Source organism: Schistocerca cancellata, chromosome 1, assembly GCF_023864275.1.
Source record: "Schistocerca cancellata isolate TAMUIC-IGC-003103 chromosome 1, iqSchCanc2.1, whole genome shotgun sequence".
Lineage (NCBI taxonomy): Eukaryota > Metazoa > Arthropoda > Insecta > Orthoptera > Acrididae > Schistocerca > Schistocerca cancellata.
This window is the reverse complement of record NC_064626.1, coordinates 517,735,310-518,012,825: the sequence shown is the minus strand read 5'-3', so window position 1 is coordinate 518,012,825 and position 277,516 is coordinate 517,735,310. Positions and strand designations below refer to the sequence as shown.

General features: G+C 42.0%; 2 protein-coding genes across 2 annotated transcripts; one reads left to right on the top strand and one right to left on the bottom strand.

The window, feature by feature from the left end:
* Positions 1–71,761: 71,761 nt before the first annotated feature.
* Positions 71,762–181,739, top strand: LOC126161748 (alpha-tocopherol transfer protein-like). The gene is made up of 8 exons (XM_049917793.1): positions 71,762–71,857; positions 158,320–158,492; positions 165,812–165,971; positions 166,129–166,190; positions 179,836–180,029; positions 180,112–180,228; positions 180,459–180,552; positions 181,215–181,739. The coding sequence occupies exons 2-8, from the start codon at positions 158,321–158,323 to the stop codon at positions 181,406–181,408; spliced, it is 993 nt and encodes a 330-aa protein (XP_049773750.1). The 5' UTR covers positions 71,762–71,857; position 158,320; the 3' UTR covers positions 181,409–181,739.
* Positions 181,740–200,032: 18,293 nt separating this feature from the next.
* On the bottom strand, positions 200,033–271,638 carry LOC126178759 (mediator of RNA polymerase II transcription subunit 27). The gene is made up of 6 exons (XM_049924556.1): positions 271,364–271,638; positions 234,711–234,855; positions 234,510–234,634; positions 218,304–218,397; positions 207,634–207,840; positions 200,033–201,436 (listed from the first exon to the last, which is right to left on the bottom strand). Exons 1-6 carry the CDS (start codon positions 271,582–271,584, stop codon positions 201,302–201,304), a joined length of 927 nt encoding a protein of 308 aa, XP_049780513.1. The 5' UTR covers positions 271,585–271,638; the 3' UTR covers positions 200,033–201,301.
* Between the last annotated feature and the right edge of the window lie 5,878 nt (positions 271,639–277,516).

Below are 277,516 nucleotides of genomic sequence, written 5' to 3'. Positions count from 1 at the left end.
TGTTACTGCACAAGTGACCCAACTAGACAGAGGTCAAACTTCAACTTTTGTTATTACAATGTTCACCCCTCGTCTCTTTTGAGTTCCTTCCTTCACAGGATCGCAGCTTCACAGATATCTGGTGTGAAGCGAAGGACCTATAAATCGGAGTACAGAACTTTATTACCAATGCAGAGGATGACAACGAATATAGATACCCTGATGAGTTAGTGATGCAGATGTTGCTGTTGCTGCTGCTGCTGCTGCCGCTGCTGCTGTTGCTGCTAAAAAGTGGTGGACACCACTCAGCAGTGCGTCAATCTGTTGGAATCTTTTTGGATGTCATCAACTACCCACTACAACTACCTTCCTTCTGCACCTATAGTGTATGTACAGGTGTACAGGTTAATGACAGTAAATTGCATACATGTGCATTTAGTGTTTCCCTGTCTCTGACCCACCATGGCATTAAGGGTGACAGAGTTCATAGGAAATGTTATATAACAAAACTAGTAATGAAATGTGAGAGTAAAAATTATTCTAAGTTGTGACAGCTGATGTTCCTCAATCGTGTGAGTGTCACCAGCCAGAGTGAAACTACAGAGACACTGCCTGTCTCTTGTAAGGCACGGCATCTTTCCTTTGACAGGTTACAGATCATAAAAGCTGTGGTAGATGATTTGTTAACCAAGAGCATTTTACACCCTTCAAACAGTACATAAGCATTGTCGATTCATTTGCCTCCAAAAAAAAAATGGTACTTTTCGGATATGTGGAGACTATAGGGCCCTCAGTTCTTGGATCATTTCTGTTTGCTATCCAGTACCAAATATCCAAGACTTCTCACACTCTTTATCCAGTGCTTCAGTATTCAGCATTACAGACTGCTGGAAGGCTTACTTGCAAATACTGATGACAACCATGAGCATTTCTAAACTGCTATTATTATCCACTTTCGTTTATTTGAATTTTTTGTGGGAGCATTCAGTAAGCAAGCAACAAACTTTTTTTCTGAAAGCAGGTTTCTTTTATTTAGTATTCTAATGCACCATATTATTCCTTACTCTTCTGGCAATGAAACTGTATTTTACAACATAATTTCCGTCCATGCGACAGTATTATGCCACCTTACTTGGGAGGAACTGTATGCCCACATCATATCACTCTACTGGTCAACATCAGAGCCAACATCTAGCTGCACAAATAACACCCCCACCATACACATTCCATGGAGTACATCCTTCAGGCGTTCATCCTTCATTGGGCCAAGGAGATGGAAGTCTGAAGGTGCAAAATCTGTGGATGAGGAAGAACTGTCCAGTGAAATTTTGTGAGCTGCTCTCAGTTGCACAAAGTTGTGTGCCCCGTTGCATTGTAATGTAGAATGAGAAGTTGGTTTGCATTTTTGTGACGACTGTTTATGGTAAGATAAATGTACTAACCGATCTTTGATCATACGAAATGAATGATACCATACTGAAAACATAAAAGCCAAAAATTCACTACTACGTAGCTATGCGAATATGTTTAAATGTCAACATTTATAAATACTTAATGCAATTACAATGATGATTATGGACTTTTCAAAAAAGATAAACAATTATTTGTATTTTATTTGTGAGATGTATGTTCCAAAGATTATTATGCATAAATAGATTGATATATGATAGTAATTTCTTTGCAGTGTGTTGTTGGAAGAAAATCTTTGTTTTTACTACAGTTGTTTGCCTGAGTTAGAACTGTGAGGATGGAGAAGAAGTTATGTGTGTTTTATTGATTTATATTGTGAAGTGAAATGACTGAAAATATATTTATAATTCTGCAGAAAATCCAGCACTTTTTCTTCAGAGGAGAGGTGGTGTGGCGCCACTCCCTGGATTGCCATTTTGTTTCCAGTTTGAAGTGATAAACCCGGGTTTCATCACCTGTGACAATGTTCGACAAAAAAATTGTCGTGATCAGCCTATTACCGTGCAAGCAATACTGCACAGACGGTTCATCGTTGCTCTTTATGGTCTTCTGTTCACGATGATGACAGATGCCACACTCGACGACTTGCTGTGCTTTTATTCACTTTAGGTCTCCATAGACAATCTGCAAATGCCTACGAATATCTGTGATACTCTGATTTTTCACCAAAAGAAACTTAGTGACAGCTCTCTGCTTGGAACACCATTTTGAAGGCTACGTATAGCACCGCCACCTATCGTAACTTCATGAAACTGTAGGGGCTGAAACAGGAATATTCCTTGATGTCCCACAACTTATTGAACGCGCCTCATACATGCCTTCTGGACTGAATAATACGGCACAGATGTGGCAGTGATTCATAGATTTTGCTCTGCACAAACTCCCATTTTGTTTTTCATAACACAACAAGGACGTGTTCATTTCTTCTCCTTTGCCACAAGAGCACGAAAAACACCTCCAACATATTTCTTGTAACCTGGAACAGTTAGATGCAGTAGTGAATACCAAGATATATCAGCTACGACCAAAGAATGTAACATTTTTGGGACATTCTGTATGATCAGAGGGGAGTAGGGTGATGGAGGATAGAACGAAGTTAATTCAGCTGACATCTAGGCCCACAGCTTGCAAAGAACTTAGGAGATTCTTAGATATGATTGACTTCTAGTGGCATCACATTCCACAGTCCATGGCAATTCAAGCTCCTCTAATCGACACTCTGTCTGGGAAAAATACAAGAAAGAATCTTGTGTAACATTATGAGAGTAAATGTCAAGAGTTTTTGATTAAATCAAATGATCATTACAGAACACCGTGACCCTGGTTCACCCGTCACCTACAGCCCGTCAGCCTATCACTGCTGAAGCTAGCAATACTGCCATTGGTACAGTTTTACAACAAACAGTGAATGGTGTCCAGCAATCTCCACATTTTTCAAAAAAATTACAAGGGTGGCAAAAACTTACTGGCTCTGTATGAGGCAGTAAAATAATCTAAAGAAGATATAGAGGGCCTCACATTTTTTCACTGATCAAAGCCCCTTGGTCTGTGCTGTCTGTAATCCTAATCGAAACATTTGGACATGCACGCACGTGTGTGTGTGTGTGTGTGTGTGTGTGTGTGTGTGTGTGTGTGTGTGTGTGTGTGTGTGTGTGTGTGTGTGTGTGTGTCCACTGTTTCAGACACTTATACTTTATTGCACAGCTTTCAACTGATATCCAGCATGTAAGGGGAGGGATTTGATTTCAGCTATTTGGCTGCAGTATAAGAACAAGATAAACAGTAGCAGGACCTCTCACACGACCCACTACAACCTTGCAGCTTCAATACATCAGAATATCTACTTCTCACACCTACCTATCGTGCAATACATCACATAGCAGACCGTGGCCCTTGGCTCTGACCTTGTTCAGGAAAATAGTATTTGACAGCTTGTGTATTCTGTCACATCCAGCAGTTAACCCCACCACAAAACTCGTTATAAAGCAGTTTGTGTGGCCGATTCACAGTACCTTCACACATTTGCACCTGGACTCAATCTTTGCAAGAGTCTAATGGCTTCAGGTACATTCTGTCAGCCATCAACTATACAACGTGGTGGGATGGGGCCGTTTCCTGAAAAGATATAACAGTGGAATGTATGGCATGGACGTTCATTAGCATTTGGATATTTCATGGCCAGTGTCTATCACAACCGACCAGGGGTGGCAATTTGAATCAATTCTCTTTGTCAGGTTGTACGAATTGTTCAAAGTTCAGTGCTTCCATACAACTACTTATCACCCTCAAAGCAATAGGCTGATCAAAAGGTGGCACCCAACCCTGAAAGCCACTTTGTTGTGCCACAACATACAATGCACTGACACTTTGCCATGGTTCATACTTGATACCCAAACTTCAAAGAAGGCGACCTGAAGTCTTCGCTTACAGAAGTACTGTATAGTGAATGCCTCACATTGGCAGCTGAATTCCTCTTACCTTTTCCATCATTGACTACTGCAGAATTACCATTTTTGGTGAAAAAGTCCAACTTCACATAGCCAACATCCTCACTGCCATCTCAAGCTCATGGCATATGGTAAGATTTAATTCACAGTTGATTACGTGATTTCTCTTATGTCATGCTATGAGATTTTTGCTGCTCTCCAACTACTATATTTTGGATGCTACAAGATCTTTTGGGGAGGGGGGGGGGGGGAGGGAGGAGAACAGACATTTCCCATCATGATGAAAGGCAAACCTTCAACTTCATCAGTCCAACACTGAAAGCCCGCTTTGGTGCTGGTGGAACAGGACGACAACCACCATTGTTTACAACCTGTGGACAATACTTCTGCTTTCAATTCCAGCAATGTGGAACTTTGCACAGATGCTACCATCTCAACAGCAGGGTTTGATATCCGTTTCCATACTCCAAAAATCACTGATGACGACCCACCAAGCTCCCACTACGGCAGACGCTTTCACTCTCCAGCATTGCTCCGGGATTACATGCTGGACTAGGATTCCACTATTACTTACTATGTGTTGCACCACACTGGAGGTTGGAGGGCTCTGTTGCAGCATTTATCACCAAGATCAACCACCAGTTTGATAATAGAAAGAAAGAACAAGTGTTTTTATCTGTCCATAAATTTTGTTTGTCTCTATTTTTTGGTATTATGTGTTATATGCTTTGTATGTAAAGTGCTCTGTGATTGTTCTATGTATCATCACGTCACTAAACTGTGTAATTTTTGGCAATGATGCCAAATTCCCACAAGTTCTAAGACACTGGTCTCTGATTTTTCCATCTATGCCAGTAGCTGCTTCCTCCTCCTCCTCCTCCTCCTCCTCCTCCTCCTCTTCTCTTTTTTTCTTCTTATTCTTCTTCTCCTTCCCTCCCTCTGAAGGATACGTAAGGTACCCTAGCTTTGGGGTCAGAAGAGCAATGTCCTTAATGAATTCCATGTGTTGAAATTTCCACTTGTGCAGAGAATTGGAGGCAGAACCAGATTTAGGCTGCGGAGTTTGCACTTTCTTCCTGAATGTAGTTTTCAGGTTTTTTCCATTTCTTTCTTCATTTGTCTTCTAGAACAAAAGAGAATGCATCTTATTAAAAGAAAAATTTGTTATTGACGATAACTATAACAAAGCACACAACCAAAAGAATACATTTCTGCTATTTTTTTATTGTTTATAATGAAAAGACATAAACAAACATGCTAGGCTCTTACATTGCTAGTAAGAGCCAAACCAGTTTGACGAGATATTTCCATTAAAATTAAACATTATTGATTATTTCTTTAATTATTCCATTATTATTAATTTTAAGTATATTAATTAAATTATTTCCTACCAAAATGTTCTGTTCTCTTTCTTTTCAGGATTTTGGCAATAAGGCCACTTTTAGACACTTAGCATTTGCATTTTGATTTGGAAGATGTACTGTTAACCTGATATTTTATGACAAACGTTCAGCTGTTGTGCTAGATTTTGGACCTGAAGTAATGCCACCACCCCAAACACTTCTAGAATGTAGTCGAAAAAATTTATAATTATGGAAATTTTCAAGTTGCATTGGAGCAATAGCCGGCCACCATTGCAGACTTAAATGTCCACTGCATAGTGGATTAAGTTATTGCAACCGCCTGAAATACTCTTCGGTAGTTTCAGTGGATATTGTTGATGCTGATAAAAAGTTCAGGTTATTGATGTAGGTGCTAGAGGAAAACAAAGTGATGGAGGACTTTTTACAGCCAGTTAGCTGCACCTACCCAGAAAAGCTTACCAAAAAGCAATATTTCAGCACCAAACATTCTCATCAGAGATGAAGTCTCACCATTGAAACTGCGCCTTCTGCATGTATTTCCAGCAAAACATATAATGGCTTATCAAGAAAACTTCAATACTAATCTATCAAAAACTAGAAAAACAATTAAATGTGCTATTGGGATCTTACAGAAAAGATGACACTTTTTAGGGACTTGTTGAGAAATACCAGATGTGTCAGAAATAAACAATCTTGTACAAACGACTTGAGTAGTGCACAATATTATAAGCTTTTTGAAAATTTTATGACTGGATTGATAAAATTATATTTTTCATTTATAACAGCACTATATTTTTGTATATATTAACAATGCAGACTATACAGGGTGAAATGAAATTCGTGCAATTGGGCTTCACGGTGTGATTCCTCAGATGCCAGCGACAAAAAAATGTCGCTCACAAAATTTCCTCCGGCAAGCACATTCGGCAGAAAAAGGACATTAAAGAGCGGCAGTCTGGCAACACTGTAACCACATGTATGGTAACTACCTCTGCCAGCTCATATTGGTTGTGCTGTACAGTTGGTGCAGTGGATAGAGTTTTGGGTTAGCATGCAGAAGGTCGAGGGTTCGATCCCGGTTTGAGGTATATGTTTTTCATTTCGTAAATATAGTCCAGGTGGTACAGTATATGGCATCTTAATCATCAACAGTGATTGCAGCAGGTCTTCTAGAAAACATTTGCACTTACATACTACAATCGTAGAAATGGAAGATTGGTCAGCTTTGAAGCCCTTTCCACATCATGGGCATGAATTCATTCTCACCACTTCATTTACTAGATATGCGAAACCAGTTTTCTTTGTACCCTTCTCCAATGATCCCTTAGATTAGTACCAACTATTATTCTTGCCCTCTTGAGGTCCATTACATTTCATTAGGGCCAATAGGATTAGCAACATGCTTTGAAAATAATGTCCAAACTCAGTACTATTAGTATGTGTTATCACTATGGTCCAATTAATTATACCTTTCAACATTGAGTCTGGTAACTGCATGCTGTTCAGTATGTATGTCAATGCATTATTATTATTATTATAATTATTATTATTATTATTATTATTATTATTATTATTATTATTATTGATGAGATTGTGGAAACATCACTTCTGTTACCATTAGGGAAACATTGTAATTCGAAACTGAACATTTCACAATTAGCAGTGTTGAGATGAATCGTGCAGAACAATATCTGTCAGAGGGGTAATGCATGTTAGGTGCAACATTGAACAGGAGTGATGACGTGTTTATACTGCATGCGCTGTCCACCAGACAGTGTGTAGTTGCGAGTGGAGTAACACACCTGTGACAGACTCCAATGTACATACGTACACGTACTAAATTTTCTCATTGTAAATCTCTAAACCAGTGTGGCAGACATATGGCATGTACAAATGATGAATATGTTGATATCTTTCTGTTCCTTGGTGCATCTGATAACCGGGCTGGTGTTCCAACTCGTGAATACGCTGCTAGATATCCTCGTCGACGCCATCCGGATAAATATGTGTTTCGTCATCTGGAGCAGCACCTTCAGGAGTCAGGTTCTCTTCTTCCACAATCACATGACAGAGGTCTTCCACAGACTCGCTGTACTCCAGCTACTGAGGAAGCTATTCTGGAGGTCATACACCAAGAACCTCAGCAAAGTACACGACGGTGTAGCAAGACAGCTGTGTGTCTTGCAACACAAGGTCATTAACGTGCTGCACTACTATGGGCTGCACCCCTATTATTATTCTTTCATGCAACACCTGCATTCTGCAGATCGCCATCAGCGGTTGCAATTCTGTGAATGGTTCCAACAACAACAGGAAGCCAACGATGACTTCGTGAACACTGTAAATATGGTCAGATGAAGCAGCATTCGCTCATGAGGGTGTCTTCAATATACACAATGCCCGCCATTGATGTGAGGTTAACCCGTGCGTCACTCATGACCCTCGCTATCAAGTTTGCTTTGGTATCAACGTCTGGGCCGGAATATTGGACGACAGGTGTTTGGGCCCCTACTTGTTGTCTGACCGGTTGACTGCACGAAAGTATCGTGCATTTCTCTCAAACTATCTGCCTGATGTGCTGGAAGATATTCCACTACATGTTCTGCAGAGGATATTGTTCCAATTTGATGGTGCATCTCCACACTCTGGAATTAATGTGTGACAGTATTTGAACCCAACATTTCTAGGGAAATGGCTCAGACATGGAGGTCCAATTGTATGGCCAGCTCTTTCACCTGACCTAAATCCCCTGGATTTCTTCCTGTGGGGACACCTGAAAGTGCACATGTACTCTACTCCACCGGTGAATGTGGAAGACTTGGTAGCGCATATTCAATGCTGTTCTTGTTACTGTGGGTGCAGCTTTGCTGTGAAGGGTCCAGAGCTGTGTGATCTGGCGGGTTGTACAGTGTTTGGACATGCAGGGAGGTCACTTTGAGCATCTATTGTTCTCGGGACAATGTGTTCTGTTGTGAAGGTCATGTGGTCATTAATATGGACATTATTATTGTCACTGGTTGCTGACGTGCAACATCTGAACACTCATATTACATGTAGTAGAAATGACAAGTAGATGTTGTGTTATTGCACTGTGCTATCATCTTTAGCATCTCGAAACTGATAATGTTTTTGTAGTTATTCTGTCCTGTAACAGGTCATTTGTTTCAACTGTCTGTTTCTTATGTCTAACCACGTATTTCTGATGTTGAGCATTACAAAATGTTGTAAATTTTGGATACATGTGAACTAAGAAACAGTGTATATTACAGTATGAAACGTCAGAATGAAATTAGCATATCAAAAAAGTGCACTCCAGCCCAGGATCGAACCCTCGACCTCCTGCATGCTAACCCAAAACGCTGTCCACTGCACCAATTGTACAGCAGAACTGGTATGAGGTGATATTGGGTAGTTACTGTACATTTGGTTACAGTGTTGCCAGATTGCCACTCTTTAACGTCCTTTTTCTGCTGGATGTACTTACTGGACGAAATTTTGTGACAGACATTTTTTTAACGCTGGCATGTGAGGAGTCGCACTGCGAAGCCCGAGTGTGCGAATTTCGCTTTATCCTGTGTATCACATTCCCATGAAGAGACTGCAAATGAACTGAAAAGGTCATTGTATCCCATTCCAGGTCAATGTCGAAGGTCGTCCATAGAAGCAGTAGATATAACGAATAAATTTGTGACCTACTTTAATCAACAGCCATTATTGTTTGGTAATTATTGGTGACATAATTTAATGTTAAATTAATATTTTTGCTAGGTATTAGTTGAAGTATATCTTATCCAACTTTGGTAAGTAATAATAAAAAAATGATTCATGAACGAATGAAAATATTTGTTTCAGACTGGTTAAAATAATAAGTTAACCTTACCTGAAAAGTTTATTGTGTGTCCTATTTCTCCACTTGGTTTCTTTGTCACAAAATTATTTTATGAAATCATTATGTCTGTCATTCTACAAACATAGCCTGGATTGAACTTCCAAGCTCAAACTCTCACACTCAAGGTCTGTCAATTTTCTCCTGTGTGTCATCCGAATGGCACGAGAACTTCTAAAGAACTCAAAAAAACTGAACAGTAAGCAAATATTACTGTCTGCACTGGAGATCAAGCAGTAACATGTCTTGCCCGTCTATTGTATTTATGATCAACGTAAAGGTGTTGTGTCATACCATTAATTTTCTGATTGATGTTTGTGAACTACAAAAGGCATGGTCTGAAGAGGGTGGTACTGAGGTGAGAAACATTTTGAAGTGGATAAATGGTGACCTGGAAAGGGCTGCCAGTTTTGCTGGAATATATCAAGGCAGATTTCCTGATCTCAAGATGCAGGCGTATATTTCAAATCCCACGTATTGTTACAAATGTGAATTCCATGGGCATATTGCTCTCATGTGTAGTTACGGTAGATCAGCCCATGAAAAAGGAATCGCATGCTCACAACTCTGTCAGTGTGAACTGCTGTGGAAACCAGGCTGTGTGGACCTGTGCATGCTCTGTGTTTCTTGAAGACAAAAAAGTGGAAGCAATCAAGGTAACAAAAGTGGCTGCACTGTGCTAATTAAAAAAAAGCATGGAATTGCAGTCTCTTATAATGCAAAGTTAAAGAAATATCATAGTATCAAAGCATAAAAATGTCTTATACAACATATTATGTGTAAGGTGTGCCCCAATGACCTGATCATTTATGAATAATTGATTAGAATTGTCCAAAACCTTTTTTATGTAGTTCTGCCTGTTTATTAAGACCTTGTGCAAAAATTTAAGTGCCCTGCTAATGTCCTATTTCATACAATTCTTCTTCAGAAAATGAGATTAAATGAAGGTGTACAGTTCTCACTCTGACCTACGTACTTCCTGTGCCATACATTAAAACTGTTATAAATCCTATATATAAAGTGTTCATTCATTCATTCATTCATTCATGTATTTATTTATTTATTCACTCACACAACCATATTCATTAAGTCCCTATATGAAGGAGAGCACACTTCAGGGATTTGGAAGAGTTTAATTATACATTGACAGAGCAACTACTCCAAGCAACTTAAGTAAAGACAAAATAATTTTATCATATAATTACTTGAAGGAAAAGTGCTCCTGTGGCACTACTCTGTTGCTGCTCTTGCCAACTACTTCATATTAAGCATTCTTATAACTTTACTGATTGAAACATATTTTGCAGCTTATTCTATTTAACCATTAAATGGTAAAAATTATTTCTAAGTAAACTGATTAAAAAAATTATGTGCCATCCTCTTGACTTGCATAGCCGTAAAAACCACTGTTTAGACCACAGGAAATTGCCATGTACAGACGCCTATGTAATGGAGGTAAAAGCAAACCCTCATTATCAGTACAGTTCAATAGACTGCACAGTCTCCATCTTGAACACAAAGTGGCTATTGTACACTGCTCATCTATCAACATGCATAACGTCATTCCAAGCTTAGACTGTACATCCATGATGAGAAGAGTTTTCAGGTTGGGAAGCTGTCTGCTAAATTGTTGTGCACAATGGCAACATCAGTTGAACTTTCAGCTGTTGTTGCAAGACAAACTTTGTAATGGTCACCTGCTGTCGACAACTTTGGACAATGACTGCTACAAATTATGGCTTGTAGGTAACCAGAGGAGAATTCAACAAGACTGTAGGCTGCCTTTTTGGAGAGTACTCAACAATCTTCACACGATCTGTTTGGCTTCTTGGTGTGCATTATAAACAACAGTACAAACTTGCAGCATGTGATGAGTGAAGAATGTGGGCAGTCGTGTTTGGAAATGGAACCTGAGGTAATGGCATTAGGTTCTCTCCCCCAAAGAGAGTGGGATTTGTCTGATACTTGATGAGCATCGTAGTAGAGTGAGAAGAGTGACAGGTACCAATAATGTCGCAGGCATGCAGATCTAGGTTTCAATAGAGAGGTAGGTCAGTTATGTTTTAGGCTGGTGTCATGTGCAAATGTCAGACACCCCTCATCATTATCAAGCATAGTTTGATGGCTGTGTGGGATCAGGAAGAGATCCTGGAACCTCTTGTCCATCCCTACAGTTAACATTTTGTCAGTGATGGAGTCATTGTTCAAGATATGGTGCATTGTCACAGGAACCTGCTTCACACACTGCTGGCACTGCCATTGAAGAGTAGAACAGGTATGAACGTCAACATCTTGACCATATCCTTGACAGCATTTCAAGGAGGATCCAAGTATGTTGCAATGCACACTGTGAAGCAAGATAGTATTGAAGTATTGAATGTTACCCAGCAGCAGGTTTCGATTTAACAGATGTATAAAGATACACACTGTCGAACAGACTGCCTTTATTTTGGTTTTGGGTTTGCCACTTTTTTTTTTTACTTCATATGGTTTATTTTTTCACTTCCTGCTACCTTTGACTCTAAGCCCATACACCTTCACAGATATGGAAGTGGTGCATAATGTTTTGTTGAGCTGTTTATTTCAACGTCAAAATTATAGCAAAGCTTTATGTAGTATAACATATGAAGCTATTTAGTGAATGATTAGGAATAGAAGTGCTACTCTGAAGTTTAAATGATACAGGAAACCACAAAATCTATAAACCATCATTAATTTGTTCTCAATCACTGATAATTTGTGCAACATGAGGGAACTGTCAGCTGTAGCAGTATTTCCATATAGCTTTTACCCTTCCCATTCCATTTAACAAATGGATCTCAGTTTGTTCACAATCATTCAAAAAGATCATTCAATATTGTTCTGTGAACTAAATAACACAATTTCTGCCCTTAGGGGAAAATGGCATGTTCATTTCTCCTGTGTCTTACCTGAGCTACGAGACTGCCTGTTACCCACAACCAACATCAATAAAGCTCCCGTACTTTAACTTAATAAACCATTTCACATTCTTAGCCAGCAGTTGGATGAAAGCAGGACATCTTGTGGTCCTGATAGCTTACACAAGAAGTTTTACTTTTGGCCGTTTGGCGTAGCCGCGTGGTCGGAGGCGTCTTGTCACGGTCCGTGGGGCTCCCCCCATCGGAGGTTCGAGTCATTCCTTGGTGTGTGTGTGTGTGTGTGTGTGTGTGTGTGTGTGTGTGTGTGTGTGTGTGTGTGTGTGTGTATTGCCATTTCAGTTCCAGCTACTGTTTTCTTTTTTACAACACTATATTAAGTATACACCACTTGTAATAACCATTACCTTTGGCCCAGCACAAATAGTGAACATTGTCACTTCAATGTGCAATAACTTTTTTACAAGAAAGCAATCGTTTGAGCAGCCAGCATTCTAGGAGAATGTTTCTACATACTTCTGTAAAATAGTAATATTAATAACTCGTCCACTCAATAGTCAGCTTCTTCATGTAAAAACATTTTTGCACTACATCTGTTGTAAATTAATCTATTCTTTTTTATAATGTACAGGCACTGAAGCCTTGTATCTTCTGTGTGACAAAATGTCCCTCATACAATGGGCAGATTTTTTGCAACACTTTTCTTTAGCCAAAATAAGATCTATTACTTTATAACATGCTGTGTTGTATTCACTATTTGTAATGTAGCTAACATTCTTTCTATTTTAATAGCTGAATCTAGATACTCCAATAATTTGTAGGAAGTACAACTAATGAAGTATTTTGTTTTTATTCTGAATGGGCAGAGATACCCATTTCTTCATTTATGTAAGATGGAGATTTTTGAATATATTTCCACCTGAGTTCTTAAGAACCCTAGCCAAGGAGGCAAAATCTACATGAAAATTATTTTAGTGTCTTATATTGTAATTATATATCACGGTACAGATGAAACTGATTTTTATTGTCAGTAATGAAAAATCATTAAAATTAAATGTATTGGGCAGTGAGTGTAAGAATACCAACCTCCTTGAAAAGGCTTTTGCTAGATACGGTTATTTACTTTACATCATATTCTTGCTCACTTCTGTGCAAATGATGTTCATTTACTTTATGTGCAACAACTCCCGGGATACATCTACATCTATATAGATACTCTACAAACCACTGCATGGGATGTGACAGAGAGTACCCTGCTGCACAACTAGACATTTCCTGTGCCGTTCCACTTGTAAATACAGCAAGTGAAAAATGACTGTCTGTATGCCTCCATATGATATCTAATTTCTCGTATCATACCTCTGTGGTCTTATGTACGATGTATGTTGGCAGCAGTAGAATCATTTGGCAGTCAGTTTCAGACACCGGTTCTCTAAATTTTCTCAATAGCATTCTTTGAAAAGATGCTGCCTTCACTCCAGGATTCCCATTTAATTCCCAAAGCATCTCTGTAACACTTGTTCGAATGTGCCAGTAATAAATCTAGCAGCCCATCTCTGAATTGTTTCAATGTCTACCTTTAATCCAACCTGGTATGGATCTCAAACTCTCGAGCCATACTTAAGAACAGGTCGCACCAGCGTCCTATATGCAGTCTTCTTCACAAATGAATCACACATTCACAAAATTCCCCTAATAAACCAAAACCATTCACCTTCCCTATTGCAGTCTCACAAGCTCATTCCATTTCATATCGCTTTGAAACGCTACACCCAGGTATTTAAATGGTCTGACTGTGTCAAGCAGGACACTGCTAATGCTACATCTGAATAGTGTGGGTTTGTTTTTTCTACTCGTCTGCATTAACTTACATTTTTCCACATTTAGAGCTAGCTGCCGTTCGTCACACCAACTTGAAATTTTGTGTAAGTTATCTTGTATCCTCCTATAGGTACTCAACATTGACCACTTATTGTATGTCACAGCATCATTAACAAACAATCGCAGACTGCCGCCCACCCTATCTGCCATCTCATTTCTGTAGATAGAGAACAGCAGCAGTCCTGTTGCACCTCCCTGTGGCACTCCTTAAAATCACAGTGGTCTCTGATGAACACTCACCATCGAGGACAACATATTGGGTTCTGCAACTTAAAAAATCTTTGAACCACTCACACATCTGTGAACCTATTCCATACAGTCTTAACTTTGTTAACAGCCTGCAATGGGGCACTGTATCAAATGCTTTCTGGAAATCTAGAAATATCAAATCTACCTGTTGCCTTTCATCCATGATTCACATTATAACATGTGAGGAAAGGGCCAGCTGAGTTTTGCATGAGCAGTGCTTTTTAAAACCACACTGATTTGTGGACATTAGCTTCTCAGTCCCATGAAAATTTATTATATTTGAACTAGGAATATGATTCTGCAGCAAAATGAAGTTAGGGCTATTGGTCTGTAATTTTGTTGGTCTGTTCTTTTACCCTTTTTACATGTAGGAGTCACCTGCAGTTTTTTCCAAGCACTTGGGACTTTGTGCTGGGTGATAGATTCACTATAAATGCAACCTAGGTAAGGGGCCAGTACTGTAGAGTGCTCTTTGTAAAGCTGAGTTGGGATTCCATCCAGACCTGGTGACTTATTTTAAACTCTTTCAGTTGTTTCTCTACACCAGGGATGCTTATCACTATGTTGTCCATGTAGAAATCTGTCCAAGCGTATATTTATGCATTTCTCCTGTGTGGCAATTTCTTGGATGCAAAATTTAAAACTTAGGCTTTTAGTTTGCTATCTTCAACTGCTACACCAGATTGGTCAACAAGGGACTGGGTGGAAGCCTTAGACCCACTTATCCATTTTACATAGGACCAAAATTTTCTTGGATTCTCTGCCAGATCTTTTGCTAAGGTATGGAAGTGGTGGTAGTTGTATGCTTCACATATAGTTCTTTTCACAGATGCATAAATCTCTGCTGACGTTTGCTTACTGTCATTTGGCATTCTCTTTCGAATCGAGATTGCAGATATTTCCATATGACAATTAGGAGTGAAAATATGCAAAATAACCAATGCTTTTGTCTTTAGATCAATACAATGAAAGCTGCTTCTAAGGGCCAAATATGCTAAACTTAGTTTATTGATTAATTTTTGCATGTTTGAAACCAGTTTGACTTATTACCTAACTGGATTGCAAGGAATTTTAGTGTGTTCCATTTGATATATCACCATTAATGTGTACTTCTGTTGTTATCAGATCATTACTGCTTGTTTGAAATCTTGTACGAAGAGTCTTTGTGAGAGTAAGACTTAATTTAAGTTAGCTGTGAACCACTTGTAAGCCTGTTCAGCAATCATCTTGAGCGGTCTCTTAAGTTTGGGCTTGGCCCTTGATCTGATCTTTAAAGTCGCAGGAAGATCATTTGTGATGACTAAGAACAGGAGTGATCACATTACAAATTCTCATGGGACCTCACTTGTTATGTTCCACATTCAAAAGTTTGCTTCATGGCTATGACACTAGCTGTCAATGAGACCTTTGCTTCCTGTTGTGAAGGTAAAACCTCATCCATGTCAAGGAATTGTCATTAACGCCATAGCATTTTAGACTGTCATGAAGAATTTTATGATCTACACAATCTCACGTTTTGCCAAGGTTACAAAATATACTATCAGGATAATTTCTTTAGTTTAGTTCTGCCAGGGTGCCATTTGTGAGGTCATGTATGGTTTTCTCTGTAGAGCATCCATTATGCAAGACAAACTGACAGGAGCTAACAAGTTCTGCTTAGTTAAATGAGCCAATATTCTATCACAGATCATTTTCTCAAATACTTTTGAAAAGACTTGAAGGAGTGAATTAGGTCTATAATAAGAGGTGGTCTGCATACCTCTAATTTTATAGATGGGCATTCCTACAGAATTTTTAAGTGTGTCAGGAAATATGCCCTGAGACAGAAATTAATACCATGTATAGCTTTATGGAAATCCAATCAAGTCAGCACAAAGTTTAATACGCTGCTAGAAACACCACCATACTTTTTGTGGCCTGATAAAATTTGTAATCTCCTCAGGAGCTGTATCTTTGAAATTAATGCCTGTTGTTGGTATAAGCAGTATCTACACAAATAAATGCAATGTTTCTATATTTATTTGTTTATTACTTGTGCAATACTTGCTGCCACTGTGAGGAAATAATCATATTTGTTGACCAAAGATTTGAATGTGCCAACATTTAATCAGATCTTTTCTCTGATTGTTTGATTTCATTTGGGTTGCTGTTTTTGTTGCTTATGTAATAATGTTCCAATTTTTATCAATCTGTCTTTTTTTTTATTTCTCTGTTATTTTTGTTATTTTTCGAGTACACTGCAGGAGTTTTGCTGCTTTTGTAAAAGACTAGAGAATTTTATAATACTGACCATATGGAGTTTCAGCTCTTGATTACAGCTTGTACTCTGAATTAGGCAGAGCTCTTTCTTCCTAGAACAAGGCACTTTAATCCCAGGAGCTACCCATCTCTTTTCTGTGCTTCTGTTTGATTTTACCCATATTTGTTTTAGGTTAAATCAAGACTCAAATTGTTCTAAGAAAGAGGTAAATTTTCAACCTCATTGTGTACTTTATACATTTGTCTCTCTGTAAACACTTTGTGACATTGTTCATAATTTTGTGATATGATCCTTTACTTCTGTGATCCATACTTGACTGGTCAGTACATTTTATTTTTAACATATGACCATAAGGTCATATAAACCATTGGCTTTTGCATGTAGAGCTAAGTCACTGCGGTTTGTTGCTGTCGCCCAAAAACAAATCCTCAATGGCTGTTTCACCATGCCCTTCAATCCTTATAGACAATTTTGCTGTTGAAAATAATCTAAAGCTGGACGTAAACATCAACACTACCTGACCTTGAAGTCTTCTCAAACAATGATTCTCCAATTAAGCCAGCATAACCTTGTTAAAACTTCCTCTAGGTGCTTTGTGAAACTTAATTTACATGCTGGTTTTGGTCTTTGAACCCTTGAACCCACAGATTATAAAATTGTGTACTTTCTAATTCACTATTGTTGGACAGCATTCAAAGAGCTATTTAGCACAATATTGATTTACCTAAAGGTTGGGTCTTGGACATTTTTTCCATATATAGCCACACCCCCTTTCTTCATATTAGTTCTACTATAGCATGATATTACTTTGTAGCCATCAGTATGACCTATTGAAATTCTGTGATTTTTATGTGATGTTTTGATATGCAGAAGTCTTGCTGAAAGCTCAACTATCTTTCCATTTTGCTTTATGGCTAGGCGAACTCCATTCTTTATAGCAATGAGGCACCTGATGTGTAATGGAAGATACCAAATGCATTTCCTCTAATGTCTATGACATTGTCCAAGCTACAACTTTTTTTTTCTTGTAGCAATCTTTACTGGATCTGTATTTATTCTGTAGCTCTGTCTTTTGAGTTAGTTTACCCTAAACTGTTCTATGGAACACATCTGATTTCGATGGAATAGGGTAGGTACATATTTAGTTACACTGGGTGCTTCTGCCAATTAGCAGTGGAAGTAATCTCTCACCTAACACATTCAGATGCAGACCACACTATGTAGGATGTAGCCAAGTGAGGGGCAATATGTTAGTCACATCCCAGAATGAGCATCCCACATCTCCAAGTGCTTTCCCAAGCTCTGCATTTAATACATTCCACGTGTGCCACACAGTGTGATGGGAGAGTGGAGTGCTGTTTGTTTGTTTGTTTGTTTTTTTCTTTCTTTCTTTTTTATGGAGTTGGTTGTGCTGAAACAATCTTTTTTTTTATTCACTTCTTCATTCAGAATGAACTCTGTGCCAGAAGTCAGAACATGACCCAGCTCGACCAGTGCAGAGTTGACAGTCAGTGTTGGCATGAACTTCATTGTGGATGGAAGACAAGTGGAAGGCATGAGCAGTTTTGTTCTATAACAGAGATCTGAATAACTGATGTGACCTGTTAAATGTTTTACTTCCTTCTCACTTAGACGAACAACACAACTGGCCGGCAACATTCACATTTAAAGCACACTTACTAAAACAAGCAACTGAACAACAATTTAAATATTTCATGAGAAATTTGTTGACTGATCACAATTAATTAAAACACTCAAAAAAATAAAAAAAAGTAAATAAAATGCTTGCATCAGTAAATATTAAACATCACAGCAGACAATGCAATTCAAGTTGTTATAATACAGTTGGTAATTATTAATATTTGCGTAATTTATGTATGCCGCCTCACACGAACGTAACCACCAAGTGATACTGATTAATGCACAGGATAACTGGTCAGCAGAGGTTACAATTGGCAAACAACATCCACAGCAGAGTTGCTGACATAAGACAGATATTACTTTACACCCAGTTGGTAGTAATGGGTACTGTGAAGTAGTAGACACACTTAGTGGTTACTTCTAAGCTACACCCAAGGTGACTCTTAACCTAGGGTAATCATTCAGTATATGTAAACTTTGATGATGATAGCATCACTTACAAATTAGGCAGTAGCCTTAGCATCACTTACAAATAAGGCAGTAGCCGTTGGTCATACAATATTACTTAAACTATTGGCCATAACTCTCTTATCCTACGATGGTATTAGCCGTAGCTTATCTAAATTTTTAGTATTCACTAGGAAAATAACCTCTTAATGACCACACAAACTTTAATATGGTCAGTTGTAACAATAGAATACAAGAATACAGCTGTAGCCTCACTAGTAGCTAGCACACTAATGCTGATTTATCACTCGTAGAATTAGAACAGTTTTCGCTGTAGTGGTTTGCTGTTAACAGCTTAAGGTACCCACTGAGCAAAATGGATGAAACAAAACAAACATACATTTTTCCTTACATCCAGTCTTCAATACTTGACAGTAATCAACACGTAATGCCAAACACATAACAGCAACATTGAAGCTAAACAATCATCAACACAAACCAGCAATTTATATTAGATAAGCACACAAATGTGCAATCAAAACCTATGTAAGAGACACCATCAAAAAGATGGAATAAAGTTCATAAAATACAATCAACCAAAACTCAGTGCTCACTATTATACAGCTTTAGTTAACTGAACATCCTCAGATAATCCAAACAGGAACACACCTGGCCAAGTGACAATTTAAACAACAGTGTTGTAGCTGATTTAATTATGGCAAACTCATTCAATAACAGTTGCTTACACGCTAAACAGCACAACAATGAATGATGTGCAGAATTTGTTCCCCATCAAAGTCACTAAGCAAATCCTGCAGTCAGTAATTTAGGGAATTGTGCAAGATTTAAATCAGGTTCCACAAACTAAGATCTCTATATCTAATTAACAGTACAAAACATAAGACAGATAAACTGTTGGTAACTGATCCTCCATGCGATTCACATGTGAAAAGAAAATGTAAATGTCCCAAATCATCAACAACATGTCATTGAAGAAAGCTCACAAGCGAGCCAGAACCGATTTTTCTCAGTCTGATACCATATTGACTAAGAACACACACACATGCATCAATTCACTGCAACCCCATGTGAAAGTCAACTTGTCAGTCCACAGAGTTGGAAGAAAACTCTAAATTACAGCTGGTAGAATGTGACCGACTCCATCCAGTGCTTTCACAACTTGCAAGGGAGTAAACACATCACTGGACAGTAGAGAAAATGACTCAGATGCTTCCAGGAGGATACTGAGTAGTCTGTAACTCCACCCTTCTACAGACAATAAACACCTGTCACATCAATATCTAAATATGCCACTCTCACCTCAGTGATGCAAGGAGTAAACCACCTATTATCCCAACCACTATTGATGCACAGACTGGTGGTGAGTTCTGCTCGACTCCCCATTCATGAGAAGGTAGACCTTGTCTCTGGCATGCTACAAGTCTTAGGTGGCTGAAACAAACCACTAGACAGTGCCACTTTGGAAAAGTGCTGCACAGAGCAGTCGGCAGGATTTTAAAATCCTCAAAAGCTGGGATCATTTGCTTCACACAGAACATCATAGAGAAATTATCATAATGAAATCCATGGCCTCCCAAAGTATCAGATACTATGAACAAAATAAAACAATGGAAAATCCAGGATGGAATGACAACAATATTATGAAAAGAGTAGATTGCGGCTCACCATATAGCAGAGATGCTGAGTCACAGACAGACACAACAAAAAGACTGCTAAACAAGTAGGTTTTCAGCCAAAAGGCCTTCTGAAACTGCGAGCAACTGTACATAGTGGGAGTAGTAGTCTGGATAGTGGGGTCAAGGAGGAGGCTAATGTGGGGAGGGGGAGGGATGGATAGCTGGATAGAGGTGGGGGATGTAAAGTGCTGCTTGTTGGAGCATACGTGGATGTTCTGAACTGCACAGATGGGAACTCTCTCTGCAAAATATCCAACGTTCCCATAACTGCCGTGGCCTCAACCTTCGTTAACCTGCTATCCCCTTCCTCCAACACATCCACTTTTTTTTTTTCCTACTTCAAAAGGTCTTTTGGCTGGAAGGTTGCTTGTTTAGCAGTCTTTCTGTTGCTCCTGTGTGCAACTCAACATCTTCGCTATATGATGAGTAGATACTGTGGACATTAAGACATAGTATTCTCTATAATTTTTTCATCATGTTTTTGCCTGAAAACATTTGATACTACTGATTTTGTTCTTCTTGTACCACTTGTCTCTTGACACCATATCTGTTTGCAAGGATAGCAGGTGATGCTGTTGATTGTATAATGTAGACTAATTACGTTTGATTTAAAAATGATCTAACAAGTTGTAATGTTGTTAATATTTTTTGGCCTAACCTTGGTTTTGAATGTTTTTCAGAATGTTAAGGAGGGAGGGAGGGGGTGGGGGGAACGAAAATGATGGTATGTTATTAATACAGTGATACTATTGATTGGCAGCTATTGCTGCAGCCTTAAATGCGTAATGAAAGAACATGCATTTTTTCAGATTTTGTTTTTCTAAGTCCAATCCATTTAAAGAAGTATTGCGCTCCTACACTGATACTAGTGCTCAAATACAGGGGGTTTATAAGCAAAGTTAAGCTTTCAAACTGCTGTAGAAATAACACCACTAGTCAGAATGATGTCAAATTGCAACGGAATATTTTCCGAGATGGGGGAAAATGTATGACAGGAAAAAAATAAATGGTTACAGAATGTAGCAGTAGATGGCCTTGTAAGCATCATAATTTAATAGTAGTAGACTACAAATGACAAATGAATCATACAGCAATGCCTAATGTGTACGTTAGACACTAAACAGGCTGTAGTACTCAGTGTGCATGGGTGTACAGGTGTGATACTGTTAGTTACATAAGCCCATCCACCACCGCAAGGCCATATCACATCAGATGGGAAAAATTGGTTTTTAATTGTCCTGAGGTCAAAAACCCTCTAAAAAGCATCACTCGTATTGGTTTTTAATTGTCCTGAGGCAAAAAACCACATAAAAAGCATCAATCACATCAGTTTTTAATTGTCCTGAGACCAAAAACTGCATAAACAGCCTCAATCAAAATCAAATCTAATTATTAATTTATGTGTGATTGGCACAAAACACGTTCAATATGCCTTCCACCGTTTTCTGCAACAAGTTGAAATCGAATCAAGAAACAGCACGTTCTGTAACTGATCGAAGTGTTTCCGGGGTCATGTTCAGAATGTGTTGCGCAATGCGTGCATTCAATGTAGCTAAGTTTGCATTTGGAACACTGAACACAACATTTTTCAGACAGCCCCACAGCCAGAAGTCACACAGATTAAGATCAGGTGATTGGGACGGCCAGGCTGTAGGGAATGGTGGCTGATAATTCTACCATTTCCGAAATAGCGCTTCAGAAGCTGCTTAACAGGATTTGCAATGTGTGGAGGTGCGCCATCTTGCATAAAAATGATCCCATCCACACTGTTGGAGAACTGGAATGATGTGGTTGTGCAAAAGACACTCACAGCGCTTACCACTGATGGTGCAGGTAGCACGACCGGAAGCACCTGTCTCTTCAAAAAAAATATGGGTCTATGATGACTGATGCTGCAAACCTGCACCGCAGAGTGACCTTTTCAGGATGAAGTGGTGCTGGTTGATTTGCGTGTGGATTTTCCATTGCCCATATTTGACAATGCTGTGTATTAACAATCCTGTCAGATGGAAGTGGGCTTCGTCTGCCCACAAAATCTTCCACAGCCAATCATTGTCCATTTCCATGCAAGCAAGAAATTCTAAAGCAAAGGTCTCTCTTGTGGGCAGGTCAACAGGAAGCAACTCTTGCACGAGCAATTTTGAATGGATAGCAAGGACGTTTCATAGGATTTTACACACTGTGTTCATGGGTATGTCCAATGTTTGGGGAATTCTCCATGCACTACACATTTGCACACCATCACTCATCTCCTCTTGCACTGCTTCCACTGACTTTGAATCAATTTGTTTCCTCTCTCTGCCAGGTTGCACACAAAAAGATCGCAGCTTTTTGAATTTCTGAATCATTTCTCCAGACCCACGGCATCATTGGACCAACGCCTTTTTTCAAACCCTTCAGTGTCTGGAACTTCTGCTGAGCGACATGTGCACAGTCATCATTCTTGTAATAGAGCTTCACAAGCAGAGCGCGATCCTGCATTGAGGCAGTCATGGCGAATATCGTAGATGCGGAAGGAGGAAAAGCTGTGTACCTGGCATGTTTATACCAACTTCAATGGGTCGTGCACATGACAGGTATTATCATTTATGTATTCTGACACATACAGCGCCATCTACTGATCAATTTTCACACTATATTTTTTCTTCTGACATATGTTTTCCCCCTCTCCGATAATATCCCATTACAATTTGACGTCATTCTGACCAGTGGTGTTATTTCTACCATGTTTTGAAAGTTTAACCTTAATTATAATCACCCTGTACTTAACATTACTTTCCACAGTCATGCATTGCTGTATTACTAGCAGACAAACATGTAGAGATTCTGCTGACACATAGAAAATTCATTCCCCTCTTTATGATAATTCCATATTCTCTCCGTTTTTGCTAATCATATGGAACAAATAACATTTAATCATTTACCAAAGAGGGGGGAGGAATTATAGTATGATGATATCCCCAGTTATGTAATTAAGTTTATAGTCCAAAATGTTACTTGAACCCCTACTATTACTACATAGTCTTTTCCAAGATCCTAGACCCTAAATCACAGTTGACTTAAAAATACTACTCGCCAGATAATCATTTCCCAGAGAGTTCTGTCATTACTTTCCCATGCTTCTGAAATTTTTGGGTTGTCTGAATGCTTTTGTCCCTAGTTTCCAAAGCTTTGAAGTGGTTGAGACAGTTAGACTGAACCTATCGGACTTCCAACACCCCCTGGATTATTTCATCAATTTGGAATGCCTAGCTCAGCATTGCTACAGACCACAAAACTGCTCACTCTTCTTGTTCTACTGCCAAATCAGCTATAATTTTCAAAATAAATTGCTATTTTACCAGTTTCGTGTAGCAGTTGTGAAGATCACTGCATTTTCAGCAGCAACCAGCATTGTTCATTTAGACTGTGGCACTGATGAGGTCCACACCAGCATCGATCTGAGTATCGTCTTCGAACTAAACTAAGATTATCTTTGGGCGAAACTGCCATGACAGTTCTGTGTAAGCCTTGCTTGTGTAAAGAGGGGAATAAATGAACTATTGCAGAATGGGAGTGTTGTTTGGTGAAACCGACCCGAACTTCCTTCTCACTGGTGACCCTGAGTTGTAACGTCTTCCGTTTTCACCGTTTTACTGTGTCCGCGGCCTCCATGTCGGATATGTTCGTGTGTATTACTTCGACACAGCATTCGAACAATGACTTCAGCCCAACGCCTAACGCCAGATTTTGTGATCGACATGCATCATGTTGCGGGTGATGTACACCCGCCAGGACTGCAACATGATGCCTCTCACTCGACGATTACGCCAATTTCGCCGGACGTTTTCGAGCCTGCAACAATAAGTGAAGTTAGGAGTGTGCATGACTCCAGCTATCTGACACCTTTGTTCCCACCACATGTGTCCTCCCTCATCGACGGTGCAGTTACCTCTTACGGATCTCCATGCAGTGCGGGACCAATGCCGATTTCTGCCAGTGCTTCGTTGGACAACCTACCACCGCCAGGACAAAGATTTGCCACGCCGCAATCCGTGCAGTACCACGCAGATTCCTGCAACGTGGCTGGAACTGCTTTGTTCACAGGTCAACCTCCTCAGCCTCCTACCACGCCCACGCCTGCTCGGTTAAGCATCAGCACATGCCTTCTTGCTTCGATACCTCGGCTTGCAACAGGAACAATAACTTGTTATCTGTGCCTGAGCTCCATCTCCGTCCCACTGCTATGCCTCAGTGTTTTGTGCCACGACATTCACCTTAACCGCACACCGTTTTGAGTGGAGTGACTACGAACAGTGAACATTCACACATTCCGTCCGATGTTCGACATCATTTTCCACACTGTGCTTCCAGACAGCTGGCACCAGTCGAGCTTCTGCTACCATTCTCGGCACATCCCGGTGCCTCATCCACGCCAGTCTTCCACGACGCATCAATCCGAACACAACCGCAACATGTTGAGCTTCTGCAACCACAATCGACACATTATGGTGTCTCAACCTCGTCGGCCTTCCGCGTTGCGATGGATTGCGCTCAACCACAATGCATCACCTTCACACTACCACCCGACCAGCCGTCGTTGCCACATCCCCAGGAGGCACACTCTCCTGGAATACTACAGCAACAACAGCTTGTTTCAGGCAGTGCCCCGACAAGTTCAACTCAACCTGTTCTTCCGAACATTCTACGACGCTTTCCGACGCTGCCGCCGTTTAATCCTGACAGGGCAACAACCTGTTTCAAATTTGTGGACAGAGTGTTCAACCATTACATACTCGACGAGTCAGCCAGGTTTCTGTGCCTCATCATCCACCTGCACGACCAGGGGGACTTGATTGCTGACCTGGTCGACACCCCGGACTCATCTACACTCTAGCCAAAGAGACAGTTCTACGTCGGCTTGCATGCTCAATTGAGGCAGCAATACGGCAAGTGCCCACGTCGAGCAACTAGGAAACGACAAACCTTCCCAACTCTGGAGACGGCTACACGCCCTGGTCAGCGCCGATCTACTCTCTGACACAGCTCTCCTCGCCATCTCGTCAGATAAACTATCTCCTCACACCCGCTTTGCTCTGGCTCAGAGGCCTCCTGAATCTGTCGAGCAAACAGTGACAATTGCTGAGAAGCTACACGTTGCATCACGTCTCTATTTCACCAGCCACTGCCTACCTGGCAAGTCTCAGGTTCAGGCTCATTGTCCTGGGGCCGCACTGTGCCGACCGTTCCGCTCGCTCCAGAAAGCAGTAAACAAGCTACTGGAAAACATTGGCTCCGCCCACGGTCACACCCCCTCCTGAAACTGAGCCTGCTGCGACCACCCAACCTCGGCCACCACCACTGGCAACGAACGTTCTGCAGGAAATGCAACCGCACCACCCGTACTGTTACTTCCATACGCAGTTTGGTGAAGCGGCACAGAACTGCAGACCACCCTGCTACTTCCCAAACACCTCCTGCGCACAACATGACAGGCACCCCCCAGTGCTACATTCTGTCCGGGGACGACCGGATAATTGTGGATGACTTTACATTAAAGACATTTCATCGGGATAACTTTTCCTAGTGGATACAGGCGCCAATGTTTCACTGCTGCCCATGTCCTTAGCATCGTCGAACATCCGCCCTCATCATACTTCACTGCAAGCCGTGAATTCAACTAAACTACAATGCCCTCATCATACTTCACTGCAAGCCGTGAATTCAACTAAACTACAATGCTCGGGTTCAACTTCATACATCGTCTCACTCTCTGCAAACTGCAAACTCGAGTGGACTTTTTTTAGTGTGCGAAATTGACAAATCTATACTAGGCATTGACTTCTTGCGACACCACAAACTTTCACCGGACCTAGTGTGAAACACCATGTTTCATCACCCGTCCAAGACTCACTTCCCCTGTGCTCTGTCGAGCAAACCCCCCTGTGATAAATCAATCTGGGCTCATCTCATCCGTACATGCTCATCTCTGTCGACGACCTTACAAGAAACCACGCACAAGTGCCTTGTCGAGCTCGAAAACGTCGCTCGCCTGTGCAAGCAAAACTTCGAGCTCTCCCTCCAGCTCCACAAAACACAGCTCCAGCCCTCCAATGCAGCAAAGGATTTACAGACACTGCAGCAAGGGCAAAGCAAGGTCAGTAAGTGTGCCGAATCTGCTTGCAGTCCCAGCAATCAAGCCTCCGTGTGCTTACCTCTCACTACCCCTCGCAACTGTGCTATCAAGTCTACCATAACGTGTAGTGACAGTTCCACAGGACCACACCCCTCCAACATGGCAGCATTTGACATTCGGCCGGACACGACTGCGCATGCGCGACGAGCGTCACGTGTTCCCGAACTGACAGCTCCTACCCCTCCCCTCTCGGACAGCACCTCAAACTATGCAACTTTGGCTCCTGTGTGCTGCCGTGCGACCGCCACTGACTACACAAACAGTGCACTCGCGCCAAGCGCTTCGCCCGCGACCATGCTGCCACAGGCTGCGCCCTCGGACAATGGACTCACTAACGCTTCACAAGCTCTACCAAGCTCACCCGACCACGGTGCCACTGCTTCGGGCCTGCAGCCATCTTGGCACGTTGATTCTTGGGACACTTCACCGCCTCAGCTCCAGTCAGATCCGCCAAGTGGCTCAGAACACCACGACCACGTCTCGCCTGCCCCGCCCACCACACTTTGTAAACAGACCGCCTCCCATGCCGCCGGCAACATTTCCGTCATCACCAATGGCACGGTACACAAGCTTCGTCTCACACCAGGCCTCCCTCCATCTCCAGTAAATCACGTTGACTTTGTACCGAGCGCCTCTCCAACCTTAAAAAACAGATTTCTGAACTACTAAGCTCTGGCGTCTTTGAACCCTCTGCCAGTAGCTGGTCTACGGCCATACATATGACACCAAGAAAGATGGCTCGTGGCGCGTGTGCAGAGACTACCGTTGACTAAACGCATGAACAATTACGGACACCTACCCCATACCCAACATTGCCGACTTTACCAGTTCCATCGCAGGTGTGACCACGTTCTGTCATTGATTGCGAATGGGCCTACCACCAGATCCCCATGGCACCTGAAGACATCGAAAAGACAGCAATCACCACCCCGATTGTGTTATTTCAGTTTCGATTCATGCCCTTCGGTCTGAAAAACGCAACCCAGACCTGGCAACGCTTCATCAGCGAAGTGCTATTCGAACTAAAATTCTGTTTTGCATATCTTAATGACATTCTTGTGTTCAGCTCCTCCATTGAGGACAACATTTGACGTGTGCAAACTGCTACGAACACTCTCGCGGCAGCAGGCATTGAGACCAACCAGGACAAATTGCAGCTACATCAACCCACTGTCACTTTTCTCGGTTTTCGGGTCTCTGCCGATAGCATTTCACCGCCCCCTGAGAAAGTACAAACAATACTAAACCTACCCAGACCTTCGTCATTCAAAGAGCTCTGGCGCTTTCTGGGGACAGTTAATTATTATTGCTGACAATTACCTCAGGCTGCAGAGATTCAGGCTCCACTGACGGACACCTTGGCAGGCACCAAGACTTCTGGACCTCGGCCCGTTCCATGGACCCCTGCTATGACTGCCTCTATCACTGCCCTCAAAAATCTTCTTGCCGAGGCCTGCACCATCATGGAACCTCATCCCAATGCGCAGCTTTTCATCACCACAGATGCAAGCGATACTACCATCGGCGCTGTCCTTAGCCAGACAGTCAACGGCCAAACTTGGCCGCTGCAGTTCTTGCGCAAACCCACCAATGCACAACAGAAGTATTCCACATTTGACAAGGAGTTGCTCGCAGTGTACGAAGCAATCAAACATTTTAAGACTGACGTTGCGGGATGCCCTTTCTATGTTTTAACAGACCACAAACCCTTCGCTGTGGCCATTACAAACACATCAGCTGACCCGCCTCCTCGCTGCTTCAGATACATGGACTTCATATCTCAGTTCACCACCATGTCAGACACATAAAGGGTGCTGACAATATAGTTGCTGATTTCCTTTCATGAGTCGATGCCATTCATTCTCTGTTAGACCTTTCTGAACTGCCTAACCTCCAACCCGCCGACGAGGACATGCAAAACCTGATTTCAGGCTCTCTCTTCACTACACTTCGTCCGCACCAACTTCCCTGGCATTTGTGGTGAGATCTGGTGTGACGACAGTACAGGGCACGTTACGCCCCCTCATCCCAACCATGCTCCGTTGAGCTGTCTTCAATGCACTGCATAATTTAGCCCACCCCGGTGTTCGTGTGTCCGCCCACCTCATAGCAGAGCGCTTTGTGTGGAGAAATGTCAACAAGGACTGCCAGCAATGGGCACGCTCCTGCATCGCGTGCCAATGCTGCAAAGTACACAAGCACACTTCACCCCCCCTCGGCGCCTTTTCGATCCCTCCTGGGCGTTTCCAGCATATTCATATTGACAATGTAGGCCCTCTCCCCCCCTCTAACGGCTTTCGTTATGTTCTCTTGTCTAGCGACCGAACAACTTGCTTATCAAGGCTGTCCCCCTCACCAATATCACGGCAGAAACTGTTGCTCGAGCTTTCATCGAGTCATGGGATCGCGTTTCGGATGTCCAGCTATCATCACCACTGACCAGTGCAGACAATTTGAGTCGGTCCTGTTCAAAGAGATTTGTAACATTTGCAGCTTCTGGCGCATCCATACCACAGCATATCAATCACAAAGTAATGGGATAGTTGAGCGCTGGCACCACACTTTCAAGTCGGCTCTTCGATGCCACGACACTCTATGGACGGAGGCCCGTCCCCTTGTGCTACTCAGCATTCGTGCGATCTATAAGGAAGACCTCAAAGGCACAATAGCCGAGTTCGTATACGGCCAGAACATCGTTCTTCCTGGTGAACTTGTGAGCCCTTCCTCTTCTCTCCCTCAGTCTGACTTACCTTCCTTCATGGACCACATCAGATGCCACTTCATCAACCTCCACATCCCTTCGCCTGCCAGCAATTCCCACCCTAAGGTTCACGTCCCGAAATCTCTGCACAATTGCGAGTATGTCATGCTCCGAGATGACACTGTCCGTACTCCCCTCCAACCTCCATATACCGGCCTGTACCGAGTTCTCCGGTGCTCAGCCAATGCCTATGACATCCAGATAAAAGATTCAGCTGTTACGGTCTCTCTCAATAGACTTAAGCCTGCTCATGTCGAGCCCGCATCTACCCCCCCTTCAGGCCACAACCACGCCACTCACTGTCGTGGCTCACAACGCTCCGACCACTACCTCCATGTCGGACTTACACACTCGGTCGAGTGACTTCCAGCTCCAATCGTCAAGCTCTTCTCCGACCTCGCCCTCTACTCCAGTCTCATGCACTTTGACAAGTGATCACATGCTCCCCATGTTGAGCTTACCTACGATCACGCCCTCGTCTCCGGGCCCTTCTCTGGTCCCTTTGACCTTTCCCCCATCACCTGCCTCGCCCTGTCAAGGTTTCTCATGCCCCCCATCTTGAACGTGCCCTCGCTCAAGGTGTTTATGCCTGTCTCCCCAGACATAATCCACGACTTCTCTGTAATACTACACAATGACACACTGTTCGTCGTGTGTTTCCCTTCATCTGGTGCTCATGACACAACTTCCGCCATTCCCTGCCACCTGGTTAAATGTGTTCCCCTCTCGCCCAATGTCGACCTGTACATGCTTCGTGTGTTCGCCACACCCACTGGAAACATTGTCGTCGTCGCTCCGTTCTACCCGCAGCCTGCCTGCCTCCCTGTCGCCGCATGAGCAGCACGACGCCCGACGCACTTCAACTACTTCCAGGTTTGGTGGCAGAAGCTTCCTTTACGACATCTACTGACACAGCTCCCCGATGACGCTGTTGAGCTGACCATGGTACGGCTTCCGCGGACCACCCCTGCCGACGCCATAGTCTCCCCCCCCCCCCCCCCCCAGCCTCTCAAGAGTACTCTACTGTGGGGAGGGGAGGGGGGGGGGTCCTATGTGGCGCCAATGAGGTCGACACCAGCATTGATCTGAGTATCGTCTTCGAACTAAACTAAGATTATCTTTGGGCAAAACTTCCATGTCAGTTCTGTGTAAGCCTTGCTTGTGTAAAGAGGTGAATAAATGAACTATTGCAAAATGGGAGTGTTGTTTGGTGAAACCGACCCGAACTTCCTCCTCAAGACTGTATTACAACTTCCATCATGAAAATAATTCTGGCATTCCACACACTGATTGCCATTCCTGACGATTCTGTGGTAGTTTGTAGTCCTACATCTTATGACTGTGAAGGTATTTGGTTAAAAAGTTTTGTTCATTGAAGGGTAACACCTAAAACATTTCTAAACTAGATTTTTTTAATAAATTTGTTAAAAAAAAGATTTATTTAGTAATAGTTGCATTACATTTTTAATTAATGTTGCTTAAATACTTTATGTAATTAAATTTACTTATGAGAGAAGAGGAGAAATATTCATGGAAGATAAAACACTGGAAAATCCAGTATGGAATGTAACAATATTATGAGAAGGAAAGTTGCTACTCACCATTTAGTGGAGATGCAGAGTCGCAGATAGGCACAACAAAAAGACTCTCATAATTAAAGCTTTCAGCCATGGGCCTTCATAAAAAAACACTCTCTCTCTCTCTCTCTCTCTCTCTCTCTCTCTCTCTCTCTCTCTCTCTCTCTCTCTCTCTCTCTCTCTCTCTCTCTCTCCTTCTCTCTCTCTCTCTGCAGTGTCATGTTTCAGTTGTCTGAAACTGCAGTCGTGTGTATCAGTCGCGTTTGCGTGCGCGCGGTTTGTCTTTTTGTTATGCCTATCTGCAAGTCAGCATATCCGCTATATGGTTTGCAGCAGCTTTCCTTCTCATAATATTGTTACAGTCATGAGAGCTAGCTTCATCCATGAAAATTTTATCTATGAGCATCGATTTAAACTATTTGTGAAGTATTACATTCACACGATCTGTAAGTTTCTTTTTAAAAGTGTCAATTAATGAATGTTATATGGTTGTTGCAAATATTTACTGCCACAGAACTGCAGATTAGGTTAGTCCACAACCCCTAACAACCAAGATGAATCAAAATAACTTATCAGTTAGATTATTTTCAATGAATAGTTTCATGAATTAACTTACTTAAAGCTATTAATAGTACAAATTTATTTATCTTTTCATAAAACTAAATACTAAAATTGAATATTGTTTTAGACAGGTGTTAGAATGTGTTTTGCAATTTTAACACTTATCTCCTAGGCACAGATATGCCAAAATTGCTAAAGCTGTAAACGCACTAAAATTAAACTTCTGTCAGAGGCAAATCCAGGGGGTAGGAAGGATGAGGGAGGGAGGTTACAGGGCTGCAGTGCCACCCCCTCCCTCCCCCACCCCGAGGACTACATTTGATTTTTTTTAATATTAAAAAAAAGGGTAGAGAGCTGGAAATAAAGACAGAAAGAAAGATTCGTTGCAGCACAGATTTTAGACTTAACAGTCTTGAAAATTTTCTTGTTATAGTAATTGGTATTATAATAAATGAATTGGGAAACAGCTCAGTGAGGCAAACAAACTACTGGTTTGGATAATCTGAACAGCAACTCAAGAATGAAAGTTCCTTAAAGAGTAACAACCACCATTGGGACTGATACAATACCGTTTACTGCAGCAGCAATTTCTGCTAGCACTATTATGCAGTCTCAGTACATTTCAGTGTTGATACACGAGCACAGCTACCTGTTGGCCCCAGGGAGCAATGGGTAGGATGAAATGAATCTGCTGTGTGGATAATGCATTTGCCTAGGTTTTGTTTCTTTGGTAGCTTGTAAAGCATGTTGTTTGTATGACTTTGATCTGAGCAGATTGTTCGTATGTATGCTTTTCATGATGTGCAACAGAATCCTGCTATACTCATCATAGTTGCATTGTGTAATTTGAAAAGAGGCAAAATCACAACTCGTCAAACCACACTGCATGTGTCCAGTCAGCTGCTGTCCAGTTTGTGTTGACTCACTGAAGATTTGCAACTTTATGTGCCATTGCGAGCAGTGGCTTCTTGCATAGTACACGACTCCAGATGCACACTGCAAGCAGTTCCCTTCCCAATGTTCATTCAGAAACTGGTTGATATGGACCTGGATTAGTTGACAGCACAACTCCTGTCTGTTCTGAACCTGACTGCCATTGATAAGGCACCACAGTCATCTCTGGCCAATCACTTGTGGTATTTTTATGACCACTGTTCTTATGTTGTGTTAGATGGCTGCAAATGATACACCACACCTTATAGTTATGTTGGAGAGTCTGCTTTGATACACCAACAAATCTGCTATTTCACTCACGGATTGCTCATGGACATGTCCAAATGTGAAAGTTCATTTCTGCCATCTGTCACATCTTCACATCAACCCATCTTACTGCTCTGTTTCCATACAAATCACTGGTAGTATGCATGCATGTATGCTCATTACATTATCAGTTGTGTTAAAATTCAAATGGCAGAGGCCACAGTATTAATTGCATGTTTTAACAAGTGTTATTGAGTTCTACATTCAAATAAATCAGCAAATTGGTGACTCAACGTGTTTATTGTTACAGTGAAAACCATACCTGATTATGACTGGTACCCATCCTCAAAACTGGCAGCAAGTTTCCTTTCTAGTCTGAAATATGCTAAGTAAATTAAATGTGCTTAACTAATTTCACTACATATATAGATAGCAGAGAAGAGTACGGTGAGAACTTTGCTGTCAGGAGAGGAGAGTAACTTAAACTGGTACCAGTTCTACATCACTCCAAAAGATACAGTGTGCTCATTTGAGGGGTAACAAACATTTTGTCCCAGTATTAAATTTATGGAAGTTATTGTAGTGCACAAAATTTGTAATTATTTGTGTCAAGCTTCAGAAGAGATTTTCTTAAGAACTGACAAATTGTCAGATGGAAATATGTGACATTGTAAATATTCATGTAATATATTATGATGTCAAGATCACCTAATTACTACAAACATTCACATTACTGATTTCAGCACATTATTACCATCTTAAGATGTGATGATAATGCATAACAATTTTCGTAATGTTCAGTATGCATATCATAGTGTGTCTACAGCACAATGAAACCGTTTGTGGATTCTTATCACATCAGAAGATGGCAATAATGTACTGAAACTGGTAATGTGAGTGCTTGTAGTAATTATATGATCTTGTTGTAATAAATTGTAACATTAAGTTCGTAAGGGAATTAATCTACTGAGAAACAGTTGTTGGAAACCCACTGAGAAGCAGTTGTTGGAAACCCAGTTATCTAAAGATCATTCAGGGAGCGAGATCACATAGTGATGCAAAATGTGGTTCATTATTTTCACTTCAATTTTTTGAGGTTATGTTTTTAGATTGTGCATTCAGTTACTAGGGAACTATTAAAGGACATACTTGGTGGTATTGTGGCTAATTTCCAAGGTCTAAATTATGATGGAGACAATGATAATTACCAGTGTAAAATTCTGTGTTCTTTATCTTTTGAAGCTCATTATGACACAAAGTGTACTTAAGTCACTGAAAAATTTTTGGAGTCAACTCAAACAATCTGGTTTATAATGAGATGTTATTCACAACAGGTAGATATGATTTTAGAAAAGTATATAATTGTCATCTTGCAGAACGAGACAAAACCAAAGATGAGAGAAAGGTGAGACTAAAAACTGTAATTGAAAAGAAAAAATAGGAATCAAGTTTTTAAAAGTAACTAAGTATAAGGTAAAAAATTCACCATTAGTGAGACAGGGTTTGAAAGCCTTAATAGAGATTAACTCTAATTATTGCCACCAAGTCACTGTCACCCAACCTTCGAACTGCTGCATTCTATTAAAGGCATGATAAAGCAGTTTGAATTGTATATTGAAGGTGCCTTGAAGCAGGAGCCCCAAAACTTCTCATGAAGTGGGTATAATTGAGGAATGTGAGAAAAACGCTTACATCACTTCGTCTAAAATAACTGTCAAGTTGCCTATCTATTTGAACAATGGCATTATCGAATGTACAGGTCATGAGACATCAGTGATGTTATCGACATTTTAAAGCAAAAGAATACTGAAATTGATGGCAGTGAGATTTTTTAGGAAAATTTAAGTGTATATCGAAAGGATAGGCAAATGGAAAATAGAGGTGGTGTATTTGTGACAGTAGACAAAAAACTCAAATCCACCAAGACAGAAATTGAAACTGCATGTAAAATTGTTCGGGCAAGATTCAGTATCGGGGGTGGACATAAAATGATAACTGCAGCCTTACATTGCTCACCAGACTCTTCTCCCGATGTAACTAAAAACTTCACAGAAAACCTCAGTTCACTTCTATGTAAGTTCCCCAGTCATACTGTATTCATCAGTGAAGACTTTAGTCATCCAACAATTAATCGGGAAAATTACAATATTGTTAGTGGTGGGCGTGGTAAGACATCCTGTGGAACTTCACTAAACGCTTTCTCTAAAAACTACCTAGAGCAGGTAGTTAGGAACCCTACTCATGATGGAAATATATTGGATCTAATGGCAACAAGTAGACCAGACGTCTTTGAGGATGTCCACATCAAAACTGATATCAGTGACCATGACTCGGAAGTGGCAACAATGATTATCAAAGTACAAAAGACAACTAAAACAGGTAGAATGATATATATGTTCAGTTAACCAGATGGAAAATCAGCAATGTCATATCTCAGTGAAGAACTTGAAACTTTTACAGGGCAGAAGCATGTTGAGGAACTAGGCTCAAGTTTCAAAGAGTAGTTGACTGCACACTGGATACATTTGTCTCCAGTAAAAAAGGCACGTAATACACGATATAGCGTCACATTAAAGAAACTTCTAAAGAAACAGAGATTACTGTATAATAGGTGTAAAACAAAGCTTAAGACTGTAGATAGAGAGATGCTGAATAGCATTTGGCTATCATGAGAGCAATGTGTGATGCCTTCAGTGACTACCGTAGTGGAATATTGTCAAATGACATTTCATAAAATCCAAAGAAATCCTGGCTGTATGTAAAAACTGTTAGTAACACCAAAGTTAGTGTCCAATCCCTAGTGAATGAGAGAGGAACTGGAATTGAGGGTAGCAAAGGAAAAGCTGAAATGCTTAACTCCATTTTCAAATGTTTCTTTACAAAGGAAAACCTAGGAGAATTGCCCCAATTCAATCCTTGTACCACTGAAAAGATGAATGAAATAAGTACTGGTGTCAGTGGTGTTGAGAAGTAGTTGAAATAGTTAAAATTGAACAAAGCTCCATGGCCCAATGGGATTCCTTTCAGATTCTGTACTGAATTTGTGGGTAGTGTTTGCCCCTCTTCTCACTATAATCTATCGTAGATTGCTTGAACAAAAAAACCATGCCCAGTTCTTGGAAAAAGGCACAGTTCACATCCATCTACAAGAAATGTAATGGAAGTGATCCACAAAACTATCATCCAGTATCCTTGACACCGATTTGTTGTAGAATCTTAGAACATATTTCGATCTTAAACATAACGAACTATCTTGAACAGAATGACCTCCTAAATGCCAACTGGCACGGTTTTTTAAAACGTTGATCATGTGAAACCCAACTCACGTTTTTCTCACGTGACATACTGAAAGCTCAGGATCAAGGCAACCAGGTAGATGCAGTATTTCTTGATTTTCAAAAAACATTTGACTCAGTACCACACCTATGCTTTTGGTTGAAAGTGCGATCATATGGGATTTCAAGAGAAATTTGTGACTGGATTGGGGAATTTTTGGTGGGGAGTACACAACATAGTATCTTGGACGGAGAGTCATCGTCAGATATAGATGTAACTTCAGGTGTGCCCCATGGAAGTGTGTTGGAACCCTTGCTGTTCATGTTGTACATTGTATGATCAAAAGTATCCAGACACTTGGCTGAAAATGACTTACAAGTTTGTGGCGCCCTCCATCGGTAATGCTCGAATTGAGTATGGTGTTGGCCCCCACGTAGCCTTGATGATAGCTTCTACTCTCACAGACATATGTTCAATCAGGTGCTGAAAGTTTCTTGGGGAATGGCAGCCAATTCTTCACGGAGTGCTGCACTGAGGAGAGGTATCAATGTCGATCAGTGATGCCTGCTACGAAACATCCCAAAGCTGTTCTATAGGATTCAGGTCAGGACTCTGTGCAGGCCAGTCCATTACAGGGATGTTATTGTCGTGTAACCACTCCGCCACAGGCTGTGCATTATGAACAGGTGCTTGATCATGTTGAAAGATGCAATCGCCATCCCCGAACTGCTCTTCAATAGTGGCAAGCAAGAAGGTGCTTAAAACATCACTGCAGGTCTGTGCTGTTTAAGTGCCATGCAAACAAGGTGTGTTGACCCCCTCCGTGAAAAACATGACCACACCATAACACCACCGCCTCTGAATTTTACTGTTGGCACTATACATGCTGGCACATGACGTTCACTGGGCATTCGCCATACCCATATCCTGCCATCAGATCACAACATTGTGTACTGTGATTCGTCACTCCACACAACATTTTTTCCCTGTTCAGTCATCCAATGTTTACGATCCTTACATTAAGTGACCGTTGTTTGGCATTTGCTGGTGTCATGTGTGGCTTATGAGCAGCTGCTCGAGCATGAAATCCAAGTTTTCTCACCTCCCGCCTAACTGTCATAGTACTTGCAGTGGATCCTGATGCAGTTTGGAATTCCTATGTGATGGTCTAGATAGATGTCTGCTTATGACACATTACGACCCTCTTCAACTGTCAGCAGTCTCTGTCAATCAAGAGACGAGGTCAGCCTGTACGCTTTTGTGCAGTATGTGTCCCTTCACATTTCTGCGTCACTATCACATCAGAAATAGTGGACCTAGGGATATTTAGGAGTGTGGAAATCTCGTGTGCAGATGTATGACACAACTGACATCCAATCATCTGACCACATTCGAAGTCCGTGAATTTTGCGGAACACCCCATTCTGCTCTCTCACGATGTCTAATGACTACTGACGTCGCTGATATGGAGTGGCAGTAAGTGGCAGCACAATGTACCTAATAAGAATAACATAGGTTTTTGGGGGTGTCAAGATACTTTTGATCGCATAGTGTATATTAATGACCTTACAGACAATAGCAAAATTAGACTTTTTTCAGATGATGCAGTTGTCTATAATGAAGTACTATCTGAGAGAAGCTGCATAAATAACAAGTCAGATCTCAATAAAATTTCACATGGTGGCACGGAGATTGGCAATTTGCTCTAAATGTTCAGAAACGTAAACTTTTGCACTTCACAAAACGAAAAAACATAGTATCTTATGACTATAATATCAATGAGTCACTGTTGAAATCGTCCAATTCAAACAAACACCTGGGTATAACACTTTGTAGGGATATGACATGGAATGGTCACATAGGTTCAGCCATGGGTAAAGCATTTATTTATTTATTTGTCCATATAAATCTCTTTTTCAGTGCATATATTGTACACAGAATATTGGACAGAAAACCTTTTTAGCTATTGGTTTTTCAAATGTCAAACATACATTATTTAAACTTTAATGACAAATTGGATCTATACAGTTAATAATTACAAAATTTCTGAAATACTGTGTATTTATAACTTATTTCTTCAATTAAAGATACAAAATTCATGTTTTCTTGCATAAGATACTGTGAGATTGAATAGTAGCAGTTTTTCAGAAGGTAGGATGTCACAGATTTTTTTTAAAGCTTTGTAGTTCAGGAAGAGATTTTTTACGTCTTGGTAATCTTTTGTAAAGTTTTCTTCCTGCATGATATACACCTTTTTGGCATAATGTGGCGTTACAATCATTAATATATATGTCACTGTCTGACCTGGTACTGTAATCGTGGACACTTTTGTTTTGAGGAAAAAGGTTTTCTTTTCTCAGTATGCTTTTTTTGACATGCATGACTACTTACAGTATATAAATGCAGGGAAGGGGTAGGATCTTTAGATCTTTAAAGAAAGGTTTGCGTGGTTTTCTTCTGCTCACTTGTTTCATTATTCTTATAATTGCCTTTTGTTTCCTGAAAACTGTTATGGCTTGGTGTACATTTCCCCAGCAAATGATACCGTACTTCAGTATTGAATGTACACGAGCAAAGTATACAGCCCTAACTGTTTCTGCACTAGTATTGTTGCAGAGAATTCTTATTACATAACTCATTTTTGTTGGTTTTGAATTTAGGGCTGTAATATGAGTGCTCCATTTAAGATTTTCCTGGATATGAATCCCAAGAAACTTAGTTTCGTTGACAGCACTAATGTTTTAGTTATCTATACATATTACAGGTTGTGCCAGGTTTTTATTTTGATCAGTGTGGAAATGAGTACCGTTTTTTGGGGATTAACAATTAGCCTGTTTCTGGTAAACCATTCAGACACTCCTTTTGTAATATCTTGTGCAGTTGCAGTAAGTTTTTCTTCTTTATTCCCTTCAATCAATAGACTGGTGTCATCTGCAAACAGTACTGCTTCAGAATCCCTAATGTGCGATGGGAAATCAATAATGTACACAAAAAAAAAAAGAAAGGGACCTAAAATGGAGTCCTGTGGAACACCATGACTTAGTCCACATGGTTCTGAAAGGTGTATCTGGAGTTCATTTCCTTCCATGTACTTAATTTCAGTTACCTGAGAGCAATATTCCAAATATGATTTAATCCACTGATTTTGCACACCTCTTACCCCATACCATTCAAGCTTCCTCACGAGTATAGAATGATCAATCACATCAAAAGTGTTTGTTAGGTCCAAGAATAAACCTAAGATATTTCTGTGTTTGTCCACTGCATTTAAGACTTGGTTTATCAGATTGAAAGTGGCAGTTTCAATTGATCGTTGGGATCTGAAGCCATGTTGACATTCAGAAGTAATATTATTCTTGTCGAAGAATGTAATTAGTTTTGAAACAAACACATTTTCAAAAACCCTGACAATAGAGACACAGGCCTATAGTTACCCATACATTGATGATCACCTTTTTTATATAGGGGTACTACTTTTGCCATTTTCAGTTGCTGATGGAAGACACCACATGATAAGGATAAATTGCATATGTCCAATAAAGGCAAAAGTATTTGTCTTGCTGTTATTTTTATAATATAACCTGGAATATCATCATTACCAGTTGAATACTTACTTATCAGTGAATTAATGGTATGTGGGAGCTCTGTTGGGCTTATTGGACTGAGGAACATGGATATATTATATATTTCTCTAGGTGAAAGTTCTTCCCATGTTGTATTAGGTGGATTTCCACATTTTTCCTTCACTAATTTTACAGCAACAGTTGCATACTAAGAATTGAAACTGTTTGCAACTACCCTAGGATCAGTGACATTCTTGCCATCATGTGATATCACAATATATTTGTGAGTTGTCTTCTTCCCCATAAGATCCTGCACAGCTTTCCACATGGACTTAGTTTTATTGGATGACATCATAATATATTTGTCATTTTCCTTAATTTTTGCCTCTTTTATGACACGTTTCAAAACTAGCTTGTATTTTTTGAAATAATTGATAAATTCTGGACGGCTGCGAGTTTTTGACTGCAGAAAAAGTTCCCGCTTCCTTTTACAAGATACTCTAATGTCTGCTGTAATCCAGTTTTTGAATCCATGTGTGCTTTTGGAAATCACTTTCCTTTGTGGAAAAGCTATGTCAAAGTTATACTTGAAAATGTTCCATCTTTTCGTTGGTAATAGAGGTATCATATACGTCTCTCCAAGATTGTTTGCTGATTAGGTACGGGAAGTATTCAATATTTTTCCTACTATAAATCCTTTTATGGATAACATTTTCTACACTGGTCGAAATGTGATTTACAGGTATGGTCAGTAATTGCGAAAGGCAGTCACTATAGCTGGTATCAAAGTTTTCTGATGTACACTTGTCCATGTTCACTTGTCCATGTTTACACATACCTCATGAAGGAGAGTGACACTAGTTTTTGTTACATGTGTTGGGGAGCTAACAGTAAAACAACAGAGACTGCAGTTTATTGGTAAAATACTGGACAGTCAGTCTAGAAATGAGACTGCTTACAAATCACTCTTGCTAGCCATGCTTGAATATAACTCAAGTGTGTGGACCTGTACCAGATAGGACTAAGAGAGAGGGTATTGAATATATACAGAGAAGGGCAGCATGAATGGTTACAGGTTTGTGTATTCCATGGGAGAGAGTCGCAGAGATATTGAAAGAACTGAAATGGCAGATTCTTGAAGACAGGTAAATTTCAGTGAGAAAATCTATTAACAAAGTTTCAAGAACCGGGTTTAAATGGTTACTCTAGGAATACACTCCATTGCCCTAAGTTTCAGTCACATAACGATCGTTAAGAAAAGATTAGAAAAATTACTACACACACACACACACACACACACACACACAGAGGCATTCAAACAATCATTCTTCCCACACCCCTTACGTGAATGGAACATGGAGAAACCCTAATAACTGGTACAATGACATGAACCCTCTTCCATATACCTCACTGTGGTTTGCAGAGTACAGATATAGATATAGAATTATCTAACATAAATGTATATGTATGTTCTAAGCCAAAAAACTGGCATACCGTGAAGAAATTATGCGAATGGAATTGGATTTGGTAGATGTGATGTACCGGTACATGTATATAAAGGCTGTCCAGAAAAGGGCTCCCTGATTTCAAAATTAAATATCTCGAAAACAAAGATCGATAGAGGAATGCATTAAACGGTATGTTTATTGTGAAAGCTGTAAGAAGTTTATACAGCAGTTTGAAATAATAGTTACAAAAGTTGCTAACACATGGCGCTGTAATCGCTATACGTAATGCCTAGTATAAATAGTGATCCGAAACCCAGAGCGATCCGTTCCAGTATTGAAACGTAAAAGGAAGTTAGCGTACCGAAGTAACAGATTAAAACCATGTACTCCATTGAACAACGCGTTTTTCTGGTGCTAGAGTACCACAGGTTAGAAGAGAGTTCTCAGATGAAGCACACTTCCACCTGAATGGATACGTGAATAAGCAGAACTGGCGATTTTGGGGTTCTGAAAAGCCATATTGGTGGCCATGTGGTGGTGTGAAGCGAAATCCCTGTATTTTCCTAAAGTTACTGTGTGGGCTGCAGTATGCAGCAGATGCACTATTGGCCCTTTTTTATTCGAGAAACGATCACTGGTGCACGTTACGTTGCAATTTTGGAACAATTTGTCGCCACACAGCAAGCGTTAGAGGATCGACCAGGTACTGATGGTTTATGCAAGATGGAGCCCGACCACATCGGACCGAACAAGTGTTTCGCTTTCTTGAGGAATACTTCGGGAATCGAGTCATTGCTTTGGAATATCCCAAATTTACTGGTGCAGGCATGGATTGGCGTCCATATTCGCCGGATTTGACTCTCTATGACTTCTTTTTGTGGGGCACAGTGAAAGACATGGTCTACCCGAAGCATCCCGCCACCCTGGACGAGCTTGAATCGGCGATCTCTGTGGCATGTGAATCCATTTCGGTTGAGACACTACCGAATGTGATGGCGAATTTCATTCTTCGTTTGCGCCACCTCTGTAGTGCCAATGGTGAATATTTTGAAAACATTGTGATGTGATTGTTTGCAAAGATTGTTTTCATACGATTATTGAACTTATGTATGCTGATATGAGCTGTACAGCGTACAGCGCCATCTGTTAGCAGCTTTTGTAACTATTATTTCAAACTGCTGTATAAACTTCTTACAGCTTTCACAATAAACATACCGTTTACTGCATTCCTCTATCGATCTTTGTTTTCGAGATATTTAATTTTGAAATCAGGGAGCCCTTTTCTGGGCACCCTGTACTATCAAATGATTACAGTTTCAGAATAAAATTAGGTGGTTCATTCAAGAAAAAGAGCGTCACAAATTGAGGAGAGCAATAACACTTTGGTTCACCTCTCGTCCTTACGCAAGCAGTTTTTTGGCTTGGCGCTGATTGATAGAGTTATTGAATGTCTTTCTAATGGATATCGTGCCAGATTCTGTCCAGTTGGTGCGTTAGATTGTCTAAATCCCAAGGTGGTCGGAGGGCTGTACCCGTAATGCTCCAAACGTTCGTAATTTGGGTGAGATCTGGCGACCTTAGTGGTCAAGACAGGACTTGGTAAGCACGAAGACAAGCAATAGAAACTCTCGCCATGTGCAGGCGGGCATTATCTTGCTGAAATGTAAGTACAGGGTGGCTTGTCATGAAAGGCAATAAAACGGATCGTAGAATACCGCCGACGTACCGCTATGCTATAGGGATGCCACAAGTGACAACCAAAGAGGTCCTGTTATGAAAAGAAATGGCACCGTATGCTCCACATTGTTGGGCCATATGGCAGGCACAGTGAAAGACATGGTCTACCCGAAGCATCCCGCCACGCTGGACGAGCTTGAATCGGCGATCTCTGTGGCATATGAATCCATTTCAGTTGAGACACTACGAAATGTAACTATTATGCTGCTGTCCAGTGCGTCTCCAGACAATATTCACTGGTGATAGGAGCTAATTTTGAAGTGTGACTTATCAGTGAAGGTAATTCTACTCCAGTCAACCAGAGTCCAGGCCTAAGACGTATCTGGAGATGCTCTGTACAGTGGCGGGATTCCACCCTGACTGTCGCCAGTCATATGGGCTGATGTTCTGGGTTGCCATTTTTTTCATAGCAGGACACCTTTGGTTGTCATCTGCAGCACCTTTACAGCACAGTGGTACGTCGACAATTTTATGTGTCCCACTTTGTTGCCTTTCATGGCATTCCATCCTGGGCTTACATTTCAGTATGATAATGATTGCCCGCAAACGTCTTCATGCTAGCCAACCCTACCTTAGCTAACAAGGCCAGATCCCTCCCAAATTAAGAAAGTTTGGAGCATTATGGGCAGCGCCCGCTATCCATCTCGGGATTTTGATGATCTAACTCACCAAATGGGCAGAATTTGACACGATATCTTGCAGGGCTACATCCAACAATATCAATTACAGGCCGAATAACTGCTTGCATAAGGGCGAGAAATGGTCCAACGCTTTACTAATTGCTTAATGTGTGAAGCTCTTTCTCTTGAATAAATCATCCAGTTTTTCTGAAATTGTTGTACATCACACCTATCGATTTCCGTGTCATTAGGATAATACCTTCGTAGAGCATAGTAATTTTTTTTTTCTTTTAGAGTACATTTGTCAATGAATACCGGTAACCAATTGTGTGCGTTATAATAACACCTGTTTTGCAAGGAGTGCTTACGGTTGGTTTGGCTGATGAAACACTGAATACAAATGAATCCTGTGATCAAACAAGTGCCTGTGTTAAAATTATATTTTTTGCAACGAAAATTGCTGCTTTACCTGTTGACATTTTGAGCTCAAGGCATTACATACATGCCTTTCAGTCTGCAAAAGATTATTTAGTGGAGAATCACCAGAAACTTTTTCAACTAATAATAGCTATGACGAAAGACAGGACGAGCTCTACTTCCAAACGGCAGTTTAGTTCTCTTTGGCACTGTTTGTGGCGAATTGCCACAACCAGTTATGAGGAAATTCCAAACTGTAATGTATGTCACTGCAATGCAAACAGCTGCACTCAGTATTTCTGATTTATTAAAAGAGGAGAAAATGAAGAAAAATAAAAAGCCGGAAAAACACCCAAAAATTTGTGGCGACGGCGTGTGAAGAGGTGTTTACCACATTGCACCGACATCTTAACATGGAGGAGTGACACAAATGACTACTGTGAAACATCAATACAACTGTTAAACACGTTGTAGTGTTGCAAAGTAAAGCTCTTAATATGTGCGCGTTAGAATATTTTATCGCGAAGTCCTTTGAAGCGTACCACAAGAAAAGGTTGATTCATTTTTCCAATGGGAGAGCGAGAAATCTTACGTTAGCATCTGAAAAGATTTACAAACTAAGTAGCAATATTAAAGAATTACACATTAGGATGACAATAGTTACTTTGTCAAAGAGAAGACTAATCTGTACGTTGCTCACTCCTCCGTGGTTGTTGATTGTGAAATGGAAATAACTCAGCGCTCTAGAAATAAAAAAAAAGGGGGGGGGTACTGTACTTACCACATAGCTACATTTATATGAACCAGATCTTCAACAGTTTCCAAAATACGCTCTGAGTAACTAATTTTCAGCGTCATTCTTCAAAAATGTAAGGGGTGAATCAAGTGTAAATAATGAAAGCAGCCAAGCTGACTCTATTATACCAGCTGAAGCACCAGATACATTTAAACTTCGACATTGGTGTGATGATTTTTATGATTTTTTGTCAGTACGAATGGCTGGTATTATCAAAGCTTTCTTCACACGAGGTAAAACACTTAGAAAGCGCTCTGTGGAACAGTGGGTACGCCATCAGTTACATAAGAAGTGTTACGGAATCAAACACTCGGCGAAATACCACATCGAGTACGGCCTTTTATAAGCCAACAAAGAAGGCCTCAGATCGGCAAAGGAGAAAACGGACCCACTTGCAATGTCGGGGATATACCGCATACCATGTACATGTGGAAAAGTCTGGACGATCAACCAATAGCATGAACACCGAACACAAGCAGCATTGCGGCTTGGGACAAATGGAGAAATCGGCAGTGACAGAGCATGCGCTGTCTAAAACCAACCACATAACAAAATTCGCTGAATGGAAAAGTTCTTGCTGTCGAGAAGAGCAGCTGCACCCGCTTGTTCAGGGAAGCTATAGAAATCCACAAAAATGCAATAGCTTCAACAAGAAATGATGAAGCCTCAAGGTGAATGATCCTGGATTCCCATTCTGCAACGAACGATTGTTGTGGGCAGCAGCGGAGAATCAAAGCAGTTATAGCTACGAAAAGACCTCGGACATTGGTACCACAGGTACATACAATCTGTAGCCACAAGCTCGACTCCAGTTCGCCATCAGCAGTGGAGGCTAAAGATGTGACAATGCCGGCCACTCATGCTGGCGAAATGTCAGAAAATTTTCAAACCAAAATTAGCCGATGAACCAGAGACAGAAACCAAGAGGCCACTGGTCAATCACTGGTATGTTGGAAAGAAATTCAAATGCTGAACATACAAAAATTCTCACAAACTTTGGATATGGTTTGTAGAAGCTGCAGTCTCCATTAAGTATGTATTAAACCAGGGACCAGAAACGACAGAAGGGCTTCATCCCGCCGTAGCCCTCAGTGGTTCACAATCCCACAGCAGTCCACCCACCACACCGCCGCTCCACACCGAACCCAGGGTTAATGTGCGGTTTGGCCCCCAGTAGATTCCCCTGGGAACGTCTCATACCAGACGAGTGTAACTCCAAATGTCTGCATGGTAGAATAATTATGGTGTACGCGTACATGGAAATCGTGTTTGCACAGAAATCGCCGCCACAGTGTAACTGAGACGGATAAGAGTAACCAGTCCTTATTTGCCAAGGTAGATGGCAAACCTGCTTAAAAACCATCCACAGGCTGGCCGGCACATCGGACCTCGACACTAATCCGCCGAGCGGTTTCGTGCCGGGGACCGGCACGCCTTCCCGCTCGGGAAGCAACGCCGTTAGGTATTATATCATTTATTGTCGAAAAAAAAGACAACTGGCGAAGATCTCGAAAAATAAATGTGCAACCTACATCGCTCGCTCACTTCAAAGGAAGGATTCAGTCAGGACGCTCAGCCAAGTTGAACTGCTGAAAAGAAAACTTGTTCACAAAATTGCATCATATATTCATGATAACGAACCTCCTGCCAAAAATGATTGTTTTATGTAAATACATTTTATCTGCACCTAGTTATGTTGACTGCCTCACAAATGTATACATCTTTAAATATAATTTTATTTTTGTTTTATATACAAGGTGTACAACTTTGCTTCCGCCGTTTTTTCCCCCAACATTTGAGGCTTTAATGACACAAATTGGTTACACATGTAGCATTCAAAGTATTTTCGATCGCTGGCCACTACTTTTTCCCATCTTTCGGGCAGTGTACGAATCCCGCGTCGAAAAAATTGTTCTTCTTTTGAAGCGATCCGCGAATCGATCCTATTTGTGACTTCTTCATGAGATCGGAAGTGTTGGTCAGCCAGGCCATGCGCCATTGATCTAAACATGTGACATTCAGAGGGAGCAATGTCTGGAGAATACGGCGGGTGGGGTAGAACTTCCCATTTTAACGACCCCAAGTACGTTTTGACCTTTTTTGCAACGTGGGGTCGAGCGTTGTCGTGCTGCAGTCACTTTATCGTGCCTCTCCCTGTATTGCGGCCGTTTGTCTTTTAATGCTCCGCTCAAACGCATTAATTGGGTTAGATAACGAGCACCTGTGATTGTTTCACCTGGTTTTAACACCTCTTAGCACACGACGCCGAGCTAGTCCCACCAAATGCAGAACATGATCTTGGAGCCGTGAATATTCGGTTTGGCCGTCGACGTGGAAGCATGGCCGGTATATCCTCATGATTTTTTGCGTTTAGGTTTATCGTAATGAACCCATTTTTCGTCCCCAGTCACAAAGCAATGCAGAAATCCCTTCCGTTTTTTGCCTCTGAAGCAACTGTTCACAAACACACAAACGCCGTTCAACGTCTTCACTCAACAATGTCTCCAATTCTGCGTCTTGGAAAACATTCTTTCTTCCATCACTATGCCGGTCTACGACATTAAAATCACCGTTCTTGGAGCGTTGAAACCACTCACGACACATTCTTTCACTAATAGCGTCCTTACCATACGTAGGGGAAGAGTGGGTACAGTGAGACATTGAGAACATTGAGACATCAGTTTTATCTCTGGAATTTTGGTTTCAGTTGTTAGTACCTAATGTGAATGTTGTAACCATTATTATTTAGTCTATGGAGTTCCATGTTAAGTACTTGATTTTGATGTTGTGATTTCGTTGCTGATATATTTGTGCTGAGAGGTAAGAAAAGTATCTTTTTACTAAATTTACGTAGCTGGTTTGTGTGTAGACCAGTGGTAATTTCAAATCATTTAATTGGTCACTCAAAACTATCGTTTTTCCAAGACATATAAATCCCCTTCATTGAAATGTTGCTTTAAGATCAATGTGTTTGGATCCGTTTTGATAAATGTTTGCAACTGGCAACAGTGAGACATGAATAATGAGGGTACAGTGAGACATGTCTCACTGTTCCCAGTGTTTGTTCATAGTGTCTGACAATGCATCTAAGCTGAAAGGCTTATCCTTTCAAACAGTTAGTCGATACGTTAAGAAATATCGTGAGAACAACACTTCAAACACGTGTCCCAACTATTCAGTGAACCGCATTTTTCCACCAGAATTGGAGCTTAGTTTGTTTGAGTATCTAGTTGTGTGTTCTAAAATGTTTTATGGACGTACTATGAACGACTGCCTTACATTGGCTTATGAATTAGATATTAAAAATAACATTGTTGTACCCAAAACCTGGACTGAAAGTGAGAAAGCATCTATCGACTGGATGAAAGATTTTCGCCAGAGATTACCTCAACTGTCTCTTCGAAACCCTGAAGGATGCAGCTTATCTAGAGCTGCAGGCTTTAACAAATTCAATGTGTCAAATTTCCTTGATAAACTGAAGAAGTGATCAAACGTCATCCAAATTTTGCTGATGTATCACGTATTTTCAATCTTGATGAAACTGGAACAACAACGATGCAGAAGTCACAGAAGATTTTGGCCTTAAAGGGTATGAAAAAAGTTAACAAGGCAGCCAGTGCAGAACGTGGAACACTGGTTACGACATGTTGTGTTATAAATGCTTGTAACAGCCTACCCCCTGTAATGATATTTCCATGTGTGAATTTTAAAGATCATATTATATTAGGAGCACCTGCTGGCACGTTAGGTCTTGCTGTTAAAGGAGGCTGGATGAACTCAGAATGCTATGTGAAGGTCATTCATCACTTCATCAAGTTCTCTGCCAACTCCAAAGCAAATACATATTTGTTATTGGTGGATAATTATGAGAGCTACCTCTCAATAGAGGCAATAGATCTGTGCAAAGAGAATGGGATAACGATTCTGACAATTCCACCTCATTGCACCAATAAAATGCAGTCTCTTAATGTCAGTGTCATGAAACCTTTCCATACAGTTTATGATGCTGCTGTAGATGCATGTATGATGTCACATCCCGGTGAAACATTTTCAATTTACAATGTTGCTCACTGCGTGGGGATAGTATATTCCCGAGGAATGGCTCCTGTCAATATCATTATCGGATCAAAAAAAAAAAAAAGGCTCAAATGGCTCTGAGCACTATGGGACGTAACATCTGAGGTCATCAGTCCCCTAGAACTTAGAACTACTTAAATCTAACTAACCTAAGGACATCACACACATCCATGCCCGAGGCAGGATTCGAACCTGCGACCGTAGCGGTCGCGCGGTTCCAAACTGAAGCGCCTTTAACCGCTTGGCCACACCGGCCGGCATTATCGGATCTACGAAGACAGGAATATTTCCTTTAGATCGCCATGATCGCCATGTGTTCAATGAGGATGATTTTCTTCCATCCTCTGTTACTGACAGACCTCTAAATGAAAGCCTGGAAACATACATATCACCCGAAAAAGACCTTAAACCTGAAACTGTTGTGGGACACCCATCACAAAGTGAAGCACAGTCTATAGCATCCAGTTCTTCACAATCACATGGAAAATCTACACCAATGTCTAATCTCTCTCCAGAAGACATACGAGGTTTTCCAAAGGCAAAACCAAGAAAAAGTTACAGTCGCCGACAGCCTAAATGAAGAACAATGATTGCGACCGACGCACCAGAAAGGAATGAACTACAAATGAAAAGGAAACGAAAAGACATTAAGGGACCTAAAGCAAAGCGAGCTTTATTCCTAGTTGATGAAATTGATGCTGACGAAAGTGAATTAGTTTTGCAATATTCTCCAGATGATGAGGCCTTTGATCAGACACAGCTGAATGGTTTCCGAGATAGAACAGTTTTAATATCACTTTTGTACGTTTCTCTTGAATAACTCGAAAACCGCACCCTCCAGCGAAAACGTGCCGTAGTACAAAATTAATCTATATTAAATTCCACACAAAAATAGTCCTATTCATTTTTTTTCTAGAATTAATGGTTTGAGCGAAGAGAGCGCGAGAATGTATAAAACTCGCTCGACGCACAATGCGTTGTAGCTTCCGGAGTTTTTGTAGGTCAATTTGGGGTAGCATATTGAGGTAGCAAGTTGAGACGAACAGTTTGATACGGGACACTTGTGGTCTATCACGTCAGGAAACTATCTCAAATCTGTATCTCGGAAACCATTCGGAATAGGGCATAGCCCATATGAAGTTTTTCGTTCAGAATCAGTAATACTATCACCCCTCAAAGCATGTACCTTTCCTCCTGACTCACCCTATATATTATCTGCAGTTATCGTAAATTAACTCTGTTTCCGAGTTTGCTAACAATTGTAATTAATCTCAAAACTTTTAGGAAACTAGTAATTCTACCATAGGTTTCTGTGTAGCCTTAATATAAATCTGGTCATGTGTATTTGCTTCATTTCTTATACGGAATTAGCAACTTTTTAGCTCAACAGATTAAATGATAATCTGTGGGCTTAGTTTAAAGTTGTTTGTTCACCGCTTTATAATACATTGCTTCAGCCAAAATGCAGCGTCACTATGAATGCCGTTTTCGAACACAGGATGAGTCGGTTGACATTCGTAAGCAGCTGGAAATCGCCCTGACTACTGCCAAACGATTGGCAGCTGCTGTGAATCTGTATGCTGGAAGAGCTACCAAGAGTCGTTTACCTGTGATACCAGTACCAGAGATACCTCAAGTAATATCCTGTCCTGTGAATCCTGTATCCTCTGCAGAAAGTACAGGATATGTCATTGCTCGTCCACTTGACTGCATGGTAGATCTAGGCATCCTGTACAGGGTGGATGAGGAACAAGGACGACTCGGGGTGTTCCCGTAACCAACAAGTCTGAGGGGCCGTCTTTTACTGAAACTGAAACTGAGTCGGTGGGACTCACTTCACCTGTTTTGAGGAAACCCGTTTTGGCCAGAGTCAAGAGGAGGAAAACATGAAAGGGTAGAGGTCTATTAATCGTCGGCAGTTGAACTGTGTGGCTAATTATTTTACCGCTTAGCGAAATGGCAGCAAGAGACAGGAATGGACAACAGGTGCACTCATTGTGTATGCCTGGGAGCTTCATTCAATATGTTGAAGAGGATATTCCAGCAGCCACTGACGGAACAAGATGCAACCAACTGCAGATTGTAGCCCACATTGCAATAAATGATGCCTGTCGTCTGGGCTCTGACGACTGGCAGAGAAAGTTGAGAAGGCCAGCCTTGTGCATGGCGTTTCAACGAAGCTCACAATTTGTACCATTGCTCCTAGAACTGATCATGGGCCTTTGGTTATGAGTCAGGTGGAAGAACTGAACCAGAGACTTCGAAGGTTCTGCGACAAGCTAGGCTGCAACTTCCTGGACTTGCGACACAGAGTTGAGAACTGTAGGGTTGCCCTAAATGGGACACGTGTGCACTACACATCAGAGGCTGCTGCTCAGGTAGCTGATTGTGTGTGGGGTGCACACAAGGGCTTTTTAGATTAGGCCAATCTCCATCCAATCCAGAAAATGAAACCTGTAGGAAACCCTGAAATATCAGTGTAAGATCAAAAGAAATGCCACCCACAGGTGAGAGTATTCAAATTCTGGTGGTAAACTGCCAGAGCATTCATAACAATGTGCCAGAGTGTGAAGCACTCCTGAAAAGCAGTGAAGCTTACATAATACTGGGTACAGAAATCTGGTTGAAAACTGAAAATGATAGCAGTGAGATTTTTGGGGAAAATTTGAATGTATATCAAAAGGTTAGGCAAATGTAAATTGGAGGTGGTGCATTTGCCACAGTAGACAAAAAACCCAAATCAGCCGAGATGGAAATTGAAGCTGCATGTAAGATTGTTTGGGCAAGACTCAGTATCAAGGGTGGGCATAAAATGACAACTGGGTCCTTCTGTCCGCCACCAGTCTCATCTCCTGATGTAACCGAAAAGCTCAGAGAAAACCTCAGTTCATTTGTATGTAAGTTCCTCAACCATACTGTAATCCTCGGTCGAGACTTTAAACATCCAATAGTTAACTGTGAAAATTGCAGTTTTGTTAGTGATGGGCATGATAAGACCTGTGAAACTTCACTAAATGCCTTCTCTGAAACTACCTAGAACCGATAGTTAGGAACCCCACTCGTGATGGAAATATGTTGGAGCTAATGGCAACAAATAGACCCTACCTCGTTGAGGATGTCCACATCGAATCTGGTATAAGTGACCATGATGCAGTTGTGGTAACAATGATTACCAAAATATAAAGGACAACTAAAATAAGCAGAAAGATATATACGTTTAGTAACCTAGATAAAAAAGTCAGTAGTGTCATATCTTTATGAGGAGCTTAAAACTTCCAACACAGGGCAGGAGCATGTAGAGGAACTATGGCTCAAGTTTAAAAGAATAGCTGATAATGAACTGAATAGATATGCACCCAGTAGAACAGTTCATAAAGCGATGTATTACCATCACTTCTAAAGAAGAAACTTCTAAAGAAGCAGAGATTACTGCATAATAGAAGTAAAACAGAGTGTAGGACTGTAGAAAGAGAGATAGTGTATGAAATGTGTTTGACTGTCACGAGAATAATGCATGATGCCTTCAATTACTACCGTAGCAGAGTATTATCAAACGATATTTCACAAAACCAAAGAAATTCTACTCGTTAGTGGCACCAAAGTTAGTATACAGCCCCTAGCGAATGAGACAAGAACTGAAATTGAGGATAGCAAAGAAAACGGTGAAATCCTTAACTGCGTTCTCGAATCTCCCTTTACGAAGGAAAATCCAGGAGAATAGCCCCAGTTTAATTCGCGTACCACGGAAAAGATGAATGAAGTAAATATTCGTGTCTGTGGTGTTGAGAAACAGCTGAAATCATTAAATTTGAACAAAGCTCCAGTGCCCGATGAAATCCCTGTCAGATTCTATACTGAATCTGTGGCTGAGTTAGCCCCTCATCTAACTACAGAGTGATTTTTTCCACCGTGTAGAAACAGGATACGGAACAAAAAATGACTAGTGAAATTGTGTCCGGAAATGCATGGTTTCCATACTAGAGACCACTTATTCAATCATACTTTGTTACAGAGACTGTGGTCCAATCTGCACTGTACCATGCAGCCACAGCTACAGTATTCATGTTGTCCTCATAGAGGGTGTGTCTGGACACCACACTCAGAGGAAAATGTGATTAACAATGTGGAAGACGACCGCCGTGTCAGTACCAGGCAGCTGGCCCACCAGTACAGGGTAAGCCAGATGACTGTGTGGGACGTTCTCCATGCTCCATGACAGTTGTTACTACCCTTATCATTTATAGCATGTGCAGGGCTAACTAGCGACAGACATTCCACATCAGTAGCAACTTTGTTACTTGTTTCTTCACCAAGCAACCACGATTCCAAGATTTGTGTCATCCATCCCATCCGCAGATGAGGCCACCTTTACGTGAGATGGTATCTTCAACGTTCATAACAGTCATCTGTGGGATAGTATGCAGAACCCCCATGGTGTGGTGACAGCGAATCATCAGCCTTGATGCAGCCGGAATGTGTGGACCGGGATAACTGGCGACTGTATTATGGGAACAGTTTTCCTTTCACGTCGCCTAACAGGCCAAAACTATTGGCGTTTCTTGTGAAAGACTTGACCTCCCCTGCTGGAAGAAGTGTTATTGATGATTCAAAGGGTCGAGGGGGTCCAGTTACATAGCCTGCTCGTTCACGAGATCTGAACCTGTGTGATTTATGGTTATGGGGCCATTTCAAAAGATCGTGTATGCACAGCCCATTCCTAGATGTAAAGACAATGGAGTAACGTATTAATGCTGCCTTTGACACTGGTCCAATGCATCCTGGCCATGTGAACATGTGAGACAGAACATGCTATGGCGTGTACACGTATGCGTTGAGACACATGGAAACTATTTTCAACACATACTGTAGCTATGGTGTGCATATTAGACTGCAGTCTCTGTAACAATGTATGATTGAATAAATGGTCTCTAGCATGGTCTGTACATAAGTTCACTAGACCTTTTTTGTTCCATATCATCTCATCGATCAATCCATAGAGTTTGTACACGCTGGAAAATGTCACCCTGTATAATCTATTGTAGATTCGTTGAACGAAACAACGATGCCCAGTTCTTGGGAAAAAAGTTCAGGTCACACCCATTTAAAGGAAGGACATTAGGAGTGATCCAGAAAACTACAGTCCAATGTCCGTGACATCGATTTGTTGTAGAATCTTAGAACATATTCTGAGCTCAAACGTAATGACATATCTTGAACAGAATCACCTCCTCAATGCCAACCAGCATGGATTCCGAAAACATCGGTCACGTGAAATCCAACTCGCACTTTTCTCACATCACACACTGAAAGCATTGGATCAAGGCAGTCAGATATATGCAGAATGTCACGATTTCCAAAAATCATTTGACTCAGTACCACACCTACGCTTATTGTCAAGTAGATTTGTGACTGGGCTAAGGACTTTTTGGTAGGGACGACGCAGCATATTATCTTGGATGGAGAGTCTTGTCAGATGTAGAAGTAACAACATGTATGCCCCAGGGAAGTGTGCTTGGACCCTTGCTGTTCATGTTGTATATTGATGACTTTGCAGACAATATTAATAACAAAAAAATGTTCAAATGTGTGTGAAATCTTATGGGACTTAACTGCTAAGGTCATCAGTCCCTACGCTTACATACTACTTAACCCAAATTATTCTAAGGACAAACTCATACCCATGCCCGAGGGAGGACTCGAACCTCCGCCGGGACCAGCCGCAAATCCATGACTGCAGCGCCTGAGACCGCTCGGCTAATCCCGCGCGGCTATTAATAACAACCTCAGAATTTTTGCAGATGATGAAGTTGCCTCTAATGAAGTACTATCTGAAAGAAGCTGCATAAATATTCACTTAGATCTCGATAAGATCTCAAAGCGGTGCAAAGGACATGCTTTAAATATTCAGAAATGTGAAATTGCGCACTTCGCAAAACGAAAAAAACTTACTATCCTATGACTATAATGTCAATGAGTCACTGTTGGAATCGGCCAACTCATACAAATACCTGGGTGTAACACTTCGTAAAGATATGATATGGAATGATCACATAGGTTCAGTCGTGGGTAAAGTAGGTGGTAGACTTGGTTTAATGGTAGAATACTGGGTCATTGTAATCAGTCCACAAAAGAGGTTGCTTACAAACCACTTCTGCGACTGCTTCTAGAATATTGCTCAAGTGTATGGGATGCATACCAAATAAGACTAATGGGGGGATACTGAATGTATACAGAGAAGGGCAGCATGAATGGTCGCATGTTTGTTTGATCCGTGGCAGAGTGTCACAGAGATACTGAAGGAACTGAACAGGAAGACTATAGAAGGTAGACGTAAACTACCCCAAGAAAGTCTATTAACAAAGTTTCAAGAACCGACTTTATGTGATGACTGCAGCGATATACTACAATCCCCTATGTATCGCTCACATAGGTATCGTGAGGATAAGATTAGAAGCATTACTGTACACACAGAGGCATTCAAACAATCATTCTGCCCGCGCTCTTTACGTGAATGGAACGGGAAGAAACCCTAATAATTGGTACAATGGGTTGTACCCTCTGCCATGCGCCTCACGTTGGTCTGCAGAGTATAGATGTAGTTATATCAAGGGATTGGATCTTTTTCGCCCTAGCATTAACCTAGTAGTTGCTTGGAAATCCTCTCCCAAATCCCGTAACAGACCGGTATGCGGTAGTTGGTACAGTTTGACATCAGGTGGGCAGAACAAGTCGACAACAGCAAAATGGAGTGGTGGTTGGTGTTATCAACAGGAAAGTGAGTCTACTTTACCAGATGTGGCTCAGTGTGAATTATATCGCACAACAAAATTACCATTTCATCATAAACAATCCATTGAGCCGGCCGGTGTGGCGGTTCTAGGCGCTACAGTCTGGAACCGCGCGATCGCTACGGTCGCAGGTTCGAATTCTGCCTCGGGCATGGATGTGTGTAATGTCCTTAGGTTAGTTAGATTTCAGTAGTTCTAAGTTCTGATGACCTCAGAAGTTAAGTCCCATAGTGCTCAGAGCCATTTGAGCCAATCCATTGGCTTTGATAAATTTTCGGGACGCGTAGTCCCTGATCTGTGGTAGTTGCATAGAAAACAGACACAATAGGTGGCAATACAAAGAATACTAACTTTATTAAAACAAAATTAGTATAGTGGAATGCAATTCATTCTGCTGACATCAGTATAGGTTGGATACATGTCCGATAAGGCGTTTTTAGATCTGTAACGTGCTTCTGGAACATTTGTCGTGTCGTGGAACCAACGATTGAAGTTGTTCCTGAAACTCCTGAGCTTGTGGAAAGTAAAGCAGATCCGGGTCTCTTCTATCGTGAAGACTGCAACGGCAAGTTGATGGTAGTTTTGTGTGTCGATAATGGATTAATATATGCAGTAAGAACGACATTGAAGTTTTCCTAAGGAAAATTCGAGATGAATTTAAGATTACTGTTGAGGCTAGGATGTTTCTTAAATATTAACATTATATCTCAAGAAAATGGATCAGTAGATATTAATTCAAAAATTTGTGCTAAAGACATTCTTCGACGATTTAACATGACAGAGGCAAATCCTGCATCAAATCCAATCGGCAGTATCAACAGCCAAATAAGTTGACCAATGATAAATCAAGCAACCATGACAGCCTCTACATATCCAGTAAATGGTTTGCAAAAGTTCTGTAGATGCTGATTCATTAGTAGTGGGAAATGGTAAAAGGTTGAATATTGAAGCCTTCCAGTCCAATTACAATGAATATAGTCTGTTGTTTTTCCACCTGCAAATACTTTCTCTGGGAATACTGTCGAGCAGCAAAGAGGTGAGGCAGAATGAGATCTTTGATATTTATTTTTCCAAAGATTTGATAGCGAAGTGCATTTAATGGCTTTGTTTCATTTTTGCAGTATAGGACTGCTATGAACTTTTATCCAACTTCATTAATTTCGTCAGCAGCAGTACAGGATTTGCTGAATATATCTGCTACTTTCATGTAGGTGCTTTCAGCCCCAATGACTTGAAGAATTCCAGTTTTCATTTGCCGAAAAACGACGAAGTCGTTTCGCAGCCTCTGAAGGCATGTAAGAACAGAATATTGTCTTTCGTTATTTGAGACAACTTGAAATATCTGTAGGCTACAGCAGTAACTACGATTACAATACGGCGTCCTCAGCATCTTGCTTAATATTGAAGTGGTCACACTCAAGTTGTGCAGTCAATAAAGAAATGAGGTGTTGTCGATTTTGTTCGTTCGACAAATGATTCAAATGGCTATGAGCACTATGGGACTTAACATCTGTGGTCATCAGTCCCCCAGAACGTAGAACTACTTAAACCTAACCAACCTAAGGACATCACACATATCCATGCCCGAGGCAGGATTCGATGTTCGTTCGGCAGAAACAAATCTTTTGCCATACTTAATGACGTTGTATCATTAAATGCGATTGTTAGTGCAGTTCTTTTGTTGGCTCTGCGCTGGCGCTCAGTTGATTTTGTTCTATCACGTGTTAACTCAGGGTATCCACCCCACACATTCGTTATCTTTCTGCTTACCAATGCTTGATGTAAGCTACATACTTTGTAATTATGAAAGAAAATAGTTATTTTGCCTCCCATGCCACACTATGCAGCAGAAATCCTCCCTCTACAACGAACTCAGCCTTTTGGAAATCAACCGAGGCTTTGAAGACATAAGACACTTTGTAAATCAGTTTTTTTTGTTTTTTTTTTTCGCGTATCTACGTGGGCAGAGAATGAATGTACTGAAAAGTAAACGAACAAGAGTGAACAACAAGAGTGAACGTCTGAAGTAACCAGTCAACTGAAAGTTGAAAGTAGATGTCAGTCATTAACCATGTGATTCTCATATAATTTAATAATGGCGATATGTATTTAACAGCTAGATTTTTTTGTCGCTTTCTTTGATATTTTGAAAACACATTTTGATGCTCTACAACATTTCTCCTATAAAATTTTTTTATCATACTGACCAATTCTCAGAAGATGCATGTTTCATAGCGACGAAACGATTGTTTTTTTTGCGTTGCGCTTCCATAGGAAAATTTAATTGTGTAGAAAAGTTTTGGTACTTAGTCCATGCAGAATTTAGTGCTCTACATTTCTGGAAAACTTAGCGTTTTCAATTAAACACTTAGTTTCAGAGAATTTGAAAAAAACAGAAAAAGTCCAAAATTTTGGTGTTTCCTTTTCATCAAATCTGAAACCTCACTCAAAAATTGGGAAAAATTCGAATTATTCATATCAGATACCTGCTTGAGTGATTAAAACAGGTTCCAGAATGCCTATAATTTTTGGAAGGCAACTCCCTTTTTGGAGTTAATTTTAACGGCCTGCTTGGCGATCTCGCGAATTATCAAGCGAGCGCCTACCGCAATGCCTGTTCGTGCGCCCGGAATTGCTATTGCACGAAGTGCGACTATTGTTTTCGTCGTTGCCCGACCTCTTCCTGCAAATCTATCGTATCAATTGCAACAGAAATTCATCAACATCGTAATTAGGAACGACCAGCCTTTCAGAATTTTTGAAACTTCAGTGGGCGGCATTTCCTAATACCAATATTTCTCCTTGTTTAAGTACTTTCCAAAATAAGCACGGAGAGTGCCTTCCTTACTTTGATATGTGGCAGGATTAAACACTTCCTTTCGTAATAGTTCTTGATGGCCTTTTGACCAGTATTTAGTCAAAAACGCATCCTGGAGGTTATCGTACAGTAAACATTTTTCCGACACTTCAGTAACACATAAGGCGGAATCTTCGTGCACAATGACGGCCACGAATTTGATTTTTTTTCGTGTCATTCCAGCTATTAGGAATGACACCTCTAAATGATTTTTTGAACACAACTGGTAGTATATAACGGCGTTCTGGGGAAATAGTTGCAAATTGTCGCTGTCGCAACACGTTTTCCTCCATTAAATACACTCCTGGAAATTGAAATAAGAACACCGTGAATTCATTGTCCCAGGAAGGGGAAACTTTATTGACACATTCCTGGGGGCAGATACATCACATGATCACACTGACAGAACCACAGGCACATAGACACAGGCAACGGAGCATGCACAATGTCGGCACTAGTACAGTGTATATCCACCTTTCGCAGCAATGCAGGCTGCTATTCTCCCATGGAGACGATCGTAGAGATGCTGGATGTAGTCCTGTGGAACGGCTTGCCATGCCATTTCCACCTGGCGCCTCAGTTGGACCAGCGTTCGTGCTGGACGTGCAGACCGCGTGAGACGACGCTTCATCCAGTCCCAAACATGCTCAATGGGGGACAGATCCGGAGATCTTGCTGGCCAGGGTAGTTGGACTTACACCTTCTAGAGCACGTTGGGTGGCACGGGATACATGTGGACGTGCATTGTCCTGTTGGAACAGCAAGTTCCCTTGCCGGTCTAGGAATGGTAGAACGATGGGTTCGATGACGGTTTGGATGTACCGTGCACTATTCAGTGTCCCCTCGACGATCACCAGTGGTGTACGGCCAGTGTAGGAGATCGCTCCCCACACCATGATGCCGGGTGTTGGCCCTGTGTTCCTCGGTCGTATGCAGTCCTGATTGTGGCGCTCACCTGCACGGCGCCAAACACGCATACGACCATCATTGGCACCAAGGCAGAAGCGACTCTCATCGCTGAAGACGACACGTCTCCATTCGTCCCTCCATTCATGCCTGTCGCGACACCACTGGAGGCGGGCTGCACGATGTTGGGGCGTGAGCGGAAGACGGCCTAACGGTGTCAGGGACCGTAGCCCAGCTTCATGGAGACGGTTGCGAATGGTCCTCGCCGATACCCCAGGAGCAACAGTGTCCCTAATTTGCTGGGAAGTGGCGGTGCGGTCCCCTACGGCACTGCGTAGGATCCTACGGTCTTGGCGTGCATCCGTGCGTCGCTGCGGTCCGGTCCCAGTTCGACGGGCACGTGCACCTTCCGCCGACCACTGGCGACAACATCGATGTACTGTGGAGACCTCACGCCCCACGTGTTGAGCAATTCGGCGGTACGTCCACCCGGCCTCCCGCATGCCCACTATACGCCCTCGCTCAAAGTCCGTCAACTGCACATACGGTTCACGTCCACGCTGTCGCGGCATGCTACCAGTGTTAAAGACTGCGATGGAGCTCCGTATGCCACGGCAAACTGGCTGACACTGACGACGGCGGTGCACAAATGCTGCGCAGCTAGCGCCATTCGACGGCCAACACCGCGGTTCCTGGTGTGTCCGCTGTGCCGTGCGTGTGAGCATTGCTTGTACAGCCCTCTCGCAGTGTCCGGAGCAAGTATGGTGGGTCTGACACACCGGTGTCAATGTGTTCTTTTTTCCATTTACAGGAGTGTATGTATTAATACGTGACACTGCCCCTATAAAATGTGGTGCAGTGGTTGATCCAACTTGAGTGTGTCCAATAGCACTGTCACTTGTTGCTGGTAACGTGATTGGGTGTGCTAGACTGATCGTCAGGATTTAACAGGGACGCGCCAGTTTTAGTTTTATGTTATTTTTAAGTCTATTATTTCATGATGAATTGATTTGATTTTTTTATTTAAACTCACCATACGATCTTCGTGGTAAACATTAAGTTTCTGCACTGAAGAAACTTGCTGACCAAGCTGTCCTTCGATATCTTGGCCCATCTCGGTCAAAATATTGTCCAGTCGCTTAGACAAACCTTCAACAATTGGGTTGATTTTGATCTGCTCTTTAGCTAACAGATTTCAGCAATGACATGATCTTTTTTTTTAATTTTCTACGTTTTCACGGATGGAATCTATTGAATCAATTTTGACCCGGGAGTCTGTTCTTCAGCAGAATCTACTGTATTAACTTTTTTCGCTTGCTCTTTGCCAATGCAGTCTATTGCGTCAACTTCCTCCGCAATTGGGGCTTGTTCATGAGACATACTGTGGACTCTTAAGTTTTCTAAAGATACCAGTCATTTCCTGTTCAATAATCTGTTGAGTTATAAACTCACAGAAAAAATAGAAATATTCGTTACACCACAAAATTATTGAAAATGATAACTCTTGTATATATAAAGTAACTGGCGAGCGCAAATGCAACAGGGCTGGCTCTAAATGTTAGTTGCATGCAATAATAGCTAATCAAATTTAGAAACCCAATCTTATAGCGCTACGGGCAAGTTACGTTCACGCTACATACTCTAAATAATTCACTTAAACTTACGGAAAAAATGTAAATTACTATTGAGGCTAAATTTCTGCACGCTATAGGTATTTCCAAATATTAATATAGCTAGAAGAGAATGACTGTTGATAGTACTCAGTACAGAATCGGATTGTGTGAAGTTTAGGAAAGTGAAAAAAAATTTGCATGTCGAATCCAGCCGAATAGATTTGTCGATATGTTTCTTTTTTTTTTTTTAGTTATTATATCCCAGATGTTCATCTGCATCTGCAATCTACATGTAACAAAATTCACAACAAAAGAATTAAATGTATATAAGACAAATAACTGAATTTACATTAATATTAAACTATTGACTGTACGTCGTTGGAAATGGAGACCCAAACTCCTTTACACGATGTCGCCAGATTTCATATATCGACAAAAAGATTTTGTAAAGGTCAGTAATTGTGCGTTGGGCACCAAGTACTAGATACGAAAATAATTATTTTATCTCTGATCTTCCGTCACAGTTCGGCAATTGACTCTGCGAACACAAATTTGTAAAAGAGTAGTATATGTTTTTATATGACGGAAGAGAGACTTGATCTTTAGTTATTTTTGAGCACTGCAAATATTAATTTCCAACATGCACTCAGGACATTCTAATATGATTTTAACTAATACTTGATATAACACCGTAATATTTCATTAAACTATGCTTTCTTAAAATGGCGGCTAAATGGAGACATCTGAGCTTTCCGAAAAAGCTTGTAGCTTATTTGACTAACGAACTAGAACTAATTTTTGATACTGTCTCCGTATCCGGAGAGAGGAAGACAGTTGAAATTCCAGAGAGTAAAAATGTAGATCGCTGCCTTGCTAAAAATCGTAGAGAACAACGTACTTAAAATATATCGTAAGGAAAATGTACTGTCTATGCTGGAGACGTTAAAATGAAATGTTACATGGTGTTACGGTATGGGCAGTGTTTTTCGTAGTTTTGGTGTGGTTCCCTTATTGCTACCAACGGCGTCCAACGTCACCACCTTCCCTGGTTTCGGCTCTTGAGGAAGGATGGGCTGCCATTCATCCACAGATATCTAGGCTTCCCACTGGAAATGTCGCGAACAGAGTTCAAGCCTTCATAAAGGCGAAGGGTGGACGCATCACTTACTAATGTCCACTGATAGGTTTCCAGCTACTTTTGATCAGAAGGTGTATGAGTGAACAGCTTTCGGATTTCCAGCCGGATGGCAATGTTAAAATACTGCGACGTTTCGAAGAGTGTCGTATTCGTCATCTTCTGGCGAAAACTTTGTCGCGGTATTTCAACACTGTCATCTCCCTGGAAACTGAGATCTTTCCATCAATAGTATACGACAGAAAAGTCTACATTCACAAGTAACGTATATTTAAACATTTTGTAGTGCTACATTTTAGTTACAGTATGAACGGAAGGATACAGATGAATTAAATGTTGGCTTGTGAACAGTTACAGATACACTTTTCTGACGTTTGAAAATAGATAAGAATTTTATACACCTGTATAGCTCTTATTCTTTGTATGAATTCCAGAAAACAGTTTCGTTTTTCTTCTACGTACAACTGTACATTACATTTCTCGCAGACTGGTGATGGACTTCCCTTGCGGTTCGGCGTTTCGCGTTTACGACTTTCTCTTACACAAATGCTCAATGTCCTACATTGCCCTGGCGAATAACTTTGCTCTGAAAGTTACAGAAAAAGTCTTCTGTAAACTATTAATGCAAATACAGTTATAAATAACCCTGCAAGACGAATCGAGCGGTAGAAGGACTGCTCGATACAGTACCCCTATTTGTTGGCACTTAACCAACATCATCATGAGTATCACTAGAGGAGGCACTCAGGAAACTACTCATGTTTACCGCCTGTCACACGAGAGGAGGCTCTTCTCTTCTTCCCGTAGGACGCTGCAGGACTGGCTTTCCAGAAAAATAAGTTTTCTCGTGGATGCTTAAGCTGAAAAATATATATGTTGGCGTAATTTATTGAATTAGGAAAATCGAACCGCTTGGCAACAGCCTCCATACCTTGCGCAGCAGGCTCAATTTTTAAATTCCTGTATTCAGTTTAGCTGTTAATGTCAAAGGCTTTATCTATATCCACTGATGAAAAAAATCACAACACCAAACGAAATTGTACGACATAAACAAAAGTTGTTACGCGTGTTTCTACGTCTGAAAGATAATGCTATTCAAATTTCGCGCGAGTCGCATACGAGTGGCGCTAGTAGTTCCACTAGAATGCGAATCAGGTTTGCTTTAAATTCATGGTCTAATGATCGTGATCATTAGCTACCTTTGAGACTGGGCGTGGTGAGTTGATGTTAGTCAATACTGCCTTTAAGGCGACAAAGACGCCATTATCACCATCTCACTGAGTTCGAACGAGGTCGTGTAATAGGACTACAAGCTGGGTCTGCCTTTTGCGATATTGCAGAAAGACCTGGCCGGGACGTAGCCAGTGTACGTGGTTAATGGTAGTGGTGGTCACTACGGTCGCGAGAAGACCGGGCTCTGGACGGCCACTTGGCACAACCGACGGGGAGACCACCGTATTCGGCGTATGGCTCTGGGGCATCGTAAGGCACATGCAGCAGCAGCAATACGAGCAGCAGTTGGCACCACAATGACACAACGAACTGTTACAAATCGATTATTTCAAGGACAGCTCCGAGCCAGACGCCCTGTAGCGAGCATTCCACTGACCTACGACTTTAGTGGTATCAAGCGAAAGTTCATTGGAGGTCAAGACTGAGGTCTGTTATGCTTTCTGGTGAAAGATGGTTCTGCCTCGGTGCCAGTGATGGTTCGATTCCCGGCGGGGTCAGGGATTTTCACCTGCCTCGAGATGACTGGGTGTTTGTGTTGTCCTCATCATTTCATCATCATCCAGGGAAGTGGCGAAATTGGACTGAGCAAAGGTTGGGAAATTGTACGGGCGCTGATAACCACGCAGTTGAGCGCCCCACAAACCAAACATCATCATCATCATCAGTGATGGTGATATGTTTTGGTTAGAGCGAGGGCTGTTGAGGGCCTGGAACCAACTACCTGCATGCTAGATACACTGGATTTGCACCTGGAGCTCTGGTCTAAGGTGCGATTTCGCATGGCAGCAAGACCACTCTCGTGGTTGTCCTACGCATCCCGACTGAAAATTTTTACGTCAGTCTGGTGATTCGACCTGTTGTGCTGCGATTCATGAACAGCATTCCAGGCGGTGTTTTAGAACAGGATAACGCTCGCTGACGTATCGCTTTTTAACCCAAAATGCTCTACATAGTGTCGACATGTTGCCTTGGCCTGCTCGTTCGCCAGATATGTCTCCAATCGAGCACATATGGGACGTCATTGGACAATTCCAGCGTCATACACAAACAGCAATAATCGCCCCTGTATTGACCGACCAAGTGCAAAAGGCACGGAGCTCATCATACAAACTGACATGTAGCACCTATACAACACGATGCATGCACGTTTGCTTGCTTGCATTCAACATACTAGCATTTACACAGATTATTAATGTACCAGCATTTCACATTTTCGATAACGTATCCCACACTTACATTAACTAGTGATCCTGCAGTGTTAATCACTTAAATATGTTACCTTACTAATGTATTTCCGAAAATGTGTTACTCTATATTAACTATTTTTTGCTGTTGCAATTTCTTTTTCGTCGATGTGTTGTAAGTTCACTAGAACTGCAACAAATTCGTTCACGCTAGACTAAATTCGCAAAACTCAACTGCTGAAGCGTTACAAATCTGCGACGTGTGTCAGCTGCGGGAAAATGCTTCTCGCTGTACAGAAGCAACAATGTACTGGTAGTGTTACAAACTTGTCGAGCTCCTCCATAGAGGGTTAATACAGGGAGAGCACGATTTCCTTATGGATGACAGTGAATTAAGGAGGAAGAGGGAGAGATGTTTAAAAATATTTGTCACGCCATTTAATGAGTGCGAAATATTTATATTACACCCATCTAGGTCAGACACTGTGTGAAAAAAGTGCGAAGCGAAAACAGGTCGAGCATTGTTACACTCCAACGTTTTGGAGACTTTGTATGGCTAGAAAACTTTTAATGGGAAAAGACACATTGTTAATACTGCACATGGAATTAGCGAATATTTTGTTAGCAGCCATTGACTGTTTACGAAAGCCTTTGACGTTAACAGGGAGAGGAGATACAGCAATTTGCAAATTGAGCCTGCTACGCGAGGTAAGAGGCTGTTGCCAGACCGTTCGATCTTCCGAATTCAATGAATACTACACATTCACAACGCGCAGCACGGCAGCTTGCGAGGCACATGAGCCAGACGCGGAATAATGGCAGTTAGTCTGGTAAACCGGCGAGTCTGTGTGTGGGTTTTAGACGGGTTTTACGCACTTTTAGCATATGCAAGGCTGCCCCCACATCTCCGCCTCGGAAAATACCATCCACAAACAGTTAAAGTACGATTGCATACTGAACAATTTTTTTACGATTCGTAGAAAGATGGAGCAAACGACTTCCCCTTCTTAGGTTGACTGACAACTGTGGCGATGTGCATTCGGTCTCATTGTTAAAACAAAAAATAAATTTGCCAACTCATGAAAACAGCGGACCTCATAAGATGGGATAAACAGTAGGAATGAGAGAGTAAATACAATGCTGAGCCAAAACATTACGACCACTGTTTAATAGCGTGTTGGTCCACCTTCGGAATGTAATACAGCAGTTATCCTACGTCGCATGGATTCGACAGGTCCTGATGGTTTTCCAAGGTACCGGTTGGTTATAATTAAAGCGCAGCTACTCACGGGTGAGGCTGATGTGGCACCTGGAAGAGGAAGGTGTACTGTCCTGGTGGAAGTTATTGACGAGGTTGCTGTTGCTGTAACGGAAGTGCAGCACGTCTCCGTGCAATGCTACCGCTCGCGCAGTGTCACGTAAATTGTCCATCCCATGGTCAACAGTATGGCATGTTTTGCGGTCTGTTTGACACTAGTTCTCGCACAAGAGAGGGTGCAGCGACTCTAACCTCATGATTCATTACAACGATCTGAATTTGCTCTTCCGTTCCTGCCACGGACCGAAGTTGATGGCATGTGGCCGGCCAACATTCTATGAACTGACAAGGCTCATTTTACACTACAGGGTACTGTGAGTGCACAGAACTGCCCAATTTGGAGTACAGTTAAACCGCATGTTGTGCGCTCGCCGTATGTAATGTGCAGGGTGTATACGACCCGAAACAACCGGGAGATTCGGGGAAAACCCGGGAATTTTTCCATCCGGGAGAAAACCGGGGAAAACCCGGGAATTTTTTAGAATTCCGGGAATTTCTCATTTTTTTAGTTTTCCGTTAAATTTTTGTAACTTTGGCTGGTAAGAACCAATACTTCAAGAAACAATATTACTGTATCTCGCTACTGCAGAATAATACTGCACCAATAACACACGAACGATAGAAAAAAACGAAAATAAAACTTAAGTTGCAAGGGAAATGTACCATATACAAGAACAAAAAACAGTGCTCATACAAGCGTCTGCCAACAGCAAAATGTGTCAAAGGCTTTAGGAAGACTATGCAATGTTTCATACCAACAAATTGCCTCCGATGAGCGTGACGTCACAACTGTTTACATTAGATTCGTTTGAGCGGTTGCAAGCGAGCTTATGCGCATGTGCAGTTGAGTCGCGTATGAGTTGTACCTACTCCCGCTTCTGGCTACAGAAGCGTGACAGTTAGCTGTATAAACAATAGCAGCAAGCAGCCAGTTGCTATCCGGAAAAATTTTACTGATGCGCCTAAGCTGCCAGATCCACGTATGCGCGACAGGCCCGGAACTAGGGGGCGCGGACAAACCGGGGTATCTGCCCCGAGTGGCAGTTTCGGGCGGGGGGCAAATTCATATTATTCTTCAGAAGCTAGAGAGTATGGATGGAGTGTGAAACTATTTCCTAACACCAAACTTTTTGCTTGTAGTAGACCTGATAGGCATTTGTTGTTGGTACTTCGTTCATTATATTCTGCCGTGTTATAAAAATGACCATTTGTGCCAAAACAGTCTCGTTTATTTGGTGTGTGTAACAATTGCTGCGATATTAGGCCGGCCTATTTCGTTTTATCTAGCAGTGACAAAATACACGTAAACAGATCGAGAAACCACACCAGTCTTGGGTACTATTTGTATTAACAGCTTTTCTGGTATTAGACAACGACATTTCGTTTTTTCATGTAGCTACACGTTGACGAACTTTGACGAGGTAATAGATTCTTTTCCAGAAAGGAAAGTACGCCATATAAAGCTGTGGCAAGATTAGTGAGAGAAAAAAAATCAGGGTCTTGAGGATTAAAGAAATGTGTACCGTCTTGCTTGTCTCAAGTCTTTACTCGTTTTATGTATCCTATATTTAATTTTATGTCACACGAAACAGCAAGTTATTAGCTAATAGGCAGTAAAGACTGCAAATTTTCTGAAGAGTTCTTGTTCTGTCGGTTGCATATGATCCTATCCAGTATTAATTGCGAGATTTTTTTAAAAGAGGTGCAGGATGTCAAAGCGGTCGACTGGTAGCAGGAGAGGCACCACAGGACATTTTAATTTCCACTAGCCTGAATATAGTTTGATGGCACCCATTACAAAATATGACACGTTTGAATTCCACAGAGCGAAATACAGAGACGTGCGATGGAAGAATGCTGTGTGAAGAGGCGTGGCACTGCACTTCGGCACACAGACCAAATAACATGTCTTACGTTCCCTCGAACATATATGTTGTATCTATCAGACTCTTCAGAAAGATGTGCGCTACAAAATGAAGATATTTTTGAAAAGTCGATTTTTTTAAATTTTTGGCGTCCTACCTCAAACGCTGGAGGGAGGGGAAGCGCCACTATCTAATACTGCCCCGGATCGGAAATATCGTAGATCCGGACCTGATGCACAGAGCAGTCTGAGTTGTAGTGGGGAGATGGTAGTCTCCACGTGACTCATGTTTACGTTAAGTGATTTTGCTGTTTCCTCTTCGTTTATTGCTCTCACGTCAAATGAGAACCAAACGGATTTCTGTGGCCGGGAGCTATCAAGTGAATTAAAATACACTCACATAATTACGAAAGACTAAAATATATTATTAGTTTCAGATTTTATTTTGTTTCCGCCTTTCTGACAGTCAAGCGTTAATCAAATGGTTCAAATGGCTCTGAGCACTATGGGACTCAACAGCTTAGGTCATAAGTCCCCTAGAACTTAGAACTACTTAAACCTAACTAACCTAAGGACATCACACACACCCATGCCCGAGGCAGGATTCGAACCTGCGACCGTAGCAGTCCCGCGGTTCCGGACTGCAGCGCCAGAACCGCTAGACCACCGCGGCCGGCAAGCGTTAATCGCCTTGCAGAACAATGAAGTTATTTTTGTCGGAAAGTAACATGTGGTGTTTGATGGGATTCGAATCTATACTTTCGTAATACGAAAATATGCAGTGTACATGTTGCTGCACATCAGACATCATTCCAAAACGTGTGTTTTCCCCTGAGTTCCATTTTCTAAAATGCCGGGAAATTCTACGCCGGTGTATACAACCACAACCATCGAAAGGACTGATAAGTTTTACAGTTCGGAGGAAAAGTATACTGTTACTTAACACGGAAAAAGTGTATTTTCATGAGGGAGAATGTGTATTTTTAACCGGGAAATCCGGGAAAAATCCGGGAATTTTTTTCCTCGTCCACGTATACACCCTGAATGTGTCGTGTGGATTCACAAGCACCGTTATATTCGGTCCGTTCTTCTTTGAAGAGAATTCACCCAGAGGGCCTGTCAGGTGTACCGAGACCTCCTTGTACAGCATGGACGCCTGCTTTGGAAGAGGGCAACTGAGTGGAAACCACTGTTTTAGGCAAGATGGCGAAACACGTTATGTTGCTCACCCAGTCGAAAATCTGCTTAATGCAACCTTCCACGAACGTGTTATTTCTAGAGGTTTTCCAGATGCATGGCCTGCGAGATCAGCTGATCTGAGTCTGTTTGACTTTTGCAATTTGCATTAAAATGCTGTGAGACGATGCGGCCATTTGGATGCGATTTTAATAACTTGACCACACTTTTATTTTTCGACAACCTTACGCGTTTCGACTTTCCACCATTTTCAAAGTCAGTGTTATGTCAGTCATATAAAATTGTTCACTAGATCACGAGACAAGTGCATACTTGTCTCGTGATTGAGAATGTTGACGTGATACAACGTATCTAATGAACAGTTTTATGTGATTGACATAACACTGCATTTGAAAATGACGAAAAGTCGAAATGCGTAAGGTTGTTGAAAAATAAAAGTGTGGTTAAGACATAAGAAACGGTATTAAAAGTGCATATGAATTTTGGCTCTGGGTATATCTAAAAGAATGAATTTACCAGCGACACATTCCGCATCTACCTGATATGGTGGCCAGTATACAGGAACACGTTCCTCAGATTCCACCAGAACTACCGCGAGCAACTGTTGGTCAAGCTGTTTTACGGATGCAGCGTCTCTTAGACGTCTCCGGTTCTCATATTGAACAAACTGTGTAAGTGGTGGTTTATACAGGGTGGTCCATTGATCATGACCGGGCCAAATATCTCACGAAATAAGCGTCAATCGAAAAAACTACAAAGAACGAAACTTGTCTAGCTTGAAGGGGGAAACCAGATGGCGCTATGGCTGGCCCGCTAGATGGCGCTGCCATAGGTCAAACGGATATCAACTGCGTTTTTTTAAAAAATAGGAACCCCCATTTTTATTACATATTCGTCTAGTACATAAAGAAATATGAATGTTTTAGTTGGACCACTTTTTTCGCTTTGTGATAGATGGCGCTGTAATAGTCACAAACATATGGCTCACAATTTTAGACGAACAGTTGGTAACAGGTAGGTTTTTTAAATTAAAATACAGAACGTAGGTACGTTTGAACATTTGATTTCGGTTGTTCCAATGTGATACATGTACCTTTGTGAACTTATCATTTCCGAGAACGCATGCTGTTACAGCGTGATTACCTGCAAATACCACATTAATGCAATAAATGCTCAAAATGATGTCTGTCAACCTCAGTGCATTTGGCAATACGTGTAACGACATTCCTCTCAACAACGAGTAGTTCGCCTTCCGTAATGTTCGCACATGCATTGACAATGCGCTGACGCATGTTGTCAGGCATTGTCGGTGGATCACGATAGCAAATATCCTTCAACTTTCCCCACAGAAAGAAATCCGGAGACGTCAGATCCGGTGAACGTGCGGGCCATGGTATGGTGCTTCGACGACCAATCCACCTGTCATGAAATATGCTATTCAATACCGCTTCAACCGCACACGAGCTATGTGCCAGACATCCATAATGTTGGAAGTACATCGCCATTCTGTCATGTAGTGAAACATCTTGTAGTAACATCGGTAGAACATTACTTAGGAATTCAGCATACATCGCAACATTTAGATTGCCATCGATAAAATGGGGGCCAATTATCCTTCCTCCCATAATGCCGCACCATACATTAACCCGCCAAGGTCGCTGATGTTCCACTTGTCGCAGCCATCGTGGTTTTTCCGTTGCCCAATAGTGCATATTATGCCGATTTACGTTACCGCTGTTGGTGAATGACGCTCCGTCGCTAAATAGAACGCGTGCAAAAAATCTGTCATCGTCCCGTAATTTCTCTTGTGGCCAGTGGCAGAACTGTACACGAAGTTCAAAGTCGTCACCATGCAATTCCTGGTGCACAGAAATATGGAACCGGTGCAGTCGATGTTGATGTAGCATTCTGAACACCGACGTGTTTGAGATTCCCGATTCTCAAATGGTTCAAATGGCTCTGAGCACTATGGGACTCAACATCTTAGGTCATAAGTCCCCTAGAACTTAGAACTACTTAAACCTAACTAACCTAAGGACATCACACACACCCATGCCCGAGGCAGGATTCGAACCTGCGACCGTAGCAGTCCCGCGGTTCCGGACTGCAGCGCCAGAATCGCACGGCCACCGCGGCCGGCTCCCGATTCTCGCGCTATTTGTCTGCTACTGATGTGCGGATTAGCCGCGACAGCAGCTAAAACACCTACTTGGACATCATCATTTGTTGCAGGTCGTGGTTGACGTTTCACATGTGGCTGAACACTTCCTGTTTCCTTAAATAACGTAACTATCCGGCGAACGGTCCGGACACTTGGATGATGTCGTCCAGGATAACGAGCAGTATACATAGCACACGCCGTTGGGCATTTTGATCACAATAGCCATACACGATATCGACCTTATCCGCAATTGGTAAACGGTCCATTTTAACACGGGTAACGTATCACGAAGCAAATGCCGTCCGCACTGGCGGAATGTTACGTGCTACCACGTACTTATACGTTTGTGACTATTACAGCGCCATCTATCACAAAGCGAAAAAAGTGGTCCTACTAAAACATTCATATCTCTTTACTTACTAGACGAATATGTAATAAAAAATTAGGGTTCCTATTTGAAAAAAAGGCAGTTGATATCCGTTTGACCTATGGCAGCGCTATCTAGCTTGCCACCATAGCGCCATCTGGTTTCCCCCTTCAAGCTAGACGAGTTTCGTTCTTTGTAGTTTTTTCGTTTGATGCTTATTTCGTAAGATATTTGGCCCGGTCACTATCAATGGACCACCCTGTAGTAAAATCAACGTTGCGCTTTTCTCATTTGTTTGACCTATTTTGCCCACGTCCCGTCCCTAATCCACTACACATGGAAACGTCTCTATACATCTTTTTTGCATCCACAGCTTCAGTTTTGCATCTGGTGGCCAAAATTGGAATTAATTTTTTTCCAGCAAGTGCTTTCAATTAGACGCCACTTCGGCGTCATGCACGCCCTCTTCCTGCCCAAAAAATCCTACCGGGGAAAGTGGATATTCTGTTTCAAAAGTGGAGTCTATCGTAAATACAGATTAAAAAATAACAAGGTCTGACCAGGATTCGACCCCGTGACCTTTCGGTTTCCGGGCTCGCACTTTGACCCTAGTCGACAGAGCCCGATGTAGTGAGATGCGGTGTAGCGGATTCCGTGGTTTCCGCGGACGGGCGGTGGCCAGACGACGGCGGGTAGGGAGCCGGCCCGTTGCAGACGGCATAAAGCTGCACGCAGCGCAGCGGCTTTCACTCGTGTGCGCGCAGCGGCGGCAGCAGGGTCCACACCGCAACACAGCAAGCAGCTACAGGTGAGGCTAGCGCCGCGTGCTCTCTTCCTAGAGTGACCTTTGTACTACCCGTGTGAAGAACTTGTCTCTCAGAATAGGACCTGAGCGTGCCTGCCAATTTCTGTACTCTACTGGGCAAAAGTTTCCACATTAAAAATTAACATACGGGTTTCATGATTTTGTAGCATTTATTAGTACACTCAACATAAAGTTATAAACAATACATCAAATGAAAGAGCAACTCATACGTTTTTGTTTGTAGACTTATGCACAGGAGGAAGAGAATGGAACGACCAAGATTGACTTAACAACGTGTTGAATGAATGAGAGTCTATCACGCGCAGCCCAAAGAAATCTGTTGGGAAGACTAGTCGTGAATTAGCAATTCCAGTGACGTGTATGTGGGGACTTTTAAGGAGATGCTTATAACTACGTCTTTATCGCTTGCAGTTGTTACAAGCTCTAAAGCCTACAGACTACGCTTTATGTGCCAACTTTGGAAACGAAATGTTGCTGCATGTCGATGAAGATTTTTCTGGAACATGTCGTTTTCAGTGATGGATCGATATTTCACCGAAGTGGAAATCTGAACACATAGAATGTTTGCATCTATGGTCAGCAAATCGTCATGAAATGATACAGTTGCAACGAGACACACCTAAAATGAAACAGCATTGATGCAACAATAGCTCCAGATGCACTGATCAAAGCTTGGGAAGAAGTCGCCTAGCGACTCGATGTGTTCATATTGAAAAACTGTTTGAGTTGCTCTTTCGTTTGTTGCTTTATTTATAATAGTCAGCTGAACGTAATAAACGCTACAAAGTCTTGAAGCCCACGGATTAATTTTGAAACACACTTTACATTTTGCTTTAGATTGAGAAGTCTGTGCTTTTGTATTAACGTTGTTGTGGTCTTCAGTGCGAAGACTTGTTTGATGCAGCTCTCCACGCTACTCTGTACTGTGCAAGTTTCTTCATTTCCGAATAACTACTGCATCCTACATCTGTTTGAATATGCTTACAGTATTCAAGCCTATGTTGCCTCTCCAATTTGTAACCCCCCCTCCCCCCTTTCCCGCCTCCAAGCACTTACCTTCATTACCAAAAGGACTTTTCCTTGATGCTGCAAGATGTGCCCTATCAAGCGATTCCTTCTTTTAGTCAAGTCGTGCTATAAATTTCTTATTACCCCAGTTCGATTCAGTACCTCCTCATTAGTTACTCTAAATACCCACGTTTCTGTGGCACCACACTTCAATTGCACGAGGTGTGTTCTTCGTTAGTGACAGACGGCACATCGAGCAGCTGTGTGTGTCCCGCTCGTGGGGTGCCCCAGCAAATTCGGCAATCACTACGGTCGTTGGATGCCGCACCGGGCGCCGTTATGCGTCATTTGTGGGACGATTTCGGCCGAAAATTTCGATTCACTTCAAAAGTATCTAATCTCTTCTTGCCTAAGCTGCTTACAGCGTATAAAACTACACGCCAAACAAGTACCATCATAAAAGGATTCTTGACATCTGAATTTATATTCGATGTTGACAAATTCCTCTTTTTAAAAATTTCTTTTCTCGATATAACCAGTCTGCATTTGATATACTTTCTACTTTGGCTATCATCAATTATTTTGTTGCCCGAATAGCAAAACTCTTCCGCCACTTTTGATGTGTCTCATTTTTTAATCTAATTCCCTGATTTAATTCGACTAGATGCCACACTCCTAACAAGTTGTATAGGTTATTACCGACTTTTTCAACTGTAGTGGAACTATTATTAAGACCAAACTCGTTCCGCTTTATTCTAATGCATCTTCAGTGATCACTGTAACAATATGGTTTTTTTTTCTTACAGTTTTGTTTGTTAGAATCATGAACAGTTTGGATGCTTTTGCTTACTGCTACAAAACAATTTTAATAGTTTTATTTCTTACCGTTACTCACAGATTTTTTGTGTGACTAACGGTAAGAATTAAAACTTTTTGTAATAGTGAATAAAGCAGGCTAACTTGGTTCAAATGGCTCTGAGCACTATGGGACTTAAACCTAACTAACCTAAGGACATCACACACATCCATGCCCGAGGCAGGATTCGAACCTGCGACAGTAGTGGTCGCGCGGTTCCAGACTGAAGCGTCTAGAACCGCTCGGCCACAACGCCCGGCGCAGGCTAACTGTTCATGATCCTAACAAACTAAATTCTAAGAGGAAAAAAAAAAAACATATTGTTACAGTGACTGCTGAAGATGCTGTAGAATAAAGTGAAATGCGTTCGGTCTTAACAAGACTTTCATTATAGTTGTACAAGATGATAATTATCTTATACAACATGTACCATACTCTTTGTTTTACTTTTGTTGATATTCATCTTGCTATCCCCTTTCAAGATGTTACCTATTCCGTTCAACTGTCTGCTCTTTCAAGTCCATTGCCACTCTGACAGAATTACAATGTTGTCGGCAAACCTCAGCGTTTCTGTTTCTTCTCGATACCTTAATTCCTTTTCCATATGGCTCCTTGGTTTCCTTCACTGCTTGCTCAATGTACAGATTAAATAACATCGGGTCAGGCTGAAACCCTGTTTCACTCTGTGATCAATTACTACTTCCCTTCGATGTCCTTCGGCTCTTTATCAATATTACTTTGAAAATTTCAAAGATTGTAGTCCATTCCAACATCGTCAAAAGCTTTTTCTGTAAATGCGGGTTTACGTTTCTTCGGCCTTTCTTCTAAGGTAAGGGTTAATATTGCCTCGTGTGCTCCTACATATCTGCGGAATGCAAACTGATCTTCCCTAAGGTTGACTTCTACCAGTTTTCCCACTCTTCTGCAAATAATTCGTGTCAATATTTTTGCAACCATGACTTCATTGATGGTTCGGTACTATTCACATCAAAAGATATCGGCTGAATTTCGATTACAATATAACTCATACAAATCTAAATCCTTACGGGTTACAATTAGTAATAACTTAAAATGGAACGATCACGTAGATAATGTGGGGAAAGCAAACCAAAGACTGCAATTTATTGGCAGAACACTTAGAAAGTGCAACAGGACTGCTAAAGAAACTGCTTACACTACACTTGTCCGCCATCTTCTGGAGTATTGCTGTGCGGTGTGGAATCCACATCAGGTGGGACTGATGGATGACATCGAAAAAGTTCGAAGGACAGCTTGTTTTGTTTTATCATGAAATACGGGAGAATGCCGTGGATCTCATACATACGTGGACTGGAGTGGTAGTCATTAAAACAAAGGCGTTTTTCGTCGCGGCAGCATCTTCTCGTGAAATGTCAATCACCAGCTTTCTCGTTCTATTGCGAAAATTTTCTGTTGGCACCAACCTACGTAGCGAGAAATGACTATCATGATAAAGTACGAGAGATCGGAGCTCCCACAGAAAAATGTAAGTGCTCGTTTTCCCGCGCGCCATTCGAGAGTGGAACGGTAAGGAAGTAGCTTGAAGGTGGTTCGATGAACCTTCTGTCAGGCACTTAATTTTGAATTTCAGAGTAATTATGTAGAAGTAGGTGTCTGCGCCTGCTTCCTTTGGAACTGCAATTATTACATTCTTCTTACAATCTGAGGAAATTTTCTCTGTCTTATGTATAATGCACACTCGGTGGAAGAGTTTTGACATGATTGGCTCTTCCTAGGATCTCAATAATTCTGAGAGAATGTCATGTAAATGTCACCTACTCCATGGGCCTTGTTTCGACTTACATCTCTCAGTGCTTTTGTGTCAATATCAGTGTATATTTAATGAGTGCTTGCGTTGTTCACTCGTAATTATCGTCAGTCATGGCATTTCTGAGAAATAACTATCAACTTTCTTCAATAGGCGTCTGCTTTGTTTACACCACTTCATTTTACGAATTGCACGTTCTTAACGGCTTAAGCAACATAGTATCTAATTTGCCGATTACTACTACCCCTCATAGTGTTGCTTTACATGGCGGCCGAACGTATGAGTAGCTCATAATACATTTTCTGATTAGCTTGTCAACATCCGGATCATACTATTGTTTTGAAATTATACGAGGGCAGTTCAATAAGTACTGCAACACATTTTTTTTTCTGAAACAGGGGTTGTTTTATTCAGCATTGAAATACACCAGGTTATTCCCCAATCTTTTAGCTACACAACACTATTTTTCAACGTAATCTCCATTCAATGCTACGGCCTTACGCCACCTTGAAATGAGGGCCTGTATGCCTGCACGGTACCATTCCACTGGTCGATGTCGGAGACAACGTCGTACTGCATCAATAACTACTTCAGCATCCGCGTAGTGCCTCCCACGGATTGCGTCCTTCATTGGGCCAAACATATGGAAATCCGACGGTGCGAGATCGGGGCTGTAGGGTGGATGAGGAAGAACAGTCCACTGAAGTTTTGTGAGCTCCTCTCTGGTGCGAAGACTTGTGTGAGGTCTTGCGTTGTCATGAAGAAGGAGAAGTTCGTTCAGATTTTTGTGCCTACGAACACGCTGAAGTCGTTTCTTCAATTTCTGAAGAGTAGCACAATACACTTCAGAGTTGATCGTTTGACCATGGGGAAGGACATCGAACAGAATAACCCCTTCAGCGTCCCAGAAGACTGTAACCATGACTTTACCGGCTGAGGGTATGGCTTTAAACTTTTTCTTGGTAGGGGAGTGGGTGTGGCGCCACTCCATTGATTGCCGTTTTGTTTCAGGTTCGAAGTGATGAACCCATGTTTCATCGCCTGTAACAATCTTTGACAAGAAATTGTCACCCTCAGCCACATGACGAGCAAGCAATTCTGCACAGATTGTTCTCCTTTGCTCTTTATGGTGTTCGGTTAGACAACGAGGGACCCAGCGGGAAGAAACCTTTGAATATCCCAACTGGTGAACAATTGTGACAGCACTACCAACAGAGATGTCAAGTTGAGCAATGAGTTGTTTGATGGTGATCCGTCAATCATCTCGAACGAGTGTGTTCGCATGCTCCGCCATTGCAGGAGTCACAGCTGTGCACGGCCGGCCCGCACGCGGGAGATCAGACAGTCTTGCTTGACCTTGCGGTGATGATGACACACGCTTTGCCCAACGACTCACCGTGCTCTTGTCCACTGCCAGATCACCGTAGACATTCTGCAAGCGCCTATGAATATCTGAGATGTCCTGGTTTTCCGCCAAAAGAAACTCGATCACTGCCCGTTGTTTGCAACGCACATCCGTTACAGACGCCATTTTAACAGCTCCGTACAGCGCTGCCACCTGTCGGAAGTCAATGAAACTATACGAGACGAAGCGGGAATGTTTGAAAATATTCCACAAGAAATTTCCGGTTTTTTCAACCAAAATTGGCCGAGAAAAAAAATGTGTTGCATTACTTATTGAACTGCCCTCGTACAATAGGTCCCTCATTATTTTTGTGCTCTAAGTTTTGAAACATTTCATTTTGTTCGTTTCCAGAAGTCCGAAACATCCGATATAATAAGCGAGAGCAAAATCGGAAAGTATATTAACTTTCGCGTGCTACTGACACTTTGTGGCCGCCACATAATAGTGGAGGGAGGAGGAGGAGGAGGAGATTAGTGTTTAACGTCCCGTCGACAACGAGGTCATTAGAGACGGAGCGCAATCTCGGGTGAGGGAAGGATGGGGAAGGAAATCGGCCGTGCCCTTTCAAAGGAACCACCCCAGCATGTGCCTGAAGCGATTTAGGGAAATCACGGAAAACCTAAATCAGGATGGCCGGAGACGGGATTGAACCGTCGTCCTCCCGAATGCGAGTCCAGTGTGCTAACCACAGCGCCACCTCGCTCGGTCACATAATAGTCTGGGAAGAAACGTTATATGAGGCTACACTTACAACGGATCCGCAGCTTTCCGGAGGCGACAAATGAATGGAAACAAACACCAAAACTACAATGGAAGTTACGGTTACCTGACATGGTCCATCAGTGCAGAAAGCGATGTATGAAATTGCACTGTAAAGCAGGGACAAATGTAAGGATGTTGAGGCATATATCATTAGGGCTAAGATAGATGCTGCCTACAGGAAAATTAAAGAGACCTTTGGAGAAAAGAGAACCACTTATATGAATATCAAGAGCTCAGAAGGAAACCCAGTTCTAAGCAAAGAAGGGAAAGCAGAAAGGTGGAAGGAGTATATAGAGGGCCTATACAAGGGTGATGTATTTGAGGACAATATTATGAAAAAGAAAGAGTATGTAGATGAAGATGAAATGGGAGATACGATACTGCGTGAAGAGTTTGACAGAACACTGAAAGACTTAAGTCGAAACAAGGCCCCGGGAGTAGACAACATTCCATTAGAACTACTGACGGCCTTGGGAGAGCCAGTCCTGACGAAACTCTACCATCTGGTAAGCAAGATGTATGAGACAGGCGAAATACCCTCAGACTTCAAGAAGAATATAATAATTTCAACCCCAAAGGAAGCAGGTGTTGACAGATGTGAAAATTACCAAACTATGAGTTTAATAAGTCACAGCTGGAAAATACTAACACGAATTCTTTACAGACGAGTGGAAAAACTGGTAGAAGCCGACCTCGGGGAAAATCAGTTTGGATCCGCAGAAATGTTGGAACGCATGAGGCAACATTGACCATACGACGTATCTTAGAAGATAGATTAAGAAAAGGCAAACCTACGTTTCTAGCATTTGTAGACTTAGATAAAGCTTTTGACAATGTTGACTGGAATACTCGCTTTCAAATTCTGAAGGTGGCAGAGGTCAAATACAGGGAGCGAAAGGCTATTTACAATTTGTACAGAAACCAGTGGCAGTTATAAGAGTTGAGGGGCAAGAAAGGGAAGCAATGGTTGGGAAGGGAGTGAGACAGGGTTGTAGCCTATCCCCTATGTTATTCAATCTGTATATTGAGCAAGCAGTAAAGGGAAAAAAAAGAAAATTCGGAGTAGGAATTAAAATCCATGGAGAAGAAATAAAAACTTTGAGCTTCGCCGATGACATTGTAATTCTGTCAGAGACAGCAAAGGACCTGGAAGAGTAGCTGAATGGAATGGAGAGTGTCTTGAAAGGAGGATATAAGATGAACATCAAAAAAAGAAAACGAGGATAATGGAATGTAGACGAATTAAATCGGGTGATGCTGAGGGAATTAGATTAGGAAATGAGACACTTAAAGTAGTAAAGGAGTTCTGCTATTTGGGAAGCGAAATAACTGATGATGGTCGAAGTAGAGAGGATATAAAATGTAGACTGGCAATGGCAACGAAAGCGTTTCTGAAGAAGAGAATTTTGATAACATCGAGTATAGATTTAAGTGTCAGGTAGTCGTTTCTGAAAGTATTTGTATGGAGTGTAGCCTTGTGTGGAAGTGAAACGTGGACGATAAACAGTTTAGACAAGAAGAGAATAGAAGCTTTCGAAATGTGATGCTACAGAATAATGCTGAAGATTAGATGGGTAGATCACATGACTAATGAGGAGGTGTTGAATATAATTGGGGATAAGAGAAATTTGTGGTTCAACTTGACTTTGTGGTACAACTTGACTAGAAGAAGGGATCGGTTTGTAGGACATGTTTTGAGGCATCAGTGGATCACCAATTTAGTATTGGAGGGCAGCGTGGAGGGTAAAAATCGTAGAAGAGGACTGAAAGATGAATACACTAAGCAGATTCAGAAGGATGTAGGTTGCAGTAGGTACTGGGAGATGAAGAAGCTTGTACAGCGTAGAGTAGCATGGAGAGCTGCATCAAACCAGTTTCTGGACTGAAGACCACAACAACAACAAAACAATCTTCTTCTGAAAGCCAACTTATTTGCCAAGATCGCAATATTAACACAATTACTAGACTGCTAGTTGCGGGAATATGTATTGCCATCTTCAGATCTATAAAAAGAAACATGCCGAGGTTACAGGACTACAGTCACATAAAAAATGTAGTAGACCACACACAACAACTCAACGACAAAAATTACCTACCCATAAAACGGAGCAGCGGTAGCTACATCATACAACACAAATTTTACTTACTAGAGGTATTTATTATTGTATTTTAAATTTGGATTGTATTAGTCCATATGAGCTAAACTTTGTGAGAGTTATTATTTTACAGCATGTTGCATAGTCCTAATGTGACAGCGTGGTTTAAGCATTGCATGATGTAGCTGCCACTGTCCGGTGTTATGGGTACGTAATTTTTGTCATTGAGCTATTGTGTATACCCACCTAAACTTTTATATAGCAGTAAGCCTGTAACCTCGGCAGGTTTTCTTTTTATAGAACTGAAGATGGCAATACATATTGCCGAAAGTAGTAATCCAGTAACTCTGTTAATATAGCGATCTTGACTAGTAAATCCGTTTTCACAAGAAGACTACAGTACGATGTAAATGCCTACAAAGGAAACGGAAGCCCGATATGACAACAACAGATGACGCCCGGTTATACGGAGTGACCAGTTGACGCACTAAAGATGTTTATTTCCAGTCCGATATCTCAACCCGACGACACACAGTGATGGCGAAAACTGACAGAGAGCTTTTGATTGGTCCTGTGAGAATGAGCGTCGCCAGTGGGACTAGTGGATCAAAGACAACCATACTCTGAACATTAAACCTGACCTGTAAGAATCTATTTGGGAGGAAATGTTAGTAAAATGTAAACATCGATCACAATATTTTTAAAAATATTTAATGTAACAGTCCCAGTTGCAATCAGTCAAACTCGATAACTAGTTTCGATCACTGTCAGTGATCATGTGCAGATCTCAAAGTTAAATAAAACGTTAATAAACACCTATTTCAATAGATAACATAGACTGAAAATATTTAAAATCTAACATTCTTAACATGGAACCTGAATAAGTTGTTAATATAGATCGACAATATTTAAAAAGTGAAATTTTTAAAATTGTACCTAATTAATTATGTGTCGTGAAAAGTCAACATTTTTTAAAAATAACTTAGTCACACACTGCAACAAAAGGGACAGCACTACGGTACACTTCCTACTTGGAAGGTTGGAGGGGGGAGAGGAAAATCACTGACACTTTGCAGTATTAAAATGTAATAAAGAAGCCTAATATTGGTGCATGAGACATCTTGTTAATATTTTTAATTAAACCAACACACATATCGAAACATTGCTACTTGTGTACGTCGCGCTCTGTGTGCCCCCCGGCCATGTTGCCACTCAGCCACGCTATCAGCAACGTGCGGCTGTAGCAAATCTGGAGAGCTGCCGCTAACTGAACCGTCAGATTTCTTAAAATATGCAGAATTCTTGACGTCACAATGCAAATTGTGTGTTTTATCTGATTATTTCAGATGATGTCCATATACACTCCTGGAAATTGAAATAAGAACACCGTGAATTCATTGTCCCAGGAAGGGGAAACTTTATTGACACATTCCTGGGGTCAGATACATCACATGATCACACTGACAGAACCACAGGCACATAGACACAGGCAACAGAGCATGCACAATGTCGGCACTAGTACAGTGTATATCCACCTTTCGCAGCAACGCAGGCTGCTATTCTCCCATGGAGACGATCGTAGAGATGCTGGATGTAGTCCTGTGGAACGGCTTGCCATGCCATTTCCACCTGGCGCCTCAGTTGGACCAGCGTTCGTGCTGGACGTGCAGGCCGCGTGAGACGACGCTTCATCCAGTCCCAAACATGCTCAATGGGGGACAGATCCGGAGATCTTGCTGGCCAGGGTAGTTGACTTACACCTTCTAGAGCACGTTGGGTGGCACGGGATACATGCGGACGTGCATTGTCCTGTTGGAACAGCAAGTTCCCTTGCCGGTCTAGGAATGGTAGAACGATGGGTTCGATGACGGTTTGGATGTACCGTGCACTATTCAGTGTCCCCTCGACGATCACCAGTGGTGTACGGCCAGTGTAGGAGATCGCTCCCCACACCATGATGCCGGGTGTTGGCCCTGTGTGCCTCGGTCGTATGCAGTCCTGATTGTGCCGCTCACCTGCACGGCGCCAAACACGCATACGACCATCATTGGCACCGAGGCAGAAGCGACTCTCATCGCTGAAGACGACACGTCTCCATTCGTCCCTCCATTCACGCCTGTCGCGACACCACTGGAGGCGGGCTGCACGATGTTGGGGCGTGAGCGGAAGACGGCCTAACGGTGAGCGGGACCGTAGCCCAGCTTCATGGAGACGGTTGCGAATGGTCCTCGCCGATACCCCAGGAGCAACAGTGTCCCTAATTTGCTGGGAAGTGGCGGTGCGGTCCCCTACGGCACTGCGTAGGGTCCTACGGTCTTGGCGTGCATCCGTGCGTCGCTGCGGTCCGGTCCCAGGTCGACGGGCACGTGCACCTTCCGCCGACCACTGGCGACAACATCGATGTACTGTGGAGACCTCACGCCCCACGTGTTGAGCAATTCGGCGGTACGTCCACCCGGCCTCCCGCATGCCCACTATAAGCCCTCGCTCAAAGTCCGTCAACTGCACATACGGTTCACGTCCACGCTGTCGCGGCATGCTACCAGTGTTAAAGACTGCGATGGAGCTCCGTATGCCACGGCAAACTGGCTGACACTGACGGCGGCGGTGCACAAATGCTGCGCAGCTAGCGCCATTCGACGGCTAACACCGCGGTTCCTGGTGTGTCCGCTGTGCCGTGCGTGTGATCATTGCTTGTACAGCCCTCTCGCAGTGTCCGGAGTAAGTATGGTTGGTCTGACACACCGGTGTCAATGTGTTCTTTTTTCCATTTCCAGGAGTGTATTTCAAATTCTTCCAAGATGTACAAATAAACTCCCTTAGGTGCTGTGTGTGTGTGTGTAAAATTCGAAGATCTGTCTTTATTGGCCCTTACCGACTGTTTAGTTTCAGTTAGATGATCCCCAAATACTACCTGCTTATTACGTATTGAAGTGCGTTCTTTAATTGAATTTTCTCATTTTCAGAGCGCTGAAGGAGCGATCTGTTTGACTTGCTAAAAAGCATTCGACAGCCCGGATCGCATAAAATATTTTTTATTGTCCTTATTATGCGCTTATTATATTTATACGCATTTTAAAGTGAATTTTCACTGCTTAGAAGATGTCCAGCTTACGTGTTCTGTGTTTTTGTGATGTAACAAGCATCTGTGAGCGATGTACTTATGGACATGGCCTTTTGCACAAGGTACTTTATGTTTTCAAATATTTTAGTTATGACACATTTTTTGTAATGTACTGACTTTTATCCACTTGACAACTTGGTGTTAGGTTCAACGTAAAATGAACACGTTTCGCAACAAAAAGATTTTTAAGACCTGAAGATGACAGCAAACTCTGTCGAAGCCGTTTGTCATAAAATAAAGAAACATTATGTTCAACAGGAAATTTAGTTTTGAGGTGATAAGCACTAAACTTGGAGTCATCGTCATTGATTTAATTTACGTTCCTTTTTAACATTACAATGCAATCAACATGTTGATAATAGAGTATTATTTTCTTAGCTAACTCTGGGTTTTCATCGAAAAATTTCTGTCCTATATGGTCCACGAAAATTTCAGCCATTGTACTAGCGAGATCGTTACCCATTGCTTAACCTTCTGATTGGTGGTAAATTTTACGGGTAAAAGTGGAATAATCAGAAGCCAGCGTTAGTTCTAAAAACTCTCTAAATACATCGTTTCTCCTACAGTTACATTTTATGTATCAGTAAAGTGCTTGTAATTAAATCCGGGGATTCACTGATTGGCAAATTTGTATACAAGTTCACTACCTCAAATAGCACAAGCAATGTCTCTGCTGGCATTGCAATAAGTTTGACGCTACCAGCAGAGTCATAAGTTTTCTTAATACTAAGTTTTTAATTGAACGTATGTAAAGCTTTTAATTTTCGCACCAAATAACTGTCAGTAGGTCCATTAGGACTCCATTATGTGCTGGAGATTAGTCCCCTGGGCTTATCTTGCTTGCCCGGCTTAACCTATTCTCGAGCGATAGATATTTTCGGGTTCATAACAAGGAAACCTTAGAAAATTAGACTTTTGAATTTTACTTTACAAATCAATACGAAGTTTCGCTTTAGGATCCTTATTTACTTATTTTATTCCAGCGTTTGCGAAAAACTTCAGTTAGATATACAGCTGTTTTCACTCATAATGACTGGTGTTTCCTTTATCAGCCTTTATGACTAATGCTTGATGCTATTTTAATTTCTTATTCAAACACGTTATTGTTCTCGTATCATGATTTTGACCTATGTTTGTATTTGTTTTTGAATTTGCTTTAGTAATTTTATTAGCGATCACGTTTTTTAAGCTACAGGAAGTTTTGCCAAATGTCTTTCGCATTTCATCTCAGCTACAATTTGCTTTCTAGTCGCCTAATGTGGGCTGTGAATTATTTATATTCAAATCGTTTTGAGAGATGATAAATATCATTAGCGAGCGTGATGTCTGTTAAATTACCAAATTTGTCGTAGAACTTACGCACATTCTATGGGATGCCATTTCTCATACCTTTACCTGTTGCAGATTTAAGATTTTTTTCAGGAGACATGCCTGATATAGCTTGCCATTTCTCCGTATCGTTGTAGTTCCTGCGTTCTCTGCTGGAAAACAATGATTTCACAACATGTCCACTTGCGGTATATCACAAGTTCAAGATCACGTAAATTTTATATCTCCAGTCTGATTTTCAGCTACTATCAGCTCCTACATTAAATGTGACACGCAAAATCTGTTCTCGGGCATGCAGCTGGGTGCGTCTCGTGGGGCAGTATTTCGTTGACGTAGCTCGTAGCTTGTGCGGAATGGCATACTGATCAGTTTCAAGACGGAACCCATGTCTGGAAATTCGTGACTGGGGTTCTTTGGGGCGTCAAAGTTAGAAAATTATTCGGATATGATGATACATATAGTGTTCGACATTTCGTTAAAAAACTCAACAAAAGCGTCATACCGTGTAGTGCGTTACAAAATTAGTTCAAAATTGTTACCTCCAACTTGATTACTATGTGCACAACGTCGGTGTAGGTACTCTCCAGTCAAGTTGGAGATCAAAACTACATGATGTGGCACTCTTGTTGAGTTCCTTAACGAAATGTTGAACACCATAACCATGACCATGTCCATACCGTTTTCTGATTTTAACTCACCAAAGGGCAGAAACTTTGAATTTCAGGACATGAGTTCTGCCTTGAAAATGGTGAGTTCACCATGCTGATGCACGCAGTGACGGTACGGCAGGCGCAACCCGTACGTCAGCTTAACACTAATGGCTGACGGGCTGCATAACTCACTACACACGGTTCGAATAAGTTTTGATGCCACCGTGAGTTTACTGTTGAAAAATGACCATTTAGCCGTCCTGCGCAACGTACGATACGTTGTCAGTGTTTTATTGATATACGCTGTACGCTCTTTGACTTTGGAAGTATAGTATGGTGTGAAACCCTCATGTGTTGCCCCTATTACTCCACAAAGATAGTACCTGAGTCCGTAAGGCATCAACAGTGGCTGCGGGAAGACTAACGAACAGGTGGGCAACCAACCGTATCGCGGACGTGTTCATCGAAGGAAATGTCAAGCTATCGAGCACGCCTGGAGTAGGAGTGGCTCCTTTCGTTCATCAAAGAAGGCTTTGCACTTTCCATACTACCCGTGAGATCGGACATTGCCCTTCTGTAAAATGCCACGCAGGGTTGCCTGAAAGGAGATACAGCTCTTCATGCTTTAAAACCTCTCCGATGTAGCGGTTGCTGTTAAGGTTACTGTCAATTGATAAGGGTCACATATTGTTAAAATTCATGCTGAAACCTTCAGCTGTCATTTATTTTGACGATTCGCAAGTAGTTTCGGTCATCGACCGTTATCAAGCTTAGGTGCCATAAACGGCAGGAAATTTATACCATAATTTGAACATATTGCATCCAATGAGGCTCCTAATCGTAATAATTAACTTTGTCCGCTGCACCAAATAACTGTGCCATCTGCACAGTGAAGAAAAGAGGTACGAAAGGAGATTAAGAAACTTCCTGGCAGATTTAAATTGTGCTGGGCTGGGACTCGCACGTGGAATCTACACAGGCACGCAACATTGCTTCACTTACGCTGGTACCTCTCCCTTACTCTACAGTCACCACAGAAGTTCTCAGGCATACTTTCCTAGCCTAGCACTCCACAAAGAAAGAGTATTGAGGACAAATGTTTTAGCCAAACCCAAGAGGATTGTTTCCAGCGAGAATCTTTCTTTCTACAGCGGATTGTACGCTGTTTTGAAGAAAATCGAGGGCAGGTCGTGACTCGTGTCTGCATAGATCAGAGAGTAAGAGCATTTCCAGCAGATGGAAACATTCTGGGTTTGAGTCACAGTCCTCTATACAGTTTAAATCTGCTATGAAGTATGCTGCAGCGTGAAATAATTATTTCGGAAGTTTATACCTGACGTCCCGTCAACGATGAGGTGATTAAGGCGGCCCACGGGCTTATGTCGATGAAATGTGGAAGAGGTAACTGGGTTGCCCCTTTCAAGGGTTCAATCTCGCCATCACCTTGCGATTTAGGGAAAACACAGAAAACCTAAATCTGAGGGCTGGATACGGAGTTGAATCACATACATAATTACATACGTCATGCTTGCATTTTCGCAAAAAATCTACGCTAATGGAATTCCTAAAAAATCATGTTTCTGTACAACAGAGGTTTAACTTTCACTTTACATATCTGACTAATAGAATGACGGAAACATAAATGATCAAAGGAGGCTACTCGCGTGGGAATGGTCCAATTAGACATCTACCCTGCACTTTTTCCCGGAGGAAGAATACACTGAAAAAAATGCACTGCCAAAATTTTAGCTCCAAAATGGACTGCAAATGCTTTTCTTTTTTAAGCTACTCACTTCTGCCGCACGAGGAACAGCTTATAAGAGCTCTTTGTGCAGCCCTTCCTGCCTAACGCGCGAGTCGGTGAATAAACAGCCGCAACAGTGACAAGAGAATGTAGCGCCACGTAGCATGAAATCCAAAGTGCACACTTGCGAATTTTAAGCACTTAAACACTAACTAAAATGTCTCAAATCGCTAATTTTCGAATAACTTGCACTTCATTTCGATGCCTAAGCTGTTGCAGATGTAATTGTTACGCAAGTGATTAGAGAATCAAGGCACTGTATGATTTTATATTGCGGACGACTTCCATCAATAAGGACTTTAATTCGTTGACATGAAATATTTTGTAACAATTCCTGCAACACAGTTTTTATGATTATTTCTGAATAACATACATATTATTAACAGCGGAAAAGTTACTTGTTTGCTCCCTCCAGTCGTCAGGACAATGCGAAGTGTCTATTGGATGACGAAAACAAACACTTCCCTCACACCAGGTCCACTTGATAAAAGAAATTTATTACACTCAGACACATTGCTGTAATTATTAGTGTATTTAAAAAAACTTGGATGGAGAAAGAAATGGGCGTGGCCATTCTGCATATAGTGCTCCATACCAGGCATACTTGATCAGACTCGTAACACGTCGTGATGCAAACTGACAATGCACAAGTTTAACAATATTATCGAAAATTATGTCTGTCCAACAATTTTCTGGAAGCTGCTTTACACTACGGAAACATTTCTTTATCGAAAGGCTGAAACGTGGTATTGGTTCCGAGTAGAATACGAATTATATTAACAGTTTCCTCGATGTTCTTCTGAAGACAGAGGCGCCGTTACGTCCAGGCCAAGAGTCCAACAAAAGTACCCCAACTCGGAAGAAGACGTTCCAACTGCAATACTGAAAATTATATAAAGCTGCGGGAGCATTAATCCATTGATATCTTTGACATTGTTGTATACGAATATGTTAAAGCATTCATCGACTGCACAAGCGACTCTGACCTTTTTCTCTCTAAATGATAAAATGCGGTTTGCACGTAGATCTTGCAAGAAACCTGACTGATTGCCTTTATACACAGCATTTTAAGGTAATACAAGAAACTTTATCTTCAAATCAGCTAAATTTCTCTAACGTACTACCTGTTAATGATATCTCTGCACATTTACTTTAAGTAATTTTGCGACTTGCTTTTCCGTATCATGTCATGTCCGGAATCTGTGTAAACAAAGGGGACAGTCCCGCAGATCTCCCTCGGTATATACTACGTTCTTCGTATTTGTTCTTTGCAAGGTCTAAAACATTTTGGGTTTCACGTTACTTTGAAACTCTGGAACCTGCACAAAGACAGATGCTATTAGCAAGCGTGTAAGAAGAAAACACAAAGAAAATTAATTCAGTTTCGTCTTCATTATTAACACTTAGCGATACTGCAAAGAGGACTGCTAATTATTATGGATATTGAGTGATTTGCGAATTCTAGTGAATACTAACTGTGAACAAGTGCAACAGAAAGACTATCAACGAAAACTGAAATTCGCCGTGTTATCTGTTTACCAACGTGCCGACAACCTTGGATACGCACAGCCGTGTTGTGCATGCGTTGTCTGCTGCAAGTATAGTAGGGTTGTACGTTTCCCATCCACCTAGCGAGCTACGAATGCGGCAATTCTCAGCATTTTTAAATACTTATAATGTATCTTAGCAGCTAAAATTTTGACATTGTGTTTCTTTCAGTGTGTTCGTCCCATAAAAAAATTTCAGGACAGAGTTCGACTTGTCGGATTGGACCACTTCCTTCTCAGACATAAGAGAAACCAGAAATACCTGCAGGTCACGCTAGATGTACCGCTTCATCACAAATAACATCTATTAAGAACAATTGCCATAATCAAAATTCGAAATAACATTCTCCATAAACTCTGTGGCATGCCATGCGGACTCTCTGTATCGATACTTCGTACTTCAGCTCTTTCATGTTGCGGAATACTGCTCCCGAGCTTGGGTGAATAGTACTCACACAAGCCGTGTTAACACACAGCTCAGCCATATCATCCGTCTTATAACAGGTGCAAGCAGACACTCATCTACCTTCTGGCTACCCATACTTAGCCATGTACCATCTCCTTTTTTTGCGGCGGGAAAGTGCACTTCTATGGAAATACAAAAAACTACCGAAAACTCCCCCCCTCCCCCCACACCCCCTGTTCGCATAGACATTCCAAGGAAGGCTTCGAATTCGTCACCCACCCCTGAAAACTACAAGGACGTTAGTCTGAAAGGCCTTTAATATTAATGATTGCTGGAGATGCACATGGCAGATTAATGCTATGACGGAACTAATTATGCCGTGCAAATCAACCGAGTCACCTGGCTTTGAATTTTACGCAATAACTGTTTGGGTCTTAAGCGAGTTAAAACCAATACTGGCAGGTGTGCCTATACTCTGCCCATGAGAAGGAAAGAGATGCTTCAAGCTGTGACTGTTGCGCTGAAAAGCAGACTGTTCTTCGTCTAGTTTAAAATGTATCTTTCCCTGGCGAGCCAACAGAGTTACTGGTAATGACGGAGGGATCAATAGACTACATTCGTGGCCTAGATATTAATTTGTAATCTGAGATAATTGTAAATATTAATTTTTAGTATGGTAACCATACGCCAAACACATAAATTTTGTGATTTCGTCGTCAGACTGATAGCGAATGTTTAGACAGTAAATTCATTTTATCGTAACCATGTCTGGGTCCTGCTAACTGCGATTGACGGAAATACTTGTCTCACTATGTCTAAGCAAAACACTTTCTGTAGATGTCATTGGGAAACAAAACTTCTCAATCATTGCTTTATTATTACTTTTTTTAATTTAGTGGCTTTCGTTACGTGCCCACATAGCCATATCAACTATGGAATTTCAGTTACGACGATGCGAAAGTAAAGACAACACAACACCTTGTCACCGAGCGGAGAAAAATCTCTGACCCGGCCGGGAATCTGAGGCCCCTTCACTTAGGAATCCGCCACGCCGCCCACCCAGCTACCGAGGCGAACCATTTACGTGCTTTCTTCTTCGTCCTGGACACTAAATCAGATTAACTGCAAAGAAACAAAATAGTTTTAACATTGCTGTGAATCGCTTAGATAAAGTTAAGTTAATAGTTTGCAGACAACAGTTTTCGGGGAAGAAGGTGGTTGTCAAAGTAGTAACATAATCTGAAGGACATTTTCTTTCTGTATTTGTTCTTGTTTCAATGCACAGTACACAAATATTTAAAAGTGTCACACATTTGCAAAAATAGTTAGCTTGCCTGCTTAATTTTCTGCTGCAAATCGTCGGGAAAACTGAATAAACTCTATACAGCGACGTCTTTTAAAAGCTGCATATCAGCTCCTGGTCGTGGCATCTAAATCATCGTTACAAATTATGCTGTTTCAACTGAATCCAGCAATCCCTGTGCATTGCGTGTACACATTTCTACAGTTCTGTGTGTGAATGTGGAAACCGAAACTGGAACGTTTCTTAGTGGTGTTATTTGCATTTCTCGAATATAATTTTCTTTAAATTATATTGCGCACATGACTCTTTTATAGAACTGAATGCCACTTCCTGTTCTGCATCGATTACTGCATCCGTATGCAACACAATTCTTAAAAGTGCTGGTTCAAAACATAAGACACAGAACCACTTGAAAGGTGCAACCATGATCACAATGAACAATTGTGAATGCCTCTCTCCAGTATGGCGCCTGTGTGACCTTTTTGTTGGCTAGGCTTTTGCGCTATCTCTTTAGTTTAGTGCTGGGCTCAGTGGGACAGCATTATGGAAGAACTGCCGCTCAGCACGCCGTCAGTGGGTTTCATGCGCCCAATGCAGCCCTGGTTACGTGTATACTGGGGCTCTGGTAAACGGTAAGAGCGTCGAAGAGAGCAGCGTGGCAGCAACTAAAGCAAAGTTGCCTATTAACTTTTATGAGGCATTCGTTACGGAGCTCTGATAACAGCTTGGAGTTCAGTAGCGAGCACTGCACTTAAAGGAGGCGGTAGTAATACGAGTCTTCTACTCTCTTCAAACCGGGCGCCATAGCGCAGTGGTTGGCACACTGGGCTCACATTCGGGAGGACGACGATTTCAACCCTCGTCCGGCCATCCAGATTGACATTCTCCGTAATTTCTGTAAATCGCTACTTTGAATCGCTTCGATGGTTCCATTGAAAGGGCACGGCCGATGTGATGTACACGTGCAGAAAAACAAATAATTGCAATTCAGAAAAAATTGGAGGAGTTGTTCAAGAGAAAGAGCTCCACAAATTGAGCGAGTGAACAACGTGTTGATCTATCTCTGGCTATTAAGCAGGCAGTTATTAGGCTTGGCATTGATTGACAGAGTTGCTCGATGCTTGCAGACCTGCCAAATTCTGTCGAACTGGCGTGTTAGATATCAAAATCTCGGGGTGGTTCGCAGTTTCTGTCCATAATGCTTTAAATGTTCTCAGTGATGGAGACATCTGGTGACATTCCTGGGCGAGTTTAGGTTTGGCGAGGACGAAGACAAGCAGTAGACACTGTTGCCATGTACCGGCGAGCTTTATCTTGCTGAAGTGTAAGCCGACCGTGGCTAGCCATGAAATGGGGCGTAGAATATCGTCAACGTACCGCTGTGCTGTAAGGGTGTCGTGGCTGAGAACCAAAGGGGTCCTACTATGAAATGAAGTGGAACCCCAGACCATCACTCCTGGTTGTCGGGCTGTATTATTGATTTGCACAATTTGAGACACTCTTTTTCTTGAGTAAATCATCCATTTTTCCTGAAAGTGTAATCATTTGTTTGTGTGCACATGTACATCATATATACCGATTTTCATTCCATTCGAATAATTCCTTCGTGGTGCATCTTTTGTTTGTCTTAGAATGTATTCCGATCATGTACTCCATCTCTAACGACCTCGATGTCGATGGGTGTTAGATCATAATTTTCACTACTCTCGATCTTCAAATACTACTTGTTATTATTTAACTGAAAGTGTGCAAAGGAGTGGGAATGTGTCGCCCACGCTATTAATTCTGGAATGTATACGTTTGGGCAACTTCAGCATATTTCTAGCGATTTACGGAAACATACTACAAAATACGCGGAATATATGCGAATTAAAATAGAAAGCTTCGATTACAAACTGCCAGAACCTTCGAATAAATTCCGAAAGCAATGGAAGGCCCATCTTAAAAGAGGAGTATTTAGTGGATAAGGGCCAGGTAAAGGCATACAGGGTGTTTCAAAGTCTTTGCGACAAAGTCTAGGAGTGATATATCACACCATGGAAAACAACTTTTGTTGGAAACAAAATGTTTTCTGACGCTTGCCAGCCATGTTAGCCGTCCTCTGGTATTCGCCGGCTATGGGACGATGAGATTTCACCGAACTAGCAGGGTCTACACAGCAGGTATGCTGCATAATACCTATTCCAGTAAACTGATGGTGATTTTCAACAACAAAACCACAAGAATGAGTGTCTCTAAGAGAAGAAAGATATTTCAGAAGCGAATCAGGAAGTTCAGCTGTGTCCGACCTACCGCCTTTCACGCACAGCTAATGACTGGATGATAGACAACACACATTGCATAAGAGATTGTCTATGACCTGCGGCCTCTCAGGAGCGTAACCAGTCTTAACCGACACCTGCCGTCGTCGGGAAGTGCCAGCGGACATTTTATTTCCAGAAAAAGTTGTTCTCCGCGATGTAATATATCATCTCTAAACGTTTGTTGCAAGGACTTTGAAACATACCGTGTAATTAGTTTACTATTACAAAAACATTTTAGAAAAATAAATATAAAGTAATAAAAAGACTCGCCAATACTGAAACAGTTACCCGGTTTTAAACGATTTGCTTTTTTAAATAATTATTTTTCAACAAAAGAATAATGGAACGTAAACAAACGCTCAACACATGCAACTTCTCAACACCTGACTCAGTTGTGCTTCACTTGACCTGAACCTCTTTTTATGAATTCATTTAACTTGAATCTAATAAGTTCATGTGACTTTCAGCATCATCATAGTCATTTGCAATCGATTTATTCCACTGATGAAATCATCAAATTGTAGTCATGGTACATACTATCAAGCCAGACATTGTGGGTTTCAAAAACTGTTCAACTGGTTTCGTTACCTTCATTCTGTGTTCAGTTTTATCTTGAAATGAAAATGTTTGGAAGTGCGTCATTTTCGTCTGGTATAGTTTTCTCTTCCTGTCCCACATGCAGTAATGCTTCGCGTGCAACTGCTTTCGTCGAGTGTTTTTGCGACTCTCTAATGGAGGTTGAAGGTCGGTGGGAAGGTGCTGTACCGTTACTTCGTTCCTCCAACGACATTTCTCTTTCGGTTTTATTATCCTTGTCACTTTTGTCCTGCAGTTCATTGTTGAATTACTTATGAAAGGTACATTGAGTCTGATTCCCTTCGACAAAATAGCATCTAGACTTTCAAAGTGTGAACTGGTGCTTTTTTAAACAAATACTGTTGAAGTACTACTGTTCACCTCTATAGTCAGTCACCACCACATTTCGAATTTGGAATGGAAGCCAGGTGGTCCTAAATGTATCATCTACTACAGTTGCTGAAAAGCAAAACTGTGCGGTTAAGGTACGCATTCAATTTAACTGCCACTTCATTCCAGAATTTGTCCAAATGGGACCTAGATGACGACCTTTGTCTTCCTGGCAAAGCGCAGAAAAGTCAAGCAGGGACTACCGGTGCTCTTTCGCTGCTCAGTTGCTATTCCTGGCTCAGACCGACTAACCAATACAAAGACTGCTATTGGGATGCTGATTACACTTTTCGCCCCTTCGTCGCTGGTGTCCTCATTGCAGCTCCATTATCAACGTACTCTTATTAAATTTGCGGGTTTTGTACACTGAAAACTGATCTAAGGTATGCATGTCATCAACCCAGCCCGCTGCAAACGACGCCGAACCCTCATCACAGTTAGATCTGCAACTATATCTACATCTGTACTCCGCAAGCCATCTTACGGTGAGTGGCGGGCGAATACTGCCTGAGAAGGACAACTGTCGCTAAGCTTCCGAGCTTCCGTATGAGCTCTTTGTAATTTCACTGACATTTCCGTCGTAATCATTTCGCGAGATCTATGTGGAGAGACGTGATGTGATCTTGGAAAGTACGCTTCATAATTTTAACAGAAAACCTGCGCGTGTTGCACAACGACTCACTTTTAGTTTCTGCTCCGTTAACACTCGCGCTTACTAAACGATCGTGTGCCGAAACGCGCGGCTCTGTTTCGCTCTTCTGTATTAATCCAATACGGTAAGAGTTCCAGACTCACAACCAATACTCGACACTCGGTCGGATGAGTGTTCTATAAGTCACTTCTATCAATGAATATTTACGTTTCCTTAACGTCCTTCAAACGAATCTCAGTCAGCAGTTTTATATGATCAATCCACTTTAGGTTGATTCAGACTGTTACGCCTACGCCTACGGTTTTACTGATTCTAGTAGTTTATCACCAATACTGTAATCGAACAGAATCGGATGGCTGCCTACGCCTGTTTATACACAGTATATTAGTTGTATTTACATTCAGGAGTAAATGCCAGTCCTTGCAGCAATCGTCAGTCCTCTGCATGTCTTCTCGCATTTTACTGCGGTCTTTTGGCGTTGTAAACTTTCTATAGACAACAGCATCCTTCTCGAACAGCCGGTAGCTGATTGGTCAGCGTGACAGACTGTCAATCCTAGGCCGCGGTGGTCTAGCGGTTCTAGGCGCTCAGTCCGGAACCGCGCGACTGCTACGGTCGCAGGTTCGAATCCTGCCTCGGGCATGGATGTCTGTGATGTCCTTAGGTTAGTTAGGTTTAAGTAGTTCTAAGTTCTAGGGGACTGATGACCACAGATGTTAAGTCCCATAGTGCTCAGAGCCATTTGAACCATTTGTCAATCCTAAGGGCCCGTGTTCGATTCCCGGCTGGGTCGGAGATTTTCTCCGCTCAGGAACTGGGTGTTGTGTTGTCCTAATCATCATCATTTCATCCCCATCGACGCGCAGATCGCCGAAGTGGCGTCAAATCGAAAGACCTGCACCAGGCGAACGGTCTACCTGACGGGAGGCCCTAGCCACACGACATTTCCATTTCTCGAACAGCCTTGTCTAGTTTCCGGCGTTATCCACTAAATCGCATATTGTAAACAGTAACAGCCTGTAGTACTCACGAATTTACTTATATTACTTTTACATTTGTCGAATTTGTCCTGTTAAAAACGACGAGATCACAAATCTGGTACTATAGTAAGATCGTATTTTGTTCAGTGAACGACATTATGGAACTGTGCTGAACGCCTTCCGGAATTCGACGAACAGGGTGTCGCTGCGACTTCCCAGTGACACGCCGTTGTCTGCGGGCCTCCGAATGACATGGGCCAACAGGACGAACTGAGTTTCGTTCTCTAAACAAGGCACAGTGCGTGTGACATGGTGCAATAGACTGACGTCAGCATGTAGGTCTACGGCTATGCGCATTTGTATGACATTTCCTGAAAAGGGCAATGATCTGTATTTCTTCCCCACTCCCTTGGTACAACACAAGGTAGTAGATCTGCTGGGCCAAGTCAACACTGTGGACGTAGCTGTGCGATCAACGAGCGCAAGGTGGCAGCCCAGCACCTTTTCGCCACGTATACCCTGTTACTCAATCCACTGGCCTCACGAGCACCGCTGTCAGAAAAGCGTATCATGTGCGAGGTGCAACGTCACGGTATGCCCAACTCGTTTTTTGCGGGCCACCCATTCTGCCTAACCTACATCTACATCTACGTGGATACTCTGCAAGTGTCTGGCAGAGGTTTCATCGAACCACCTTCACGATAATTCTCTATTATCCCACTCTCGAATAGCACACGGAAGAAACGAACACCTATATCTTTCCGCGCGAGCTCTAATTTCCCTTATTATGATAATCATATCTCCCTATGTAAGTCGGTGTCAACAATATATTTTTTGCCCGCATCTCGTGGTCGTGCGGTAGCGTTCTCGCTTCCCACGCCCGGGTTCCCGGGTTCGATTCCCGGCGGGGTCAGGGATTTTCTCTGCCTCGTGATGGCTGGGCGTTGTGTGCTGTCCTTAGGTTAGTTAGGTTTAAGTAGTTCTAAGTTCTAGGGGACTGATGACCATAGCTGTTCAGTCCCATAGTGCTGAGAGCCATTTGAACCATTTTTTGAACAATATATTTTCGCATTCGGTGGAGAAAGATGGTGACTGAAATTTTGTGAGAAGATTCCACCGCAACGAAAAACCCCTTTGTTTTAATGGCGTCCACCCCAAATCCTGTATCATGTCCGTGACACTCTCTCCCCTATTTCGCGATAATACAAAACGTGCTGCTCTTCGTTGAGCTTTCTAGCTGTACCCCGTTAAACCTATCTGTTAAGGATCCCAGACAGCGCAGGAGTTCTCCAAAAGAGGACGGACAAGCGTAGTGTAGACGGTCTCTTTAGTAGATCTGTATACATTTTTTAAGTGTTCTGTCATTAAAACGCAGTCTTTGGGTTGCCTTCCCCACAACATTTTCGACGTGTTCTTTCTGTTTAAATTGTTTGTAACTGTAATTCCTAAGTATTTAGTTGAATTTAAGGCTTATAGATTAGACTGATTTATGATGTAACCGAAGTTTAACGTATTCCTTTTAGCACTCACATGGATGACCTCGCTCTTTTCGTTATTTATGATCAGTTGCCAATTTTGGCACCATTCAGATATCCTTTCTAAATCGTTTTGCAATTTGTTTTGATCTTGTGATGACTTGACTAGTCGATAAACGATAGCATCATCTGCAAACAACCTAAGACGGCTGCTCAGACTGTCTCCTAAATCATTGTTATAGATAAGAAACAGCAAAGGGCCTATATCACTACCTTGGGGAACGCTAGAAATCACTTCTGTTTTAATCGATGACATTCCGTCATTTGCTACGAACTGTGGCCTCTCTGACAGGAAATCACGAGTCACACAACTGAGACGATATTCCATTAGCACGCAATTTGATTACAAGCCGCTTGTGTGATACAGTGTCAAGAGCCTTTTGGAAATCTAGAAATACGGAATAAGTTTGAGATTCCTTATGAATAGCACTCAGCACTTCGTGTGGACTCGTTCGAACTCACTCGTATACTTGAAGTTGCTTTTTTTTATGTTTGCGCTTCGTTTGACGGGTCTTCGTTACCTCATACGTAACACTAACCTTCCCAGTCACAACGGAGCAACGTACATCCCATCTTTCTGCCATATTAATCGTTTATTTGTGGTACATTGTTTCACATATCTTTCTAGTTCCGATTGAATTGGGTCGTAATTATAGGTCTACCTACTGTTGACGGCAATCTTTTGTGGAAATGTGAAACGTGTTCTGTGCTCACGTATTATGACGTTTTTGGTGAACGAAAATCTCCTCTTCAAAACCTAACACGGATTCTGCAAACGGAGATCTTGCGGATCTCAGCTCGCTCTGTCCCTCCAGGAGATCCACAGCGCCGTATACAACGGCGCTCACGTTGATGCCGTATTCATGGACTTCAGGAACGCATTTGACACCGTCCCGCACTGTCATTCACTGAAACAAGTAGGAGCTTACCGAATATCAGACAAGATCTGCGACTGGATTTAAGATTTCCTTGCAGACAGAATTCAACATGTCGCTCTCAACGGAACAAAACCAACAGATGTAAAGGTAATTTCGGGGCTACCCCATGGAGTGTGATAGAATCGATACAGTTTATAAGTATACAGATGACGTAGCAGAATGCGTCAGAAGCTCTTTAACAGTGTTCGCAGATGATGCGGTAGTCTACAAGTAGTTAGCAACGGCAAAAGACAGTAACGAGCTGCAGAAGGACCTCCAGAGGATTGATGAATGGTGTAGGGTCTGGCAGTCCCCCTGAACGGAAATAAATGTAACATCTTGCGCATACACAGATAAAGAAATACACTACTGTATAAGTGCACTAGTGATGAGAAACCGATGGAACCAGAATACCACCATAAAATATCTGGGATTAACTATCCGGAGCGACTTTAAGTGGAGTGACCACATCAAACGAACAGTAGGAAAAGCAGATGCAAGGCTGAGATTCGTGAGAAGAATCATAATAAAATGTATCTCATCCACTAAAGAAGTTGCTTACAAGGCGCTTGTGCGACCCATTCTTGAGTATTTTTCTCCAATCTCGGAGCTTCACCAGGTAGGATTGATAGAAAAGATACAGAATATCCAACGAAGAGCGCCTCATTTCGTCGGCGCGAGACGCCGTAGAGGTGTTCAATAAAGTCCAGTGGCAGACGCTACAGGAGAGGTATTGTGGCTCACGAAGATATTTACCATTGAAATTTACAGAGTACATTCCGGGAAGAATCGGACAACATATTACTTCCTCCTACATACGTCTCGCGAAATGACCACAACGAGAAAATTCGAAATAATAGAGCTAATGTAGTGGCTTACCGACAATCCTTCGCACGCGTCATTCGTGAATGGAACAGGGAGGGGGGGATCAGCTACTGGTAGTAGAAGTACTCTTCGCCACCACCGTCAGGGGGTTTTCGGAGTACTGGCGCAGATGTAGATGTATTTATGTCCACCGAAGTACTCGCCATTTTTTGTTACAAACTCGCTGCGATACCCCGAGCCACTTATCAAATATTAAGAGTCTCCATATTACGTGGAAGACGCGGTGATCTGCCAGGAACACGCACATGTGTGCTTGTCTCACTGGGTAGATATTTCTGCAAGTGTCTCCTGAAGCGATATGCCTGATGTCTAGCATACCGGTCATTTAAGATGATCATATGTGATTTCACTACAGAGGCGTGTCGAAACAACTCAGTCGCCGAAAGTATCTAATATCTCGCAATATGCATATCATGATCACCCAAATGCGGCAACTTTTTATCCAGAAGCAAAATTTAAAAAAAATGTATCAAGTAAATGATCTATAGGTATCTGGGGGGACATTAACCAACACGATTTCCTTCCTTCTTTGTTCATTAAGAAGACATATACAGCAGTATGTCTTTCTTAAATAGTACTCTGCCTCAAGTCCTATTCAGAAACGTATCACAGTCCCATTCATGTAATCATGACGTTATTAAGTACGAAACAGAACACTTACATGGATTGTTCCTGTACTAGTACATCGTTAACAGGAGTAACGAAAGTCGTCCACTAACTGGAGTTGACAGTAAATGGAAACAAAGAAAATGCACACTGGTAATCAGTCAATAGTTTCCATTTGAAGGTTTGTGTGAATACAATGTACGCCAACAAAAGGAAGATAGGAATGATACTCATCTACGGAGACTATCAGTTAGCAGAACAGTAACTGCTGTTTTTCTTATTTACAATATGGGTACATGTATTACAGTACTTAAGTGTTGTTAAAATATATGTTGTCTACGGTAGAGTCAGTCAATATTGGCTTGATTTTTTTCTTTTTTTTTTACAAAAATCTCTTCAGGTAGTCAAGACAAATGGGGCACCCTACAGTACTTCTGAGCAAAATCGGAATCTTCATAGTCTTTCAGGCAAGTAATTGTAATTTAATGCCAACAGTGCGGCGCTCTTCAACCTCAGGCATCAGCGTGTCGAAAAAGCTTTGTACCGTAAGGAGGGGAGGCTTGCGTGCCTCAGCGATACAGATAGTCATACCGTAGGTGCAACCACAACGGAGGGGTATCTGTTGAGAGGCCAGGCAAACGTGTGGTTCCTGAAGAGGGGCAGCAGCCTTTTCAATAGTTGCAGGGGCAACAGTCTGGATGATTGACTGATCTGGCCTTGTAACATTAACCAAAACGGCTTTCCTGTGCTGGTACTGCGAATGGCTGAAAGCAAGGGGAAACTACGGCCGTAATTTTTTCCCAAGGGCAATCAGCTTTACTGTATGGATAAATGATGATAGCGTCCTCTTGGGTAAAATATTCCAAAGGTAAAATAGTCCCCCATTCTGATCTCCGGGCGGGGACTACTCAGGAGGACGTTGTTATCAGGAGAAAGAAAACTGGCGTGCTACGGATTGGACCGTGAAATGTCAGATCCCTTAATCGGGCAGGTAGGTTAGAAAATTTAAAAAGGGAAGTGGATAGATTAAAGTTAGATATAGTGGGAATTAGTGAAGTTCGGTGGCAGGAGGAATAAGACTTCTGGTCAGGTGAATACATGGTTATAAATACAAAATCAAATAGGGGTAATGTAGAAGAAGGTTTAATAATGAATAGGACAATAGTACAAGTTTATATGCCAACTTTCTCAGCAGACGATAAAGAGATTGAAGACATGTATGAAGAGATTTAAAAAAAATATTCAGATAGTTAAAGGAGACGAAAACTTAATTGTGATGGAGGACTGGAATTCGTTAATAGGAAAAGGAAGAGAAGGAAAAATAGTACGTGAATACGAATTGGGAGAAAGGAACGAAAGAAGAAGCCCGCTGGTAGAATTTTGCACAGAGTATTATTTAATCATGGATGACAATTGGTTTAAGAACCATGAAAGAAGGCTGTATACGTGAAACAGACCTGCAGACACCGGAAGGTTTCAGATTGATTATATAATGGTTGGACAGAGATTTATGGACCAGATTTTAAATTGTAAGACATTTCCAGGGTTAGATGTGAACTCTGACCACAATCTATTGGTTATGAACTGTAGATTAAAACTGAAGAAATTGCAAAAAGGTGGGAAATTGAGGAGATGGGACCTGATAAACTGAAAGAACCAGAGGTTGTAGAGAGCTTCAGGGAGAGCATTAGGGAACGACTGACAAAAATGGGGAAAGAAATACGGTAGAAGAAGAATGGGTAGCTTTGAGAGACGAAATACTGAAGGTAGCAGAGGGTCAAGTAGGTAAAAAGACGAGGGCTAATAGAAATTCTTGGGTAACAGAAGAGATATTGAATGTAATTGATGAAAGGAGAAAATACAAAAATTAATTAAATGAAACAGGCAAAAAGGAATACAAACGTCTCAAAAATGAGATCCACAGGAAGTGCTAAATGTCTAAACAGGGATGGCTAGAGGACAACTGTAAGGATGTAGAGGCACATATCACTAAGGGTAAGATAGATACTGCCTACAGGAATATTAAAGAGACCTTTGTAGAAAAGAGGACGACTTGCATGAATATCAAGAGCACAGATGGAAACCAAGTACTAAGCAAAGAAGGAAAAGCAGAAAGGTGGAACGAGTATATAGAGGGTGTATACAAGGGCGATGTTCTTAAGGACAATATTATAGAAATGGAAGAGAATGTAGATGAAGATGAAATGGGAGATATGATACTGCGTGAAGAGTTTGACAGAGCACTAAAATACCTAAGTCGAACAAGTCCCCGGGAGTAGACAACATTGCATTAGAACTGCTGATAGCCTTGGGAGAGCCAATCCTGACAAAACTCTACCATCTGGTAAGCAAGATCTATGAGACAGGTGACATACCCTCAGACTTCACGAAGAAATTAATAATTCCAATCCCAAAGAAAGCAGGTGTTGACAGATGTGAAAATTACCGAACTATTAGCTTAATAAGCCACTGCTGCAAAATACTACTACGAATTCTTTACAGACGAATGGAAAAACTGGTAGAAGCCGACCTCGGGGGATATCAGTTTGGATTCCGCAGAAATGTTGGAACACGTGAGGCAATACTGACCCTAAGACTTATCTTAGAAAATAGATTAAGGAAAGGCAAACCTACGTTTCTAGCATTTGTAGACTTAGAGAAAGCTTTTGACAATGTTGAGCGGAGTACTCTCTTTCAAATTCTGAAGGTGGCAGGGGTAAAATACAGGGAGCAAAAGGCTATTTACAATTTGTACAGAAAGCAGATGGCAGTTATTAGAGTTGAGGGGCATGAAAGGGAAGCAGTGGTTGGGAAGGGAGTGAGACAGGGTTGTAGCCTATCTCCGATGTTATTCAATTTGTATATCGAGCAAGCAGTAAAGGAAACAAAAGAAAAATACGGAATAGGTATTAAAATCCATGGAGAAGAAATAAAAACTTTGACGTTCGCCGATGACATTGTAATTCTGTCAGAGATGGCAAAGGACCTGGAAGAGCAGTTGAACGGGATGGACAATGTCTTGAAAGGAGGATATAAGATGAACATCAATAAAAGCAAAACGAGAATAATGGAATGTAGTCGAATTAAATCGGGTTATGCTGACGGTATTAGATCAGGAAATGAGACACATAAAGTAGTAAAGGAGCTTTGCTATTTGGGGAGCAAAATAACTGATGATGGTCGAAGTAGAGAGGATATAAAATGTAGAGTGGCAATGGCAAGGAAAGCGTTTCTGAAGAAGAGAAATTTGTTAACATCGAGTTTAGATTTAAATGTCAGGAAGTCGTTTCTGAAAGTATTTGTATGGAGTGTAGCCATGCATGAAAGTGAAATGTGAACGATAAATAATTTAGACAAGAAGAGAATAGAAGGTTTCAAAATGTGGTGCTACAGAAGAATGCCGAAGATTAGATGGGTAGATCACATAACTAATGAGGAGGTATTGAATAGAATTGGAGAGAAAGAGGGATCGGTTGGTAGGGCATATTCTGAGGCATCAAGGGATCACCAGTTTAGTACTGGAGGGCAGCGTGGAGGGTAAAAATAGTAGAGGGAGACCATGGGATGAGTACACTAAACAGATTCAGAAGGATGTACGTTGCAGTAGATACTGGGAGATGAAGAAGCTTGCACAGGATAGAGTAGCATGGAGAGCTGCATCAAACCAGTCTCTGGACTGAAGACCACAACAACAACAACCTTAAGGAACCGTACCTTGTAATTCGTGTGTGTTAAATTCCGTTCTACATTTAAGGAGGGAGGGGGGGTGGCGAATAGAGTGCTGCGCGACCCACTTGGGAACACTACGGTAACGGTTTCCGAGTAGTCAGATACGTTCCATGGCTCCGCGACTTGCCGGAAGCGCGTGTTTGTAGAAAGTGTTTACGGGGCGGGCGACGGCTTCTGAGACTCTCCGTTTCCACTTCGAGAGCGACTAAATCGTAGGCTACTCGAGTAGGCTAGAGCAGGATTTCCCAAACTGTGTTGCGCGGGAAGTGAAAGAGTACTCAGCGAAACACTATTATTAGCACGGAGTTATTTTTTACATTTTGCGTCACTAACTATTTTTTTAAATTTTTGATAACTTCTGTGTTATTAGTTAAAATTTAAAATTGCAGTAATCATTGAATAAAAAAGTTTTTCTCATTTTTTAAAATTTTATTAACCTTCAAAATAAAGAAGGTGTTCCATTGAAGTACCAGGATACTCAAAGTGTTCCGTAAGGGGAAAAGTTTGGGAACCTCTGGGATAGAGAAATAGTGGTACTCGCTGCAAACGGCTATTATTTTATTTGTTTAAACTGGTATCTGGTTCCTTGAAGTACACAGATATCACGGTAATACTGCAATCTGTTCATCTTCCTACACTCTACGTTGTGTTTACCTACTAACACAGTTTTCCGTGTGTTGAAATTCATAGTCTGTGTATCAGATCCCTTCCTCTGCCATGTTGATGGAGAGAGCCGATACTCCGAATGTCTTTCTGTACTTCATATAAACCAAATAGCAACATTTTTATTAATGTGGTATTTAAATAGAATACACAACAAAAATTTATTGGGTTGACGCATAAGTTCGTAGCATTTTTCCATAAGTTTAATGAGCAGAACGGATACACATAACAGAGACATCAGTTATCAATAATATATTTCCCTTCTATATTTATTATAGTGTGCCAGCGCTTTTCGATTCCACGGCTGTGGAAATCACGTGGATTTGAGGCGAAGAACTCGTCGAGCCACAATCGGAGCGCATTTTCATCTGGAAAGGAAGTTCCATGAAAGTTGTTCGACAGAGAGCGGGAAATATGATATTCCGAGGGCGCAAGATCAGATGAATTATGTGGTTGTGGAATGACTTTCCAACCCAACTCCTGTATAGCGTTTTTTGCCAGTTTAACAGAATGCAGGTGTTATCGTGGAGTAGCATCACTCCACGCAGTCATCCTGGCCGTTGTCCTTGGACTGCGCCTGCAACACGTCTCGGTTGTTGCCAACAAATGTCAGCAGTGACGGTTACAACTCGGGGAAGCAATTCGTGGTACATCACAGCGTCGCTGTTCCACCAAATGCACAACATTAGCTTTTGTAAGGGCTCAACCATTGCTTTCTTTTGTTATTTTAGCATAAAGACACCATTTCTCGTCACCAGTAACGATACAGGATAGGAAGGTTCGGTGCTGTTCACGAGCCAATTGATGATGGCCATCAGAGATGTACATATGACCAACTGCTGATTTTTGTGATTTTGGCTTAGGATATGCAGTACCCATATACCGGTTTTTAAACCTTCTCACTGCATGCAAACATCGCACGATGGTTGAAGATTGCAGTTCATCACATTTGTTAGTTCTCGAGTACCGTGATGTGATCATTGTGGATTAATGACTTTAAACGATTTTCATCAAACCCTAAAGGTCTTCCTGAGTGTTACTAAGCATAACAAAATTAATTAAGGTACTGTACTAATTATCTGATAATAATGAGTATGTAGATTCGAGTCTTACGATAGTAAAAGAATAATTATTAGTATGATATCATATCACGTCACAGACACTATAAACATAATTTTTCATTCATTGATTTCACATCGTTTTCTGTATGTATACAGGTACAGTTCTTATTCCGAACATGCATTAAATACCACCCCAATAGAGAGGGACTGGACACAGAGAGATGTAAATTTTTCTTTATCGCATTTTTCATTAGCTCTTCTTGCTGAATCTTTAACCGCGGGTAAGCAAACAGGAGGTGCTACACATCGCCAGCTGCTTCATTTCCCCACTCACAACTAGGTGTGTCATGAAGACCGCGGCGGTACAAATGACTTGGAAAATTCGTACAGTTTAGCCCCGCCCTTACTAATCCAGTGACATCGCATTTAAGTACACGCTGGTTGCTGTGAAATCATATTTAACACGTATCAGCTATTATAATTGTTTTACATATCAGCTAGTATGATTCTTGGGTACGGTGGACATCAAAACAGTCTTCTAAATGTAGAGCAAGTCTGGCATGCGCTTTCACTGTTTTTTCGCCTTGAGTAGCACACAACCCACCTTTCTGTGTCATTCATTCTTTTTCTTCTCACTTGGGTGTATGTTCATTGCGAAATGAGCCCATACTTCTGCCTGAAATCTCATAATGGTGGCGCCCCCTGATGCTCGCTCGCGATCAGAGTACTCGGGTAGCTGTGCACTTCTAGTAGTTGCCGTAATCCCTCCTCATCATCACCACCAAGTATCTTCTTGGTTGTTTATTAATATCAGCTACCACATGAGACATATGACCTGTGCTTTGTTTTAAAATGAGTTTAAGAGACATCTTTTAGAAACAGATCTGCATTCACTCATATGGTGACTCGCGCATTAGCAGCCGACCTCGTTATAGGATTTAAATGGCATAGCAATTCATGCGATTACCTGCTCATTTCAGCGGGTGAGTTAAACTGGAGATATTTCTGCTGTATTTGGTTTTGTGGAACAAAGATTTCGATGGTATCCTGTGATTACAATGCTGAATTAGCGTGCTCCAACTCGAATGTAATCGCTGGTATCACAAAATAACGAATGAAAAGTACCGAGAAGCGAATGTAAGACTTCTTTTCCCATATGGAGAGATGCAGATACGTGTACTGTCAAACATATCTCTTTCAAGTACATACAGTAATGAAAAAATTAAAATTTGCGTCCATGTTCGAAGTGGGAAACGAACGGGGTTGCTATGTTCTACGAGATAGGAAAACGCTGACTCTAGATAACGACAGCATCGTGAAGCACGGACTAGTTATGGAAACATATGAGGCTCTGGGGGGGGGGGGGGGGGAGGGCGGGGTTAAAATAATAGTTGCCAAGACGTAATACACTGGTGTCCAAAAATAAACCAACAAAAATTTTGCAAGGTTGAGTTTATTTTGCCACAAGAAAGTATAATCAGGTGATAGTAAAGTAAAAACAATATAAAGAATACAGAACCTAAACAACTGCAAAACATCTATAACGGTTCTTCGTTTTTTGCCAACTTAACGGATTTACACGCACATTCCGACAACTGGTTAATGCGCTCAGTATGCGGTGTGATCACCTCTGGCAGTAATACAGGCGTGACAAACGACGGGGCGTGCTGTGTATGATGTCATCAATCTCAGTTGAGGCAATAACGCCCATTCTTCTTGCAGCGCTGCTCGCAAGAGTGGTTGGTGGATGCTGACGTGATGCATCCCGTGTCGCTACTGGATCCCAGACGTGCTCTGTGGGATTGAACTAGGGAGAGCGAGAAGGCCACGCCATGCATGCAATATGCCCATTTTCAGGAAAACATCAGCCACCTGTGCTCAATGAGGTCGAGCGTTATCGTCTTGACCCACAGCACCTCACAACAACCGCACATGAGGTCCCAAGATCTCGTCACGATACCTGATAGCAGTTAAATCTTGCTGATTTAACCATACAGTTTCATGAAGAGGTGTTGGACTGGTCTACATAATCCCTGCCCACACCATTAGGGATCATCCTCGATATCAGTGTCTTTCCATATTGGTTGGGTCCCAAAATCTGATCGGGTTCCATGTTCCCTCCTGATGTGAATCCGTCGAGAATCACTGTCCAGACCAAATCGGGGCTCATCTATGAAAAGAGCAGTGGCCCATTGTTCGACCGTCCACGTGGCATGTTGACAGCTCCACTCTAGACGTTCTCTTCTGAGAAGACGCGTCAGAGGTATACGTACAGCAGGTCTTCGACAATAAAGGCCATCTGCTGAAGCCTTCTGTACACCGTTTGCCTCGCTACAACACGTCCAGTGGGTGCTGTGAGATCAGATCCAGTTTCCGTGCAGTACTAACGCGGTTACGTCGTACTCCTACAGCCAAACAATGGTTACACCTGGTCGTCCCCGCCCTGGTCTTCGGGATACAGTTTCTATCTCTATAAACCGTCGCCACATTCGAAAAACAAGAGAACGATTCACATTAAGCCATCAGGCCACATCAGTTTGTGACTGTCCTGTTTCTATTCTTCCCAGTGCCCTGCATCGCAGAGAGCTTGGTAGGAGTCTTCTCTGTGCTATACTGCACCGTCTGTGAGTGTGTATACAGCCATTGTGGATGTGGGACTACTCGGCAAACACTACCCCGTTTGATAGGTGCCCTGACGTCATCGTTGGCGTGGTTGCCCGTTGACCAGAATGCCACATTCCGTGCACACGATCGTACGGATATTCGTTGACAGTTTGTATGATTATATCGTAAATTAGACACAGGACAGGGAAATAGTGGTTTGTTGCTTTAATTTTGGACATGAGTGTAGTTCACAGGTGGACGGCCAGATGTCAGTGTTCAACAGACACGCTTTTTTCAGCAAGCGACCGCGTCGTTATCATCAGGCGGCATCCAGCCGTTCACCAGTGATCTATACTGACAGAAAAAAATCGGAGCACCAAAAACTTTTTAAGTAGAGTAATGAAATTTCGTGAATTCATTTGTCTAGGGAAGTTATTTAAGTGATTAAAACTGTAAGATCACAGGTTAATGTAAATGTGAGATAAGAAATTGCAAATGTGACATCCTGGTACATTAATCACCGGTGTAAACGCCAGAATGTTGAATGCGAGCATGCAAACGTGTATGCAAAAGTACCGCATGTCAGTTTGTGGGATGGGATTCCATACCTGTAGCACGTGGTCGGTCAATACAGGGATGACTAAAGCTGTTTGTGGATGACGCTGGAGCTATGGCCCGATGAGGTTTCATATGTGCTCGACTGGAGACAGATCTGGTAATCTAGTAGGCCAAGGCAACATGTGGACACTCTGTAGAGCATGTTGGCTTACAGCAGCGGTATGTGGGCGAGCGTTATCCTATTGTAAAATACCCAATAAAATGCTGTTCATGAATGGCAGTACAACAAGTCGAATCACCAGACTGACGGACAGATTTTCAGTCAGGGTGCTTGGGATAACTACGTGAGTGCTCCTGCTGTCATTCGCAATCGCACCGTAAACCAGAACTCTACGTGGAGGTCCAGCATGTCTAGCAGTTGGTTGCAGGCCCTGAACTGGCCTCTTCTAACCTACATACGGCCATCACTAACACCGGGGCATACCTCCTTCCTGCCCTCCAAAGAGCTCTCGCTTGAGACCACTGAAGTCGAACATGGCGGTGGTTTGGGGTAGATGGAATGTACGCTTCAGGGCGTCTGGCTCAGAGCTGTCCATGAAGTAACTGATTTGTAACAATTCAGTAGTTCGTTGTGTCACTGTGGTGCCAACTGCTGCTCAAATTGCTGTCGCAGCTGCAGTACGGCGCGACAGAGCCATACGACGAACACGATGGCCTTCCCTCTCGGTAGTGCTACGTCGTCATCCGGAGCCCAGTCTTCTTGCGACCGTCGATTCTCGTGACACCGCTGCCAACAGTCATGTGCAGTGGCTACATTCTTCAGTCTTACCAAGTCTTTCTGCAGTATCGCAGAAGGAACATCCAATTTCTCGTAACCCTATTACATGACCTCGTTCAAACCTCGCAGTGTTCATAACGATATCTTCGTCGCCTTAAAGGCATTCTTCACTAACACGAGCTCACCTCGTCCAATCTAAAAAGATAACTAACGCTCACGACCATTACAGCGTGTACTTAAAGCAAACCTGATTTGCATCCTCATACACTCCTGGAAGTGGAAAAAAGAACACATTGACACCGGTGTGTCAGACCCACCATACTTGCTCCGGACACTGCGAGAGGGCTGTACAAGCAATGATCACACGCACGGCACAGCGGACACACCAGGAACCGCGGTGTTGGCCGTCGAATGGCGCTAGCTGCGCAGCATTTGTGCACCGCCGCCGTCAGTGTCAGCCAGTTTGCCGTGGCATACGGAGCTCCATCGCATTCTTTAACACTGGTAGCATGCCGCGACAGCGTGGACGTGAACCGTATGTGCAGTTGACGGACTTTGAGCGAGGGCGTATAGTGGGCATGCGGGAGGCCGGGTGGACGTACCGCCGAATTGCTCAACACGTGGGGCGTGGGGTCTCCACAGTACATCGATGTTGTCGCCAGTGGTCGGCGGAAGGTGCACGTGCCCGTCGACCTGGGACTGGACCGCAGCGACGCACGGATGCACGCCAAGACCGTAGGATCCTACGCAGTGCCGTAGGGGACCGCACCGCCACTTCCCAGCAAATTAGGGACACTGTTGCTCCTGGGGTATCGGCGAGGACCATTCGCAACCGTCTCCATGAAGCTGGGCTACGGTCCCGCACACCGTTAGGCCGTCTTCCGCTCACGCCCCAACATCGTGCAGCCCGCCTCCAGTGGTGTCGCGACAGGCGTGAATGGAGGGACGAATGGAGACGTGTCGTCTTCAGCGATGAGAGTCGCTTCTGCCTTGGTGCCAATGATGGTCGTATGCGTGTTTGGCGCCGTGCAGGTGAGCGCCACAATCAGGACTGCATACGACCGAGGCACACAGGGCCAACACCCGGCATCATGGTGTGGGGAGCGATCTCCTACACTGGCCGTACACCACTGGTGATCGTCGAGGGGACACTGAATAGTGCACGGTACATCCAAACCGTCATCGAACCCATCGTTCTACCATTCCTAGACCGGCAAGGGAACTTGCTGTTCCAACAGGACAATGCACGTCCGCATGTATCCCGTGCCACCCAACGTGCTCTAGAAGGTGTAAGTCAACTACCCTGGCCAGCAAGATCTCCGGATCTGTCCCCCATTGAGCATGTTTGGGACTGGATGAAGCGTCGTCTCACGCGGTCTGCACGTCCAGCACGAACGCTGGTCCAACTGAGGCGCCAGGTGGAAATGGCATGGCAAGCCGTTCCACAGGACTACATCCAGCATCTCTACGATCGTCTCCATGGGAGAATAGCAGCCTGCGTTGCTGCGAAAGGTGGATATACACTGTACTAGTGCCGACATTGTGCATGCTCTGTTGCCTGTGTCTATGTGCCTGTGGTTCTGTCAGTGTGATCATGTGATGTATCTGACCCCAGGAATGTGTCAATAAAGTTTCCCCTTCCTGGGACAATGAATTCACGGTGTTCTTATTTCAATTTCCAGGAGTGTAGTTCCGCTACTAGCGCCACTCTTATGCGACTGGCGCGAAATTTGAATAGACATTATCTTTCACGTGTAGAAAAATGCCTATCAACTTTCGTTTATGTCGCACTACTCCTTCTTAGTGTTGCGATTTTTCTTCCGTCAGTGTATTTCGTCATGAGGTACGCCGCGAGAAACAAGAATCCCGGTTGTTGTCAATATGATTTAGTGATAGATTTCTGAATGTTTGGCAGCGCCACGGTGTAACATTCCGTCACACAGGCAGAAGACTTTTTTCCTGAATTTGACGTGTAGGTCTACTGTAACTGATAGTATTTCAACTTCGCAGTTCCTTTGTTTTGCATTTTATTCAGTTTCCTTTGCTCTCCACCTAATTTTAGAGTAACAACAAGGCTGTTGCTTAATTTATTTATCTTAAAATTCATAAATGTCAGAGTGACAACGAATTAGAACGTCTCTATGATTGAATTTTTTGTCGCCCACGTACACAACTGTTTGAATAGCAAACTTTTTTTACCATTTTACCATTTCCTTACCATTTTGCTTTATTAAGCGGGTCAGGGCGCTTCTTCGCTTGTGCGTGAGTTTTCGATTTGAAAGCGCTTGCCCTGCCTCTAGTAGAAGTCGCACTGTAATCATCTGTTGCGAGATCCACAGTGCTCCGGATGTTATAATCCATCTCCATCACACGGAAATGGTTACGTAATACAGGCAGTCAGGAACGAGTACGCGCGATCATTAGCCCCTGATGGTCTATTTGTTCCGATGTAGCTGCTTGGAAGGAGGAAGGGAGTGGAGTGTACCCGCTTCTTTGCATCACATTTCCGCGAGTCAGGCCTCACGCGGAAGGAGTTTCTTGTGACCGCACTATGGTGACCAAGGCAGGAGAAAGCGCATTGAGGGCAGAAAGTGTGAAGCTCTGGCCCTTTCTACTTCTCCGAACGCCTACTTAAGAAAAAGCGATTGTAAGGGGCCACGCAGAAGTCGTATGAGGTTGTTTTTTTTTGCGAGAGTATTACGTGACACGTAGCGTTGTTGCGCCGTCAGAAGTTCGTCTGCAGTATTTGCAATCAGTTTCAGAATATGAACAGTTCAAAGACAAAAATCTGGTCTCCAGTCTGTTACTCCAAATTTTTGAGTATCTTCCTTAACTGCTACATTCACCAATCTTCATCGTCAATGATTGGTACAGCTACGTCTGCAGTTCACGTCTAGTGTTTTACGTAGAACCTGCGTTCCCCGATTCGATTCTCGCTAGAAACGAAGTATTCTCCACTCGGGAACTGCGTGTCTGTGTTGTGCTAGTCATTACATATCATCATCATCATCATCATCATCGACACGCAAGTCACCGAAGTGGCATCAAGTAGAAAGACGTGCCCCAGGCCAATGATGGCATACTATCATTTCATTTTGTACAGCTCCGTCTACGTAGGAACTACAGAAAGTCAGTTACAAATGTCGTCCCACACAAAAAGACACATTGTCAGAACAGAGTATATGTTCCGTGTATGCTGCAGAGACAGTTCTGCTGCAATTCGGGTAACGGGTGCATCGCACCATGCGATTGAAATGGCGCGGCGACTGTAAACATAGTCGAGAGTTGAAGTATGTGGGACAGCACGATTCTTGGGGCAAAATGTCTAAACTGCTCTCAGACTCACCATGAAATACAGTGGCCGGCCGCTGTTGGCCGAGCGGTTCTAGGCGCTTCAGTCTGGAACCGCGCGACCGCTACGGTCGCAGGTTCGAATCCTGCCTCGGGTATGGATGTGTGTGATGTCCTTAGGTTAGTTAGGTTTAAGTAGTTCTAAGTTCTAGGGGACTGATGACCTCAGATGTTAAGTCCCATTGTGCTCAGAGCCATTTGAACCATTTTCTTTTTTAAATGCAGTGCCGCGTCTGTGGTAAGTGAAATGGTGCCAACATTTTAACCAAGGCCTCGCAGACGTAGATTACACTGAGGTGACAAAAGACGTTGGATACCTCCTAATATCGTGTGAGACCTCTTTTTGGTCGGCGTAGTGGAGCAGCTCGACGTGGTACGGACTCAACAAGTCGTTGAAAGTCCCCTGCAGATGCACTGAGACGTGCTGCCTCTACAGCCGTCCATAACTACGGAGGTGTTACCGTTGCAGGATTTTGCGCACGAACTGACCTCTCCATAATGTCCCATAAATGTTCGATGGGGTACAAGCCGGACGATCTGGGTGGCCAAATCATTCGCTCTAGGTGTCCAGAATGTTCTTCAAACCAATCGCGAAAAATTGTGGCCTGGAGACATGACGCATTACCATCCATACAAATTCCATCGTTGTTCGAGAAAATGAAGTCCGTTAATAGATACAAATTGTCTTCAAGTAGCCAAACTTAACCGTTTCCAGCCAATGATCGGCTCAGTTCCATGTAAACACAGCCCATACCATTATGGAGTCACTGGACTCGCATTCGGGAGGACGACGGTTCAATCCCGCGTCCGGCCATCCTGATTTAGGTTTTCCGTGATTTCCCTAAATCACTCCAGGCAAATGCCGGGATGGTTCCTCTGAAAGGGCACGGCCGACTTCCTTCCCCGTCCTTCCCTAATCCGATGAGACCGATGACCACGCTGTCTGGTCTCCTTCCCCAACCAACCAACCAACCAACCATTATGGAGTAGCCACCAGCTTTCACAGTGTCTTATTGACAACTTGGGTCCATGGCTCCGTGGGGTCTGCGCCACACTCGAATCGTGTCATCAATTCTTACCAACTGAAATCGGGACTCATCTGATCAGGCCGCGTTTCCCCCGTCGTCTAGCGCCCAACCTATGTAGTTACGAGCCCAGGAGAGGCGCTGCAGGCGATGTCGTGCTGTTGGCAGAAGCACTCCCGTCGGATGTCTGCTGTCAGTAGCCCCTTAGAGGCAAATTTCGCCGCGTGTCCTAACAGAGATGTTCGTCGTACTTCCCAGATGGATTTCTGCGGTAATTTCACGCAGTGTTGCTTGTATGTTAGCACTGACAACTCTACGCAGATGCTGCTGCTCTCAGTAGTTAAGTGAAGGTCGTCGGCCACTATGTTGGCCGGCCGTGGTGAGAGATTCTAGGTACGCTCTTTAAACTGTGAATTTCGGAATATTGAATTCCCTAACGATTTCGGAAATGGAATGTCCCATGCGTCTGAATTACCATTGAGCGTACAAAGTCTGTTAATTTCTGACGACCATATGCACGTCGGAAACCTTTTCATGTGAATCACTTGCTCCGCCAATGCACTGCCCTTTTATGCCTTGTGTACGCGTTACTAACGCCATCTATGTATGTGCATGTCGTTATCCCGTGGCGCTTGTCACCTCAGTGTATGTTGATCGTGCAGTCCAGATATCGCCGCAGCATGCAATTTCCATATTTTCGGCGAGATGAAAAGAGGGTTGGGGAGGGGGAGGAAGGGGCAGAGATTTTCTAACGACGAGGGCGTTCACACAACAGTTTTCGAATGTCTCCGTGACCAAGGAGCGGATTTCTGTCCTCAAGGGACTGGCCGGCTGGTAGAACGTTCCGATCGTTGATTACAGGGATTTCGTGACTATGTTGAAAAACAATGTCGTCTATCTGTGTCACGTTGAAGTATAGTGCAGCAGTCAATGAAAGTTACTTGTCCTGCCATATCAATGTGTAACGCACTTTTTGGAGTCCCCTTGTACATCTACTGCTATGCTTCGCTGCTACTGTGAAGTGCATGGCAGAGAGTGGTTCCCATACTACCGCTGCCTTGGGTTTCTTTTTTCGGTCCATACGTGTTTGCGTGTGCCTCTATGCTCTCTGTAATTGGTGTAATCTTGTCTTCGTAGGGGTTGTAGCACGTTCCTGGATTTCTCAGTTAAAGCTGGAACTCGAAACTTCGTAATTAGGATTTCGCGGGATCGTTTGCGTTTATATTGAAAGCGTCTGATAACACGTCTCAGCATGTCCGTGACGTTCTTCCGTGGGTCAAACGAACCGGTTTCCATCCATTTGGACCGCTATAGAAACCATTAGAAGAATAGACATTCAGTATTCATGAAGATCCCCACCTGGGGGCGCAGGTCCGGCACAAATTTTCATTGTCGTCATCCATTTCTACAGCTGATGGTAGTCCTTATTCGCAATTGCTAATTCATTTGATGTGTTACATAACGGCTGTGGCCCCGCAGTGCTTGTTCCTTTGGACATGCATGCATGTCCAAGGGAACTTTGCATAGTATTTAGAATAACACAGGCATTGCAATATCGTATCGTGAAATAGGATTTGTTTGTACCGTGATAATCGCAGACAACGTGTTTGGAGAGAACCTGATAATTTCGAACGCCTACTACACACGTGCAACACGGTGATGGTGGTGTTATGTTCTGGGGCGGCATTACATGGGGCCACTGTACACCTTTCGTGGTTGTCAAGGGTAATCTCACTGCTCTGTGGTACAGGGACTAGATTCTGCAGCCAGTACTGCAGCCATATCGCCAATTCTTTGGTGACAATTTTATCTTGATGGAACGTTAATGCGCATGCTCATCGTGCTGTTCTCGTGAAGAAGTTTCTTCAGCTTGCTTGTATTACCAGAACAGAATGGCCTGCCTGTTCTGCGGACACGAACCCAACTGAAAATGTGTGGGATCGATTGAAACGAGCTGTTTTTGGTTGGCAATGACCACACATTGAAGATGAATATATACGTATGTCTGAGTGCCAACATTTGTTTTCTGTGACGTAAATTTCGGAAAAAATTGGTGATGCAATACTTCTGTCGATGTGTGTAATATTGGTGCGCTTGCCCCTACACATTTCTAACAAACTGCAACGACCTTTGTCGGTAATTTCGCTGCTGTCCAATGTTAGGAACAGGTATAAACGGAAATTAAGAATATGTTTTTAAATTGGCATTGTCGGTTTTTCCAGACCCTGTTGCATAAATATCATCCAAGAAAGAGTTATAAAGGAATTCATTTCTGGAAATTAATGTAGGACAGTTACCAATAATATTTATTGATTTATCTATGTGGATGTTAGCATACAAGTAGTTGGGGGTAAGGTTTAACGAACCCAAACCGAATTTTAAAAAATTAAGAAATTTGAATAATTTCTTATTTAGTGGAAAACTCACATCGTGAATAGAAACTAGTGTCGGAAGCAAAAGCACGTTCAACACGTAATGAAAAATGCAAGTGAAGCGTTGTAGTAAATGTGGGTGAAAAACGCTAGAAATCTGCCATCTGGAGTATGGGGACCGAATAAACAAATCTTCAGGACCACACATATGGACTAGCAACACTGAATATAATAATTTAACCTCACGAAACGTCTGCTGCAAATGTTGTTTCTAACCTGAAAACAATATAATAACATGAGGAAACGTAACATAGGAACATACTTGTAACTATTACATTATCGAATTAAAAAAAAAAACTGCCTTTCATTTAGTTGCACAGACGGAACATACCTTCATGCATTTTGAAGCAACTATGAAAGCAACTATGTCATCAAAAGTATCCGGACACCCCCAAAAACACACGTTTTCCATATTAGGTGCAATGTGCTGCCACCTACTGCCAGGTACTTCATATTAGCGACCTCAGTAATCATTAGACATTGTGAGAGAGCAGAATGGGGTGCTTCGCGGAACTCACGGACTTCGAACGTGGCCAGGTGACTGGGTGTCACTTGAGTCATACGTCTGTATGCAAGATTTACACACTCCAGAACATCCCTAGGTCCACTGTTACCAATGTGATGGTGAAGTCGAAACGTGAAGGGACACGTACAGCACAAAAGCGTACACGCTTACCTCGTCTGTTGACTGACAGAGACCGCCTACAGTTGAAGACCATCACACAGGAATTCCAAACTGCACCAGGAGCCACTGCAAGTACTATGATAGTTAGGTGGGAGATGAGAAAACATGGATTTCGTCGTCAGGCGGCTGTTCATAAGCCACACATCACGCCGGTAAACGCGTAACGGCGCCTCGCTTGGTGTAAGGAGCGTAAACATTGGACAACTGAACGGTAGAAAAACGTTGTGTGGAGTGACGAATCACGGTACACAGTGTTGCGATCCGATGGGAGGGTGTGGGTATGGCGAATGCCCGGTGAACGTCATCTGCCAGCGTGTGTAGTGCGAACAGTAAAATTCGGAGGCGGTGGAGTTATGATGTGGTCGAGTTTTTCATGGAGAGGGCTTGCAACCCTTGTTGTTTTGCGTGGCACTATCACAGTACAGGCCTACATTGATGTTTTAAACACCTTCTTGCTTCCCACTTTTGAAGTGCAATTCGGGGATGGTGATTGCACCTTTCAAATGGCTCTGAACACTATGCGACTTAACTTCTGAGGTCATCAGTCGCCTAGAACTTAGAACTAATTAAACCTAACTAACCTAAGGACATCACACACATCCATGCCCGAGGCAGGATTCGAACCTGCGACCAGAGCGGTAGCTCGGCTCCAGACTGTAGCGCCTAGAACCGCACGGCCACTCTGGCCGGCTTGCATCTTTCAACACGACTGAGCACCTGTTCATAATGCACTGCCTGTGGCGGAATGGTTACACGACAATAACATCCCTGTAATGGACTGGCCTGCACGGAGTCCTGACCTGAATCCTATAGAACGCCGACTTCGTGCCAGGCCTCACCGACCGACATCGATACCTCTCCTCAGTGCAGCACTCCGTGAAGAACGGGCTGCCATTCCCCAAGACCTTACAGCATCTGATTGAACGTATGCCTGCGAGAGTGTAAGCTGTCATCTAGGCTAAGGGTGGGCCAACACCATACTGAATTCCAGCATTACCGATGGAGGGCGCCACGAACTTGTAACTCATTTTCAGCCAGGTGTTCGGATACTTTTGATCACATAGTGTAGTTAGTGACTCACCCTGTATAGGATTACGCCATGGTCTATACATCAAAAGCCTTCCTAAAGATACAAAACATTTACAATGGCCGTAGCTTTTTACTCCACTACCATCCTCAATTTGGTGCAATTAGACAACTGATGAGTCATTTCCAGAACCAAACTGCGAAAGTGATAGTAAGTTGTCTGGGAGAAATAGACAACTATTCCACTGTGTATTTTCTTCTCAGAAACTTTTAACAACATAGGCAACAATTATATGAGCTTGTAGTAATCATCATGATCTTTTCGGTCATTCTCGGGAACTGAATGTTTATAAGTCCCTCTGGCGAAAGATATGCTGTAATATACAATTATACTGTTAATGTAAGGTGCATAAATCTTCACAGTTCTACTTGAATCTGCTTCTAAACGTATCAATCATTACTTCACAAACGCCCCAGTTGCCAAACTGTTGTTCTGTAATAATTCCCTCACTGCACATTCTCTTAAAAACCGCTCTTGTAAGTAATGTACATAAATGGTGTTGAGAACGTATTTGGATTCAGATCAACCACAAAAGACAACAGATTAGGGGAGAAGATTTTGAATATCTAAATTGCTTGCTTACTTCATGCGTCCAGGCCCAGAGGACCGTGCAACGTCATGGTAAAGATTCTGTCTTCTGCTACCTATCTTCAGTTCTCCAAGACTCCCAGATACAGCAAGTCTCGCCTTACACCGTCTATCCGTCTCATCCTGTTTTCTCATTGGTCTGCAACCTGTTGGATCCAGTCCATTGCAATTTTAGACCATCTCGTTTCTCCCATACTCACTGCGTTTCCATCCCATTGAGTTTTTTGCTTCTCATCACTCCAACGACGTTAGGCTACTTGTACTGTTCTTCTAGTTCTGTATTGTGGCACCTTCTCCATTCTCCAGGAATTGCGCCCCAGACTGATCAATATATGTTCCTGAGGACCTTTCTTTCGAATGTAAGTACTACTGGCGTTGTTGTTGTTGTGGTCTTCAGTCCGAAGACTGCTTTGATGCAGCTCTCCATGCTACTCTATCCTGTGCGTGTCTCTTCACCTCCGAATAACTACTATAACCTACATCTTTCTGACTCTGCTTACTGTATTCATCCCTCGGTCCCATTCTACGATTGTTACCCTCCACACTTCCCTGCAACACTAAATTGGTGATCCCTTGATGTCTCAGAATGTGCCCTTCTTTTGGTCGAGTTGTGCCACAAATTTCTTGTCTTTCCAATTCTGCTCAGTACTTCGTCATCTATTACGTGATCGACCCATCTAATATCCAGGATTAGTCTGTAGCACCACATTTCGAGAGCTTCTATTTTCTTTTTATCTAAACTGTTTATTGTCCATGTTTCACTTCCGTACATGACTACACTCCGGACAAATTCCTTCAGAAAGGACTTCCTAACACTAAAATCTGTATTTGATGTTAACAAATTTGTCATCTTCAAAAATGCTCTTTTCAGCATTACTAGTCTACATTTTATATTCTCTCTACTTCGGCCATCATCAGTTACTTTGCTGCCCAAATAGCAAAAATCATCTACTACTTCAAGTGTCTCGTTTCCTCATCTGGTTCCCTTAGCATCACCTGATTAAATTCTACTACATTCCATTATCCTTGTTTTGCTTTTGTTGATGTTCATCTTATATCCTCCTTTCAAGGCACTGTCCATTCCGTTCAACTGCTCTTCCAAGCCCTTTGCTGTCTCTGACAGAATTACAGTGTCATCAGCAAACATCAAAGTTTTTTATTTCTTCTCCCTAAACTTTAATTCCTATTCCACATTTTTCATTGTTTTCCTTTACTCCTTGTTACGTATTAAATAATATCGGGGATAATCTGCAACCCTCTCTTCTAGGATAAGTTGTAGGGTCAGTCTTGCCCCGCGTGTTCCTACATTCTTACGGAATCCAAACAGATTTTCTCCGAGGTCGGCTTCTACAGTTTTTCCATTCGTCTGTAAAGAATTCGTGTTACTATTCTGCAACCATGATTTATTAAACTGATAGTTCGATAATTTTCACACCTGTCGGTAACTGATTTCTTTGGAGTTATAATTACTACACTCTTCTTGAAGTCTGAGGGTATTTCGCCTGTCTCATACATCTTAAATACCAGATGGAAGAGTTTTGTCATGATTGACTCTCCCAAGGCTATCAGTAGTTCTGACGGAATATTGTCTATGCTCGGGGCCTTGTTTCGACTTAGATCTTCGAAAGTTTTCCCAAATTCTTCTCGCAGTATATCTCCCATCTCATCTTCATCTACGTCCACTCCTCTTTCTATACTATTGCTTTCAAGTACATCTCTCTTGTATAGGCACTCTATATGATTTCGTCTTTTCATGAGTTAAATACAGCATCTCTTGTGTCATCCAAGGATTTCCACCAGGCCTTGTCTTTTTACCTATTTGATCCTCTGATGCCTTCACTATTTCATCTCTCAAAGCTACCCATTCGTCTTTAGCTGTGTTCCTTTTTCCGTTTCTAGTCAACCGTTACCTAATGCTCCCTCAGAAACTCTCAACGACCTCTGGTTCTTTCAACATATCCATGACTCATCTCCTTAACTTCCTGCCTTTTTGATCGTCAGTTTTAATCTACAATCCATAACCAATATATTGTGGACAGAGACCACATCTGCCTCTGAAAATGTCTTACAATTTAAAATCTGGTCTCTAAATTACTGTCCAACCATTATATAATCAATCTGAAATCTTCCGGTGTCTGCAGGTCTCTTCCACGTATACAACCTTCTTTCATGGTTCTTAAACCAACTGTCAGCCATGATTAAATTATACTCTGTACAAAATTCTACCAGCGGGCTTCTTCTTTCGTTCCTATTTTTCCTTCTCTTCCTTTTCCTACTATCGAATTCCAGTCCCCCATCACAATTAAATTTTCGTCTCTTTTAACTATCTGAAAATTTTTATTAATCTCATCATACACGTCTTCAATCTCTTTATCATCTGCGGAGCAAGTTGGCATGTAAACTTGTACTACTGTGTTGGCGTGGGCTTCGTATCCATGTCGGCTACGATAATGCGTTCACTATGCTGTTCACCCTCATTACTATTTTCTTATTTATTATTAAATCCTCTCCTGCATTGCCCTATTTGACCTTGCATTTGTAACTCTGAATTCACCTGACCAGAAGTCCTGTTCCTCCTGCCACTGAACTTCACTAATTCCCACAGTGTCTAACTTTAACCTATCCATTTCCCTTTTTAAATTTTATAACCCACTTGCCCGATTAAAGGATCTAACATTCCACGTTCCGATCCATAGAATGCCATTCTTATTTCTCCTGATGACTACATCTTCCTGGGTAGTCCCCGCCCCTAGATTCAGATTGGGGACTATTTTACCTTTGGAATATTTTACCCAAGAGGACGTCATCATCGTTTAACCGCGCAGTAGAGCTGCATGTCCTAGGGAAAAATTACGGTTGTAGTTTTCCATTGCTTTCAGCTGTTCGCATTACCAGCAGAGCAAAGTCGTTTTGATTGATGTTACAAGGCTAGATCAGTCAATCATCCAGACTGTTGCCCCCATAACTAAAAAGGCTGCAGCCCCTCTTCAGGAACCACACGTTTGTCTGGCCTTTCACAGATATCCCATCCTTGTGGTTGTTGCGTGGTAAAGTAATGGTGGTGTACGCGTACGTGGAGAACTTGTTTGCGCAGTAATCATCGACTAAGTGTAACTGAGGCGGAATAAGGGGAACCAGCTCGCATTCGCCGAGGCAGATGGAAAACTGCCTAAAAACCATCCACAGACTGGCCGATTCACCAGACCTCGACACAAATCCTCCGGGCGGATTCGTGCCGGAGACCAGGCGCTCCTTCCCGCCCAGAGTGCCGTGCGTTAGACCGCACGGCCAACCGGGCGGGCTAGTACAATAATTCTAACCCTGTACAAGACGACTTAGACAAAAGTTCCAGTTGGTATGATGAATGGTAGCTAGCTCTAAATGTGGAAAAATGTAAGTTGATACCGATGATTAGGAAGATCAAACCTGTAATGTTCGGATACAGTATTGCTAGTGTCCTGCTTGACCCAGTCATGAGATGGGTTGGACGTGTAAGAACTGTGGTTGTCGACTTCGGTTTAGTGGGAGAATTTTAAGAAAGAGTGGTTCACCTGTAAAGGAGACTGCATGTAGGACGCTGCTGCAACCTATTCGTGAGTGCTACTCGAAAGTTTGGAATCCGTACTAAGTCTGATTGAAGGAAGACATCGAAGCAATTCAGAGGCGGACTGCTAGATTTGTTATCGGTAGGTTCGAACGACACATGAGTGTTACGGAGATACTTCGGGAACTTTCCTGGAGGGAAGGCGGCTTTCTTTTCGAGAAACACTAATGAGAAAATTATAGAACTGACATTTCAAGCTGACTGCCGAACGATTCTACTGCTGCCAACAAAAATTGCGCGTAACGACCACGGAGATGAGATAGGAGAAATTAGGGCTCATAAGGAGGCATATAACAGTAGTTTTCCCTCGCTCTATTTGCGAGTGGAACAGGAAAGTAAATGACAAGTAGTGGTAGAGGGTCCCTTCCACCGCTTGCGGAGTATCTATGTATATGTGTATATGGAAGTCGTGTATTTCAGATCGAATACATTGTTTGTAAGAAGTAATATGAAAGTTCAGGCCCGCCGCCATTTTGATACTCTCCCTATTCATTTAAATTAATTCTCCGTTTTCCTGCGAATTTGGTCTAGAGACAGTTGATTATAGAATTAATTTTCTCTCTGCGGCGGAGTGTGCGCTGATTTGAAACATCCTGGCAGATTAAAACTGCGTGCTGGACCTTTGCCTTTCGCGGTCAAGTGCTCTATCGAGTGAGCTATCCACTCACGACTCAGGACCCACCCTCACAGTTTTATTTCTGCCAGTATCTCACCTCCTACTTTCCGAAGGTCTACTGTGTACCTTGCAGGAATAGCACTTCTGGAAGAAAGGGTATTGCAGAGGATTGGCGTAGACACAGTCCAGGGGATTGTTTCTAGAATTAATTTTCACTCTTTAACTCAGTGCCCGAATTTGAAATTTCTTGTCAGGTGAAAACTGCGTACCGGACCGGAGCTCTAACTTGGGACCGTTGCCTATTGACAGACTGAGTTATCCAAGCATTTCTGTGCAATACGCTTTCTTACAGAAGTTCTAGCCCCGCAAGGTATTCAGGAGAACTTGGATGAAGCTTGAAAGATAGGAGAAGAGGCACCGGCTGGAATAAAGCTGTGATGGAGGGTCGTGAGTCGTGACGGATAGCTCCGTCGCAAGAGCGCTCGCCCGCGAAAGGCAAAGGTCCCAGGTCCACGTCCCCGTCTCGCTCACGATTTTATTCAGCCAAGAAGTTTTAACTGGTTATAGCTCGCAACAAATGAAATACCTGAAACCGTGTAGTGGTTGCACTATTCAGCGTCACGTTCAAAATTTCTTAGCATCGGGGCACCAGCAATTGCGCAAGAGAGTCTCACATGTCGCAGGTGCTTGCAACCCGGTGAAAGCTACCGTGCAAAAGGAGGACACTGCGGGAAAACAATACTCGTTGCTGTTCCTGACCAGGGCGATGCAGACCGCCGTTACGGGATCGACACCCGAGACCACTAGAGAAAGCGGTCAGCAGCTGCTTCTACACCGCACTGGCCTCAAGCCAGTATATTTCTCTTCTCAATTTAGCGAACAAAGCAACACCGAGAAATAGCTAAGTGTCCAATCTATGCAGATGAGATAAAGTTCCTTTTCAGTTGCAATACTCCTCGCTCACTTTACTGGTACCACAGCCCCCTCCGTCACATGCGGAGTGGACGCATATGAAAGCTGTCATTCTGTGTGAACCACCTTCCAAACCGACAGCGATTCCTGAAAACGAATATCACGCTTATTCCAAAGTGCTATCCAATCCCTTATTGCGAGGAAAGAAGTAAAGAAATATATAAACCAAGTGTGGCAATACGAAATTAAAATTATATTTTTTCTAGCGATCTGACCAATAAACCTAACGAATTTTGGTATCAAAGTTGTCTATACCGTCGCTCTGTGATCATACTGCACATAAACGGTATAAATGGGAGAAATGACAGATATTGAGAGATGAAAGGTCACAGAATAGAAAATCAACTAAATCAACAGAGGGAAGTCAAGTGGATCTGAATGGATTCCTGAAAGAGTTGCCATAGATTTTACCAAAGAACTTGCTCCTCTTTTAGGTGCCATTTATTGTATGACGCTGGAATAGCGAAATTTTCCAAGAGTGTGAGTTAAGCAACAGATCATTTCCGCAATCAAGAATGGTCAGCTGACATCTACATCTACATGGATACGCTGAAAACCACACTTAAGTGACTGGCAGAGGGTTCATCGAACTGCCTTCATAACAATTCTCTGTCATACCATTCTCGAACAGCGCGCTGAAAAAACCAACACCTATATCTTTCCGTGCGAGCTCTGATTTCCCTTACTTTATTAAGATGGTCATTTCTCACTGTGTAGGATTTCTTTAGCACTCATGTGCATGACCTTACATTTTTCATTATTTAGGTTCAACTGCCAATTTACGCACCATTCAGATATATTTTCTAAATAGCTTTGAAATTTGTTTTGATCTTCTGATGAATATACTAGACGGTAAACGACAGCATCATCTGCAAATAACCTAAGACGGCTGCTCAGATTGTCTCCTAAATCGTTCGAATAGACAATGAACAGCAGGGATCCTATTACACTACGTTGGGGAACGCCAAAAATCATTCTGTTTTACTCAGTGACTTCCCGTTAATTACAAGGAACTGTGAACTCTCTGACAGAAAATCACTAATCCAGTCACATAACTGAGATGATATTCCGTAAGTACGCAATTTCACTACAAGCCACTTGTGTGGTAGAGTGTGCAAGGCCTTTTGGAAAGCTAGAAATACAGAATCAGTTTGAAATTCCTTGTTAATAGCACTCAACACTTTGTGTGAATAAAGTGCTAGTTGTGTTTCACAAGAACGATATTTTCTAAATCCGCCTTGAGTGTGTGTCAATAGAGCGTTCTCCTCGAGGTAATTCACACAGTCCGAACACAATATATGTTCCCAAAATCCTGCTGCTGCATATTGGCGTTAATGATGTGGACGTGTAATTTAGTGGATTACTCCTATTACATTTCTTGAATATTGGTGTGACCTGTGCAACTTTCCAGTCTTTGGTTACGGATCTTTCGTCAAGCGAACGGCTGTATACGATTTTTAAGTATACTCTGAAAGGAACCTAACTCGTGTACGGTTTGGACCGGAATACTTGTTTTTGTTAAGTGATTTAAGTAGCTTCTCTACTCCGAGGATATCTGCTTCCAAGTTACTCATGTTGGCAGCTGTTCTTGGTTCAAGTTCTGGAATATTTACTTCGTCTTCTTTGGTGAAGAAATTTCGAACGGCTGTGTTTAGTAATTCTGCTTTCGCAGCACTGTCGTCGATAGTATTCCCATTGGTATCTCGCAGAGAAGGTATTGACTGTGTCTCGCCTTAGCATACTTTGCACACGATCAGAATCTCTTCGGATTTTGTACCAGGTTTCTGGATAAAGTTTCGTTAAATGGAGATGCCGTGTGGCTAGGGCCTACCGTCGGGTAGACCATTCGCCTGGTGCAAGTCTTTCGAGGTGGCGCCACTTCGGCGACTTGAGTGTCGATGGGGATGAAATGATGATGATAACGACAACACAACACCCAGTCCCTGAGGGGAGAAAATCTTTGACCCAGCCGGGAATCGAACACGGGCCGTTAGGTATGACATTCCGTCGCGCTGACCACTCAGCTACCAGGGGCGAACGAAGTGTCGTTGTGTAAACTGTTGTAAGCATCTCACATTGACGTCCGTGCTAAATGTCGAGCTTCTGTAAAATATCGTCAGTCTTGAATATTTTGCACTTGCTCGAATTTGGTATGTTTTTTTCGTTCTTTCTGCAACAGTGTTGTGACCTGTTTTGTGTACCACGGGAGATCAGCTCCGTCATTTGTTAATTTATTTGGTGTAAATCTCTCAATTTCCGTCGATACTATCTCTTTGAACTCAAGCAACGTCTGGTCTACACTTGCATTGTTAATTTGGAAGACGTGGAGATTGTCTCTCAAGAAGGCGTCAAGCGAATTTTTATCTGCTTTTTTGAATAGGTGTATTTTTCGTTTATTTTTGGAGGATTTGAGGGTTACAATATTCCGTCTCGCTACGACAACCTTATGTTTACTAATCCCTGTGTCCGTTTCGATGCTTGTAATAAGCTCAGGATTATTTATTGCTAAGAGAACTAGTGTATTTTCGCAACCGTTTACTATTCGCGTGGACTCATGAACTAACTGCTCGAAACAATTTTCAGAGAATTTCTTAGTACAATTTCGGTTGATATTTGATGCGTACCTCCGTATTTATACATGTATTGTCGACAACACTTGCTTCTTATGAGTCGTCTACTGTGTTTCTATTATGGCAAGCACTTGACATGCAGAATAGCTATAGCAGGGTGTGATTTTTATTCTCTGCAAAAACAGACATAATGTCTTATGGGATAACAGCAATCAGTGATTTTAAGTAACATTTTTATTCTCAGTAGCAGCAGTATTATCACAGACACAGAACAATTCTATTGGCAATTGCAGGCGCATTTCTTTAGGCCAAATAATTTGTAGAAATATTGAGCATGTTTAATGCTCACGTGTTATTACTTTTTAGTAGACAGAACATCTCCTCCGTTGAGTGAATAAGGATTGAGGACAAATTATGTAACATGTCCACGTGTTGCCCCTGAAAAGGGTGCATTAATGTTGTATTCCGCGCTGTGTCGTAAGCTCTTAACTGAAACTCCATATTTGCACTTCGATGACGAATAAGGAAAGAACTCGTGACAACACAGCACTTCCTGTTTTGGAAAAAAAAACGGCTCTAATAGTACTGCAAGTGTAAACATACACTGATGTCTATTAAATTACAGCACCAGGAAGGATAGAAAATAAGGAAATATTACTTTTTGAGAATATACAGTATTGTAGGAAGGGTACATGACTAAATTTGTTGGCGACTTTGGAGTAAGTCGAGTGCGACATTTAATGCGCAGAGCTGTCACCTCTGGCAATAACTAAGACTTTAACATGGCTTGGCATCGACTGCAACTGAGCTCGGATGACGGAACGTCATTCCAGGCTGTTTCAACTGTGTGGGAGAATTCATCAGTTTTAGTGGCTGACAAGTGGTGGTGTACCAGTCTCTCCGCGACCCCTGGCCAGATGCTTTCAGCAGGTGAGAGACCTGGAGAACAAGCTGGCCATGGCAACAGTCGAACGCCCTTTACATCGAGGTCGGAAACGACAGCACGAGCTGTACACAGTCTTGTGTTATCTTGTTGAAAGACAACGTCACGGAGATCTTGAAGATAGGGCTCACCACCGGCCTTAACACATCATAAATGTAACGGCTGCTCTCCAGATCACCGGCTATGTGAACCTGAGGTCAGGTGCTACACCCGTGTGGTGATGAACGAAGTCTCTCAATGTGTGTTCTCCTCAGAGCCTCCACAAAGGTATGCTGTATGCAGATCCAGTACCTGTCTCAAGAGACAACTGGGTGCCGCTGCAATATCCAGCATTGTTGGGTGCACTACAGTTCTCGCACCTCTTTCTGCTTCTGTTGTAGGGAAGCTGCAACAGTAGCCACTGTGCTTACAGAGGAAGTGCACTGTCAGCGTAGATGTTTGTCTTGCCGCAAACAAGTCCATTTACCACCACAAAGTACGATCCTACACTGGCAATATTTCTGTCCTCTCGGGCACTATTCGCCTGGGGCCACTGCGTGGCGTGGAGTTGTAGAGTATAATTCTCTTGAACCTACTGATTCCATATTCATGTAACAGTCGTGGGATCCTGATCAACACGCTAAATTTCAGTTTCGATAGAGCAGGATTCTGTCGCTGTCGAATTCCGACAAGTGCTGGTAGAATTTTTCCTTCTTACTCGAAGTATTACATACGTTTTTCTCACAAACAAACAACATTCAAATGCGATTTGTTAAAGAGAAACCTGCTCCGTAATCTTTCGCTATATACAGACTGTAGATTGTGTTACTCCTACATATTTCACTGTGGTTGCACTGAAATGCTAATAATTTTAATATACAAGAATGTAGTACATTTGGGGACAGTTCGATGTTTGTTGCATGCCATCTTCATGTTGTTGTAGTTTTAATGGTCAGCAGTCTACGAACTGTTTGAAGTAAATGTTTAGCCTTTTGCCAAATAATATTTCATCTGAAAGGTGGCACCAACTCTGTATTATTGACCTTCTTTAACTATAATAAATTAGTTGTCTTCTGTGCGCCCCCTTAGCTGAGTGGTCATAGCGTCTGACTGCCACACAGCGGGCTGAAATTTGATTCCCTATCAGGCTGTCCTCATCATCATTTCCTCATCATCGACAAGCAAGTGGCCCAATATGGCGTCAACTGAAAAGACTTGCAACTCGGCAGCCGAACTTCCCCAGGTGGCCTCCCGGCTGTGTATTATGAGCTAGAGCTAAAGTTAAATCCGACTATCTGTTTTTTACGTAAATTCCAAATTTATTTTCTCATTGTCATTATTAACTTGCTCCTCCATCGTTTTTCATAGAACAGAGTACCCTGAGGTGTCTCTTGGCACTCCGCAGGCCGGCTGCAGATACGTGCAGCACCTGCTGTGACGCAGGGCTGGCTGTTGACAAACTCCATCCGCCCCGCGCCACCCAACTAGTACCTCAAACAAACAATAAAATACAGAAGAAATATATGAACACATCTACGACATAAATTATATACTAATATAATGTTTTGAGAATACGTTCAGTCTATTTAATAAATATTAGAACTATAATAAAACCATTTGTGTACAAGCTTGCTCATTTGTCGAAGATGAGGGTACAGAAAATTTTGCATCTCAAATGCTTTTGGGGAATTTCGGAATTTAATTCGCCCTAATTCTCTACTGTCACACATTATGACTCTTGTGACTCTGCTGCTCCTGACTGTCTCTTACATAGTATTGTTACTTCAGTCACTTGTGCTTTTTTAGGCTTTCCATTTGTTAGCCTACAAACAATGACTGTATACAAATACGGGGTTTTACAGAGACACGACCTCGATGGGTATTAGAACAGATAACGCTCCGTATTTTAAAATAATTTTTATTCGGTTTTATCTGCTCGACGTGAAGTGACTCCCTTGTGAGATAACTTTACCGATCAGCCACAAATGACATCAAACAGATCACATTTTTCATATCAGTCTCAAGTGTGCGCCCCTTTGGATTGCTTTGCCTTCTTTTGCATCTTCTGGGACAACAGTTACCCTCCGTACCCGCCACTGACCATTGGCATATGAAACTCTGCCAATGATGGAAACTGTTACTGTTCACTCACACCCCTCACTTCCGTCGTACAGGGGAATGTCTGTCCCTCGTGCCCACCACTCTACTCCTCCCCCCCCCCCCTTTGGTCTCTTTCGGCCTGCCAGCACGCGAGGTTTCATCAAAACTGAATTCTAGACCAAACAGACAGTCTTTAATTATGTCAAACACTTGTTTATGGAATATAAAGACGTAGACTTCGAGCTATGCACAAAAGGCGACCTCGTACAGTAAAATACAAAACCAGCATGAAACGAATTGGAAAGAAGCTTAACTTGAAATGACTGTTCTCTCCTTTTTTGTCATTTGTTTTCAATATTCCGCTCTTCAGTCATACAATTTTAACGTAAAAGAAATGATATTTTTAATGACAAATATTTACAAGTATTTCATTTTTTATTGACAATGTCTCATTGCACAACATTTAGACTAATTTATAGCATTTACTGTAACATACTTTAAATTTACTTCCAGGCTTATATACAGATGAAGCAAGCAGATTATTTATAACTGTTAACAAACGTAATCAAAGAACTCGGAAGCCCGAAATGCTTCTATCGATCCATTTGGTGCTGAAAATCGATTTTCTGATACTAAGACGCCACACAACAATGCTCGCATTGATCGACTGAAAGCCACTCGATTATATTACACACTTTAATCTGCACAATCGCACTGAAGGAGTGTATTGTGATAATCGGGACGTTAACATGTAATCGAGACGCTTGACTCGTTGGTTGAAGTTCTGCAGTGACGTGTGAAAGTGGCTTCTAAATAAATTGCATGCCTGTGGAGAAGCGATTCATTTGGGCCACTAGATTCCTGATTTCCTATCAGAAAGGTCACAGTTCGTAGCAGTTGACGGGAAATCATCTAGAGAAAACGAAGTGATATCTGGGGTTACCACGGAAGCGTTACAAGCCTTTGCTGTTCATAATCTGCATAAACGATTTAGGGGACAATCTGGGCAGCCCTCTTCGGTTGTTTGCAGATGATGCTGTCGTTTACTGTCTTGTAAAGTCAACAGAAGATCTAAACGATTTGCAGAATGACTTGGACAAGATATCTGCATGTTTCTTTAAATTTCAATCGTCACTAAACAATAAAAGGTGTGATGCATTCCAAATGAGTACTAAAATGATGCCGTTAAATTCCAGTTATACAAGACATAAAACAAATTTAAAGAATGTCGATTCAGACTGAGATTTTCACTCTGCAGCAGAGTGTGCGCTGTTGTGAAACTTCCTGGCAGATTAAAACTGTCACAAACAACTTAATTTGGAGCCGTCATATATAAGAAGTTGTAGTAAAGGCAAACGAAAGACTGCATTTTATTGGCAGAACACTTTAAAGGTGCGACAGATTTCCTAAGGTGCAACAGACTGCCTACGCTACCCTTATGGAGTACTGCTGCGCAGTATGGGATCCTTACCAGATAGGCTTTTATAGGACTGACTGAGAATATCGAAAAAGTTCATGGAGGTAGTTTGTTTTGCAAGTTCACGGCGGTAATTCGTTTTGTATTCCCACGAAACAGGGAGCAAATGTCACGGATATGATAAGCGAGGAAGGATGACAATCATTTAAGGTAGTTTTCATTGCGACAGTATCTTTTCAGGAAATTTCAATCATCCGATTTCTCCTCCGAATGCGAAAATATTTTGCTGATCCCCACCTACTTAGGAAGAAATTACTATCGTGATAAAACAAGAGGAAGCACAAAAAGATTTAGGCCCGCCGCACACTGCACGCAGCAGAGCAGGAGCCGGCCAGAGCAGCAGAGTTTCTGCAGGTCAGCAGCAGAGCCACGGCAGAGCTGAGTACTCGCCCAGCACTGAGCACCCTGCTATGTCCACCGTGGCTCTGTCTGCGCAGTTACATCAGGAGCCCTTTACGTTTTCGTAGGTGACGAAACATTTCCGTTATTAAAACACTCAATGGGACCTATCCTAAATGCAGAGTTACTGTTAACGACGAAAATAAAGTTATCTACAGACGTTCTCGTACTCTGTGTGCCTTTGGTATACTGAGTAACAGATTCCGTCTGTTTAAACGGCCTTTAGAATGTAAGCTAGAGACAATAGGTATAACTGTGATGGCTGTTTGTAAACTGCATAGTTAATTGCGGACTGAAAACATTATGTCAAGGGATCTCGCCAAGGAGGTGGAAATGGGAGCACTGGCTACTAACCAGATTCTATGGAAGGTACAAATGCTGTGCTGTGGAGTGACCAGCGTGGTTGAAAATGTACACACATCATGCGTCTCCATCGCAGTGTATACACTGCTATTGCTTCAAGATGACTGGTTTCAACAGTATTCTGCTGCCATCGTCTAATCTTGTGGAACTTTTTATAAAATTACCATTTTACATAACACGAAGTCAAAGTCAGTAGTTTCTTGAATATCGCAACACATGGAAATTTTGCATATTAATCAATGGCAAAATACTTTCGTCTTTGTGTGCGAGCTTTTACCAAAATCTTTTTTCGATATCTCAAACTGTTTGTGAAATACGAGGGATTTGTGAATATTTCACTCTCTCTTTTTTGCTGGTACGCACGATTAGGACGGAGCGCTTTAAATACGATCCATTTTCTTGAGATTGGAGACGGGTAGCGATATCCTTCCAAGTTCAAAGAATGATTCAAGACGTTAGCTGCATTTCATACGTAGCAACATTAATAGCGAGCCCTATTTTTCAATGCAAACTTTAAGAATTTCTTGTAGTACAGTACCTAATCTCGAAATATCACGATCTATGACCGTTAACGAAATGACAGGCAGTTCATTATGAAGCTGACAAATGACGCTTTGGAATGCGTGAAAATCAAATTTTTCTTAGCGAACATTTTTTTTTTCAATCGTTTGAAAAAGACTGTGGATCGGTCGGCTGGCGTGCTTTACCATTCGCACAGTGAAGCGAGCCTGCTAGCTACTGAGCGCCGATCAATGGGTACCGAGAGGACGGCACAGGCAGGCACAGGGAGAGGAAAACTGTACGGCTCAAACAACGGGCCAGGGGGCTGCTGCACCTAGAGGGTCGAGTGAAGAAAAACAAATATTCTCGAGACAAGATTCTGAGAGCAAATCAATATTCTCTGAGAAAGTTTACAGTTTCGTATCAATAAAAAAATTTGAAGTAGTTCCTTACTACCGCCCTTCCTTCTTGAGAAGATTCTCGGTTTGTGTCGTCTGCCGTGTCCGACTCAGAACACACGCGTAATGTTACATTTTATTCAGCTCGCTCAAACATGCAAACTATTCAGTGTACAACTATGGAACTGGCATCAGTGTGTTCCGGAAGAGTGGCACAACGTTTCGATTTTATTTTTATGTGCGGCAACAAATTATTAAGTCAGTTACGGACAGTTTACGAAAATGCATTGTATTGCGATGTTACCGAATTTTCCGCGTGCGGAAACTATTTTGTTATTGAAGTTAGATGAACACATTATCCGAACGAAATCTTAGAATTACATGACATTTTCATCTACTCCAAGTCGAACTCTGTCGGAGTATTCTAACGCGATATAATTTTGGCTAAATACGACGCATACTGGTCCTCTCGCACATCATGTACGTAAGCGGTCACCAGTGCGGCTCGCTACGACCATCAGATCGTTAGGTTCGTAATAAACCAGTCCGAAAACTTGTATATGCTGAATAGAACAAAAATATTTTAATTTTAACATCTTTGAAAGGGCGCCTCCTCTTTTATGGTTCAAATGGCTACGAGCACTATGGGACTTAACTGCTGTGGTCATCAGTCCCCTAGAACTTAGAACTACTTAAACCTAACTAACCTAAGGACATCACACATATCCATGCCCGAGGCAGGATTCGAACCTGCGACCGTAGCGGTCGCGCAGTTCCAGACTGTAGCGCCTAGAACCGCTCGGCCACTCCGGCCGGCCCTTATTCATGATTTTCGGAAAGTAAGTTCTCCAGGTACATAATGTTTTTATTGTTAAACTAGTATAAAGTACTACAGTTTCTGTCTTCAGTATTTCTTCTGGTTAATCATATCCATTTTTACCTTCCAAGCAATTCTGACATTTTTACTAAAATGAAAGCTCGGTGTAACTTGACGTCAACAGAACTTACTCAGCTCGAAGTATGCTACAGAGCTCACTTCAAAAAACGGAGATGTTCTCCGTTTGTGAGGAGCTACTCTAGTTTTATTCACACGAAATCTGAGAATATTCACTGTTTTGAGCGACCTTCTCAACCCTTTTACTCACTCTGAGAACATCCTCGTGTGAAATATCTAGCGTCCAGAGTGCAGCGCTTCATCGAAAAGAGTGCCTTACGAGTGCCGCGCCGCCTCCGTTCTGCCACTGCTGCGTGCACCGTGCGGCGGGCCTTATCTGTTCGTTTTCCCCACGTGTTATTGAAGAGTGGAGCGATCGCAAAATAGTTTGAGAGTGTGTTCATGAACCCTCTGCCAAACAGTTAAGTGCGAACTGAAAGGTAATTTAGTGTCGCCGTAGCTCGACATGGGAGTCGGCTCGCCAGCACCACACTTTGGCGGTTGGTCGCGGCCAAAGATGACGGCCGGACGCGGCCGGGAGGCTGTGCGGTAACACAGCGGCCGCGATTATTGTTGCGTCATCGTCTCTGGCGAACCCACTTTCTCCCGAGAGAGTGTGTGGGCAGGCGTTCCCGCTGGCGCGAGACTTCCGCAATCACACCTCTTCTTTTTACCTCCGTTTCTTACTTGCGCTTTTTGTTGTTATGCAACGACGTGCGAAAATACGCAACAAAGATTGCAGTTCCACATTCACTTAGAGGATATTGCCAGCGAACCATCTCTCTAATGGTCTCGTGTAATGTCAGCTCTTTAAGGGCCGAGCTACGCCGAGTGGCCATTCTGCTGCCTCGAGGTTTCCTTGGCGATCTTCTCATTTCTATTGGCAACTAACATGCGGAGCAGGAAATCTGTCGTAAATGTCGGTAATCATTGAGTAAGAAACAACGAATTAACTCTGTATCTGACCTTAGTTTGTACTGTATAAAAGTTACAGAAGATCGTCGTTTCGGTATCGTCGCCTTCTTACGTACGATTATTAGACTTGTACGTACCTGTTCCCTCTTTGCGAAGTTACGGCAGGCGTTTTCTTGGTCGACCTACGTCTCTTCTTCCTTTCGGGTTGTAGTTCAGCGCCGCGTGGGATTAGCCGAGCGGTCTAGGGCGCTACAGTCATCGCCTGTGTGGCTGGTCCCGGCGGAGGTTCGAGTCCTCCCTCGGGCATGGGTGTGTGTGTTTGCCCTTAGGATAATTTAGGTTAAGTAGTGTGTAAGCTTAGGGACTGATGACCTTAGCAGTTAAGTCCCATAAGATTTCACACACATTTGAACATTTTTCTAGTTCAGCAACTTCATGTGTAATCGATCATCTTTCATTCCATGCATACGTTAAAGTGACGAAAACCATGGGATAACGACATGCACATACACAGACGGCGATAGTATAGGTACAGAAGGTTGGAAGGACAGTGCATTGGCAGAACTGTCATTTGTACCCGGGTGATTATGTAGAAAGGTTTCCGATGTGATAATGGCCGCACGACAGGAATGAACTTTGAACACGGAATGGTACGCATGACACATTCCATATTGGAAATCGCTAGGGAATTCAGTATTCCGAGATACACAGTGTCAAGTGTGTACCGAGAAAATCAAATTTCAGGCCATTACCTCTCACCACAGACAAAGCAATGACCGACGGCCTTCATTTAACGTCCGAGAACAGCGGCGTTTGCGTCGAGTTATCAATGCTAACAGAAAGCAACACTGTGTGAAATACCCACAGAAATCAATGTGGGACGTACGACGAACATATCCATTTGGACAGTGCAGCGAAATATGGCGTTATGGCAGCAGACGACCAACGCGAATGCCTTCGCTAACAGCACGACATCGCCTGCAGCACCTCTCCTGGGCTTGTGATCGTATCGGTTGGACCCCAGGGACTGGTAAACCGTGGCCTTGTCAAAGTAGTCCCGATTTCAGATGGTAAGAGCTGATGATAGAGTTCGAGTGTGACGCAGACACCACGAAGCCGTGGACCCAGGTTGTCGACAAGGCCCTGTGTAAGCTGGTGGTAGCTGGATAACGGTGTGGGCTGTGTTTACGTGGAATGGACTAGGCCCTCTGGTCCAACTGAACCGTTCATTGACTGGAAATTGTTACGCTCACCTACTTGGAAACCATTTGCAGCCATTTACGGACTTCACGATATGGATGACAATGCGTCATGCCACCGGGCCACAATTGTTCGCGACTGGTTTGAAGAACGTTCTTGACAATTCGAGAGAATGATTTGGCAACCCAGATTGCCCAACATGAACCCCATCGAACATTTATGTGACGTATTCGAGAGGTCAGTTCGTGCACAAAGTTCTACACAGGCAACACTTCGCAATTATGGATACCGATAGATACCGATAGGCTCAGTATTTCTGCAGGGGTCTTGCAAGGCTTGTTGACTCCGTGCCACGCCGAGTTGCTGCACTACGCCGGGCAAAAGGAGGGCCTTCACGATGTTACGAGGAATCCCACGCCTTTTGTCACCTCAGTGTAAGTTATTGCCACCTCTCTCAGTATTACGTTATTTCTTCAGTAATGGTATGTACATTCAACTCATTTCTAACATCTGCATTCTTTATTAGATCTCGTCTTGTGTAGCCCTGTACTCTCCTCAAGAATCTCATCTAGCTGCTTGCATTTTTCTGTCATCTCTCTTTTTATCTATGCAGTTCTAGCTTCCTCAAAATATTAATCGTGCCGCCGTATTTTTAAAAAATTAATTTTTGTGTCCTTGCGGGTTTATAGTTAAAGTGTTCTGTTTATTGTTCCGCAGATTGCTCGAAGTTTGTGCGGTTTTTCACCTCTTCCCTTATGATAACCAAATATTTAAAATGTGAGACTTGGCGCGATTACTCTGTTGCTAATTACTAACCATAACTTGCATCTAACGTAATGAAGCAAGAGTGAGTGAAAGATAATATCCGTGTCTCACTCCTTAATTATTTTTTCATCTCATTTATTTTCTTTCCTGTATTTATTACTATTTTGGTTCCAGAATATAATCTTTTGATTTCCCTTGTGAAGTGTGGTGAGTAGCCAGTGTCATTAATTACTGCCCGTAATTTATTTCGATCAACTTGATCGAGACTTTTTTTTTCAAAATCTATAAAAGCAATGTGGATTTCAAAATTAAATTCACTTTGTTTTTCTGTGGGGCGTTTCATTGTAAAAATATTGTCACTACACGAACGTTCGGGTCTATATCCACTTTGATGCGGGTGGGGATGAGCGGTGTGACGACAGGAAGAGCACCCGGCCACCCCTTAAATTGAACATGATAAATCCGCTAATAACCATTTCGCTAATAACCGTTTGATGCGGGGAGAAACTCAAAAGAAAAAGTGATAGTGGTTGCTGCAATTTGTGCCCTTGCCAGTACAACAGTGGAAAATGTTACAACTGATTAAGAATACAATATCTTGACATTTGGTGAAGAAAGTATTAAATAATTGCATTATAACATCTGTTCGCCTGAAACACGTTTTTCCAGTTAGCTACAAGCCATAGAATGTTGCGAACGGATATATCCGTCGTACCAACTTAATGGGCTTAGTAAATCTTTTGCGATTTTAAAATCAAATTATCCATATCGGATAGGCTTCCTGATATCTGAACACAGTCAGTTCCACATGAAAGTAGATGCCATAATTTTAAATGTAACGTCCGCAGCGATATCTCTGGTAGTGGTCTCGAACCTGTAACCAGTGCGCTTTTGCACAGTGTACAGATAAACAGTGTGAGAGCTGAATGTTTTGTTTTGTCGGTTGCAGTTTAAAATGAGTGCAAAATATCCGCAGCGTCACGAGGCAGTGTTCCTTGTAAAACATCCAAAGGAACCAAAGCTTTCACCAAAGGATCCAAAGCTTTCATGTGGAGCTGCTGCTAAAATTCTTAGAAAGTCAAAGACATTCGTTGCGAAGTGGGTCAAACGATATTTACAGGTTGGAAACATGAGTGATTCACCGGAGAGAGGACCAAGGTGCCAAGCTGTAATCGATAATGACGGCGAATGGACTAACTGTTAGGTAACTGTGCAATTAGTAACAACATGCATTTTCATGTAAATACATATTTATAATAGTACCTTTTATTTCATACAGATAACGGCTTACACTTTCTTGTGGAACTGACTATAAGTACTGTATACACTACCGAGCCGAAAGCTACTGTCAGTTAAACTGATAAGTCACGGCTATTTCTCTTCTATCGCAAATACCAAACCACCGTAGCAGTTTGAACCACTCGTTTTATGCAGAGCAAAGCCTTGGTGGCCGTCTGCGTGGTCTGCTCATCGGAGAAAGGATGCCGTAACCATGACTCGTCGCGTCGTGAAAGGAGAAGCTATCAGTGCTTTCGTAATATATTATAACTGGGGCATTCTGTTCATTTCCGCCATGTTATTTTCCACAACGGTTGCGAACTTCTTTCGTTAACTGCAACACTTACCCTCTTGAAACCTGTTGTGACTATACCATAAGGGGCAGTGAAAGGAAAAAGAGACAAATGGAATAAAGGAAGTAAGCTGTTCATTATTTCAAAAGTATTCGCCATAACTGTTAACCCATTTACCCCACTGCGAGACAATACGGTCAGTGCCTTCATGGAAAAATGTTTTCGGTTGCCTACGAACGATAATTGTATCCAGGCGTACACCACTTCGTCCGAAGCATATCGACGGCTACGAATGACATTTCGAGTAGGCTATCAGAGGGTTTACAGCTTTTGTGTAAAGGCATCAATGCGGGCAAAATAGCCACCTCGTCGGTAGCTTCTGGCCACTTTGTGTAAGGGGAAAACGTAAAAGCACCAGCCGAAAGAAGGACTCCACGGCCATAGGCCTACTGATAGCGAGCACTTATAACAGTGACCTAGCAGCGTCAAATAAAGAAAGGGAAGAAAAAGAAAGTAAAAAGAAGGAAAAACGGAAAGCAGCCGAAGAGCAGAAAGGCAGTAAAAAGGAAGAGTGCAAAAAGCAGGCAACCCAACCCTAGAAGAGCTGTTTTTGGCTGCAATGATGAAGATAGAGAGTGCATGTACTACGAAGAAAATTTTTCAAACGCAAGGCCAGAAAAACAGTTGATTTAGTGCCAAATGTGCTCCCTCTGGGCCCACGAACTCTGTGTACGAGTTGAGGAACATAGTTCGACTTTTATTTGTGAAATGTGTAATTCGAACCATGTTTCAGCGTAAAATGTATTTATTTCTTCGTTACGTATTTTATCCCCATTTTTAAGTTTAAAGCTAAGTGATCACTTTCGCCGTTAATGTCTGGCAAAGTGGTCGTTCTGCCACTTCGTGAAAATTGAATTGTTTAAACACTTAATTTGGTGCTGATGTAACTACACTGTTGCGTACTATACTTCGATAATTGTAGGCTATAAACAGCCATTTCCAAGCATTTCGGTCCATTGCTACTCAGCTTAAAAAACAGGAATACCTTAGCCTGTTTCTTTTGTCCGGCTTTCCCCTACATGAGACACGAGAAGTCTCAAGCTTTGCGCTCTGTTGCTTGTCATGGTCGTTATTTCGTACGAATGAACTAGGGAAACAATACTTTCAGTCTGTTATGTGTACGAGTAATCGATGAACAGGGGAAGCGATCAAAAACTTCCGTTTGAGGGCGTTGCTGCAGCATATAAGCAACCCAGCGAGTCTCTGACGCCGGTGTATAAGCACCGACTTGTAGGCAAGGGATTAATGTGATATTCGAAAGGAAAATTTTTGACCGGCCCTTATATAGCCGCAAACTAGAAAATCTGTTTCAGTTTAGCAGAAAAGTTACATGAGATGCCTCAACTTCAGTGACATCGCTAAAAGAAAATAGCGAAAATTAACAAGGCTGATAGTATACGATAGCCGGCCGCGGTGGTCTAGCGGTTCTAGGCGCTCAGTCCGCAACCGCGCGACTGCTACGGTCGCAGGTTCGAATCCTGCCTCGGGCATGGATGTGTGTGATGTCCTTGGTTTAGTTACGTTTAAGTAGTTCTAAGTTCTAGGGGACTGATGGCCACAGATGTTAAGTCCCATAGTGCTCAGAGCCATTTGAACCATTTTGATAGTATACGATAACAGTAATACAAACGAAAACTTTCCAGAAAACACAGGACTGAAAACAAGTCATTTGCGAGATGTGTGCTTAGGAAATGATTTCGCTATAAAACATTGTCCTAGTTACTACAAATGCATTGTAAAGAAAGAACAGTTCCATTAAGTCTCCATCTGATTATGCTCAAATTTCACACCTGACCTATTTTATTAAGATATATATTATTACTTCAGTAGCCCGCACGGTTAGCCGGAGTGGGAAGGAGTGCCTGGTCCCCGGCACGAATCCGCCCGGCGGACTTACGTCGAGATCCGGGGAGCCGGCCAGTCAGTGGACGGTTTTTAGGCGGTTTTCCATCTGACTCGGCGAACGCGGGCTGGTTCCCCTTATTCCGCCTTAGCTACACTATGTCGGCGATTGCTACGCAAACAAGTTCTGCACGTACGCGTACACCACCATTACTCTACCACGCAAACATAGGGGTTACACTCGTCTGGTGTGAGACCTTCCCTGGGGGAGAGGGGGAGGGGGGTCCACCAGCGTCCGAACCGCACCGAACCGCACAATAACCCTGAAATAGTGGTTCGGTGTGGGGCGGCAGAGGAGTGGACTGCGGTAGTCGTCGTGGGGTTGCGGACCACTGCGGCTGCGGCGGTGACGGAGCCTCTGTCGTTTCTAAGCCCCCGGTTAACATACAATACAATACAGTACGATTACTTCAGCACATTGCATGTTACTCTTTACTCTACATATGCAAGTGTTAAAAGGAGGTATTCCGGGTGTGGTTCTCGCATTTGAATGCAACATTGCTTTCGTCTCTGTGCTTACTTAACAAATTCCTTCAAACATACAGTAAACCTTAACAAGCGCATGTTGTATATCTTGACAAGACTGTTCAGTTAGCTGTTGCAGTTCTTCAACTGTGTCAACGGAAGTGTTGTACACTTCACTTTGCGCTGATCCCGGGCAGAAGAATCCATAGGATTGAGGTCAGGTGACGTTGTAGGCCAGGATAGTGCACCTGCTCAACTTATCCATCTTGGACCAAACTGGCGAGTTAGATGTCATCTTACAAGGGAAGGCTCTGACATGTTGGACAGTCATTTGATTCAGATTTGGCAAGGACGTTCTAGATTGAAAAGAAAGAGACATGTTTTTTTTATTTTTTTTTAGACACGCTTATGTTTCTTAAAAAAAAAGAAAATCAAAGTTGATGAGCGAAAATCGTATTTTCAATGCTATACATCGAAAGTTTGTCTGAAAACAAAAATTCTTTATTAATATAATATAGGGCCTAAGGTTAGTAATGTTCGAGCCATTAACGTGTCTGTATTTCGTGCTGTAGCTTGGGTATCAGTCATTCTACGTATCTAGAAGAGCGAAGTTGGTGGCCGAGTGGTCGAGCCATAAGCTGCTGGTGTGTGTTCGATACGCGGTCGTACTTTTTTTCATTCGATATTTTTTTCGGTGTATCTGGTCATATTCTGATAATTGAAATACTTTTCTTTGCCTTTTTTTAAGTAAAACATCGGGATGTATGATTAATAACCAAATAAATATATAATGCATTGACAGTTATTTTCATCGTGATACTTAGTACAAAAATACACCCACGTATATTATTACGTGATTCTAACTGATCGTTTATTCGTGAGCGTTTTCGCAATCAATGGGTTGAAACTTATCGTAGAAACAGACAAATCATAAATGTTTCTCGCACCATGCGCAACACACAAACAAAATCTCGCCGCATTGTAAATGTTTAGCGGTACATTGTTTGTAGAAAACATATATGATTCACCTTGCTGAAAACAAATCTATCAGATATCAATTTGGACGCGTACCAAGCGTGTAAATTCATATCTTGAAAGGCAGGCGCGGACAACTGGTTATGGACCAACGCATGAATTTTGAAAGTACGCGACCTATCTTGTAATCTCTGCTCTGCTGTGATTTCGCAAGGTTTTGAAGTCATGTGATGAAATTCTTCACCCGCCGGAAAAAATTAACGTCACACGGTTGACAAAGAGCAGTGCATTTCGGTGGTATCAGTTTCACGCTGCAGGCCATCATCTACAAAAGTCTTATCGAAACTCATCATGTATCACTTTCAATACACTGTATTTACTTATTTGATTATTTGTCGCACATCACGATGGTTTGCAACAAAGAAAGATATTCACATTATCACAATTTTATCAGATACACTGAAAAGAAATCTCTGACAAAAAAAGCTACAACTAAAAATCGAAAACGGACCAGCAGTTTGATGGTCTCATGCTTCGACCACCCGATCGCTAACCTCGCTCTGCTATATACGTAGAAAGACGAGTACCTACGCTACAGCATGAAAACATAAAAGCGTTAATAACTGTCACGTTATTAACTTTGGACCCCTTGTTATACTACTACAAAATATTTAGTTTAGACAATCTTTCGATGTATACCCTTTAAATACGATTTTCCATCATCAACTTTGATCTCCAGTTTTTCAAAAACTTTGGAGTGTCTATAAAAGGCCGAAACACGAGTTCCTTTATTTTCATTACTGGATATCCCTGCAAAATTTGATCAAAATCAATGACCCACGTGTAAGACCCTTCTCATTTTAAAGCCGGCCGCGGTGTCCGAGCGGTTCTAGGCCCTTCAGTCCGGAACCGCGTAACTGCTACGGTCGCAGGTTCGAATCCTGCCCCGGGCATGGATGTGTGTGATGTCCTTAGGTTAGTTAGGTTTAAGTACTTCTAAGTTCTAGGTGACTGATGACCTCAGATGTTAAGTCCCATAGTGCTCAGAGCCATTTGAACCTTCTTGTTTTAGATTCAGCAACAATATGTACCGTTACCCAAGCATGCATGTTCCACATTTCCCAACCATGGCCCATGGGCGAAATTTGACAGCAGTTAGACGGAGATTTCCATTTCATATACATTTCTACATCTACATCTACATGACTACTCTGCAATTCACATTTAAGTGCTTGGCAGAGGGTTCATCGAACCACAATCATACTATCTCTCTACCATTCCACTCCCGAACAGCGCGCGGGAAAAACGAACACCTAAACCTTTCTGTTCGAGCTCTGATTTCTCTTATTTTATTTTGATGATCATTCCTACCTATGTAGGTTGGGCTCAACAAAATATTTTCGAATTCGGAAGAGAAAGTTGGTGACTGAAATTTCGTAAATAGATCTCGCCGCGACGAAAAACGTCTTTGCTTTAATGACTTCCATCCCAACTCGCGTATCATATCTGCCACACTCTCTCCCCTATTACGTGATAATACAAAACGAGCTGCCCTTTTTTGCACCCTTTCGATGTCCTCCGTCAATCCCACCTGGTAAGGATTCCACACCGCGCAGCAATATTCTAACAGAGGACGAACGAGTGTAGTGTAAGCTGTCTCTTTAGTGGACTTGTTGCATCTTCTAAGTGTCCTGCCAATGAAACGCAACCTTTGCCTCACCTTCCCCACAATATTATCTATGTGGTCTTTCCAACTGAAGTTGTTCGTAATTTTAACACCCAGGTACTTAGTTGAATTGACAGCCTTGAGAATTGTACTATTTATCGAGTAATCGAATTCCAGCGGATTTCTTTTGGAACTCATGTGGATCACCTCACACTTTTCGTTATTTAGCGTCAACTGCCACTTGCCACACCATACAGCAATCTTTTCTAAATCGCTTTGCAACTGATACTGGTCTTCGGATGACCTTACTAGACGGTAAATTACAGCATCATCTGCGAACAACCTAAGAGAACTGCTCAGATTGTCACCCAGGTCATTTATATAGATCAGGAACAGCAGAGGTCCCAGGACGCTTCCCTGGGGAACACTTGATATCACTTCAGTTTTACACGATGATTTGCCGTCTATTACTACGAACTGCGACCTTCCTGCCAGGAAATCACGAATCCAGTCGCACAACTGAGACGATACCCCATAGGTCCGCAGCTTGATTAGAAGTCGCTTGTGAGGAACAGTTTCAAAAGCTTTCCGGAAATCTAGAGATACGGAATCAACTTGAGATCCCCTGTCGATAGCGGCCATTACTTCGTGCGAATAAAGAGCTAGCTGCGTTGCACAAGAACGATGTTTTCTGAAACCATGCTGATTACGTATCAATAGAGGGTTCCCTTCGAGGTGATTCATAATGTTTGAATACAGTATATGCTCCAAAACCCTACTGCAAACCGACGTCAATGATATAGGTCTGTAGTTCGATGGATTACTCCTACTACCCTTCTTAAACACTGGTGCGACCTGCGCAATTTTCCAATCTGTAGGTACAGATCTACCGGTGAGCGGGCGGTTGTATATGATTGCTAAGTAGGGAGCTATTGTATCAGCGTAATCTGAGAGGAACCTAATCGGTATGCAATCTGGACCTGAAGACTTGCCCGTATCAAGCGATTTGAGTTGCTTCGCAACCCCTAAGGTATCTACTTCTAAGAAACTCATGCTAGCAGCTGTTCGTGTTTCAAATTCTGGAATATTCCATTCGTCTTCCCTGGTGAAGGAATTTCGGAAAACTGCGTTCAATAACTCCGCTTTAGCGGCACAGTCGTCGGTAACAGTACCATCGGCACTGCGCAGCGAAGGTATTGATTGCGTCTTGCCGCTTGTGTACTTTACATACGACCAGAATTTCTTCGGATTTTCTACCAAATTTCGAGACAATGTTTCGTTGTGGAACCTATTAAAGGCATCTCGCATTGAAGTCCGTGTCAAATTTCGCGTGCCTGTAAATTTTAGCCCATCTTCGGGATTTCGCATTCTTCTGAACTTCGCATGCTTTTTCCGTTGCCTCTGCAACAGCGTTCGGACCTGTTTTGTGTACCATGGGGGATCAGTTCCATCTCTTACCAACTTATGACGTATGAATCTCTCAATTGCTGTTGCTACTATATCTCTGAATTTGAGCCACATCTCGTCTACATTTGTATTAAATAGGAAAACTTAAAGCAATAGAGCAGTCCGCAGGATCGGCGACATACTCAGACAAGATAATTAAACATACTCTACAGAATAGATAATTCAATACAGATAAAACTAACGACAATCAATACAAACACAAACACAACATACCTTGTATTTAGCAACTGACTTGTCAGGCCTGAAAATCAGTTTATATTGGACAGACGAAATTTCAGTATTTGGTACAATGAATACAGAAGAGCACACTGTAAGGTAATAGCTTTCATTATGCTTTCTCTGAACACCTCATGGACATGGAACACAGACCAACAGACAGCGGCAACAGCTCCTCAAAAAAACTAATAAGTGAAGAGAGCTACCAGATACGGAGAGCCAGTGTTGAAGAAAAAGAAATGATAAACAACACACAGGTCTCAGCAACGGAACTCTGTTCTTTGCGCTCAAAGAACTGTCAAACAACACTAACCCATAATCTCTCTCCTTCTTCCCACTCTCCCTCACCCTCTGCCTTCCCCTCCCTCGTTCCCTCCATATCTCTCTCTCTCTCTCTCTCTCTCACACACACACACACACACACACACACACACACACAGTCTTCTGCATAGAATTTATTAATATAACGCTAAAGCCTGACATTCCTATTCGTAAATTTTCAATGTAAATAACTTTTCTGTACAGGGTGGTCCATTGATCGTGACCGGGCCGAATATCACACGAAATAAGCGTCAAAAGAAAAAACTACAAAGAACGAAACTTGTCTAACTTGAAGGGGGAAACCAGATGGAGCTATGGTTGGCCCGCTAGATAGCGTTGCCATAGGTCAAACGGATATCAACTGCGTTTTTTAAAATAGTAACCCCCATTTTTATAACATATTCGTGTAGTACATAAAGAAATATGAATGTTTTAGTTGGACCACTTTTTTCGCTTTGTGATAGATGGCGCTGTAATAGTCACGAACATATAGCTCACAATTTTAGACGAACAGTTGTTAACAGGTAGGTTTTTTAAAGTAAGATACAGAACGTAGGTACGTTTGAACATTTTATTTCGGTTGTTCCAATGTGATACATGTACCTTTGTGAACTTATCATTTCTGAGAACGCATGCTGTTACAGCGTGATTACCTGCAAATACCACATTTTTTGGTGAGTGACGCTTCGTCGTTAAATAGAACGCGTGTAAGAAATCTGTCATCGTCCCGTAATTTCTCTTGTGCCCAGTGGCAGAACTGTACACGACGTTCAAAGTCGTCGCCATGCAATTCCTGGTGCATAGAAATATGGTACGGGTGCAATCGATGTTGATGTAGCATTCTCAACACCGATGTTTTTGAGATTCCCGATTCTCGTGCAATTTGTCTGCTACTGATGTGCGGATTAGCCGCGACAGCAGCTAAAACACCTACTTGGGCGTCAGCATTTGTTGCAGGTCGTGGTTGACGTTTCACATGTGGCTGAACACTTCCTGTTTCCTTAAATAACGTAACTATCCGGCGAACGGTCCGGACATTTGGAAGTGGTGTGTGTCTGTGAAATCTTATGGGACTTAACGAAGGTCATCAGTCCCTAAACTTACACACTACTTAACCTAAATTATCCTAAGGACAAACACACACACACACACCCATGCCCGAAGGAGAACTCGAACCTCCGCCGGGACCAGCCGCCCAGTCCATGACTGTAACGCCTTAGACCGCTCGACTAATCCCACGCGGCCGGACACTTGGATGATGTCGTCCAGGATACCGAGCAGCATACATAGCACACGCCCGTTGGGCATTTCGATCACAATAGCCATACATCAACACGATATCGACGTTTTCCGCAATTGGTAAATGGTCCGTTTTAACACGGGTAATGTATTACGAAACAAATACCGTCCGCACTGGCGGAATGTTACTTGATACCACGTACTTACACGTTTGTGACTATTACAGCGCCATCTATCACAAAGCGAAAAAAGTGGTCCAACTAAAACATTCATATTTCTTTATGTACTACACGAATATGTAATAAAAATGGGGGTTCCTACTTTTAAAAAAACGCAGTTGATATCCGTTTGACCTATGGCAGCGCCATCTAGCGGGCTAACCATAGCGCCATCTGGTTTCACCCACCAAGCTAGACAAGTTTCGTTCTTTGTAGTTTTTTCGTTTGACGCTTATTTCGTGAGATATTCGGCCCGGTCACGATCAATGGACTACCCTGTATAAAGTTCTATATGGTTGCATATGATAAACAGTGGAAGGAAAACAACTGGAACGCTAAACATAAAAAACCACGAAAGACAGAGCATGTCGTTACAAGGTATGTCTATAGCCGGTAACAAGCGGTCTTTTTTTCAGTTGCTTATCATCATCATCATCATCATTTAAGACTGATTATGCCTTTCAGCGTTCAGTCTGGAGCATAGTCCCCCTTATAAAATTCCTCCATGATCCCCTATTCAGTGCTAACATTGGTGCCTCTTCTGATGTTAAGCCTATTACTTCAAAATCATTCGCCGGCCGAAGTGGCCGTGCGGTTAAAGGCGCTGCAGTCTGGAACCGCAAGACCGCTACGGTCGCAGGTTCGAATCCTGCCTCGGGCATGGTTGTTTGTGATGTCCTTCGGTTAGTTAGGTTTACCTAATCCTAAGTTCTAGGGGACTAATGACCTCAGAAGTTGAGTCCCATAGTGCTCAGAGCCAGCCTTCAAAATCATTCTTAACCGAATCCAGTTACCTTCTCCTTGGTCTGCCCCGACGCCTCCTACCCTCTGCTGCTGAACACATGAGTCTCTTGGGTAACCTTGCTTCTCGCATGCGTGTAACATGACCCCACCATCTAAGCCTGTTCGCCCTGGCTGCTACATCTATAGAGTTCATTCCCAGTTTTTCTTTGATTTCCTCATTGTGGACACCCTCTTGCCATTGTTCCCATCTACTAGTACCTGCACTCATCCTAGCTACTTTCATATCCGTAACCTCAACCTTGTTGATAAGGTAACCTGAATCCACCCAGCTTTCGCTCCCATACAACAAAGTTGGTCGAAAGACTGAACGGTGCACAGATAACTTAGTCTTGGTACTGACTTCCTTCTTGCAGAAGAGAGTAGATCGTAGCTGAGCGCTCACTGCATTAGCTTTGCTACACCTCGCTTCCAGTTCTGTGAGAATATGCATCCTAAGTACTTGAAACCGTCCACCTGTTCTAACTTTGTTCCTCCTATTTGGCACTCAATCCGTTTATATCTCTTTCCCACTGACATTACTTTCGTTTTGGAGATGCTAATCTTCAATCCATAGCCCTTACATTTCTGATCTAGCTCTGAAATATTACTTTGCAAACTTCCAATCGAATCTGCCATCACAACTAAGTCATCCGCATATGCAAGACTGCTTATTTTGTGTTCACATATCTTAATCTCACCCAGCCAGTCTATTGTTTTCAACATATGATCCATAAATAATATGAACAACAGTGGAGACAGGTTGCAGCCTTGTCTTACCCCTGAAACTACTCTGAACCATGAACTCAATTTACCGTCAACTCTAACTGCTGCCTGACTATCCATGTAAAGACCTTTAATTGCTTGCAAAAGTTTGCCTCCTATTCCATAGTCTTGTAGAACAGACAATAACTTCCTCCTGGGAACCCGGTCATATGTCTTTTCTAGATCTATAAAGCATAGATATAATTCCCTGTTCCACTCATAACACTTCTCCATTATTTGCCGTAAGCTAAAGATCTGGTCCTGACAACCTCTAAGAGGCCTAAACCCACACTGATTTTCATCCAATTGGTCCTCAACTAATACTCGCACTTTCCTTTCAACAATACCTGAGATTTTACCCACAACGCTGATTAAAGAGATACTTCTGCAGTTGTTACAATCTTTTCTGTTTTCATGTTTAAAGATTGGTGTGATTACTGCTTTTGTCCAAACCGATGGAACCTGTCCCGACTCCCAGGCCATTTCAATTATCCTGTGTAGCCATTTAAGACCTGACATTCCACTGTATTTGATGAGTTCCGACTTAATTTCATCCACCCCAGCTGCTTTATTGCACCGCAATCTATTGACCATTTTCTCCACTTCCTCAATTGTGATCTTATTTCCATCATCATTCCTATCCCATTGTACCTCGAAATCTGAATCATTACTGATCGTATTTTCACCTACATTGAGCAACTCTTAAAAATATTCCCTCCATCTGCCCAAGGAATCCACAGGATTCGCCAACAGTTTTCCTGACCTGTCCAAAATACTTGTCATTTCCTTCTTACCTCCCTTTCGAAGACTGCTAATTACACTCCAGAATGGTTTTCCAGCAGCTTGATCCAAAGTCTCCAACCTGTTTCCAAAGTCTTCCCAAGATTTCTCCTTGGATGCTGCAATTATCTGTTTGGCTTTGTTTCTTTCTTCAACATAACTTTCTCTGTCTACCTGAGTTCTAGTATGTAGCCATTTTTGATACGCCTTCTTTTACCTTTTACAGGCTGCCTTGACTGCGTCATTCCACCAAGCTGTTTGCTTCATCCTACCTTTACACACTACTGTTCCAAGACATTCTTTAGCCACTTCTAGTACTGTGTCCCTGTACCTTGTCCATTCCTTTTCCAATGACTGTAATTGACTACATTCAACTAACTGGTACCTTTCTGAGATCGCTGTTATGTACTTGTGCCTGATTTCCTTATCCTGAAGTTTCTCCACTCAGCTGCTTAGTAGAAAGAATAAGCTACCGATGAAGTTGCAACAGCAGTGAAAAAAGCATATGTGAAAGAAGAAAAAAGAGTTGTGTATCGCTCAAGGCAGATCCCATCTAAAAACAAATTTAACTAGAACAATGTTTCATACTAAAGTGATTGGCAGCTCGTAAACCCAGGTTTACTGGAACGTTTTTGCTTCTTTTCATTTTCGTGCCCGGAAATCATAAACTTTTTAAAGTTTTTGAGCCCATTACTGAGCTACATTACTGGCACATTAAACGGCCATGTTCCATAAACGGCGGCTGATGTTACCATTCTTCTTGAACGTGGCGCAACGTCGGCTGCTTCGTAAGATGTCAAGCAGCTACACAGAAGACGGACAGGACCATATCGATCAATTATATGGATGCGTGGAATCCGCAGCTGTGATACATTATATGTAAATTGAAGGTGGAGGGGGAAGAAAGGAAAGGGAAGGGAAGGGATTGGAAGAGATTGGATGGGATTATTGATGCCAGCTGCATCGGGACTTCACGCGCAATCAGCGGCGACTAGTTGCGTTCACCACTGGGCCAACCGGACGCAGCATTTATCGAACTGTGTGGACTATCTCGGTACAATCCCACCTAGCACCACCTATTCGCAGTCGCCTTCCATGTCCTCCATGGTTGCTACTTCCAGATTCCTGCAGGAGGTGAGACATAATCGTGCATCCGCACTGAAGAAGGTGGATTCGCTGTCCATTGAGGCAAGGTGTCATATAATTGCCCCGCCTCGATGGGCAACGAACCCACCTGTTTCAGTGCGGATACACGATTATACACGAGGTGAGCCTCCTGCAGAAATCTGGAATTAGCAACCACGGAGGACATGGAAGGCGACTGCGGATAGATGGTGCTAGGTGGAGTGTACCGAGATAGTCCACACAGTTCGATAAATGGCCCAGTGGTGAACGCAGCTGCCTATTAAGCAGGAGATCCCGGTTTCGGCACACATTTTCACTCGTCGCCGCTGATTCCGCCTGAAGTCCCGATACAGCTGACACCAACAATCCCTTCTTCCCTTCCCTTTCCTTTCTTTCTGCCCCCTCCACCTTCGGTTTACACATAACATATCGATTAAATTTTCTTACTGTTCCAACGTAACGGCAAGCGCCGGCACGAAGATCAAGGACGATACAGCGGAGAGGGCTGTGAGACGACGTCAACCAATAGCACGCTGACTAGGACGTCACCACGACAGGAGCGGCATCTACACCAAGAGAATAAAAGCGACGCGCCGCCTAGCCTCGGCCACACTAGTAGACCCGGACTAGAAGAGAGCACTAGAAGAGCCGCAGGGATATAAACGACAGCAGTGACTTATGAACTTGTGTGATCAGCTTGCATGGAAATTGTATCTATCAAAGGTCACTGATTATTTGCATGTCGCCCATTGCTTGCGTCCCATCATGTAGAAACGAAAGTTAAGTATTGTCAATTCAATTACTGTAATAAACTCCATTAATATGATTTGCTTGTATGTTGCCTAGTTACCCGAGAAAAAAAACAGCTTCGTAAGTACCCTATTATAGACGAGTGGGCAGGATTCCACACTTATCCTTAGGACTAAACCCACCCGAACAGGCCTCGGAAGGCGCAACGGTACTGGGCGACCTCATCCTAGTGGCATCACTGGATGCGGATATCGACGTGCATGTGGTCAGCACACCACTCTCCCTTCCGCAGCCCGTTGAGTTGAGGTAGCGTTCTCGCTTCCTGCGCATGGGGTCCCGGGTTCGATTCCCAGCGGTTCAGGTATTTTCTCTGCCTCGTGAGGACTGAGTGTTGTGTGTCATTCATCATTGTTTCATCGTCATTGACTCGCAAGTCGCCGAAGTGGCGTCAACTAAAAAGGACTTGCAATGCGGCGGCCGAACTTCCCCGTATGGGGCCTCCACGCCAACAATGCCATACGATCATTTCAATTTTCGTGACCGGAGCCGCTACTTCTCAGTCCAGTAGCTCCTCAGTTTGCCTCACAAGGTCTGAGAGCACCCCACTTGACAACAGTGATCGGCAGACCGGATGGTCACCCATCCAAATGCTAGCCAAGCCCAACAGCGCTTAACTTCGGTGATCTGACGGTGTTACCACTGCGGCAAGACCGTTGGCTTACCCTTACGACAGTAGTAGTTAATCTAATCCCTCTCGATCACTAGTGGGCGTTGCATTTTTCTTGGTGGGCGGTAGGGACTTTGAAAACAATATTAACAAGTTTTCATAAAATTTTGACATAAATTATTTGGTACGTAATTATTAGTATTATGTGTTTCTACTTGCTGTGATTCTGGTGTAAAAATTTTATAAAAGTAAAGTTACTTTCCTATTTTATGAATTGCCATTACTCTGGAACCAGAGAGTTACCTTACTCCTACAGAGATGCAAAATTGGGCAGTAGATAAACAAAGGTTGACTGTCCCTGACTTACGAGCTATCTCAACAGGGGCTGTCAGAAAATAAAATAGATGACGTGAGAATAGAAAACGAAACACATGGTCAACGACATATTTTCTGAAACAGCGATCAAAAGCACTCCACACACTAGTGGGCTTCTAGCCATCCTCGAATTGTGACAAAGAATGCACGTTATTTTAGTGTTACCCAGCACTAGGAAAAGTCGCAGTGTTTTGATCCGGAAATTTTTTACAATACCACTGAACAGAACACGACTGGTCCTCAGAAAGAGTTTCACTTCCGTCTACGTGCTCTGCCGAAACAAAAGTCCTGCCCGTAGTGGTGGTAAGTTCCTATGGGACCAAACTCCTGAGGTCATCGGTCCCTAGGCTTACACACTACTTAAACTAACTCACGTTAAGGACAACACACACACCCAGGCCCGAGGAAGGGCTCGAAACTCCGACGAGGGAGCCGCGCGAACCGTGACAAGGCGCCCCTGACCGTGCGCACCGTGACAAGGCGCCCTAGACCGCACGGCTACCCCGCGGGGCAGTCCTGTCCGTTAAGAGAACGAAGACATGAGAGACAAATGTGCCACAATCTGATGCGGTCTCCTGGCAGCGTGCATTTCGGCACTTTAGCATCTGTATTAGACCAACCTGTCATCGAGATATCCATCAAACTCAATGTTAACTTCCTAATAGCTGTTGTCAGCGTCTAAAGTTTCAGTCATCGCTTTTATAAAAGGCATATTACTCTAGGGGATTCAGAAGGCGAGAATTACACATGTCGGCGGCTGCAGTGCATTTTTACTTTCCTGGTTGCACATTGGTTCGTGAACTGCATACTGGCTTTTTTTTCCCATTCCACATGCCACAGCAACAAACTGCCTCTTCTACGTCTACACCAACACTTTGCAAACCACTGCGAACTGCATGGCAGAGGGTACATCCCATTGAATAGGTTATTGGAGGGTTCTTCTGTTCATTCACGTATGGAACATGGTAATAATGACTGTTTAAATGTTTCTCTGTGTCTTATAATTAATCTAATCTTGTCCTCATGATCCCTATGGGACCGTTATCTTTGTGACATTCTCCCATGGGCCAAACAAACCTGTGCCCAGAATGAAATTTTCACTCTGCAGCGGAGTGTACGCTGATATGAAACTTCCTGGCAGATTAAAAGTGTTTGCCGGACCGAGGCAAAGGTCCCGAGTTCGAGTCTCGGTCCGGCACACAGTTTTAATCTGCCAGGAAGTTTCATATCAGCGTACACTCCGCTGCAGAGTGAAAATCTCATTCTGGAAACATCCCCTAGGCTGTGGCTAAGCCATGTCTCCGCAGTATCCTTTCTTCCAGGAGTGCTAGTTCTGCAAGGCATGCAGGAGAGCTTCTGCAAAGTTTGAAATATAGGAGACGAGGTACTGGCGGAATTAAAGGTGTGAGGACGGGGCGTGAGTCGTGCTTGGGTAGCTCAGTTGGTAGAGCACTTGCCCGCAAAAGGCAATGGTCCCAAGTTCGAGTCTCGATCCGGCACACAGTTTTAATCTGCCAGGAAGTTTGAACCCTGTGACCTTTCGTGCTGTCCTTCTCTATACAAGTTTTATATCATCTGTTAGTCCTATTTGTTACGAGTCCCACACATTCCAACATTATTCTAGAAGGGGTCGAAAAAGTGATCTCCCTTGTTGACTAATTGCACTTCCCCAGTACTCTACCAATAGATCGAAGTCTGCCACCTGTTTTACTCACGACTCAGCCTATGTGACCGTTTTATTTCATGTCCCTACAAAGTGTTACTCCCAGGTATTCGTATGAGTTGACCGATTCCGAAAGTAACTCACTGGTACTATAGTCACAGGATACCAAGGTTTTCTTTTCGTTTTGTGAAGGGCACAGTTTTACATTTCTGAGCATTTAAAGCAAATTCCAATCTTTGCACCATTTTGAAATATTATCAAGATCTGCCTAAATACACTCCTGGAAATTGAAATAAGAACACCGTGAATTCATTGTCCCAGGAAGGGGAAACTTTATTGACACATTCCTGGGGTCAGATACATCACATGATCACACTGACAGAACCACAGGCACATAGACACAGGCAACAGAGCATGCACAATGTCGGCACTAGTACAGTGTATATCCACCTTTCGCAGCAATGCAGGCTGCTATTCTCCCATGGAGACGATCGTAGAGATGCTGGATGTAGTCCTGTGGAACGGCTTGCCATGCCATTTCCACCTGGCGCCTCAGTTGGACCAGCGTTCGTGCTGGACGTGCAGACCGCGTGAGACGACGCTTCATCCAGTCCCAAACATGCTCAATGGGGGACAGATCCGGAGATCTTGCTGGCCAGGGTAGTTGACTTACACCTTCTAGAGCACGTTGGGTGGCACGGGATACATGCGGACGTGCATTGTCCTGTTGGAACAGCAAGTTCCCTTGCCGGTCTAGGAATGGTAGAACGATGGGTTCGATGACGGTTTGGATGTACCGTGCACTATTCAGTGTCCCCTCGACGATCACCAGTGGTGTACGGCCAGTGTAGGAGATCGCTCCCCACACCATGATGCCGGGTGTTGGCCCTGTGTGCCTCGGTCGTATGCAGTCCTGATTGTGGCGCTCACCTGCACGGCGCCAAACACGCATACGACCATCATTGGCACCAAGGCAGAAGCGACTCTCATCGCTGAAGACGACACGTCTCCATTCGTCCCTCCATTCACGCCTGTCGCGACACCACTGGAGGCGGGCTGCACGATGTTGGGGCGTGAGCGGAAGACGGCCTAACGGTGTGCGGGACCGTAGTCCAGCTTCATGGAGACGGTTGCGAATGGTCCTCGCCGATACCCCAGGAGCAACAGTGTCCCTAATTTGCTGGGAAGTGGCGGTGCGGTCCCCTACGGCACTGCGTAGGATCCTACGGTCTTGGCGTGCATCCGTGCGTCGCTGCGGTCCGGTCCCAGGTCGACGGGCACGTGCACCTTCCGCCGACCACTGGCGACAACATCGATGTACTGTGGAGACCTCACGCCCCACGTGTTGAGCAATTCGGCGGTACGTCCACCCGGCCTCCCGCATGCCCACTATACGCCCTCGCTCAAAGTCCGTCAACTGCACATACGGTTCACGTCCACGCTGTCGCGGCATGCTACCAGTGTTAAAGACTGCGATGGAGCTCCGTATGCCACGGCAAACTGGTTGACACTGACGGCGGCAGTGCACAAATGCTGCGCAGCTAGCGCCATTCGACGGCCAACACCGCGGTTCCTGGTGTGTCCGCTGTGCCGTGCGTGTGATCATTGCTTGTACAGCCCTCTCGCAGTGTCCGGAGCAAGTATGGTGGGTCTGACACACCGGTGTCAATGTGTTCTTTTTTCCATTTCCAGGAGTGTATTTGTGCAGTTTCTTCGCTGAAGATAGAGTTATCAAAAAAGCCTGAAGTTGCTATTAATATTGTCTGCAAGTTCATTAATATATAACATGAATAGCAGGGGACCCAACATGCCCGAAGTTACTTCTATAATACATCTGTCAGTGACTCTCCAGCTGAGGTAACTTGCTACATCCTCTCTATCAAAAAATCCCCAATACGACGTCTACTCAAAAAATTGTCCACAAAATTTTTCTGCGCATGGCCTCCTTCAAAAACCTCCCCTCCACAATTAATGTACCGCTCCTAACGCCGTTTCCACTTCCGGTACCAGGCTTCGTAAGCCTCTTGGTGGATCGCGTGAAGCGCCGCCTGCAAATTTTCTTTTATCTCGTCTGTCGCACATCTTCGTCCTTTCAACGGGATTTTCAACTTTGGAAATAAAAAACGTTCGCAGGGGCAAGGTCTGGAGAGTACGGAGGATGAGACAGCACAGTGATTTCGTTTTTTGTGCAGTAGTCACTCACCAACAGGGATGAATGTGCGGCCGCGCCCTTTCAAAGGATCCATACCGGCATTTACCTGGAGCGATTTAGGGAAATCACGGAAAACTTTAATCATCGATTAACAGCCAAAGAAAACTCTCAGCACAGCTTTGACATTTGACCTGACCTGACGACCGATGGCGCAATGGTTAGCACACTGGACTCACATTCGAGAGGACGACGGTTCAATCCCGCGTCCGGCCATCCCGATTAAGGTTTTCCGTGATTTCCCTAAATCACTCCAGGCAAATGCCGGGATGGATCCTTTCAAAGGGCACGGCCGACATCCTTCCCCATCCTTCCCTAATCCGATGAGACCGATGACCTCGCTGTCTGGTCTCCTCCCCCTAAATAACCTGACCTGACGAGCCTTTTTGGTCTTGGAGAACCTTTCCCGACCCACTGTGAATAATGAACCTTGGTCTCGACATCACAACCGTAGACCTACGTCTCATCATCAGTTACGATTCACTTACGGAAAATCTCGTTCTCAATTGCGCGATCCAAACGCTCTTGACAGATTGCAAGGCGAAGGTCTTCCTGGTCTTGACTCTTCAGCTGTGGGACGCATTTGGGACCAACACGATGCATTCTAAGACGCTCTGTCAGGATTTCATGACACGATCCAACTGAAATGTTACATTCTTCTGCAATCTCTCGGACAGTCAGTCTTCAATGGACATGCACAGTTTCGTTGACGTTCCTGACATAAGCGTCGTCGGTAGAGGTCGAAAGGCGTACTGAACGAGGCTCATCTTTAGCTTCCATCCGGCCATTTTTAAACCGCGTGAGCCATCGCAACATCGTGTACGCTTAAGCACTCATCACCGCCACTTGACGTGTCTCTGCAAAGGCTTTCTGAGTTTCACGCAAAATTTAATGCAGATGCGTGGCACCTCTACTCTGCCACCTCGAAATTCGCAAAATGTGGGACACAACGTTCTTCTCAGTAGAGCTCTGAACGATAACAGACATACAGAACTTCCGGCAGTTACACATTAAACACAGGAATGCACGGATGCAAACTGCATTTCCCTCAAACATACCATTGGCGCGAAATTACGAATGTCCCGGAATTTTTTAACAGATCTTGTGCAGTCACAAGTTTCGCTTGATATCCCATACGAACGTACTTCTGATAATAAGCGTAGACGCCGTACTGAATCAAATATTTTTCTACCTGAAGTGCGAGTTGGTTTTCACATGATCGATGTTTTCGAAATCCGTGATGGTTGGCGTGGAGGCGGTTAATCTGTTCGAGATACATCATTATGTTTGAACGCAGAATATTTTCTAGTATTACACAACAAATGGATGCTAAAGATATTGAACAGTAGTTTTGTTACTCACTTCTGCCATCCTTCTCGTAGACAGATGTTATCTGTGGGTTTTTCCCAACTGTGGGGCATGTTTTCTTGTTCGGGGGCTCTACGAGGTGCATTCAAGTTCTAAGGCCTCCGATTTTTTTTCTCCGGACTGGAAAGAGATAGAAACATGCGCATTGTTTTAAAATGAGGCCGCGTTCATTGTCAATACGTCCCAGAGATGGCACCACCGTACGGCAGATGATTTTTACAGCCAGCGCCGAGAATGAGAACTGTTTTAAATACTTAAAATGGCGACGTTTTCCTTACTTGAACAGCGTGCAATCATTCGTTTTCTGAATTTGCGTGGTGTGAAACCAATTGAAATTCATCGACAGTTGAAGGAGACATGTGGTGATGGAGTTATGGATGTGTCGAAAGTGCGTTCGTGGGTGCGACAGTTTAATGAAGGCAGAACATTGTGTGACAACAAACCGAAACAACCTCGGGCTCGCACAAGGCGGTCTGACGACATGATCGAGAAAGTGGAGAGAATTGTTTTGGGGGATCACCGAATGACTGTTGAACAGATCGCCTCCAGAGTTGGCATTTCTGTGGGTTCTGTGCACACAATCCTGCATGACGACCTGAAAATGCGAAAAGTGTCATCCGGGTGGGTGCCACGAATGCTGACGGACGACCACATGGCTGCCCGTGTGGCATGTTGCCAACCAATGTTGACGCGCAACGACAGCATGAATGGGACTTTCTTTTCGTCGGCTGTGATAATGGATGAGACGTGGATGCCATTTTTCAATCCAGAAACAAAGCGCCAGTCAGCTCAATGGAAGCACACAGATTCACTGCCACCAAAAAAATTTCGGGTAACTGCCAGTGCTGAAAAATGATGGTGTCCATGTTCTGGGAAAGCGAGAGCGTAATCCTTACCCATTGCGTTCCAAAGGGCACTACGGTAACAGGTGCATCCTACGAAAATGTTTTGAAGAACAAATTCCTTCCTGCACTGCAACAACAACGTCCAGGAAGGACTGCGCGTGTGCTGTTTCACCAAGACAACGCACCCGCACATCGAGCTAACGTTACGCAACAGTTTCTTCGTGATAACAACTTTGAAGTGATTTCTCATGCTCCCTACTCACCTGACCTGGCTCCTAGTGACTTTTGGCTTTTTCCAACAATGAAAGACACTTTCCGTGGCCGCACATTCACCAGCCGTGCTGCTATTGCCTCAGCGATTTTCCAGTGGTCAAAACAGACTCCTAAAGAAGCCTTCGGCGCTGCCATGGAATCATGGCGTCAGCATTGTGAAAAATGTGTACGTCTGCAGGGCGATTACGTCGAGAAGTAACGCCAGTTTCATCAATTTCGGGTGAGTAGTTAATTAGAAAAAAAATCGGAGGCCTTAGAACTTGAATGCACCTCGTACAATAGATTATGATTAACAGACTTGCTAACCCAGCTACAGTTGGGCACGGTATAAAATCTGATAAGGGTTCCATCATCCCCTGAGCCTTTCTTCAGTTTTAACTATTTCAGCTGTTTCTCAAAGCCGCAATGTCACCCTTCTTCTCAGAGATACGAGAATTAAATTTGGGCAATACTTCTGGGGTTTCCTTTGTAAAGAAACGTTTGAAAACAGAGTTAATAATTACTGTTTTTTCTTTGCTATTCTCAGTTTCAGTTCCAATCTCGACCGTAAGTGGACACTAACTTTTCTGTCACCAACGGCCTTTACACATGACCAGAATTTCTTCAAGTTTTGTGAAAGATGATTTGACGATATCTGCTATGGTTGTCTTTCAAAGCTTCCCGCAATGATCTCTTTACAGCCAAACGCGTTTCACTCATCGCCTCTCCGTCTATAGTCACATGCTTGTTTTACACCTACTACGTAGTAGATTGTTTCTTTACACTGGATGTATACCATAGAGGGTCCCTCCCACCATGAACTGTTCAACTAGGTATGTATCTATCCAATGCATGGTCAACTATTCTCTCCAATTTGAGCCATATGTAGTGCCCTCTACTTGGTTCTGTCCTGAGCTAAGAGTTTCAGATTAAATATTTCTTCCTGTAAAACTCAAACTGTTGCACCTCTTTGAAGTTATTTTTACAATTGATTTATTTACAGTACTGGGCTATGCATGACGAGAAAACAAAGGAGTATTGCGAACAGCTGAGTGACGAAACAATTTGAATTACCTACTATTACATAGCCGTTGACTTCGATTTATAGTGTGTTTGCCGGGCAGTCTGTCATGATAATCGTTTACGTTTATTAATTGTACCAAAAAATGTAGGATTGTGTCGATTTTTGTAGTTTTTCAAGAGACTTGATACAAAGATCGATTCATCAAGATTCGAATTAGTCGACTACTTTTTTATCACTACTATATTAAAACATTGCCACTATATAGGAAGAAAGCGAAAGCATCGTAGCGGACACGTGATTTGGTTCTAGAGGGGTTATAGTTTGTTACTGTCGTCCCCTCCCCCCAATACAGCTTCTCGTCACGTATGCCTACGGTTTTAATATTATTAATAATTAATATATTAATAATTTCTTTTTTATAATAGATAAAACGGAAACAGTTGGTACAGTCACAGAAAATGCCAGCGATCAACTGTTTCTCGCCTGGAGTGACGCGTAGTGATTGTTGATTTGCTGTTCCGCAGAATGGCTCGCGAGTGGGTGCGTCCCGCGGACGAGTACGTCTGCCGCTTATCGGAGGAGACACAGGAGCTGGCGCGCGTCGAGCTTCGCGAGGACCCCGCTACGCGGCAGCATGCGCTGCAGCAGATGCGCTCCTGGATCACCTCCAACCCGCGCATCGTCAACTGCCGGCTCGGTACGTTTACCTCACAGCGCACTGTAATGGCGCATGGTACACTAGCCCACATTGTATAAACATTTTAACAAATGACAATATACTCGCAATTATTGAACTTATTCCTCTTTTCCTCGCTATCAGGAATCAAACCTGGATTGTCTCCGCATTTTAACTGAGGCTGATGCTATTTTTATGAAAACAGTAATCAGCCAGCCACTATTTCATCAAATGATCGATTCATTTACATCTGAGGCTCCTTTTTGTCTTGACAGCATGCTTTTTTTTTTACCAATGACCAGCTTCGCCTAACATAGCTTGACCATAGCCCCTTTAACCGTCGCTTTTTCAGGTTCCCACAGGGCCCTACCATTTCGGGGCACAAGAAATCCCACACAGACAGTCACGTAGTTCATGCCACTGCCCATCACCCACGACTTGGACGAGTAGCTGGGCTTACAGGTCGAAAAGTGTGACAGTAAGAAGTGCACCATCTACAAAGATGTAGCTCTGTTAGCCACTAAATCTCAATCAGACCATCCTTTTAGTCAAAATAAGGAAACCTGTTGAGTCTGCAATTGAGGATGGGGAGGAACATGGTTTTAGATTTCATTGATCAGATACTGACCTCGTTTTTGTCACAAGAAGGCTGTATGAGAAGTACTGGCAGTAAAATAAAAAAGTGTAACTTTTTTATTTAAAAAGAACTAGGGCATATACCACACATGCATATATGAAAATGACTCGGATATAAGAAATTTCATGATAACAATATAGCATGAGTAGGGTGGTGATGGCACATGATGAAATGAAGAGCTGAATAGTAATCCAGGCTGGTTGGAACCAAGGAGTGGAGTCAAGAAGGAAGTTGATTTTCACTACTCCTCTTTTTTTATAATATTGGTAATGGATTAAGTCCCAGACGCAGTCAAAATAATGAGACCAATAACTAATGTATTAGTTTTTGCCAGTGATCTAATGGTATGGGGTGAGACATAAGTGGAGGAATAAACCAAACTAGATATATTTGTCATACAGAATTCACAAAAAAATGGGTTTTAAAATCAGCAAAACCTAGACAGTTGGTTCAGTATTGAAGAGAAACTCTAGACGTTTCATTTAAGAACTGGAGACAGATATGGCTAATAACTTCCAGTACTGTAGCTGGGTTGTATTGATTCCTCAGAGAAAGAGATTGGGGAAAGAATAACAAAAGCTTCCAAGTTCTACAGTACAACAGATACTTTGGAAGGGTCATCATCATAACCTTCTAAGATTAGCCTGTTCAAAAGATATGTCTTACTTATGCCTACACTAGCATATGGACTAGAAGCAACAAATAAGAACTGTCTCCAGGCAACACAACTGAAGTTCCTTAATTCTTGTTTGCATTAAACCAGATTAGAAAAATAAGGAATGACATGTCCAAAAACAGCTGGGGTTGGAAAGAAACCTGCAGGAGATCCTCAAACTGAAGATATTGAAATGGTATGGGCATACAAAGAGGATGGCCTCATGGGACACCTCAGGTTTATTTTGACAAAAGTGTTCCAAGGAAGGACCAAGAGGAAGTCCTTTTAACTATTGAAAGAAGGACATCCTCACAGATTTCACAATTCAAAATACCAAATGGTATCAAATAAACAAGATAAGTTGGAGATGTCTTATCTACAACTAACTCTTTGTCGCTGGAGCAGAAATATTAAAATAATGATAATGAATCAGTCAATTTAATCATAATTGGCTCTTTATGTAAATTCACCTTAAAGAAGCAATATGAAATTTTCAAAAAATTTCTGATGCAAAAAATCATTGTCTCTCTATAATAATACATATTGCCTTCTATATATCATGTTGCCTTCCTGTGATCCATGGTCCTTGCCATCCGTGCCATAGGTGCAACCACAATAGAGAGGTATCTGTTGAGAGGCCAGATAAGCGTGGTTCCTGAAGAGGGCAGCAGCCTATTTAGTAGTTGCTAGGACAATAGTCGGGATGATTGACTGATCTGACCTTGTAACATTAACCAAAATGACCTTGCTGTGCTGGTACTGCGAATGGCTGGAAGTAAGGGGAAACTACAGCTGTAATTTTTCCTCAAGGCATGCAGCTCTACTGTATGGTTAACTGATGATGTCATCTTCTTGGATAAAATATTCCCTCATTCAGATCTCCGGGTGGGGACTACTCAGGAGGATGTCATTATCAGGAGAAACAAAACTGGTGTTCTATGGATCAGAGAGTGGAATGTCAGATCCCTTAATCGGGCAGGTAGGTTAGAAAATTTACAAAGGGAAATGGATAGGTTAAAGTTAGTGAAGTTCAGTGGAAAGTGGAACAGGACTTCTGGTCAGGTGAATACAAGGTTATAAATACAAGGTCAAATAGGGGTAATGCACGAGTAGCTTTAATACTGAATAACAAACTAGAAACATGGGTAAGCTACTATGAACAGTGTGTGAATGCATTATTGTAGCCAAGATAGACTGAAGGCCACACCCATCACAGTAGTAAGAGTTTATATGCCAAATAGCTCTGCATATGAGGAGGAGATTGAGGAAATGTTTTATGAGATAAAAGAAATCAGTCAGATAGTTAAGAGAGATGAAAATTTAATAGTCATGGGGGACTGGAATTCAATATCAGGAAAAGGAAGAGAGGGGAAAAAGTAATAGGTGAATATGGCCTGGGGGAAAGGTATGAAAGAGGAAGATGTCTGGTAGAATTTTGCACAGAGCATAATTTAATAGCTAACACTTGGTTTAAGAATCATGAAAGAAGGTTGTATATGTGTAAGAGACCTGGAGACACAGGAAGATTTCAGATTGATCACATAACAGTAAAACAGAAATTTAAGAACCAGGTTTTAAATTGTAAGATATTTGCAAGGCATATGTGGACTCTGCCCACAATTTACTGGTTATGAACTGCAGATAAAAACTGGAAAAATTGCAAAAAGTTGAGAATTTAAGGAGATGGGACCTGTATAAACTAAAAGAACCTGAGGTTGTAGAGAGTTTCAGAGGGAGCATTAGGGAACAACTGAGAAGAACAGGGGAAAGAAATACAGTATAAGAAGAATTGGTAGCTTTGAGAGATGAATTAGTGAAAGTAGCGGAGGACCAAGTAGGTAAAGAGACGAGGGCTAATGGAAATCCTTGGATAACACAAGAGATACTGAATTTAATCGACAAAAGGAGAAAATATAAAAATGCAATAAATTAGACAGGTGCAAGGGAATACAAACGTCTAAATAATGAGATCAACAGGAAGAAGGGATGACTAGAGGACAAATATAAGGATGTAGAAGCACATATCACTTGTGGTAAGACAGATACTGCACACAGGAAAATTAGAGACCTTTGGAGAAATATCAAGAGCTCAGACAGAAAACCAGTCTTAAGCAAAGAAGGGAAAGTAGAAAGGCAGACAGAGGATATAGAGGGTGTATACAAAGAAGATGTATTTCAGGGCAATATTACGGAAATGGAAGAGGATGTAGATGAAGATGAGGAGGGAGATATGATACTGTGTAAAGAATTTGACAAAGCACTGAAAGACTTAAGTTGAAACAAGGTCCCAGGAGTAGACAACATTCTGGTAGAGCTACTGATTGGCTTGGTAGAGCCAGTCATGACAAAACTCTTCCATCTGGTGAGCAAGATGTATGAGACAGGTGAAATACCCACAGACTTCAAAAAGAACATAGTAATCCCAATTACAAAGTAAGCAGGTGCTGACAGGTGTGAAAATTACCAAACTATCAATTTAATAACTCATGGTTGCAAAATACTAACACAAATCCTTTACGGAAGAATGGAAAAACTGGCAGAAGCCGATCTCGGAGAAGATCAGTCTGGATCCCGGAGAAATGTAGGAACATGTGAGGCAATACTGACCCTATGACTTCTCATAGATGATAGGTTAAGGAAAGATAAACCTATGTTTATAGCATTTATAGACTTAGAGAAAGTGTTTGATAATGTTGACTGGAATATGCTCTTTCAAATTTTAAAGGTCGCAGAGATAAAATACAGGGAGCAAAAGGCTATTTACAATTTGTTCAGAAACCAGATGGCAGTTATAAGAGTTGAGGGGCATAAAAGGAAAGCAGTGGTTGAGAAAGGAGTCAGACAGGGTTGTGGCCTATCCCCGATGTTATTCAATCTGTATATTGAGCAAGCAGTAAAGGAAACAAAAGAAAAACTTGAAGTAGGAATTAAAATCCATGGAGAAGAAATAAAAACTGAAGTTTGCCCATGACATAATTCTGTCATAGAGCAGCTGAACGGAATGAGCTGTGTCTTGAAAGGAGGATATAAGATGAACATCAACATAAGGAAGACGGAAATAATGGAATATAGTCAAATTAAATGGGATGATGCTGAGGGAATTAAATTAGAAAATAAAACATTCAAAATAGTAGATGAGTTTTGCTATTTGAGAAGAAAAATAACAGATGATGGTCAAAGTAGGAAGGATATAAAATGTAGACTGGCAATGGCATGAAAAGCATTTCTGAAGAAGAGAAATTTGTTAACATCAAGTATAGATTTAAGTGTCAGGAAGTTCTTTCTGAAAGTATTGGTATAGTGTAGCCATGTATGGAAGTGAAACAGGGATGATAAGCAGTTTAGACAGGAAGAGAATAGAAGCTTTTGAGATTTGGTGCAACAGAAGAATGCTGAAGATTAGGTAAGTAGATCACATAACTAATGAGGAGGTACTGAATAGAACTGGGGAGAAGAAAAATTTGTGGTAAAACCTGACTAGCATAAGGGGTCGGTCAATAGGACACATTGTGAAGCATCAAGGAATCACCAATTTAGTACTGGAGAGAAACATGGAGATCAAGACATGAATACGGTAAGCAGATCAGTTTTCACAATGGACACCTATTAATATTCAGTCATCATTCACAAACAAAGTGATTTTATCATATCTGAACTTATAAAAATGTATTAAATACATTAAGCTATTTTAGCTTAATGTTTGCTTGCTTACAAAGTATTTTAAAGGAATTAGTTTCCTACAAAGTAAACACAGAGCCTTCTTTATAACATATTACTTCTTATCCTGCAGGTTTAAAATGAAGGTGCTACTTGCCACATAGGTAACAGAACTTTTCAATACTTGAATGTAATAGCGCTCGAGCTATGTTTTTAATTTTCTTTTGAACTCCTTGGGATTCCCAATTCTTGCTTTATGTTAGATGTGAGATTGTATAATAAATTTGCCCTAGGTACATAACTCTGAATATTAAACAAGAAGGAAAAGGTCAGCAGTTACTGCCAGTTACTATCAAATTAGTGGTATATGATATTATATTTGCTGTATATGATATCATAATGAATTAAAAGCTTTTCTTCAAATTATACGTATCTCATTTGTTGGAGGTGTTGCTTTGACTAGGCAGCTGTGATCAAACATTACATTATCTAAAGAGTACCATGATGCTGCCAGCACAGTATTGCTTCTCTGCTATTAGTAAACCTTGAGCCTTGGGGTGCCTAATTCCGAATCTGTAGAAGTGGGAAGACTTTGGGCCAGAAGCGTTTTACATATATCCACTGTCAGCAATATGTTGTGCAGTAGCACTACAGAAGCCACTGTGGAATGTCACATTACAATTTTGCTATGCTGCCTTTGTACTAGAATGAGTGACGAAGTAGTTCCTGGTTAATCGTGGGTGCTATTTCTGACTTCTTCTTAGAAACAGAAACTCACTGTCCACAGTAAGGACACACACACTACAGAGAGCAGAAAGCATGGCTGTAGTGACAGCATTGTGTGAGGGGCGGTAGGTCTATCCTCCCTATGTACTGAAGTACGCTTTCATCCTCAGCTCCCTGCACATGCCTCTTCATCTACTCACAAAAGATATTACAGGTTGTGCACATGACATCATGGATTAACATGAGGCTATAGAGATGCATTTTACTATCCTTATTAGCACCCAGAAGAAGGTTCTTCCTGGGCTCTGTCATTTCATGTTCTTGTCATAGGTGCAGGCATAATGGATATAAACTTATAACAGATGTGCAATGGTACATTTATAAGCAGCCTAATTACTGCTGTAGGGTGCAGATTACAGAATGTGGCCTGGTGATCAGTCCCCTCTCTCCCAGAATCATTTCTAATAAAATACTATGTACTTAAAATTGGCAACAACTACATTTATTGATTTCTTGAGCATATAGTTTTTGGCAACCCAAGTAAATGGAGGCCGTGTAACAAAGAACTCTTAGAAGTTATTTTCACACATTATTTCAACTGTCAAAGATTAAAATTCTCCACATGCTCATCTGATATGTTGATTGGTTTGACATTCATACTTTTCAGATGCAAGTTTTATCCTCTGTACAGTGTCCCCTCATTTTGCATTTTTTTTTTTCCCCGTCATTACCCTGCACATGTTATTCATCTGAATTCACAGACAAAAGGATAAATTTTGCCATGTGTATAATATAAATGCAGTAATTATTAATGTTCAGCAGTTACATGTTGATGTGAGCAGTGTCAAATCTACTTAATGAAGGCTGGTACATATTTGACAACATGTTTCTACTGGCTCAGAACTTTCAGTTATAGGCAAAATTACAAATGTAAACACACTGAACTGAAGAAATTGCTATAGACTCAAATTGTAATCATGCAATTCAGCAATTAAAAGAGAATATTTTGTCCATTACAGTACCTTATGGTCAGGATTTTTCTAAGACTCTAAACCAAGATTTCTGAGTGACTTAAAATTAGTATCATAATCTTCACACTTATTTTCTTTTCATAATTAGCTGCCAAAAATAGGATCATTTTTAATGCTCGCATTGCTGTCAGCTTTATCGTTGTCCTACAATTGGTAAGTGTACTACTTTTACCTTTTTAAATTGTATCTGTGAAATACTGTCATATTAATTTATTCCCATTTTTTGTTTCAAGAGAAGAACAAAGATTACAAATGAATTTAAAATCAGTTTAAAAGAAGACATATGTGACTTGGAGGAGACATAATCAGAGTATTAGGAGGGAAAGTATTGATAGTTATATTTTTATTATTGCTGGAAATGAGTTTATTCACAAGTGAAAGTACACATTACAGATCTTACTAAATGGATATACTTCGATAATTTTATTTCAGTATTACACTAACAAGCTACAGATTTGTGTTTGTATGATAAGAAGCTAGCTTTAAATTAACAAAGTCATTTGTAGTTTATAATTTGTTTGTATAGATATAAATGATTTGTATAAGTGATACATGTATCTTAACAGAAAAAGTTATATTTGTGCACATGGATCAAAGTGGTGTGAACACAATTTTCATCTTTCAACCTCCACAGATGCTAATTTCTTACTTCGCTTCTTGAGAACAAAGAAATTCAGTTGTCCAATGGCCCAGGAAAGTTTAGAGAGGTATCTACTTTTACGCCAGACCTTCTCGCATGCATTCCGAAACTTAGACATTAACAACCCGAGAATGGACTATCTTATTTCTGCTGGGTAAGTGAAATAATTACAGAAATATCCACATGCACGAGCCTTGTTGGATTTATTTAAATGATCTTTAAGTTACATCTGATTAACAAGTAAAAATGTATAATCCTACTAATGATAAGCTCTTGCAATACAGTATTAATTTTGGCCACTTTCATTTCAGGTATGTTTTTGCAACACCACAAAGAGATAAACTGGGGCGCCGAGTTGTTATTTATCGTCCAGGTAAATATTACAAACTTAGCTTCATTCTATTGGACAAAGGCTTATTATGCTTGAGACACCAAATATATAAGAAGGCTTTACATTCAAATGCAGCTTATTTTGTGTGGCTGGTGTGCTATATCAGCTGGCTTGTAATCTAATTGAAGAGACTGATAAATATATTTGACACATTGTTTTAAAGGTTAATAATTTGTTAAAATTGTGTTACATTTAGTCTCTTTCTTCAAATGCAAGGCGAAAGAAAACATTCAAACAAGACATATCATTTTACATTAACATCATGTTTCTCCATCTTCAACAAATAAGGGATTTGAAATACAGTATGATGTGTATTCAAAAGTTCTTACTACATAGCCAGTTGTGAATGACACTATTTCATATACAGATCAGTTCTTGTTGATTACAAGATGGTTTGTGAGTGAGTGCTCAATGGTATCACATTTGTTTCTCATAGGCTGGGTATCCAGCATTCTAGGAGACCAAGACATCAACCGGAATACAAAGGTATGAAACATGCTTGACTGTGGTCTTGTAGGATGAACAACTGTCACATATACTGGAGAAGATTTCAGTCATCAAGGGGATTAGGTGCTCAACAACAATGACAACAACATTAGCATGATAAAGCAGCCATTGGTCCCAGGTGATCCAGTCAAATGTCAATCAAGCATAATACTACACCAGAAGAATGTATGCCTTCTGTGTGCTCTTCAGGAAAAAAAGCATCTTCTGCAGTGATCTCACGTAACAGGAAGCTGTATTTAACTTACCAAGCAACCTGTACCTGTGTTTCACAACTCACTTTACTGCTTATTTTTATTTATTTTTAATTGGTGGTATTACAGCATAAATGAAGCCATAAACTATCTGCTGTAAAGACCCATTTGCTACAGTAAATGATGAACAGCGTGCTGTAAGATACTTGTGCCTTCCAAAACTTTTACTCAATCTTACGCTGCACCACAGACTGCCACCAGTTGTAAGATGTAAGAGATTCCAGGCCATCACAATGTACCCTTAGTTGAAATGAGCAGCTTCCCCCTTTCTCTCCACATTGAAATGGATGAATGATTTCATTCAGAAGATCTGTTGTTCTATTCAAAGTAAGCAGTTCATAAAGCTGTATAAAACTGCTGTACAGTAGCTACAGAGCAAAACATAAAACTGCAAAATGGTAGACATTAATCAAAATATGCTTGGCTTCCACAATGCATTACCCATGACATCTACTGTCATATCCCCAAACTTTTCCCAACGCACTAAAATTTTTTGTAAACACTTGATGATGTGACTGATTTCAGTTATGAGTGATCAGCTGTAAAAAAATGGCAATGGAAAGTCCTGGTGGAATGTATATAATTTAAGGAGTAAAGGTAATTACTCATCAGAAAGCAACAGCATGAATTCATCATAAGGCACATAAATGAGATTGAATCCATGCCTCCATGTCACTGTGCAGTGTGCGAGCCCACACCCCTCCCTACCACATTCGTATCTCGTGAACTGGCTGCTTTCTTCTCCATTTGTCACTCACTCTCCTCCATCCTTTTTTCCTGCTCCCTACCTACTCTTTCGCTTGCCCATTTCTCTCTACACAAACCCACACCCCCATCAAGTTGCAGAGTTGCAGTGCCGGCGTGACATTTTCTATAGTAGTACTTGCATATATCAAAAAGATTCAGAACATAAAACTAAAATGGAATAAATACCTTGCAGTCCTCACAATACAATCAGTTAATTTCTAAACACAAAGTACTGGTTTGAGACTGAACTTTATTGACATTTTGAATTAAGGGACAGAAATTAATATCCAAAAAAATCAAGTAATGATTGTAAGTCTAAAATACATGCATCAAAAAAAGTTTTGTATCACCTCAGTTCCGAGAGTTCCAGAACCTGCACAGAAAATTGGAATAGAGATCAACATAAACATCATTTCCGCCCATTTTATCGCTCATGAAAACCACACATTGCATGTTGTACCACCATACAGTAAGACCTTCAGAGGTAGTAGTCCAGACTGCTGTACCAGGGTGTCTACGATCCGGGACAACCGGGAAATCCGGGAAAAACCCGGTAATTTTTTCATCCGGGAGAAAACCGGGAAAAACCCGGGAATTTTTCGGAATTCCGGGAATTTTTCATTGTTTTAGCTTTCAGTTAAATTTTTGTAATTTTGACTGCAGAACTGATTCTCTAGAAAAGAATGAAAGAATGTTATTGTATCCTGCTACTGGAGAATGATACTGCAGCAAGAAAATATAAACGAGAGGGAAAAAAATAAAACTTTAGTGGCAAAGGAAATGTGCAATTTACAACAACAAAACACCGTGCACGCACAAGCGTCTGCAAATAGCAAAAATATGTCAAAGGCCGTAGGGCGCAGACTAATTCTTCATAACAATAAACTGCTTGCTATGAGCATGACGTCACAACTGTTTACGTTAGGTTCGTTTGACCAATTGCCAGCGGTCTGTTGCGCATGAGCATTTGACTCGCGTATAAGCAGTACCTTCTCCCGCTACTAGAAGTTTGGCTGTTAGCTGTATCGGTAGTAGCAGCAAGCAGCCAGATGCAAACGAGAAAATTTTTACTCCCGCGCCCTAGCTGCCAGATTCACGCTTGCACAGAGTTGTAGTGGGGAGGGGGTTAACCTCCACGTGACCCGCGTTTACGTGAAGTGATTTCGCTGCTTCTCTTCGTGTACAGCCCCCACATCAAATGGAAAACAAAACTGATTTCTGTGGCCGGAAGCTATCAAGTGAATTAAAATTCACATAATTACGGAGGGCAAAAATATATTATTAATTTCAGTTTTCTGATTTTATTTTATTTCCAAGTTTGTAGCAGTCAAGCATTAATCGCCTTGCAGAACAGTGAAGTTAATTTTGCAAGTTTGCTAAAGAAATTTGGCTTTATTAATCTTTCCGCCGAGGCAGTCATTTTATTTGAAACGAAGGGTTTCATTCTACAGTATTGCCTAGTTCCAACTGTTCGCTGAATTTCAAGTGCACATTATCATCTTCTGCCATATATGGCATTATGCCATAATAAAGAACCAAAAATGAGATCGCAGAGTACTGGTACTCCAAGAAAATTTACATCCCAAAAACCACACTGAAAAACTTAATATCAGATGGGACCTACTTCTTTGTGAATCTGGAAAAAGCCAATTTGCACTCAAGCCGATTTATGCATTTTAGTATAGTTTACGAAATTCCGATGCACTTTGGAGTACCCTCTGATGACCTGTTTCTTTTATGGTATAATGTAAGCTCTGTTAGTGCTTTATACACACGAACATGCGGGCTTCCTACACCAATACAGTTGCACTTGCACAATAATGCCTGTATACCTGTTTTTCTGGCGCTCTCTTCTTGCTATTGGCTGACTATAACACTTGTCCTATCCTCTGAATAGCTGCTGTCATCGACTGGCGAGATCCCATGGCTTGAGATATGACGCGCTTACAAAAGGACATCGCAACCTTGGTTTCAACGCTCCGGAAACTAACGCGCTGTGTTTGATGCAATTCGAATTTATACTTTCGTAATACGAAAATATGCAGCGTATATGTTGCTGCAAATCAAAGGTCTTTCCAAAACTTCTCTCCTTCATGGTGTGGGTTCCTGTAGTCATGTCCTAGTTCATGAACCACAGGCAATGTATGAGTGGCCAAGTAAGTGGTCCCGACAGTCGGGATACCAGTTACTTTGGAATAAGGCTGGGCATCTCGGACATATTCTGAGTCGTGGTCACCTTTGTGCTCATACGGCAAAGACTACCAAATCCACCGGTTAGTTCCTCAGCCGTTAGGGGTAAAACCCAATGGAACTCGGGGCAAGTAAGGCTAGCAACCTGCTTCCCTGGTACTTTAAATATGATGCTGGCAACAATCAGAGCAAAATGCCTCGGACCTTTGGAGGTGACGGAGTCCCACCTCTAACTGACAAACCAGGGACTCCTAAGATACGACTTGGCAAACAAATGGTAATGAGATGGGGAGCAATTAATATCAATGGGGGCTACTCTGGGAAGAAGGTAGAGCTGGCAGAGGCTGCAAGTAAGATGGGGCTGGACGTTTTAGCTGTTAGAGACATTCGGGTAAGGGGTGAGAAAGAAGAGGAAGTGGGAGAATACAAGGTCTACCTGTCAGGAGTCAAAGCAGGAATAGTACAATGGGGTGTAGGGCTTTACATCAGGAAAGAAATGGAACCCAGTGTAGTTGCAATAAGGTATGTAAACGAACGACTGATGTGGATAGATTTGACAGTGTCTAGCAAGAAAATTAGGATTGTGTCAGTATATTCGCATTGTGAAGGGACAGATCAAGATAAGATGGATAGTTTTTATGAGGCACTCAGTGATGTAGTTGTTAGAGTAAAGGACAAGGACAGTGTTCTGCTCATGGGTGATTTTAACGCCAGGATTGGAAATCGAACAGAAGGGTATGAAAAGGTTATGGGTAAATTTGGATAGGATATGGAGGCCAACAGGAACGGGAAACAACTCTTGGATTTCTGTGCCAGTATGGGCTTAGTAATCACAAACTCCTTTTTTAAACATAAGAACATTCACCGGTATACTTGGGAAGGCAGGGGAACCAGATCTGTCATTGACTATATAATAACAGATCAGGAATTCAGGAAGGCTGTGAGGAACACACGTGTACTCAGGGGATTCTTTGATGACACTAATCATTATTTAATCTGCAGTGAAATTGGGATTGTGAGGCCGAAAGTGCAGGAGGTCAGGTCCATATGTAGGAGGATAAGAGTGAAGAAACTTCAGGATAAGGAAATCAGGCACAAGTACATAACAGCGATCTCAGAAAGGTACCAGTTAGTTGAATGTAGTCAATTACAGTCATTGGAAAAGGAATGGACAAGGTACAGGGACACAGTACTAGAAGTGGCTAAAGAATGTCTTGGAACAGTAGTGTGTAAAACTAGGATGAAGCAAACAGCTTGGTGGAATGATACAGTCAAGGCAGCCTGTAAAAGGAAAAAGAAGGCGTATCAAAAATGGCTACATACCAGAACCCAGGTAGACAGAGAAAGTTATGTTGAAGAAAAGCTGGGTGGATTCAGGTTACCTTATCACCAAGGTTGAGGTTACGGATATGAAAGTAGCTAGGATGATTGCAGGTACTAGTAGATGGGAACAATGGCAGGAGGGTGTCCACAATGAGGAAATCAAAGAAAAACTGGGAATGAACTCTATAGATGTAGCAGTCAGGGCGAACAGGCTTAGATGGTGGGGTCATGTTACACACATGGGAGAAGCAAGGTTACCCAAGAGACTCATGGATTCAGCAGTAGAGGGTAGGAGGAGTCGGGGCAGACCGAGGAGAAGGTACCTAGATTCGGTTAAGAATGATTTTGAAGTAATAGGTTTAACATCAGAAGAGGCACCAATGTTAGCACTGAATAGGGGATCATGGAGGAACTGTATAAGGGGGGCTATGCTCCAGACTGAACGCTGAAAGGCATAATCAGTCTTAAATGATGATGATGATGATGATGATGATGATGAAAGTCTCTCCAAAACTTCTCTGCCCCGTCTTTTTTTTTCCGGGAAGTTCTGCGTGATTGTTTAAAACATTAACCATTCAAAGGAGTGATAAGTTTTACAGTTCCGAGGGAAAATCTACGGAAAACCTACTGTCACTTAGCACAGAAAAAGTGTATTTTCGCCCGGAAAAAGCATATTTTTTAAACGGGATACCCGGGAAAAATCCGGGAATTTTTTTCTTTGTCCCCCTATACACCCTGTGTACACACTGGTACCTCTAATACCCCGTAGCACATCCTCGTGCATTGATGCATGCCTGTATTCATTGTGACAAGTTCATCAAGGCACTGTTGGCCCAGATTGTTCCACTCCTCAATGGCGATTCGGCATAGATTCCTCACAGTGGATGGTGGGTCACGTCATCCATAAACAGCCCGTTTCAATCTTATCTCAAGCATGTCCGATAGGGTTCATGTCTGGAGAACATGCTGGTCACTCTAGTCGAGCAATATCGTTATCCTGAAGGAAATCATTCACAAGATGTGCACGATGGGGACACGAATTGTCATCCATGAAGACGAGTGCCTCACCAATATGCTGCCAATGTGGTTGCACTATCGGTCAGAGGATGGATTCACATATTGTATAGCCATTACGGTGCCTTCCATGACCACCAGTGGCGTACATCGGCCCCACATAATGCCACCCCAAAACATCAGGGAACCTCCACCTTGTTGCACTTGCTGAACAGTGTCTCTAAGGCATTCAGCCTGATTGTTGCCCTAAACATGTCTCCGACGACTGTCTGGTTGGAGGCATATGCAACACTCATCGGTGAAGAGAACATCATGCCAATCATGAGCGGGTCCATTCAGCATGTTGTTGGGCCTATCTGTACCATGCTGCATGGTGTCATGGTTGCAAAGATAGACCTCACCAGGGACTTTGGGAGTGAAGTTGTGTGTCTGCATCATGCAGCCTATTGCGCACATTTAAGTCATAACACGACATCCTGTGGCTGCACGAAAAGCATTATTGAACATGATGGCATTGCTGTCAAGGTTCCTCAGCCATAATCTATAAGGCATGTCATAGACAATTCCTCTCTCTCTGAATCTCCTCCATGTCTGAACAACATCATTTTGGTTCACTCTGAGATGCCTGGACACTTCCCTTTTTGAAAACACTTCCTGGCACAAAGTAACAATGCAGGCGTGATCAAACCATGGTACTGACCATATAGACATGGTTGAACTACAGACAACACAGGCCGTGTACCTCCTTCCTGGTGGAATGACTAGAACTGATCGGCTGTCGGCCTCCCTCCATGTAATAGGTGCTGCTCATGTTTGGTTGTTTACATCTTTGGGCAGGTTTAGAGACATCTCTGAACAGTCAAAGGGACTGTATATGTGATACAATATCAACAGTCAATGTCTATCTTCAGGAGTTCTGGTAACTGCGTTGATGCAAAACTTTTTTTGATGTGTGTATAATTCTAATATAAACAAATCAGTGGATTTTACAGTTACTCGAAATTAAAGTATTAGTGTTACCCAGTGCTTGTCATTTCCTTTCCTGTTCCACTTGCAAATAGAGAGAGGGAAAAACAACTGTCTGTATGCTTCCATATGAGCCCTAATTTTTCACTTCTTATCTTCGTGGTCCTGACATGCAATGTATGTTGGTGGCAGTAGAATTGTTCGGCAGTCAGCTTCTAATGTTGGTTCTCTAAATTTTCTCAATAGTGTTTCTCGAAAGAACATCACCTTACCTCCAGGGATTCCTGGAGTTCCTGAAGCATCTCCGTAACACTTATGTGTTGTTCGAACCTACCAGTAACAAATATAGCAGCATGCCTCTGAATTGCTTCAATGTCTTCCTTAAGTCTGACCTGGAACGGGCCCCAAACAAATAAGCAGTACTCAAGAATAGGTCACACCAGCGTCTTACATGCTGTCTCCTTTACAGGTGAGCAACTCTTTCCTAAAATTCTCCCAAAAATCCAAAGCTGACCATTCGCCTTTCCTACCACAGTTCTCACATGCTCGTTCCACCTCATATCACTTTGCAAGTTATGCCCATGTATTAAAACAACTTGATTGTGTTAAGCAGAATGCTAGTAATACTGTATCCAAACATTAGGTTTGATCTTCCTACTCATCTACGTTAACTTACATTTCACCACATTTGTGGCTAGCTGCCATTCATCACATAAAATGGAAATTTTGTCTAGGTCATCTTGTCTCTTCCTACACTCACTCAACTTCGACACCTTACTGTACACCATGGCATCATCAGAAAACAACTGCAGATTGCTGTCTGCTGTGTCAGCCAAATCGTTTATTTGTATACAGTACAGCAGCAGTCCTATCACATTTCCCTGGGGCACTCCTGACGACATCCTTGTCTCTCATGGACACTCGCTGTTGAGGTCAACGATTTGGGATCTATTACTTAAGAAGTTTTTTGAGCCACTAACATACATGTGAAGTTATTCCACATGCTTGTACCTTCATTAGCAGCCTGTAATGGGGCTCTGTGTCAAATGCTTTCCAGGAATCTAGAAATATTGAATATGCCTGTTGCCCTTCATCCACAGTCCTCAGTATATAATGTGAGAAAGGGCAAGCTAAGTTTTGCGTGAGCGATGCTTTCTAAAATCATGCTGATTTATGCACATAAGCTTCTCAGTCTCAAGAAAGTTTATTATATTTGAACAGAGAATATCTTCAAGAATTCTGCAGCAAATAGAAATTAGGGATTTTGGTCTGTAATTTTGTGGGTCCATTCTTTTACCCTTCTTATACAGGGTGGAGAAAAATTGTGACACGAAATTTTAACCCTCGATAGCTGATGCTAGTAGAAACCAAAATTACTAATGTGTAGGTCGACAACACACCATTCTTAAACTATAGAAACTTGGCATCACGTGCTCCGATTGGCCGTGGGATTGCCTTGCCATTTGTCAGTTGACGAGCAGTGGTATGGTTGTCGGTTCGCACATACAAACGTCACTCACCCCGTCACTGCCCCAAGGTGATATGCACATGTGATGAATAGCTCTTGCTGTTGGTCTCCACCTCATTCACACATAAGCTTCACTTCGGAGCGCACACGTCACCTGCGATTTAGTCATACAGTAAGCATGGCGGCATAGTATTTATTTGAAGAACACTGAGACATGGTTTTGTTTATGGACTAGCTGATGGTAATGCGCATGAAGCTCAACGGTTGTATGAGGAACAGTACCCAGCAAGACACCACCCACACCCGCAAACGTTTACCCGCAAATGTTTACAGCAATTCACCAGCGACTTGGCTAAACAGGCTCGTTAGATGGATTTCATGGTGATGCTGGAAGACCTCGAACATGGCAGGATGCTGCATTTGAAGAGAGCTTCAAGGAAGCACCTATGACAAGTACTTGACATGATGGACATGACATGATGGTCATTCATCGGTTAGTCTGAGATGTTTTGAGGGATGATGGCCAGCACCCATTTAGTTTCCACCCTGGCCAAGACCTAAATCCTGTGGTGGATTATGAACATAGGTTACAGTTTTGCCAGTGGTTTCTGCGAGGGGCTGCATGAGATCCTGACTTCCCCACCATTGTGTTGTTCACTGATGAGTGCACCCTCCATCAGGATGGCCTTTACAACACTCAAAATGTTCATTACTGGGCAAGGGGAAATCCTCATGTCACGTTCATCCACAGACACCGGGAACGTATTTGCTCAACATTTGGGCAGGCACTGTGGGTGACCATCTGACTGAGCCGGTCCATCTACCTCCTCGACTTATCAGGGCAAATTACCTTCACTTTTTGCAAGAAACTCTACCTGGCCTGCTGGAAGATGTTCCCCTGGACATAGGCTACGCAATTGGTTGCAGCATAATGAGGCACCTGCACATGGCAGTCGTACTGTGCACAGTTATTTAAATGAACTCTTCAATGGCTGGTTAATTGACAGAAGTGCTCATAAGACATAGCCCCTGTGATCACCAGACATCATGCCACCGGCCTTTCTCCTGTGGGGATTCTTCGAGGTTCTATTTCACCCAGCAGGACACGAACCACCTAGAAATGAAGAGGAATTAATGGATCCCATTCAACATGCCACCATTCACATCGGGGCAATCCCAGGAATCTTAGAAAGAGTTTGGCTTGTGTTGCATCAGAGGGTCACCATTCGAGCACCTGCTTTAAGTAAACAACATCCTAGCTACAAAAAAGGCCCTTTTCAGGGTCGACACAATTTGTAAAAGACTTTCTGTATACTGACTAACAGCTGTTGATGGGTTTGTTCCCGGTGCATCTTATCATGAAACTACAATGGATGTGTTGGGACCCCGGCAGATTCGCCCCCAGGCCTCCAGAGTGGAGGGCTGGCGCACTACCACCGAGCGTGTGGGCGGCCTTGGATACATCGCGATCTCCAGCAGGCAAAGCATTCACGGTCATGTGTTGTCCAGAGCATCGAAACAGGACAATTCTGCAGCCAATTGGAGCACGTGGCGCAAAGTTTCTGTAGTTTAAAAATTGTGTGTTGTTGACCAACACAACATTAGTAATTTTGGTTCCTATTGGCATCAGCTATCCAGGGATAAAATTTTGTGACACAATTTTTGTCCACCCTGTATACTGGAGTCACCAGTGCTTTTTTCCAGTAGTTTGGGACTTTGCTCTGAGTGAGAGAGTCATGATAAATGCAAGCTAAGTAAGCAGCCAATGTCGTAGAGCAGTCTTTGCAAATCAGAAATGGGACTCCATCCAAAACTAGTGATTTATTTGTTTTCAAATCTTCCAGCTGTTTCTGTATGCTAGATATGCTAATTACTATATCATCCATACAGGAGTCTGTATGATGGTAAGTTTATAGGATTCTCCTGTGTGAATGATTTCTTGAACGTGAATTTAAAACTTCAGCTTTCGTTTTGATATCTTCAATTGCCACACCAGATGGGCCACCAAGGGACTAAATGGAAGCCTTAGACCCACTTAGCGACTTTACATATGACTAGAATTTTCTCGGGTTCCCTGTCATATCTTGTGCTGAGTTGCGACGGTGGTAGTTGTATGCTTCGCACATAGATCTTTTCAAAGACGCACAAATCTCTACTAACCTTCGCTTGTCATCATTTACGCATTCCCTTTCGAACTGCGAGTGCAACAACCTCTGATTCCTCAGCATCCACTTAATTTCATTATTAAACCAGGGTGGGTCTTTTCTATCTTTATCCACTTACTAGGCACATAACTCTCCAGACCACAATTTACAATCTGCTTAAACTTTGCCCATAATTCCTCTACATCCATCTTACTGCAATTAAGTGATGCCAATTCACTGTCTAAGTGAGGTGTTAATAACTGGTTATCTGCTCTAAATAGCAGAAACACTCTCCTGGCCTTCTTGACTGACTTATTAACTGCCGTAATCATAGTTGCTATAATGACATCACGACTGCTAATCCCCATTTCTGTACTGACAATACCAATAAGATCTGGCCTATTTGTAGCTACAAGGTTTGAGATATTTCCATTGTGCATGGACTGCTGGGCTAGCTGCTCAAGACAATTTTCAGATAATGTGTTCAAAAGTATTTTGCGTGACTGACTGTACCCACCCGAAATGAATCCATAGACACCCCAGTTTGTACTCCACACGCTAAAGTCACCTCCGACCAGTATTGCATGATCTGGGTATTTAAATGCTGTTGACCGTAGACTTTCTGTGAATGACTCCAGAACTGCCACAGTAGAATCAGGTGACAAGTAAAAACATTCAGCAATTAACTCGGTTTCACCTACACCTGTTATACATGACCAGATAACTTCACTGTCACACTCATCTTTGACCTCAATAGAGAGAACATTTTTGTCAACAGCAATGAACACTCCCCCTCCTATGGCCTCTAATCTGTCTTTCTGTTATATGTTCCATGACTCATTAAATATCTCAGAGCTTTCCACTTCTGGTTTCACCTGGCTCTCTGTTCCCAGAATAATCTGAGTACGAGAACTTTTTTGAAGGGTAGTAAATTCGAGAACTTTATGATGAATACTTGGACAGTTTACTGCTTAAATTGTGACAGTCAAAATGTCTTTACTCTGAAAGCTAGTTGACTTCCCTTGCTGCATATCGACTGGCGAGTGTTCATCAGAGCCTAAAAAACCCCCATGTGCACTCCATTAAGTTTCCTGTTACCCAAATAGCTGCTTCCTTTTGGTAGTGCACCACTGCCTTATCAAGGGGAGTCCTGCAAATCCCTACACGATAACACAAGTCTAGAAATCTGCACCCAAAACTGTCACAGGGTCAACGAAGCTTTTGGTTGAAACCTTCCACTCGGTTCCAAACCAAAGGACTCTGTTCATCTCTGGGTCGCAAATTGTGAGCTCTGCTTGCACCTGTGCACGAGGCCAGCAGTTCTCACCACCTCCGCCAGCCACCTGTACAAACTGGGGATTGCCTCAGAACCCGTGTGACAATCTTCATCAGTGCGGCTGTGAGCCGCAACATGCAGACGAATGCACCCTGCACACTCAATAGCCACAGGCAATGCTGCCTCCACTTTTTGGATGAGGCACCTGGCAGACATACTGAGTGCACATTGGCTTTCTTTCCAGCCCTGTACACAATCTCTCTAAGGGGCTCTGTAACACGTCTAACACTAGAGCTCCCATGTGCCTGCTATGACCCTGCTGAAGGAGCAGCTACCTGCCCACTCACAGGATGAATGGGTTGCCTCAAGCAACACGAATGCTTTACCACCTGCCACTCTGTCAGCTATAAGGGTGAATCCACCATGTCAGGTGCACTAAGAGGTGCCTCGGAAGCAGAGCCCGTGGGCAAAACAAGTGACACCTGAGATGTCCCATGTGATGCATCAGATTCTCCGCTGCCACCACTACACCCCGAGGCAATAGCCCGAAGGTGACTGACCGTAGCAAAAAGTACGTTTAACTGTTCACAAACTGCAGCCAGCTCTTTCTGCATCCGCACACAGCTTGCACACATCCTAGCCATTCTAGCAAGACTAACTGAGGAAGTGAACTATGAAAGCAGAAAATCCTAGATATGCAAGTTGCTACCCTCCTGATGCATTACCAATGGATGCTGATGTGCTAATAATCACATAGCTGGCTGTTCAGTGAGCAATTATTGCACTACAGACTGAATGAATTTACACTTACAAAAATGCAAGATTAAACCTCTTACAAAGAGAAACATGCACAAAATTTAATAAATATACTACATGGGAATTGCAGAAAAAGATAAACCCTTAACTTGCTGCTCTGTAGACATGTATCACCTGAGAGCTAGAGTCTTACAAACTGGCTTACTAAACGAATGGATGGTTGCTTTCAAAATAAATGAGCAATTACTGTGCTACAGACTGACTGAATTTACACTTACTAAAACACGAGATTAAACCTCTTAAACAGAGAAACAGGAACAAAATTTAATAAATGTACTATTTGGAAAACACGGAAAGAGGTAAACACTTAACATACCACCCTGTAGACATGTATCAGCTGAAGGTGTTTGAAGCTGACTGCTGAACAATTCTACTGCTGCCAACACACATTGTGTGTAACAACCATGAAGATAAGACACAAGAAATTAGGGCTCATATGGAGGCATACAGACAGTCGTGTTTTCCTCTCTCTATTTGCAAGTGGAACAGGAAAGGAAATGACAAGTAGTGGTACAGGGTACTGTCCACTACACACCGAATTGTGGCTTGTGGAATATCGATGTAGTTGTAGATGCAAGCAATGAGGTTTTGATACTGTGACGTTCTGTGGGGGTGCACTTGAAATTTACAATTTTTAAATTATTATTGTCATGCTTTTCTAAGCATTTCAAAAGTGTAAATACAACACACCAAATAGGCATCTCACAATCTGCAGCTCTCTCTCTTTCTTTTTCCATCAGAGGTACCAGTACAGCATACCGGTATGATCCATCACAAATCAAGCACTGTTGTTACCACTTAAGTTTTGTTCATTGAGACTAACCTGCACATAATACAATCAGATAATATGGGGTGCATTTGACATATTCAAAGTATATAGACAAGATAACTACGGATTATAAGTCACCAATGCTTTTTCCTGTAGGTGTGTTTGACCCATATAAATTCACAAATGAGGACATGTGTCGTGTTCATGGGATTGCATGGGAAACTTTGATGGAATGTGAAGAAAATCAAGTGCGGGGATACGTACACTTTGGTGATGGAGCTGGTGTTGGCCTCCCATATTTGACATTGTTCACGCCCCGAGAAGCTGTTCGGATAGTTAAAAATGGAGAGGTAAGTTTGGATACCTGTGGCTGAGTGTTTATATTTTTATGTATGACACATATTAATAAAATATAAATATATTTTATTGCAGCGCACCCTTCCAATGCGACACAAGGAAGTTCATGGGTTTAATATTCATCCTTCACTGAAATATGCATTGGACTTTGGATTTTCATTGATAACAGAAAAGATCAAGAAACGAATCAAGGTAATATGATATGATATGACTATTATTCTTTCGCTCCTTGGCATAGTGATAATATGGTTAAAGATAAAAAATAAAAATGTTCCACTATGTTACAATAACATGTTCATAGTGGGTGTTGTTTTCATTCCTATATTTTAAAAAAAAGACAGTTTATTCATATAAACAAAATTTTATGCCGTCTCTTATGTTTCTGTAAATATGGAAGTAATACAGAGTTCATTTCTTTTCAGCTATACACTTGTGTTGAAGACACACTGGACTTCATAGATCGCAAGCTCCTCCCTAAAGAATATGGAGGTGTTATGCCAATGGCTGACATGATAAGTATGGCTTAAAACTAGGAGTTGTATATAATTACTGTACTTAAAATATGTGACTATGTAACAAATCATTCAAAATCTTATTTCAGACATTGAAACTATTCCCATTATCTGTCTGTAAACTAAAGAGTGAGCAACACTCATGCTGGAGGAAGTGAACTTTCCTAATGAGTATCACAGCCCCAAAAAATCAATTTCCCCTATAGCAAGGTAGTGCGGCATGCAGTGATTTACGTAGATTCTATTCATGTGTGTTTGTGCATTAGTTATCTAAGTTACTAATTTCTGTATTCCATACAGAATTAACATTTTTGTGAAAAATAAACATCCTCCAGGATGTATGAGCACTGCATTGCTATTGGTTTAAGAGGCACATTGTGGAATGGCTGATATAAGTTGGTGAATCAGACTGTATTCACTCCTTGTGGTGTAGCTAGGCAGACAGTATGGGGACTTGGCTGCTCAGTCTCCAGTCTGCAGGCAAATTATAAAAAAATTTGAAAGCAATTTACGCAATTGAAAAACTATTTAACCTCTAAGATTTATTTAGTGATCTTTATTTATGGCTTTGTAATTTTGATGGCCTTTTGTTACTTGTATTATAAACTATACGCAAATTTCAAACATATGCACAATAGATACAATTTTCTGCAATTCCCTTCACAGCTTTATGGAAAGAGGAGCTGAGACAATCCAGAGACATACTATTGGCCAATGATGAGATGAAGATCCGAGAAGAAATGTACAGTGCAGCAGCAAAAGAAGGTGCAGTGTCTGCTCTCAAGAAGGGGATGTACTGTGGCAGAGAAAATGACATGTTTGGTATAACAGGAAGTTTTCGGAAACTAGAAGTTGATTAATAATGAAACTGCATTCATCTACTGCAGATTGGTGACATGTCTTTTCAGCTTCAAAGTGTTGTCCAGAACTGTTTCCCCATATTACAATAAAGAAAACTGGAAGAACAAGAACAGTAGCCAATCAGCAATTACATAAACTAATTGTTTATTTATGTGGCTTCCAGCAGATATGCAAAATTAGTACTGTGAAACAGAACTTAGTTGTAAGACTGGTCACACATGAATTGTTATAACTTGACTTCACAAAACTTTCCAAAGATGAAGAAGCACACATCAGAAGTGAAAATTTACTTGTCATATAATAATTTGAACTATGCAATTATTTATAAATATATATGTACCATGTTTAATGTTAAATACTTTAAAAAATTAAATTTTATGTATACGTAATATAAAATTATTTTTTGACACACCTATTAATAATCTTTTGTGCACATTAACATTACTTTGAATGTCAGTAAAGTTCCTACTAGCTTTAAATTTATTTAGATGATGCAGTGTCGCATTTAAATTGGTGAAAAATTTGTGGTGTTTCCCAGGTGGTATAGAAGACAGGGCTCACCAACTGTTGGCTCTGCCTATTTGAACATAAGCCTAATGAAACAAATCATGCTTCAGTTATTCACAGTCATTCCCAAAAATGAGGAACATCCTACCCACAACCCTTCCCACCCCTCTCAAAGTAGTATCTGACGATCTCCTAGCCAATACTTATGCTACACTTACAGCCACCACCTTGCCACATGGGTACACCCCTATAAAAGACCCAGGCACAACCTGTCCATTACACAAAACTGGTACACCCAAATCCACTACCAATCTACTCCTCCACAACACAATTCCCCCCACCTGTAGCTGAAACAAGATCTCCGGTGCCACATTTTGATCCTGTGCACTTTCTTCCTTCCCCTCTCAGTCATCAGCCATCCTTCACCAACCCTTCCTCCCACTTCCTGCTTCCTTTCACCCATAACAACCCAGTGACCTAATCGAGTTGCAAGTGCTGGCCCAATGAAGTCAGCAGACGTAGAGATGCAGATGTACAGATGCATGTATGGATGTTAAACAGTGGAAAGCCCAGGATGGAACAACAAGAGTATCACAAAAAGCATAAATCGCAACTAAGCAAAAATTGCAACTCACCATATAGAGAAGATATTGAATCAGACAGCACAATGAGAAGCCTGTTATACATTAAACCTTTTGGCCAAAAGGCATTCTCCAAAATACAACACAAACACACATTCACACAAGCACAACTCTCACACACAGCTACTGTCTGTTGCTGCTGTGGCCAGACTGCAGATAGCAACTGCACCTGATGGAGCAGGAATCTGGCATGGGCATTGGAAGTAAAGAGGCAGCAAGGGGCAGAGGGGGAGGGGGGGGGATATAATATGGCAGGAGAAGGGGAAGGTGTACTGCTGCTTGTGGGAGTGAGCAGGTATGTAGTGTGGTCACAGTAGAACTGTCAGGTGCATTCAGGAGATTAGGGAGGATGGGGGGGAGGGGGGGTGGGGAGGCAGAAAAGGAAGGAAGTAGAGGAAAAAAGACTAGTGGGTGCATTGGTGGAATAGAAGGCTGAAGGCTGTGTAGTACTGTAGGGGGAGCAGGAAAGTGGGTAGGTAGGTGGAGGACAAAGGTTGAGACCAGGAGAGTTGCAGGAACATAGGATACATTGCAGTGAGAATTCAGAAAAGCTGTTGTTGGTAGGAAGGATCCAGATGGTGCAGGCTGTACAGCAGTCATTTAAGTGATGCACATTGTGTTGGACAGCATGCTCAGCAACTGAGCAGACCAGCCATCTCTTAGCCACAGTTTGTCTGTGGCCATTCATGCAAATAGACATCTTGTTAATTGTCATCCCTAGGTAGAAAGCAGCACAGTGATTGGTTTGGGATTCTGGGTGGTTATAAAGGATTTCTCTACACAGCCCATGAATAGTTTAGCACAGGATGATGCTGTGTGAGTACCCATATGAGTCATCACATCTGTTGTTATGAGCAGTCCCACTTGAAATATACCAAGAGCCTAACTGAGGTCTTCTCAGACCGAGAAGCCCAGTTTGTGGATCACATGACTGCTTTCACAGGAAGTGCAACCATTACTGGGATAGGAGATAAACTAGACCAGAGTAGGTGGTCGTGGGAGGATTTACGGGTCAGGTCTTGCACCTAAGGCTATTGCAGCAATATGAACTATGAGGCAAGGAGTTGGGAGCAAAGGTGGAGTAGAGATGGACAAGAATATTGCATAAGTTCTGTAGGTGGTGGAATGCTACTGTGGGAGGGGTTGGAAGGATAGTGGGTAGGATATCCCTCATTTCAGAGCACAATGAAAGGTAACCCAAACCCTGGCGGAGAATGTGATTCAGTTGCTCCTGTCCTGGGTAGTATTGAGTCATGATGGGAGTGCTCTTCTGTGGCCAGGCAGTGGGTATGTGGGAAGTGTTAGGTGGCTGGAGAGACAAGGCATGGGAGACGAGTTTCTGCATAAGGTTGGAAGGATAATTTTGGTCAGTGAATACCTCATTGAGACCCTTAGGATATTTGGAGAATCACTACAGATGTGACGACCTTGGAAGGCTAGGCTGTATGGAAGGGACTTCTTGGTATAGAATTGGGGCAGCTTTTGAAATGGTAGTGATGTGGCCATCCTTGAAGTGGAGGTCAACATTGAGATGGCTAGTTGGGTTTAGGAGGACCAAGTGAAGCAATTGGGGGAGAAAGTGTTGAGGTTGTAGAATAATGAGGATAGGGTGTCCTCACCCTCAGTCCAGATCATGAAGATGTTATCAATGACTCTGAACCAGGTGAGGGTTTGGGATTCTGGGTGGTTATAAAGGATTTATCTAGACAGCCCATGAATAGTTTAGCACAGGGTGATGCTGTTTGAGTACCCATATGAGCCATCAAATCTGTTGTTATGAGCAATCCCACTCGAAATATACCAAGAGCCTAACTGAGGTCTTCTCAGACCGAAATTACCCTCCCAACTTTGTCTAGAAACAGATCTCCCATACCTTATCCCTCATCATCTACCACCTCCCACACCTCCATATACCCACCACCTGGCCACAAAGGATGCTGCATCTAGCAGCTCATTACCTGTCCCCACCATGTCCCTGCATACTTTCACAAGCAGCACTACACCTTCCCTAACCCCCTACCCTGCTATCCCCCTCCCCCCCTCCATACCGAATTGCTGCTCCCACCAAGCACAGTTGCGGTCCGCAGTCTGGCCACAGCAGCCAGACAGTTATAATGTGTGAGAGTTGCGCGTTTTCTACTTTGGAGAAAGGGCTTTCAGCAGAAAGCTTAAATGTATAACAGACTTTTCATTGTGTCAGTCGGCAAGTAAAAGTCTCCTCTATATGGTAAGTAGCAATCTACCCTTTTCAATTTTTGTTGTGTACGTATGTTAGTGTATGGGTACTCTATAGTTCTAAAGAAAGACATAGCCAAAAACTAGCATTGTTCTCAATCTTGTGTATGTGCCAGACAGTGACTCAGCATTTCATCCTTCTAGTGAGTTGTAACTCCCTTTGATTCAGAATCTTGGCTACGGAGGCAAAGTCTACAGCGACATTATTCTTATTTCTTATATTGTGGTTGTGTAAATTACAGCATCAGTTAAACTATGATTGATTTAAAATAAGCAATACCTTTTGAAATTCTCATTGGACCATTTAGCAAATAAGGGGTGGGAGAAATCTGTGCTTCAAAATTGTGAAGATCTTGAAACTTCTTGAAACCTATGCCTGAGATGCAGGTGCTTCCTATCAATGTACTAATATTGATTAACAAAACTGAGTAATGTACTACTTTTTTATTTTAGGAATGATTGAGGCATTATTATTCAATTGACTGACTTCTATTTCATTTATTTTCATGTAAGGTAGTACTGACACAATTAAAAAGCATTTTGAATAGATGGCTGCATACTTTCCCCTTAACCTGATGACCATGTGCTCAGGCAGATCCTTTAGTTTTACCAATATGTAAAAACTTAAATAAATCAGCTGTAACTTGATAGGTATTATCTCTTTCATGAAAGGAAGAAAAACAGATCACATAGTAGTAAATACATATTCATTCTTAGATATGTGCATATTCAGTACAAGTCAGAAAACAGATAACCTTGTCCCACATGTATACCCATTTATATAAGCAATAATAATTGTACATCACTCCAATTAAAAAATCCCTCACCCCCAGTGTTCTAAACAGCCATTAGATCTTCCCATTTAGAGTGTTAAGTGTGGTGTGATGTAACATTCATTCATTCATTCATTCGTTTACTACTGGACATGTTTTAGGTGCATTTAGAAAAATACACTGATGATTGACAACTCTCTCACCAAATTAATTTTAACACCACAGCATATCAAATCAGCTATTTGTTTTGGCCTCAACTGCAGTCCTGTAACCGAAGACTTATCTTTCTTACCACTTGAGGTGCTGTTACATAGAAATCTTAATTATCACACCTATGAAACAACAGGTTAGTCAAATAAAAACATTTTACCACATAGGGAATATATTGACTTATCTGGCATAAAAAATGTTCCTATAATTAAATGATTCTGCCTATGAATTGTACAAGTATTTATTTAATTAAAGAACTTCTAACACAAAAGAAAATTGTATTGTTTGTAAATTAATTGGAACTACAAAAATAGAGTAATAGTTTGATAATAAGATAAGTGAAACTGTTGTTGTCACTAAGTTATGAAAATCACTGTTTTAAGAAATCTATATTAACCTTAGAAATACCTACTGAAACTACAGGGAATGGGCAGACAGTACTCTGATTACAATGACTCCATCTGGAGATTAGTCATGCAAGTAAGTTATTACTGGAAACATTGATATGTAGATTATGCTGTGTCTGATGCATGACCACGAAAAGAATGACACACTAGCCACACCTTCATGTGATTTTGGATCCTGTTGAGCTACTACTAATGACATGAATTTACATGCTCAACTAACACTTTGATGAGGGCTTGTTGACTCACATTAACGTGAGGAACAGTTTCAACAATTTGTCTGACAGCATCCTACATTGCATAGCTTAAGCTTATGGTCCAACCTGTTATTTCCCTGGCACCAATAGTGACTACCTCAGCTTCACCAAGATCTTTCCCCCAGAAAGCCTAAACATCATGTGACACTTCCAAATGATGCACTTAAAAATACTTGGTATTCACAACAAAAAGACTTCTGTATTAGTTGACATTCCTCTCCCATGACTACTTCTGAGTGGGACTTTCATGATGTTTTTAGCTCTCTGAATATTGTTGGCCTCAGCTTGCACTTTCCCCCCATCTTATTAGACTGTTCCTGAATTCTGCGACCTGCCTGCATACTCATGTCTGCAGTCTCCTGGGCACTGAAGCTTCTGAAGACAAGTAGACTAAAACACAGACACTTACAGCATCCCTTAAATATCTTGCCTATTTTGGCAGGTTTGACTACAGTTTTGTCATCTATACTGTTCCTAACCACGATGCTGTTAATTGAGTCCTGCCAGTGTTACTTCCAGGTTAGCTTTGAGTTTATGGCACCAAAATCCAATCACATCTCCTCTGAAACAGGTTGTTTCATTGCACCCTATAATAAACAGCATAGACTCTTTATACTGTCAAATGCTGCAGTTTCCACATTTGTCAACAGTGACAATACCTCTTTTGCCTACAGTGATGAAAATGCAATTATGCAAGTTCATTAATTTTACAAGAGAACCACACATATGAGTTATCAAATAACCATGTATCTGGTTAATAAATACTTTTCTTCGGAAGATATTTAATGGGAAGGTGTTTACTGTATGTTATTTAGCAACTGGCTCTACAGTAGAGATTACGTTAAGTTGTACTTAGTAAGGCAGTTAATTGTTCTCTTCTATAAACAGACAAGAAAGTTATGCTCTTTATTAAATATTAAATACTTAGACTTTTCTGTGTTTGGTGACAATATACATTGTAAATAGCTGAACCTAATTACTGAAAGCATGAATATGCTAATACTTCCACAGCTGCAGATGTACTAAAATTAAACTAGTAGTTAACTATTACTACATTGTGCATTGTCCACCACTCGTGGTCTAGCGGTAGAAACACATGAAGGCACAAAAATTGGATTCTGATAACCTGTACATTAAAGGCATGACCACCACTATGTTACACACACACACACACACACACACACACACACACACACACACACACACACCACACACACACACACACACACACGTATTAATTGTGGAATCTTTTTATAGCAGAGCTGTACCATGTAATGGATTCACATCCATGGGCTTTGCAGAATGTTATCAAACGAAGATGAGCTCAACATGGAACCAGTGAAAGAATAAAAATATACTGGTTTATGACACCCAAATTTGACAGTGTTACCTATGTTGCCATTATTATAATCACAAAGTTTTTCTAAATTGAATATTTTCAATCTCTGACATTTTCTATACACTAATACTCTTTGTGTTTAAATCAGTCACAGTCATAACATCACTCTGTTTCTCCTTTTTCAAAAAATTGATAAATATGTACAGATTCCTAGTATCAAGCATGGCATTTAGTCTGGAGTGGTATTCATCTCTAACATTAACTGCACTGAAAAATTGCAGCAAAATTTGTTTGACTTGCTCATTAATACTGTTTCATAATGTATGTGTCAGTTGTTATTCCACTGTTTTATGAATGTGTTGCCATTTCTAGGTAAAAGCTGATGAATAAATTGGATACAAAATATGAGAGTGCCTTCTAGATGGTAATAATATACCGTATTTCAAAGTCTTTGCCACATCTACTGATCTAGTCCCTTACAGTACATTCTGTAGTACGTCATTCTCTGTGACTAGCTTTCTCATCAGAAATGTATTCATGGCTGTAATTATCAGCAACTGTAGTATTATTTGTTCAGGATAAATTTCAGTCATGAGTTGCAAATAAATTTTATTACCTTTATATAATAATATATAATAAAATTTATTTGCAACTGATGACTGAAATTTATCTTTAAATAATATCCAGGAACATGAAACTTCCATCACATATCAAAACTGTGAGCGATCCTTCCTGACCCTTGTCTTTTGTGTGTACTGCTTCGACAGACTGATGTATCCTGGCACACATCACAGCTGTCTCCTACTTTCCAAACTCCCAGAAAGCTCTCCAAAATACCTTACTGGACTGATACTTCTTGGAGATGGCAATGGTTTTGTCACACCTTGGTGTTCATTTCAAGAATGAAGCAGGTTGGATTCAGGAACATATTTCACCACTCAGATTATATTTTGAGCATTAGAATTCAATTTTTTTTATGAGGTAGATCTTTCTTTGGATGTGAGGGCACACATTATAAATATAGTCCAATCAAGTATTACAGTTGCTCAACATATCCACAATCCTCTCTTATCACTAAGCTGTTCTAGAAGAAAAATCCATGACTCAAATGCATCACTTTGGTTAGCTGCTTGTTTCATGATTAACATTTTTGAAGTTTTACTATTGAATAAGTAAAACCACTTTTAAGGACTGTTGGATCATCTGCACAAACATTGCAATGTGACATTTTGTAAGTGAAGGCTTATTTACAGTCTGATATAAACTATGGTAGTTTATATGTGAACATGAAATCCACCTTTTCTACCAAGTAAAGTCCTGTAACAAATCATGTGTCCAAGTCATTATATGTGCAAGGGTAACTCAAATTATGAAACACAAGACAGATTTATTATCATTACGTTTAAGTATGAGGTTGTGTTTGTAATTACACTTCTTGACAACTGCTAAGGAGCAATTGCCAGTTACTACAGAACAACCACCAGTGATAGTAAAAGGAAATGTAGAGGGTGGAATGTGTAAACTGCAGCAACGCCTGTGCAAAAATGCCCTGTATTCTTTCAACAATTCATGCAGTATGGTGTTTGATGAAGGTGGTTGTGGAACCAAGATTCCATGTGCTACAGCAACATGTCTGCAAGACACGAGTTGTGCACTTACAATCGTGGACTAGCAGTTGGGTGGCTTGGAGAGCTGGTCAAAAAGTCATTACTGTGGCCAAAGTAATGGGTGTGTTCTAAAGTGTCATCTTACAATTTAAAAAAAGCCACTGAAGAAGGAAATTCAATGCAAAATCATGCCAGAGGTCGTAGACAGACCACCATTCCACAACAGGATCGATATGTAGTCCTAGTGGCGAAAAGGAACAGATACCTCACTCCTAGACAGATTGCTGCAGACCTTGAAACTACTACTGGTACACATCTCTGCCAGAACCATTCCACGGTGATTAAATAAGGCTGGTTTGTATGCTTGGAAGCCTGTTAAATGCATCCCACTTCAACCACACCATTATCAAGAAGGAATTCATTGGTATAAGGGCATGCTGGTTGGGGTCAGCAACAGTGGTCAAAAGAGGTGTTCTCTGACAAATCCTGGTTCACTGTGGCAAGTGATTCTGGCACCAATTAGTGTAGAGAGAGAGAGAGAGAGAGAGAGAGAGAGAGAGAGAGAGAGAGAGAGAGAGAGAGAGAGTGGGGGATTGGGGGGGGGGGGGGACACGACTACATTATACATCACAGTACATTCATGAATGTCATTGGTATGGCCTCGACCAGTGGCTGAACACCACTACCTAATCTTTGCTTGAGGTAATATTACAACACAGCACTACTATAGGGAGATTATCCTGGATCATGTCCACCTCTTTAGAGGTGCAGTACACTATACAACACAGAATATTCATGAATGTCATCAGCATGGCCTAGGCCTAGGCCTAGGTGTTATGATGTAGGCAGGCATTATGCAGAATGGCCAAACACTGTCACATATCTTTGTGCAATGCACCGTTATAACACAGCACTACTGTACGGAGATTATTCTGGTTCATGTAAATCTGTTTAGGATCTGACTTTCTGTTTATGGACAGTGTCCACCGACACAGGGCTACTGAGGTGTTGGACACACTGTAAATCGAAAGTGGATGGATGAAGTGATGGGGTTAAAAGGACAAAACTATGAGGTCATTGGCCCCTTAATCATTTATGTGTCAAGCCGGGAATAGCCCCCAGAGAAGAAGTACACAAGTAGCTACATGGACATGATAAAATCTCAAGAAAGATAACAATGACAATGAGTCTGTCAACCAATGACAGATATAAACAAATAAGAAGAATTAAAAAGGTGCGAAGGTCAGGAACCAGGCCAGACCACAAAGCAAGGGCAGCCATGAGACTCCCCCTGCTCAGAGCAAGCAACAAGGCACCCTTCCACTCCCTCAATCAGCTGATCGATGACACCACAGTGGCCTACATTGCAGAGAGGAGTAAAAACCACTTTCATGGGTAAAATGTAAAACCAAGTCAGCCACTCTTGACATTGACCGCTAGCACCAGAGGTATCATGTCAGCAAGCCTAAAGTTTCGCCTTAAGGTGGCCAAATTAGGCCAGTCCAGTAGGATGTAGGCCACCATGAGAGAGGTACCATACCAATAGCAGGGATTCTCGCATTGGAGTATGTCTCCATGGGCCAGCCAAGCATGGCCACTGCAAAGCTGACAGAGGACAGTAGATTCTCTGCGAAAGGCATGAAGGGAAGACTACACATGGTTGAGATCTCTTTAATGATCCACAGTTTATTGAGAGAAATGAGGGTATGCAAATGCATTCCAAGCCTCCTACAAATGTTGGCACACAGTCAAATGAATGTCCAGTTCCAGTATCCCTATCCCCAAAGGCAGCATTCCATGGCCAACTTGGCCAATCAGTCTATGTTCACATGTTCATTCCTTGGGATCCCAATGCGACCAGTGTGACCAGGGGTTTATACAAAAACAACTGACCATACAGCATGGTGGAGGTCATACAGTAGAGGGAGGATAGTCACAACCAACAGGTGTCGAGGGTAGCACTGGCTGACACTCTGAAGACAAGGTTCACAGTCTGAAGACTACTCAAGGAGTCAAAGCCGATTAAGAAAGATTTGTCAGTGCAAGAATGAAGGTTGCTGAGGGCTTAAGCAAAGGCCACCAATTCTGTAGCGACTGCACTGCATCCATTCAGCAGGAAGCAGAGGTGACTGCATCTTGCATGTATGTAGCCAAAGCAGTACATCCATTGGCCACAAAGCCATCAGTGTACACCACATCAGAGCCTGGCAATGCATCAAGAACATCCAGGAAAAGTTGGCTAAAAACCATAGGGTCCATTGAGTCTTTCAGATCAAAGGAGAGGTTGATGCAGATCAAGGACAGAGCACACACAATGGTGTTGCACACAGTTTCTCTCTGACAAGAGGCAACAATGGAAAAAGATGCGAGTTCAGAGCAGAGACTTTGTTTCCAAAGTGCGATCATGACTCTAGACCTTGACCTCTGTAGTGTAACAAAGTCCTTCCTATCAGGAAAAACTACACAGTAGTTCAGATGCTAAGGGCTGCAGTCAATGCGTATTGCATAATTAAGAAGCAGATGTTGGTGACTGATCAGTAGGGGAGGGATGCCAGCCTCTGCAAGTAGACTGTTCACAGGGTTGGTCCAAAAGCCACCTATCACAAGTCTTCCCCACAATCTTATATCAGCTCCACTATCCACAAAGCTGAAGCCGATGCTGAGCCATGCGCTAAGCTCCCATAATCAACACCTGACATAATCAGAGCTTTCTAGAGCCGCAAAAGTTAGAGTAGTCTACACCCCAGCTGACATCACTAAAACAGTGAAGAGTATTACGGAGTGAACAGCATGTTGGCTTAGTTTGGCAAAGATGGGGAAGCCATATCGACTAGGCATCAAAGACCAATCCCATAAAATGATAAGACTTGACCACATTGAGCATCTGGTCCTCAACATAGTATTATGGTTGGAGATGAGCAATACAATGGCGACAGAAGACATGACCCACGTCTTGGTGGTAGAAAACCAAAAGTTATGGGTGAGAATCTAGGACTGTGCCTTTCATATGGCATCCTGCAACTCAGCAACACCCAAGCTGAAGAGCAATAGTAGATGCAAAAGTCATCAGTGAACAGGAAGGCTAACACTGTAGTTCCCACAGCTGTAGATAAAAGATTGATAGCCACTAGAAAAGGGGGAACCTCAATACAGACCCCCGTGGGACATCACTCTCTTGTATATTGGAAGTACTGTGGGAAGCACCAACTTGAACCTGGAAAGTGTGGCAAGAGAAGAAGTTCTGGATAAAAATTGGGAGTTCACGCAAATACCCCTGTCATGGCTGGAAGCAAGGATGTGATAATGCACGTGGTGTCGTAGGCCCTACACAAGTAGAAAAAGACAATAACAAGATATTGATGCTGGACATAAGCTGACCAAATAGCAGACTCCATGTAGACCAAATCATCAGCAGTAGTATGGCCTTGGTGAAAACCACCCTGGGACATAGCCAAAAGACCTCATGACTAAAGGTACCAGTACAGTTGTTGGCTCACCATATGTTCAAGCAACTTGCAGAGATCATTAGTGAAGCTAAATGGGTGTGATCTGTCCATCTCAAGGGGGTGTTTATCCAGTTTCAGTGCTGGGACTATCACGCTTTCTCACCAATGAGACAGGAACTCAATCTGTTGGCAATCCACTGATAATTGTTTGAGCATTTGGCTATGGATGTGGTACGGCCATGGAACTGTTGTCAGGACAAAGGGTTACGACACTGAGGAATTCTCATTCACTGAACAAAGCATTATAAGGTTCCAGGTACAATTAGTGAATGTTAAAGGAAGTCACTCTGCCCACTGGTTGAGGACATGAAATGCAGATCGATAATTCTCAGACATAGAGGCTCAAACATAATGAAAAGCATAATGTTGAGCAATAGCATCTGGATCAGTGTGGACATCACCATTCACAGAGGTACCAGGTTCACCTGTGGGATACTGGCATGCATAGAGGTGTCTGACCTTCACCATAGTCTGCGAGGAGGGTACATGGTCCAATGGTAGAAATTTACCACTCCCAGCATTCTCATTTCTGTTGTCTTATGAGATGCTGGATGTGGGCATGGAGCCGTTTAAATGCAATGAGCTCCATTGACGGATGTCATTTATGGTGTTGGAGAGCCCACCTGTGATCTCTAATAGCCACGGTGATAGTGGGGGTCCACCATGATACTGTCTTCTGACGGACAAAATGCACTCTCATTGCTCCAAACTAGCACACAACTCATCAGTCTGTAAAAGGAGATTTTGGTGTAAAATGATACCCTGTACCATGTTCAGGAATATCGACCAACTTGTCAACAGGCGAGCAGCACCTGTGACTCAGCAGAGGAGGCCATTTTAAGCTGAATGGAGCCACTTTCCATTTTGAACTCATTGTCACTTCCCGAAACATGTCCTTGAGACGTTCAATGTAGTCAAAAAGGAGTCCTCATCCATTCCAGAACAAATCAAGAACTGGAGGAGCGTTTCTCGCCTTGTCTCTGAGCACTATGTTCCTCCCATGGTGTAGCCAGGGGAGGCAATATTTTGGGGTCATGCGTCTCTGCACTGCAATATATCTTATCTTGAGGAGAAGCTGCTGGGGCTGTGTGGCTGCAAATAGAAGAAAGTTTGACTTGCTCCATGGGTGAATCATCAGGCACAAACTCCTTGGCTTGTGTGGAAAGGTTCCGGCTTAGGCACCAACAGTGTGATCCCTATGTGGTCAGGGGGTTACCACTGTGTAGCTACTCACAACGTCGCACTCCACAATGGAATGGTTATATGCTGGGTTTTGGGTGTAGCACCATTGCAAGAATAAAGGGCGCAAAGAGAGAAAGGCACAAAGGTGGAATATTTGCCACACTGAGTGACCTTCCCCACATGATCCACACTTCTGTAAAATTTGGAAAAAAAGTATCAAGTCAAACCCAACAAGGATCACATAATTAATAATGAAGAAGTTTAGAAGGTTGGAAGGGAAGAAAATGAGTTTCAAAACACAAGCCACATCCAAGCTCAATCGACACCAACAAGACCATGCAATGGAGAGGTAGAGAGGAAACAAAGACAGACCTGCAGCACAGAAAGCGAAATAATGTTGCATGGGTTGGGGACCTGTGGTGGCCAGGCATGTACTCACAAATGAGATGTGAGCCCCTTCGGGAGGGAGGGATTGCCCGCATGCTCCCCAGATTTGATTCCTATACAGCACACCTGGGACACTCTTGGGGCAGATGTTTGTCTCAGCGAACAGCCATTCCACAAACTGTGCAAGAATTGAAAACCACCATGAGAGAGGAGTGGGGAAATATTCCCCCCCCCAAGCACTCAACAGTTTGGTAGCCAGCATGAATAACATGTGCAAGATGTGCATTAATGCCCAAGGAGGGTGTGTTCCTTACTGAGACTCCAATATCGCCCTTTATGTTGGGAGTCTGCCCTGTACCAAACATTGTTCAAATGTGTGTCAATTCCTAAGGGACCAAACTGCTGAGGTCATTGGTCCCTAGACTTACACACTACTTAAACAAACTTATACTAAAAACAACACACACACCCATGTCCGAGGAAGGACTCTAACCTCCAGTGGGAGGGGCCGCACAATCCGTGAAATGGTGCATTAAACCGCGCGGCCACTCTGCGCGGCATCAAACATTGATGTTATTTATTTCTGTTATCCACTTCCCATGTGGTCAAATCTGTATCATTTTTTGTTACATATAAAGCACTTTAGCCATATTATGTATCATGTTTCATGTCGTCCACCACTGCCTGTGATTGTGTGTCTCTTCCTTAGCAACTGTCAAGCAGTGTAATTACTTCTTATATGGTTCAGTATTTACATAAAGGCACTAGCTGCACTACACAAAATGAAATTTTTTGTGGCTCACTCCACACAATCCTGTAACTCAGAAGAACAGCTGTATAACTTGGTAGTAATAGACCTTGAGCTGTGAACCTGCTTGGTTGCACAGTTGAGCATTGCGGCAAAGCCATGGCCAGTGTCTCAGAATTCTAGTAGTATAATCCCAAAATAGAGATGAGAATTATTAGTAGTTACACTGCGTGATAAGGTTAGCATAGGCCTAAATATCTGCATCACTCTAAAATCTGTAGTTACCTGCTGGAACAAGACTGGCCATGACACGCTACACTGCGTGCAGGTTGAGGCTTGGCCTGGCTCAGCTTTACCTGGTATTTCTTGGAAGTTATCATTACAATGTGACATTTCATTTAGCATTGCAGTTTGGCATTTTTTGGTTGGCACAGCTTTCTTCAGTTCATCAGAATCATGGTGTCAGTACTGTTTCCCTTCGCTATTTGCTCATTCTATAACAGAAGTTCATAGGTCCAGTGGCTGTTTCCACAAAAAGAAGCAGTCTAGTAATCTATCATCACAAGCATTTAAAAATGAAAGTGAATGACAGAAGATAGGGATAAGAATTCTCAGCATCTACCATGCAGAAAAAATTTAAAGGTTTAGTCAATAATGAAAGACCTAAAAATTACACACATATGGGATTCATTGTTCTGTACATCAAGAAGTACTCTGTGCTAAATTTGCAGGCATGGAGCACATGATGAAACTGGTGGTAAAAATAGTAAATTTTGTGAAGCCAAGTGTTTTATTCCACTGTCAGTTGCAACATTTTCGATAGAATTGAACAACAAGTAAGGAAACTTTATACCTTACTGCAACTTACGTTGGCCAAGTCAAGGGGCATGCCTGGAATGATTTTTTTATTTAAAATCTGCTTTTGTTGAATTTATGAGGGAAAAGGACAGCTGGCATTTTAATTGGGATTGACTGCACATTGCCCATATTAACGGCAAGGTGAGAAGCAACTTATTTCTGATTTGATGGGGATGCATTAAAAAGAAAATCACACTGTGGAAGCGGCAAAATTCTGACAAAAAACACCGTTCATTTGCCTAAGATTACTGGCATTAAAGAAAACACGAGGTCTGAAGAATTCATTGTAGTACCAAACTAATTACAAGGACAGCTGTCTAAACATTTTGAGGGCACTACCAGTCTCACATGTTTTCAGGTTTTTTTGAGAAGTTCGCCATTTAAAGCATCCCTGAGCATGAGCAGGTAGAACTGACTGGTCTTCATTTTAGTTCTCTTTTAAATGACTGATTCTTTTATGTTAAAATTGTCCAAGTGGTCTGCATAATGTTCCTCAGGAAGAGTTCCTCAGGAAGAGTTTTCACATCTCCATAATGAGGTTGGAAATGTGATAAAATATTTCGTTCAGGTGTGTGAAAGGCATTTTTATTACAAAATTAAATAACTCACAAATACCTGGCATCCTAAGCCAAAAATCTGTGAAACTGCTTGCATCTGTCGATATGCTGATAGTTTATACTAGATAAAAATGATGTCTTTAGTGTGCCAAAAATAATTAAATATTACTGTTTTGTTTGTAATCGTTGTTGCAGAGAAATTTGAAATATAAAACCAAGTCTTACGGAGTCTGATTGCATTGTCATTTAAATAGAGTGCATCCCCCCTTTTCCCCCTTCCTCATCTTCATACTCAGACAGTGTGCCGTGGTGGTGGGGGAAGTGTGTAGCCAGGCTGAGTGCTACGGCAACCATGATAGCGCACGGCTCATTTGCTGAATTCTCAGCCATCCCTGTGCTAGACTCTTACTAAGCAAAACTCACCAGCTACTGTGAAACTGGTGACAGAAGAAAACATCTAGTGCAGAAATCTATGGAGTGTAATACGCTGTCTCTTTCACACCCATCACCATTTTCTACTCATGGTGATCTCTTAATTTCTACATAGTGCCTCCCTCACCTCTCACTAAAGAACCTGTTGAATATTCGGCTGCTCTCTCCTTTTTTATTTTTGTTTTTAAAGAGACACTGACTACTGAAATCAATATAAAGGTATCCATGATCTCAGATTATTTTATCACTTGCAACTCCAGCTGCACAGCGAGATGTAACCTTTCTTATCTACAATTACATATGTAGCTCATCAAATTTAATGTTGGTTGGTTATCATAAGAACATTTTTGGTGAGAGGTTGAGTTCTCTTACACCACGGACAGACAGATACATTGATAGGATGTGGTAAGTTAAAACTTAATTTCTGACCAGGATTTGAATTCTGATTACTGCATTTCACATGTACTCTACATTTGGACTGGGATCTCAGTTCCGAGTCCCAATTCAACACACAGTTTGTAATTAGTCATATTATTTTCTGTTTTACATATTTACACATTATTTTTATACATGGAGAAAAGTGAGCAAATGTACCTGTGCCAACCACAAAGAAATTTTTCACCATACTAATGTTTGATGTCAACATGCACTACGATGTTTCTATCTACAGTTGCCTAATTGCCACATCGTAAGGAACACGGTACGAGCAAAACATATTGAAAAACTAATGAAGGCAAAGTATAATTAAGAAATAAATATAAAAACAATTTAAAAAATATTCTTTTTATAATATATGCCACACATTTTACAATAAGCATGTGGATTAATGTAGACTATGTTTCCGGTACTTGTTCACATTTTATTAAATCTCTGTTTATTTTCTTTTACACTAACATTTTGTGAGAGACGCAGCTTGCTAACTGATGTTAGTGCACTTGAGACCTGCAGCCAATATAAAAACACAACAGCTTTAGGCATGAATAATTATGTTATAAGATATCCCAGGCCAAAATGAGAGATATTTTTATTATTTAAAAAGAAAACTCCATTTTTGTTTGTCGACTTTCCACTGATGCAACAATAATAAACCAGTTCAGGCCACAATAGGCCGAATCATCATCAGCAGTCTCTCTGTATATCAAATCACACCTCAGGATCACCTGACTTGCAAGGCAGAGTGCTCTCAGAACTGTAAACACGAAACGGAGCTCTCTTTTGTGTTGTGTCAATGTGCAGCAAATATAGTAAACAGGTTAGTTTTCTTTACCTTTTCAGTTCCCTGTGCTTTCAAGATAGGTCCGTCTATCAGAGTTACTTTCTCTCGACCCTGGTAATCTGCACTGTGGAATCCCCATGAGAAAATAAACAAATACAGATTCGTTTTTGTGAAAATGAGTATGTTATTTACAAGCCCACACTGCTTTTAAATCCTGACTACACATCTGCCCACCATGTGAGTATACAGGGGAAGGAGCTAGCAGCATCTATATTAAGTACCACTCAGTACCAACACAACTGAAACAACAATATAGTTTATCTCACTTAATTAAAAAATAGTAAATATCTGACTTTTTACCTCCCATACTTGCATGCAGGTCACCCTGTAAACCACTAACAAAGCTCATAAGAGTCTGTGGTGCAAGGCTATCGGCTGAACTGCAGGCAGACTACAGACTTTCTATTCGCTGTGATGCTAGGAGAAGGAGAGATGGTGGACATCTCACCTTGGTTGTCTTTTGCCCCCAAGGCTGAGTAGGCCTGGGGCAGTCCCTCCAAGACTGGGACAGTCCTGGGGGGACTGGAATGAGGAAAAATAACCTATCCCTAACTGGGATTGAACACACAACCTTCAGGGCTGGAGTCTAGTGCTCTGCTTGGGGCAGACCACAACAATCCTCAATAAAGTTCTTAAGAAATTAAAAATAACTTCAGTCACTTCATCACATTGCAGCTGTTGTGAGACTCATAACTGTCAACATACATTGAGAAATATTTAAACAAATTTCTCACTTTATGTTAATGACACAATGTAAAAACATAAGAACTTGTCAACAGCTGTGTGGTTGACACCCTGGGAATACTTTTACGTATTTGTGTACAGAAAGAGACATGGTTATAATCAACAAAAATATATACATTAATGGAATACAGCTCACCTCTGCCACACAGTAGTTATATTGTAATCTCTAGTAATAGATAAAAAATGACAAAAGTCTTATATTCAGGAAAGTTAAATGTTTCATTAAACAAAACAATGAATATATATGAGGATTGGAACTTATATAGTGGCAACTATTTATTCACAACCCATACAAAAGAGTCCTTCAAAGTAGTCACCAGTGTTGTGTAGAACCCGAACCCAACCCGTTGCCAGTGATGCGGAAGGCGTAGTATACCGTTAGCATTGCCTGTTCTGTTGATGGTGCAAATGGAGCGGTCTACTGCCTATCGAATCTCTGGAACAGTTTTGAAGCGAATGCCATGAAGTGGTTCCTTCATCTTCAGAATCAAATCAAAGTCACAAGGACTTAAGTCTGGGGAGGATGGTGGATGGTACAGTACATCCCAGTCCCATCGACCGAACAGAGCAGCCACAGCTTGCACTGTAAGCACCTGCGCATTGTCATGCAAACTGATACGTTGGTTTCTCAGAAAGTGTCGCCACTTCTTTTGCAAAACTGTTGGCAGGTGATGCTCCAAAAACAAACAGTAATACTGTGCACTGACGGTCTGTCGTGGAGGAACGTAATACGTTAGGATAACACCATCACAGTCGTCCACGAGAATCACCATAACTTTAGACTGCTCCATTCGCACCATCAACAGAACAGGCGCTGCTAATGGTACACTACGCTTTCCACATCACTGGAAATGGGTTCTACACAACACTAGTGGCTACTTTGAAGGACAGTAACAGGTGCAAACATGTAAGTCTTTTGTATTGGTTGGGAATAAATAGTTGCCACTATTTAAGTTCCAACCCTCGTATAATGGTTGCTGAAACCAACCATAAAAAGGCTACTTGGCATAAAACTGAATAACACGTTTTTCTTAAAACTGGCTGATACTCTGATGTAAGTTAAATTGAACATTGTTTCAGTTTACTTTGGAGAACTTAGACAAGTGAACAACCACTGACCATTTCATTTACTGCATGGCATTCATTAAGGGATTCAAGTATAAAGATCACATGTAGCTGTAGTTATGTGAGCCAGAACTACTACTTTCTGCTCTTACTTGACATATTCAATTCTGGAATATATGATATAATGCAACAGGTGTCACAATTTTTATCTCCAGGTCAATAACATAAATATATTGATATGAAACTAATCATCTCTGTATTGGCTTAGTGTCACAGAATTTACAATACATAACACACTAGTTACTGTAGTTTATCATCATTTCCAATACTTGCTTAAGATTTCCTGCAAATACACTTCATACAGCTTTATTCATGTCAACTCTAGTGCTGGTCTTTTTGTTTTTATTTCACTTACATGAGGGCATATATGAGAGAAACATTACACTGGTAATGGCACTTGCTAGTACAACAAATTATACAAACTGTTGCATGTAACTAACATTTGTTTTTTTATATGCATACTTTTCACAATACTGGTGACAATACTGACAAAATTATTCCCAAATATGTTTTGCTATTGTGGATACTAGGCTCCAAAAGCTTTTAAAATCTAGGTAGACATTTAGAGTGAACAGTACAAGTAATAACATCAGTTACACAACAGTACCAGAAATAACAAAATCATTTTTCTCTGTTCATCTATTATTCAAAATGTAGACACATGTTAAACTGCAGTGCCACACTGAAAAGGATAACTTTTGTTTGGAATGATTGTTGTGGTTAAATATCGCCACGTTAAGGACACTTCTCAGAATGATATTGAAGGAATTTGGGTGCTTTTTCCAAACCTCTTACCGAGAAGTTGTCCTACAATCACAGATTGCACAAGAATGCACTCGAAAAGAAGAAGAAAAAAAAACCCTCTAATTAGTATATGAAAATTTATATATTTGATCGAGTACAGGAGAAGAAAATACCAACTCAGGCTGTACAGACAACACCTCCACACCACCTCTCCACACCTAGTAAGAGTCCAGCTGTATAACACACTTACAACAAATATTAATACTGTCTGGAATCACAGACAGTTGCATGAGCTTTCCAACATTGCTACAAAATCTGACAGTCAGTTCAATCGAAAAGCTCAGAATCATCCATCTCCTGCTAAGGTTTACATTCTTCATGATAGGGCTCTAAGGCCCTGAGATCTCTCCATGTTGGAGGTAAGGCATTATGCAGATGGTTTCCACATCGCTTGCACGGATCACTGAACAGTGTGCTGTAGCTATGAAACCAAGTCTGCAAAGAGAAACAGAATAATGAAATCGCACCTGACTCGAGTAAAGCAGCACTAGTAATGTAAGGTTCAGACTACAGGTATTACGAAAATAATACAGAGGACCTAACATTGAGGCAGTTATCTCAACCTAAACAATTAATATCATTAAAAAAAATCATAAAAATTTAAAAAGTTAATTCTAGAGGGTTTCCCAAAAAGAGTCATCTGATTTTAAATATAATTATTTATTAGGAAGAAGTGCTTAACACCAACAAATTGCATACTAAATTACTCAGAAAACAGAAGTTTATAAAAATCCATCATAAATGTCCTCCATTGGCTGCACGGACGATATCTAGCAGGTAGCCGAATTCATCCCAGACTGAGCATAAAGTGTCTTCTGTCACTGAAGCTACAGCAGCTGATATTCTGGTTTTTAGTTCATCAGTGTCACAAGGTAAGGGAGGAACGTAAACACACTGTTTAACATACCCTTACAGGAAGAACTCACATGATGTTAAGTCAGGGGACCTAGGAGGCCAAGAGTGTAAAGCCTGGTCTCGAAGTCCTGTATGCCCTATCCAAAGTTGAGGCACGTTGGCATTGAGGGCACTGCGCACATTGTTGTGCCAGTGCAGTGGTGCTCCATCTTGCTGATAGATGAAATTGTCAGAGTCAAGTTGTGGGAATAACCAGTTCCGTAGCATTGCAAGATACGACTGTCCTCTTACGGTTTCTTCCTCAAAAAAGTAGGATCCATAAACCCTGCTTTGCAAAACAGCACAAAAAACATTCACTTTTGGTGAGTCACGTTCGTGTTCAATTGTTTCATGAGGATTTTTGAGCCCCCATGTACGCACATTACGACGGTGAACCTTACCGCTAATATGGAAATTTGCCTCATCGCTGAATATCAACCGTAACATAAAAGTGTCATCTTCCATGTCCTCTAGAACAGCACTACTAAAGTCCACTCGCTTCACTTTGTCAGTATCTCGAAGAGCTTTTACCAGTTGTAATGAGTATGGTATGAGGGCTAAACGACACCGTAACACACGCCAAACACACGCCACACTGTCATGCACAGCAACGCAAGTTCTTGGCTAACACAACGCGTAGACTTGTGGGGGCTCTGCTCAAATGCTCATTGGATTTGTTCCATTGTTTGTTCAGGAATGCGTGGACAGCCAGGACTTTTGTCTTTACAGAGGCACCCTGTTTCTACAAACTGTTTATAGCACTGCCGAATGTTCTTTGGTGATGGTGGTTTAGCACGAATCGAATATGAAACGCCCGCTGAACTGCAATCACTGATTGAGTACGACTAAATTCAATAACACAATATGCCCTCTCTTGCGCGGACGCCATATTGCACGAGACTGGCTGCACGTTCCAGGTCAGTGCACATAGTGACATCTAGTGGATTTTTTATGACGCTCTAGACCATGCTGATTACATCTAGTGCTGTTTCAGTTACCTAGTTACATTTGCCTCAATATTATTACAAGTTAAAATTGGGTCATTCTTTTTGGGACACCCTGTATTTTGGTGGTCAGTTCTGTGGCTCCATGACAAAAGAAATCCAGTCTTTATTATTACCTCTGATGATGCCCCGTCATATTTTTTAATGGTGTATATAAAAGTTTAAAACTGATAATAGCATCTTTTCTTTGACACTCTACACAGCCAAGAATAGGCTGGTTATGTCATTTTCAAAACAGAAGGCTTGTTTTTGCTCTTCTTGTCTGGTGAAAAGATTTACAATTACATCCATATTATGTTTGTACTCTTTCTGTGACTGCAAGAATATTTTTGGTTCTGACTCTTTTTCCAACAATGCACAACTTGTTTCCATTAAAAACAAAGTTTTTGACTATGGGTGACATAACCAGTAAATTAAAATGGAAACATAAAGAATATGATAAGCCCATGGGGGAAGGAGGTGCTCACGTCTTGACCAAGGTACTACCTGTTCATTTTACAACTGCCTATGGCAGAATGCGGAACTAAGCTTTGTTTACATACTGATGAGACCAAAGGTGCCTGACAATACTCAACAATATACAAATGACACATGGCTCATTGTACAGGCTCATTATTGTCATAGTGTGTTACTACCACTGTGCATTTTTAGCGTCTGCTAAAATGGATTGTGATCACGCCAATATAAGTTATCGAAGAGTATGCTCAGAAGAAAATGTCTTGATTAATAACGCAGTTCAGTTTTGTCAAGAAGAAAAATGGAAAGGTTTCCTAATACTGTTAGAAAGAGCTCTGGAGAGAGCAGCAGCCACAGTAGGAAAGAGTGTAAGGGCAGTAAGTAATGTTATGAACGATGTTAAGAAAGCCAGACAGAGTGGTCAGAAAATTGTCACACCAAGGAAGAGGAGACTCAGGAAGAAAGAGAAGTGTCTCAATGACTTTGACAAATGTTTACTAAAAAGAAAGTTCTTGGAATATTATGATGTTAAAAAAGAAATACCTACTCTTTGAAAGCTTTACAATTGGGTGAAGGATGATACAGACATTAATTTCACAGGGAAATGAACCACTTTCAAGAAAATTTTGAAGGATATTACATTTTGTTTTTTTAAAAAAAAGGTAAAAATAGACGTCATTCCTGGTTGAGAGGGAGCACACTGTAGCATGACATGCAGACTTTCCTAGAACTTTGAGAGAAAATGAGAAAGGTGTGGAGAAACCTGTCTTGTATACTGATGAAACATGGCTGCATACATAGTATATTGTCCGTAAACGTTGGCAGCATAGTGATGTACCAGGTGTGCAGAAAAATTAAAGTTCTGGACAAAGAGAAATAGTGGTTCATGCAGGAGGACGAATGGGGTTTATTGAGGGTGCAGAGCTCATCTATGATTAGAGATCAACATCGGAAGATTATCTCAATGAAATGCAAAATGAAGATTATATAAAATGGTTGCAAGAGAGCCTTACCAAATATTGTAGGTGGAAACATTGTGGTATTAGTTAATGCACCCCACCATTGTGTTCATGAAAATAAAGCGAATAACATATCTTCACCTAAAGCAGATATACAATCATGGCTGACTATGCATAAAATTCCATTTGGGGTGGATTTGACATGCAACAAACTCTTGGAAGTTGTGAAATGTCACAGACCTGAGTCATAATACACAGTACATACAATAATAAAAGAATATGGGAAAAGACTTACAGTGTTGCAACTTCCACCCTACAACTGTGATCTGAACCTATTGAACCTATCGAACAATGTCAGCAGTATTACCCTTTCCCAACTTATACAAATTACTAGTGTTGCAATACAGAGCATTACAAAAGATGACTGGAAGAATGCGTACGATAGACGAAGTTAAAACTAGTATGGATGAATACCGACACAGATAAGTACCACAAATGGACAAAGCTACTGAGTGACAGTGAAATTTTGTTGCATCGTTCTGAAGATATATTGGATGAGGTAGATTCAGACTTGACAGAAACATACACATATGAATTAAAGGTTGTTGAAAATACTGTATTAACATTTTTCACTAGGTCACATTTCCTGTTCCTGTCTTTTTTCTCATTTGGAATCCTTGTATATGTGATTTCAATAATTTTTATTTATGCATCATTATCTTCAAATGCTTGAAAATGCTGATGCATTGATTAAAAAATAAAAGTAGAATGATCTGTTTCTATTGTTAGGGGCAATGCAGTTGAAAATGCATTTTTCACTACAAGATTTAATAACATAGCGATCAAAGCCATTTCGATAACAATTTGAAAATTAAAAAATAAAATGTTACAGCATCTGACAAAATTTGATCACACAACCTCTTGCATAATAAGCTGGCTTCAGCTGACAGTATGTGCTCTGTATTTTAATAGTACAGATTCGTGCACAAAATTCTGAAACTTTTTTTTTTTCTCTTCTTTTTTGTCCATTACTTGCAAATGAGGGACCACTAGGGTGAATCACTCCATGATAAGAAATCTGGGACTTTGACCTACACCACTTTATATACGACTTCAAACATCGATTCACTCCTCCCTGTGGGGACCTCTCTTTGTTAGTTATTAAACCATACACCAAAATTTGTCTCATTTTCATTTCTTATGCTTTCCTGTAGAATAATGTATTAATAACAAATATATTTTCATCTGCTGCATTCCCAACTCAAGTTAAAAGATCCAAAAACAACAGTTTTATTTCAATTTTTCACAATTCTCGCTAGAAGAATGCGCTAATATTAAATGTATTATGCATTCATCTCAGTTATTAGGTCGTAACACAACAGATGTTTACTTATTTATTTATTTCCTCCCTATAGAAGAATATATTAAAAGCAAATGTACTGTTGTCTTCTAAACACATGCACAACTGCACTGTTCAATTGTAAAACAACAATTTTATATTATTATTGTTCACTTCAATTGTTTTTCTGTACAAGAATGTGTTAACAGAATGTATATTTGTTTTATCTGCTGCAGGTATACCAAGTACAGTTCATGAACCATGTTACATTTTCATTGAGTGCAGCTATACTGTTTGTGCATTAACCAAAACAACCAACAGCAGGACACATCAACAGTTCGCAGCAATCCAGCTAAAATGGCAATTGTAAACTGAACAGGTAATACAGGCATATGAATATGTGTAAAAATATCACATAATAAAAACACAGGGGGCTGCAACTGACCACAGTGATAAATTTTGAATATGTTTTGTGAAACAAACATTTATATGATACTGCTGCTTCCTGCAACAAGAAATCTTTCACAGCTGGAAATGTCATGTCCATTATAATATTCTGGGCTATTATGCTATGGTTGAATGAATTTCTTGGAGAAAGCCAACATTTTGTCCCCATCTGCAGAGCACATCTCTGGAGTGCACTCTTTCATAGGGGTGTGGCTTCAGGTTTTCAGAACTTGAGTTCCATTGACTGTTGTCAGTTGTCCATTATTGCAGTTTCCTCACAGAGTATTACTGCTACACATCATCTTCAGCAACAGACTCAAGATACCATTCAGTTTCAAATCCTCCTGCTTTCAGTTAAAATTATTGGTGTGTTTCACAACTCTATGGCTTCCCTATACAGTCTTCTGTAAAACTCGGTCGTGGCAGCCAAGGCATGGGGGCTATCAAATCAAACCTGATGCACTTCTGGCTGCACAGCATGTTCTGCAACAGCTGATACATCTGTCGTCGTCCCCCCCCCCCCCTCCCCCCCCCCCCACACACACACACAAACACAGCCACAGTTGACTGTATGTTGTTCCATTCACAAACATGTCTCCAAAACGACCTGTTAAATTCCAGCCCCCCCTCCCCCCCCCCTCAGCAGTCAGCAAGCTCCCTTGGCCAACCTTTGGTGCTCCTGTATCTTCCAGGTCGGTTTGTAGACTATAGCAATATTGTGTTTCTTCAAGATATTCCATTTGTGGTCTACGGCATCTTTAGTGAATTGTAGGAAAACTTTTGATTTCAAGGATAGCTGTATATCACTCTGATCTTTGCCTGTCAGTCTTAACACTCTATTATAACAGAAGAATACCTATTTTTCAGCACTGCATTGGTGAGATGTTTCAGTTCTGTGAGAACTGGGATATCACCATGGGACAGCAGCAGACGATAGCAACCTGTAACTGCTAACTGCAGTTAAGTTTTGAAAATATGTGCCATCACATCTCTGTGTGGGAGCATGCAGGAAACTAGTTTACCACAGTCAGTAGTGAGCCAGGGAGTCAATCAGGCATTCATAGAATGCTACAATCCCCCTTGAAGATGTCCTTTAATGATGAGGACAGAACATTGGGTTCCTCCCAGAAATTCATTGATCTGTGCAAGATAGCCCAGAATAGTATAATAAATGTGATTGTTGCTTCCACATAACAATGGTTAGCAATGAGCACTGTGTCAAGGAAATTAACCAAACTTAAATTAAGCATAAAAGTAATATAAAAAGAACACATGATTAGAAGAACATGTTGTGTAATCTTCAAAATAGAAGTTACTGAATGTTGAAAAAGGAATTCCATGCCTGTTTTAAAATTATCTGATTTAAAGTTCAGGACCCTCTACTCTTACACAATCACCACTTTTAAAATGTGTACATCTTTCATGTGTAAAATCAACAGTGTCACTGCCATTCTTATGATTAAAGTGTCACTGCCATTCTTATGATTAAACCAAAGTAAACCTTTTACTTATCTACAATACAGCACAACTTACCATGAAAGAGCGGACTGAAATTTCAAGCAAATTAGGTGAATGGAAATGAAGCATAGCAGCATGGGCATTTTCAGTCACTTTTTGGAACACTTTGTATCGGGACTCTGTCCACAAATCCAATGTTTCTGTATACCCTTTAACAACAACCCATTCAATCATTAGACCTTTGAAAGCCACCAGAGCTTTCATTATTCTCCCTAAGGTAACCTGTGAATATTGACAAGACATTAGTGAACAAAATTCAACTACATCACAATAATTCCTCAAATACAAGATATTTTCAGATGTAACTGTTGTTCAAGAGAAAATTGTTTCAGTCACATTAAAAACTTTATGCTGGATCTTAGATCAATCCCACAAACAGCCTTTCCTATAGATCCATCTGAGCCAACTTCACAGTCTAACTCACAGTTTCTGTCTGCTTGAACATCCCTCTTATTTCTTCAGCCTCTATAGAGACTCTGCTGTATCTGCTGCTGGTCTACCATTTTGACAAAGGATAAGGGATTCAGTGGCTCAGTAGTCAGACAAAAGTTGAGTACAGAGTAAAACTCTCACTCTGCAGTGGGGGTGAGAACAGAAATGAACCTTTGCAATAAATTAAAACTATGTGCCTCAGCAATAGTTCAGAAAAGCAGCAGGAAAGCTCCAATTCAGTGTTATCAGGTGGCTGAAGAATGAAGGAAGACTATAGTTTAATTTCTCACTAACATTAAGGTATTAAAATGGAGTACAAGCTTAAATGAACAAGAATTGGGCAAGTAGTAACTTGCAGATTTCTTGAAGCAACAACCTTAGAATTTAATTTGAGTAAGTATACTGCAGACAATCTACATCAGTATAATCATGGCATGATTCGAACCGGGATTCCCCTTAACATGAGTACAATGCTGACTCTACAGTGCCACTTCACACACTAACACAGAGTTAAGTAGATAAAGCACTGCCCACAAATGATTAAAGTAGCGCCAAACAAGTTCACCTGAACGTGGTCTCCCACATTATCAGATTATGTTCTGTTAACTTTTCTTTAATTAGAGCACACTATATCACTGTCTCCAAAGCAGCTGTTTATTACTGTTATTTGTGAGACACCAGATACAGCCAATATCACAGGAAAATACTTGGAACAACAGGACAATTCCATGTTCTACTTTTACTTTGAACACGCTAAGTCTTGTTTGGTAAGCCATTTATGTAGAAAAGGAACTGGAACAGCTCTAAAATAGAGTTTTGTGATAATGTGCTCCATTTTGAATAACAATTCACTGCATTTGAAATGACAGTTACCCTTTGTTTTCAGTTCTGCAGGTATGATGCAATCCATTGCAGGGCATCTCATATTTATCTAATTTGTAGATAAGCAAGCCATGGTTTACGAAGTCAGAGGCTTTTGTAAGAGCCTCTGATCCAAGGCTTTTGTTTGTTTTATATTACTTATAATATTTGCTAAAATAAAATTTTGAACCCAAGTTGCAGCTAATTTCTCCAACACCTACAACAGGACTGAAAGAATTGAAATTGGATGGCAGTTCTCCATGTCTTCTCTCAACCCTTTCTTGAACAGAGTTCTGACTACTGCATACTTCAGTACATCCAGTAAGGAGCACAGTTCTAACAATTAGTTTATTATTTGAGTTAGAGAAGGTATACATCACTTATATTATGTGATACACTGCTTTAATTACTTTAGTGGATATGTGGTCCCACCCAGCAGAGTTTTTGTTTTTTAATCATAGTATAACATTTTCTACATTATTTATCGATCTTTTTTGAATCTGTTACTCAGCTACTTGATGAAGTCCAAAGGGATTTGCTTTACTCTGATACTTTGCTACATCAATGTCTGCCTTTGCTACATTTAAAACAGAATGATATTTGAGATGAGTTTACAATAAGGTTGTCATCAAGTTTAATCCTAACTATTTCCCAGCTACTAACTCTAACGCCTGAACAACACTGTCTTTGTTTTCCTTTTACGCTGTAAAATGAACTTATTATGTGCCATTTGTTTGGCTGTCTTCACAACTTTTTAAAATACAGCTTTATGACAGCTAACACACTCAATAAAATGCTTCTTTCTGTTATGTTTTAGTTCTCTGTGCAGTTGCCTTTTACTGGCACTATAAATTTTTGTCCTTTGAGTTCCCTATTTAAGTATACTAGTCATTCTGCTACATATGGTTCTAAGTGGATATATTTCATTGAACTTTCAAGAAAGCTATTTAAAATAATTCTCAAAGCTACTACTACAACTGCCAAAAGGCCAATCAATCTCTCTCAATTTATTACTAAAAATAGTTAAATTTCTGTGATTGAAGTTCCTTCCCACATAGCTTTTCTTACATGAAATTTTTTGATAGTTCTATGAACCATGCAGACTGATCAGATATTCCTAAATCTAAGGAAAATTTATAAACATCTTCAAAAAGGCAATTAGTTAAAATATCATCAATACAAGCATTTAATCTAGTGGTTTGAGGGAAGCTTACTTTGAAGCCAAAGTGTTTATTATGTCAATGAATTTTGATGTATCATTTCTTTCAATTACAATATTAATACTCTGTAAGTAGAAACTACTATGGCATTTAGGTACCTTAATTTGATACACCAACTCTGAAATATATAATCTTAATTCAAATAATTAAAATCTTTTTTTATTTCACATTTTTATATCAGAATGAAGAAGTATGCATGAACCTCCACCTAATTTCATCTACAAAAGCTTTTGGCCAGTTTGAAATTTCCAAATTTATTTACAACACGCTGTTATCAGCCACGTGTTGCTTTGGCTCAATCTGGTTAAAAAAAAAAAAGGGGGGGGGGGGGGCGCACGTTTCTAATATGTATGGAACTGAAATCAATCAATGGAAAATCCAGGATGGAAAGTAACAATATTATGAAAGGATAGCTGCTACTCACCATACAGTGGAGATGCTGAGTTGCAGATAGGCATAGCAAAAAACTTCCACAAAATGAGCATTTGGCCCACACACACACACACACACACACACACACACACACACACACACACACACAACACACAACACACAACAAATGCAGCTCTCGCACACATGACCACAGTCTCTGGCAGCACATGATGGGAGAGGCAACCAGGTGGGAATTGGGTATACAACCTAATCCTCCCTCCAGTATCTGTCCATATCGGCTAAGAACATTTGAAGATACAGAATTCCAAACAAACAAACATTTACATTTTGATTTGCACAGAATATTTCAATACTATCATATGTAAGCTGAATTTCACTGCAACAAATAACTTTGATATTTTTACATTCAGAAATAATAATTTACAATTTGTCAATTTTATAACTTCTGTTTTGAAAGTCAGCTTCTAGACATTAATTTTATGGTAGCACAATGTAGGGAAATCCTTTCTTATTTATGGTTTCAAGCACATTTTTTATAAGGGAATATATTGGTCTTACTGTTTTTGTTACATTTAATTCTGTCCTGACTCACCTTTGCTTTACGATAGGATCCACAAAAAAAAAATTACATAACAGTAAGGAACGAAAAGAATGGTTCACTGTCCCAGTGAAATTATTAGACACTAGACAAGGGTGTGACATGAAAATTGGTCATACCTTTTCTTTCAAATTTGCTGATGAAAGAATAGCAATAACAGAAATGATATTATGTGCTTGGTCAAACTAAAGCATTTTTGCTGACCTTGCAAAGCATTAATTTATTTACTCTAATCAGGAGACATACAAAATTCTGCATCACATAACTGTACAAAATTATGAGTGGCCACCGAAACAACAATTTAATAATGTAATGTAATCATATAGTTAAAAAATCTACTCACTAAGCAACAGCAGGAGAAAACATACAGCGATAAAGTAAATGTGAAAAAAATTTCGGAGCCAATGGCTCCTTTTTCTAGCAGAAAAATTTACATAGTGAACTTAAATGATCTTTGCCCATTTCTCAACAGCAACTGTACAGCCTTCAGTCTTCATCACTTCTGAGTGACTCGGGGCAGCATGGACACTGGCACAGGTGATCCATTGTATATTCTCGTCACCATCTTAGCCTATTCAGCCATCTCCAAGTGAGCCAGTCTAACATAGCTTCAGGTGGTAGACACTCAGTAGGCTTCATCCGCATTTGAAGTTGGTCACTGCTAGCTGCCCACAGCTCTTTTCTGTCACTGCATAACACACATCAGTGCTGACAATGAACTGCGAACACTGCTTCTGGATTTCAACCTAGATCTTGATGGTTGATGACCATGGAGAGTTAATTTAGTTTAACCTTTCTCTTTTCAATGTGTGCAGCTACTTTCTGGTGTGTATCAGGTGGTTCAATACCTGCCAAGCAATATACCTTGTCTGAAGGTGTTGGTTTCAGACAGCCAGTGGTCAGTCAAGCTGTTTGATTCAGTATGATGTCCACTTGCTTTGCATGGACGGAGCTGTACCACACAGGAAATGCATACTTCTCTGCAGAGAAACAGTGATAAGGCAGAGGTTCTGATGACTTGAGGATAGGCTCCCCAGTTACTGTCAGTGTGTTACCAAGTGATGTTTTGGGTAGAAACTTTTAGCTTGGTGTTGAGATAATGTTTGTGGTGTGTTAAAGACACATCTAAAGTAACACCAAGGTATTTAGTACATCAGGGTTTCAACTCTGTGCCCTCCCAATTAACTTTTAGTTTACCATTTGTCTGTTTTGGAGGTGGAAGGCACACACCTGTGTTTTCTGAAGATTAGGATGATTCTTACTATAATACTCTGTGAAAGTTCGAAGTGCTGTCATAAGAACTTTTTCAACCTCCTCAAACATCTATGCTTGAGTTGGTAAAGCAAGATTGTCTGCACATATGAAGGTTTTGCACATGATAGGGCTTGGTTTGTCACTGGTGTAGGCCTATATACTGAAGATTACAAGGAATAAAACACTTCCTCCGAGCAAGCAATTCTTTCAGTTTCTCCTGTAGCTTCACCTTCCTTGAAACTCAACTTTTAATTGCCAATAAAGTGCCAATTATTTCCATGAATCCATAATCATATGTCATGCTGTAGATCTTGTGGAGCATGACATGGTGTTAAACAGTATCAAAGGCTGAAGATACATCAATAAAAACAATTCCAGTCATGTCACCTCTTTCAATCCCACCCTCTTTGTATTAAATTAAACTGGCTACTTGTGCTGCGCATTTCCTCTGAAGTCTGGGGGCAGCCTGCTCAGTTATTAATAGACCATCAATCATAGTGGTCAAACAGTTCAAAAGAAGCCTTTCAAATACCTTATGAAGATGACTTAGGAGTGATATGAATATAATAGAGGGAAACGTTCCACGTGGGAAAAATATATTTAAAAAGAAAGATGATGAGACTTACCAAACAAAAGCGCTGGCAGGTCGATAGACACACAGACAAACACAAACATACACACAAAATCTAGCTTTCGCAACCAATGGTTGCCTCGTCAGGAAAGAGGGAAGGAGAGGGAAAGACAAAAGGATTTGGGTTTTAATACACGATCAAAGGCAGAGCCACGTGTGAAAGCACCCACGTGATTTACCAACTGACCTGCCTACACTGTGAAGCGTTCTATGTGGGAATGACCAGCAACAAACTGTCCATTCGCATGAATGGACACAGGCAGACAGTGTTTGTTGGTAATGAGGATCACCCTGTGGCTAAACATGCCTTGGTGCACGGCCAGCACATCTTGGCACAGTGTTACACCGTCCGGGTTATCTGGATACTTCCCACTAACACCAACCTGTCAGAACTCCGGAGATGGGAACTTGCCCTTCAGCATATCCTCTCTTCTCGCTATCCGCCAGGCCTCAATCTCCGCTAATTTCTAATTTCAATTTGCCGCCGCTCGTACCTCACCTGTCTTTCAACATCATCTTTGCCTTTGTACATCCGCCCCGACTGACATCTCTGCCCAAACTCTTTGCCTTTACAAATGTCTGCTTGTGTCTGTGTATATGAGGATGGATATGTGTGTGTGTGCGAGTGTATACCTGTCCTTTTTTCCCTCCTTTTTTCCCCCTAAGGTAAGTCTTTCCGCTCCCGGGATTGGAATGACTCCTTACCCTCTCCCTTAAAACCCAAATCCTTTTGTCTTTCCCTCTCCTTCCCTCTTTCCTGACGAGGCAACCATTGGTTGCGAAAGCTAGATTTTGTGTGTATGTTTGTGTTTGTCTGTGTGTCTATCGACCTGCCAGCGCTTTTGTTTGGTAAGTCTCATCATCTTTCTTTTTAAATATATGACTTAGGAGTGAAATAGATAAATAAATTTTGAGGTTGGATGATTCTTTCCCAGGTTTCAGGATGGCAACTACTTTGATTTTTCTCCATACTTTAGGGATCTCATTCTGTTGCACTAGTCGTTAAGGAATTTGACAAGCTATTTCACGGTCAATTGCCCAAATCGTTTTATTTGTTCAACCCGTACATCATCCATGCCACCTGTTTCATGGTTCTCGCATTATTGAACAGCTACTTGAAAGTTTGCGAGAGTTCATTAGTTTCCAGCTCAGCTTGTCTCTGTATATTACATCCAACACTTCGTTTTCCCATTTTTCCACTCATCAGAAACTGATGAATAACCTGATTTGGAGATACATTTGTATATGTAACCTTCAGCATTCTTCTGTAGCACCACATTTCAAAAGCTTCTATTCTCTTCTTGTCCAAACTATTTACCGTCCATGTTTCACTTCCATACATGGCTACACTCCATACAAATACTTTCAGAAATGACTTCCTGACACTTAAATCTATACTCGATGTTAACAAATTTCTCTTCTTCAGAAACGCTTTCCTTGCCATTGCCAGTCTACATTTTATATCCTCTCTACTTCGACCATCATCACTTATTTTGCTCCCCAAATAGCAAAACTCCTTTACTACTTTAAGTGTCTCATTTCCTAATCTAATACCCTCAGCATCACCCGACTTGATTCGACTACATTCCATTATCCTTGTTTTGCTTTTGTTGATGTTCATCTTATATCCTCCCTTCAAGACACCATCCATTCCGTTCAACTGCTCTTCCAAGTCCTTTGCTGTCTCTGACAGAATTACAATGTCATCGGCGAACCTCAAAGTTTTTATTTCTTCTCCATGGATTTTAATACCTACTCCAAATTTTTCTTTTGTTTCCTTTACTGCTTGCTCAATATACAGATTGAATAACATTGGGGAGAGGCTACAACCCTGTCTCACTCCCTTCCCAACCGCTGCTTCCCTCTCATGCCCCTCAACTCTTATAACTGCCATCTGGTTTCTGTACAAATTGTAAATAGCCTTTCGCTCCCTGTATTTTACTCCTGCCACCTTTAGAATTTGAAAGAGAGTATTCCAGTCAACATTGTCAAAAGCTTTCTCTAAGTCTACAAATGCTAGAAACGTAGGTTTGCCTTTCCTTAATCTTTCTTCTAAGATAAGTCGTAAGGTCAGTATTGCCTCATGTGTTCCAGTATTTCTACGGAATCCAAACTGATCTTCCCCGAGGTTGGCTTCTACTAGTTTTTCCATTCGTCTGTAAAGAATTCATGTTAGTATTTTGCAGCTGTGGCTTATTAAACTGATTGTTCGGTAATTTTCACATCTGTCAACACCTGCTTGCTTTGGGATTGGAATGATTATATTCTTCTTGAAGTCTGAGGATATTTCGCCTGTTTCATACATCTTGCTCACCAGATGGTAGAGTTTTGTCAGGACTGGCTCTCCCAAGGCCGTCAGTAGTTCTACAGGAATGTTGTCTACTCCGGGGGCCTTGTTTCGACTCAGGTCTTTCAGTGCTCTGTCAAACTCTTCATGCAGTATCGTATGCCCCATTTCATCTTCATCTACATCCTCTTCCATTTCCATAATATTGTCCGCAAGTACATCACCCTTGTATAGACCCTCTATATACTCCTTCCACCTTCCTGCTTTCCCTTCTTTGCTTAGAACTGGGTTTCCATCTGAGCTCTTTATGTTCATACAAGTGGTTTTCTTTTCTCCAAAGGTCTCTTTAATTTTCCTGTAGGCAGTATCTATCTTACCCCTAGTGAGATAAGCCTCTACATCCTTACATTTGTCCTCTAGCCATCCCTGCTTAGCCATTCTGCACTTCCTGTCGATCTCATTTTTGAGACGTTTGTATTCCTTTTTGCCTGCTTCATTTACTGCATTTTTATATTTTCTCCTTTCATCAATTAAATTCAATATTTCTTCTGTTACCCAAGGATTTCTACTAGCCCTCATCTTTTTACCTACTTGATCCTCTGCTGCCTTCACTACTTCATCCCTCAAAGCTACCCATTCTTCTTCTACTGAATTTCTTTCCCCCATTCCTGTCAATTGTTCCCTTATGCTCTCCCTGAAACTCTGTACAACCTCTGGTTCTTTCAGTTTATCCAGGTCCCATCTCCTTAAATTCCCACCTTTTTGCAGTTTCTTCAGTTTTAATCTACAGGTCATAACCAATAGATTGTGGTCAGAGTCCACATCTGCCCCTGGAAATGTCTTACAATTTAAAACCTGGTTCCTAAATCTCTGTCTTACCATTATATAATCTATCTGATACCTTTTAGTATCTCCAGGGTTCTTCCATGTATACAACCTTCTATCATGATTCTTAAACCAAGTGTTAGCTATGATTAAGTTGTGCTCTGTGCAAAATTCTACCAGGCGGCTTCCTCTTTCATTTCTTAGCCCCAATCCATATTCACCTACTACGTTTCCTTCTCTCCCTTTTCCTACACTCGAATTCCAGTCACCCATGACTATTAAATTTTCGTCTCCCTTCACTATCAGAATAGTTTCTTTTATTTCATCATACATTTCTTCAATTTCTTCGTCATCTGCAGAGCTAGTTGGCATATAAACTTGTACTACTGTAGTAGGTGTGGGCTTCGTATCTATCTTGGCCACAATAATGCGTTCACTATGCTGTTTGTAGTAGCTTACCCGCATTCCTATTTTCCTATTCATTATTAAACCTACTCCTGCATTACCCCTATTTGACTTTGTGTTTATAACCCTGTAGTCACCTGACCAGAAGTCTTGTTCCTCCTGCCACCGAACTTCACTAATTCCCACTATATCTAAATTTAACCTATCCATTTCCGTTTTTAAATTTTCTAACCTACCTGCCCGATTAAGGGATCTGACATTCCACGCTCCAATCCGTAGAACGCCAGTTTTCTTTCTCCTGATAGCGACATCCTCTTGAGTAGTCCCCGCCCGGAGATCCGAATGGGGGACTATTTTACCTCCGGAATATTTTACCCAAGAAGACACCATCATCATTTAATCATACAGTAAAGCTGATTGCCCTTGGGAAAAAATTACGGCCGTAGTTTCCCCTTGCTTTCAGCCATTCGCAGTACCAACATAGGAAAGCCGTTTTGGTTAATGTTACAAGGCCAGATCAGTCAATCATCCAGACTGTTGCCCCTGCAACTACTGAAGAGGCTGCTGCCCCTCTTCAGGAACCACACGTTTGTCTGGCCTCTCAACAGATACCCCTCCGTTGTGGTTGTACCTACGGTACGGCTATCTGTATCGCTGAGGCATGCAAGCCTCCCCACCAACGGCAAGGTCCATGGTTCATGGGGGGGAGATAAGCCATGTCCCCGCAATATCCTTTCTTCCATGAGTGCTATTTCTGCAAAGTTCGCAGAAGAGCTTCTGTGAAGTTTGGAAGGTAGGAGACAAGGTAATGGCAGTATTGGCTTGGGTAGCTCAGTTGGTAGAGCACTTGCCCGCAAAAGCCGAAGATTCCGAGTTCGAGTCTTGGTCCGGCACACAGTTTTAATCTGCCAGGAAGTTTCATATCAGTACACACTCTGTTGCAGAGTGAAAATCTCATTCTGCTTTTTGTCACGTCTAGACTTTCCAACATTTCTTAGTTTATTGTGTCTTCTTAGTTTCTCTCAGATAGTTGGCAAGTTTCAAGTCGGCATCCATAGTTTGCTCACTGAATAGATTTTCATCAAAATGTTTCACATATTTCCACAAGATTTTGGTATTCTCTCTTTTAAAACTCTGAATATACTGGGTGCAGTAGCCACGAGGAACTGATTTGCTACATGATTGCTGCACAGCAACCACCATCATTGAATGATTCAGGTAGTGGATTTATCTTGGATATAAGACTATCTAGCATCTCAGTAAACTTGCTCCAATTTCCTTTCTTGAAGCTATGGCATCTTCTGAATGATACTGTTTTAGGTCATACCATGGAAAACGTTTGACTATCCTAAGCGTTTAGTATTGGAATGCTGATGTCTTTAACACACTGTGACAATACTACCTTGCTGACAAATAACAGATCAGTATCGTAGCCCTGTTTCCAACGTTCACTATTAAAAGATGATGATAATTTGCTTCATGTATTAACTGGAAATCAATAGAATCAGTCTATTCTATCACTGCTTCACCATTTTCTTTGCCATCTTCATAACCCAAAACACTACTGTGACTACTGATGTCCCCTACAATAAACTGAGTGCTTTGGTTACATGAATTGTTTAGTTCATAAGAGAAACTTATGGCAGCATAGTACATTGGGTTGGTGTACAGGAAAATGTGTAGATTACATGATCCGTGGAATTACAGTGGATGTACATTTTGTTTTATTTGCAAAGCAGAATTTCAGGGAAACATTATAGATTGTGTTCTTCAAATTACCTGCATAACGGCATTGGAACCAAATGGTCTTGAAACAGTCAAGTTCATATCAGCAAATTGTCTGTCAATACCAGCTATCAGCGTGTCTACTGCCCTGTAAAACAAAAAAGGATGTTTATCTATCCATATCTCACAAAATCTTGCATGAGTGATAGCTGTAGTCATATGAAGACATCTTGAATAATAACCATTTTGCTGCTCTTGTAAATATTTTATTTAACATTTGGTTTTGTTGCTTTGAAGCCACATCATCAGGTTAGATCTTTTAAATTAGAAAAAGTGTTTACTACAATTGTGATCTATTACAGTTACAATCAATAGTGAGAACCAGAACAAATTATTTAAATATCAGATCATCACATTAAACCTGCGACATGGATGGGACCGAATATTTCTTGTCTGTGAATAAATTATGCAATTAGCGGTTCATCAGGTAAGTAGAAAGCATGGGCCCACGATTTTCTAGGCACCTTGAGGAATCGTGGACTCATGCTTTCTGCTTAGCTGATGAATCGCTAATTGTTTCATTTATTCAGGTTATGTTTGGTCCCATCCATGTTGCAACTTTTAAATCGCGATTTAACATGTAAGTAATTTGCTCTGGTTTCCACTATTGATTGTAACTATAATAGTTACCTTACAAGATTTGCCAGAAGTGAAATTCACATCAGGAAATATTAATACTTTGACCCTGCTTGAATCAGTGACCTGTCCGTTATAACGATATGTTTACGTAATGTGTATACATAAACATACAGTTATAAATGTCCCCGTTCATAGTCGCTAATTATAACAATATGTTACTTTTGTGCTGTAACATATAGCTATAATCAGCGGTGGAAACATATTTGCGAACGCCGACTGTGTGCGGCTGTTTGTTGTTGGATCGTCTGATCAGTCGGAAGTTGCATTGCAGAGGAGAGTAAATGCCTATTCAAAATATAATTATTTTGGATAGCTCAACATGAGTTTCCTAAGGGACCGTAGTTTATCATGCATTTACCAGTAGAATATGGCGCGGAGAAAATATTTCGCCGCATGCAACTTCCGTCCGAACTCGACGAAAGTTTCGTGACTGTGAACTCTCTATTTGGCAGAAACATATAGAAAATTAAATAATTTCATGAAGAAGTGAGACATAGATTCTATAGTAAATGAACAGTCCATACACCAGTTCCACTTAACTCTGAATTTATGGGAATTAATAGACGAACTTACACTGCAATGAAGGATTTAACATGGATGCCGTTTTGACTGGCACTTCTCTTAATGAAAACAATTCCTTTGACGTTTTCACATACACGTCGCACAATAAATCTACTGCTAGGCACTTTTAGTATTACACATTTACTTTACACTAGAACAATATTAATTTTAACAATAATAATACGGCGGCAAGACATGCGCGTCCGACACAAGTTACAGGAGACAAGAGAAGAATGAGTAACTGTTCATCGAGAATATCTCGTACCTCCAAAAAAAAATGTGTAAAAGTGTTCTTCTTCTGTCCGTTTTTCGCGCCGCGGTTTTCAAAGTCAATAACTCACTGCATCTCTGATGGCGCTTCGACAATAAACAAGTTACGTCACAGGTCGTTCACCTTTTACATTCTCGCAACATTATTTGCTAACTGTAGCTGTTGCCGAGCGACTGCTCGATTAGTGAATGATTTAAAATGATAAGACAATCACGTAATGTTACACCATCCACCACTAAAGTACATCAGTGTTCATTCACGTAAGTTCAGTGACCTGTCAGAGTACGCCACTGATTCATTACTTCAGCTGTTATCTGCAACATATTGTGGTTTCTGGTTTTTTCGTCTATTTCCCTGTCAGTTTTTTCATTCTAAAGCCCATTTGTAGTGTCGCAGGTGGTTATACCCATAATTTTCTTTTGGCACCCAACTTATTAATAAGCACTATATCATTCAAAAAAAACTGAATTTATCTTCATACAAGTATCTGCTGTAATGTTGGCAAGTTTTGTCTGAACCAAAAGCACTACATGCTGATCTTAGAAGGTTCAAGAAATAGGAGGAAAAAATTCAGGCGTTAATACCAAGTGTAAAATGTAGTACATCACTAATACAAATGAGTCTTCATGGGTGTTACTGTTACGTTACCACTTTCCTGCAAATTGTGTAAATCAGTTTCTGTTGCTGAACATGCAGCTCTATATACAATAAAATTCAAGATATAATCAGTCTGGCTACCAACAACCCTTAGTTTATAAATCAAAATGGCTTTATTTCTTTGGAAACAACTGCACCAAAGATAAACATCGTTAAAACCATCAGTAAAGATATTGGTTATGGATGAAATTGTGTAAGTTCAAACTTCATTCAATAATGGCACAGTTATCATCAATTCATTCAATAATGGCACAGTTGTCATCAACGAAATGAAATATTCTCAAAAATGACACAAAGCTATCTCAGGGCTTGATCCTGACAAAACTGTAATGTACTAAACTCCATATCTAAACCAATAATTGCTAATTTTCAACTCATTCTCTCAAGATGTAAGAAGACAAATTACAATGAAGTAATTAAATTTCTCAAACACTGTATTTTCCCCCTTGTACAATTGAGAATGCATGAGTTCTTGTGAATTAAACATGTGTTACAACGCTACTTCTAAACTTTTGAGGTTGTGAAGACCTATTTAGTACAATGCCTGTAGAAACAACAGATTCGTGTGAGATACAGACTAATCTCCATGGCTGGTAACCATTATAGATTCGCAGAAGAGGGATTGTGGCATTTTCTTCAAAAACTGAAAGCTGAAAGCTACTCCACCTACCAAAAATAGAAATCAGTGAGAATCATCCTGTGGTGGTGATGCTGACTCGTGATTATTTGCAAATCAAAGTAAAAAACAGCAACAGGAGATCAAACATAACAGACACCCCAACTAAGCAATATGAACATTGAAGAGCTGCTATGGGATGATGACAGCAACACTGTTCTGCACGTTAACACAGAGATATCTGAAATATAGTGTTTCTAATAGCCTCCATAAAACTCAGGGGTTGACAAGGAAGTGCAAGGAAATATAAATAGCAATCAAATGAAAACCAAAAGTAAGTAAACTCTTTGTTATTTCAAAAGTAATCACCATGCTGTTAAAAATCTATCCCATTGTGAAAAAAAGACAGTCAATGCCTTCTTGGAAAAATGTCTGTGATTTTCTATGGGAATTTGATTGTACACAAGCGTTCACCTCTTCATATGAAGCAAATTGACAGCCAAGAGTGTTTCTTCAGGACTACAAAAATGTGAAAATTGCACAGTGAGAGATTAGGGCTGCTTGGAGGGAGTGTAAGTGCTTCCCAGCAGAACTACTGCAGTGTACTTTATGCAACCTTGGCAACATGTGGGCCCTTACATATCCTCCAGATACTCACAATCTGCCCCCCTTGTGATTTCCATATTTTTGGAGCCTTCAAGAAAGACATCTGTGGCTGTCAATTTACTTTAGATGAAGAGGTGCATACCTGGGTACAATCATGGTTCCAAAGGTAACATCAAACTTTTTTATGAAGGCACTGACTAACCATCTTGTCTCTCAATAGAGGAACTATATAAGATGAACTTAAGCAAACACTTCTCTAATGAAGAGTTCTACGAGGAAGTTAAAATAAAGTTCAAGACAAGCCCGAAAGGTAAACAAACAGTTATCATCCTGGAAGTCATGCCAAGGGTTCACCATCTGCTGCTGAAAAGGAAAAAGATCCTACATTCAGTTTGAGGCCTTACACATCAAAGATCTTGTAGCTGTTCAGAAATGCTTCAATTGCTGGGACCTAGAATATCCGCCAAAATGTTGTGATAAAGGACCAGTCTGTGGAAAATGTGCAAAACTAGGCTACTAAAAGTCAGAATGCTGATAGGAAGTCACAGTTGGAAGCACACCACGCAAATATAGAAACAGGCTATGTGATACAGTAGGGGGGCACGACTGCCTATCTACAATCAGTTGCACGAAATGCAAACAGAGTGCATCAAATATGACATTACGGATAATGTTCACTAACGTGGGTTACAACAACAATGGTCAGATATGAACCACCGCCTTACACACACTGGTATAGACATGCAAATTAACAAAACATGCAGGTGCAAATATAAGTCTCCAATAACTAAAACAAGAGACTGGCAACGTGTGGTCGCCTGGCTACAACATATGGGTATAGCACAATTAACAGACCTAGAAACAATCTTCCATTGCTGCAAACTTGACATAATACAGCAAAGATATTTTAACATCACTGATTAGGTAGATGACATATATATACACAGGGCGCAACTGACAATCGTGTAGCAAAGGCAGTTGAAGCACGACATGTTCCAGCAGGTGATCTCCCAGACCAGACTTCTGTTAAGAATGGAGGAGCTGAAAGATGATTCTTCCACCAATGTAGCACGGAATGTAACAAAACAACCAAAAACATACATAAGAGGATGCCCTAAGGCATGAGTGAAACTCATCTCATGACATCAAAAAATAAGGAACAGGTAAACATACTGACACAGCAATACAAGAGAGACAATAAGGTACAATATGTATAAGCAGTTCACTAGGTCAAAACGCATAATTAAAACTACATTCAGAATATGACTCTAGCAAATGCAGACTACATTCAGAATATGACTCTAGCAAATACAGACCACCTCCCCCCCCCCCCTCCCCCCAATGAAGATTGAAGATCTTACATTTAAACTGCAATAGAAGCACTTTGGTTGAAACAGAATTAGGTAGACTTCTGAACAAAGTACAGGCAATGTAATCGATCTCCAAGAGCCTTACATGCAAGGTGGGAAACTTCCATGCCTTCCCAACCATCTCATAACAATTATTGGGACTCAAGATCTTATGGCTGCGATTGTAATAGTGAATATCAATTACACAGTCACAAAAAAACCCACACAATTTTGCTTTGAACATGTAGCCACAGCTGAAATTATACATGGACAAGAATCTTGGATTATCATATCCATGTATGCATAGTGTTCCTATCACATAGCCTTCTGCTGACCCAATAAGAGATATAGTACAATTTTCTAGGGACAAAAGACTACTCATACTTAGTGACATCAATGTGCATCGACACTATGACATGCAAACATAACAGACAATAGGGGGACAACTCGTAGTTGACACAATAAATGAATGCAGCCTCTTTGTTCTATACAATCATGACAAACACCTACATACTGCAACAGTGCAAGAGGAACCACCAAGACTGACACCTCACTAGCAAATGCGAAGTCCGTAATATATTCCAACAAATGGGAAGTACTAGAAAATGCAGCACACAGTGACCACAACACCTCACTCAATCACAAAGGCATGTAAGAAACACAAACTCTCACACTTCACATCAACATAAACAATGGCTGCTTCTGAACAAGGCTGACTGGCAAAATTTATGGACATGTTGAATTTTCCTTCCATATGGCTAATGGTTCCCCGGTCCACAAAGTTAACAAAATTAAGGAAAGACTCTAGAGACAAAAGGAAACATTACCTCTCAAAGGAAAAACAGCACAATAGAGGGAAGAAAGATGAACTATAACATGATGCAAAGCAAAACTATAAAAGCAAATTATACAAGACCAGACAGGATCATGAACAGGTTTGTCAAAACTCAGCTACAACATAGTACACAGAGGGAAACATTCAGACTCCAAACAGATAAGGTAAAGATGCCAACAGTACTGTCAACTTAGGTGCATAGACAGCACTACAAGCGGCTGGAGATGTTTGATAGAATACCCACTGGACAAGGTCATCCCTGATGACAAAAAGACAAATGACCAGCTACATCTCACAGACTTATGATGACAAATAGATGACAGCTAAATAAATGGCCCCATTACTGTCCCACTTGCCCATAAAGTAGTAGTATTAGCAAATACACAATTAAAGAATAAGAAGACTCCCAGTCCAGTTGGCACACACAGAAGCCATCAAAAACACAGTTATGCAAATGACCCCTGTTGCACAGATCACCCCTTTTCTAACAGTGTTACTGAATGGACCATTGCTGCAAGGTAGGGTCTCTGCCATGTGGAAAACAAAAAAGTAGTATTCATAAAAAAAAAGAGGATTGGAACCCAACAGACCCAAAGACTTAAAGCCCTATCTGCCTCTTGAACACTTTAGCTAAGGGTACAGGACAGGCTTCAGTGTAATCGAGTACAGTCAGACAGGAGACTCTTTGGCATTAGTCTATACCAATATGGCTTTACACCCAAAAGCTCCATAGATGATGCAGTAAACCACACGCTGGAAATAATACAGGATACACAAGAAAAATATGGAGTAGCAATAGCAATACACAAAGCTGGCACCTTTGACAATCTCTGGCGGCCTGCCTTGTTCGCAAAGCTATGAGAGGTGCGGACACAAACACTCTTATTTTATAAAGAGTACTCAATGGCTTTGGCCATTTACCAAGCTTACATTTACCATGAATCTCTCACCCAGAGCAAAGTCCCAAGCTACTGGAAAAAAGCACAGGTGACTCCAGTATATAAGAAAGGTAAAAGAACAGACACACAAAATTACAAACCAATATCCCTAACTTCTGTCTGCTGCAGAATCCCTGAATGTATTCTCAGTTTGAATAAAATAAACTTTCTTGAGACTAAGAAGCTTATGTACATGAACAGCAGGGTTTTAGAAAGCATTGCTTCTGTGAAACCCAGCTTGCCCTTTTCTCACATGATATACTGAGAACTATGGATGAAGGGCAATTGCAGATTCCTTATTTCTGGATTTCCAGAAAATATTTAACACGGTGCCCCATTGCAGGCTGTTAACGGAGGTACGAGTGTTGTGACAGTGCCATGACATTTAACAGTGCCGCCACGACAGTACGCGCAAATGGCGATAGAGGCGCTCCACAACTCGGCTGAGTGCGGAAGCGCCACCTAGCTATGAACGGCGCTGGCCGCATGTCACGGCACGGCAGTCGAATGAGAGATACTGAGTTGTTATCATGTAACTAGCTATTGTTTCTAAGTGAGTGTGTTTGAATATCCACGCAATTATTGGTGATTAAAGGTTATAACACTTTTTGGCGACAAGGTCGGATATTTTCACTGCGTTGTGGATTTGTGTGTTCGTGACGGGGCAGACATGGAACAGCTTATGCAAGTGCTCATTGAACAACAAACACAGCTGACGGCTGCTATTCAGGCACAACAAACACAGCTGACGGCTGCTATTCAGGCGTTGTCGACGTCGCTTACTCATCATCTGTCTTCCTCTTCTCCGCCTTCATTCCCTCCTTACGATGAGGCCGCTGAAGACTGGGAGGATTATGTGAAGCATTTGCGGCAACACTTCTTGGCTTTCAGCGTTGTCGACGCTCCTATGTGTAAGTCGTATTTCTATCTTGGATTTCCCCACAGATCTATCAGCTGCTATCTCAGTTAGCCCCTCTGCGCGAACCTGCCTCCCTGTCCTTCCAAGAAATGTGTGACTTATTGTCTAACTATTACCGCAAAAACACCCACGTCGTTGCCGCCCACGTGGCGTTCTACGGTGTCGTAAACAGCCCCATCAATCTTACCGGGCTTGGGCCTGAAGGCTCATTTGCAGTTGGCACCTTGTCTTGCCACATTCCGTTCGGGTCAGCACTTGGTTCTGGCGACTGATGCGTCACAGTATGGCCTAGGGGCTGTTCTCACCCATCGGTATGAGGATGGGTCGGAACGACCCATCGCCTATGTTTCCAAGACCCTCAACGATGCGCAACGGCGTTACTCTCAAATCGAAAAGGAGGCGCTCGCTATCATTTATGCTCTACAAAAGTTCAGCGTTTTTTTGTATGGTTCTAAGTTTCATCTCATCACCAACACAAGCCGCTGGTCTCTCTGTTTGGCCCATCGGCGTCACTTCCGGATAAGGCAGCTCACCGCCTGCAACGTTGGGCCTTATACTTGTCTCGTTTTCACTATGAGATTCACTATCGCCCCACGTCCCAGCACGCCAACGCTGACGCATTGTCGCGATTGCCGATGGGCCCCGACCCGGTTTGAACTACTCTGTTTCCACATTGATGAGGAAGAATGTCGTGCAGTCGAGGGTTTTCCACTTACAGGTTCACAGGTCATGTCGTCTACTGCGCGGGACCCGGTCCTGCGTCAGGTGATCGGTTTTGTTCAACGGGGTTGGCCGGACAGGACCAAGGGCCGGGCATCAGATCCCCTTCACAACTACCATGCCTTGCGCCTTCGTCTGTCTGTTCGTGATGGTGTTGTTGTTCTGGCCACGGATGGCGCATCTCCATGGGTCGTGGTGCCAACCTCTCTTCGCAAAGATGTTCTCAAACTGTTGCATGAAGGCCATTGGGGGATTTCTCGGACTAAGTCCCTGGCCCGCAAGCACGTTTATTGGCCCGGTATTGATTCGGACATGGCCCACATGGTTGCTGCGTGTGGTCAGTGTGCTCAACAATTGGCTGCACCTCGTACAATGCCTTCTCCATGGCCTGATCCGGCGCAGCCATGGGAACGGGTGCACGCTGACTTTGCCGGCCCCTTCCTCGGTACTTATTGACGCCTTCTCAAAGTTTCTGTTTGTTGTTCAATGTCCGTCGCCCACCACTGCGGCGACGACACTGGCTTTGTCCAAAATCTTTGCGCTGGAAGGTCTTCCATCCACGATCGTCACGGACAATGGCCCTCAGTTCTCTTCGCAGGCCTTCCGTGATTTTTGTACTGGCCAAGGGATTCATCATGTTACAGCACCGCCCTTCCATCCGCAATTGAATGGGGAGGTCGAGCGCCTTGTCCGCACTTTCAAAAACCAGATGAAAAAATTCCTTAGTGATTTTTCCACAGATGATGATCTGTTGCAATTTCTGAGTTCTTATCGCTTCACGCCTCTGGGTGATCGCAGCCCTGCTGAACTTTTGCATGGCCGCCAACCGCGCACTCTGCTGCACCTGCTTCGCCCTGTCAGGCCTTGTGCTATGTCCCGTAGTGCGGGAAAATACTCGGTGGGCGCCGACGTGTGGACACGAGGGTATGGATCTCGCCCTAAATGGATTCCAGGGATGGTCAAGGCTCTTCGCGGCCGCCGGCTTTGTGAAATACGTACGGACGACGGCATGGTTGTTTGCCATTACAACCAGATGCGCCCACGAGTGGTGGCCACGCCGGTGCCACCGCCCCTTCCTTCGCCTCCACCAGCCCGAGAAGCCAGTCCTGTCGCTGCTGCCGATCTACTGTAAGTGTTGATGCAGCCGACGTCGCTACCGTTTCCGAGTATGCCGGAACCGGCCCCAGTCGCGATGCCACCTTCTCCGGGACCCATCTCGCTGGAGCACACCCCGAGGTCCACGACACCTATGGATGCTGCTCCGGAGTTTTCCCCATCATCTCGTCCAGGAGGCACGTTCCACGCACGAGCTTCCGTCCTGGACATTTTCGACCATACTCTCGTGTCTCTCTGCGGGATCTTCTCGGGGCCTCACAAGAGGCCATAGAAGTCTCCGCACTGTCCATGTCTCCAAGGAAGTGAGTGTTTTTTTTCCAAGGGGGGAAAAGTGTTGTGACAGTGCCACAACATTTAACACCTAGCTACGAACGGCGCCAGCCACATGTCACGGCATGGCAGTCGAATGAGAGATACTGAGTTGTTATCATGTAACCAGCTATTGTTTCTAAGTGAGTGTGTTTGAATATCCACGCAATTATTGGTGATTATAGGTTATAACAATGAGCAGATGGAATTAGAGCACAGATATGTGAGTGGCTCAAAGACTTCTTAAATAATAGAAACCAGTATGTTGTCCCCCATGGCAAGTATTCATCAGAGAAAAGGGTATCGTCAGGAATGCCCCAGGGAAGTGTGATAGGATCACTATTGTTCTCTATATACATAAATGATATTCAGCGGACAGGGTGAGCACCAATCTGCGGTTGTTTGCGGATGATGCCATTGTGTACGGTAAGGTGTCAGAGTTGACTGACTGTAGGGCGATACCTGACAACTTAGACAAAATTTCCAGCTGGTGTGATGAATAGCAACTAGCCCTAAATGAGGAAAAATGTAAGCTAATGTGGGTGTTTAGGAAGAAGAGACTTGTAATGTTCTGATACAATATTACTAATGTCTTGCTTGACCCAATTAAGTCGTTTAAATATCTGGGTGTAGCACTGCAAAGTGATATGAGGTGGAACAAGCATCTGCAAAATGTGATAGGGAAGCAAAGTTGTCGACTTCGGTTTATTGGGAGAATTTTAGGAAAGGGTTGTTCACCTGTAAAGGAGACCATATGTAGGACATTGGTGCAACCTATTCTTGAGAACTGCTTGAGTGTTTGGGATCTGAACCAGGTCCGATTGTAGGAAGACATCAAAGCAATTCAGAGGTGGGCTGCTAGATTTGTTACTGATAGGTTTGAACAACATTTAAGTGTTATGGAGATGCTTCGGGAACTCAAATGGGAATATTGTACACAAAAATACATATGCAGCATAATACGAATCAGCTACACAAACATGAATACACAACACACATAAGAAGTGCCCTTCAGAGAGAGAAAGTTTGAGGTCAACCTTCTGAGGCTTCTCACCCATTTATAGTGCAGGCAAGTGGAGGAAGTAATTGCAGTAACAAGTAGTACTGTCATATTTCATACACAAACCATGTAGAGCTAATCTCACTACATACATACATACATACATACATACATACATATAGTAGTACGCAAAGTAGAATAGAATATGCTAATTCAGCTGAGACAGGCTCAAAGTGTTTACTAAGGCCTTACACTTGAAATAGGAATGTAAAGGGATCTCTTATTATCTAAATCTTTCCTTTCATCTATAGTGTACTTCTTAAGAATATAGTAAAATTTGTTTTCCTCTTCCAAAATGTACGTTATGTATCACATTTTCAATTAACAATGTAATTATGTAAAAGACAAGAAAAATAACAGCCCTGAGGGAAGCTGTAGAAAAAGACAAAAGGTCTGTCTGCAGCTTGTTACTAGTTTTTAGTAGTGAACGACCCACCATAGTTACCAAAGCGGTGGGTCACTCTGTAATGTTAATAAATGAATGAATACGTAAATAAATAAATAACTGATTGTCTTGTGTCACAATGAGATAAATATATTAACAGTCATGGTGATTACTTTTTAAATAATAAAGAGTGTACTTACTTTTCCCATCTGTCTCATTTTCATTTGACTGCCCCTTATACAATCACATTATTGGGAGATAGGTGCAACAAATATCCAATGGCACAAATACTTTCAATAATTGGATGACAGATTTTTTTAATCCAACATGCTACGAAAACGTCAATGGATTCCCTTTTCCTCCAAACTAAACTCCAGTCAAACACACATACTATTACATCTATATTTAAACTATCACAAACACTTCCCACTTTTTCTGTTCCATTCACAAAAAGTGCTTGGGAAGAATATCTTCATCATCCTGTGGGTTATATAAGGGAGAAAGTAATATATTGCCAGACCCTTCTCAGAATGCTTCTCCATAATGCAGAGTATCTGTTTTGCATTGTCTACCAATGTAGTTTGATTACTATCTCCATGATGATGATGGTTTGTGATGCACTGAACTTCATGGTCATCAGTGCCAGCACAAGTTCCAATCTTTCCATTTCCAGTCTCACCACTACCCAAACAATGATGAGAACAACGCAAATACCATGTCCCCGGGTGGAGAAAATTCCCAACGCGGCTGTGAATTGAGCCCAGGACCCCGTGATCCAGAAGCAACAATGCTAGCCACTAGATCATGAGCTGCAGACCCATCTCCATGATGCTCTCGCATTTACTAAATGAAACCATGACAAAAACCACCACCTTCTTTTATCTTCTTTCTCTCTTCTATTTCTCTTAATTTGTATGGGTGCCAGACCAACAAGTAATTCCTATAATTGGCTGGACTGCAGTCTTATATACATACACTTTCATGGGCAGTGCTTAAAATTCTACCAACATATTTTCATCTGATATCTACCTCTCCTATACTTGCATGCGATCATTCCACTTTCGGTCACATCAGTTGATTAAACGCAGATATTTTACAATTGTTACTGTTTCTAGTGATGTACTGTAATTAGTGTCTATCAGTCCTTGCAGTGTTGTAGCTTTCCTATGTACAACAGCACCAACCACAAACAGTATCACAGAGCTTCCAGGTCATTTATACATATAATGAATACTAGTAGTCCTATGAACACTTTTGGGTGTGTGGAAAGTTACACTTACATCTTGCTATTTTGCTCTATGGCGAAAGAGATGGTGAGTTCCGAAAAGGTTATACAAATACCCAGGGGCAGTTTCTGAGGTAGTGCCACTGTGCTGTGGCACGAGAAAAAGGAAAATCTATGTGAACTGCGCATAAAACATTGTTTTGGAGTACATATTTTCTGATTTGAAGAGGTGTGTTATGCTGCAAGCACTCTCATGGTAGTTTTTTGAAGCTTAGAGCCAACTGCAGATTGGCACAGTCTGCCTTCATAAGTGCTGTGTGAAAGGCTCAGCCACTGGTTTCTACCCACTTCTTATGGTGGAGGTGTAGCCACAGATATTCTGACTCAAGAGCTTGACATTCCTTACGCCAGAGAGCAGTAGAGTAAAGGACCTTTAGAAGCTCGATCTGCCATCTAGCAATCATACATCAGGGTGCAGATTTCTTGTAATCCAGTTTTACAATCTTTCTTCAAGTTTATGCTAATGCATTCCTCAACACTAATTAATGCATAATTAAATTGAATACAGAAATAATACACTTAAATAGTGTTATAAAAAGCTATATGTAATTTGAATATAATTATGCCCTTAGATTTTGAAACTAAGAGGCATTATTTCAATACTGGTATATTTCACAATAGCAGGGCTATTGCTACAGAACAAAAAACTAATGTATTCATCAACTGTTGAGGATCTGTTTCCCAAACAAAGGTGTAGTATTTCTGTTTATACTCATTATGTTCATGTAGTACAGTTCTGTACAAACATGTTGAAGTAATTGCGAGATCAGGTAATTGACAATATATAGCTGTCTGTACAGTGTTATCTGGAAGGGAAAATTCAGTTGACTGTTAAAATAGCAAACATGAACAATGTAAATGAGTTGTTAAAAATGACATTTAGTGACAGGACACTCAGATAAAAACATTAGGTACGCCACTCCTGAATTTGAATCTGCAGCAGCAACAAAACATCGATGCCGTAAGTTCAATCCAGAAATTTACCAAAAGAAGAAATGGATTTGTGGTTATGAAGAAACCAGCGCTGTTTTTTATTTTCCTTGTGTGTTATTTGGGGGAAATTTTCATTGGTGTAAGACCAGAATAACTGATATTTGGCATATATGGTCTAAAATGAAATTACATAAAATGTCAATGTGATACATAAATAATGTGCCTAGTCTTTCATTTCTAGGCAAAATCAACATTCAGCAGAAATTAGATCCTCAATATAGACAAATGACAGTCACAGCAAATGTATAGAAAAGAACAGAAATACATTGAATTTAATTGTAAACTGTATTTGGTTCTGTGGTGCTCTGAAACTGGCTCTTAGGAGCCATGATGAATCTGATGCCTCTCAGAATAAGGGTGCTTTTCACAAGCTAACTCTGTTCAGTGTGGAACTGGATAAAGATCTTCAAGTTCATCTCATTCAAGCATCAGTGTTCAAAGGCATTTCTAAGACAGATCAGAATGAACTACTGCGATGCATGTTGGAAGTGCACCATGACAAAGTTCGTAAGGAAATAAAATAAGCTGATTATGTTGCAATAATTGCGGATGAAAGCACAGACGTGTCTTGTGAATTTCAATTGGTTATTGTTTTGCATTATGTTGTTGCGGGAAAACCCGTTGAAAGATTTTGGAACTTTGTTAATTCAGAAAGTCAGAATGCTCATACTATAGCTGAGAGTATTCTGAAAGAAACTGAACCATTAATGGGCAGTGATCGAGCAAAACTAATAGTTCAGAGTTACAATAGTGCAAACATTGTTAGTGGCAAACTGAATGGGGTTCCGAAATTAAAGAAAAATATCCAAATGCAAACTACATCCATTGTTATGTCCACCTGTTCAACCTTATGACTATGGCAGTCTCTGTTAATCGCAAAGCTTGCATCTTTTTTGCACACCTTTCAGGTAATTATTCTGTCTTTTCTAACTCATCACAGAGATCTAAAGTATTGCATAGCATTATTCAAAAAAGCTTGCCAGAGTGTGTGACGAGATGGAATTACCATTCACGAATAGTAAAAGACATTTTTCAAAACAGGGAAAAAAAATCTTATTACTGTTGTGAAAGTCACTGAAACAAGTGAGAGCATAAAACTATCTTCTACTATTCAAAAAGCTGGTTCATACAAACAAAGACTGCAAGATAACGAATTCATTTTCTGGCTATCATTTTTCTATAAGATAATGCCTCATGAAGACATACTTTTTAATCAACTTCAGAAGAAGATAACCAAACTGACCACAGCAATGCACGACAACCAGAACTTTGAAGCAGTAATGCAAAACATCAGAGATTACATTGACTCCACCGTTAATGAGATTAGTTTTGAAAATGACGAAACAATGCCTGTCAAGAAGCCAAGAATTCTGGATGGGCATAAAAAGAGAGATGCTTTGGAGGTGTGCAATGCCGTCCTTTCTGAAATAAAATTACATTTTCAGTTAACTGGACACCTCATTGCAGCCAAATTATTTGATGTAAATCAGTTTGACAAATACAGAACAGATTTTTCAGATAAATACTTTGAAATTAAAGACACACATACATTTCTGGAAAAAAGAAAGTTGTAGGGTGAGCTTCAAGTCTTCTATGCTAGGCCTGAGTTGCTGACACAGTTCCACTTCTTTCGCTGATTCTAGAGGATGAACTTCATGACACATTCGACAAAACTGTCGAAGATTTGAAACTGCTAATCACGATCCCTATCTCCACATCAGAAGTTGAGTGGTGTGTTTCAATGCTCAAGAGCATTAAAACGTTCCTACGAACCACCATGAAAGAAGAATGTGAGGGCCTTAGGGATGCTGTCCTGTGAAAAGTCATTTGTGTGTACACTTGAACATTTCAATTTGAGACAACAGATTTATTTGCCACCAATTTGCCATCAATTTATAATATCACTCCAACTAATTATTTTGAAACTGTCTTCCCAAAGTTATGGAGTTGCTGCTTTTGATGAGTACAATACTTTTAGTTTTAAATGTTGATAATCTGATTAAATTTGCTTCACAAAATTCAGATTACAGGTTTGAATAATTGATACATTCTGTATTATTTCTCGTACTGACACTCATGTTGTAGTGGACACTTTTCTGGCAGCCAGCCATGTTAACATAAAACAAATTAGGAGTTCTGGCTGTCGAGGGGAGAAGAGCAGAGTGGGTGGACAAGTCATACCTCCCTCTCACTGGGCTGGCAGCCTACGACCAAGTTCTGTGCTCCTGGGAAGGCAGAACCGATGTAATAATGTACATATGGAATGCTGATTCCATCTGGTGTTGCGAGAGTCATATTCAAACCCTGTGATGGAGCAAGATTGCTCTCTGCACTCATTTCAAAATAAGAAAAGGAAACAACCCATAAGCACAATTCAAAGCAAAGTGGAGCACATAAATCATTTGGTAACAGCTAGAGTGCAACTGTTAGCTGAGACTGTTGGTGTTATTTAGTGGTAGTTCAGGCCCAATCTCCACCGGTATCTTAAGCAAATATACATGAAAACACCCCCTCCTTACAACTACCACATAAAAGTGGCCGAACATACCCTGTGAGAAGTGAAGAATTGGCTGTTGATATGTGTGCGAGAGGGGGGAAACGCGCAGACCGTGACAAGCCACCTCAGGCCACGCGGCTACCCCGTGCGACCATAAATACACAAACCAAAATTAATAATTACAGACAAAATCCAGTACGTACCACTTAAGCCTCTCTACCAAGTATCAAGGAAACAATTACTAGTATATGTACAATAGTTGACACAGTCATACTTTTACGCGTTTCACATCCTATGCTATACTGCGTTATCAGTCACGTCACTTTGGAGTCTCACGTTAGTAGACAGACATTGCAATTCAAATATGGACCTAAATAAATATGATGTTTTTGATAGCTTAATAGAATATTAACTTTAAATATAGTTTTAATGAGAAAAACTTACTGTGGAAGAACATTATGACTGCTCTGTACATTACGCCGTCTCTTCCCACTGCTTGCAATCACGTACGATCGTTTTAGCTGGTTCTGGCTCAGAAGTGCAAAAGCAAGATTGCTGTATTCGTGGACCTGAAACATACAGGTTATGTCAATGTTCAGTTAAATATTACATCTCAGCAGCATCCAACATCATAACTGCAGTTACCTTATCTGTCCATTTATAGCTGTTCACCAGCTGTGGGTACAAGGCCTGCCTTTCCTGAGTGCTTTCCTGACTGAGAAATGTAGTGTTACCAAGGCTAAAGGGTCCTGGTGGTGGTGTTAGGCTGTTCACGGCCTGCTCAACTTCTCTGCAAATAAAATTTGGACTTATTTTATTTTGTTGTAGTCTGTTCTATAATTAAAGCAGAGTCAAGTCAAAGAAGGTTATATAAGATTTACAAGAGAGATCACGTTACAACAATTACAGAAGCTGTGGACAGCTCTCGTAGAACACTGGCTGGGTAACAAAGGTGAACGAACAGCTTTCCATACAGTGTGTACTTTATTACATACACTCCTGGAAATTGAAATAAGAACACCGTGAATTCATTGTCCCAGGAAGGGGAAACTTTATTGACACATTCCTGGGGTCAGATACATCACATGATCACACTGACAGAACCACAGGCACATAGACACGGGCAACAGAGCATGCACAATGTCGGCACTAGTACAGTGTATATCCACCTTTCGTAGCAATGCAGGCTGCTATTCTCCCATGGAGACGATCGTAGAGATGCTGGATGTAGTCCTGTGGAACGGCTTGCCATGCCATTTCCACCTGGCGCCTCAGTTGGACCAGCGTTCGTGCTGGACGTGCAGACCGCGTGAGACGACGCTTCATCCAGTCCCAAACATGCTCAATGGGAGACAGATCCGGAAATCTTGCTGGCCAGGGTAGTTGACTTACACCTTCTAGAGCACGTTGGGTGGCACGGGATACATGCGGACGTGCATTGTCCTGTTGGAACAGCAAGTTCCCTTGCCGGTCTAGGAATGGTAGAACGATGGGTTCGATGACGGTTTGGATGTACCGTGCACTATTCAGTGTCCCCTCGATGATCACCAGTGGTGTACGGCCAGTGTAGGAGATCGCTCCCCACACCATGATGCCGGGTGTTGGCCCTGTGTGCCTCGGTCGTATGCAGTCCTCATTGTGGCGCTCACCTGCACGGCGCCAAACACGCATACGACCATCATTGGCACCAAGGCAGAAGCGACTCTCATCGCTGAAGACGACACGTCTCCATTCGTCCCTCCATTCACGCCTGTCGCGACACCACTGGAGGCGGGCTGCACGATGTTGGGGCGTGAGCGGAAGACGGCCTAACGGTGTGAGGACCGTAGCCCAGATTCATGGAGACGGTTGCGAATGGTCCTCGCCGATACCCCAGGAGCAACAGTGTCCCTAATTTGCTGGGAAGTGGCGGTGCGGTCCCCTACGGCACTGCGTAGGATCCTACGGTCTTGGCGTGCATCCGTGCGTCGCTGCGTTCCGGTCCCAGGTCAACGGGCACGTGCACCTTCCGCCGACCACTGGCGACAACATCGATGTACTGTGGAGACCTCACGCCCCACGTGTTGAGCAATTCGGCGGTACGTCCACCCGGCCTCCCGCATGCCCACTATACGCCCTCGCTCAAAGTCCGTCAACTGCACATACGGTTCACGTCCACGCTGTCGCGGCATGCTACCAGTGTTAAAGACTGCGATGGAGCTCCGTATGCCACGGCAAACTGGCTGACACTGACGGCGGCGGTGCACAAATGCTGCGCAGCTAGCGCCATTCGACGGCCAACACCACGGTTCCTGGTGTGTCCGCTGTGCCGTGCGTGTGATCATTGCTTGTACAGCCCTCTCGCAGTGTCCGGAGCAAGTATGGTGGGTCTGACACACTGGTGTCAATGTGTTCTTTTTTCCATTTCCAGGAGTGTATATGGTACATCTGATAATTAAAATATGTTTATATACATACAGAAAATGTAACAGCAGGTAACAAACAGTTTGCTTAGATAACTAGGGGGAGGCGGGGGAGAGATATGAAGAAAAGTTAAAAATTAACGTAGTGTTGTTGAAAATCTGCTACCAGTTACTTCTGGTGGTTTATTTAAAAGACACTTGGTTCCGGGCTTATGAACATCCTCATGTGATTACATTCAGTTTCACCTTTACACATTCAGCTGTTGAATTAAATACAGATTGAGTTTATAATCACCTGAAGATGGGTAAAGTCCGAAACCAGTTGCATATTAAACAACTTCCTTCAAATGTGGCTGGTGGCAGGTTTTCTTCAACATTATTGTCTAACAGAACAGTCATGGACCCCAAAAGCATCCATTATGAATAAACTGGTACTGAAGTCATACGGCAAAAAACCTTCTGGTTATACAATGGTTCCCATATCTACATACGTACTCCACAAACCACCATACAATAATGGCAGAGGGTGCCTCGTACCACTACTAGTCATTTCCTCTCCTGTTCCACTCACAAACAGAACAAGGAAATAATGACCATCTAAAAGCCCCCATACGAGGCAGATTGCTCACATCTTACCTTCATGGTTCTTACACGAAATACACACTGACAGCAGTAGCATCAGTCTGCAGCTGGCCTCAAATCCCAGTTCTCTAAATTTGTGCAACAATGCCTAACAGAAAGAGCAACTTCTTCCCTCCAGGGATTCTCATCTGAGTTCATGAAGCATCTCCATAATACTTGCATCCTGATCGAACCTGTTTAACTGGACCTTGTAGGGATCCCAAACATTCAAACAGAACCCAAGAATGGGTCACACTGGTGTTCTATACACCTTCTCCTTTATGGAGCTATACTTTTCCAAACTTCTCCCAATAAAACAAAGTCAAGAATTTGCCTTTTCTACTATCAATCTAATGTGCTCATTCCTTTTCATATCACTTTGTAACATTACACATAGATATTTAATTTGAGTAACTGTGTCAAGCTGCAACCTTAGTAATGCTGTATTTGAACGTTACAGGACTTTTTTTTTTCCTACTCCTCTGCAATAACTTATATTTTTCAGCATTTAGAGTAACCTGCCATTCATCCCACCAACTAGAATTTCTGTACGTCATCTTGTATATTTCTACAGTCACAAAACGACTGCAACTTCTCATACACCAAAGCAAATAGTGATACATTGCTGCTCATCCTGTCTGTCAAGCTATTTACAAATATGGAGAATAAAAGTGGTTCTGTCACACTTCCCTGGGTGCCCCTGACAACATCTTTGTCTCTGATGAACACTTGTCATTGACGACCATGTACTGGGTTTTAATATTTAAAAATGCTTCAATACACTAACATACCTCGGAACCTAAACCATATGCTCGGATCTTCATCAACACTCTGCAGTGGAGCACAGTGTCAAATGCTCTCTGGAAATCTAGGAACATAATCTGACTGTTGCCCTCCATCCATGGTTTGTAGGCTATCATGTGAGAAAGGGGCAAGCTGAGTTTTGAACAAGCAATGTTTTCTACATCCATGCTTTTTTATGGACAATCACTTTTCTGTCACAAGAAAATTTATTACAGTCAAACTCAGAATGTGTTCAAGAATTGCACTGACAGTCATACAGTAAAGTACGGGAAACAACTATGTTTTTTCTTTGCTGACATCATCTAGTAGTCTGTTATTTTCATCCTTGATCTCTTCTATAATTATCACAGACTAAATAGTCCTGATAATGTGTGTTGCTGCAAATATTGTGTATGTGAATTGCACTCATTACTAAGTCAATTGTATAATGTGTTAAAAGACTGACAGGAGTCAATATAAAAAAGGTTATGTTCCCAAGAAGAGATAAGTGAAGTTTCCATTTGTATAAAGTACCACTCGTTCAGAAACTGATAAATCAAGATCATTAGTATCCAAGTTGCATAAATTTTCATTGCCTTTCCTCATGATTTACTATTTTTATGTGTGTTCACAGTGGTGTTATCATATTTATGTTAAGTAAAACTGAAGATTTATTTGTGGGAGTAGCTGACCATATCTGTCTTTGGACATACAATCAAACATTGATGAAGATACAAAGAATATATAGAAAGCACTGTCTAAATTATGTTCAACTTTAAATACATCTGTATACCCAAAACTTCTTGGACCAAACTGCTAAACATGCATGGTAAAATTTATAATCAGAATTCAAAAATAGGAGTTAGTTTAACTGTATCAGCCTACTACAATGCATTTGAATTTCTGACTGGCTTCTGCTAAAAATACAGAAATGTATTTGTGAAAAATTCTGTTACTTGCTCAACAAATCTGAAGCACTGGTAAGAAAATGGATGATGACCTGGTAGCTGTGATTATACTAAAAAGTGACTATTCCCTAGTGTCAATAAATAATCTTGATGAAACTTGGCAGGTGTGTAGAGGGGGCAAAATAATGCAATATGTGTTTTCTGCCTGTGCCCAATTTCACTTTATATTAGGTGTGGACAGAATATTTTCGAAATTATTATATATAAAAATATTTCTTGTATAAAAGTTGATACATAATTATGTTGTTGTTGTTGTGTTCAGTTCAGAAACTAGTTTGATGCAGCTCTCCACGCTGCTCTATCCTGTGCAAGCTGCTTCATCTCCCAGTACCTACAGCAACCTACATCTTTCTGAGTCTGCTTCTTGTATTCATCTCTTGGTCTCCGTCTATGATTCCTACCCTCCATGCCGCCCTCCAATTGGCCAAACTGGTGATCCCATCCCTTGATGCCTCAGAACATGTCCTACCAACCGATCCCTTCTTCTAGTAAAGTTGAGCCACAAATTTCTCCTCTCCCCAATTCTGTTCAATACCTCCTTATTAGTTATGTGATCTACCCATCTAACCTTCAGCATTCTTCTGTAGCACCACATTTCAAAAGCTTCTATTCTCTTCTTGTCCAAACTATTTACCGTCCATGTTTCACTTCCATACATGGCTACACTCCATACAAATACTTTCAGAAACAACTTCCTGACACTTAAATCTATACTCGATGTTAACAAATTTCACTTCTTCAGAAACGCTTTCCTTGCCATTGCCAGTCTACATTTTATATCCTCTCTACTTCAACCATCATCAGTTATTTTGCTCTCCAAACAGCAAAACTCATTTACTACTTTAAGCGTCTCATTTCCTAATCTAATACCCTCAACATCACCCGATTTAATTCGACTACATTCCATTATTCTCATTTTGCTTTTGTTGATGTTCATCTTATATCCTCCTTTCAAGACACTGTCCAATCTGTTCAGCTGCTCTTCCAGGTCCTTTGCTGTCTCTGACAGAATTACAATGTCATCGGCGAACCTCAAAGTTTTTATTTCTTCTCCACGCATTTTAATTCCTACTCCAAATTTTTCTTTTGTTTCCGTTACTGCTTGCTCAATATACAGATTGAAAACATCGGGGATAGGCTACAACCCTGTCTCACTCCCTTCCCAACCACTGCTTCCGTTTCATGCCCCTCAGCTCTTATAACTGCCATCTGGTTTCTGTACAAATTGTAAATAGCCTTTCGATCCCTATATTTTCCCCCTGCCTCTTTCAGAATTCGAAAGAGAGTATTCCAGTCAACATTGTCAAAATCTTTCTCTTAGTCTACAAATACTACAAACATTGGTTTGCCTTTCCTTAATCTATCTACTAACATAACAAGCAACCACAACGGAGGGGTATCTGTTGAGAGGCCAGACAAACGTGTGGTTCCTGAAGAGGGGCAGCAGCCTTTTCAGTAGTTGCAGGGGCAACAGTCTGGATGATTGACTGATTTGGCCTTGTAACACTAACCAAAACGGCCTTGCTGTGCTGGTACTGTGAATGGCTGAAAGCAAGGGGAAACTACAGCTGTAATTTTTCCCGAGGGCATGCAGCTTTACTGTATGGTTAAATGATGATGGCATCCCCTTGGGTAAAATATTCTGGAGGTAAAATAGTCCCCCATTCAGATCTAAGGCGGGGACTACTCAAGAGGACGTCATTATCATGAGAAAGACAACTGGCGTTCTACAGATTGGAGTGTGGAATGTCAGATCCCTTAATCGGGAAGGTAGGTTCGAAAATCTAAAAAGGGAAATGGATACGTTAAAGTTATATATAGTGGGAATTAGTGAAGTTCGGTGGCAGGAGGAACAAGACTTTTGGTCAGGTGAATACAGGGTTATAAATACAAAATCAAATAGGGGTAATGCAGGTGTAGGTTTAATAATGAATTAAAAAAAATAAGAGTGCGGGTAAGCTACTACAAACAACATAGCGAACGCATTATTGTGGCCAAGATAGACACGAAGCCCATGCCTACTACAGCAGTACAAGTTTATATGCCAACTAGCTCTGCAGATGATGAAGAAATTGATGAAATGTATGATGAGATAAAAGAAATTATTCAGGTAGTGAAGGGAGATGAAAATTTAATAGTCATGTGTGACTGGAATTCGAGTGTAGGAAACATAGTAGGTGAATATGGATTGGGGCTAAGAAATGAAAGAGGAAACTGTCTGGTAGAATTTTGCACAGAGCATAACTTACTCATCGCTAACACTTGGTTCAAGAATCATAAAAGATGGTTGTATACATGGAAGAATCCTGGAGATACTAGAAAGTATCAGATAGATTATATAATGGTAAGACAGAGATTCAGGAACAGGTTTTAAATTGTAAGACATTTCCAGGGGCAGATGTGGACTCCGACCACAATCTATTGGTTATGAACTGTAGATTAAAACTGAAGAAACTGCAAAAAGGTGGGAATTTAAGGAGATGGGACCTGGATAAACTGAAAGAACCAGAGGTTGTACAGAGTTTCAGAGAGAGCATAAGGGAACAATTGACAGGAATGGGGGAAAGAAATACAGTAGAAAAAGAATGGGTAGCTTTGAGGGATGAAGTAGTGACGGCAGCAGATTATCAAGTAGGTAAAAAGATGAGGGCCAGTAGAAATCCTTGGGTAACATAAGAAATATTGAATTTAATTGATGAAAGAATAAAATATAAAAATGCAGTAAATGAAGCACACAAAAAGGAATACAAACATCACAAAAATGAGATTGACAGGAAGTTTAAAATGGCTAAGCAGGGAAGGCTAGTTGGACAAATGTAAGGATGTATAGGCTTCTCTCACTAGGGTTAAGAAAGATACTGCCTACTGGAAAATTAAAGAGACCTTTGGAGAAAAGAGAGCTACTTGTATGAATATCAAGAGCTCCGATGGAAACCCAGTTCTAAGCAAACAAGGGAATGCAGAAAGGTGGAAGGAGCACATAGAGGGTCTATACAAGGGCGATGTACTTGCGGACAATATTATGGAAATGGAAGAGGATGTAGATGTAGATGAAATGGGATATACGATACTGTGCGAAGAGTTTGACAGAGCACTGAAAGACCTAAGTTGAAACAAGGCCCCGGGAGTAGACAACATTCCATTAGAACTACTGACAGCTTTAGGAGAGCCAGGCCTAACAAAACTACCATCTAGTGAGCAAGATGTATGAGACAGCCAAAATACACTCATACTTCAAGAAGAAAATAATAATTCCAATCCCAAAGAAAGCAGGTGTTGACAGAGGTGAAAATTACCGAACTATCAGTTTAATAAGCTACGGCTGCAAAATACTAACACGAATTCTTTACAGACGAGTGGAAAAACTGGTAGAAGCCGACTTCGGGGAAGATCTGTTTGGATTCCGCAGAAATGTTGGAACACGTGAGACAATACTGACCCTACGACTTCTCTAAGAAAATAGATTAAGGAAAGGCAAACCTACATTTCTAGCACTTGTAGACTTAGAGAAAGTTTTTGACAATGTTGACTGGAATACTCTCTTTCAAATTCTAAAGGTGGCAGGGGTAAAATTCAGGAAGCGAAAGGCTATTTACAATTTGTACAGAAACCAGATAGCAGTTAGAAGAGTTGAGGGGCATGAAAGAAATAAAAACTTTGAGGTTCGCCGATGACATTGTAATTCTGTCAGACACAGCAAAGGAACTGGAAGAGCAGCTGAACAGAATGGACAGTGTCTTGAAAGGAGGATATAAGATGAACATCAACAAAAGCAAAACGAGGATAATGGAATGTAGTCGAATTAAGATGGGTGATGCCGAGGGAATTAGACTGGGAAATGAGACACTTAAAGTAGTAAAGGAGTTTTGCTATTTGGGGAGCAAAATAACTGATGATGGTCGAAGTAGAGAGGATATAAAATGTAGACTGGCAATGGCAGGGAAAGCATTTCTGAAGAAGAGAAATTTGTTAACTTCGATTATAGATTTAAGTGTCAGGAAGTCATTTCTGAAAGTATTTGTATGGAGCGTAGCCATGTATGGAAGTGAAACATGGACGATAAATACTTTGGACAAGAAGAGAATAGAAGCTTTTGAAATGTGGTACTACTGAAGATTAGATGGGTAGATCACATAACTAATGAGGAGGTATTGAATAGAATTGGGGAGAAGAGGAGTTTGTGGCACAACTTGACAAGAAGAAGGGACCTGTTGGTTGGACATGTTCTGAGGCATCAAGGGATCACAAATTTAGCAATTGAGGGCAGCGTGGAGGGTAAAAATCGTAGAGGGAGACCAAGAGACGAATACACTAAGCAGATTCAGAAGGATGTAGGTTGCAGTAAGTACTGGGAGATGAAGAAGCTTGCACAGGATAGAGTAGCATGGAAAGCTGCATCAAACCTGTCTCAGGACTGAAGACCACCACCACCACCGCAACAACAACAACAACAACATAAGTTGTAGGGTCAGTATGGCCTCACGTGTTCCAACATTTATACGGAATCCAAACTGATCTTCCCCGAGGTCGGCTTCTACTAGTTTTTCCACTCATCTGTAAAGAATTCGTGTTAGTATTTTGCAGCTGTGGCTTATTAAACTAATTGTTCAGTAATTTTCACATCTGTCAACACCTGCTTTCTTTGGGATTGGAATTATTATATTCTTCTTGAAGTCTGAGGGTATTTCGCCTGTTTCATACATCTTGCTCACCACATGGTAGAGTTTTGTCAGGACTGGCTCTCCCAAGGCCGTCAGTAGTTCCAATGGAATGTTGTCTACTCCGGGGGCCTTGTTTCGACTCAGGTCTTTCAGTGCTCTGTCAAACTCTTCACGCAGTATCGTACCTCCCATTTCATCTTCATCTACATCCTCTTCCATTTCCATAATATTGTCCTCAAGTACATCGCCCTTGTATAAACCCTCTATATACTCCTTCCACCTCCCTGCTTTCCCTTCCTTGCTTAGAACCAGGTTTCCATCAGTTCTCTTTTCTCCAAAGGTCTCTCTAATTTTCCAGTAGGCAGTATCTATCTTACCCCTAGTGAGATATGCCTCTACATCCTTACATTTGTCTCCCAGCCATCCCTGTTTAGCCATTCTGCACTTCCTGTCAATCTCATTTTTTAGATGTTTGTATTCCTTTTTGCGTGCTTCATTTACTGCATTTTTATATTTTCTCCTTTCATCAGTTAATTTCAATATATCTTCTGGTACCCAAGGATTTCTACTACCCCTAGTCTTTTTACCTACTTGATCGTCTGCTGCCTTCACTATTTCATCCCTTAAAGCTACCTATTCTTCTTCTACTGTATTTCTTTCCCCCATTCCTGTCAATTATTCCCTAATGCTGTCCCTGAAACATTCTACAACCTCTGGTTTAGTCAGTTTATCCAGGTCCCATCTCCTTAAATTCCCACCTTTTTGCAGTTTCTTCAGTTTTAATCTACAGTTCATAACCAATAGATTGCGGTCAGAGTACACATCTGCCCCTGGAAATGTGTTACGATTTTAATCCTGGTTCCTAAATCTCTGTCTTACCATTGTATAATATATCTGAAACCTTCCAGTATCTCCAGACCTCTTCCAGGTGTACAACCTTCTTTCATGATTCTTGAACCACGTGTTAGCTATGATGAAGTTATGCTTTGTGCAAAATTCTACCAGGCGGCTTCCTCTTTCATTCCTTACCCCATTACATATTCACCTACTATGTTTCCTTCTCTTCCTTTTGCTACTCTTGAATACCAGTCACCCATGACTATTAAATTTTCGTCTCCCTTCACTATCGAAATAATTTTTTTTATCTCATCATACATTTCATCAATCTCTTTGTCATCTGTGGAGCTAGTTGGCATATAAACTTGCACTACTGTGGTAGGCATTGGCTTTGTATCTATCTTGGCCACAATAATGCGTTCACTATGCTGTGTGTAGTAGCTTACCCGCATTCCTATTTTTTTATTCATTATTAAACCTACACCTGCATTACCCCTATTTGATTTTGTATTTATAACCCTGTATTCATCTGACCAGAAGTCTTGCTCCTCCTGCCACCGAACTTCACTAATTCCCACTATATCTAACTTTAACCTATCCATTTACCTTTTTAAATTTTCTAACCTGCCTGCCTGATTAAGGGATCTGACATTCCACGCTCCGATCCGTAGGACATCAGTTTTCTTTCTCCTGATAATGGCATCCTCCTGAGTAGCCCCGCCCGGAGATCCGAATGGGGGACTATTTTACCTCCAGAATATTTTACCCAAGAGGACGCCATCATCATTTAACCATACAGTAAAGCCGCATGCCCTCGGGAAAAATTATGGCTGTAGTTTCCCCTTGCTTTCAGCCATTCACAGTACCAGCACAGCAAGGCCGTTTTGGTTAGTGTTACAAGGCCAGATCAGTCAATCATCCACACTGATGCCCTGAAAGTACTGAAAAGGCTGCTGCCCCTCTTCAGGAACCACACATTCGTCTGGCCTCTCAACAGATACCCCTCCATTGTGGTTACACCTACGGTACGGCTATCTGTATTGCTAAGGCACGCAAGCCTCCCCACCAACGGCAAGGTCCATGGTTCGTAATTAACGTTCTCGAAAACTGTATAACGAAATTTTGTAATAACTTGAAATTTTGCTAAATACTCTATTGCCATTAATTAATTTTGAAAAATGAATACTTTTGTTACAAAATAAATTAAAGTAGTTTTCATGCTGCATACACTCATGTGTAAAAAAAAGCTGGTTTCTGGAGTACCATTTTTGGAAAATAAGCTGTACAGAATGTGCTGTCAGTGTATTTTCAATTTACCTGATGAAAATATGTTAACATTCTTTAGTAGTCTCGTTATTTATTTTACTTATGTTTTATGTTTAAAATTAAACAATGGAAAATCCAGGATGGAATGTCACCATTTAGCAGAGATGCTGCATTGCGATAGGCACAACAAAAAGACTCACAAAATAAGCAGCTTTCAGACAACAAGGCCGTTGTCAAAAACAGACAACACACACACACACACACACACACACACACACACACACACACGACAACAGTCTGCAACAGCTGAAGCCACACTCAGAATCTCCACTATATGGTTAATATGAGTAGCAACTATCCTTTTAATAATATTGTTATGTTTAAAATTGTTATTTAACATTTCTCATTCATTTTGTGTTTGTTTTTTAGTTTACCATTTCACACACATGTATTCCCTTAACTGAAAATAGTAAGTAACTCATTACTATGATACAAAATCATTACAATAATGATAATCTGTAAATAAATGCTTAAAACTTAATGTTTTCTTTCACTAGGCACATTAAATGAACAACATTTCGCCGCATAATATACACGACAGAGAACACAATACAAAAAAAAGTTCAGCAAGATTTCAAATTGTCTTGGGTGATCCTCTAAATATCCTGATTCAGATCATGCATACTTCAGTACAATGCAAAACCTTGGTGAAGAGAGTTGTTTATGTACTAGTGACTGCAGCTTAATTATATTGTTTCTCAAAGGAGACTGACACCAAAATCATTCAACAGAACTAGACTCGAAAATCTTCACATAAAGTTCTTTAAACATTGAAAACCATATACATCTCACGAATTTACCTGTGCCACTGAGTCCTTTGGGTTCACATTAAAAATTCCCTATCCTTAGGTACAATGCTCTATATGGTTCTTTCACATTGATAGCCTTAAAAATCCAGCAACACAGATTATTCTCCCTCACTGGGAAAGAAAACATCTTTCAAATATCTTTTGACCTGGCCAGATGTTCATTTACCTGATTTTGATGCTGCCACAAAGTTTGGGCTTAAAAAACAGATTCTCGAAATCTTGGTCCAAACACACCATTAGTTTCTTTTAAAACTGTGAAAAGGTGGGTGGTCAGTGTGAAAAAACTGTTTTGACCATCATACCCAAGGACGAGAAACTTATTTACCTAGTGATCAATGGCACAGATACAGATGTGGTACATATCATCTATGCATGTATTTATTAAAAGAAGAAATTGCAGATGGTCCGAACTGGATGAACATCAATTTGGAGCCACATATTTCTTGCATAAAAGGAAAACAGTCTCAACAACCTTCTCCTAAAACATACTCTGCAAACCACCATGTAGTGTGTGGCAGAGGGTATCCTGTACCACTACTAGCCATTTCCTTTCTTGTTCTACTTGCAAATAGAATGAGGGAAAAACAACTATCTATACATCCTAATTTCTCATATCTTATCTTTGTTGTCCTTATGTGAAATGTATGACAGTGCCTGTAAAATCATTCTGCAGTCAGCTTCAAATGCCGGTTCCTTAAATTTTCTCAATGCTGTTCGTCAAAAACAATGTCATCTTCCCTACAGAGATTTTCATTTGAGTTGCAAAGCATCTCCATTATACTCTTTTACGTTGAACGAACCTACCAATGACAAACCTAGCACTACATGTCTGAATTGCTCAATGTCTTCCTTTAATCAGACCTGGTGGGGATTCCAAACACTCGAGCTATACTCAAGAAATGGTCACATTAGTGATCTACATGTGGTCTCCTTTATAAATGAACTACACTTCTCTAGAATTGTTCCAATAAATTGAAGTTTACCATTCACCTTCCTTACCACAATCGTCAAATGCTCGTTCACATTCATATTGTTTTGCAACATTATGCCCAGATATTCAAATGATGTGACTGTGTCAGGCAAGACACTACTAACGCTGTATCTGAACATTATGGGTTCATTTATCCTACTCATCCTTATTAACTTACATTTTCTACCTTTAAAGCTAGCTGACATTCATCACACAACTAAAAATTTTGTCTAAGTCATTTAGGACACTCCTACAGTCACTCAACTTCAGACACCTTCCCATACACCACACCATCATCAGCAAACAACTGCAGATTGCTGCCAATCCTATCTGCTAGATCACTTGTGTATATAGAAAATAACAGCGGTCCTGTCACACTTCCCTGAGGCACTCCTGGTGATACTCTTGTCTCTAATGAATACTCACTACTGAGAGCAACATACTGGGTTCTATTACTCAAGAAGTATTTCAGCTACTCACATATCTGGGAATCTATTCAATATGCTCATACCTTTGTTAACAGTCTCCAGTGGAGCACTGTGTCAAATGCTTTTCAGAAATCTAGAAATATGGAATGTAAGTGTTAACCTTCAGTCATAGTTTGCAGCAGTATATCACGTGGAAAAAAAGGGTCAGCTACATCTGTACTCTGTAGACCATTTTGAAGTGCATGGCACAGGGTATGTCCCATTGTACACGTTGTTAGGGTTTCCTCCAGTATATGGAGCGCAGGAAGAACGATTGTTCAAAAGCCTATTTGCTTGCTGTAGTTAATCTAATCTTATCATTATGACCCCTACAGCAGCAGTATGTTTGGGGTCATAACATATGCCTAGAACCATCATTCGAAGCTGGTTCTTGAAACTTTGTTAGTAGGCTTTTTTGGGATAGTTTCTGTCTATCTTCAAGAGTTTGGCAGTTCAGTTCTTTCAACATATCACTGACACTCTCGTCTGTTGGTCAAACAAACCTGTGACCATCCACACTTCCTCCTCCTATATGTTCAATATTCCTTGCCAGTTCTATTTGAGCAATATTCTAGGTTGGTTCACGTGAGTGATTTATAAGCAGTCTCCTTTGTAGGCTGATTGCACTTACCTAGTATTGTACCAATGAACCAAAGTCTGCTACCTATTTAATCCATGACGGAGCCTATGTGATAGTCCCATTTCATGTCCCTACTAAGTATTACACCCAAGTATCTGCACGAGTTTATAAATTCTAGCTGTGGCTCATTGATATTACAGTCATAAGATACTATGGTTTTTCATTTTGTGAAGCAAACAATTTTACGTTTATGAACATTTAAATAAAAGAGCAGATTACCACAAGAATAAAAAGGAGAAACCAGCTGCTCTGCAACACATTAAAACCTCCAACCTAAACACACTAGGGTGGTGGACACAGAGGGACAAAGGACATGTGTTAAACTTAGATCAAATGATAAAACCCACCCACATGAATAAAACATAAAACTAAAGCTGCTGTTGAGGCACTGTCACCCAACACTGAACGTAGGGTGCTGGGAAAGTTAAAAGACCACCGCAGAGCAGTTAAAAGTGAGCAGTCCAGTAAGAGGTGGATATCCATCATTTGTGAGCCACAACGACAGCAAGGTGGGTCCTCGCAAAGGAGGAGGTAACCATGCGTTAGCCATGTATGGTCAATGCAGAGCTGGCAGATGACAACTGTGTCCCTGCGAGAGGACTGCATGGAAGACTTCCACACATTCATAGTCTCCTTAATTACACACAATTTGTTGTGCGTAGTGTTATGCCATTCCGTCTCCCAAAGCCAAAAAAACCTGCGGCGTAAGACATAACGCAGGTTAGTTTCGTAGATGCCCATCTCCAGAAGTGGTTTCCGCATAGCCTGTTTGGTCAGCCTATCCACAAGTTCATTGCCTGTGATTCCAACATGTCCTGGTGTCTACACAAACCTCACTAAATGACGGGACCATCCCATGGTATAGATGGACTGCTGAATGGACACTACCAATGGATGGCAAGGGTAGCATTGGTCCACAGCTTTTAGTCTGCTCAAGGAGTCAGTACGCAGAAGAAATGACTCACCAGGGCATGAACGAGATATGGCCGCCAGCTCTGCAATGAAAACACTGCTGCCATCAGGCAAAGAGTGCTGTTCAATATGTTCTCCATGAACATACGCAAAGCCTACGTGATCATCAGCCATTGAGCCGTCGGTGTAAACCACTTCATGGCCCCGGTACATGTCGAGAATTGAGAAGAAGTGATAGTGGATAGCCTCAGGGTTAATAGAGTCCTTAGGGCCATGGGAAAGGTCCAGAAGAATCTGCGGCCTAGGTGTACACCATGGAGGTGTACGTGAATGAACCTCGAGGAGAGGTGGTAATGAGAAGGACTCCAGTTCAGACAGAAGGGACTGGACACAAACCGCAATCTTAAGCAATGACCTGGTCTGTCGATGCGGGAGATGAACCGCCGTGTTTGGGAAAAGGAGACAGTAATTTGGATGGGCAGGAGAACTACAAACATGTGCAATGTAACTGGCAAGCAGTTGTGCACACCTAATCGTCAATGGAGGGACTCCGGCCTCCACCAGGACACTGGTCTCTGGACTTGTTCTAAAAGCTACCATCGCTAGGCAAATGACACAGTGGTGCAATGGGTCAAGTAAACGCAACGCTGAGGGCACCGCTGAACCGTAAACCAGCCTCCCATAGTCAAGGCAGGATTGAACAAGCGCTCTGTAGAGATGGGTTTTTTTTTTTTTTTTTGTTTTTGGTTTTTTTAGGGCGCAAAACTTCTATGGTCATTAGCGCCCAGCCCGTGACTTAAGACAGTAAAAAACCGAAATTGAAAACCAGCAGCAATGGGAACAAAGTCATAAAATTGGAGAAACTAAAAATAGAAGGAATGCTTAAAAATCCACTACAGAAAGGGGGTGGTTGTCCCCAAAAAAAGCTTCAAATGACTGACATCATTTCACTGTCACTAATAAACTGGAGAACGCGGTCGGCTGAGCGCGTGTCATCTGCTAAAATCGACGATAGATCAGGCGATAGCTGTAGACGGGAGCGTAACGGATTAAAATAGGGGCATTCAATTAAAAGGTGTCTTACCGTCCACAGCTGAGAGCAGTGGGGACAGAGTAGAGGAGGATCGCCGCTTAAAAGATGTCGATGGCTAAAAAGACAGTGCCCTATCCGGAGTCTAGCTAAAATTACCTCCTCCCAACGACGCGTTCGGGAGGAAGAGGTCCAAGCGCAAGGAAGGGCTTTCACTTCCCGCAATTTATTACAGGGAAGTGTTGACCAATGCGCATGCCATAAATGAGCAACCTTGCGACATAAACCGCTCCGTAGATCGGTGAAGGGAAGCAACTGAATAGCTGGCCGAGGAAGAGAGACTGCAGCCTTGGCCGCTATATCGGCCGCCTCATTCCCACAGATACCAGCGTGTCCCGGGAGCCAGAGGAACGCCACCGAGACGACCCCCAGGTGGAGCAAGCGCAGACAGTCCTGAATCCGGCGGACCAGAGGGTGCACAGGGTAAAGAGCTTGGAGACTGAGGAGAGAGCTGAGGGAATCGGAGCAGATAACGTACTGTATCCGCTGATGGCGGCGGATGTAGTGGACAGCCTGGAGAACAGCGTAAAGCTCCGCAGTATAAACCGAACACTGGTCGGGAAGCCGAAAGCGATTTGGGGTGTCGCCAACAATATAGGCACTCCCTACACCTAACGATGTTTTCGAGCCGTCGGTGTAAATAAATGTGGCGTCCGTCATTTGTGCACATAGAGCAGCAAATGCCCGACAATAAACAAGTGTAGGGGTACCATCCTTGGGAAATTGACAAAGGTCATGGAGCAGGCAGATCTGGGGATGGAGCCAAGGCGGTGCTGTACCCCAAGTTGTCAAGAAGGTTTTAGGAAAGCGGAAGGAAAGAGAATGGAGCAGTTGACGGAAGCGAACTCCCGGGGGTAGTAGGGAGGAGGAGCGGCCTGCATACCCTACATCAAAGGAAGCGTCGAAAAAAAGGTCATGGGCTGGATTAGCAGGCATGGAAGACAGATGGCTAGCATAACGACTCAGGAGGACTGCTCGCCGATTGGACAGCGGAGGTTCAGCAGTCTCAGCATAAAGGCTTTCCACAGGGCTGGTGTAAAAAGCTCCAGACACTAAACGTAATCCACGGTGGTGGATAGAGTCGAGACGCCGAAGAATAGACGGCCGAGCAGAGGAGTAGACTATGCTTCCATAATCCAATTTCGAGCGCACTAAGGCGCGATAGAGGCGGAGAAGGACCACTCGGTCCGCTCCCCAGGAGGTACCATTCAGGACACGGAGGGTGTTAAGTGATCGCAGACAGCGAGCCGAAAGATAGGAAACGTGGGAGGACCAGCACAGTTTTCTGTCAAACATAAGACCCAAGAATTTAGCGACATCTGAAAACGGAAGGTTGACAGGACCTAGATGTAAGGAGGGCGGAAGAAACTCCTTACGTCGCCAAAAATTGACACAAAAGGTCTTACTGGGTGAGAAACGGAAACCGGTTTCGATGCTCCACGAGTGGAGGCGACCGAGACATCCTTGAAGACGTCGTTTAAGAAGGCTGGTCCGTTGAGAGCTGTAGTAGATCGCAAAATCGTCCACAAAGAGGGAGCCCGAGACATCAGGAAGGAGACAATCCATAATTGGATTTATGGCGATGGCAAACAGTACAACACTCAGCACGGATCCCTGGGGTACCACGTTTTCTTGGGAGAAAGTACGGGAGAGAGCAGTGTTCACCCGCACCCTAAAAGTGCGCTCTGCCATAAATTCGCGAAGAAAAAGGGGCAGCCGGCCTCGAAAGCCCCAAGAGAACAGTGTGCGGAGGATGCCTGTCCTCCAACAGGTATCGTATGCTCTCTCCAGATCAAAAAATATTACTACCGTTTGGCGTTTCCGGAGAAAATTGTTCATGATATAAGTGGAGAGAGCAACAAGATGGTCAACTGCAGAACGATGCTTCCGAAATCCGCATTGGGCTGGTGTTAAAAGACTGCGGGATTCCAGCCACCAAGCTAAACGGTAATTCACCATACGCTCCAAAACCTTACAGACACTACTCGTGAGAGAAATGGGGCGATAGCTAGAGGGGAGATGTTTGTCCTTTCCAGGTTTCGGAACGGGAACGACAACAGCTTCCCGCCACCGTCTGGGAAAGGTACTGTCGGTCCAAATTCAATTATAAAGGCGAAGGAGGTAATGCAGACTATGGGTTGATAAATGCAGCAACATTTGGACATGGATACCATCCGGTCCTGGGGCGGAGGAGCGAGAAGAAGAGAGGGCATGTTGGAGTTCCCGCATGGAGAAAACAGTATTGTAGCTTTCGTGATTTTGAGAGGAGAAAGCAAGATGTCGCACTTCCGCTGCACGTTTCTTCGGGAGAAACGCTGGGGGGTGGTAATTTGAAGAGCTCGAAATCTCAGCAAAGTGCTGACCCAACGAGTTAGAAATTGCGACAGGGTCCACTAAGGTATCATGCGCGACAGTGAGCCCAGAGACCGGGGAGAAACTAGGCGTGCCTGAGAACCGTCGAAGCCGACTCCAAACTTCCGAGGAGGGAGTGAAGGTGTTAAATGAGCTAATAAAGAATTTCCAGCTTGCCTTCTTGCTATCGCGGATGACGTGACGGCATCGCGCACGGAGCTGCTTATAGTGGATACAGTTGGCCAAAGTAGGATGGTGACGGAAAATGCGAAGAGCACGTCGCCGCTCACGTACTGCGTTACGGCAGGCCTCGTTCCACCAAGGAACTGGGGGGCGCCGGGGCAATTCGGAGGTGCGTGGTATTGAACGTTTCGCAGCTGTAAGAATAATGTCGGTAATATGTGTGACCTCATCGTCGACGCTGGGAAAGCGACGGTCATCAAATGTCGCTAGAGACGAAAAAAGTGTCCAATCGGCTTGGGCAAATTTCCAGCGTCGCGAGCGCATATATGGCAGTGGAGGCTGCAGTCTAAGGACACATGGAAAGTGGTCACTCGAGTGTGTATCTTCAAGGGCGAACCATTCGAAGCGCCGAGCTAGCGGAACAGTACCGACCGCAAGGTCCAAATGAGATAAATTTGTCGTGGAGGCAGACAAAAATGTGGGGACCCCAGTGTTGAGGCAAACTAGATCCGCTTGGTGGAAGACGTCTAGCAATAGAGAGCCACGTGGACAAGGATGTGGAGATCCCCAAAGCGGGTGGTGGGCATTGAAGTCCCCAACCAGCAAATAGGGGGGTGGAAGCTGACCAAGAAGATGAAGGAGATCAGCTCGTGCCATTGGTGTGGATGATGGAATGTATACAGTACAAAGAGAGAACATGTATCCAGAAAGGGAAAGACGGACGGCGACAGCTTGGAAGGAACTGTTTAAGGGGATTGGGTGATAATTGAGAGTATCATGGAGAAGAATCATGAGTCCTCCATGGGCTGGAGTGCCTTCAACAGAGGGGAGGTCATATCGGACGGACTGAAAATGAGGGAGAACAAAGCGGTCATGGGGACGCAGCTTTGTTTCCTGAAGACAGAAGATGACCGGCGAGTAGGATCGTAAGAGGACCGACAATTCATCCCGATTGGCTCGAATGCCGCGGATATTCCAGTGGATAATGGACATAGGGTGAACAGAAAATGGAGGAATGTGACCAAGGGTGCTGTCAACTCAATGACTGCTCAGAGCTTGCGACCAACAGCATGGAATGGCATTCAGCCGAAGGCAGAAGATCCTGATCCATAGGTTCGTCAGGGGCAACCCCTGCCACCAGCGATCGGCCGGTTGACCGGCCACCAGCAGTGCGCCTCGGCGACACAGAAGACGGCCGAGGGCGATTTCCGCCAGGTGGTGCTGTAGATGGGACACGCCTTGGCGGAGAAGGAGAGGAACTGGGTTTCTTTGTAGCCTTCTTGGAAGTATGATGTTTAGATGAAGGAGGAACCGATGGTTGTGAAGTTGCGGTACGTAAAAACTCTTCACGAGTATGCTCTTTTTTCGAAGACTTGGCGTCTGACTTTTGGGCTCGAGATTTAGCAGAACCCGACGAAGGGTGAGCCATAGAGTGCGCAGGCGAAAGTGGCGAGGTTGAACGGGCGATCTTTGCGCTGGCCGATCTGACGACCGTGGTACTAAAGGTGAGGTCGCAAGTCTGCGTGGCCGCCTCCTTTGTTGGGCGAGGGGAAGCAAGGACAGTGCTGTATTTTCCTGTCTGAGGCATGGTGGGCTGTCGACTGGCGAATAATTTTCGAGCAGCAAAGGTCGACACCTTTTCCTTCACTCTTATTTCCTGGATGAGCTTTTCGTCCTTAAAAACGGGGCAATCTCGAGAGGAAGCAGGGTGGTCACCCATACAGTTGATGCAGCGAGGGGACGGAGGTGGACAAGCACCCTCATGGGCATCCTTGCCACACGTAACACATTTGGCCAGATTGGAACAGGACTGGCTGGCGTGATTGAACCGCTGACATCGATAGCAACGTGTAGGGTTTGGGACGTAAGGGCGAACGGAAATTATCTCATAGCCTGCTTTGATTTTCGATGGGAGTTGAACTTTGTCAAATGTCAAGAAGACAGTGCGGGTTGGAATGATGTTCGTGTCAACCCGTTTCATTACTCTATGAACTGCCGTTACGCCCTGGTCAGACAGATAGTGCTGAATTTCTTCGTCAGACAATCCATCGAGGGAACGTGTATAAACGACTCCACGCGAGGAATTTAAGGTACGGTGCGGTTCGGTTCCACCCGGACAGGGAAGGTGTGGAGCAGAGAAGTACGCAGCAATTTTTGTGCCTGGAGGGCACTGTGTGTTTCTAACAACAGGGTGCCATTCCGTAATCGGGAACAAGACTTTACAGGACCTGCAATTGCGTCGACACCTTTCTGAATAATGAAAGGGTTGACCGTGGAGAAGTCGTGACCTTCGTCAGACCGAGAAACAACAAGGAACTGTGGCAACGATGGAAGAATCGTCTGTGGCTGAGACTCAGTATACTTACGTTTGTGAGCAGACATAGTGGAAGGTGAGGAAACCATTGCGGAAGAATCCCCCATGATTACCGGCGTCTCCAATGGCGCGCTCCTCCCTTGTGGGGGCCCTCTCTGAGGGCACTCCCGCCTTAGTTGATTGTTCACACCTCAGGTCACACCTCCCGACAAACGGACGGAGGGACCAATCGGCACTTTCGGAAGGTATCAGCTCGGGTAATCACCCCTCCCTGGGCCTGGCCGTTACCAGGGGGTACGTACGTGTCCTACCTGTCTACCCGGGGCGGGGAATTACGCGTTACCCCGTCACCGGCTACGCACAAAAGGCGTGGTCGGCCTTCAGACACGCACAGGGAGGAATAAAGAGAAAGGGAAAGGAAAGAAGAGAGGTCTCAAACGCTGCAGTGGAGAAAAGGGTAAAGAGAAGAGGTAAGGAAAAGAGAAGGACAAAGGAAGGAAGAAGACATAAAAGCAAGGAAGGCGAGGATGCAGTACATTTACGAGCGTCCGTCTCCGGACGTAGGCACAAACCATACTCCCAGATGGGGAGAAAGGGAAGGAAAGAGCCAGAGGTGAGGGGAGGAGGGGCGAAGATAGGGATGGGGAAGGATGCGGAAAGGGAAGGTATGCAGCCCGGAAAGGAAGGAAGGCCACATTAGCTCGGGGTCCCGTGCTCGCTACGCACGTATCCACAAAAGAGTTGTGGACCCCCTGGGGGGCTCTGTAGAGATGCAGCAGTGTACAGCGATCTGCACCCCAGTTGGTGTTGCTCAGGCAGTGGAGGGCATTGAGGTGTTGCCCGCACTTCTGCTTAAGTTGACGAAAGTGAGGTAGCCAAGTCAATCGTGCATCAAAAAAATCAGTCCTAAGAACTGATACGTCTACACTACAGTGAGTGGATCGTCATTAAGGTAAAGTTGTGGTTCTGGATGAACGGTACAATGCCGACAGAAATGCATGACATGCGACTTCGCGGCTGAAAACGAAGCCGTAGGCGAGAGCCCATGACTGTGCCTTGTGAATGGCTCTCTGTAGGCGTCACTCAGCAACACCAGTACTGGAGGAGCAGTATGAAATGCAGAAGTCATCCGCATACAGAGAGGGTGAGACTGACGGTCCTACAGCTGCGCCACTAGACCGTTAATAGGCACTAAAAATAGAGACACACTCAATACAGAGCCCTGAGGAACACCATTCTCCTGAATACATGGGGGGGGGGGGGGGGGGGGGGGGACTATGGGAGGCACTGACTTGGACACACAAAGTACGGAGCGACAGGAAGTTTTGGATAAAAATCGGGAGTGAGCCCCGGAGACCCCACTCATACAATGTGGCAAGGATATGATGTCGCCAGGTCATGTCGTATGCTCTACGTAAGTCAAAAAAAGACGGCAATCAGATGTTGGCACATGAAAAAGGCTGTTCGGATGGCAGACTCGAGGGACATAAAATTATCAGTGGTAGAGCGACCCTGGCAGAAGCTGCCCTGACATGGAGCCAATAGGCCACGTGACTCGAGGACCCGACCCAACCCAACCGCCAACACACCATAAGTTCCCGCAGACTGTGAAGAAAGTTGGTGAGGCCGATGGGCCGGTAGCTACTCACATCAAGCGGGTTTTGAGCGAGTTTGAGCACTGGATTGATGGTGCTCTCGCGCCATTGAGATGGAAAGATGCCATCGCACCAGATCTGGTTGAAGATGACAAGTAGATGTCGCTTGTAGTCAGACGAGAGCTGTTTAATCATCAGACTGTGGATCCAATCTGGCACAGGAGCTGTGTCGGGGCAATGTGCAAGGTGCTGAAGAGCTTCCACTCTGTAAATGGGGCATTATAGGGTTCACTGCGGCGTGCAGTGAACAAGAGGACTTTCCCTTCTATTTGTTGTTTCAGACTGCAAAAGGCTGGTGGATAATTCTCTGATGTAGAGGCGCGAGCATAGTGCTCAGCAAAGAGCTCGGCAATCGCATTTGCGTCGGTAGATAACATGCAATTTATATTGACACTAGGAAATCCTGTTGGGGTCCAGTACCCAAAAACTAATTTGATCTTTGCCCCGACTTGGGAAGGTGACGTGTGGCACTCAATTGTCGAGACGTATCTCTCCCAACTGCTGTTTCTGTCTTTTGATAAGCTGGTGAATGCGGGCATGGGGCTGTTTAAAGGCTATGAGGTGCTTCAGGGAAGGGTGCTGCTTATGCCACTGTAGAGCTTGCCGACGCTTCTTAATTGCCTCAGCGACTTCCAGCGACCACCAAGGGACTGTCTTTCGCTGGGGGCACCCTAAAGAATGAGGGATCACGTTTTCTGCCACAGAAATGATCACTGTAGTGACCTGCTCAACAACAACAACGATGGCACCATGTGGCGGAGATTCAGTGGTGACAGCAGAGGTGAAAGCTTCCCAGTCTGCCTTGTTTAAAGCCCATATGGGTAAGCGTCCATGGGGGATCACGCCAGGGGAGCGACAGGAAGATGGGGAAGAGGTCACTCCCACACAGATCGTCACATGCTCCCCAGTGGATAGATGGGAGAAGGCCAGGTCTGCAAACCGTGTCATCAATAGCTGAATATGTGCCATGTGCTACACTGAAATGTGCGGGGGCACCTGTATTTAAGAGGCAGAGGGCGAGTTGTGACAGTAAATTTTCGACCTCACTACCTTGGCCAGTAAGCATGGCACCACACCACAAGCGGTTATGCGTGTTAAAATCTCCCGAAAGTAGGAAGGGTTTAGGGAGTTGATCAATCACTGCAGCCAATACATTCAGGGGCACTGAGCCATCTGGAGGAAGATATACATTGGAGACAGGAAATAACTGTGTAGTCCTTATCCTGATAGCCACAGCTTCAAGAGGGGTTTGAAGGAGCAGTTTCACTACAGACTGAGTTTAGGACATAAACACAAACTCCACCCGATAGCCATGGAGGGCAGGGGTCCGCATTGCCGGGAATCTGGTTTCCTGGAGGGCAATGCAGAAAGCAGGTGTAAAGCTTTACAGTTGCCGTAGGTCAGCCAGGTGGTGGAAAAAACTGCCACAGTTCCCCTGGAGGATTACATGATCGAGAGATTGGGAAGGCATGAAACACTCAATGAGGCAGTCTGCACCTCAGGGTCACCTGCTGCCACCAGATGAGTACCTGTGGGATCGACATTCATTGTGTTTGAGGGCCCAGTTAGATCTAGGGCCTCAGCGAACAATCAGAATCTCCAACCCATCCTCAGACAAAGAGCTTTTAGGTAGTGGTGGTGTGGGTGCCACTGCAGTGCCTTGATTATTGGGGGTCTTTTTCCTTTTAGGTTTCTCTCGTGTCCGGCTGGGAGGGCTTCACTGATTCAGTCTCAGGGACTGAGGAGGACCGTGAAGCCCTACGACCAACTACCTGTGGTTGCTTCAGCCACTGGCGGGTGTCAGCTTTGCCACTGGTAGGAACCTGGGAAGGGAGTGACACAAGGGATCCCTTCCTGGCGAGAGGAGCTGAAGAAGACTTCTGAGAAGTTGGGACTGACGTCCCCAATGGTGGGGGGGGGTTTGCTCCTGAATTACGTTGTGCAGGAGCAACAGAGAGGGAAGTGCCCCTCACTATCAATGGGGCAGGTGGAGTCTGACGGCTCTGAGAGCCAACTGTACACAGTGGAATGGAACATGGTAGAACCATTGTCATAGTGGCGGCTTAGGTAGTCATCATATGCACAGGATGTAGCCTCTCATATTTTCTCTTAGCCTCAGTGTAGGTTAGTCGGTCCAGGGTCTTGTATTCTGTTATTTTTCTTTCTTTCTGGAGAACCCTGCAGTCTGGCAAGCAAGGCGAATGGTGCTCTCTGCAGCTGGCACAGATGGGAGGCAGGGCGCAGGGAGCTTTGGGATGAGAAGGATGTACACAATCCCAACAGGTGTTGCTGGAAGTACAGCGGGAAGACATACAGCCAAACTACCAGCACTTAAAAACACCGCATCCAGGGAGGGATATATACACTCCTGGAAATGGAAAAAAGAACACATTGACACCGGTGTGTCAGACCCACCATACTTGCTCCGGACACTGCGAGAGGGCTGTACAAGCAATGATCACACGCACGGCACAGCGGACACACCAGGAACCGCGGTGTTGGCCATTGAATGGCGCTAGCTGCGCAGCATTTGTGCACCGCCGCCGTCAGTGTCAGCCAGTTTGCCGTGGCATACGGAGTTCCATCGCAGTCTTTAACACTGGTAGCATGCCGCGACAGCGTGGACGTGAACCGTATGTGCAGTTGACGGACTTTGAGCGAGGGCGTATAGTGGGCATGCGGGAGACCGGGTGGACGTACCGCCTAATTGCTCAACACGTGGGGCGTGAGGTCTCCACAGTACATCGATGTTGTCGCCAGTGGTCGGCGGAAGGTGCACTGTTGCTCCTGGGGTATCGGCGAGGACCATTCGCAACCGTCTCCATGAAGCTGGGCTACGGTCCCGCACACCGTTAGGCCGTCTTCCGCTCACGCCCCAACATCGTGCAGCCCGCCTCCAGTGGTGTCGCGACAGGCGTGAATGGAGGGACGAATGGAGACATGTCATCTTCAGCGATGAGAGTCGCTTCTGCCTTGGTGCCAATGATGGTCGTATGCGTGTTTGGCACCGTGCAGGTGAGCGCCACAATCAGGACTGCATACAACTGAGGCACACAGGGCCAACACCCGGCATCATGGTGTGGGGAGCGATCTGTTACACTGGCCGTACACCACTGGTGATCGTCGAGGGGACACTGAATAGTGCACGGTACATCCAAACCGTCATCGAACCCATCGTTCTACCATTCCTAGACCGGCAAGGGAACTTGCTGTTCCAACAGGACAATGCACGTCCGCATGTATCCCGTGCCACCCAACGTGCTCTAGAAGGTGTAAGTCAACTACCCTGGCCAGCAAGATCTCCGGATCTGTCCCCCATTGAGCATGTTTTGGACTGGATGAAGCGTCGTCTCACGCGGTCTGCATGTCCAGCACGAACGCTGGTCCAACTGAGGCGCCAGGTGGAAATGGCATGGCAAGCCGTTCCACAGGACTACATCCAGCATCTCTACGATCGTCTCCATGGGAGAATAGCAGCCTGCATTGCTGCGAAAGGTGGATATACACTGTACTAGTGCCGACATTGTGCATGCTCTGTTGCCTGTGTCTATGTGCCTGTGGTTCTGTCAGTGTGATCATGTGATGTATCTGACCCCAGGAATGTGTCAATAAAGTTTCCCCTTCCTGGGACAATGAATTCACGGTGTTCTTATTTCAATTTCCAGGAGTGTAGCTTTATGTCACAGCCGTAGACCATCACCTTGACCTTCTCGGGTAATGTGTCACCCTCAAAGGCTAAGATGAAGACACTGGTGGCAACCTGATTATCTCTCGGACCCCGGTGGACGCACCGGACGAAATGGACACCTCGCCACTCTAAATTGGTGCACAGCTCATAGTCAGACTGCAAAAGAAGGTCCCTGTGGAACAGATACCCTGGACCATATTTAAGCTCTTATGGGGTGTCATGGAAACAGAAACATCCCCCATCTTCTCACAGACGAGCAGTGCCTGTGACTGGGCAGAGGATGTTGTTTTGATCAAGACCGACCCTGACCGAATTTTGGGAAAGCCCTCAACCTCCCCAAACTTGTCCTTAGAATACTCCACAGAAAACTGGTTTCATTGTCAAGAAAGATTCCCCATCAACTCTTGTACATACGAGGTACTGGGGTGAATAAGCTTCACTGCCATCCTTAGCCTGGTGTTCTTCCCATGGTGTGGCCAGGGGGGAGGGGGGAACAATTTGGTATCATATTTCTTAATATTGAAGTTAGACCTTGACCGCTTAGAGACTGCTAGTGTTTGAGCACCAGCAACCGATGACATACTATACTTCATGGCATGTCATCCACCCTGATGTCACCCACTCCGAACAAGGGACCTCCCCCACAGGCGCCACCCAGCCGCAGCAAAGGCCACCTGGCAGGATGGCCACTGACGGGAGTCCCGATGCCCAGGATGACGGGCATCTACTCCTTGGCATATGTGGGGAGTTAACGGTGCAGGCATCAGCAGAGCGATCCCCGTGTGGTCAGGGGGCTATAACCAACAGGGTACATGGCAGCCCCGACACAACGTATTGACTACCGTTCTGGATACCAGGTACAAGCGAGCTAAGAAGTCCATTATCGTCTCGTCGACAGTGCAGAAAGCGATACTGCACAGAGGATGGAGGAAAACACACCCAGGAGGGTGATCTTGCCCAACAGCTGGAGAATGAGCAGAAGTGCAGATCCACTTCAATGAAGGATGCGAGAGGTCTCAGCGCATGATGGACACTACGCACCGTGTAAGGCGCCCTTCCCCAATTGGCTCGCTCTTCAGGAAAATTTTGAAAAATGGAGGTCAAACCCTACAGGGGACCACCACATAAAGGCCGAAATGTGTGAGACTCCCTTTAGTTGCTTCTTACAACAGGCAGGAACACCACAGGCCTATTCTAACCCCTGGACCCCCACGGGGGCTCAATCCAAGATAACATGTGTCCTCTCTACCAAAAAATCCTCAATCCAGTCACAAATTTCACTTGATACTCCATATGATTGTACTTTAGACATTAAGCGTGGGTGTGGTACTGAGCCAAATGCTTTTCAAAAATCAAGTAATACTGCATCTATTTGACTGTCTTAATTTAAAGCTTTCTCTCTGTCACGTGAGATAAGTGGGAGCTGGGTTTTGCAAAATTGACATTTTCGGAATCCATGCTGGTTGGTATGGAGGAGGTCATTCTGATTGAGATTCCTCTATGTTTGAGCTCAGAATATGTTCGAAGATTACACAAAAATCAATGTCAAAGATATTGGATGGTAGTTTTGTAGATCACTTCTACTACCCTTCTTGTTGATGGGTGTTACATGTGCTTTCTTCCAACTACTGACTGTGGCTTTTTGTTTCAGGGATCTACAACAGATTATAGTTAAAAGAAGGCTAACTAGCAACAAATTCAGTATAGAATCTGATTCCATTGGAGCCTAGAGCTTTGTTCAGTTTTAACAGTTTCAGATGTTTTTCAACAGCCCTGACAGCAACACTTATTTCACTCATCTTCTCAGTGGTATGAGGATTAAAATGGGGCAATTCTCCTGTGTTTTCCTTTGTGAAGAGACAGCTGAAATCAGAGTTAAGCATTTCAGGTTTTGCTCTGCTACCCTCAATTTCTGTTTCTGTCTCATTCACGAGTGTCTGGACCTAGCTTTGGTGCCACTAACAGCCTTTACAAACAAGTCGAATTCTTCGACAATATTCTGCTCCGGTAATCATTGAAGGCTTCAACATTGCTTTATTGGCAGTCAAATGTGTTTCATTCAGCATCTCTCTTTCTATAGCCATATGCTTTGCTTTATAGCTATTATGAAGTAATCTGTTCCTTTCCAAATTTACTTACAATGACTGAAAACCATGGAGGGTCCCTTCCATTATGAACTGCTCTACTGGTACATACACTACTGGCCATTAAAATTGCTACACCAAGAAAAAATGCAGATGATAGATGGGTATTCATTGGACAAATATATTATACTAGAACTGACAAGTGATTACATTTTCATGCAATTTGGCTGCATAGATCCTGAGAAATCAGTACCCAGAACAACCACCTCTGGCCGTAATAACGGCCTTGATACACCTGGGCATTGAGTCAAACAGAGCTTGGACGGCGTGTACAGGTACAGCTGCCCATACAGCTTCAACACGATACCACAGTTCATCAAGTGTAATGACTGATGTATTGTGACGAGCCAGTTGCTCGGCCACCATTGACCAGGTGTTTTCAATTGGTGAGAGATCTGGAGAATGTGCTGGCCAGGGCAGCAGTCGAACATTTTCTGTATCCAAAAGGCTCAAACAGGACCTGCAACATGCGGCCATGCATTATCCTGCTGAAATGTAGGGTTTCGCAGGGATCTAATGAAGGGTAGAGCCACGGGTCGTAACACATCTGAAATGTAACGTCCACTGTTCAAAGTGCCGTCAATGCGAACAAGAGGTGACCGAGACGTGTAACCAATGGCACCCCATACCATCATGCCAGGTGATACGCCGCCAGTATGGTGATGACAAATACACGCTTCCAATGAACGTTCACCGCGATGTCGCCAAACAGGGATACGACCACCATGATGCTGTAAACAGAGCCTGGATTCATCCGAAAAAATGACGTTTTGCCATTCGGGCACCCAGGTTCGTTGTTGAGTACACCATCGCAGGCATTCCTGTTTGTGATGCAGCATCAAAGGTAACCACGGCCATGGTCTCAGAGCTGATAGTCCATGCTGCTGCAAAAGTCGTTGAACTGTTCGTGCAGATGGTTGTCGTCTTGCAAACGTCCCCATCTGTTGACTCAGGGATTGAGACGTGGCTGCACAATCTGTTACAGCCATGCGGATAAGATGCCTGTCATCTCGACTGCTAGTGATATGAGGCCATTGGGATCCAGCACGGCATTCGGTATTACCCTCCTGAACCCACTGATTCCATATTCTGCTAACAGTCATTGGATCTCGACCGACGCGAGCAGCAATGTCACGATACAATAAACTGTAATCACAATAGTCTACAAACCGACCTGATGGTACGCATTTCTCCTCCTTACTCGAGGCATCACAACAACGTTTCACCAGGCAATGCTGGTCAACTGCTGTTTGTGTATGAGAAATCGGTTGGAAACTTTCCTCATGTCAGCATGTTGTAGGTGTCGCCACTGGTGCTAACCTTGTGTGAATGCTCTGAAAAGCTAATCATTTGCATATCACAGCATCTTCTTCTGTCGGTTAAATTTCGCGTTTGTAGCACATCATCTTCGTGGTGTAGCAATTTTTTTGCATGCTCAACTATTCTCTAAACTTGAGCCACATTTTATCTACTTGATCCTGTCTTGTGCTGAATGTTTTAAGTTCCTTGCAGAGATATGACACTACTTCATTTTTACTCAGTTTACAGAGTATATATATATATATATATATATATATATATATATATATATCTTTGTTCCTGTTTTAGTTGTCCTTTGTACTTTGGCAATCATTGTTGCCATATCAAATAGATGAGCAAAAGATCTAGTTGACAAACACATTCTGATGTCTGTGGACCAATGAGCTTGGTTTCATGCAGGGGAGTATGTTCTATTCTCACTTTTACAGATTATATATCAAACCAGCCATTAGATTATAATACAAAATCAAGTGTGTGATACTTTCACCGAGTCCTGTGCATGTGTAGAAATTGAAACTGGTTGAAAAATTAAAATACATTGAACAGATGATGAAAAAGATTTTGTCAGTCAATTTATGAATGGGATTTGACACGAGGTGACAAGTTTTATACATCAGAATAAAATAGGTTTATGGAACACCTGACTGACAATAACTGAAAAGGTAAGATCAAATTTGACAGATGTTGGAATAAGTCCTTAGCACAGTGACTCATCTAGAGAATTGATCTCCAACAAAAGCTGTTCAAAGTGTTACTCCTGAAGAATTATGGATCAGCTGTTGAATACATCTAAAGTCGCTTGCAAATCTTTGAATGCTGAGCACTTGAACATGTCGAAAAGAAAAATGAACACAGTTAGAAAACAAATTCAAAAAACTTATCTTTGTTGGATATTGTGATGATTATTAAGCATACCGTCTAACTGATTCAAATTCACCAAAGACAGTTGTGAAGCATGTGACAGGCAATCCACCAAAAATTTTAAATGCAACTATAGTAACATCACAAAGGATAATGTGACTGGAAGTAATGGTACAGGCATAGGCTGTGCTCATTTTCCTTGCTAAGTCAACCTTATAATCTCTTATAGGTCAGACTGAAGTCAAAATCCAATATAAAGATTAAACAGTACATAAACTATCTGATCAAAAGTATCTGAACACCTATTAGTGGACATTAATATGGAGTGTGTTCACCCTTCAAATTATGATGGTTTCAGCTCTTTTGGGGACACTTTCAATGAGGCCACTGAATGTCTGTGGAGGAGTGGCAGCCAATTATTCCTTAAGAGGCAAAACCAGGGAAGGCAGTGTAGTTGGATGCTGGAGAAGGTGGAAGTTATCATTCAGATTCATCTCAAAGATGTTCCAATTGGGTTCAGGTAGGGTTCTGGACAGGCCTGTCATAAGCCACTGCCTAGCAGTTGTTCCTTTATGATAGGGTGCATTATCATGGTAATACAATCAATCATAATTTCCAAACTTTTGCTCCTACTATATACATGACACTGTGCTATGAAATATATTCATATCCTTCAGATTTTCACAGTTTCTTAGGCACGATTACAGGATCACACCATAACAATAAAAACACCCCCATACAGAAACACCACCTGTGCAGTACTTTGTTGCTGGCACTGTACATAATGGCAAGTAATTTCTCCAGGCATTCGCCAAACCCAAGTCCTTCCATCAAACTGTCGCAGTGTATAGGGTGATTCATCACTCAAAATCATTCATTTCCAGTCATCCTCTGCCCAATGGCATTCTTCTCTATACCCCCTCAAGTGTCACTTAGCATTGGCTACAGCAATGTGTGGCTTATGAGGAGCTACTTGACCACTGTACCCATGCTTTTTAACTCCCTATGCACAGTCACTGTTCTAGGTGGACCGATGGTACCACTTTGGAAGTCACAAATGATTTTTTCTTCATATTTCATTCAATTTTTACAACCACCTTCTGGAGCACTCGACTGTTTCTGTCCATCAGTACAATGAGGTCTGCCTGATCTTGGTGTAGCTGTGGTTGTTCCTTTACACCTCCACTTCACAATCACTACAGCAACAGTTTACCTGGGTAGCTTATGAAGGGTTGAAATGTGCCTGACGGATTTGTTACTCAGGTGACACATAATACTAAGTCCATGTTCAATGTCACTGAGCTCTCCTGACTGACCCATTTTGTTGTTACTGCTTCTCTACGGACAACACAATGCACCTCATCTTTTTCTATACTGGAGGGTCCACCTCTTTTTGATATCTAGTGTTCAATTCCACATTACATATTGGTGTTCACGTACTTATCCATTTAATTACATGTGCAGTTTACAATATCTTCAATTGTTCATGATGATCCTGTCAGATGTATTTTCTGAAGCAAAGATGATGGTGGTATTAGAGGGAAATTGGATAGTCAACCTGTCAAACCTGTCACAGGGAAGAGTGGTTGTTTGCAGAAATTAAGATAGAGGAGGCAAAATACTAAAACACATTTTTTATGTAACTGCTCTATTTAGCTTGAAGATGGATGTATCATGTGGAAAGAAAGAAATTTGACAGCAGTTCACAAAATGTTCAAATGACTGACAGCCACCATTAAAAAAAGACTGACATCTAAATGGAAATCATATTTCATCAAGATATGCTAACTTCCAAAACATTAATCTGAATGCCCTTTTTTGATTCAACAGCCTGAAATTACATTCTTCTTATGATTAAATGTAGGGTCTCCAACATGTTATTCACAAAAAATATTTTTTTATTCATAAACCAATAATGTTATGGTTTACACTTAAAATTGCAAACCTGAAACAGCAAACATCTAGACGTATTGAGGAATTTCTGTTGCATAACAACACAAGTAATCAGTAAAAAATGTCCCATTAATTTTCCCAAAGGGGGAGAAACAGGAAATTTTTTTAAAGAAATGCTTATTCAATTATGATGACATCTATAACACTTTTGTTTGGTTACAAAATTTCCTGCTTGATCATGTTAATGGATTTACTGCAATATTTTCAAGTGTTCTTTTACTTAATGTTGAGTAGCATAGTTGAAGATGAACATAATGTGTTTTCAGAGTGTAACCCAGAGCCAGCACTTGACTAGATAAATGTGGGAAACCTCTCAATACCACCCTCAAATTGGTCAATAGGACCAACTTTCAACAACCTAGGATTGAACAAAAGTGGTCTTCTTCTCAATAGTTCAACACATTATTGAGCAGCCTTGTTAAGAGGATGGAGACCTCATAACTCTTATGATTACATGTTGCAACATGTCATCATCCAGATTGTCTGAAAAAGCACCAATTTCTAGAGAAGATGTCTTTAAGACCTTAAAATTTCATACTTTCTCCCATTTCTCCTCACCAGAGGCATGCGAGTCCATACATGTATAGATGTACATACGAGGTGCGACAAAGTAACGAGACTGATGTGGGGGGGGCAAAAAAAAAAATGTTGCTTACCGTTTTAGTCAAGTTTAGTGTTGTCACCTTCAAAGCAGTTCCCTTCTGATTGCACACACTTTTTCCAGCACTTCTGCCATTTATAGTACCATTTCTGGAAATCATCTTCTCTAATATCCTCCAAGATCCTCGTCACAGCTTTTTGGACATCTTGTGTTGGTTGAAAATGGTGTCCCTTGACTGCCATTTTGACTCTTGGAAATAGAACAAAGTCACATGGAGCAATATCTGGTGAATAATGTGGCTGTGGTAGTACTGAGATTTGTTGAGGTTAAAAATTGCTGTACTGACAGAGCAGTATGGGATGGTGGGTCAACAGAAGCGTCCAATCCCATGCATCGGCCTTGACCTGTGACGCAAGGGTATTGTCGTGTGTGACATCATGACGGCGCGGAGTTTGGTTTGTGAGTGTGGCGTGTTTGTAGATGTCGTTGTGTTGTGGTTTGTTGTGCTCTCTGGTGGTATGTTCAGGGTTTTCGTTTTTGTGGTGTAATGGGCTCAGTTTGCTTTTGCTCATTATCCAGAATTGTTCGAGTGTTGACTGTGTTTGTAGTGGAATTCGTTTCAGTGAGTTAACGATTCTGTGTGAAGGTTAATTTAGTGTTGTTCGTTGTACATTGTGTGGTAATTTTAGTAAAATTAATCGGTTGTTGTTTTTGTTCAGGAATGGATATGATGGATAAAATTAACAGTGCGCAGGTCAAGGGAAGTGTTAGATTCCAATGTGTGGCTGTGTATGTTGATATTGGTATCGGGGGATGTTTTTGAGCTATATAGGCCAAGGGAAGTGTTTGAACCTAATTTATGGGGTTGGGAGCTGCTGTTGAGCTATATAGGTCAATGGAAGTGTCCAATTCCAGATGATATTGTGTTTAGTGGTATTTGGGGAGTTTTGTGATGTCGGTTTTTTCGTCTTTTGTGTGGTTTTGTATGGGGGTAGGTGTCTAAATTTGTTTATATTTAGTTTGCCCCCACCCAAAAACACCCCATTTCCTGCACTTGTTCTGTGAGTGTTATTAGGCTTTTTGTGGAAAGTGTGTGTGTGTTTTTCAATGTATCTTCGTCATAATGTGTACCGACTTTATATGTGCCATATTGGAATCATGGTTTATGTTCGTTTCCGCCATATTTGTGACGTCATGGGTCAAAGCAGACGGGCAGGATCGGATGCTTCCGTATTTCCGGGATGGCACATCATCGTGATGCAGAATCCAATTATCAGCAATGTTGGCACGGACACAAACTCTTTTACAAAGTCTTTCTAAAATTTCTTTGTAGTAATATTGGTTAACTGTTTGTCCAGGAGGCACCCACTGTGAACAATTCCCTTGGAATCAAAGAAGCACACAAGCATGCATTTCACTTTTGACTTTGACACTTTGACATGCAAGCTTTTTTTGGTCTGGGTGACCACTTTGAGCACCATTGCGAACTTTGGCATTTTGTCTCTGGATCATACTGAAAGAGTCAACTTTCATCACCAGTGATAACGTGGCTCAACAATTCTGGATTGATTTCCATTTGCTCTAACAGATCAGCTGCCACATTTCTCCGTGTTTCTCGCTGTTGTGGTGTGAGATTTTTGGGGACCATTTTTGCACAAATCTTTCTCATACCAAGATCTTCAGTTATTATTAGATGAACCGTTTCTCGATTGATGTTCAGTTCTTCTGCAATCATTTTCATGGAAAATCTTCGATCAGATCGTATGAGTTCACGCACCCTGGTCAAGTTGACATACGTCCATGAGGTTGATGGTCGTCCACTGCGGTCTTCGTCTTCAACATTCGTTCTGCTTTCACTAAACATTTTATGTCCATGAATAACTTGAGCTCTTGACATAACCACCTCTCCAAAAGCCTTCTGAAGCTTACTGTAAGTTGTCGTCACATTTTCGCCCAATTAAACACAAGATGAAATGGCATACCGTTACACAATATTATTATAGAGACACAAACACATGTTAACTTATTTCAGCACAGCTCACGACTGAGCAGTAACACACAAAAATGAGACGAACAACAAAAATAACTACAGAATCTACAGGAATTGGACACTTCCCTTGATCTATATAGGTCAACCACAGCTGACGATACCAAAACATAAATGCCTACAGCAAAAACTATGAAAATTAGAATCAGACATTTCCCTTGACCACAGCTGACAATACCAAAACACCAATACCTACATACAAAACTATATGAAAATTGTAATCAGCTATTTCCCCTGACCTATATAGGTCAACCATAACCACTGATATGAAAAAACGAACACCTAAAACTACGAAAAACAGAACCAAAACCACAACACCTCAAAAATTCAAAAATCCCACATTCGATATAAAATAAAACCGAGAAACATTACAATTCGAGAAAAATAAACCCAAAAAATTTTATGTTTTGGTATAATGCAACCACTGAGATTAGTGGTTGCCACTTTGAACAGTTGCTAAGGGGTTCAGTTGTTGCTATAATGTTTAAGATATTAATGTTATCAAAATCTAAATATTCATTTCTGATCATTAGATCCTTATCTCAAAGTACGCAGTTTAGTAAGCTCTAGTAGCAATAGGTCCTATAGTTTTGACCCAAAGCTTTAGGAAACCTTGTACACGAAAGAAAGATTACCATCAATTTTGTGCCAGACAGCAAATATTGTAGTACTACAGTGAAACATTCTTTGAGTAAAAAATTGGATGCAGCACTCCAAAATTAACTGAAGTGTACTAACATAGATCGAATACGAACTGCAAGTCCTACCAATTTACATCATATTAAAGAGAGCTACATGCATAAAAATACCAATACAAGACAGATGTAAACAATAAAAACATGTTGTAAATAGAAGTTTATTTTTTTTTACCAGCAGAAATGTTGTATTTGCACTTTTTTACAAATCAAGCACAGATCATTATAATATACCAATAATAAATTTAGTAATTTCTACTATTAGAGACACATGACGTTTTCAACACACAAATACAGAAATTAAAAATATAACCATTACACAGGATCAAATTTTGTAACCATATCTGCACAGAAGAATTTTGTAACCATATCTGCACTGAAGCAACTAACATTAATACTACCCTGGTCTAGTAATTAGTCTTCATACACATTGTGTATAATACAATTTTGTAACCAAATTTGCACAGAAGCAACTAACATTAATACTACCCTAGACTAGTAATTAGTCTTCATACACGTTTTGTTTAATATAATATGTGAAAAATTTTTAAAGTCCACAAGAAAAGAGAATTACTCAAAAGTTTCGAAAAGACAAACTTCATAATCCCTACAATGTGCATTGCAAATAAATACACAAATGTTGATATATAACCAGTGGAGACTAATGTGTGTTATGTGTCATTAAAGCTGGCTTTTTTGGGCGGAATCTACGACACTGCGCGTTTAGTCACATGGAGTCTGAACATGCTTTTTCCCACTTCTTAAATACCAATAACTTAAAATAATTGTCACAAATACGTCACTGAAAAGATGACGCTCAACATTCGATATGAGACTTGGGTGGTATTTCATTCCACAACTCTAACAGAACTTTAACTATTCCTATGAAAATACGACAGCTAAGACGAGTGCAACACTGCATAAAAATAATTACACATACATACATGCGAAGGCACATATCTAAATTACTGTTGTAACGAAAATCTTAGAGGTACATACCGGAAATTAACATTCACTGTACTAAGCAACTCTTGAAGTTCAAGTAGAAATTTATTGTCCTTCCCTTCTTCTCCATGGTCACCTCTGAGTCCATTTCCTAAGGTGTCAAACACATGGCCAACGCTAGAACGGAGAACTTTAACTGAATTTAAAGCTGTGTACAGTGGTTCAATGAGGCGATCTAGCTCTTGAACATTACTCTGAGCCATAATAGGCACCATCTTCCTTTCTTGTGAACGCAGTTAATGTTTGTTTGTAAACACGGCAAAGTTATATTATACATCCGCCATCGTCCATAGATATAATTTATTTTCATTTATTTACTTTTTTTTAATTGGCATATAGCATACAAACTTTTTAGCCATGACAAATAAATATACTGCCCTAAATAACAAGGTAACATTTTTTTCTTCGAGGATGTTGTGTCGTTTGAAAGATAATTCAATATTCAATATTTTAACAACATGTTGTCCCGTCATCGTCAATTGTGTGTAATATTAAGTTAATAATCATCACTTTCGGTTTTGTGATTATTACAACTCAATGAAATTAATTTTTCATGTCATTCGCAAACCACCTGTATTGTTTGATAGGCGTTATCAATCGTAAATTTCGAATATGCTGCTCCACATATTTTCTTGATCCTGTTTTGCAGTTGTTCTTCTGCTTGTTGATATTTGCAGTTTCGTTTGCACAATCACCTACAGTGCAACACCTGGCAAATAGGAAAATTTATAGAACTTTTATCAAACGTTACCTGAAGAGCAATATCATCAACTGTACAAACAAATTTATAAAGGCATTTCAATATTTGATTCAGTTTATTAATACAAAAGTTTATTATGTGTTATGAGGCTGACCAGGTCCCACCAAAATTCGAGTTCAACAGATTTCAACGTCCAGAACTCCAAGCATGTCAAGCCATTGTTCCAGATGTATCAAATATTATAAAATCCAAACGAGTACAAACTTAAAAACATCCTGATCTCTATGTTAAATATCTGTATGTGATTGTCATGTGTGATGAATCAGATGTGTAGGCCTAGTTATGCTTATTACATTAATTCAGTTACAAGATTAGTTTATTGCATTGTCAAAAGAACCACTGAAAATATAGATTTGATAAAACCATGATTATAAAAGTGAGCTGTAATACTCTCATGTTAGAAGGTGTACCCTTGCATTGTGGACATATCATCGTTTTATCTTGGTTTGCTCTTCAGTTTAGAGCCATTGCACCCACACACCACATTCAAATAGCAAGGTGAGTGTTGGAGTGCTGGGCAGAAGCAGTTGTTTTCACGAACTGTGAGTGTTGGAAGAATGGAATTCTTTCCCTGTCCCATTGGAGGTGCCCATTTTTAGCAGGAATTCTGAAAAATTCAACAAACTGAGTTTTTTGCTCATTGGTATTCTTAGTAATTTTGGTTTCTGACCAACTCTACATAAAAAATTAATCTTGTGGTCATCTAAAGACAAGCAAAGTGTGTATCGCATTGTCAGTGATGAAAACAGGTAAACAATGTACTTATAGAACCCATTATATCTACAAGTTCGTTGCACTTGAGAAGATAAATAAACCTGTCACGCATTATGAAGATTTGTAACACATACAGAAGAACAAGAATGTTGGGTGGCTACCCATGGGTGAAAACATTCACTATTCAAGCACTGATACTGTGTCCTCCTTTCATACTTGCAGTCCAGTCAGTACCTTTTATGGAGTTTTTGTTCCATGTATCCAAATATGAGTATGCTATTTGCAATTTGGAAATGATATGGGTGAGATTATGTGAAGAAATATGTGTAATTATTCTATTTCATTTATTCATTCATAGATCTCATTACACAATATTTCTGGGGTTTACTGTGAGACTTTTATGGAAGTCTAGAGCGCTAATTTGTATGTTTGTAAAAAAAAATCCCAGTTATTTGCTGATACAACAGAAACACTCTTTGGTTGAAGGCAGAGGTGGCCAAATCTCACGTGTGTGGGTTGTGGGCTTTCTAAGACCCGGCTGTCACTTGGGTTTCCTGAATCCTCCTTGGAAGTACTCAGAACAGCGCGACATTTAGCATTGTGATGGGCATTTTTCGGTCTGCACTACCCTCTGAGTTCGGCAGAATTGAGATGTCAGTACTGTTTACCTTTCGTTATTTGTTCATTGTATAGACGTTCACAGGTCCAGCGGCTGTTTACACAAAAAGAGGCAGCTGGTGATCTATCGTCAAAATCCTTTAAAATGAATGGGAATGACAGAAGAGAGGGACGAAAATTCTCAATTCGCATTAGCATTGGGTACTGCTTAATTACTATGAAATGGCATTACAGAACCATGCAGAGAATTTAAATATTTGGATGACAATGAAACTGCGAAAAATTACAATGATCGACGGATGGGATTCATTTTTCTGCACATAGAGAATTACTATGTGCTAAATTTGCAGGCATGGAGCACTTGAAGAAATTGATGGAACGACTAGTAAAATTCCTGATGTTGCATCCGTTATTCCATTGTCAGTTAAACCAGTTTTCAATGACGATGGACAAAGAGTATGCAGACTTCGAATAATACTGCAAAGTACATTGGTTAAATCAAGTAGCATGGCTAGAACTATTTTTCGATTTAATACTCGCTATTATTGAAGTTATGAAGGTAACAGAAGCGCAGGAACGAAAATTAGAGCATCCATTATACATTGCAGACTTCACATTTCAAGTGAACTCGACTGCACACAGCCCACAATAAAACATTGCAAGGTAAATTCTTTCCGATTTAATAGAGATGCATTGTGAAAGATAATCGCGTTCACATAGGAGTAAATCAGGGGACACAAACACAGTTACAAAACAAATAAAACTATGAGAGACAAATATGCTGTCTTTAATGGCAAACTAACCAACAGCTGACAGGTAAATATCATCTGCAGAAACGCCACTCTTCCAAGATTTTATTGTCTTATTGCAGGGGCGGGCAGGAATCCTGCACGTGTGCGGTGCACTTGCACGCGTGCAGTTAACAGGTGCTGCGTGCACACGGGGGCAAGCTGGCCACCCGCTTACCTCCCCTCCCGACCATACCTTCTGTCCACTCCTTCCTCTGTAATGCGTTTTGTGTTTCTAGCTTGCTTTACTAAATGATGGAATGAGGTTAGCAGGAGTGCTTGAAATAAATCATGGTTTGAAAGAGTACCTATTAACTACGATACGTTTTATTTAATTATCACAGGTGGACTTAACAATACGTTTAATATCTGGAACAAAATTTCTGCATACAGACAAACGCAAACAGTTACGTAAATTTTCATCACATGTTTGCTCTTAACTGAGGCTAATTGATTCAGCAAATGGTTTTCCAGCTCTCACTATATTAAGCGCAATTTTATAGCTCGCACGTACCGCTGGGCTATTATTGTTGTCGTCCTGAAAAATTGAAAACAGTGCTCCATAAATGTTAAATCAGTTAGATGAGAGACATGACGAGAGAAAGTCGCAGATCTCTCGTGACAACGGCAACTAGGACAGATGCATCTAATATCGTCAGGTCGCTCTTCTTAAGCTCAGTCAATTTCCCCATCCGCTCAGAATCCGACAATAAATTGTACTCGTCCTAGTGAAATTTATTATAATGGCCTTCAATACTAAACTTCCGCTGACCAGCGATAATACTGCCACATATTAAACATTTCGAATTTTCACGTCTTTGCACAAAGAAAAAATGATTCTCCCATTACTTTTTAAAAGGTAACAAATCTCCACGTCTCCGTTTCCTTGATTCACTCTGCATTTTCCGGTTCTTGAAATACAACGTTCACTACGTAGTGGTCGCTTCGCATCAAAGTCCGCGGCTTAGCCTTGTACTACACTGCTGCAACCTGCCGGCTGTCGCCACTGCCCCATTCGACGATTGCACGCGAGCAGCACACGTGCAGCGCTGTGCGCTCACGAGCCGCGTGCAACGTTTGCCCGCCCCTGTCTTATTGTATGTAGTCTGCAGCTCGTGGTCTAGTGGCTAGCGTTGCTGCCTCTGGATCACAGTCTTGGTTTCGGTTCCTGACCAGTTTGTCGCCATCATTTCATCATCATCGTTATTCGTGAAGGTGGCTAAAATTGGACTCGGACAGGTTGGAACATTGTACAGACGCTGATGACAGCGCAGTTGAGCAACCCACAAATCAAACATCGTCATCATCATCATTATAGGCATTTAGAATAATTTATTTTTAGTTTAACAGCTGCTGCGTCATCCTCTGGAACTATTTCCTGCATTTATATGGTCTCACATTGCTCTCACATATGCTTGGTCTCACAAATTACGAAGTTTATTCGACTCGCTTTTTTGGTTACATTATTTAATACTCGCGAAAATAAAATTGACACTCGGCGCGGTGGCTGATGGGAGCGACTGTAAATGGGAAATGCCTCAACTTTCTTCGCGCATGTAGTATTTATTTGTGGGATATGTCATTAGCTTGCACACACACACACACACACACACACACACACACACACACACACACAGTATAGCCAAGCTGAAATTTTTTTGGTGTGACAAAAGTTGCGTCTCGTAAGTTGTGCCACTAAAAAATGGGAGTTAAAACATGCAACTGCACTAGCTGTGGCGACACTTTTGTTGCGTGTGTGAACCCGGCTTTAGAAAAACAGTCCAGTTCCCCAAGCCCACTGGCGTTAAATAATAAAGTGCAATGTTTGAAGAATCTGCTGTGGCTTGCAAAAATTGAAAAGATACATTTATAAAATGTTTGAGGGCAGTGTCACTCTCACATCACTTTTCGAGCTGTTTTCTAGAGCATTTGCCATTTCAGATGAAAGCAACCTCTGCATGTGCAGACGAAACTGATTCCATTTTCAGTGACAAATATTTTTACATTAAAACTGTCCAGGACATCTGCATTGCTTGTCTCAGGTATATTTTAAAGTCTCCATGATAAGGCTGCAAAAGTGCTAGAATATTTCGATAGACATATTTATGTGAAATACCTTATTTCGATTATGAAACTAAATAAGTCACGATCACATGGTAACTTGAATGTAAAACTCTTTGAAATTGTCTGTGTCTGTAAATATGCTGATAGCTTGTACCAGATAAAAATTATATTATGTCTGCAGCGCGCCAAAACAAATAATTAATACTGAAAACTTGTTTTGTTTGTGAAATATAAAACCAAATCGTGTGCTGTGCGGCTGCATTGCCATTTAAATGCGGCTCGTTCGCTGTTTTCCACTCTTTACCCTCCTAACGCTCAGACAGCATGGCGTGATGTTGGGGAAAATGTGAAGAGAGGTTGAGTGTCTTTGGCACTAGGAACCGGGCATGGCCCATGAGCCGAAATCTTGGTCACCCCTGGTTTAAGGGGAACCAGATTTCAATTTATGACATCTAAAATTGTAACTATGAAGTTTCAACACAAAGAAAAATCGCGCAAGTGGGTGGAACAAAGAAATCAGGAAATCTTGCAGGGAATAGAGGTAAAAATTCTAACGTTAGAAAAATCTCAAACTGAACAAGTCAAGCTAATACTTTATAAAGTAGGAATCTTTCTTGAAATCCAGTTGAAGGAAATGGAAACATGTGTAGTGGATAAAGAGTCAAACATGACTACTGGTGGATAAAGAGTCAAACATGACTACTGTGTGGGCTGCATCCAAAAAGAAATCAGTACTGTGAATCAAGAAAGAGTGGAGCTAAAGAACAACTTAATGTAATTAGATGCAGGTGCAACTATCTTCGATGAAGTGGATAAAGCTGGAGCATAGTAAATTGTAGCCTATGTGGCACTAACATGCCAAACGCTAATGGACCACCCAATATGTCTTATCCCTTGGGAACAGCTCCTTGTTTTCTCGTGGTCATTAAGTGCTGCCTACGTATGAAAAGGTGTGGGGTGAGGGGTACAGTAACTGTAATGGCATTGAAAGCAGTTCCCACGAGTATAATAATGAGGGATACAAGAATTGCAAAAACAGGTAATACCACTCATATTACCAAAGTAGGGAACACGTTCAGGATCATAGATCTGATGAGACCGTTTATCAGAATACACAGGAAAACTAACTGTAACTGCACAACTTTTGCACTATGTGCCAGTCAGTAAGGGAGAGTGGGACGCAGATTTTGTTGCAAATATTCT

What these genes read in the sequence shown, in the direction of transcription:
- LOC126161748 (XM_049917793.1), top strand. Translation starts at nt 158,321, where the DNA reads ATGGCTCGCGAGTGGGTGCGTCCCGCGGACGAGTACGTCTGCCGCTTA. An exon ending in GGATAGTTAAAAATGGAGAG is followed by an intron (nt 180,030 to 180,111) that starts GTAAGTTTGGAT and finishes ATTTTATTGCAG; the next exon opens with CGCACCCTTCCAATGCGACA. An exon ending in AGATCAAGAAACGAATCAAG is followed by an intron (nt 180,229 to 180,458) that starts GTAATATGATAT and finishes ATTTCTTTTCAG; the next exon opens with CTATACACTTGTGTTGAAGA.
- LOC126178759 (XM_049924556.1), bottom strand. Translation starts at nt 271,584, where the DNA reads ATGGTGCCTATTATGGCTCAGAGTAATGTTCAAGAGCTAGATCGCCTC. An exon ending in GCTATAAATGGACAGATAAG is followed by an intron (nt 234,635 to 234,710) that starts GTAACTGCAGTT and finishes TGTATGTTTCAG; the next exon opens with GTCCACGAATACAGCAATCT. An exon ending in AGTCATAATGTTCTTCCACA is followed by an intron (nt 218,398 to 234,509) that starts GTAAGTTTTTCT and finishes TTTGTTTTACAG; the next exon opens with GGCAGTAGACACGCTGATAG.